Source organism: Thunnus maccoyii, chromosome 5 (assembly GCF_910596095.1).
Source record: "Thunnus maccoyii chromosome 5, fThuMac1.1, whole genome shotgun sequence".
In the NCBI taxonomy this organism is placed as follows: domain Eukaryota; kingdom Metazoa; phylum Chordata; class Actinopteri; order Scombriformes; family Scombridae; genus Thunnus; species Thunnus maccoyii.
This window is the reverse complement of record NC_056537.1, coordinates 29,617,700-29,850,912: the sequence shown is the minus strand read 5'-3', so window position 1 is coordinate 29,850,912 and position 233,213 is coordinate 29,617,700. Positions and strand designations below refer to the sequence as shown.

Genomic DNA, 233,213 nt, shown 5'->3' with positions numbered 1-233,213 from the left:
TTTCCTAGTTGGAAAAAACAGAATCACGAGTTGTGACTTATAAACAAAAGCAGCATTAACTGAAGAAGAAATGGATAGTTAGTATGAGCAGTAGACCTTTTTCATGGCAGGCATTTTGGCGTCATTGCAGAAACAAAACAGGTGTAACTTATAACATTAATGAGGATTTACCAGCTTCAGGGCTGTGATATTGTGTATTCTGGCTCACTAGCATGCCTACTGGGGCACTTAAATGGAACAGAGCATTTGTTAATTTTATTAACTGCACCGGTGCTTTTCATTCTATGACAAGTCAAACTGTCCTCTGAACTGTAATAAAGGCCTGTAGCCATCACAGCTAAACAGATAAAGTGTGTTAAGCTTGAAAAGATGACAATTTATCTGTAACTTGTTAAAACACAATAATGAGAGTTGTGGTCCAACCAAGTCTGAAACCCAAGATGCTACTGTGCACATTTTTTGTGCACTTAATAATCTAAGGGCAAAAGTTCAAACACACAACTGCCTTGTACCCTTGCTGTAGCAACTCATGGCCTCAAAATCTAACAATTCCTTCACCTTCGGTTGGGTTGACAGTTGGATACAAAGCCATGTTTGTCTCTTTTGTGCTGTGTTTTGCTGATAAATGTACACTGATCCATCATGATAAGCCTTCTGATCTCTGATAGGACTCAGCTTGAGAAATAAACCAGCAGCACCGACAAGTACAGCCACAACAAGTTTAGGTCAATCTCCTGCTCCTCTTTCCCTGCTCTGTTGTTCTGCCTTTTCTTATTTCTTTCTCAGGAACACATAAACACAGATGCACACCAAGGGAAAGACAATCACACACCCTTCCACTCTCCATATTAACATGGCTGCTTATCCCAGAGGAGCACTCAGGCATCTGACCAGTCAACCAATCTCGTCTTAAGATTGATGGCCCCCACGGCCGATGGAACACATTCCTGCTCTACGAACAACAAATTATCTTCAAATGAAAAGTCGACTACCTTACACCCACTGCTTTCTCTAGAAACACAGAGATCCCAGTGACCCGAGAAATATTTTGTTTTTCCATACGCAGTGGACTGATGTTAAGGTGGAGCTTCTTTAAATTAAGGACTACATCAATGTCACTAAAATTCTGTTTTTTTTCCTTTCACTTTTTAAATCCCCAGACACAGAGTGAAACAAAGATTTTTTTAAACATAGCCTGGTTCTAAAACTCCTTTAAGTTTCACAAACTCTCACATGCAAGCAGGTGCTTCACTCTCCTTTTGAAACATTGTGCTGTACATCTTTTAATGATGTTCTGCAAACTTATTTTAATATTGTTAATCGTGCACTCTTCAGATCCAATGTTAGAACATGCATTAAATAATTATACAATGAATTTAGGCCCCTGTTTACAATATTTATGCATGTGAAGCGCTTTTTTGTTTCAGCAGGTCGTGTCTGGATCAGTTGGAGTCCAGATGGTTCCTCCCTGCTCCCCTACAGACAAGCTCTGTGTGGGTGTGTGTGTGTCCTCCTGCCTGAGCTATTTACTGATATGAAGGAGGAAGGATGAATTCTTCAACTTACTAATGATATGGCAACAAAGAAATCATTTTTCTATAGTTTTTTTGACCAAACTGCCTTGAAAAAAGGGACATTGATGCCAATACCCAGATTTTTTTAAAGTAACCGAAAGAGACAAAAAGAGAGAGTATGAGGAATACATAACAGTTCCTCTTGATCCAATTATTTGTTCTACAGTCCCCAGTTGCCCTGTGCTAATGCTGTTGTCTCAGCCGCATTGCACAGCAGACCTTGAGCTTACCAATGGAGAAATGGAGAGAAACTGCAAGACATCTCTCAAAGACACACTGTTCTACAAACCCCCTTTGTTCTGTTTTAACACATGCATTTGGATATCTGAAGATAAAGCAACATAAGAATACGGCAGATTACAACACTAAAGAGAGCGCACCAGACGGGAAAAGGCTCAACTTGTTTTATGTTGTAATTCTCTGTGGAAAGTGAGGAAAATTCTACAAACTGTCCAAAAGGTAGTGTCAAGAGGGAGGTAGGATTATGAAGAAAGATGAGCTACCGGTATTACAAAACTGAATCAGCAACAATTTTTAAGAGGCGGTTGGACACTTTGCATATTAAAGTTGGCTCAAAGTATGCACATTTCCGCTGAAACACTCCCTGCAGTAGGTTCGATGACTCACAGATATGAGGTAGTGAGGATGAGGAGAGGTTACGCGCTGGTCACACACAGAAAACAGGTTAACATGACAGGTGCATCACGGTCATTTCAAAAAAATGTGCAGAAAACTGGAATGTGAAGAAGAATGAAAAGCAGACATATTGAGTCAAAATCCAAAATTGGACAGAAGTTTTTTTAAGCTTTGAGATGTTTTTTTTCATAAACACTGATAATTAATAGTTGAGAGTGAACAGAACAGGGCTGCCATGACCTTCAACCTCGAAATAATGTGTCTTTTGGTCAATGTTGATCTCAAATTTACAATCCACTGAGTATAGAGACACTCTCTGCAAACACAGGTGGTGAACTGAACTGACCTGGAGTCTGCTGGACTCTCTGTCCCTCTGAATGTGTCCAGTGTTTATTCAAACACTGGACACATTGCAAATAATATCAAAGGAAGCACTTAGGGCTTGGTCTTAGTCAGAGGATACGGGATTACATCCAAAAGAGATTGAGAGTGGTACTGCCAGCTGCAGTCTCAGTTAATAATACACACCTCAAATTCACTATAGATACACTCAAACAAGCACCAACACAAATATACAATAGATTAACGATTATGGTTGAAGTAAATCTCATCTGTTAGAATTAAGAGCAGTGAGATGGAAGATTTGTTGCAATAATACATATGTACTCACTATTAATATACATCACTAATCATGTTATATAAAGTATACACACAAATGTATACAGAATATACATATATATACACATATATATGTATATGCTATATACATTTGTGTGTATACTTTATATAACATGACATATATATGATATATATAGGAGCAGGGCAGAGAACAGGGATCTGTTGGAATGCTACTATACAAGTATCCCCAATGAGAGGGGCTACATGCAGAGGTTGTAAGATATATGGATGCTTCGAAACCCAACATCTAAGCTGACAAAGAAACAACTTCTAGCTTAGTGTTCCGTCATCCGCAAACGCTAACTGCTATCACAACTAGAGATTGATGAGGTACAACGAACATGCTACGGGCAAGGGGGAGCCAGGACGACAGGTCAGAGGGGTGATATCATCATCCCCCCCACCACTCCGATATTGGGTACCAAGCCCCAACAAGCCCTTATCACCTTAACACAAGGGCAACTGAGGCTGGACACCCGATACCCCCGTAGCCGATTACCAAGGCTAAGTGACAAAGTACCCTCTGAAAGTCTGCTAGCTACGTACAGCACTACGTACTGTCCTACTGGCTACCCGCTTGTAGAGACCACAGCAGACCACAGCAATCTCCCAGAACAAGATCCAGTAACCATTACAATGGCAGACATCCAAGAACGAGTGTCAGGTGTGAAGAGCTGGACAGCACCGGGCCCGGACATGATCCACTGGCTAAGGAAACTGACTGCACTCCATTAACGCCTGGCAACACAAATGAACCAGCTGCTGATGGATGGGACGCACCCAGAGTGGTGGAAAACAACTCTAGGGGCCAACTCAAAAAAGCCAATTGCACAAGTTACCATCAAGTGCGGCATATACCAAAGTGATGCACTATCGCCGCTGCTGTTCTGCATAGGCCTGAACCCCCTCAGCCAGATCATCTCAAAGAGTGGCTATGGGTACCGGCTCCGAAGCGGAACAACCATCAGTCACCTCCTCTACATGGATGACATCAAGCTGATGACATCAAGCTGTATGCCAGGAATGAGCGAGACATCAACTCACCAATCCACCTCACCAGGATCTACAGCAACGACATCGGAATGTCATTCGGACTAGATAAATGTGGTCGTATGGTATCGAAGAGTGGGAAGATGATCAGAACCGAGGGGGTTGAACAACCAGAAGGCAGCATTGCGGCTGTTCAGGACAGCTACAAATACCTTGGGATCCCGCAGGCAAACGGGAACCTTGAGGGGGCCACAAGGAAGTCAGCCACAGCCAAATACCTACACAGAGTAAGGCAGGTCCTGAAAAGTACGCCCTGCCAGTCATCAGCTGGCCAAAGGAGGAGATAGAGGCCACTGATATCAAGGCAAGAAAGCTCCTCACAATGCATGGAGGGTTTCACCCCAAGTCCAGCACCCTAAGACTGCACACTAAGTGGAACGAGGGAGGCCGAGGACTGGTGAGCATCAGAGCCACTGTCCAGGACAAAACAACCAACATCCACGAATACATCAGGAAGATGGCCCCCAAAGATGAACTGCTAAGTGAATACCTCAGGCAACAGAAACCCGATGATGCAGAGGAGGAGGAGGAATCATCATGGAGGGACAAGCCCCTACACAGCATGTACCACCGATAGATAGAAGAAGTGGCTGATATCGAGAAATCCTGCCAGTGGCTGGAGAAGGCTGGACTGAGGGACAACACTGAAGGACAGCACAGAAGCACTGATCATGGCAGCACAAGAACAGGCACTCAGTACAAGATCAATAGAGGCGGGGATCCACCATACCAGACAGGACCCCAGGTGCAGGCTGTGCAAAGATGCTCCTGAGACAGTTCAGCACATAATAGCAGGGTGTAAGAACACCATCAAGAAGAAGGAACACAAGAAGATCGAAAAATACCGAGGGCTGAAAGAGGAACTAGAAAAGATGTGGGAAGTAAAGGCAACAGTGGTGCCAGTGGTAATTGGAGCACTGGCGGCTGTGATCCACAAACTGGGAGAGTGGCTCCAGCAGATTCCAGGTACAACATCTGAGGTCTCTGTCCAGTAGAGCACAGTCCTAGGAACAGCTAAGATACTGTGCAGAACCCTCAAACTACACCAAATTTGTTTAGCCTGTCTTAACATAAAGACTGGTAGCAGAGGGAAACACCTAGCCTGGCTCTGTCCAAAGTTAATAAATAAGTGTTGTTGCTGTTCTTTTGTAAAGAAGTAATTCCAGCGTGTAAATTCAACTAAAACCCCAAATTGTCATTCTCATATTTCAGCTGTTTCTCTCTGTTTCCAGTCTTTATGCAAAGCTAAGCTAACCACGTTTTAGGCAGCATTTATCGAAATTTTGGGTCACTTCACGAGAGGGTAGCATCACGAGATAAAAACACAACAACAACTTGTTGTTTTGGCTAACATGCTAGCAAACAGATGCTTACTTGCACATCCAGCAGAAGCTTCTTTTACTTCTGTTTTGCTGACTTTGTCAGTCTGCTGTTTGCTGCTGGGCAAGTAGTGTACAGTGGGCTTTTAGAGCTTTTTTGCTGATAACAGCTGTCTGCTGTGTCTGTAATCAGGGCTGATGAGAGTGGTGAGAGTGAACCAAACTAGTACTTTTGTGGGTTGTAAATACAAAACAATGAGCTGAAAGATGCTAAAACACATCATAGAGTTTAGGGAAACTGCAGAGTTGGGTTCATCACTACAAGAGACTCCTTTCACATTACACATCATCAATACACACATGATAATATAAATCTCCCGATTGGTGCAGAATGGTATCAATCTTCTCATCTTACTCCCAGAAAGAAATGCAAATAAGAATATTTCACAAAATGTTGAACTTTTCCAGTTCCAATATAATTTGTAAATATTTTCTCATATTCTTATGAAAATGATCTTTGACAATGTAGTGGAATAATGAATATCCTCCCACAAAAGACAACAATAACTAATAAGAAAAGTCCTGTATTTGTGTGGAAGTGTTGATTTCCAACCTTCCATCCTTTACAGATGTTTTATCGAGGCAGATGTGTGAGAGAAGACAGAGAGATACAGAAGAGGGGGAAGAAATATACAGCAACAGTCAAACACACACACACACGCACAGATGTTGGCTTGCTATCAGGTTTAGCAGGCTGTGTGAAGTAAGTTATGTTCTGGCCGTTGCAGACAATACTTCAAAGATACTATCTCTGTCTCTGAACGGACGGCTGAAGGAAGAGCTTCCAAATTAGTAAGTATATATATTTTCAGAGTTGAATACTGGAGCAACAAATCACAGCTTTGTCCTTAATATCCAGCCAAATCCAGCCGACGCAATCTGAAGCTGTAGACGTGAGTTAATATACATCTGAAAATAGATCCAAGCATTTGACTCACTTGAGATGCCTTTGATTTAACTCGCCAGACAGCTGAAATTGTCTGATACTAAAACAGCCTGAAAAGAACTAGTGATACATTGGTCTCTTGTAAAATATTTTTTTAACTATGGCCTCATGTTGGTCATCACCATATCATCCATAAATTAAGACAAGAATATGTATGTAATTTACCTCAGAGGAGTACAATGTATACTATGAATCTACATGCACTTTCTTTTTCTTAAACTGTGGGCAAACACGTCCTCATATAAAAGTAGAAGTTGAGGCTTTTTGCTCAGGTCGGGTTCACAGGAAGTACCAATATTGGGATGGAAAAAATGACAAAACGGACTTCTTCTAAACACACAAAACCAGAATTGACTCTTCTTGTCTGATAAGGACAGTCCACTGGTAAAACAAAGGCTATAAATAGGATAAATAAACACACTGAGATCAACCACTCTCTGCCTTCAGCTAACACTTGACCCTTCCTCTATTTTTTAGGTTTCTTCAGGTGGTAGAACAAGCACTGATAATATATTTATCCACTTTAAAGCACAATAGCAATGCAAAAAAATAAAAAATAACAAAAAACTCCCAGGCTCTTGTAAGCATGGAGGATCAGAAGCACTAAAGATAAAAGACTTGAGACTAGAGTGAAATGCAACAAAGTGTGAATAGTGATAGCAACCCAGTCAAGGCCATAGCAGGATCTGATGGCTGGGTGGTGATGGAGGGAGCTGCTGAGGCTGTTTTGATGTTTTGCTACAGGCTACGAAGCTACGTCTAACCTCAGATTCACACAGAGATGTACAAAACAATGTATACCTCCTGCAAACATACACAGAAATATGCACACTCATAAACAGTATAAATCATAATAGTAATATTAATAAAGGCATTTTAAATATTGAGCAAAACACACTTTGAAAAGCCTCCTCGCATCAGCCCTCAGTGGTCTAACTTGACTCTCTTGGCTCCAGTGATCTAACATTGCCCTCCATCTTCATCTTGTCCTTGTCACCTGCTCATAATGAGCCAGAGTCAGTCAGCCAACCAGCGCAATAAAGTAGCTAACAGGGAGTCAGAGCGGGGCAGATGACCCTGCTGGCAGGGAAACTTTTGGCAAGAAAACTAAGAGGAACACTGAAACAGATATCAGACAGCGGAAGGGCTGCATATGTGTGTGTTGGGTTCACCGGCTGGTCAACTGAAAGTGTTTCACAAAAAGGCAAAAAAAGCAACATTCTTGGCTTGTCCTCACATAAAAAGGGGTTACACTAAGAGAAAAGGTTTCATCCCATAAACCAATGGTTTTGAAACTTCTTCCTTTCCTTGGCTTCACATTGTTTTCCTAGCTAAATTTATGCAGTTTCAGTTATTAATCCAAACAAATTCAATGTTTTAAGCCTCTTAACTATTATCCTATGGTGTTGCTCATGTTATGCATACTGCTGTGATCACCTCAAGCAGCTTTATTTCAAGTCACAGCCACAGTCAAATTTTTAAAGGACAGGTTCACAATTTTTCAAGTTTGTCTAAAAACAAGTCAGGTACCCAAAACAAACACTGAACACCAAAATTCAGTCCTTCTTTGGTACAAAAATGTATTTAAAAGTTTATCTGAAGCTAATATGAACCCTCAACCATCTAAATTAGTCAAATCTAGTAGATACCTTCAACGTTACAGTCTTTTCAGTGCCAAAGTCTCTCTTTTTGTTACTATACTTCCACCGCAGCTCAACAGGGAAACATTGTCCAAGGAAACACAAAGAGGGAATTTGATGTTAAAAAGACTAAATATGGCAGATATCCACTTGATATGACTAACTCAAACTGCTGAAGCCTCAACTTTTAAATGCATTTTTGCACAAAATGACTGTATAGACATACTGTGGATTTTGGACATTAGCACCACTGTGCTTAAATGCTGCCAAACAGAGCTGCTAGCATGTTATGTTTACTTAAAGAAGGTGCAAGTTAAGAATCTGAGCAGCAAGTATATAAAAAGTGGTATTTTATTTATTGCCTGTATACTACATCATTCTTTTATTTTAGGTAGATGTGTAAAATAAGTTGTAATGAACTGGATTTGACACCAGTTGTGCCCTGGCAGACAAACACTTCCCTGCACTTAGACCATCCATCATCCATCCATGATAGCTTTGCCATCATCAGCTCTGTGTGTGAGACTCTCTACAGTACAGTATGTGTGTGTGGACTCTTTTCATTTAATGTGTCTTGTGGTCACTGGATAGAAGCATGTGTGTACCTGTGTTTTTGTTGTAGTATGTGTGTGTTGGGGAGCTGGGGGTGAGGACGTAGCCCAGTCAGGCGGCCTCCCGCTGAAGAGTGACCGCTCAGCGCTGCTCACCATGATGAAGTACCAGACACATTCCAGCACTTTAATAACAAATGGGCTGACAGGGAATGATGATGGTGGGGTATGGGTTCAGTCATCAAGGGTAATAATAGATTATTCTGATGTTGGGGTTTGGTGCTACATAGCTGAAAGTATCTCATGCTGTGATATAGTTTTTATGATGGGACGTTTGAATACATTTTACTTGAAAAGATTAAGAACATTCAGCTAGCTCAGCAGAGTCACTGTGGAAATAGTTCCTGATAGAAAAATAAAATAAAAAAAAATAAAGAGCCTATGCATCCCAGTATGAGATTGTTCTTCTTTCTTGCAGTTTTCTTAACATCTCTATCTTCTATCTGTTTTCTTTCCATCAGAACTCCCTTGCAAATCTCAACCCTCTATTTCTAGTTCCGCATGTTGCTCTTGGAGGACAGCCCGACTTCACTTCCGACATGAAGAACCACACGAAAAAACAAACACTGTTCGTCTTTATCAGAGACAGAGAAATATAGAGATGACCACAGTGGCAGTGGCCAGTGGTGGGGCAGGAGCTCCGCTGATCTGAATCCGATGACCTATGACCTCATTTTTCCCACCATCTGACAGGTCATTAAGGGCTGGACTGAACGCCATCAATCAGCAACTAACAGATTACTATCGACTCACGTTATTACCTCCCTCTGAATAGTTATTTGAAAGCAAAAACACTTTATCCATCATTTTATCAATTAGTTATCAAAAGACTATTTTGAGAAAAAAAACAGCAATCATACGGCTTTATCTCCCCCTTTGCAAAAAGTTTCTTATAGAGAATTTTATTTATTTGTATATTACCCTTTTATTAAATAAAGAGCTAAAGTTAAATTAATGACTGTTATCAATCAGATAATATAGCTAAAAGAGTTATTTTTAACAACATGTTTACCAGTTATGGAAAACCATTAAGAGAGGAAAAAACATGAGAACAAATAACAGGCAGGCACTACAGGAAGTGAGTAAATCAAAGCACTGACCTCTGTGTATCTGTAAATCAAGGGCTTCTAAAATTACTGGTCAACAGATAGTGAATGTTGAGCCTCAAAATAGAAAAATTAACCTTTGCTTTAAAACACTAAAACACAACCTATGGAGAAATTTATGAGTTGTGTAACTTAACTTTCCACAACAAAAACAGTGCTTGGCACACAAAGACTATGCAGCTACAGTTAGACTGCATCTACAAATTGGTTTCCCACACTGGATTATGTCTGCAGCTACATACTCAACTGTCGGCTGAAGGAGGCATTGTTCATTTAAATACAGCAGAGCACTGATAAGTGAGACCAACTGTGATAATTTGTTGGCATTGAGGACCAATAGTATCATGGTGATCTAACCAGTCTGTGGAGCTTAGTGTAGGTGAGCATCATTCAGCCCAACTAATGTCACAGCTCCCATTTGCTTAACATGCAGTGTTGTGGTGGGTAATATGCAACCATAACAACCCACAGTATGTGGGAAAACCATTTAAAACTGATGAAATAATGAAAAATGGCTTTTGTACCTTTAGTAATTCTCCTCATCATAATTTTTAGCAAACAATAAATGAACAACACTAACACTGTGTCTACACACAGTAAGCAAAGCAAAGCAAAGCAGCAGCAGATGTTTCAGTTCTTGTGTCTACACAGGATGTGTTGAAGCACAACATGAGTGCAGGTCACCTACATTTTAGCAGTGCTCATAGTCCCAAAACAATCACTGTAGTTACATGTGTAAAAGGGAAGAAAATAGATTTGAAACATACAAATATGCCTCACATACATTTACTCACATATAGTGCAAACAGAACGCGAGCAGTAACATGGCAATGTGTAGACAGCTGTATGGACTGAAATAGAAGAGTATCTGTTCCATCAGACACAGATGAGACAGAGACAGTGAGACAGACTGAAAAATGTGGCTGAAACACTTTATATCTACCATGCTGTAAGAGTCTACATCCATACCAGCTGCTCTGTGAGGCTGTACTGACTGTAGGCACTGGTATTTTGAGTTAAATGCTAATGTCAGAATGCAAATGTGCAAACAGTGACAATGCTAAGATGTTGACCTTTAGCAGGTAATGTTTACCATATTTGGTATCATAGTTTAAAGTTAGCTAGCTAGCATAGCTAAAAATATCAGCCTCATGGTGACGCTAGAAGAGAAGTCAGGGGTTCCTCTTGGAACCATGAATTGCTTATCAAACTTTGATGGCAATCCATTTAGTATTAGATAGATAGATATTTCAGTCTGGACCAAAGTGGTAGACTGACTGACCAACACTGTCATCCCTTGAGCCATTCCACTAGTGTGGCTAAAAATGATGAAACATTTGGCTCAGAAGCTACAAATGACATAATGTGACAACGCTGATAATTTTGCTTTTATTAAATACAATAAAATATAAAATATTAAAAACAGTAATCAATTCTGTTAGTCATCACATTTGATGAAGAGTGTATAATGACTTGAAGTACAAAGTGTAGAACTTGGACTTTCCTCGAGACTTGATGGTCTTGATGACTTGGGACTTAAAGATCTTAATTGCAAAGCAATGACTTTGCCCCACGTCTGGGATGTACAACTACTGTGATCGCATGTTGTTGACTGGATCATGTTCATTTTTAAGAATATGGTGAAACTCTGCTTGACGTGTTTTGGTCAAAGACATAATTGGAATACATCTTCTCTACTTTTTTAATTATCACTTTGGATCCCACTTAGTACCACTAGCTAAACATTTATATAGTCTCTGTACACTGTAATGCTGATGAGAGTAAGTAAGCAACATGAGACCTCGTTAGTTTCACTGCCCTCAGACCTGCTTGGAACAACAACTCAAAGCACATCACAATCACAGCACTAGTACTTACTTAGTATTAGACTGTTATGTACACAGAGGAAATTTAAACATAGTCTCATATGGCCCACTTCCCTGTCAATTTAATATTTATATCTTTGACCTTGGTCAAACTGAATTTGTGGCAAGAGAGGACAAAAAAATACTACCCTCTTGTGAGATCATAAAATGTCCATTCTGGTTCACATTGCTTTGTCTTTTTATTCACTATTTATCTCATGGGTCTTGACCCTCCAACATACCAGTGGGTCATCCAGACGTGTCCCCTAGTTGGGAAGGCCTTTTCTGGGTAGAGGGCAGTGGGTCTCTCTGGGCAGACCAGCCCACGGAAAACCACAGAGGCCATGGGCCGTAGAGAGCAGGAAAATGACACTGGCTCTACTAATGGAATCATAATAGAGAAAGAGATTTATCTGTGTCGTTACTGCTTCACTATCAAAACAAACAGAACAGACATGTATGTGAATGGTTAATGGGCCGGTCAGTGGAATTACTAGTCCATTTTTAATCTTGATCCCCATCACTTTCTGCCCTCCTGTCTGCTTTTCTCCATTTGCTTGTCACACAGAAAAAAATCCAAGCAAACAAAAATGCATCACTACAAGACACGTGAGAAAGTTCGCTCCACTCAGTGGTCAGATGTGTCTGGTGTGGGAGCAAGACCATAAACAAAGGAAGAAGGTCTCGAAGAAGGTCCTCTGGCCAAATATAGCTTTCTTTGTTTCACTATTCCAGGTTGCACCTCAATTCACTCTTTGGCTAGTTGTTAGCAACTGTTCAATTTGCTCATCACAGCACACCTGGCTACAGGAGCTGTTTAGCTCAAACTCACAGAGGACGCCTGAGAGTTTGGTCGGATCAAGTTCAGATCATGTTGCCACCACAAACAAACCACTCCAGAGTTTGTTTGTTTTCATCCGCACCCGAGTACGATTGCTGTGTTCAGACCTGCCCAAATGAATCACACCAAGGGGGAAAACGAACCAGAGTCCAATTCAACCAGACTAAAAAGCACAGGTCTGAAAACGCCCTTAGTCTTGTTATCTCATGCGCAGCCACATCACAGATTGGACCACACTGAGGTAAAACAGTCTTGAAACTTTTAACCACAGTGGGCAGTCAGACACTGCCTTAGCCTGGTGTTAAGTTACAGTTTACCTCCTGCGCAGGACTTCAGAGATGTTAGTCAGTTCACCTTTTGCCTTCACATTCTCCTCTTAATGCTTTAAAGTTATTAATGGGTCTGTTTCACTGCGCTTTTATAATACTGCTATGCTTACTTCACAGTGATAAAAATTCATACACATTTTTCAAAGTCAGGACTGTACACAAATCACACATCACACTACACCCTCGGTTTATTGTTTCAGCCTCACCGGTCCCATCTATTTGAAACAAAATCTAAGAAAACAAGGTCAAACATAGCAGCTGTTATCTACAGTATGAGTTCAAGCTATGGTTCAGCGTCAAAACAAAAAGAACACAAACGTGTTGTTATGGACTGAAAGGCCTCCACTCTCTGACATTTCGAAGCCAGTAACTAAATACATTTGTAGCATAATGGAGTTTGGCAGGTCGTTTTGGGCCTGTGATTTAGAGGGCAGTACACATGTGAGACACAGAGAGAGAAACGCTTCTAATCTCATGTGAGGCTTCTTACTGTTCGAACATTTAAAAAGTAACATTACAAATGCAAAACTAGCATGTGAAGACATGAGAAAAGAAAGGAAAGCACAGAAAGGGACAGAGAGACAGCTAGAGAGAGAAAGAGACAAAGATCATGGTCATGACAGGTTTATAGGATCCCCTGGAGCGAAAAAGAGTTCTCCATCATACCGACCGCGAGCAACCCACTGAGGGAGGGACTCACAGATGGACACCTCCTGTAGTCTACATGTGTGCATTTGTGCATATGTGTCTGTGTCTGTGTGACCCAGACCTGAGTTTTAGTCCCCTACTCCATCAATAACAAAATGGCTTCATCTACTGGAGCGGAGTGCATGTGCAGAGACAACCACACACACATGTTCTAACACACACACACACATTCCTGTAGATATATAGGCATCAGTGACAGTGTTGGTCTGTGGGAGGACCATGTACCCATAAGAAGTTAAAGCCTTCCCAGGAAATCAGAAACGTATGTCTGCCGCCACGGTGGTCTACTGTGGAGGATAATTCAAGTCACAACCACAGTCCACACAGTATCACAGAGCCGACCAGATCCTCTATCTCACTTCATCCTATCTTTTTTCTTCTTTTTGGCTCGTCCTATTTGTTCTCTCTGTCTGTGTCTCTGACACATTTTAAGCATGTGCAAAGATTTTTAATAGCCTCTGAGATACTCACATTAGGTCATAGGGCCCTCTTAGGTAAGATCATGTCTTGGACCAGCCTTGCAAAGAAGACTACGTCTTGTTTACTCAGTTTCACAACAGGATTTTAATCTCAAAAACATCCACTGACAACTGACCTAACTAGCTTGAGGCCAAACCAATCAACAAACTATGGGGAGTAGTTTAGATAACATGCTTCACTGCCTCTTGAAACTCCATTATTAAGCTTAGTTAGATAGTGTAGAATATGTTTGACAACAGTTGTTTTTCCAGTTTGAAAATTAAAAGCTAAAACCAAGGATAGATGACAAAGTAGGCATTGTACCAATCAGGCGTGTAGGAAACATATATGTAATTGGAACAATCTTTGAGATAATGTTAAGATAATGGTAGCCACCATCTTAAGCCAGGGTTTGTTGTTAATCTCTGTGTACTCTGCATGGTAAGGATAAACATGTTGGAAATTATTTAGCATCAGTCTTTCACTTCTTCTACCTTCAGCCATCATGAAAACCTCTGGATGCATCTGTACAGTTGGTACATTGGATGTTTTGGGCAAATAGATACAAACTGCACAAATGGTCCCAATGATCAAATTTATACAAATAACGCAAGCTGAAAATGTTCTTTGCTTTTTATCTGAACACATCTTGATTTTAAGAGATTTCTAACAGATTGACATCTAAACTTTGACCATGTGAGCCACAGTAACAGTTCTAGTGCGTAAGTCATGCTTAAAGAACTCACTTTCAACAGTGGACAGCACATCAGGCTATGTAGGGTATTGTCATGCTTCATACTGACTTTCCAAAACGATTTTTGCATTTGTGCTGTTGAAACCCTAGCTCCACACAATGGCCTGTTTGCACACACATTGATGTATGAAGTATGAAGCTATTGGAGTATTAGTATTTTGTCTATTCACCTTTATTTATTGACTTATAATCTAATTTAGTTGGATTTCTTTTAAATTGGATGACCATGAACTGTCTTTGAATGTGCATCTAAATGATTTAAAAACTCCATATACATACTTTTTTTTGTTCCTAACATAACATAACATAGTGACTAACAGTTCAATTTTCAATTTATTGAAGTTGTCAATTTTTAAAGCATGAAATTGCTATTATATTTCTAATGTTGTGAAAGGAACAGATGTTTGGAACATCTGTCCAGTCCAACAGTCTGTCATACATTTGCTGACACATGGGATTAAACAATACTGAAAACTTGAGATGTTGGAAGATCAGGGGTTGGAAGTACAGACTGCAATGAACTGCAATGTTTACTCTGATTATTAATCTACATCAACACATTTTCCCCTAGTTGTTACCATAGTTACAACCAGGGGAAAATGGCAACCAGGAAGCATGCAAATTGACACAGTCACTCTAACTCACATTATCCATTTGCTGCAACCCCTATTTTTATAGTTGACAACTGACTTGCTTGTTTATGATATTTACATTAATGTCTAACGTGGAAATGATTTTATTTATGGTAAAATACCACAGAGTAGGGATATAAAGGAATCCCCAGACTCTACTTTAAGAACCACTGGCCTGTATATCTCCCATCTTTGTCTCCTTCTGTTGCTGTATTTATCTTTGTGTCTCCCTCCATATCTCTTCTTACCACAATGTTCTCTTTCTCTTGCACTGTATCTCTGATATCTCAATACCAAGATGTGTGCATCAGGAAGATGATTCATAATTTGTAGTCTGATAACTGCTTTAAAAGGGAGAGTTGGCTGTAGCATAAGGCCTGGGCTTATTTAAGAGCCTATAAATGATGCAGAGGGCGACCTTTCAACTCTGCTGACCTTTGACAGCAGGGCGACGTTTCAGAGATTATCTTCTCTGCTCTGCTCTCTCCACAAGGATGAAAGACGAGAGGAGTGTGTGCATGCATGTGAGTGTAGGTGTGTGTTGAACACAAGTGATTCACAGCTGAGGACACACTCTCAGAGAGACTAGGAGTGCAGTCAGTCATGCTAAGCCCTGCTAAGGAAAGGTGAAGCCTGTTATTTATCAGCGTCGTGAGGGTTCACCGCAGTAAAAATGTGCAGAGATAGAAACCACAGAAGACAAACAGCACAACTATATTTCAAACCTGAGAATAAGGATTGCTATGTGGAGAAAATAATAAAACACTGAGAGGTTTTAGTTTAGATGTGTTCTTTTCTTTTAATTCTACTGATGTGTTCAACTGTTAAAGGGGTAGTTAACTGATTTACTGTGTGCATAAAGTCACACATATCCTAAAGCTAAGAGGAGATTTTCACAGATTTGGTTTGGGAGGAATGGATTTAGACAAGTAATCCATGTAGCTTTGATTCAGCTTAGTGAAATGATGAGAAGGAAAAGCCAAGGATATTTCCATAGGACGATACAATTGTTATTTTATAGTTTTCACATGGGTACAGTGATTTCCAACGAGGGGTAGTTGTATCAAAGGGGGTCCTTCCCTTCCATAGGGGGTATGTGGAAAGACTGTAGATCAACTCATTTGATAAAATTGAAATTACCATTTGATTTTTAAAAATTTAACACACTGTGTGAGCTGTAACACCTGAAAATTACATGTTGCAAATGTTGTGAAAACAGCAAGTAATCTATAAGTCTATACGGTTAGCTAAAAATTGAATAATTAGATGAAATACATAGCTCAAAGTAATGAATAAATAGTTCATATAAGAAGTTAAAAGTGATGAATAAACAGTTGAATGAGTTAGCTAAAACTAATGGATAAATGGTTGAAATGAATAGCTAAGAATAGAGTGGTCATTACTGAAATGCAAACTTGACCAAACCGACCAAAATCTTGACAATTCAATTGCATAAAGAAGTAATTTTAACAATATCCGCTTATTTTTTGGGGGGAACATTTTTGCCTTTGTTAGACAGTTGAGAGCGAAGAGGCAGACAGTAAACAAGGGAATAGAAACGGAGGGAAGCGAACCAGGGATGTTGCAGTTTTGTGGCATGCGCTGTAACCATTCAGCTACCAGGTTATTCCTCAATATCAATTTCTATATAATTAATAGTATAAAATAATATCCAGTTCAAAATTAATTCAAATGAACACATTTGGAACATGACGGTGTTGATGAAGGGGTACTTGAGTTCATCTGACATAACTGTGGGGGTACATCAGGGAAAAAGGCTGTTTTATACCAATTACTTCTAATCACAGATAACCATTTGGAAACAATGCTGCTCTGTTTAAAAATGTTCCATCTACTTTTTCTACTATTCCTAGCAGCCACCCCAAACTTTTTTAAATGACACACCCCCCTAAATAGCGATTTTGTTTTTTCAGTGCACTGTACAGTCTGATTATATTTCTTCTAGCTGGCTCATGTTTGGTTATCTCAGATTGGGCTCTGTTTACAGTGACAGATCTTTAGATCACTTGCTCTGGCTGTCACTATTTCTAATTACTGTGCATCTGAAAAAAATCCTGGAAAGCGTGTTTCGTTCAATAATATTATGATTAATATGGTAATTTTTATATTTATTACATTTTTATATATTAAAACATAATTTTAGAGGTAGGTAATCTAACTATCACCCCAGTTTTATGGGGTGAAACATTAAAAAATCACATTTATTATTCACCCACTTCAGTAATAAGTCTGCACATAAACTACATTATCAACACTAATGTAATGTAGACTTGAACTTCAATATCATGGATTATACAACTCATGCAACTTTCAAGAGTCTTGATATTGATTTTCATGCTGTACAGAAATGAATGAAAACCAATGGCTGCTACATCAAACAAATCTAAAACAGTTTGGAATGTATTTCAAAATAGTCAGCAAAAATGTTAAGTATACATCATTTGTATTTAAGAGTTAAAACTTGCAAACACAGTGGTATGGTCCTTTAAGACTAGAACCCAAAGTGAAAACGGGAGGGAGATAATGCTAATTCTCTTGATCAAAAAAGGAATAAATTAACCCTTAAATTTCAACAAATAATGTCACATGGATCTATAATAGAAGAGTTGCCATATACAGAAAAATACAAAAAAAGAGGTTCTATATAGTACAAGGCCAGTCAGCAGGAGCACAATCCTCTCTCTCTTATAATCTGCTCATTTAAGTATTTTTACAGGGCCAAAGGAGCAGCTGCACTTCTTCACTTTAAGACTGCAGAGTACACTCAGAGTGCCAGGATTGCACTCAGCCTCCGTCTCAGCAGACATCTACTGCACCGTTTAATACGACTTCCCGGCCAGATTTACTGTGATGGCTTTTGAAGCAAAGAGGTATAATATGACAAAACATGGCCCCATAACCCCAGGATACTCAACAATGTTTAGTGGTGAGACCCATTTAGCTGGAGGATTGGCAAATATATTGCTTTCCTCCCTTCTCATGTACAGAAGTTCAATAAAATGGGCCAGTAAATCAGGGTTGAATTCAAACTTGTGACTGCTCTTTCACTGTATAGGCCTCTGTATTTGAGCTGGGGGAAACGGTTAAAATGTGTGTATGTGTGTGTGTGTGTGTTTGTGTACAAGTACTGTTCATTACTTCACTGTACTGTGACTCGATAGCTAGCAAGTGAGTCTGGCCCTCTGGCCCTGCTGAGACTTGATCTAAATATACATATACATACATACTGTATCACTGGGCTAATACACATACTAGCTACATAGTAGACCTATCTTCTTTTTCCCATGTTGCCCACCTCTGAGGGGGTATTTTAACATCAAATAAGCCCACTACACACACACACACACATACACACACGATACAGCATGTACTGGGGGACACATTGATGGAATGTGAATGTCAGCGGTCTCTTTATTTACTCTCCATATAAAACACTGAGCAGTAATTAACAGCAGGTATCCTCCCCAGCCAGAGGGTAATTGAGTGTTTCAAAGCGCCAACACTTCATAACCCAGGCTGTGTGTGTGTGTATGTGTGTGTGTGTGTGTGAGAGAGAGTGTAAGTGAGAAAGGAAGAGACAGAAACTGTATGAGAGAGAAACTGAACGTGTATGTGTTTGCATGCGCCAGTGTATTAAAATTAACTCCTTTATATTCCACACCTCCCCCACCTCTCCTCCCCTCCCCTCCCTACCGCCCAAAAAAGGATAAGGGTCAGCAGAGGTGGGCACAGCCACTCAAACGCTCCAGATTTCTTTATGAGCGCATTAACATTCAGGCGCATTCATTATCAGTAAGTGTAGTAAGATGGACCAAGCGGAGACCTTGTGCCACCATCAAATGTGTGGTATTAATTTTAGTACGTGAGCAGAATGGTTGTGAAGGATTGAGGGGGGAGAGGTCTCTTTTCTTTATCAAGTCAACAGGGGCAGCTTTGGATCTTTACTAGATACACTTTGCAGCCAGTGACAGAAACTTCACCAAACATGTACCTGTCCTGCATTGGGATTTTAAAAAAATGACATCATAAAATCCCATAAATGTTCAAAAACAGGAGCCAGGGAGACCCTCCAACAAGTTGCCAGCTCTAAACTTTCTATTCATTTTGTGCCATAATTGTCAGCAAAACAATTTACAACCATCGTAGCTGATTGGTGAACCTTGGCACAAAAAGGATAGTCACTGAATAAGTGAAGTAGCTAGGGATGTACGTAGCTAAAGTAGAAAATAGCTAATAATAAGCCTTTGTGCTGCTGCTATGAAACAGGGTTCAAATTAAACACATTGGCACTCTGCTGCATCCCATGCTGTAAACCAAAGGTTGCAACACTGCTCACTGTGTCATTGCACCCAATCATATTTCACTAAAGTTAAAGTGGCTCCAAACTTTGATTCCTAGCAATTTTAGGCACCAATTAAGGGACTGTAAACTGTTTTTGCACAGACTTTGCTCACGTAAATTACATGTTGATAGGTCTGTGAAATTATTAAATATAAATGGTCAGAGTGACTAATATATGGAATAAATCCATACAGCTATCAAAGTTAGCTGTTAAACTAGCTTGCTGACCTAGTAAAATGATGAAAATCATGAGTGATGTGATGTCATGTGAATGACTGAAAAAAATATTGTTTTTATATACATTATACATTTTTCATACATATTATTCCTAAATTTCCCTGTTTTGGATGGCTGGTTTTTGTCTCCACCCATTAAGATTTTGATAAGACATTTGATTGACCTTTGAATTGATCAGTTTGCAGGATAACGTCTCACCAGGAATGGAGAGAACTGGAGACACCCTAAATTTACAGTCTCTCTACTTATTCATTCAAGCTGCTACATTGTCCTGTAAACTGATCCAAGAGGAACCAAGATACTATAATTTTTCCCTCTACTGAAGCTCAGCTGAAGAGAAATGTTTACTTAACCAAAACTCTATCATTTCATGTTCTTCCAGCCCACCTCCAAAAGCTTTATCAGGTCATTGCTTCAGACATATCCTACAGTACATATGTAGAATGAGAGCAGTCAAACTAATTAGAGGCCAAGTATCTGTGGTCAGCTGCTTCATGCTCACATGGGGCCATATGTTCATCCTCAAAGGGAACATAAAGTTAACGAGAGGCTCGTTAGAATGTGTTAATTGGCCTGTTTTCCCCACTAATTGATTTTTGTTAATTAGTGTTAGGGGGTTTGCGCTAATTGTTATCTCTTAATTTATGTTAATAGGTGTTAACAGATTCTAACCAGTTGTGTCCCAAGTTGTAATTGGTCCAACAACAACAGCAGAAGCAGTAGAAACAAAATGTGACGATCAAAGGTGCCTCCACTGTTAGAGCCCCTCTGAGACATGCAACCCTGATTGGCCATGAAGTTAATTAATGTTAATTAGCTGTTAACAGTTACAGGCCTTTTTAACCGACAAAAGACCCTGGCCTTTGCTGTTTATTGATTTGGCCGTTCCCTGTGAAATTAATGACAAATACGTGATTCCAGTGAACCTCATGTGAACAAATAATGTTGTTTCATTAAATTTGTACTTGAGTATAAAGGCCAGCCAGCTGTTTCTTGGGTTTGCTTTGCCAAGTTATGTTGCTCTGGTCAGTGAGACAGGAGGAAGCGATCCTTGTTGATCTAAATGTACTCCTTAGGGAGGGGCATATAAAGGTTAGAAACACAGACCTCAATTCAGATAAAGCAGTAGTGTATAACTTCTTTATATTATTTGGAGCATTGTAAACCAACAACTAATGTGACTGATCATCGCAAAAACTAACAAATGACATATAAAGCCAATGCAAGCTGACATTTTTATTTTTATAGATGTATTTTCTAAATTTCAATACCACTTTAAACACATACAACTGTATGTTGAAATAAAATCTTTCAAATAAAATTGCATAAATAAATTCACATCCAGTGGAATAATCCCCTCTGCCTGTCTTATCTATAAATACACAATCACTATGATACACAACAGGAAAAAACAAATGAACCCAACAGTCTTGAATTCAAATAAAATGTAGAAATGTTTGTGTAACAGTAATATGAACAGGCTAAAAACTAGATACCTGCATAAACTTTTACAGCTTAGGCTCTAATTTTGCAAATAAAACATATTGAAATGTAATCATACAGGAATCGAGTTGAAAGGAATCAGTAATTCATCTTTATAGTTAAAGTGATACCATTTCACAACATTTAAACCTGCACAAACAGTAGTTACCAAATATGTGCTACAGTAAACATACACTTTTGTCATGTAACTATAGATACAGTAGCATCCCTCTTTAGAGCAGCATGTTTTGGTCGTTTAGTTGTCTGTGCGTCGTCTTTTGGGCAAGCGGAGCCTCTCTGTGTTGAGGAACTGTTCGATTTTGGATATCTGGGCTCTGAATGATGACTGTTGCTCTTCCCTCTCCTGGGAGCAGGAGAGTTCCCAGTCAGACTCTGACTTAGGACCTGCAGTTGGTGTAGTTCTACTACACCTGGTGTGAGGAGAAATGAAAATTAGATCATCTTAGTGAGCAATTACAGAATTATTTTCCCAATAATAGGGTCTCACTGTTCTGATTAGTGGCCAGTTGTGACAGACAATGTAAATGATGTCTGGTCAAACCACAGCTTTTACACCAAAATTATAGTACTGCAAATTTTACTTTAGTGTGTAATGTAATCACTAGGATGAATAAAATAAGGACTTATTACTTAGTTGATCAAGAACATTTTCATTCACCTAGCTAGATACTGTAGCTATAACATCGTTTCAAGTAATTATGGACTGCAGCTTTAAGAAAAACTTCCCCTGGAAATAAATACAACAATAATCAAGTCTTCTCTGTGCTAGTCAGATTTCTACAAGAGTTTGGATGACCACCAATCACACATTATCCCAGGCTTGTTGGACTTGGATTATGCATTATCACTGTTAACCCTAACACTAACCCTGTTTACTGCATCTGTGTGCAGCAGAGCTGATATGTAGCTCCAGACCTTTCTCCAGCGCTGGCACAGTGCTAAAATGAAGTGTGGAGATATGTCTGGCTATGCGAGACTACTCCAGACCTAATCTGGGATCTTTTGATGGTCATAAAAAAGTCCATGATAATGATATAATTTCCGTTTCGTAGTTATCTGTTCCTTTAGGGTAGAACAATTATTCTGGTTCATAGGAAGGGGGGCCCCTTTCCATACACATATGAATGGACTTACCCTGAAGTGGTCTGCCATGACTGTCTACTGACTGCACTGGCAGAGGTGGACGCTGGAAAAGAAGTGATGGACAGAGAAACTCTGCTCTCCTACATGAAAATGACACCAAACAGTAGGACTCACATATAATGTCAAACAGTAGCATTTGTCTCATATTTAGCCTGTACAGAAAACAATTTCATTCTTTCTCAAGACTCAGTTACCCCTAAGGAAACCAAAAATTTCTGGTAAAAGGAACATTAACCGATAAACAAAGGCAGGGCAGACAATAACCAGTGGCAATTGATATGTAACAGTATCCAGCCCAGAGAAAGTAGCCAGACCCAAACTGAACTCTGTGTGACGTTCCCAGTGTTCAGAGTCCGCAGAAAATGAAGGCTTTGGCCCTTGCTGCAATTTGTTAAACTATCGGACCAGTTTTTTTTCTCATACTTGAGGCATGTTGTACTCTATCTCCCTCAATTGCCAGCACCTGGATCTTATAAAACAGAGTGACAGTTTGCGGTGATGGTGACAAAAGAGAGAATGAGAGCGTGTGAGAGTGAAAAAGTGCAACAGAGAATGAAAAAGAGAAAAGTAGCAAGAGGACGGAGAAAGTGAGTGAGTGAGAGATGGATGATGAAGTGAGAGAGAAAGACAGAGAGAGAGAGAAAGAGAGAGAGAGAGAGAGAGAGAGAGAAAGAGAGTGAGGAGATGGATAAAGACTGAGTGAGTGAGAGAGGAGAGGTGCCCAAGCATCATTAGCTAGATTTTCTTTCACAGGTCATTTATTCCCTGTCTGTCTGGCTGTCTATGGGACGTCTATGAGTTCAACATACATCAGCTACGTCCTTTCACTCAACACCTGGCTTAATATTTTGTCAAAGTTTTATACCTCTGAAATGTTTCTCAGATATTCTGTACATTCTGTTTAATGTGTTGGCCTGGGCTAATATGTGCTTGCTCTCACACTCTGAGCTTTTTGGACCACAAAAATGTTGAAAAAGCATTATAACGTCTAGTTCTTATGAGGACATGTCAGCTTGATATAAAAAACGTATTCGTTAAGCTATAGCACAAATTTCCCCTGGGGTCCACTCAGACACATTTTGTAAAATGATGAAGCTCTGAATCTGTGGAACAGAAAACCGATTCATTCAATGGAGAAAATATTTTATAAGGGTCATTCTAACGTCCTCTGAGGTGGCTCGTGTGTTTCTCCGTGAACATCACACTGTGGCGATTTCCTGCTGTTCAGCATTAAGTCGTTATGCAGAACAATGTTGTGGCTTTACTGTGATGAAATGTAGTTGGACATGAGCTTCAGCAGTTAAAATTAAATTTTCAACATAGTTGTAAGTTGAGATCATGCAGAGTGGAATCATCAATACATTATTTGAGAGATATGGACATGTTAATCTTGCCTGCTGTTTCGCCTCTGTTATCTGTCTCGTTGGGATCTGTTTTAAAATTGCCTCTGTTCCAAAGAGAGTTTGATATTGTATAGTCTGTGGTGCCTGATATTATTTTTGAGTATCAACTGCAGGTAAACCACATGAGGCCTTGTCTGTAAATGTTCGAGCTGTCCCGAGAGCAGCTTCTGTAACTGACCATGTCTGCTGATGTTGTCTCTCTGCAGGTCTCTCCGACAGCTTTCCACTCTCCCTGCTGGTGTCTCCTCGAGGAAGCTGCGGTCCCAGAGACACTGGAGGCATTCAACAGATCCGACGCCCTGGTAATCACCAAGGGGACTGAGAGGAATGAGGTGAGATGGCAAGAACAGCAAGAAGGTTAGAATGAATGATTATTAGTGATGAGATTCAGTATGAAATACAGATGTACACAGAGGTCACTGTGTGAGAGGTTCTCAGAGGAGCAACAGAGCAGTACTACTGTGTTCCACTATGGTAAAATGTTTCTTGAGCTGAATGGATTATTTAAACACAACCATCACCTTTTTTTTGCTTGCTTTTGAGGAACATGGGTATCGTGCTGGGAGGATGTCCGAGGAATCCACCACTTGTACATTGCTCAGACATATGGGGTCCCTGAAAAGGCACCAATGTTTTAATGAGACCAAAATAACTCTAAACAACTAGAACAACTACAAAAATACTGACCATGTAGCCAAACATAAGTGTTTTGTGTTCATATAATACATTCTCGAGCCTCCACTAATTAAACTAACAAAATAGCAGCAATACTTTTAAGATTTTTATAACCTGAATTTGTTTTTTGTGGACTTGGCCAATATTTCTATCAGTAATAATCGTATTTATTTATTAGGTCCAGTGGGACAACCAACATTAGCAATTTGACAATCAGTTTTACTGCTCTGTTAAAACTGTGTGCGTACACAAACACAACAATACGTTTAGCAGGTCAAATTAGAACCAGGAAGAAGCTCCACTAAATCTCAGTGGGTCTTTACAACTGTCAGTTTCGGTAAAAACATTAAGTTAACTTTCATTTTCCCTTTAAACAGGTGATTATCATTAGGGTATTATTATTTCATTTGACTAATTAGCATGTTAGCATGTCAGATTTAGAGGCACTGGTTACTTTGGACAAAGCCAGGCTTCCAGTCTTAAAGGTACAATGTGTAAGATTTGGCCAGAATTCTAGTTTAAAACATTCAAAAATTAACTAAAATTATCAACAGAATGTAAAGAACAATAACAGTTTTGACGTTACATCAAAAGACGTTACATTATGTATTGTGTTGCAGAGACATCTACCAAAGTTAGCATGCTAGCCAGCTAGCCCTGGCCATGTCCGGCCCATGCTGTCTCATAATACCACTTTGTACCTCAACGGTGATAGTGAGTCACTGTAGCATCCAGTCTGCCTTCAGTCCAACATGAGAGGAAGAAGTAGTACTGCCCAGAGCAACCGGCAGCAATGGCATAGCCAGGATTAAAGGTGCTGTAAATTTCACTGTAGGACTATTAATATGTCACTTTATTAAGTTTCAATATTTTTTCAGGCGAGAAAGTAACCATTTAAATTCCCCATATGTGGTCAGTTCATCCAATTGACGCCTATTTGGAAAGTTGCACCAATCTTGTAGCAGCAGCCGGCTGCTGCTGCAGCCGCTGGCTGATGAGACATCAGCTGGCCAACTCAGCTGCAATAAATAGGGTCTCTACTGGATTACTGTTTTGTAAAATGGCAGCAATTAATGGAAAAAAATGATGCTGTGTGTCAGAAAAACTGCTGTTTTTTACCATTAGTGAGTTCTGTGACATTTTATGATTGACACCTACCCTAGAGGCATGTCTGTAACTATTGAGTTGTTAGAGTTATGTTGTAACTTATCTCCGTGGTGCAACAACTTTCTGATTCCTTAAGCTCTTTTGTAATTTACCACTGGCTCTAATGTCTCCGTAGCATTTTGATATCTTGATGCTGCTGCACAGATTCACTGTAAACAGTAAGCTTTACGCTATGTTCAGTGAGTGATAATGGTGGTGGGGTGATGCACTTGGGGGGAAGGTTGAGGGGGGTATGCTGCCCCCTACTTGTTTGGATCAGGTGGACAATTCTTACACATTGCACCTTTAATGCTGAAGCTATTCCTTTAAAACCTGCAATGCAGTTAGTGAGTGAAATGTTTTCATAACCAATATGACTGATGGCTAAAATTGAAAAAAAAAAAGTTTTCAAGGTTCTCTTAATGACCACTAAATGGTAATGCTTTTTTGTTGTAGTACCTGGGCAAACTGATGCAGGACGGAGACAGACGTAGTTGTGGATCCCTCTGTTTTTCTCTGAGCACCGCCCCAGTCAAATGATGACCTGTAAGTCTTATTGAAAGGCAGAGGTGACTCATTGGTATCATCAAGCAGCATGTCTTTTACAACAGGCTGGTCATGGTGTTTTGAACAGTCAGTCCCTGGTGATGCATCATTGTTGTAATTTTGATGGACAAACAGCTTCAAATCAGCTTCACTTTCCGTGGTCTGTAAATCTTCTACATCTTGTTTGTCATTTTTAAAGTGCTCCTGACAAGTTTCCACTTGAGATTTAGGGTCTATATTGTCAGAGGCATCCTTCAAATTAAATTTTTCCACTGTTTCCTTGGCAGTCTCACACGCACTGTTCACATTTGTCTGACCATCAGTAACCAGAGACTTGAGCTGCCCATTCTCCTGTTCTGAAATTTCCTGACTTTGGGGTAATGCTTGTGGTTTAATCATTGTACTCACTAATACACCTTCTTCGCTTACTTTGGTATCACGCATTTCATCTGTGTGATTTATAATACTGGCAATGTCAGGAGGATTACTAGTTTCTGTCTGTGTTTGAGTTGTCTGTAAATCTTGGATGTTGACAATACCACCTGACTGTGCAGAAATCGTCTGTGAGCTACGTTCAGAAAGTTCAGCTGGGAAATCGGATTTGTCAGATAGCCTCTCTTCTATGTTTTTCTCAAAAACTTGCTGAATTGCACTTGGTAAATGACAAAGTGACTCAGCATCTTGACACAGGTGTTGCACCGCTTGAACAAGGGGATTAGACCCATGACTGACACTTAGACTCTCATCAGAACTGAAGGTACATGGCAGCTGTCCTCCTCTTCCCATGCCACCTCCTTTGTTAACATGGCTAGAGTCAGCATCTGTCTTAATGACCTGAGAGAGACTTTGTGAGGAGTCTGAAGGCTCACAGGCAGTCAGTGGTGTCTCAGTGCTGTCCATGAAGTCAATGACCCGCGGTATGTTGCTCTTCTCTTCATATTTGTTGTTTTTATCACTAGTTGTCTGGGCCTGTATCTCTGGTTCTGGTGTTTCTGTCTTTCCTCTTTCCGCTCCCTCTGCTCTATCTTTTATTTCTGTTTTAGGCTTTCTGGCGTCCCCTCCCCTGCACTCTTGTCTGTCCACTCTATCTGTTGTTTGGGTCATGAGCGTTCCTCTCTTTTCTCCAGCATGTCCCCCCTCCTTCACATCTTCTCCTTGGACGTCTTCTCTATTCCACTTATTTCTGTCCTCTTCTTCTCTGTTGTCGTCCTTCCCGTCCTGCTCTGTCTCACTTGTTCCTCTATTTACCTCTTCGCTGTTTTCTTTGGTCGGTACAGATCCATCGATAGACGTGTGGTCAGGGCTTGATGCTGTTATTGTGCTACTCACACAGCTACTTTTGCTAATCAGCAGACTATCATCAGACACAGAGGAAGTAGTACACATCACATCTGAAACCATATCAGAATCTCTTTCACTTGTGTTAGAGTTGTTCATGTACTTGTTCAATATGTTGGTGTCACTGCTCGTTTTTCCAGAAAGACTATTGAGGCTGCAAACGTTGTTGGTGTCAAGTGGGAAGGTAAATAGGTTTGAAATGTTTGGGGGCTCTTCATATTGAGATTGCAGATGATGGGTTGAGGCTTCTTGTCCTGAAAGAGAACACAACATACAAGGTTTTCAACAGCTGGCTAAATTATACATAAAAATGGCATAGCTTTATAGAAAAATAATGCAAAATTGATACTGTACTGTTATCTGTCACTCCATTGCTTATACTGTATGTTGTGGGTAAAATGTATGTTTAAATTCTCAGAATAGTAAAAGAAATAAAATCTGTTTCAGTCTTTAATTTTATATCTAGCTGGCTTACCTCCCATTGCTCCAGTGGCAACTAGCTTAGTCACAGCGCTCGTGTCCTCCAGACAGTCTGAGTTTTTGTGCTGAGAAGAAGCCAAGTGTTGCAGACTGCCAAAGCTAGTTAGCTCAGAGCTGGAGTTGGGTTCATTAAGAGGTCTCGCTCCTCTGGTTCCCTCCAATAAAGTGGGGAAGAGCTCAGTAGAAACGCTGAGGCTCTGACTGCAGTCTCTCCTCTGTGTAGAGAAAAACAAACAGCCACATGCTTAGGATGAACCAATGCTTCTTGTTCATCTGACGACACCACCAGCAGCTGAACGTATAACAGCACTGTGCTGAGCTAGTTGTAGGAAGTGAGGGAAGTTTTATCTGCGACTGCATCTTTTTACTCTGTTGCCAAAGTTTATATTTTGTTTGAGAGTGTTTCTGTTATTAACCACACATTCACCACACATGATGGGTATGTGACACCAACTTGTGGCTACTCTTATCATTGAACTTTCTACAGTTCATTTTGGATTCCTTAGTGCTTTCTGACTGCTTTTTCTAATATTCTGCCCAAAGTTGCCACATTAGAAAAATGCCCTCAAACTAGTCTTCAAACTCAACTTTTTTTTGTAATATTTATTGTTTGATTACCAATAACATATCACCCTTATTGTTAAAATGTGAGTGTTTTAACACCAACTCACGCTTAGTGTTTCACTTCTGGATATGTAAGATTATTGAGCAGATGCAGGTGTTTCTCATATGCCTGATGAGGCCTCCTACAGCTGCTTAGGACTTGGTACACATTTACATTAATCTTCCAATTTAAAAACATCAAGGTTCAGGTGGTGACAATATGAGGCACACCTTCAAGTGCCAGTTACAATATAATGTATCTGAAGTAGCTTCATCTCTGTATGTGGTAACATCACTAACTCCTGTGTGTGTTTTGATACACATATACGTGCCACTATATACGCGTTTGTGTCTGTACCTCCAATTCATGTAGGTGCTGAGCTTGTGCTTTGGCCTGTGCGGACAGTTCAGTGTGTTTCTGATGAAGCTCGTCGTACGCCTCTTTCACTGCTTGATGGTCTTGCTGCTCACTCTTGATGCGATCCAGAAACATTGTCTTCTGTTTAACACACACGAACACACACAAAAATGAAAGACATGATTACGCTTTCAGGTGTCTTGGTATGACAAACAACATTTGATGACGAATATTTTTCCTTTTTCCATTACATGTTATATAAAAATGTCACTGTCACACTGCCTTTTCTCACACTTCAGCTTTTCTTCTACCTCTTTGTCCCAGACGGTCTTGGAAGCAGTGTAGCTCTCCATCAGTTGGGCCACCTTGTCTTCCATTGCCTTGCTTTTCTCTCGCATCACCTCATGTTCCTGCTTAAGGGCCTGCAGTAAAATTAATCACCCATAGAATTTTTAATGCAATACTAAATTTTTATGTGTTTATTTAACGTGAACAGAAGGTCTTAAACAGGGCAGTGAGAGAGAGAGGACTTCTTGCTAATACAAATCAGTTGGCTTGTGTCATTTTAATAATGATTTTAATACATTAATGAATAGGTGAATTAAAAATAAGAAGGGGGCACAGAGAAAAGAAAAGAGAACAATAAACTCTAAAGCCATAAATGCAGGATAAACACACTAACTATTATTCAGTTGCGGAGTAGACTATATTCACTAATGTAAATGTAAATGTTGTGATATACAACACCACATTCATCATATTTATGGACAGAAACGATGGTCGTCATTTATTTCTGTCCTTCTATAAATTCAGTCCATAATCATTTCAATAGACCCTGGAAAATTCCTGATCTGTGTGGAACCAATAGGTGGTGCAGGGTTTTACTGGAAGATATACAGCACATTCTCTGTCACTCAAATCCATGTTGACATACAGCACATTTGCACAGTAATCAGTTTAGAGCACAAGAATTATAGGAGAAAGTTATGAGCATCCATGAAAGTAAAAAGAAAAAGAGAAATCAAGAACAACAACAAAAATGTCACCACTCACAGTAGTTTTCCAAGAAGCTGTTCTAGTTTCTTATTCAGCACAAAATACAGCTCAGTAAAGCACATCTCACTGACTAGCGAGAGGGAAAAAGCCTATATACCTGCCAGCTGACTTCTCCTGGTGTTCTTCTCGGTTGATGATTCTCCCATTTTCCCCCCATCTTATTTAAAAAATATTTATTTCCCCTTAAATCATGATCTCATAAGCCTAAAATCATCATAGTTGCAGTTTCTATCTGGATGATTAGACAGTGTCGTTCTGCGTTACCTGCGTCGACTGTCTGCAATAACAGACTAAGTAATGTGGAAAACACTCAAGGAACAACATTATGTGTCTAAATTCCAGATGACCTGGAGGGACGAATTTTATTTTTCTAAGTAATGCTAAAGAAGTAGTTTTTCTGTTAAATGAGATATTACTGTAATTCTGGGTCGCTATATGGTTTTTCAAGATAATTTTCTAATTTCTAATTTTCTGTGTCCACTTGTGAGCCAAAAAGCTTTACTTTCATATCAAATTCAGCTTTACTTTTAGACAAATTATGACTGTGAGAGTAAATAATGGTTTTAAAGTCCATGACATTTCATGACTCAATGACTTGATAAGATTTCTTTCTTTGAGCTACAAATTCTTTTATTTTCCTGGATTATCCTTTGCTCCTCAGCTTCATTTCAACTCAATTAAATTAGAGCTTCTAAAACAGTTGGGCTTGCTGTGGAAAAGCTGAAATCTACCATCTAATGCGATAAACATGGAATTCAAGTTGCACTGAACATTCAGCCGTTATTTTCCCTACCAACTATGAATCTGAAAAGGAATAAACTTCCTAGCTTTACTTGTCTCCACTCAAAATCCTATGTTAATTCTGTATTTTATGACCAGCAGGAACCCAGCAAATACAGCACAGGTGATACATCTGGTTGAGTCTTTTAGTCTTGCTGTGTTTACCACCGGCCCCTCTCACAAACTAGGCCATACACTCGATCTAGTCTTATCATTTGGTTTTTCGATCTGCAATGTGGATATAATTGATGATCATAGTGCTGTCATATTTGATGCATGTCTGCCTTTCTCTTCTACTAAATCTCATCTTCCTGTACGTTGCTCTGGCTACGTTAACTCTTCGACTGCCTATAAGTTTTCTGAGGCTCTCATAGCTGCTCCCAATACCTGCACTATCACCATCTCAGCACTGAGGAACTCACTTCCTTATTTAATACCACCTGCTCTTCTATTCTGAATACTGTTGCTCCCCTTAAATTGAAACAGCCTAAGTTTAAAGGTCTGCCTTGGCTTAATGACACCACCAGAGCTCTGAAGAGGGAGTGCAGAATATCTGAACCAAAGTGGAAGAATGGTAAACTTCAAACTTCCTTTGAAATTTTGAGAAATAATCTTCACAAATATCAAGAAGCAGTTACTCTTATGACCTAATTTCCAACAACTCTAATAATCCCAAGGTCTTATTCTGCACCATAAATTCAGTCATCTGCCCTGCCTCCAGTATCAGCTTAGATGTGTTCCTTGCAAAGTGCGAAATTTTTTAAAATTTTTCATTAGCAAAGTTGAGGGCAGGTACAGTCAGTCCTGGTTGTTGCACAATCTAAACTTAAGCTCAGGGGTGACCGTGCCTTTGCTTTTGCAGCCCCTAGACTGTAGAACAGTATTCCCCTCCCTATTAGATCTGCCCCCTCCTCTTTTAAGTCCAGGCTCAAAACTTATTTTTATTCACTAGTGTTTGAATCCTTCTGATGTGGCTGATTTTTGGCTTGTGCCTTTGCTCATGTGTTGTCTATTTGTGCCTAAAAGCTGTGTGCCTTGTTGTTTATGTCAGTATTTCTTGTACGTGTGATTTTAGCTACCTGCTCTGGTCTGTACAGCACTTTGGTCAATGTGGTTTGTTTTTCAAATGTGCTTTATAAATAAATTTGACTTGACTTGAAGGACAAGAGGAACTCTTCCAGAAACAGTATCAGTGTCACTTCATCAGTGAATACAATACATGATATGACGTGCAGTCAGAACAGCTGACTCATAAGGCAGGAAAGATTTCTAAATGGGATCATTATAAGCATGGGGAAGAGTAAGTCTGTGGTGTTGCATGAACAGCAGTACTTGTTGTCTTCATTTACAGTTCTGTCATGTCCATGAAGCAGCACAGAATGACAGACTCTGACCTGATACTGCTCCTCTTGTGTCTGAAGCTCCAGCTCTATTCTGCTTACAGTGTGTGTCTGGTTCAACAACAGCTGCTGGGTATGCTCCAGAGTCTTCATCACCTCCTATACAAACACGCACACATACATACTTAAAATAAAGGTACAGTATGTTGAATGAAGCATTACAGTTACTGTATACAACAGGGCAGGCTTAGCTTTAGCTTATTTACTCATCAAAAAAAGTGAAATATCATGAAATGCATTCCAGTGAAAAGTCAGACACAAACAACCATACTAATAAAATATCACTGGAGGAAAAGCATCGAGGATAAGCTTGAGATCCCATAAGGTTTTATTTATTTTATAGTTTCTCACCTGTTTCTCTGCTCGCACAGCTACAGTCTCATCCCTGAGCTTCTTGTTCATTTCAGTTTCCTAAACATGAGTCAAGGAACGTCTCACATCCCGGTTAAGACGTTTCTCACAAGCTGTGTGACATACATGTGTATGTGCTGATCTCTACTTACCTTCCAAATCAGTAAGTTGAACTGTAGTCTTAAATATAAACGATCCACTAATAAAGCTTTCCAGTTAATTATTGTTTTAATTTGATAGTCATGTTGATGTGAAAGAGATAAGTATCAACTATGACGAAAAATGTGTTAGTAATCTACCGTGTTCAGCTTCTGGTGCAGCTGCTGTACATGCTGCTCTCTGCCTGAAGGACTCTGGGTCTTATCATGTCGTACTGATAACATCTTGGTCTTGATCAGCTTGTTACTGACCTCCTCCAACTCCTGAGAAAACACCACACGTTCAAACATTTCAAACTTACAAAACGATCCAAGTTGATTCCTTTCAAATCACTCAAGTTGACTACTTTAGTTTAAACACTATTTCTTGGAGCAAACTTGGATTTGTATTCGCTGGATAACAAATTGACGGCACTTTTCCACATACCTTCTTTAATGACACGATGGTTGCTTCCTGTTTTTCATTTGCAGAAGTCAGTTTGTTATTGATTCTCATGGCCTCATCAACTGTAAGAATTACACACGGTAGGAGATAATAGTCATCACATATAATACTATTTCATAACTAATTAGTTCAAATATTATCATTAGTGAGAGACATCCATGAGGGCAGACAAGAATGGACCCTGTATGACTCACAAACTCAAAATAAGCATCAGAAACTTTCAATATTCAAACTATTGACTTTTACATGAGACACTGTAGTTTTATATTCTCATTCTGGCTGTTCTGTGTTTCTTACAGTGAATTGTGAAACAATTTCCAGACAGGCCACAAAACATTTAGCATTTTAAATTAGCTACAGCCCTGGCGGCATGAGACAAATGTATGATTGCATCATCCCTTTGCATAAATAGAGATACTGTGGTTTTAGAAATGTGAGATACATGTTTTTAAAAATGGCCGGTGTAGTTGTGACAACGATACATGCTCAAATTTGAAATTGCAATAGCTACCTGATAATGTAAAGCCCTCTGCTGTTAATTCACTCATTTCATATCCTCATTTTTCTGATTACAAAGGCAAACTACTGCATTTACAACAATAATACAACATTGTATAAAGTAAGGCATATATTGGTATGAGCTCCAGAGAAACTGTTATCTACTGTCAACATTCATAACCAAATACACTATGTAAACGTACTCTACTAATTCTGTCTCCCCATTTATGTAGACTGTTATCATCCACTCAGAGGACATCCAGGGCCCAGAAGTAAACATCAGAACTTAATAGGTCATCTCGGAGCACACAGCTCCTCTATTGTCAGCTGATAACAAGGACGGGAAGCTATAATGGATATCTAGTCAACAGAAGTGGATGGCTGAAGAGTAGCAAAATGTCCGATTTACCGACAGGATGCATATTCTCTTATCAACAACATGGATCCATGAGTCAGCCCGGTGTCTGGCGTCAACAGGACAGGCTGCTGGTGTCAGTGTTATGGGAATGTTTTCTTGGCTCACATAAAGCCTCCTGGTAGCAACTGAGCATTATTTAACACCTGACCTGGGAGATCACTTCATAGCCATAAAGTCTACTCTTTATCATAATTTCCTAGAGGAGTATTTAAAGTAACATGACAGTGACCTCTGTTTATTACCCAGATCTTGACCCCAAAATAATATCTTTGGGATGAAGTGAAAGAGGATTTTTGCAGGAATTAATGTGCTGCTGAAAATTTTGGAGGAGTTGAATTATCCTATTGTATCAAGTCAGACTCAGTATGGACTAACATCCCTGTGAATTGTTTCCAGCACCTTGTTACGCTCATTCCCTAAATAATTCAGGCTGCTCTGGGGGCAAAACAGGGCCCCTTCTGTAAGATCTAATAACATGAACACTGAGAACATTTTAGGTATACTAAAAGGTTAACATTCAGCAGCACATATTGATGCACTGTATGTATCCTGATGTGGGTGGAATGTTGTTAGTGCAGTTGTGTCTGACTTTATGGAAACTTTATTTTTTTAGTGTAGTAAAATCAGCAAACCTCCAGCCATCAACACAGGGAAGACATCGATATGCATTTCTTCCATTCATCCATCAATTACCATTCTGCTCTAATTTCTCGTGGGCCTGCTTGACCGTGGCACACTGCCTGGACAGAGCACTGAAACGTTTCTCCACCTCCCCCAGCTGGTTCAGATGGCTGTCCTTTGACCGACTCTGCAGGGCTAGTTTCTGTCCCTATAGTTAAAACAGACAAAGAAATGAGCGCCCTCTACAGAGAGAAAAAAACAAGAGAAAAAGTTGCCACAGTATTGGACATGGTTTGACTCTCAGATCTGTCCAAGTACAGTGCAAAAACACTACATTACCCAACACTTACTTAACTCCAAATATGTTGCAAGAATGAATCACTGAATTAATACATAGATGAATGAGGATGAACTTTGAAAAATGTTTCAACTGTAAAATATGTTTCTTTTCCTTTAAGCAATAGTTTAATTTAATAATAATTTCGGTGAATTTGTTTTGAGAACATCTTTGAGAAGATCGACACCTCTCTACCACTCTCTTATCTGTCTGTTAAATAGGAAGCTGCAGCCAGCAGCTGATTAGCTTAGCTTAACATAAAGACTGGAAGCAGGGCTTTTTACAGAGGATTATGCGCGGGACTATTCCTTGGCTGTGAGCAGTGACTTCCTTGAGTCTTGTCATCACTTTGGTTGTGGGTTTTGCAACTGTCGGACAGAGCCAGGCTAGCTGTCACCCCCTACTTCCAGTCTTTAAGCTAAGTTAGGCTAACCAGCTGCTGGCTGTAGCTCCTTATTCAGCTCACAAGAGTGGCAACGATCTTTTCATCTAACTCTCACTAAGAGACTAAACAAGCCTATTTCCCAAGATGTAACTTTTCCTTTAAGGGGAAGAAGTTCATCTTTTGCCAAGTTTAGGGGCAGACACAAAACAAGAGGAGGTAAAATGCAGAGGCACGTCTTGTCAGACTTCGAACACTACAGTGGAAACAGCTGTCAGGTGATTGAGAGGATCATGGTTTAACACAGCCAGAGTCTGTCTCTTTCAGTGGGATGAGGGAATCGACTCACTGTATGCCTCAGAGCACTTTATCGCTCTTCAAACTGCCATTACAGTTTGATTGTCTGTATCAAGCTGAGCAAATTCTTTTCTTCTCTCTCTTTACTCGCTCCCTTCATTCTCATTCTCACTCCCTCCTCCCTGTCTCCAATACACCAGCGCTCTTCAACTCCCTTGCTGTGCCACTGTTATGTGAAGAGGGTTAAACCGAGCGAGGCCCAGTTATAAAATATTTTAATAGAGATATTTTCTCTGCTGTGCTGGCAGTTCAAAGTGTCACACACTCCCTATCCGTTACTCCTGATGAGCTCTTCCGTCCAAAGCCATCCCTCCTTAGCACCATTCCCTCGTCCTCCTCTTTTAATTTTTCTCACTCCCACCCATTCTCTGTCAACAATTTGTACAAGTGGAAAATCCTTTCTTACCAGCTCGCTTGATTTCTTCTCCAAGTTGTACTTCAGCAACTGTAAAACAGCAGTAAAAGAAATTCAACAAGATGAAGAGTTTCTATCCTGATGAGCAGAGCATTATGGGTTACTGTATATGAATTTGAAAGATATTCCACTCTTCTTCTCAGGATCCAAAAATGAAAATAATGAAATGTTACAATCAGGATTTTCTGTACATTAACCCATGACACTACATCTATGTATACATTAAACCAAGATGCTAAATCAAGCTTGAGGTGAGACTGATTTATCATCTGCTGTTTCATGTAAACACACACAAAACAACCTCTGATCTCTTGATACAACAGACATTTTTGCACATCGTGCAAAATAGCAGAAATATTCAAACTTTCTTTTGGAGCCCTATGATTATATTTTGTCTCTGTTAGTTGTCAAGTGTGCACTGACACTTTGTTTTCAGATTTTTGAGAACATTTACTACACAACCAGGACTTCATTAACCAATACCAGTGAGGTTTTCATTCTAGGGATCCAAACCACCAGATAACCTTTAAGGGGTTGCAAATTGATTTATGTTAATTTTTCAAAGGAAATACTTTATCTACTCTCCAGATGATTAATCAAATGAAACAACACAAACAAGTGAAATACTCTTGTGCAACCAGTGACATGGACAATGTGTCATGTAGGAAGGGTCCAACATTAGCTATTTAGGTTAAGAAGCACTGATCTGTACCTGTACGACTACTTATTTGAGACCTGGAGCCAATTGCAGGATTTTCATAATTTTACCAGGTAATGCAACAGTATCAAAACAAACCTAATGTTCCCAAAAATATCATAATGACCTTCCAAAAATACATTCTAAATTAATAATAAAATAAAAAGTTAATGGTCTTTTTCATTAATGAAGTTGGGAGCAGTCATACACTGTCTATTGTTTGTTTAAATCCAGAAATGTAAAAATACTGAGCCATATTGCTATGGATATTCATCAGCCCAGTAATTTATTGGGATTAAAATAACGATAAAGTACTAAAATGGAGGAATTGAACCATACTGTTCCAATTGAGCACATAATTGTAATTTAGCAGATCGTCAAGGTACATGGCAATTAAATCACTTCAATCCCAACTGCCACTGATGTGAAAATGTGTTAAATTAAAAGAATCCACTGGACCGTGTCACAAGAATGAACACACCCGGGCCTCACGATAGCCAAACACTGCAGTCAGTGTCTCCCAGATAGAATATCAAAAACAGTCTCTATTGTCTCTGTAGCACGGCTGGGCTGTTAAAGTGCAGTGGACTGTGGGGACGGCTATATATCACCTCTGTGGTGTCAAGCCTGAAGACGAACACTCTAGGAGCCAAACTGGGTCAGGCCTGTGCACTAACACTTTATGCCCTTGACTCTGGTCAGCATGGGAATCATTATTTACTTCTCTTTTATAACAGCTTCAGTTCAATGATAAAAATCTGTTTTTTCTCTGATTCGAAAGAAAGAATGAGAAAAAGAAAGTTAGAAAGGTGACGAGATGAATGGAAGCGCTGGTGCGTGAGTGAGATAGAAAGACCGAGAGAAGAGCCTGTGAGTGTTGTACGGCTCAGTACCTGCAACAACTTCAGCTCCTCTTTCAAGTTGTTAATCTCCTTGTCTTTTAACTCAGCGCTGATCTGGTATTTTCCCTGAAATGTTATATTATTATTGTGAGTGTCAAAAAAGTAATAAATACTAAAACACAATACAAAAGAATCCACTCCTCGGCCAAGATTGTGCAACTGAGAGGAGTGAATTTACTACTCCACTAAAAACATTAATTGAAAGAAATGCTCTGAGAATCATGGTGACACTTTTGGATATAAGCCCTTCATACCTTCTCCTCCTCAATCTTTCTGATTTTGGCCTGTAACTTAAGAAAGGAAAAGAAAAGATGTTTATGTGCATTGTTAAAAGTCTTAATTTAGATGTGCAACCCTAACAAAAGTACCTGCTTCTTAACGTTGGTGAGTGACTCTGTGTGCTGGTTTGTCACGGTTTCAATTTGATGTTGGAGGGATTCCTGTCATCCAGGAAAAAGCAAAATTGATCAAAACAACGTAATAAAATTTTTTATTCATCATTCATTTCATTCATTTTTTACAGAAAGTTGATGTAGAGCCAGCGAGGCCCAGCTGTACCTTCTCCCACTCCAGTTCCTGCTTCTCCAACAACAGTTTACTGATCTGATCCTCAAAGCGTGTCTCTGCATCCTGAACCATGGAAAGACATAATTTACATAAACCTGATACTCCACAAACCTGGCCAAGACCAATCACATAAAGACAAATTCACAATCAGTCATACAGACAACCTGACGACACCTGCTAAATGAAATAAGACAATAAATTCAAATGGGATGATGGCTGGTACGGCGTGATCCTAGCGAGAAAATTCACTATCTCTTCCATTCTGTGGGAAAAAAAACTCTCTGGAGTTGAGCAAAGTGCAGTAAGTTTCCCTGGTTCATTCCTCTGTATGTTTTGTAGAAGCACCTGGAGAAAGACGAACATTACAAGGGAGGTGATATTTGTGGAAAGCCATCCCTATCCTCCCTCTTACCCCGGAGAAGGCAGGTAAAAGTCAATTGCTCTCTATATCCACGGGACTTTTTTATGTGCATGTGGGAGCTGGTTAACTCAGTGAGTTTATTTTATAAGTTCCTATTAAACTACGCTACCAGCGTGGCACTGCAAAGAAGGAGGGCACAGGAGATAAAGCTGTTATTTTCCCACTGAGGAATAATTACTGTGTGTGTGTGTGTGTGTGTGTGTGTGTGTGTGTTAAAAAAGACACTAAAAAGCTTTATTAATCCTGGTAATCCATGTAAATCAAAGTAGGCAACAGCAGATGAACTGAACAGCGATAACATCTTTTAATTTATATTTTGCTAAACAATATCTGATAATATATGATTTCTGGTATGTAGGTATATACAGGGATTCACGACTCATATATTTGTCATGGCTTTTCATCTCTTTACTGTTTTATCGTGGTTCTGAATGGATGCCTTTTACTAGGCATTAAAAAAGAAAAAAAAATAAGTTTCTGGGCGTGAAGATGTGAAGGTTTATTTGATAGTGTAGTTAGAAGAAGTTAGATATAGTTTATCCAAAAGTTTTCTATTATGCATGCGTCACTGTGATTCGTCACAACATGTCTTTGTTTATATTTGACCTGGAATAATTAGTCTTTATTTGAATATTGCAAAGATGCTTCCCAGCTCACACTGACTTTCATATGCATTTCACCTTCCCGTCTGTCTGTACACATAGAGCTTTCTCATTAAGGGTTAAATCTACAAGTATATCACATTCTCACCAACTAAACCAGCGGGTTGTATTGTATTAAAAAAAACAAAACAAACCCATTGGAATTTGACCTGCTCAGGAATGTCCGGCACCATCATGACATCCTCTTCTTCTTAACCTCTCCACCCTGCGAACCACACAACTACAAAGTGCTACTCTGATAGCAGCAGCGCCTGAGGAGGATCAGACTGATATACCATCTAATGTTTGCGTCCCAGTTAACATGACTATAACAATAAAAGACGAAATTGCAACAAACGACCGACATCCCATTTTTGCTCCTCTAACCTTTAAGCACACTCAGGATGTGTTGTCAGGTTGAAAGTACTTGCTGGAGGGTAGAAACAGTTTTTTTTTGTTGTTGTTGCCTTTTTACAAACAAATGTACTTCCTACTTAATGGTCAAGGGCCAAATGGCTTGTTTGACCTCCATCTTGACATAATGTGCATCAAACCCGGACAAAAGGCAGGTAGCGTTCTCTAAGAACATTATAATACCAACTCTTCTCCACTTTTCTACAAAATTACACTCCCCTTTAGCCAAAAGAAAGCCATTAGTGTCTCAGTTCCACTAAATAAATACTGATAAGATGCAGAGGAACGTTTGAGAGGAATGACTGCAATGTCCATTATTTATTTTATTGTATTCATGTTTTAAAATATTTTATTCCCTATTATCAATTTTATTATTTATTGTCTTGTATCTATTTCAGCTAGTTTTTAATTATGTTATTTGTTGTATTTTTTACAATTTTCATAATTTTTATTTTTGTGTGCATTAGTCTCTATTATATATTTATATATTTGCTTTAGATGGTGACATTAAAAGAACATGCATAAAAAGCCAGGCACCTGCTGGTTATCACTTTACATACAAACATCAGAAACTTTGACTTCTGTGCAGTCAGTAAAGTGATGCTCTTATTTCACAAGTTGGAATTTAAACTAAAAGCATCTTTTTCAATAAGGCGTCAACATAAAAAGTATAAAAACTTTCAAACTGCTACTATACCCTTCGAATGTGCAGCTCCTCTACAGCCTCGAGTAGATGGGTTTTAAATTCCAGCAACTGTAGTAAGATGGTGCCTCCGCTTTCTGTTTGACTGGGAGCACTGGACAGAGACAGCTCCTGCTGGGTCTCTGGTCCACCTGCCTGCAAAAACATAATCAAAATTTTAATTTAGCTAAGAAGACAGACTCCCTAAATGCATCAGAATTAAATCAGTTTGACACTTTTCAGATGTTCAAAAGACAAAGTGCAGACTGTAGGACAAAGACAGTACATGTTCAGTGTCATTTCCTCCTGAATACAATAAGGAAAAAATTAATAAGCTAACTCTAGTAAATATCTAGTCAGTAAATAAACAACTGATTCATCAGTTTGTCAATATAAATTCTGCATAGGTCCTACCCCAGCCTTTTTTTTTTTTAAATATCAGGAAACATGCAGAACTTTTATTTCTGGGACCAAAAATGAGAAAAGTACAATAATTTGAAATTGTTCATATGATTATATAAATAGGTATATAAAAACAGAAGCCGATGAATGTTGTATGCCTTGTCTTGTACTGTCAGAAGTCATAACTTACGATGGTCTGGGTGTTGAGATTCCCAGAGTCCGCCCTGAGATCCATCGAGTTGTTTCAGGGTCGGCCAAGGTCCCGCTGAGCCTCTTCTCCCTGTTAATCAAGAAAAAAATCATTTTGTTGAAAAAGGTTAATAGAATAGGCAGTTTAATAAGCAGTAACACTCAGCTTTTCCACTTACAGTATAATTACTTCCTCATCTGCAATTTTTACTGCTAAATGATTTTATTAGAAATAACAGGCTCACACATTAAAGCCTCGTAATGTTTCTCAATCACTACAATCTCACGTAATGGCTCTGAAATGACCATTAGGATTTTTTTCTTTCTTTGTTTTACACCATTGCACTGAGAAGATAACACCTTGACAAGCCATCTAGGTTAAAATGAACCAGCCCATTGACACAAATAGGGGTCAGAGCAATAACACTGAATGGACAAATTGCACTGTCAATGCTTTTTAAATTATCTAAGTTATTTAATTTGACCTGTGGATAATCCCCTGGAACTGTCTCTGTCCCCTCAATATAACCAAGAAACTGACTGACACACACACAAACACACACACACACACACTGCAAAATATGACTATTTAAGTGGGAGGTCTCCACTAGCCACTGATCTCTTAATAGAACAGACCTTTTTTCTCCCATTTAACCTACGCTGGTATCAATCATGTTGGAGAATTAAATGATCCCTGCTAGAATTGGCTACTATCATAAAATGACACCGTGACCCCAGGCTGAGGAGGGAGGGGATGTGCAAAACGTGGGTTAGTGTTTCAAAGTGATGGTGTACGTGTGTCTTGTGTGCACAGTGTCTTTGTGTATGTGCGAGTGTGACTGAGGGAGTAAACCACAATGTCTTTATTCGCATCTCCTGTGATTCAGTTGAGCAGGTATTAACCACCATATCTAAGCCATGAAAAGACAAATTAAAAGAACTGCCATCCATTAAATGGGCACATTTCATATCAAGCAACATGATGTCTGGATTACCTTTGGGTGAGTTATGTCAGTGACTGTTCTGTAATGCACCAAGGAGAGAAAGTTAAACCACAGCCTTGAGATTGTTACGCATGTAATCACAGTGCAGCCATCAGCAATGCAATCAATATCTTGACATAAGATTAGATATCATCTTAGATTTTGGATATATTGTGATATGGCATTAATATTGTCTTTTCCTGGTTTTAAAGGCTGCATTACAGTAAAGTGATGTAATTTTCTGAACTTACCAGACTGTTGTAGCTGTTCTATTATTTTTATATACCCACTCAGTCATTATATTCACATTACTGATGATTATTTATCAAAAACCTCATTGCGTAAATACTTTTCAAAAGCAGAAATAGTCATTCCTACAATATTGTCGCAATATTGGTATCAAGGTATTTGGTCAAAAATATTGTGATATCTGATGTCACTGTATTTGGTTAACGTGTAGAGAAGAGCAGACAAAATAGCAAGCTCTTTCTAAATGTTAGCTATATCCTCCTCTTACCGGGTACTAAGTTTAGAAAAAAATGTGAAAACATAATTTATGTAACAGACAAGTTATCTAGAAAATTAGCTATAGTCTTTTAGCATTATTTGAGTTATTCCTGGTATATTGTAATTCATATATATACACTTTCAACTCATTCATCAGGTCAAGAGTCTCCTCAGTTTCCAAGTTAAAATTTAAAACTTAAAACTTATTTTGTCTGGCATTCAAATATTTTTGAAGTTGACTTAGTGCTAATTAGTCTGCTAACTAGTTTAACAGTTTTAACTAATGAATTAAGTCAGAATTCATACATTTTCAAGCAACATAAGCTTTTTGTTTGGTAAACATTTTGACATTAGCCAAAACTTTAACGTTAGCTCAACCAAAGCTAACATGTTTGCTAGCACGAGCCTTTAATTAGCTAACAGAACCTTAAACCCCAAACTAATGCATTTATCCATAAATTTAAAACGTAGCTGTTTAAAAATATGTTAACGTCAACAGGAATTACAATGTTTTTGTTTTAAATGATTTAGCGTGGTAAAAACGTTGTTTTCTTTTCATACAAAACCTTTAAACATCGATCCCAGCAGCGCCCTGCAGGTGCCTCCGGATATTTTTGTCCCAGGATGGTGAAGTTATGACCCACCTAATCTGCCTCTGACTGGTTTACCCTGATATTCTTACCGTAATCCTAATTTCTCATGCCGAAACCTAACCAACCCAACCATATAACCTAAATGCTTCAATTCAACTCTTCCAATGTGTCTCTAACAAGGTAAAACTATATAAATGAACTGATTTAAATTATACAAAAATGCAATTTTCATGAAGACAATGCTCTTGGCATTTTTGGTATCCATGTTTTTCTCCTTTCTCTTATTTTGCAGTTCCAGCAGAGGTTGCAGGTAGGGGTCTCTTAGCATGCACAGGCCTTAAGTCTACTTGTGCATGAATATATCACAAATAATTAATGGTACCAACCAAAATGCAAGGGGCATACAACCCAAGTAGAGAGATAAATACATTTTCAATATATTAGAAGTTTAAAAATCACAGTCATATTATGTTCTCTGTGCCTTTTTGTAAACCATGTATGAGCAGATAAAAGGGTTTAAATGAGCCATATCATATTCACTTTTCATACATGTGGAAACACAGAGTACCCATACACTCTAATAAAGTGACTGGATGTGTGCTCCCTGCAGCCTAGAGGACATGCAGGTCAAAATGTATGTTTAACACACACACACACACACACACACACACACACACACACACACACACACACACACACACACACACTCACTCTCTCACACACAATATCTATATATCACTTTTACCATCATTTACATGCATCTGCATCCCCTCCATTACATTGGTAAAGTTGATATTTCCCTGGGTACATGAAGGCAGCATCGGCTACTAATCAGCACTGCAACATTAAATATTCTTAATATATTTTAGCATGTAGGTCAGACAACATAGTACCGCATAATTTTAACAGTATAAACAAGAAAGACAGACAGCAAGATTAAACTCAGTTCTGCGTCACAGAGGTGGGTGGGCTCAGTGTGGCTAAGCGATTGCTGCCATCTAGCGGTTATATTTGGAAACTACATAAACCAGATGCTCCTGTGCGTGGACCTAGGTTAATTGCTTTCTCCTGTTTGTCTTCCCACCTATTACCAACCAAAGCAGTGTTTCCTCAACTGTTTTATCAGTTGGGAAACATGGCTTCAATTAAGGAAAGAGCAGCGGCGTTGAACCTCGCAGAGAAACTGTGTGTGCGTCCTCAAGGTAATTTAATTAACACGCGTTTCAACGAGGTGTTGCGATTCCTGTAGCTCACGGAGGCCTGTTCATGTAGTTATTCTTTCATATTTTCTTGCCTTTCCTCTTTTTCCATCCCCTGTCTTTCCTCAGATCAGTAGCCTAACTCAGCCCTGCAAAGATCATTTGTAAAATATGAAGAGAGTGACTTAGTTTATTTTCCTTGGATCATGTTTCTCTTTGCCTGTCTCTCAGCTCACGGTGTGGCCAGCAAACCAGTCCAGTCTTCCTCCTTGTGGAGTAGCCTCATCTCCCACCTCAGGTCCACCGTGACAGTGAAGCGTAGACGAGTCCACCTGAAGTCCCACAGTGACTGTTTCCTGGGCTCAGAGGCTGTGGATGTGGTAGCAGAACACATAAATCATGTGAAAGGCTTTGAGGGTGCGTGAACTGGGCATTGTGTGTTATTTTCTCAAATTTTACTTCAAATAATTGGATGAACCTCTTCATTATCCTGTTTTTATTTATGAGCCAAAAGACATTCAACAATTAGTCATTTCCACTTTGTTTTATTTCAATTAAAGTTGCTACCGTATCACGGGACAAAGTGGTGTTGGTGTGCCAGGCTCTGCTTGACTGCAATGTCTTTGAGGCAGTGGGAACCAAAGTGTTTGGCAGAGACAAGAAGCAGGATTTGTTTCAGGACAGCAAAAGTGCTCTTTATAGGTTAGACACACACAAATCTGATTACGCCCTCTTCAGTGAGATATTCTTTCATTATGTCACAGTCAAAATATTTTCCTAGCTGTCATCCATGCTGGCTGAAAATATGTGAACAATGTAGCCTTTTATCTGCCTTTTAAAATGTCACACAGGTTTGTAAATGTGCATACTCCTTCAGTTGATGAGCTGGAGAGAGGTATGCTTGTGAACGGGATCCAAAAACTCTTCTGCAGTGCTCCTTCAGACAGGTATGAAGTCTACATTATGTTAAGTTTAACTTCTGTTAGATCTGAGCATTCATATCATACACTGAGGTACTGGTTTATTAGCTACACAATCTAATGCAGCCTCAAAAATGACCAAAGAGTGGAATCAACACCTTGTTCAACCAGTGTCAACAAAACCTGAATGTTTTAAACTTCACAAAGACAGGACTTATTGATGGGACTACTCTATGTAATTGCATGGATTGTCCATGTATACCTAATAAGGTTTATACTGCCAACTGTGTATATCTGTTTTCATGAACTGTCAACTGTCCTGGTTTTTCCCCCAGTGAGCGAAAATGTCAGTGAAGTGACATTCTGTGAACATTTTAGACAATTGTTTACTCTATGTGAAAATTATATGTACATGTTTTAAAGAGAAAGCTTTGTTGGGGTTATGCATTATCCAACTTTCTGCACATTCTGGTGTATCTTAATTCTGACATTTAACTATTAATCACAGTGTTCAGAACCAGAGCCCTCAAAATGCTTTCTGACATCCCTCAAGCTGTCTGTGTTTTGCTTTTCAGGCAGGAAGAGCAGACAGTTCCCACCGGGTCACATGTTCCAATGTCTACCCCTGTCAAATTCACTCAGACGTGCATAAAAGCCAACCAAGTGGACACTCCTGTCAGTGCCAGCCTGTCACTGGAGCCCATGGTGGACAGTCTGAGTCTGAGTCCTAGCAGAGCACAGACAGACTCTGTTTTACCACAATCATGTAAGTCATGTTTCACCCTGTTGTGCTGCCTCTCTTACATTGAGGGCCATGTTTAGGTTTCAAGTGGAATTCAGTCATATTTCTTTTAATAGAAGATGCATAAATGAATTCATTTTTCTCCTCATTTTGTTAAACATTTACTCAGGGTCACATGGGTTGGAATTTCCAGCATACATTGGATAGGGAAGGAAACACTGAGCAGGTCGCCTGTACATTAGAATAATGAATTTCTAAACACTTTCAAAATGTTTGTTTTTTTCAACCACCAGGACTGAATTTTTGTTGTCACTGAATTTTAAGAAGCAGATCTGAGTTTTACAAAGTACATAATATGATTTATCCACATATTTATTTATGAATTCACTGAGCCCCATTGATTGGACGTCATATTAATGCCTATAAAGGGTTTTTGACAGCAGATCAATTCATATCAGCAAAATACTGACCACATCACATTGACCAGTTATTATGACATTATTCCTTTCCTCAGCGAAAGTCTTGCTGACAATGATTGAAAAAGACCTGAAGGTCAAGTGTTGTACACTTTAAAAATCAAAGACTAAAAAGGTGAAAAAGTGAGGAGAGTATACAACAGAACAATATGATATAATTAAAAAAAACAAAAAAAAAACATACTCTGCTCCAATCCCCAGTGGTAGATGAGGTGTGGCAGGAGCAGACTCTGCTGAGGCTGTTAAACCTGGTGGAGCTTCCCCTGCTGGAAGGGGTGCTTCAGTGCATCCAAACCCCACCCTCTTCCCCTCCATCACACCTGCTGGCTCACAGTAACCCAGACCTGATCTATAGCAGCAACCACCTGGACAGACAGATCCTCAAGGCCTTCAGGGACTCTCAGTACGTTTGGCTCACTCAGTTCTTTTAAATTCATCTTACTAATTGAACTGCTTCCACATGTAGTTGCTATGAATGCAGATTTCATTTCAGTGTCTCTGCAATAAAGTTAATCTTATTAAAATAAATATACTTATTTTATCCTGCAGGGAGGATGAGTGGCTCTGTGCAGCTCTGGACTGTCTGGACTTCCTCCCTGACCAGCCGGTGGTGGAGCTGAGCAGAGAGCTGCCTCACTGTTTCCCTCGAGATCAGGAGAGCTGTGAGCAAGTGCCAGCTGACAGCAGCAGCACCCAAGATGGAGGCAAGAGCTTGAATGAGTATCAGTGGGCGATCAGTCCTTTTTTTGAGCTTTTGCTATGATTTGATACAGTGTGGTAGTCTTTTGTTCATTCACTGTCAGGGGTTGGTTTTTTCACTTGAGGGTTTGTGTTGATGCACGCAGCTGTGCTGTGTTTATGATATTGGCATCAACTAACATGTGCCGTATTAATTTTCATCTCTGGCTCCAGGTAATAATTGTGATGAGGAGTGTAAGCTGCTGTTGTATGGGACACTGGTCAAACACTACAGCCACACAGACAGACCTCCACTGCTGCCCCAGCACATGACTGACATCTACACAGCCATCACTGACCTGCTGGGTAAGAACTGGGACTGTGGCTCACAAGAAAAGCTGTGTCACTTGTTTAGATTCCCATTGTCCAAGTATGAGTGAACCAGGGGTTGGAAACAAGCTTGTTTCTCTATCAAAGTACCCATATGCCAACTTAACTTAACCTCAGTATCAGTGCAACATCCTTCCTTCTGCTTACTCTTATTTCCATCTCTTTCCCAGTGAATGCAAAGTTGGACACGGCTCTTGAAGCTCTGCAGCTGTGTCTGAAGCTGCTGTCATCCAGCTGCAGAGAGGAGCTGCGCAGGCTGCTTTCATTCATGGCTCTGGCAGCTGACCCACAAGGGATAAAACTGGACAAGGAGGTGAAAAATAGTTACTAAATCTTATGTTGAATGATGCATTTTTAAAATGTCCAAGGAAAGAATCTCTAAACCTAGAAATCATCATTGTGATATACAGCCTGTCCCTCTGTCTTCAGGTGGAGAGGTGAGAGGCAGGTAAAAAAGTGAGCTTGTTTCAACAACTGTACCATATTTGACATTAAAGATATGCTGTTGAACCTGCAGATGGAGAACAGATTGGCAGTGAAGTGCTCTTTCTCCAGGGCAGTCCTCCACTGCAAAGCTCTCTCAAAGGAGAAAGAGGACCTGATGGTGGTCTTCATGCTCAGCAACATAAAGGAAATCTTTAAGGTAATGAAATGTTTTCAGAATATATTGTAACGCTGCTCTCTTTGGATCTTTACCTTGACTTAAGCCATGGGTTGCTTGGTGTTTCGTATTTCCATGTCCTTAGGACACTCACACCTTAGGAGACTCACAAGAGAAATGTTGGTTGAAATAGTCAAAATTGAAGCAACCCATAATGCAACTCAATAGCATTTTTTCAGTAGTCCCTCCCTGCATGATTAACGCCCACATTTTTCAAACTATACACCCCCAGTTTGCAAGGTGTCTTTCTGTTATAAATTTGAAGCCCCAGAGCCCAAGTCATGATAACTCTGATGACATCACTATGACATCACCAGGGTTATTTTCTCAGACTTGACAAAGCACTTCCTGAGCCACAAAAGACATTATTCAACTGTATTTACAGGCTGAATAGCATTCCCCAGTACTAGTAAACTGACCTTTATGTATAAAATTCACATGTATTTGCTCTAATTAAATTTAGGCAATTAAATCAAAATCTACCATCTTGCACAAAGTGGAAACCAGAGTCTGGCCCAATAATATTTCATAAAAAGTCAACAAAGCATTTGTGTTGTTCAATGGTGCTGTAACTCCTTGTTACATAAATAAATTGCTTAAATTGAATTGCAAAATGTAGTTTAGGAAATGCTGTAACAGACATTTGTGCAAGGGCTTCTGTGAAAAGGAGAAATGGGAGCGCCTACTGAATGAACAGGCAATTTCCAACTGTGTAACTTCACACTTCACTTCATCGACAAATCATTTTCTGTCATTAAATGATTTGCCGACCAAGACTTTCTTTTCTTTTTGCTCCAGATACCAGGGGCTCTGCACAAAGGAGTGAGTGACAAGCTGGCCGGCTTGGTACAGGGGAAGCAGCCCGATGTGACTGGTAAATGCCTGTTTACGGGTGGTAGCCCAACACAAAGCCGTTAAATACTAGCACATTACGAGAATAGATTGGGACATGGTAGAAATCCTACCATCTCAGCGGGGTGTAGCTGTTGCTGTGCAGCTGCAGGTTTCGATCCAGGGTAGATGTGTCATGCATAAATAATACTTGTTCTCACCATCATGACATCTTTTTTTTTCTTGAGATAAACTCAAAATTACACGTCTGTGCATGAGGTTTTGGATCCACTAAACTGTCAGGGATTTCACAGGTCATTGTGGCCTTATGTGCCTTAATTACATTTAGGAATGTTTATTATTCAGCTTCTTGATGATATCTGATAACCTATAATTTCCATGGTATTTCAGCTGATAATGGTTCTGCTATTTTTCATTTCAATGCAGTACCACCACGTGTCTGGTTACAGATGTCTAAAAAAAAAAACCCACTGCTTCATTTGTGTCTGTCATGATTTATTACTTAACACGTCACTGTTTCCAGATATCTTGAATCACTGAAGAAAAGAAGACGATTTCAACATGCAATATTTTTCTTGGCGTTGAATCTTTGTGGATGAATATTGTTCATATTTTTGATGCAGGAGATGGTTCCTTAAAAGCTTCTCCTGTAAGATGCAGACTGTCTCTGTTGCCTGAATTGAAAAGTTACTATCAAGCATATTAACATAATGCATTGAAAATATATTTGTCATATTTTGAACAGACTAGATTATGTCAAAGTATTTTATACTTTTCATATAATGGGCAATTTTTTAACATGGACCCCAATCTGTTGACACATTTTTATGTGAATATTGCCAATGACGGCTAACTGTAATAAAAGTACCCAATTTCAAAATGCACTGTTACTCATTTAGAATACAGCTAAAATGAGCATTACTTCCTTATCTCATATCCTGGTTTTAAAAGCTCCTGCTCTTAAAGCCACCCCATGTCACCACTGCTGAATAACAGCCTCTGTGGCCAAAAGGGACAAAATTAGGACATAAAGGTTAACAGTAAAATATGGTCTAACACTAACACAGGTTGAAAAGAGACAAAGTGAGTGAATTTACTCAGCAATGTTAGTGACACAGCAATCTATGGAAAGTTTGTTAACATTAACCATACTAAGATTCTGCTCATACCAGACAAAGTGAGAGTGTGTTGTATTTAATTTAGAAAATGTGTATTTTATTGCTCATGAATTACTCTTAACAAATATTTTTATACTATCAAGGATCAAATTATGTGTAATATGAAAAGGGTTTTGTGTAATGAGAAACCCACAGAGAGCTAACACTTGACTCTGCAGTCCCCCTCAGCTCTATGGAGCGTTTTAGCATCTTTCAGCTCATTGCTTTGTTTTTAAAGCTCATAACTTTAGTGTTTTGGTTCACTGTCATTGCTCTCATCAACCTCAAATAAGCTCTGATAAACCTACTGCACACTGCCCGCCCAACACCAAACTGGAGACAGAAAAGGTTAACAACTAGCTGCTTCACAGAGTGGAGTATTTAGTTACTTAAGAGCCAGATTTTTCTTTGTGGAGTTGGAGACCAAAACGGAGCTATGAGGAAAGTGCATATTTGATTTACATTCACCAAAAATACGACTCCAAAGTAATATGTTGCTGCGTGTCTCTGGTGTGTTCCATTCAACCCAAGTGGCCAAAAAATAAAAATATCCACTCATGTAGCTTTAAAGTCCCAGATGTTACTTGGCACTGTTAATGGGAAGTTGATGAATATGGCATCTAAACATTTAACTGTCAACTCTGTGTTTCCTACACTTTAACATGGTGTGTCTCTCTTCTCTTCTGTTCTTCAGGCTCTGCGTTCTGTCAGCAGGTCCCCAGCAGGACTTGCACTGACTCTACAAAGACGACCACCAACCAGGAACTGTGGACTCTGCTGAACAGCATCCACCTGGACACCAAGATCTCAACCAAGGAGAGAAAGCGCCTGCTCAGACAGTTTTACCAAGCCCACCCACAGATATTTAACCATTACTTTGGTGAATCTGCTGTTAGTGTGCTGTAAATGTGTGAGGCAATGTCCCATGCTGTGTTCTGTAGCCACATACAGTTTAAACAGTAGCAAGAGAAGAGTGTGGTTTTTTGTTGTTGTTGTTGTTGTTGTTTTTTCTTCTTTTTTGCAAATAGCTACAGATGGACTTGACTGACCATTGGATATATTGAGGAAAATAAGTTTCATCTTGCAAGATATGTTGTAAAATTTTTCTCCTTTCTGAATCATCCTAGAAATACTGATGACTTCATAAATGTGCAAGTTGTGAGTGAAATATTGCAAATAAATAAATAAATATCTTATTTGATTTTAAACCCTGCCCTCTTTCCTAATCTCAACAACATTTAATTTGGCAACTTGTAAAACCTATAAATTCACATGAAAACAATGCAAAATGATTTGCATAATAACATTTATTCTGATATTTTCAACTGTGTCTAGATGTGTCTTGCCAAATAAAGTCCAATTTGAAGGCTGTGAAAATTGAATGTGTTTAATTCAAAATATAGAAAAGTCTGCAGCTTTTGTCCAAAGGAATGCAAGGAAAAAAATGTAGAGCATGAAGTTGAGTAATTGTTGACAAACATGTAATGCTCTTAAAGTGCCACTATGTGGTCGGTTGATGTAGTTCTTGTTGCCTGAGTAGTGAGAGGGAATGATCTAATGATCCAATAAGAATGGCTGCTGTATATGTTGTATTCTAGATACTATTAATACAATAATACAACACTGATGCGTACCATTGCACACATATATTTTTTATAAGTATTTTTATTTATCGTGTTCCTTACTTATTATTCCTATTTCTGTTCCCTTACAAATCTCTGCTGCTGTGAGACTGCAGTTTCCCCACAGCAATAAGTAAATAGCTATCTATCTATGTAGGTAGGTAGCTAGCTAGCTATCTTAGTGCAAAGGAATAAGAAGAGAAGTCTACTAATGTAGAAACTCCTTAAAAATGAGTAACATTTTAAAGTCCTTAAAAATGTTAAAGGCAGTGGTTCTCCAAATGCCGTCTGGGGACCCCCAGGGGCCCTTGAGGAGGCTCCAGCAAAAAGGGTTAGGTTCAGGAGAATAATTTATTTTCACTATAATAACACAGTGACAGAATGTGTGACTATTTTGGTCATGGGTTTCATACACCTTCTGTAATAAAACGTCTAAAGGCAAAAATCTTAATTGTGTCAGTTTAGGGGTCTTTAACGTGAAAAAGTTCGAAAACTACTGTTTAAAGGAGTTTAAAATGTTACCCAAGATGCTCGCGTGCCCGCCATGAACATCCGTGGTGCGCGCGGAGGGGGCTCGAACAAGACGTCATGTTAGCCCCACCCAAAACAGGAAGTGTCGCTTGGTTAGCGGCAAACCATCAGGGGAGGGCTACGACGTAAATAAACTCGACTTCTCTAGGACGAAACAACGCCTTTCTTGTGTTGAAGACGGTTTCTGGCTGTGGTGAACTTGTGAATAAATCTGTGACCGGGCTTATGCCGCTATGGGTGTGTTATGAAGGAGTAGCTGTGTCATTAGGCTTTGCTTGTTGACAGAGTCGTGTTCACGCCGACTACAGCTAACGGTACATAAGTTGAGCTCCACAGCTCACTAACTCATCTTATTCCTCTGGGCTGCCGACTACAAGGTTAGTAACGCAGATAAAGATAAAATAAACATGTAAAGCTGTGAAGACAGCCACAATGCCAAGAGGCTTTGTTCTGTTTACCTCTGTCTTAGCATCACACAGTGGCACAGTGACTCCTCTCCCCCTCCTCTCCTCCTGTAGGTGATGTCATCATCTCTAGATAACAATAACAAACCTACATTTGTCCTAACTGTCTGTACTGTAATATGTAACCACATCACATTACAAAAACCTTTTCATCACTGCTTGTCACTGCTAAAAAAAAGTCAATGACAATACTGCTTCATGTCAAATATGTTATGTCACATATGTGCTGCAATCATCAGGCATTCAGCAGCACTGCACAGCATTTTGCAGATTGCAGTTTAATTCCGTCATCTGATATTCTGCAGACCTTAGCATGCCAAAGGAGGCAGACCACCTTGAGAGAGGAGGAGACAAGGAGGCGAAGGAGGAGAGGGCGCAGGATGCTTCGGAGGAGACGGTGAGGAAGAGGGTCCGGGCAAATACTCCGAGCCCGCACAGAGGGATCACTCCACAAGGTGAGGAATAAGCCGATATCAGAGGGGAACTCCACCCACAGAGCAACAGCCCTGATGAAGTACAGTGGCCATGTAAGCCTGCCTCAGTTTAATTTGAGTAAGGGAAGAAACACTTCAAGAGGAAGGCCACTCTCACACACTCTCCAACCATTTACCATTCACACATCCAGACAGTTGAGTCTCCAATTAGCCTAACCTGCATATCTTAACAGGTGAGAATAAGATTTACTGATTCTTGTTAAATTTTGAATGTGATCCCTAGCCTTTCTTTCCTTTGATGAACTCTGTTTTTGGACACATTTATACCTCAGAGGGGATGCGCTGGGTGTGTGCTATGAGATAAGCAGAGAGGAGCTTTTACATGTGCGAGAGTAATCAAAAAGATTTTGTTGTTGATCATGTGACCAGTATCCATGGACTAACACAACAGAACTTCTGTTACACAGCTACAGTCCAGGATGTCCAAGCTGCTGCTGCGTGTGTCTATACTTGGACTACAACTCAAGATCATTTTTTGTTATTGATTAATCTGACAGTTATTCCCACGATTCATCGATTAATCATTTGGGCAATAAAACATCAGAAAACGGTGAAAAACACAACATCCTGGAGTCCAAGGTGATGTCCTCACATGTTTTATTTTGTCCAACCAACAGTCCAAAACCCCAAAATGTTAAATTTACAGTAATTTAAGACCAAGAAAAGGAACAAATTCTCATCTTTGAGGGCCTTGAACAAGCTAATGTTTGGTAAAATGCTTAACAATTATTCAATCATCAAAATAGTTGCCAACTAATTATCCTATTAATCGACAACTCGTTGCAGCTCTAATCCATACTGAATTTTTGGTCTGGAAGCATAGTGTGAGGTTGTCAAGCCTTACCCTAGCTCCAGTTTGACTTGAGTCATCCTTAGATTAATAAAAGAAAAAAGTTGTGCATTTAAATGGGAACACAAACAACCTTCCCTTTGAACAGAGGGGAAGAAACACGCCAGCCTCACAAGCTCATTCCTTCAGGGGTTGGCAAATAAACTCTCCTTGTCTGCACTGCTTGCCTGTTTTTAACTCTTCAACAACTCCACTCCTTTAAAATAGAATGTTGCCGATTTAGCATTGCACTCCTATAACGTTGTCGGAGTCATTATGGACAGCTTTTTTTTTATCCTAATCAATGTAGCAGAACCAGAGATATCATCTTTTTTTATATACAATGCAACTTGACCACAGTTAGGTCTGAGATTTGGGTGTGTTATGCTCTAATGTAGCCGCGAGCAGAGATGAGGAGCGGCCTACAGAGGTCTGGTAACCTCATTTCTTTCTAACTCCCAAGATGTTTTTTTATTTTGATTTGTAGTCTTCAGCCCCAACCAATGCTGACTCAAGTGACATCACACGAGGTAATCTATCAAGTTTCACACAGCTCCCTCTAGACTCACAATAGACTTTGTAGATTTTTTTCACATATCCAGCAGCACTCCTCAAGACCTGCAAACAGACACTGAGACTCAGTGGAGTTCCCTTTTAATTCTCATCTCTGATGTCACTTCAGCATACCTATACTGGATTTTTGATATCAATACAATCCTGATAATGATAATTTTGGAGTTTAAATGATAAATCAACCAATAGTATTTTTTTTTAACAATCTGTTTTTGTGATTAAGACACATACTAAGCGGGATATTTTACAGTGTAAAAATCAACTTGTTCTCTATTGGATAAACTATGTAATGCTGACACTGCTTCTAAATTATCTCAAACCTAGTGTGGCACTTCTTTATTGCAATTGTTTGTTACTTATCAACCAACATATACTGTACATGGATACCAATATACTGTATCTGCAGTAAGCATATGTTGGCCTATATATTTTTCCTGGCCGATTCATTGATCTTGGTCTATTTGAAAGCATAGTTTCAAGCAGGGGGTTTATTAGTGGTGGCTTGCTTCTTATACTGAGACACACCACATTTAATGGACTTGATGGATGCTCGTTGTATAACATGTTTGGCACAGACAGCACACAGCGCAGCCCCTCTGAAAAATAAAGTCCTGTCCATGAGGTCTTGAATGTTCAGACATTAACCTTGCCTTAGTTAGGTCCATGGTTCAACACTAGTGTTGCTGACCCTCAAAACATGAGAATATCAATATACAAAACTGTCTTCCAAAGCTGGAAACCAGACAAATAAAACACTTTGGACACTTATTTTTATTAGAAAGGGTTAGCACAGTCAGCTCTGATTTAGATTATGCTTCCTTATCTGATTGTTCCCACTATGAATTTTATCATACTTTCCACATTTTTCATTTACATAGCTTTATGCTTGACAGATGATGATATTGCAAGTGTGAGTTGGAATGTGTGACTTTTTCTTCATGCTCATAGTTATAAATTGGATTAACCTAGAGCACAAGAATAAAGACAATAGATACTTAGGTTTCAGACTAAACAGAGAGCTACGCTTACAGCAGGATGAGTTGAGGGGATAACACATCTTGTAGTTGGTGTGTGCCTGCTGTCAATACAGTCCCATTTGAACTAAAAGATAAAACACAGTGTTTGCAGATTAGTTCAAATCGGAGAAAATTGGAGAGAAATACACTGATGTGTAATTTTGCAGGAATGAAACTTTTTATAATGATGGATTTTTCCTCCCTCATAGCCAGCCCTCCCAGGTTTGTGTCTGTGGAGGAGCTGATGGCGACGGCTAAAGGAGTCACCAACATGACTCTGGCCCACGAAATAGTGGTCAACCAGGCTTTTCAAGTCAAACCTGCAGAGCTTCCTGAAGGAAGGTGAGTTTCTGATTGGATACTGTCATTTTCCTTTGAGTACTGGTCTTCTTTCTTGCTGTAGAAGTAACCATCCCTCCTGTGCTCCTGTACAGTTTGGAGCGCAGAGTGAAGGAGATTATGCACAGAGCATTCTGGGATTGTTTGGAAGCTCAGTTGAAGGAGGACCCGCCGTCGTATGACCATGCCATTAAGCTGCTGGCTGAGATCAAAGAGGTGAGGCAGAGTGAGAGTTTATTCAGGAAATAGACTGGTCACAATAACTGCAGCACTCTGCACATGTGTGCCCTAAATTTAGCTGCCACCTTCTCTCCTAAAATATGATCCTGGAGTTGTTCGTATTTTGAGAAGGTCACAGGCACAGGGCTTCATCCTATTGTATGTGGACATGCAATGCAATATCCATCCCTCCCTTGTTCATCCCTCTCTACATTCTCAGTCATTATGTCTTTCCTTTCCTGCCTTCATCATCATCTGCCCATCCAGACACTGCTGTCTTTCTTGCTGCCGGGCCATGGACGTCTGCGGTCCCATATTGAGGAGGTTCTGGACCTGCCTCTAATCCATCAGCAGGCTGAGAATGGAGCACTTGACATTGGTCGATTGTCCCAGTTCATTGTTGGGATGATGGGCTCACTGTGCGCCCCCTGCAGGGACCAGGACATCAATAAGCTGAAGGAGATTGCCGATATTGTGCCTTTGCTCAAGTAGGCCAATAAACTATTATTAGCACAGCATGTTCCAGGCTTCTGTTTATTTTTAGATTGTGTAATTTCATTTAAATCTATTACTCTGTAAATGTCAGCTTGTTCTGGATGTTACCTCAGAGAATGATAAGAGATGAGCTAGCAAAACCTTAATAAGTGAATAATAAGTTCAATTTTAACTCTGTTAGATTTGTAATTTCATGCGTCTTCAGTACATTTTGGGAGGGTGCAATTTCATGACACATGATTCTCTGTTTCTGTATCTGTCTTCCTCTGTCATCTCCCCTCTAAGGGCCATATTCTCCACATTGGACCTGATGAAGATGGACATGGCTAACTTTGCAGTTAGCAGCATCAGGCCTCATCTGATGCAGCAGTCAGCTGAGTATGAAAGGAACAAGTTCCAGGAGTTTCTGGAAAAACAACCCAGTAAGGAGACTTTTCCTCATCATAGTACTGAGCATTATATAAGTGGCAGAGCGAAAGCAAAGCAAGAATACTCTTAATAGCTAATTCTTTTGGGTTTTTCATCATCATCTCATCAACCCTGTTTCCAGTTGCAGCAGGCAGCTGTTTTCAGTGACAAAACTCTGACTGTACAATACCTACGGGCACCAATTAAGAGACTTGATGTAACCATAACAACTTAATAAAGTGACAATATGTCAATATTCTGTTTTCAGTCATGCTGCCCGCAAGTGGCCAAAAAAGAAATGCAATTTTAATCAAGCAGAATATATTTTAGTGTTTATATGTTTTACATCCATAAAACTCAGTTGATGTTACATTTCTGATAATCCTTTCTTCCTTAGATGCCTTAGACTACACTGAGAAGTGGCTTGAGGACACAGTTAGATGCCTGAGAGAGGCTGGGACGGATGGTTCTAGTGCTGCCTCATCTCACCCTCCTTCACTCCTCCCCCTTAATGTTCATAATCATGCCTATCTGCGCCTGCTGAGGTGGGACCACGCCTCGGACCCCTTCCCAGAGGTAAACACTCTCAGTCCTGAAGCCTGTCATTGTGTCTCCCTATCATTTATTCAGGTTTTTTCTCCCGCTCGTCATTTCTACATCTCATGCTGCGTCTCAGTCTTCCACCAACTTTATTTCTGCCCTCCTCTCTCTAGACAGTGATGATGGATCAGGTTCGGTTCCAGGAGATGCAGCAGGAGGCTGAGCAGTTAGTGTTGCTCTCCTCTGTGCTCCTCATCGTCTACACTACCACAGGAGAGGCCATCTCAGGCCTGCCGGGGCTGATGGAGACCCTTAAAAACACTGTCAACATCATGCTTGCAGACATGCACACACCGTGAGTACAATTGCTTCAACTGCAAACAGTCAAACAATAGTCACACATATGTTACAAGCTATACTGGACAGCTGACTATTTATTCACCTCCATGCATACAAGCTGTAAGGGTGGAGTGGAGAGGACATGGATGTAGTGTCCCAAATGCGATTGAGCCAGATATTAAAGCCCCCCTTTAGACATGTTTTAAGAAATATAAAAAATACTCTGCTTTGAATAATTTGTGTCCAATATGGTTATATCCAATCAATTACTTCATTAAAATCCTTAAAATGATATCTACTCCTTAGACTCAGATTTAAGGTGAGCACAGAGAAACTTTCCACTTTCAGCAGATGAATGTGAAAACAGCCTCCTAGTGTCAAATTTAGCACATACATCATTCTGCAGTCAAGCTCATCCAACTGAAGGAACAAGAAGAAAAACACATTCTTGAAAGTTACAGTTTTCCAGGAACAGTGTTCATTTCACTGGGTTTTAAACCTTTGACTAGCATGGTTCTAAATGAGCTCACTTGGGATTAGAGTTACAGGGTGACCACAAATTGTGCACGTGGCATGTCCTGGTGGGCCGTAAGAAACATATGCTCTTACTGTGATATGCCGGCTTTGAATTTGGTCAAAGACCTTTGTCACGTGTCCGATGGTCCATGTTTGCATTCCTGAGTAGTTACAAGTAAGAAGTCATTTTAAAGCTGCAATAATCAACATTTGTATATAAACAAAGGATCACAAGAATGTGGTAACTCATGGTGATGACCTCACAGAAAATTATTACCCAACTCTGCAGTTCCCCTCAGCTTCAAAGGGCTTTTTAGTGTCTTTCAGCTCATTGTTTTGGTTTTTTTTTTTGGCCTGCAAACTCCACTTTCATCAACCTCAATTCCAACCACAGTAGGAAGTTGTTTACAGTGAAAAATGATAAACCCACTGTACACTACCTGCCCAGCACCAAACAGCAGACAGACAAAGTAAGAGACTAGCTGGTGATCATAGTGGAGCATTTAGCATCTAAAGAGACACATATTTTCCTCAGGAGTTGATAGAGACCAAAACAGAGCTAAAAGGAGAATGAATATTGAACTGTAACAACTTTATAAGGTGATAATATGTCATATGTACCAATTTAAAGGGGTACTCTGACAAATAAGTGTTGCACTTCCTTAAAGTTGGGGAAGTTGTTGCCCCCTTAATTCTAGCACCAATTTTAGAAGTCATAACCATTTTGTGTTGCCAAACTGTCCTTAAGTAATTTCTTATTGCTTGCCTCAAGGTCTTTTAGTGCACAGGATGCCTTAGCAACCATTGGGGAGAAACTGTGTGTTGAGCTGAGTCAGTGTCTAAGCCAGCATGGCTACTCTCCATTCTCTGCTGACCGAAAGAGCACGCTGAAGGGGCAAATCTTAGCCACCATCCAGCCAGACAACACAGTCCGCAAGCTGATGGGTAAGAAGTGACACATATGATGACTTTCTTCTAATAGGTTGTGTTTGACTTTGTAGATTATGTAGACATTTATTTGGCAATGACACATAACTTCTCTCCTCTCCTCTCAGACTCTCGGGTTCAGACCTACCTCCTGGCTTCCCTGGAGTCCAGTAAACATAAGACCCCTCCTCCTCTCCCAGGAGGTCTGGCTCCAGTCAGCAGGGAGCTGAAAGAGCTTGCTGTTCGCTTCAGCCGCCTCGTCAATTTCAACAAGCTGGTCTTCTCCCCGTTCTACCAAAAGGTTCTCCAGACAATCCTGACACCAGAGGAGTGTTCCAGCACAGAGACGTAAACACTACACAGTAGAGTAGGCGGGATGTGGAGAGTGGTCTGTAGTTTTGCAATTTCCCCTCATGACTAACGGTTAAGTTCTAGAGAAAGGAGTTGAGGAAGCTGATCTGTATTCAGTGGGTAAAGCCAGCCTCCCGGAGTGTGCACCTCGAACAAACATAATCAAAAAACACTGGCTTCCACCTCAGTTGCATTAATTCACAGTGTTGCTTATGTGATAAAATCTCAGGCCTCATAATTGTGACCTTACAATGGCCATATTCTCTTCTGTTCAGTATTACTAGCAGGGTTGAGTATCATTTGAAATAGTTTGATAGCCAAACCAATACAATAAATGTGTTTTAGTACCAGAACTAGAACAATGATTACAGTTACCATACAGTCACTGAATATAAACACATTTCTATCTACAAAACCTACAAAAGAGCAGTAGCGAAGTGCAGTACAGAATCTAATTAGAGATGGAGTCAACAAGTTGAAAGATCATGGCCTGTATTTATTAAGGAAATAGGAAATCAGTCCTTACTGGGACTCTGATTCTCAGAGTGATGCATATTTGATCCTGCTTAGCCTTAAGTAAGTAAGCCTAGGAGTAATTTCATCAATTGTTAATCTGTGTCATAAACTGTTATCAGGAGATGGCCGTCAGACATGCGGGCACATTTTGTGAGAGATGTGTTATTAAAAGACACTGTTTTGATAAAAACTGAATAATCTTTGTGATTAGCCTTGTGTTGGATGCAAATCAAAACACGTGCTGCTTTTGATGTGGCTCATACATATGAGAGGCCACAATATGTTCATATTGTTATGAGACATAACATTTTCCCTAATTTACAAGTTAGTTGGAGTTGAAATTGAAATTAGACATTGACATTTGACATTTTTGCCGTGTTTGTAACCTTGCACATTATTAAATCACAACAAGGTACTAGGCTTGTAAAATTATCTATGGATTTGGTTGTCATGGTTTATTTCATGCAGCTGGGGCAAATTGCCCTCTATTTTAAATTGTATATATACATTTAAGTCATGGCTCGCCAATTATTACTGACAGCCCAATGCAAATGGTGTAAGTGTTGTAAACCTCTCCCTTTGCCATGTTGTGAAAACCTTGGTTTCTGCACGGATGTGTTCTCCTTTGCATCACCCACAAGGCACAAATATATGAAAGTTTTGTCAAAATTGTATCCTATAAGCTCATTGTCATCAAGCATCCCCAATTCATCTCTCCTCCCACAGTAAGTGCGTGCATGTCTCTGCCTGACCTGCATCTCCTGTCAGCTCCTAACAGGTTAGGACACCTTTGGAGCTCTCTGAAATATTCCTTATTTTCTACTTTAAGAAAGTTGAAAAAAACAAAAAACAAGACTAAATAGGCATTCCTCATCAAATATTTGGTCCAGATTGATTTCCTGCTGTGAGATGCTTAATAAATAAGGACCATGACCAAGTACTCAGTAACAGCTTTCAGTATATGACAGTTTTCAAACTCAGTGGTACTGACGGTTCAGTTGATACTAAACGGTTAGGCAGCTGTACAGCACACACAAGTAAAAGAACATGTAAAAGACAGATGACTGCATGCTGTTTTTTACACTGAAATAGTTGGGAAATACAGTGGATACAGAATCTTAACACCTTTTTACTGAACTTTCTTATTAATACCCTTCAAATGAAATTAGTCTTATCAGTTTTGTTTGGCTAGAGCAGTGGTTCCCAACCAAGGAGTCAGGGGTCACTAAAGGAATCACTTCAACACTGACTGAAAAAAACAAAAAAAAACACATTTTTTCTGACTTATCTCAAATGCTTGTTTTTTTTCCTGTGTGATACTAGATAATTCAGTCCTCTCAAAACATAAGATTAGATAAATTAAGATTTGATACATTCTTACTGTTAAGGAGGAATAAAATAACCGCATGGAATGTCCGTCTCTGGCTAATGCAGCGACTTTAATACATGACAAATCAATGTATTTCATTACACTGATGCAGAAATCATTGCCATAATATAGTCCAGCTCACTGAATTGCAACAAAGCCCACAATGACTCAACATACCCAGAGAAAAACTGCATGGCAAAATCTCAACCGCTTATAAAACAAAAATATGAGACTAACCATTTCATTTTTTTTTTTTAACTCAGGCCATTTCACAGCAGAAAAAAGGTGCGTAGACGTGTAATATCCATTGTATCTGCACAAAAGAAGGTTCTTATCAGATACTGTTCAGTATGAGACTAGATTAGACGAACATGATCAGAATACATTCATGCTGTACTGAAGGGAAACCAGACTGGTGTTGTGGACCAACTTGAATGAACTGTTGCTTTTAATTGTTACTTGCTTATTAAATTAAGTTAACTTATTTATATAACATTTATGATGGTTTATAATATGTTTTAGAATGTTTACTGTTGACAAGCACCTTGCCTTGCTGTTGAGTCTGATGTTTCTCATACATATTTTACACTCTACAGCCTGTTAGATTCAACTTACCACAGAGTAATTAGAGTGGTTGTAATGTTTCTTCACTCCTCCAGGCATCATATGTTCCACAAATTAAGGACACATGTTCGTTGACTAATCACATCAATTACACTGTTATTTGTCTTTGAATGTTCATCCAACATGTCAATAAAGCATTGTTTGTCCCGCACAGCAGAGTCACTTCTGTCATCATTCCACAAGTGTATTTTCTTTTTGTTGGTGCACAGCACAAAATAGCATTTCGCAGACTACATCATCGTTGTAGGTTTATAAGGTGACAGCCACGTTATTCAGTAATCATTTAATGGTTACTAACCACCAGAAGTTGCACTCATGCTAAAACAACACATAAGAGTACCCATCAATATCATTTTCACCAAGGTGATTTATATGCAATACATATATGAGAAGGTAGGTGGAGCTAGAACTCATTAACAATCTGACATTAAGTGGGAGTTTTATTAATGTAATTGAAACAGAATATACAGGCAGTGCATGGCAGCCTGTAACATTAGTGAGTGTTTCCACTCTCTCCAATAGCACATTTTCAAATGAGTTATTTAGCCGTTTTTGTTGTTTTTTTGGCAACAGCATAGCGTTTAGATGATGTAAGGCTCATGGATCACTCTAATGTGTGTTGGGGGATTTTTGGTTGGTTTTTTTTTTTGGCCTGTTTGTGTACGCATGTATTTGAACATATCTGCAAAAAGAACCATATAACAGCAAGAGCAAAAACATGATTAGAAATGTAAATGTGTTAGAGTTTGCTGCCTCCTGAGCGTTAGAATTGTATTTTCAAGGAGGTTTGCTTTTACTGTTAACGTGTAGTCTTGAACAACAATTAAGTTTGTTTGAGTCTAAGATGTCCAGAAGCTAATTAAATGTTAAGCTAATATTGTATAATATTGTTAGGGTGATTTCTCTGTGAGCTTAGTGACCAGCTGGCTCCTCCTTTGGTTTGGGTCACTTGTTTTAAAGGGACTGTGGAATTTTAATGATCTTTTTTGAATCCCAGTTAAAAGGTGAAATTGGCCCAGTTCAACTCCAGATTCATTGTTGTGTGTGGGTGTGTGTCCTACTCTGAACAATGCCCTTGTAAATTTATGTGTGCAAATATTCAATGGGATGTCCCCATTTGTTGAATTCTTGTTTAGGGATGGGGCCTTGTGCTTTACTAGCATATAATCAAGTAATACAGTTCCATTATGGACTGCAGGATTGTGAGCCACATTAGAATAGGAAATTAACATAATTGATTATTGGTGAAATGCATTTGAGTCATCATTACTGTTTAAGAGCAGTTGGTGGTCACAATACTCAGCAACTCCAGTTCTGATGCCAGAAGCTTTGTCATAGCAATGGCAAGACTATTCTTACCTAACATGCATGACCTTCTGGATTTGTAGATTTTTTCATAGAATAAGAAGGCTGTCTATCCCCTACTTTCTCTCTTTTAAATAATTTCAGTAAATAATAACTAAAAGGAACTAAAAAATAGTTTTTAAAAAAGCTATCTCCATTTTAAATTTGCTTCATTTGCATGACCATAATTAAACAATATGCAAACATGTTTTACAAGGTCTACAATGTAAGTATAATAATTCAGAATGTAAGAAAAATATAATATAATTAATAATATAATATAATTGTTTGCACAGCACAGCACCACACTATATATGCTTACATAAATTCATACTGCATAGGATAATATCATGAAAAAAACCAAACTGTTGCAAACAATTTAAAAAATAATGAAAGACTATATATTTAATCATGGCCGGATTAACCTGTTTTAGGGCCCTCAGTCAAAATTTTGCTGTTGGGCTTTTGGTACTGTAGGGACCCCTGGGGTCTGGAAACCCTGAGCAGTTGCCTACTCTGGTTGATAATCAAGCCTTGTATATGATAAGATAAAACATAGTTTAACAATTGTAAAAGAGAGGATTATAGAAGAAACAAGATTAAATAAACATCAGCAAGATGCTCAAAGCATCACAATGTGCCTGCTGCATGCTCACAATGACAATGCTAGCATGTCAATGTTTAGGTTACCATTTTAGTTTAGCGTATTAGTATGCTAGCATTTGATAATTAGCACTAAATACAAAGAACAACTGAGGTTGATGGGAATGTCATTAGTTTTGCGGGTCTTTGGTCATAAACCAAAGTATTGGGGGAGCTGAAATTTTGACCCGATGATGGCGCTAGATGAAAGATCAGGAGACCAAATTTTTTATAATATAATATAATATAATATAATATAATATAATATAATATAATATAATATAATTTATAATTCATGGATGTTTGCATAAAATATCTGCATGGCAGGAACCAAAAAATGTCAGCCTCATGGTGGCGCTAGAGGAAAAGTCAGAGGATCACCAAAGTCATTAAGATTCACAACATCACCACATCAAGATTGATATATATTATCTATATATATATACAGTATATCCTATGTGTGTGTGTGTGTGTGTGTGTGTGTGTGTGTGTGTGTGTGTGTGTGTGTGTGTGTGTGCTGATAAAGGGTTTATGTTTAGGGAAGGATGAAGGGGTACAGTAGCCATACTGAAATGAATCCCCATTTAACAGTAATGTTATGGATTGTATGTAGGAACAGAGTAATTCACTCAGTAACCATCTCCTCACATTTCAGAAAATCACATCACACTATGTGTGTGTGTGTGTGTGTGTGTGTGTGTGTGTGTGTGTGTGTGTGCTTGTGTCTAGGTCATTCACTGTCCCACAGGTTGTGGCATGTTGACACATGTTGGGCAGCAACATGTGCCCTGTGTCCTTCTCCTGGAAGTACAATATTTTTAATGTTGAGAGGTCATTAAGCTCTTTAAAATCTGAAATTACAGAGTTGAACTTGTTAAAGTAAATGTTCCCTATTTCATTGAATGTTTTACATTGTAGCCCCCCCCCCCCCCTTCCTCTCTCTCCCCTCCCTCTTTCTCTCTCTCTCCTCCCTCCCTCTCTCTCCTCCTCCCTCCCTCCGTCGCTCTCTCTCTCTCTCTCACTCTCTCTCCCTCTCTCTCTCCCCTCCCCAACATTCCACACATGCGGAGAAGCAACAAGCTACCGAACCAGCAGCAACAGCTAGCAGCCAGCAGCTATCTCTGTCGGGGAGGAGACGTATTAACATGCAAAAGTTTAGAAACACGGATTCCTCGTCCTGAGTAGACACAAGAGCAACGTTTGGTGACACCTGAGGCGGCTATCGAAAACATGGGACATAGCTGGCTTCCGTAATAGCTAGTTATTTGCGTTATTTTGAGCTTCAAATGTGCGAAAAGTCGCTCGGTCTCTCCTCGTCGTTGGAACAAGATGGCAGCAGCATCGTTGCAGGATTTGACTGTGGTGCGGGTCCTCGTTGCTAACCTGTTCCTTGACGCTCTGGGTGATACAATTTACTGGTCTTACTGAAGGTTGGTCGGCTTATCTGTCAAAACTGGCTGTCAAACACGTTTACTGCTTTTAGCTTGTGTTAGTCATTTAAGTATTGTAAGATAGGAAGGACTTCGCTCATAGCTGGCTTGTTTGCTAACTGTAAAGCTAGCCAACTTCAGTTTGTTCCCTTTGGCACACAAGCGCTAGCTGTGAAGGCTAGTTAGTTAACCTAGTGCTAACGACAAATTGTAATTATTTAAGAATATAACAAGAACATGCACTTGTGTGTGTTTTTATTATGAAGAACTTTAGCTATGTGTTTTCCCAAGACGATAACGTTACACTGAGAAGATGTACACAACCATTATTTAGCTGCCTGTCACTTACAATATAAGTTTCAACAGGTGTCTAGGCTGTTGTTGCCCTTCCCCCAAACACACACGCACACACACACAAACACTCGCAGACACACACACACACACACACACGAACCCATACACGACCCCTCCCCTCCCATATGTTAACTGTCACCTAGATTGATCAGTAACAAATTGCGTGTACAGCTGGCATTCTTTCACAACGGTGAAACTCACCACAAACACACATACACACACATACACACACACACACACACACACACATAGATACATGCATACAACTCGGTGTCATGGCTCTCCATTTCAGGCTTGGATCTTGTCACCCTGTGAGATATCAGGCTACCTAGTTTGGCAGTCAGGGGATAGCGCAGGAGGTATCACAGCTGTGTCTGTGCAAGTGTCCGTCAAAGATCTGATGGGTATGGCACCTTGGCAAGCTCACACAGGGTGAATTATTTGCACCATATCAGCCATATGGTGGTGGCCTTTGCTTTATTGCCAGTAATTTCTGTCAGTTGCGTCATCAAGTTATTAACATTTACCAGACCTGCAGTTGTGGGTTGTAAATGTAGTTGAAGCAGTCCACAATAAATAGTTTTTGACAATTCAAACATGTTATATTTGCAATGGCAGAATATTGTTAGTTCTCTAGAAAGCTTTGTTGGTTTAAAGAAAAATTTTAATTACAACCTCCAGTTTGCTGTCTGGAAGTTGTGACAAGCAGAGTACATATGTTTGTTCACTAGTTTGTAGTAGTCGGCTCACTTTTACATTTTAGTAATATTGTTCTAAGTAGAGTGGAATCCATAAGTTTTTCCCAGCCAGATTTTTCCTAGTTGAAAGGAAAGTTTGGTCAGAACAGAGGTTGTTAATCTTTATCAGCAGTGTATCTGATAAAACTCACCAGCCCTACTACTAGTCATGAGAAGCAAAATGTGTTGTATTGTCATCTTGATGGTGAGGCACACCCCTCTGCCTGTCTGAGCCTGTGTGTTAGTAGTCTGAAAGGCCACTGGCTCCCTGCAGGCCTTTCTGGTCGAACTAAACTAAGACAACCAGCTTTGTGTTGTGTGATGTCGCTTTAAAACTGGAATCACCTAAGTCTGAGTGTAAACCCAGGAGCAATCTATGTCTTTAGAAGCGGTGTGGCTTGACAGGCTTGGCACCTGCCTGTTTTCTGCCTGTTATCATGGTGTCATGACTTGTTACAATGGGAGGAATGTTTGACACCCTATCTATGATTTACTTAGGTTCTCAAGTACAGGTCTGAGTTTTGTTGTCACTACAATTCAGCTTTTTTCCCCTTCTTTTGTCTCTCCAACACTTAGAGAAGGTGTGACACTAGTTGTGCCTCACCAATGACTAAAGACTTGATGATTTTGTCCATAGAAGGAGTTCATAGAAGAAAATGACTATTCTATGCTCACAGCGCAGGCCACCTAATTATTTACATACTGTGTGCGTGTTGTTTGTTTGGAGTGTAAATACAGATGTCAGTCAGATATGGGTCACTTTTGAAAGTAGACATAAGCCAGTGGTCTAGAGTAGGCTATAAAATTCAGAACCAGTCATCAAGATTTGCAGTATAAACAAGAAACTTCTTTCTTTAGGCTGGATGTAGATTTAATGACAGCTCTTTTGGTCTTCTAGATGTCACAAAATTTGGAGGTAGAGTCAAATGAAACATGTCTGATTGTATCTGTATAAAATGTCAGTGCTTCATATCAGTTGCTCTGAAGAATTACACAGGCTATGAACGGCAAACAGCAGCCACAACAGCTGTCAGTGTGCTCCTTTGGATTTTCTGCAGCATTTGATAACTGTTGATTTTAATACAGATCAAAATTGGTGGTGTTCATCACATTATGTAACAATAACTGTACTAATATTGTATATATGGTTAGTGGAATAATATTTCAGTGGCGTCCCAGACCCAAAAGTTTATCAATGAATGGGATCAGTAAGCAGTCATTTCATCATTCCAGTCAGCAATATAGGTCTATCTGTAAAATGTCACTTAGATACAGAACACTCATCATGCTTCATGGTGTACAATTTCCCCTGGGGTACTGCTTGGTTTGCAACCCTTCTTTCCGTGAAACTACAGAGTAGCATGCAGGGACAGGCCAGCATCGCAACAGGCTTCCCCCATCTCCTGTTACAGTGGGCTAGTTCCCCTTTCCAGTAAGGGTGACATGATGGCTTAGATGTGTTTTCGCTTTGGCAGCTTTTATGACTGCTTTATTTAGACCACAATCTTGTTTCATGAGATGGTGATGGCGATGGTGCTGTTTTGGTTTTGACCAGTTCACTTCTCTGTGGACAGAATTTTGCTCAATGGAATTTTTGTGTAGTGAAATAGTGCATTGTCTATTCATTAATTCTTCTAAGTTGTCGTAGGTATCCTTTAATAAATGCTACATGTGGCTTGTGTTTTCTTTCTCTCCTCTTTTTAGGTATGGCCTCACAAGTCTTGGTCTACCCATCACACCTGCACTCAGCTCAAACAAGTGCCTTAGGAACCAGCAGCAGTGGTACCAGCAGACACACAGGCAAAGCCCACCACAGTAATAACACCAGCAGAGCCTTTCAGCACCGACCGCCACCCAAGACGTATGTGATCGGAGTCAACTACGGTATTGCCTACCCCAACAACGTTATCCCATCGTCAGCCGGTGCTGATTCAGGAAGACTGCAAAGGGGAGTACAGCTTGAAGAAAGGGAGGAGTGGGCATTGCAGACAGCAGGATTACAGAGTGAGGAGAGCTGGGAGAGACTAGGAGAAGGTCCAACTGGGATCCAGGACCAGGAGTCTCTTTGCCAGAGTAGAGGCCCACAGGAAGTGAGGCTTCGTAGGGACAGTGGTGGAACTCCATCAGGTGGAGGAGGAGGTGGCTTGGACTGTGGGCTCCTGAGGAGGACCTGTATCAGAGCAGAGGAGGAAGAGGGCAGAAACCGAAGAATACAGACGAGAGGGGGATACATTAACCTTCTAGACACAGGTGCCACCCAGATATGTGAAAAGAAGACAGGTGAAGGTGGAGAACAACCACGGGAGAACAACTGCGTTAGAACCATGCAGATAGTGGAGGAGGTATCTGCTCTACCTTCACTTCCTCCCCCTGTGGCCATGTTGCAAACCAGCACCGGGAACAATACAGACACTGTTAGAGTAGGGGGCGGAGGAACACTGCCTGCTCAACACAACAGGGTTGAGCCGGTGACCGGCAATGGAATTGGGGTGGATGGGACCAAAATCAGGCCTAACGGCAGTACAGAGGCAGCGGCAGGAGCTACAGTAACCAGAACTGGATCTGGAGATGGTGACTATCAGTTAGTTCAGCACGAGGTTCTGTGCTCCATGAAGAACAGCTACGAGGTTTTGGAGTTCCTGGGTCGTGGCACCTTTGGTCAGGTGGTGAAGTGCTGGAAGAGGGGGACGAATGAAGTAGTGGCTGTCAAAATACTGAAAAACCACCCATCCTATGCACGCCAGGGACAGATTGAGGTGAGGATTTGTGTGTTTTTGTTGTGTGAATAGAGCAAGTGTATTATTCTCAGTGTTTTTGTTGAAATTGTAAATTAATTGAAAAACCTGCTTAAATGGTTCCCTGTTGCTTGTGACTGGCATATTTTTGAAGTATTTTACCAGCACATGACAACAGAAACAGTGCTTCTATTTAATTACAAGAGATACAGTGTTTCATCTTCCTAGATGCTAAAAATCAATATTAGCTATTTTCAGCTAGTTTTTTTTACACTTGATGAACTGAACTTAACCTGTTATTTCAATGTTTTGTTCTTAACTCCCAGGTGGAGATCCTGGCACGGTTGAGCAATGAGAATGCAGATGAGCACAATGTGGTGCGTGCTCTGGAGTGCTTTCAGCACCGCAGCCACACATGCCTGGTGTTTGAGATGCTGGAGCAAAACCTCTATGACTTCCTTAAACAGAACAAGTTCAGCCCACTGCCGCTTAAAATCATTAGGCCTATTCTGCTGCAGGTAAAGTGACCTCTGTTGCAAACAAACACGGTTATAGCTCACAAAACAAATTCATGTATTTGGCTTAGAGACCCAGAAAGAATCAACAACGTTTTATATATTGAGCATTTTCGACAGCCTGTAATTTAAGATAAAAGTTGGTGAACATGGGTTCTTGTATGGGGCTCAGAATTTTTTAACATAATGCTTTGTTTATGCCTGGCACGCCTAAAGCCAACATTGAGCTGAGAATCACGGAGTGCCACGCTGACGTTTATGTTGTGTTTTGTTTATGTTCAACTTTGAAGGTGGCAACAGCCTTAAAGAAGCTGAAGTCTCTTGGTTTGATTCATGCTGACCTGAAGCCCGAGAACATCATGCTGGTGGACCCCTCCAGGCAGCCCTACAGAGTCAAAGTCATTGACTTTGGCTCAGCCAGCCATGTCTCCAAGGCTGTCTGCTCCACTTACCTGCAGTCCAGATACTACAGGTGAGGAGATTCACATCCAGTCAAATCACTGGATAATCTATAATAACATCTTAATCAAGATCAAAAATGAATAAAACCGATGTTGCTTTGGAATATTTTTTACCCCCTTATATTGAAAGCACTGCAGTGGTTGAAGCTTTAGATGACTGACAGCTGCGTAAGAATGGCCATTTTGGAATACATTGGCATTTTTTACAGCTCAGACATTAAGGCCAGATGATGATTTGGCATTGCATTGACAGTTTGTAGTTGATTTGGTCCCTCCTTCAGCCATTTTGGGTAAGCAATAAGTTACATTATGCCATGTCATGGTCAAGAGGTGAAAGTGAAATATATTGCAATTTTAATACTAGTCAAGTTTGTCATGAGAGAAACCAGAACAAGATGAAAGAAAAAATAAGTCCCACATCTCAAAGAAACTCAGCCAGTTTCAAATGGTACAAAATGTTCAGAAAGCGTACAGTATTTATAGGAAGATCAGATATGTCGTGACATGTCATATGTCATCATGAAACGCCACCACACAGTGAGTTAACTTTGTCCCATGGGTAATGCTTGTTTATGTGTGTGTCCCTGTGTTTCCCACAGGTCTTAACACAGACTTGCTTCAGCTTCATGTGTTTATGCCTGCTCTGTTCTTATGTAATATGAAGTGCCTTGAATTAACCTGCACACTCTCACTGGGAACTCCATGGCTTGCACAGCCACTCTCCTTTGCCTGCCGTCTGTCTCTTTGCCTTGCTCCCTCACACTTTCCTGCACGTATGCATTTTTGGATGTATGCCTGAATGAATGTGTCTGATCTGTGTTCAGCACGTCACGCCCTAAACTCTGCTGCTCTTGCATAACATGCAGAGGAACTAAGATGTTTGTATGAGGAACAGCGTCATGAATATTTGGCATGTCTCTAAGGTTAGGGTAAGAGTGAGAATGTGCTTATGAAACGCAGCCAGGATTGTGGACTTAGATTCAAGACACATCGTTGTGCAAAAGAACATAATTAAGTAATTAAGCTGTAAGCTTAAAAGCTCACATTATGCCATAGATACATTAAACTACTGTATTTACAAAAAACAAAGCAAAAAAACCTCCAACTAATTGTACAAAGTAGAACATCTGTTTAACATCAGAACCTATTCTCTCATTTAATGTTTTTTGTGAATTGTTGATGACTCATTGTGGACTTATCGTATGAAAGTGAGTGGTCGATGACACATTTAATGACGTCCGATCTTGTAAGAGGTGCTACTTCAAAGTTTGTTCCAGAAGTTCTCTTACCACAGGACAGGCTAGCATTTTCATTCACCTACTTTTTACTAGCAAGTTCCAGCAAGTAAGTCGGGTAAACTATTGCAAACTCTTCAAACATTATGCAATCCAAATACTGTTGAGATACTGGGTTTGTCTGCAGCTAATGCACTGCACACACCCACTTCCACTAATCCACTCTGTGCAGTCCTGCTTTTATTGCCTGGAAGGAATACCACACTTTCTCAGTTAGGTCAACTTCTGCTAGTCGTGTATAAATTGGAACACAAAAGTGTATGGACTTTCTGTTCTGAAACTCTTGTAGACCAAAATGTAAAATGGAGAGCCTCTGAGTGCCTAAATACCAGCTGTGCAACTTCTCTATTTTAGCAAAAGCAAGCCACTTCAAGGCGCCCCTCTCTTGAGAGACGAGGGGGAGAGAGGAGCTATAGTTGTTATGTAACATAAAGGCTTTGCTCTGCAGTTGACCTGGTTAAGTGTGTATGAGTGTGTGTTCATGTGTGCTTGTGTGTGTTTTGTCTTTGAGCAGCTTCGGTAACACTGATATCATAGTTGAGTTAAAAAGGGCTGGCACTGAATTTTAGGGAGGTCACTCAGGACACAGAGGGCCAGGGAAGAATGTGGTATGTGAAAACCCGCATTTAGATCCAGGAAAAAACATTCAGACATTCCTGTGTGTGTCTGGGTGTGCTTATATGTGTGCCCCTGTCCATGCAACAGCTGCCAAGGTTGGATATTTCATGTAGGTTACACAATGTACCCTAATAAGCCTCACAACATCTCAATTCAGATGTGATAAAGGGCTTCTCTGAGGAGAGAAAATTGGCGTGTCGAGGTTAGTAACTTCACCTGCTTGAGCCACAAAGCTGTACTGCCCTCAAATCTTGTAACATCTGGCCATGTTTTTGCTGTGGCCACCACCGTTGTGCAACAATTTTTTTTCTCATTCGTTTTTGTTTTGCTCTTGTTTTGCACTTTTTGCCTTTTGACAAATAATGGAAGGGCATTGGGTTAAAAAAAAAGTTATTCAAAGATTACAGACACAGTAACATTCTGGTTTATAATGGTACACCAACACTTCCATTCCTCTGTGTTTTCTCTTTATCTGCCTCCCATCCCACCTCCCTTCCACTGCGTGTTTGTGTGTGTGGGAGTTGGTTTAGCCATGACGACAGCTGGTAATGCATACGCATTTTAAGTTTACTTTGTACAATGTGTGTTGGTAGGTCTATATGTTAACTTGGATAGGTACATTTCTTTGTACACAGAGAAATGTCACTGCACTTTTTCTTTTGTTTGCACTGTACTGTTTTTCTGTATAATCTACATAATTATGCAATGTGAGTCTCAGAGAAGTGTGTATGTCATTTTGTTTGTGCATCAGGTTATCAGGAGAGTGGTTTGCAGGACACAGTGTCTCCTCATCTCCTGTACTCATATTGCATAATGGCTGTACTGTATTGTTACCATAGTGAAGCTGGTAAAAAAGGCCTCACCACAGTGGGTAGGAGGAGGTTTTTTATGGCTCTGGGGTTTTCCCTGGATTTTCCAGAACCATAGGTAGTGGCATTGCCAGAAATGTGGTTTTGGTGCAAAGGATCAGTTTTCAAAATATAAAAAAAAAAATCTAAGTTGTTAATGTTTTCCTGTGCTAGTAAAGATTTGGTTACATTAATATTGTTTGTAAATGTAATAGTAAACATGCCCATATTTTAAATTACGATCAGATGAGAAACACAAAAAAATACTCATTGCCCAACAATCAACAGATTGAGCCTTTGACTCTTAGCATACAACAAACATAAACGGGACATGTGTCATGAATATTATAATGATTAGTATGAATGCTAATTAGGGGTGCGCATATGTCCCACTCAAACAATTCAATGCAAATCTCAATTGAACTCTTTACCATAGTTTTTGTGTCAGTATTGTTCACTTAAACCTGGAGTTTTCAACACAAAATAGGCTCATTTCCTTGTGAATAAAACAACTTATGGTTTCACTCACTACCTTGATTTCCTCAGGTTGACTGCCCCAGCTCGTATATAATTGTGCTCTAATACTCCTGTAGCATGCCTTTTCATGTATGAGGAGCTTGGTTTGTGTTGCCACTGGTATATTTTACAGGATCTGTGCTTTGTTTTATACAGCGCAGTTATTTTGTTGAGATTTCAGGCTATGTCACACACTGAAAATATACTTAAATGTTTTCAGAAGCCGTATAAAGTTTTGAGTTCACACAGAATTTGCTTTGGATCTGTGGTTGGTTCAAATTGGCTTTTTTAAATCTAGTGTTTTGTTTTATATTCTCGTAAATTTTTTCCTTGTATAAATTCTTCTGAAAACAAAGATGCATTCAGCAGTATTTCAAATGAAACAGTTTTTTTCATCAGTTTTGTTTCATCGCCTAAGTCAATTTTACATTGGTCCTGTTAGACCAAAGGAAGGCAAACAAATTGTAGATAGGTTTTGTTCACCTACAGCCATACAGGTGCTACCTTTTGGCTGAGATTTTGCTTAGTCACTTTGATAGTTTATTGTGCTTAATTTGAAAATACTGTGAGGTGGTAATATGAACTTGGCTGATTTTAGAAGCGTAACACTTGTTGATAGAAGGCTCTGGCAGAAGCTATTCAATGCTTGTCATGCTCTAATGTGTTGTTGCCATGGTAGCATGACACAGCAGGGCCTGGTGAGGTGACTGTTCTGTCCTGCGGGGGCTGGTGACGTAAAACTACCTCCCACAATGAAAATGGATCACTGGGCTATGTGAATAATTCAGCTAAACAGATCAGGTGGAAGGAAATGCAGCTATCATCTTAGCATGCTCTCATATTTAGGCAGTTTATGTTGGGCTTCCTATATCTAGGTGTGATTTCTTTGTTGCAGGGGTCTTACCCTGACATCTACTCATATTGCTACAGCGCATGTTGTACACATTTGTCAAAGTATTTGATGTAGATATTCAGATGTTTGTCTTTGCCAAGTTCTGTTTGGAAGGAACAGGAAAGTTGAATCCTTAATAGGCCCTGACAAGTAGCCTTGGGCCTTCCCTCTGAAAAGCATCCGTATGTTGAGCTGAGTTTTGCTGACTGGCTCACACTGTCAGTTTCACTCCACCGTTTCACCAAACAATGCTAGAAGAAGAGGGATTTTGATGCAACTGGGGACTTCTTTTTGGTTTGCCCTTAAATTTTGGAAGGATGTATAACAGTAGAAAAGACAAGTAGCAGTGTTTGCAGATTTATGTTGTCTGTCTCTAGTTTGTTCTGATGGTCAGCTTGACTGGGGAATCCATACCTGCTGCTAGAAAGTATATATAGCACATGGTGAATAATACATTATCACACACAGCAAGCAGTGTTTGTGTAAACATGTCGCTAGATTCCCTGTTCTTGACCTGCATGCTCTTTTTTAATCTACTGAATTAATTAGCCTACTGTGTGTGTTTTTTGTCTCTGCTTAGCTCTAGTGTTTTCTTCTATTTCTGAAATACCACTGCCTTTCCTGCTTCCTGTGTGTGCACACATTTATTTAAGTAATAAATGTAGTGTTGATGCAGTCTCCAGGAAGATAGTTGCAACCAGTGGTATCTAAATAAACTGATGAACTGATGTTGCTCAGAGACACAGTTTAATGTTTGTTAATTAAACTTAACCCAGTGTCATAGTTTTTGTTAGTCAATTTTTTGATTTATTTGTTGCCACCTTCCCTCAGTGGCTCCTGCCATGTGTCCAAGTCCTCCACCCATTTTTCCTGGATCACAGCTGCTTTTTGCATGGAAGTATTATACTGGCCGATAGTTCTGCTAAATGTTTTCTTTTCCGTAAAATCAGAAATCTGTTTATTAGACCTAAAGAGCACCCCTATGAATGGAGACTTTGTGTTGGCGTCTTTTACCAAGAAAGGATTACCATTAACTCTCCCATTTTTATGCAAGCATTTTGAAAATGTAACAGAAAGTAATGATATACCACTTTTATTTGCTTTTCTAGCGGCGTCTTTTGGAGGATCTTTGCTTTCTGTCTGTGAAAGCAAAGATCCTGCTTTCTTACAGTTTGCAGTACAGTTTCGCTTTTCTGCTTGCTCTCGCTTCTGCTTGCATTTTTCTGCTGATATTCTTGTTTTTCTTCTGAATGAAACTACAAGAAGCGGCCTCTAGATATATATAAATCACTGGGACTGTAATTTTTTGTAGATATAGTAGGCTATTTCCATATTTCAACATTTTTATGACCTCGACAGTACTACATGAGCGTGGCCTACCAACAGTACTGGAAACGTGGTACTTAGCTAAAGCTAATTAGCAGCAAGATGCCCCCCTTCTCTGCAGATGACTTCCATAAACTTCTACAGAAGATTGTAGCACTGGAAACAAAAATTCACTGGTTAGAAGTGAATGTGGAAGAGAATGGACTGTATGAGAACAACACCACATGGACTCAAAACAATGGACAAGATCACACTAACACACAGCTAATTAGCACCAACAAGACTACTAAGAAACCGGAGGGCTTCATAATGGGTAATAAATCTACAAGCGGTAGTCTTCCCTGGAACTTTCTTGGTGCAAAGCCTAAGAATAAATCATTTCCTGGGAAAATGGGACGTTGAGTAACTGGCAGAGCCCAGTACCCTGAGATTTGTGATGGGACTGGTTGGCCTGCATTATCATCCGGGCAGAGCGCGTCTTCAAGCCCTATACTCGGTAGGACACAGCTGTGGACAGCTGCAAAAGGGAGAATTAGAAACAAACCTCTCCAACAACCGAGTGTGCTAGTGGAAAACAGATTTGCTTCACTGTTGCAGGACCCTGGATCTCCGTCTGATCTGGATAACCTCATCTTCACACAGCAGGGTAGCGACTGAGAGTAAATCTTAAAGTAAAAGGTTACAGGGAAAGCTAACAACTGGGCCTCAAACTCTGATTGTGGGTGACTGTGCTGTAAAAGATGTAAAAAGCATATGCAGTGAAAACACCCAAAATACTCTGTTCCCAAGGATAGGGTCTCTGACATTACAAAGAATTCTGCATATCGTGGCTGCACATCCAATTGTGAAAACCATCATAGTGCACATAGAGATCAATGATATTGTGAAACAACAGTCTTAAGTATTGAAACAAGACTTTATTGATCTGTTAAACACAGTCAGCTCTGAGGTGTTTGCTGAGGTTTGGCCCTCTACCACCAGTCAGAAGAGGAGTTGAGAGATTAAGCAGACTGTTGGCACTGGACACATGACTCTCAATTGCACCATCCATTCAGTGCATTTTATTGACAATTTCAACTTTTTCTGGGACCGTAGACATCTTTTTAAGGCAGATGGATTTTGCCTTAACAAGTCAGGAGTAAAATTGTTCACCTCTAATTTTACTTCCTACGTCACCCATCTGTTTCCTCTGCCAAGGTCAAGAGATGAGGAATCAAAACAGGAGGAAGACATAACACAGCATGGTAGAAACCTTGAAGGAGAGCCACCTCAGTCCCTGCCTGAAGAGAGCTTTAAACATGAGTTATCAGAGCAAAGAGGAGTCTCCACTCCCCCTCACCAACCACCACCTGAATCAGCCCCCCCCCCCCCCCCCCCCCCCCCCCGAACCTCAACCAGGTCACCCTCCTCTCCAATCACCCCCCCTTCTTTCCCCTCCTCTTGGGAGTTCACTGAGCAGATGAAAGAGTCGGTCACTGCTGGGACCAAACTTACCCCTCGTCCTGCTCCCATTTTCTTTCCCCTAAACCCCCTTGGCGTCTACCTCCACCAGACACAATCATCATCACAGCTACACAGTCCAACCCACCCCACCCCCTTCATGATGAAATCAGAATCGCACTCTGTCTGAGTCTCTGCCTGATAATAGTGTAGCACGTCCAGCTGTCTCTGTACAAAATATAGCAAGCTCTAACTGATATCTGCTGGGTCCAGGCTGCAAAGCTGATGGCACTCATGACTCTTTCTGGGACATGCCAGGGCCCAGTGTGCTGGTAGCTTCCTCAATTCCTGTCTTGATAGGTAATAGAAAGAGAATGGTGAATCTGTTAAGAAACAGGAAACATTCAACTGGTTCTGCAATTTATCAAATTTAGCATCCATTCCTTGCTTGTTACAAAAATTTGGGCAGATAATGCTTTTAACACACTAAAGTAGCGTTATTGACATCAGGTTTTTGGCAGGAAAATTATTTAATTTTTAATTAATTTATTGTCAAGCACAAACTGAAACTTGGTTAGACCAAGATAACAGTACAGCTGTTCTTATCGAGTCAACCCCTCCCAACTACAGTTCGATGAGTGAAGCCAGAGTGCAAAAGAAAGGAGGTGGAGTTGCCATTTTGTTTCATGATTCTCTCCAATGCAAGCAGATATCTTATGGAAATTTTGCTTCCTTTGAATATGTGGGCCTTTAGTTGAATTCCTCTTCTCGAGCTATGTTCCTAAATATCTGCAGGCCACCTAAATACCGTGCAACCTTTTTTGATGACTTTGCTGAATTGCTGTCTATAATCAGTATTGATTTTGACTGTGTAGTTATTGTTGGTGATTTTAACATCCATGTTGACAACTCCCAGGACAGAGGGACTAAAGAATTGTGTTGTGTTCGTGATAACTATGGACTGACTCGGCATGTGAAGGAGCCCACACACAACAGGGGGCACACTCTGGACTTGATCATCTCCAAGGGTCTGAACATTGCTAAAGCTGTGGTGACTGATGCTCTGCTCTCTCTGATCATTCCTGTTTTCTTTGAGAATGCAATCTATGTACATACAAATGTTCAAACAGAGGTAATCACAAAATGGTTTTTCACTGAAAACACCACACTAAGGTGAAGGTTGTCTCTGGTAAGAAAAGATCTCCATGGAGAAATGCCACGAATAGAATAGAATAGAAAAAAGAGTGTCAAAAAGCTGAACGCAGGTGGTGAAAAACAAACCAGGTTTATTATGACATCTATAAAGAGAGACTTGGCATTTATAATTTGGAACTGAGAAATGCAAGGTGGTCCTTCTTCTCTGACATTATCGCTAAAAACAATAATAATGCACGTGTCTTGTTTGCTACTGTCGACAGGCTAACACACTCTCTTGGGTCAGTAGCCTCTGAACTTCTATCCACCAGGGCCTGCAATGGATTTGCCTCCTCCTTCTTCACTGACAAAACTCAGAAAAGTAGACCATGATCTTCTGCAGCAGCAGAGTCACAGCACAGAGTAGTGGGGTGTGACATCTGTCCTCCCTACTTCTCTCTGCTGTAAACACACGTAGCTGTTAGCGAGCAGCTTCTCTCATGTCTCCTCAGGTCAAGGTACTTGTTTCCAACAGAAACAAGCAAGACATGGGAACTTGGCTTTGGTCTTGACAAGTTGTAGCATTTATTCACTGACAAATAGCCTAAACTGTACACACACTGCAGTGTTCACAGCTATACTACTAACTTCATACCCTCTGCTCCAGGTGCTTCAGCCTCACGGTCACACTCTCTCTCTCTCTCAACTGCACACTTGCTATGTATTGAGCTGTTCCTTAAAGGAGCTGCGCCACAGTTTAGAAAACATCTTAAAATACTTTTTTTTTTTTTTAAATTCCCTGATGCTTAGGCCCGGTGGGCCACTGGGCTTGCAATACACTGGCGGAAACCCTGATTCAATTAGTATGAGACAATTTTATCCAATCAACCATAAAAACCTGGAGTACATTATGCATCTGAAATCCTCCTCCTGTTACCTTGATATTCTGCCAACAAGCTTTTTCAAAAATGTTTCTAATTGCTCAGATCTTCTACAAATTGGCAACATGTTTCTTCTCTCAGGTTTCTTCCTGCAGGCCCTGAAAACTGCTGTCATCAAGCTGCTCTTAAAAAAGAACAATTTAGATACCTAACTAATGAACAATTATAAGCCCATATCAAACCTCCCGTTTTTATGTAAAATCATTGAAAAAGCTGTTTTTTCAACAAACTTGGCACCAAATAACTGTTTTGATGTCTTCCAGTCAGGATTTCAACCAAGCCACAGCACTGTTCTCGTTAAGGTCTTCAGTGACATCCACTTAAACACAGAGAGTGGTAGAATTTCAGTGTTAGTATTACTGGATCACAGTGCTGTATTCAACACAGTCGACAATATATTACTAGACCGACTGGAAAACTGGGTGGGACTTTCTGGCACAGTACTAAATTGGTTTGAATCCTACTTAAAGGACAGGGACTACTTTGTAAGTTGATAACACATCTGAGCAGACAAAAATCACATGCGGAGTTCCCCAAGGCTCCATAATGGGGCCAATTCTGTTCAACATCTACATGGTTCCACAGACTTAGATTATGGAAAACAACAAAATATGTTACCATAATTTTGCAGACGACACACAGAGTTACATAACTATATCACCAGCAGACTATGGTCCAATACAAGCTTTGAATAAGTGCATTGAACAAATCAGTGATTGGATTTGTCAGAATTTTCTTCAATTAAACAAAGATAAAACTGAAGTTGTTTTTGGAGCCAAGGAAGAACGATTAAAAGTCAGCACTCGGCTTCAATCGGCCAGAAATCTTGGTGTAGTCATGGACTCAGACCTGAATTTCAACATCCCCATTAAAACAATTACAAAGTCAGCCTACTGTCATCTCAAGAATATATCAAGAATTAAAGGATTGATGTCACAGCGGAATTTGGAAAAAACTTGTCCATATATTTATCTTCAGTAGACTCCACTACTGTAATGGTGTCTTTACAGGTCTCTCTAGAAAATCGATTAGACAGCTGCAGCTGATTCAGAGCACTGCTGCTCGAGTCCTCACTAAGACCAAAAAAAGTGGATCATATCACTTTGTGGTCTTTACACTGGCTTCCTGTCTGTCACAGAATTGATTTCAAAATACTACTGTTGGTTTATAAAGAACTGAATGGTTTAGGGCCAAAATACATTTCTGATCTGCTGCTACGTTATGAACCATCCAGACCTCTCAGGTCATCTGGGACAGGTCTGCTTTCTGTCTCCAGAGTCAAAACAAACATGGAGAAGCAGCATTCAGTTTTTATGCTCCACGTATCTGAACAACAACCCAGAAAACTGCGGGTCTCCTGCAACTCTGTCTCTTTTAAATCAAGATTGAAGACTTTTCTGTTTGCAGCTGCCTTTTATTAAATCAAATAATTATTCATTTCTAACACTGCACTGTAACTAACTAACAGACTGTTCTTGTATTTTATCTGTCTTATCCACTTTGAGCTTGTTTTTATTTTCTATTCTCTTAGCTCTTTAATGACTGTTTTTAACTGTATTTAAATGTACTTTTATAGTGTTTTTCTTTTTCTTGATGCTTTTAATGTTTTATGTAAAGCACCTTGAATTGCGTTGAAATGTGCTATATAAATAAACTGCCTTGCCTTGCCTTGGCTTGCCTTGCGCATATATGCTCTCATGTAATGTGATCAGCTGTTCCACACATTAAGTCTTAGTAATGCAGTGGGATGTGTTTGCCATTTGATCATCATGGATCAGTTTTGTCTGCAGGTGTTAAAGCACAGGGTTCACATGTCCTTTTCGCCTTCCCATCAAATCATGTTTAACATCACTCAGATTAACAAACACACTCAGATACAGTACATGCCTGAAGTCTAAGTATGTATTCGTAGTTACTGTATTTCTGTTCTCTCTGTACAGCAGCAGTGTGTTGTCATACACTCTGCAGTGTTTGCACTTGTCCCAACTGCTGCTCTCTAGTGTGACTAGTTAGTTCTGGAACCTGGTCTGGCTGCCAAACACCTGTGGGTGTGTGCGGGTGTGTTATACGTGTGTTATGTGATGAGCTGTTACGGCTCTGGAAAGCTGGGGCCATTGCTTTTATGACTCTGGCAGTATAGCTGGGAACAACAACACACACACTCCTCTTTAGGTTTATTTTTGTGTGTTCACTTTAATCCCTATTCTTCCGACTCACTGTGTGTGTGCATGTTTGTTTACTTTTGCCATAGGCCTGTAATGGTAAGCAATACCCTGAGCCTGTGTTTGTGCAGTCTGTGAGAATATCTGCTCATCACCTCCAGTTAACACTCATCTCTTAGAGAAACAGACCAATGTTGACATCAGTATGAAGCCAAAACACTTACTAATTACTATCAAAGATGATGTCTAAAACTCTCTACACTTTTTAGCAGCAAAACGTTATATTTTAGTTTTAGGTTTTGGTAATCTTGAGCAATAGCCTAACTTAGGGTCAAGGTTAGTCTGTAGTCTTTTCCTGTGAGTTAAGCAGAGCTAAAAGCTGTGTAACAAAAACACAATGAAGTCCGTGTAGTTTTCCCTAATTTTGTAACGATAACTTATTGTGTATTCAGTCAGTAGAGCATGGCCATGTGAGTTGAAAGTGTGGATTCTCTTCAGATGTTGAGTGGACATTGTTACAACTAGAAGTTTTAGGAGATGTAATTACCCATGAGGAAATGCTGTGTTGGTCATGTGGGCACACTTAAACATCAGTCATATGATACAGAACAAAGCAAAGCTAAAATGTAAATACTGATATAGCGGCCTCTTTGGGAGCCATCATTGCAGGGTGGTGTGTGGTGGCATAGAGAGGCGGTGTGACTGCTCCCAGGTCAGGCACGTTTCGACCGTCGGAGCAGAGTGAATATGAACGTACATTACGAATTGCAGTTTGTCAGAATAAATGCTTTGTGTCCAAACAGTTACTGTGTTGTCTGACAGCTTTATTTTTATGAAAATCCTCCTCTGTTAATTACATCACTTAAGAATAAGTTAAAACTAGGAAAACCACAATCAACGTCGTAGTCCTTGCTCTTGCAGGATTGCTCTGTGATCTTGAACTATAAATGTTTGTGGCAGTCTCCCCCAAGGCTCTTTTTGGTATTGCATAACTCTACTTCTTCCTCTTGAAGGAGCAATAGGAAATGGCAAAGTGTAATTTCCTCCTTCAGGCTAAGGAGGGCTGAAAGTATGGGCTGTGCTGTGAAAGTGATGGGTGTAACATCTGCAGTTGTCTGTATACACGCAGACGTACATGCATGCACATTGACACACGCATGCTCACAGTTATACACACACATAATGATGAGCGATCGCCCCATTTATCACCCTGTAGAAGTGTTACATTATGGTCTTGCGTCCGGTTGTTGCTTGGCAACAGTCATTTCCCCCTGTGGTCGTCACGGCAGTGGTTGCTATTTGCAGCACTGTTGCTCAGCTGCTGTGTCCAGGCCTAATAGCCCATTGTTTTCATACAGCGGGCTCACACTACTGCTGCAAGATTACTAGTCCCTTTGAATTGCGTAAGTGACAAAGTCCATTCACTGGAAGAGATTTAGTTCTTTGTTGCATTAACACTGTATGCACGTCATATGGGTGTAATGTTCAGTTTAAGGTCTCTGAATAACCTGTTGTTGATGAGAATGTAATTTCTTGTGTAGTGACTCACAAAACAGCCCTGCAATAAGTTCTTACCATATTCAGTTTTTGTTGAGACTGTGTGAGAAAGATGTTGACTTATCTCCATGGTCATTTTAGAGGCTGTGGTTTATGGTGGTGTTGTATTGCATTATACTTAAAATGATGGTCAACACGATTTTATGAGATTGCATACATACACATTTGACAACATTGACACAGGTAGTACTGGTAAAATGATTTGTTGTTAGGTCAAGGGGATTTAAAGGTAGAGGCAGTGATTCTGGAGAAAGATTGTTTAATACACTTTTTGTTAAATTCAACGAAAATCTCCTCACAGTCTGCTAGCTGTCTGTTCTGTGTGTGTGCGCTGAAAAAAAAAAATCTGGTGTTCATACACGGCCCTGGCTCTGTAAACGGGAAACCAACAAAGTGGCTCGGATGGAGCCACGCGACACTATTCCAGCCAATCAGCAGGGGGCATTCGTGTTCATACACAGGAAGTCATCAGAGCAGCTGTCTGTGTGAGGACATGACAGTCTTCTATCGCCAGTACCCGTTGAATGGTGGGGAGGGCTGGCGAACTGGAGAGAGAGAGAGGCTGTGGCCAATTCACATGGAAAGTGTTTTGTCACAGAACAGATACGCTTCCATTTTATTAAATGTATCAATCCACACTGAATCCCACACAGTCTCACGGAGCCCCCCTGTGTTTTTTTCACGCTCTGTTTATGTCGAATTTAGTGAAGTGTAATCTGAGCAGGCAGCTGTTTAAATCACACAAATATCCTGCTTTATATGTGTTTTTAAACTTATCAACCTTATCAATGAATGAATAAATGCAAATACTGTTGATTTCTTCCCGTGGAGCCAACATGCAAACTTCTGAAGGTGCATGAAGGGAGGGGTGTATCTTTGTTTAGGTATTTGGGTACCACTAAGCCTTATGGCTATGCCAGCTGCTAACAGGTAACATGCCGTCGGTTGCCAACTACAAGAAAGGATGCATGTCTTACCTGAACTCCAGTGAGCTCCACTCACTTTTTGCTGTTGCTCCACCCATCTCCCTGCAGTGTCTTGTGCACTGGCAGTGAGGTTAGTGCCAGCCCACTCTGGTCCTTTCCTTGGCATTGGTTTCAGTTTCAGTTCAGTTAGGTCAATGGATAGACCCAGACAGAAACTAAACCAAAAGACTTCACAGGGATGAGAGTTATCATTCATTGTCCATCATGGTCTCAACTATGCCACTCTCCCTTGTCCATATATCTACTCTGTCTCTTATTCTTGTACTTTGTCTCTGGCATCTGCCTCCTCACAGACTCATGTTAGATAAGACCTGGTCTCTTGAAATTTGGCAACCAATCAAAATGAAATAAGACAATGATCTGTGACCATGACAACTGAAAATGTGACTAAATACTTCTTGTAGGTGACACAGTTTAAGAAGTCTAAAAATAAAGAAGATCCTGAAAAATGTTCCTCTAATTGTTTGTATTGTGAATTATGCTTTTGATGGCCAACATTAATTAGCTAGCATGTCATTCAACGACATTATGTTTTTTCATCACGTACCACCCTGAAATGCCTTGCTGTTGGATCAACACTTGACAGTGATGAATTCAACGCAGCACTTTTGAAATAGCTTTTGTCATTGCTGACATGATGGGGTTTTGATAAAGACAACAGAAGTTGTGCAAGGAGGCTAGCTCCCTTCAATTCTCTATGCAGGAAGCACTATGTGGAGTAGTAGTAGTACTTATTTTAAACCCAGACTCACTCCTAATATTGATTTTATATGGTGCACAGGGTTTCCACTACCCTCTAAACTATCTCACCATTTGGTTCACCAGACACATTTTCTGTTTATCCTTTTTTTTTTTCATCCACCAAAAGCTGCAGAGATCCTAGCTCTGTGAATCATTTTATCCAAACACATGCTATCCTCCTGGGCTGTAACTGTGTGATTATACATTGTGACCAACTCCCAGATGTAACCTTTTCTGCCTCTCTTTTTCTCTCTGTAGGGCTCCAGAGATTATTTTGGGCCTGCCATTTTGTGAGGCCATAGACATGTGGTCATTGGGCTGTGTGATAGCTGAGCTCTTCTTGGGCTGGCCCCTCTACCCCGGAGCGCTGGAGTACGACCAGGTAACATTCCTCACACACACGCACACACTCCAAGGGAGGGAAGGAGAGACCCTAAAGATATATCCCTCTCCCCTGGCGAGGGAGTAAAGAGGACAAAATAAACAGAGAAATTACATTTTTCACAGATTAAAAGATACATATTAAATGCTTATAATTCTTAGGTCTCTGCTTTCCCAGTAGATGGAACCCAACAGTACATTCATTATATAGTTAAACCTTTATTTGTTGTTGCTCCCTGATCTCTCTCTTGCTGTATGACTGAAGTCCAACAAATCCAGCTTGAAATCCACCTAGTACTAATCTGGGCTGAGTGAATCAGGAAATTGTTCTTGGCAATGTGTGATTATCTTCCCACAGCGTTCCGCGGTCTAAACTACACAACTGGGACTCTAAACGCAGTCCCCTGGTGAGGGAGAGGGAGCATGGGAAAAGGTCCACACCACATTCACAGACCAGTACAGGATTACTCTGTGTTGAACTATAGGCAACTCTGTGAAGATCAGAATCAAGTCTCATCATGTGTTCAGTATATGAATTTGGTAATTTGGTAAAAGAGAAACTTGGACAGCCGGGTATTGTCTTGTCTTGGAATTTATTATACTAGAAAGTGATATTTGACCTTTTATGGACATCTGCAAAGTTCTCTAAAGCTCTAACTTATTTGGCTTTCTTCGCCAAACCAAATGTTTGAAATTGGCTGTACTTCCATTGCACGAACAGTCTTTAAAGAATTGGTGGCTTGTTTGATGAGACCCTGTTAAATGCACATGCATGTGTCCATTTTCAGAGAGGTTTTTTGGTGCGGTGTCACTTGTGCCTCCAGCAGCAGCTAGCAGATTGAACAGTCATCAGTCAGAGATGTTGGCTGATAGCGCTTTGCTGAGCAGTGACAGCTCTGCTGTACCACTGGGCCATGCCAGGACACACACTCGCACACACTCCCGCGTGCACATTGAGCCCCCAAAAGCATGCTGTGCTATGCCAAGGCTCACTGCAGTTCCACTCTACACAGCAAAATGTATTTATAAACATAAGCCTGATGGTAGACATGTGTGCGTGCGCGCGCACACACACACACACACACACACTGTGGTGAGCGTTCAGTGCACCATCAGCAGGTTCTCAGTCCAGTGCCCTCTGGCCAGTCAGTGTGTTTGTTCTGGGCCGTAGACACGTGCATGTGCGCAAATGCACACACACACACGCTGTAAAACGTATCACTGTAGGATTTCCATTGGTCATGGAATTTCTGGAATATCATGGTATTTTTAAAGGGTAATCAAGACAGGGCAGGCCAGAGAGTTTGATGGATTCTTGGGAAAATTCAGCTCATATCTGGAAAATTTACAGATGGTTCACTTCACAGGGGTATACCAGAATCTGTTTTATAACTTGCAAATCAAACAGTACTGGAAACCACACCTGTAAGGACTTTAAATCTTCCTTGAACAGAAAAACAAAAGAAACAGATGAACAAATCAGTGGAAATATATTATAATATATCATAGAAAGGTCATGTAGTTTTACATGATATTCATGTTTGGAATTCCCAGTTAACACATGACTTTGCATGATTCAGTAGTGTCATTTTTATTTCTCAAACAGAACAAACTCTTGTGCAATAGATTTGACTGTTTGTTTCAAGTAAGATAGTTTAGAATTTTGAGTGTGATGCAATAGATAGATGTGATGTTATGCTTATGGTTTGACATTATATAACATTATGGATTTATAGATCAAAACATTGTGGAGAGACAGAGACCTGCTGTCTTTCTCTCAGTAATCTTTATTTCTTTCAATACTGCTCAAAATATCCAAACCTGTGCCTTTTGAGAGCTCTATGTGATCACTTCCCCACGAGTCATAACTTGCATTACTGCATTTTCAGAGGAGGGTTTTCACTAGTTTGAAGCAGGCTCAGATCATAAGATTTTCATCAGGAACAGCAACATTTTAATCTATCACTTAAAGTTCAAATAAGGAAATTAAAGACATGAGGCTTTGAGCATACTTCTGTAGGTGAAGTAGATTTGCTGTGGCTCAGTAAGGACTACATTTTTTTTGTGTGTGTGAAGGTTTTTTTTAGCAGATTTAAAAGCATGGTACAGACAATACAGATACCAACTGCAAATAGGAAGTCTGAGGTTTTCAGATATGTTAAACTGTTTCAACCCACAAGCAAACCACCCTCCCACATGTCCTAGGAGGGTACAAAATACATTTCCTGAGTGACAGATTAGGGAGGAATAAGAAGGGGGGCGGAGTAAAGACAGGTATTGATCAGATTAAGTGTCCACTGCAATTAGAGAGTTACTATGGGAGAGAAAGGGGTCACAGGTTCTGTGGAATCTTTTCACAGATCCTCTGACTGTGTGCTTGATTTTTCTTGGTTGAGAAAAGACATGCAATCTTTTAAGCAAGAAGTTGTGCCAGGGGGGTTAGGACTCTTCCAGTGTAGCAACATATGACATTTGGCTATGAGGGTAGAGAATGCAACAAGGTTAGCTTGGTATTTGGTAAATCTGCCTTCAACAGGAGTAACACCAAAGATAAGGACTACAATTTTAAATGTAATGTGTATTTTAATACCTCTTTTTTTTATTAAACAGTCTTTACAACAGTTAATGAAACTGTCAAATTAGAGCTCTGATGTGTCAAATATCAGTAACCTCTGTCAAATGTCAATAACCTCTGACTCCTCTATCTGTGTGTATGTGTGGCTTGTTTGTTGCATCCGTTTTGGCCACGTGAAGTGCTCTAACTATGTCAGTTTGGCAGAGCAGTGAAGGTTGAAGTGCAGGGACCCAACATGCCGTATTAGATAACTTGTAACTTATAGACCAGCTGTTGGACAAAATCCAAGTTAGAGAGTATAACATAAGTTTACATGTTGAATGTGTCTTATGTCCTCTTTAAAAAGGTTAAACCACTGGTTTAAATGAGAGTCAGTCCATTTGATTCTTCACAAAAAGACATGTATTTTCTTCTGACAGTTTTAGATATTTAATTTGGTAATAATTTGCTGAATTATTTGGCATTGATTTGAATACACTGAATATGTGTGGTTGGGCAGCTTTAAGAGCTACTCACTGAAGGAATATCCTCACTCTTGTTTTTAGTTTTTTTGGTGTAAAAGAAGTTTGGTGGCTTTTAAGCCTTTAAGGTGTGAACAGGCCAACTAGCTGCAAACTGTCTGCTAACAACAACTGAAGCTGGATCATATTGATCCTTTGATCAGCCTTAAAAAAAAATCACATCTGAGCAACAGCAAAAGATTCTCCTAAATTCACCTCAACACTAATAAGCTGCCGACATAAATTACAAAATTATGTATGGTTAGAGTGAACTAAAAGATATACTTTCACGCATTGGCTGAAATGAATTTAATTACATTCAAGCTGATTATCTTATTTCAGCTAAGAGGCTGTGATGAAAACCATTGTCTCCTCTCTCTCCACCTCTTTATCCTTCTTCTGTCAATCCTCTTCTCCCACATTTTCCCATGTCTTCTTTCCCCTTGTCCAACAACACTTAAATTCCTTCCTCTTCCTTCCCTCTCTCCCTTTCTCTGCCTCTTCCTCTCCGTTTCCTGTCTCTCTGGGCTCAGATCCGGTACATCTCTCAGACTCAAGGCCTGCCTAGCGAGCAGCTGCTCAACAAGGGGACCAAGACCTCGCGTTTCTTCTCCAAAGAGTCTGACTCTCCCTATGCCTCCTGGAGACTAAAAGTACCTGCACGCAAATCAGATAAACATACACGCACGCATCATGCATCTCATACACTAAAGTACACATCCTCCTGTCAACAGTCACTGATATCTGTGTTGGTAGGGGCATAGACATCTACTGTTTGCACTGGGAAGGTGAGAACTTAAGAAAAGCAAGACGTTTTCATTGGAAATTCTAGCGCAAGTCCTTTCAAACAGGAAAAAAACTATGAAGTGGTAGTGCATTCCCAATAGGAAACAGCTGCCTAAGCTTCTCAAAACAGGACAAAGCCAGCACACCCTGAGGAAAGCTCACGGAAATGTGAAACTGTGTTTAGACTACCTGCTGAGCTGACTCTGAATACATTTTAAATGAATGTGAGCCTAATATTTATCTCTACATGTACTTCCCAGTAAAAACACAACCACCTAACACTTTGAACACACAGATTTCCATGGAAACACACATACTCTACTCCAAGTACCTGTGTATATTTGATCTAATGCTTTGACCTTTTATTCCTCATCATTGAAACACGACTCACTATTAGCTTTCAACACACAGAGACGCGAATACGTGTTTATACAGAAATCTTTATATACACTTCATACATACCATAGATTCTATGGCTTATGTTTTTGTTTCTCCTCCAGACGACAGAAGAGCATGAGAAAGAGACGGGACTCAAATCCAAAGAAGCCAGAAAGTATATCTTCAGCTGTCTGCATGACATAGCACATGTGAGTCCAACCAGAATGCAGTTCACGTCTACAGATATACTTTGTGAATTCAAAAATCCACCAGTTGCCCTCTGTGGCTCTCATATGCAGTGTTTTCTCTCTTTCTGCTTCACTGCGTCCTTTTCAGGTGAACTTGGTGCTGAGTCCTGATAACAGTGACATGCAAGCAGAGAAAGCAGACAGGAGGGAGTTTGTGTCTCTGCTGAAGAGCATGCTGCTGATTGATGCAGAGGACAGGACTGTTCCTGACAGCGTCCTCAATCACCCCTTCCTCACTATGACTCATCTGCTGGACTACCCACACAGTAACCAGTAAGGCTGGGACAACTGACATGAAATGTGGTAGCTTGCACGATGGTGTTTTGTTTTGTTTTTCTAGCTTTGTGCAAAGGGATGGCATAATTACATTCTTGTCTGCAATATTGTTGACCGCAGCATGAAATTTAATCATAAAGAATCTCTTCCTCACCCAACTACATCTCCTCTGATCTCTTCTAGTGTGCAGTCATCTTTCCGTATCATGGACATGTGTCACAGTCGGCCCACTAATGCAGTTTTTGACGCTCTGAACCAGAACACCATTCATTTCTCTAGACCTCCTGTAGCCCCCACTGTCTCCTCTGGCCTTCCTCTGGGCTACAGCAACATACCAGTCCACACTCAGGTGAGTGTGAGTGTGAGTGTGTGTGTGTGTTTGTATGAGTGTGTGTGTGCTTTCAACTAGTAATGTTTTCTATTGTATGAGATCTGGGAAAGTATCACTTCAAAACATCAGTAATCATTTATATCAGTGAGACAAACTTACTAGCAATGCTGTTACACCCAAAAATTAGGTCTCATTCATTCCACATGGAATTTCACTTAACTTATTTCGCACTTAGCCTCTCTGTGACTTCCCATTTATTTCAGGATAGATACATAACTGAATGCCTATGAATATGACTCTTTGGTTATGTAATGTTTCTTAGCAATGTTTCTGTACTGTTGACCTCATGTTGCCCTCTTCAGGAGAGAAGGTGCCATAACACTTCACCTCAGAATATTATTCTTGGTGTCTGTCTCAGTCACACGTGGCGCTGTCAGTCACTGTAATCCAGCTAATCTTCCTCCTGTATCTGTATTTTTTTTGTATCTCTCCTTTGTCATTCGCTTCATTTCCCCTTAATCCCATCACTCTTCTGTCCACATTTTCCCATTCTCATCTCTTCTCTTTTCTTTTTTCTTTTCATTCTTCATTCTGCTGTCTTCTCTTCCACCACCCCCTTATACCCTTTTTCTGATGTAGGCTATTACCCAGTCGGCTCCATCAGTGTTGCATCCTGGGATAGCTATAACAACTGGGAATGGTCAGTTTGGGTGCAGCGACTCGTTCCCACCTGCTCTTCTTCTTTGTCCTCCCACCATGCAGGGTATGTTGACAGCATACTGCTTACAATGATTTAACCACACTTTTTTTTAATAAAGGTGCACGTAATTTTATTACACAGATTTCATATTTTAAAATGTTTTACAGTATAATCAGAATGATTTGGAAAACATTACTCAGTCTGTTCTAATTTAAAGCAGTTAACTGTAAATGAGTGGTGCCATAGCTTCACCAAGACACTGTTACATTTATTGATGTTTTGTTTTATGCATTTTTTTCAAGGTAATCTTAATCAACCAGCAGGGTATTCTGTTCCTATGGTAACTCAGGCCCCTCCCATACAACCCCTACCAGTGAGGCCGGGTGTAATAGCACAGGTAAAACACAGATCCTGTTAGCATGCAAGTACTAACAGTTGAACTATGTAGAAATGTTTTAAGATGCAGTGACAGAGACAGTGAAAGTAACATTTGGAACAACAGAGACTTAGTTGTATAGGCGGATCTGCCCCTGCAGTCACACAGCTGATTTGTCTTTTAGCAAGATTCTGAATTCCTAACTTGTCACTCACTTGTGAACTCAACAGCAGACCTAGTTCTGAGGGAGTTCAAAGAGATTGTATGTATGGGGATCAATAGATCACGCTTTGTACAGTCATGAATTTTCCAGGCCTGGAAAAGATTTAGAAAAACATGAAATCACAAAGTTTTGGAAAAGCCATGGGAAATACTTTCATAAATATTTTAACAAGGTGAATAACAAATTTAAACATGACCTGTATATTTCAGATGCCATATCACAAACAGAAGCACAGACAGCAGTAATACTTTTCTTTCTAGTAATCTTTCAGTTCTTCCCTGATAGCCAGCTAGCAGTATTTTTTTAACAAAGACAATTTTTCCAGTGATTTTTAAAATTTATTTGTAATATGCAAGCTATAATCAAGCCTATATTATCATGACATTAATAAAAATATTTTTCTAATATCACGATATGGCACATGTATGCAAGTTCATGTGAAATAACCAATTGATTTTAAATGAAGTGAACTGTGTTTCACTGTTGAGTGTTACATCAGACCAAGCTGATGAATAAACACTGTAAAACAAAACATTGAGAATTCTGTAGTATGTTAGTTTTTATTGTTAATTTGGGCAGCAGAAGCTTATAAAATGACAACATGATATGATCATATCATTACAATATGCTTCCACTGATAAAAGATGTTAATTATCACTCAGTTCTAATGTTGTAGAAAATGATTGATGTTAGTTTACTATACAAACCTTTCATGTGTACACAGAAATTACAGAATGTTCAGTCATGAAAACTGGTTTAAAGTTATGGAAAAGTCATGGAAATCCATAGTGTATGAACCCTTATTGATGATGGCATAACATCCCTGATTTTCCTTCACTGTCCGCACAGCAGGCCTGGTCTAGCCGGGGTCAGCAGCTCCTTGTCCCTGCAGCTTGGCAGCAGATGACTCCAGTAGGTCCCCCTCCCTCTCACCCACCTCCACCACCCCCGTCCTCCCTAACCAACGATAGCACGGCTGGACCGCAGAGGATCGGTGACTGGGGGTGAGTCACCCAAATTTGAAGTCTGGGAAATTCCCGGTTCCGAGACTTCCTCTAAGTCAAAGATTTTTCGTGCATTCAGTGTGTATACGTGCACTTAAGTAACAGCTACTGTTGGCTTTCTGTTGCAACATGTTTTCTGAAATGTAACCAAAAAAAAACAAGAGTTAACAGAATTAGACTCCTGCTGGAGAAACCCATTTTCCGTCTATGCATATGCTCAACCAGGTTTCTAAAAGGGTTTTTCATTTACAAATGTAGATGACAAAGACTCAGCATGGGAAGCAATACATCACACATAAAGTGATGGTTGTGTTAGGAATTGTTATGAATTTGTTTGTTTTCATTACAGTAGTCATCTGTTCCTATCATATTTTTTTTTAACCAAAGTCAGTGTCCAAAATTAACTTTTCAGCTTAGCAGCCAAGGTGGCTGGTAGATGAAAGATTTTCTGGCCAGACTGATTTTTTTACCAGCCAAAATAATAAATTGCCTTTTACTATCGCAATTTGCTATTATCACTATTTATCATGTCATCTTGATCTCATATACATTTGTCAATCAATATTATAGTAGTGTGCAAACATGCACTTCAACACGTTAATGTGCTGAAGTTGTAATTAAAAGCCATCACATTAATGTAAAGACCACAGCAGCACAATCAATCGGAAAATCCATTGGCATTGTTTCAGTGATGATTTAATTAAGAACTACTTTACATCTCAATTGAATTCCAGATTTAATAGAAGGATCATGATTAGAAAATTACTTTAGATTATGTACTACTTGTACATTCTGTGTGTGGCGACAAGTAACGCTTTATTGAGCTGCCAGAACGGGGTTCGGCGGGGCGCTCAGGATAACAACAACATTCAAGTAACATAGTTAACAAGCTAAGTTAATCCTCCAAGCTAATGCGTGCTAACTACGCTAACGACAAATCAGAAATGAAACAAAAGCCAGAGACTACATCGTATGAAGTTGCTGTGAGTTGTAAATTCCCCACCTCTAAGCAGAAGGTAGAAGATAATGTTATCTCAAGACAAGCCCGGGCAGCTCTCCTGCTCCCGCCACCGTCTCAGACTCACCCTAGTCGATGGCTGTCTCCTCGGCCTGCTGCTGGGTGTGCAGCACTATCTTCTTCTCTTTTTTCCATTTTATGGCGGGTGGCAACCAGCATTAAGGTACATCACCGCCATCTACTATGCTGGAATGTGAAACAGAGTTATCTACCCCCACAAACAAACACAGTGAACCAGCAGCTTTCTCCAGCGCGTGTCGGAAATTTATTTTTTCCACTGGCCAGATTGATGTCCATAATTTACTCGCCTAAGACTAAATTTACCTGCATTTGGTGAATGGTGAGCTGCATGATGTTTCTCTTGCACCCCCTTTTTACTTTTATCTTTTTATATCTTTCACAGGAAAGTGCGTCCCCACAGCAGCCACTACAGTTCAATGATGCAGCAGCCTCTCCTGACCAATCAGATGCCAGCCCTCTCTGCCCATCAGCCAATCAACATTGGCATAGCTCATGTTGTGTGGCCCCAGCCAGCCACCAAAAGGAACAGACACAGTCACAACAGGTGAGCTTCTGAATTGTAATCAATCCTTTGAAAGTAGAAGCTCTCTGCCTTTTCATTTGTATCTAACACATCAACTGTTCTTTATAAAAAGGAACCTATCCCACCCGAGCAACATCCACATATCACAGTGTCGGACCCCCAAGATGGTCGATGTCGTTGGTCAGGCAGTGGCAGGAAGGGAGCAGCCTCAGAGGGAGGTGCCTGTGGTGGAAACCAGGCAACAGGAAGTTCAAAACACAGATGAGGAGGAAGATGATGCAGAGGAAGAAGTCAGCTGCTTCAAAGAGGTTGTGCCAAATGGTATCAGACAGCTGGAGCGTTCCAGTCAACTACAGCGAGACGTGGCGGTTCTAATGGGTGACACACCAAGCCCTGCGCCCAGTGTGATCAGCATCCGCAGTGAACTGACAGACGGAGAAGATGAAGGGGAGGATGAAGATCCTCAGAGGTGCCGTCTGAGCGAGTGAGTAACATCAAAGACAATTTAAAGGGGATGATCCTAATCAACCGTAGCCCAGAGAAGGGCATCTTGTGTGTCCTTCACCTGGCCTACCACAGAATGTTTTAATATGAGATTAAGATTGGATTTGAAGAAAATTTTACCTGTATTTTTCTGTTTGTAGGTGTAAAGAAGAGTGTGTGTGTGAGGCGTGCAGAAACACCAGTGTGACCATGGAGAGAGTGTGCTCCCTCAGCAGCCCCGACAGCAGCCTCAGCACCAGTTCCTTTGCCTCCAACTCGCTTCAGTCCAGCCCCTCTGTCTCACCTTGCAAGAGACCCAACAGGTAGCTGTTTGTGGATGTTTGTCTTAATGTCCAAATAACTAATTTTCCATGAAAGAGAGATTAAATATAAACACACTCATAAGTTTTGATAGTTCAGCCAGGTTCATGTGTTATTTCTCCTCTGTACCCAGCATGTCAGAGGACGACGGCCACGAGAGTGGCTGTGACACAGTGGAAGGCTCCCCCACGTCCGACACATCAACTTCCCCGCGTGGCAACAGTCCTTACCGTTACCTTGATAATAGTAACCACAACAACCGCCCACCCTTGGCTGCCATGGTAGCACCACTGCCTTCCCCTGCAGTGCAGGGCAGGAGTCCCCGTGGTGTCAGGACAATGGTGGTTCCACCAATGAGAGTGCAGAACAACAACACTCAAGGGACAGAGGAGCGTTTCCAGAGAACAGGTCAGTGGTGGTGTTTACTTTTCAAACAGGAAACAAATATTTCTCTTTGTGCATGAGTTTACTGTATGACTTCCTCTGATTATACATAGGATGGATTTCATAGATAAGCTCTTGTTTTTGTTGTGTAGCATACTAACATCTGAAAAAGAGATGGTATATCTGTTTTGGGATTTTTTTTCTTTCTTTTTTTTTCAATTTTATCATTACAAGCTAAAGGAGTTTGGTGCTTTCATGAAAATATTGTATTAACACGCAGAAAAGTGTTTTGCTATAAATGTGCCCTCTTGCCACCTGTCTTGTGGTCTGTCACCTTTGCTTTGGCGGTGTCTGCTTTGCAGGTCATATGGAAGCAGTAGGGGCTTACCGCCCCCTAGTGGGTCATAGAGGCTTTAACAGGTGATCAAGAGACACCAGCAGAGAACTGGCCACACTGTAGTCTAATACCCAGAGATGCATCCTAACTTTCATCGCTTTCCCTCCATCAGAGTAACACTTTTCTTAAAGGAAATTTTCCAGAGAATCAAGAGAAAATTCTCAAGACAAATACAGAGAGGGTGTGTTTTTCCCTCATATTACACATAAATAGTTGGGTTATAAGCAGTGTTTTTTTTTGTATATGTACATATGTCTACATGTAATGTAAGCTTTACTGAATCAGATTTCTAAAGGCACAGCAATTTAATTATTTTGAATGCGGTGCAGAACAAGTAAAATGATGGAAACTTTCCTCGTCTGAGCATTCACTATTGTTGATAGTAAAATCATTCAGTGTATTTCCTGTTCCCTTAAGTTACTGTTAACTTTAACTGGAGTACAGTTAATGTAGTCCCAAGTGGAGGGAAAGGTGGATGCATTTCATTTGGTATTGAATCAGAGCCTATGTTTTCTCTGCTGGTTCTTGCCATGGAGCAAAAGTTGCCCAAAGGCACTGGTGTGTGATCAGTTTCACCTTTCAGTTCTCCCCGTGTTAGTTTTATTAATAGGGGAGTCAATTTAAAACTGACACAAATCAGAGTCCAAGGATCAACTTTGCTCCTCTGGTGCCTTTTCTGAGTGCCAACAATCTATGTGCCTTTCTCTTTCACCAACTTGATGGATTTTATTGTCTATTTGTATGGTGCTGTGTTTTATGGGAAGATTCTCAACCTGTTTAAATGTGAAGGACACGTTTGATGATTCTTTAATGACAGCAGAAGTTACAGTTACACCATGACCATAAAATGCTAAATTGTCAAATTCCTCTACACCACTAATTCAGACATTTCATCTGAAGCAGGTCATTCTCTTTTGTTCACTGGGATCACAGTCCTGCTGTAAAATGACACTTTGTCCACACTGACTGTAATCAAAAGGAGTGGCATGATTCTGCAGCATCGAGTAGTGCCTTTCTTTGGCCAACATCTACAGCAGTCATTTCACTATATCTGTTAAGTGTAGGTTAGGTTAAACATTGCCACACCAGAACACGTCCAACACCACCATAGTTGAATTAGCTGTTAGCTTTTTTAATATTATTAAAGTAAAGGAGACTTTCTTTCAGTCTTCAGTAAAACTTCAGTGTTGTTAACTCAATGTCCTCTGCTATTAAGACTGAGCTTTTCCATTCATCTTTTGACTTTAATTAAAAAAGAAGTTGGCTGTTTTTATTTGGCTGGCTTAGTACAGTATGCTATACGCATTGCATCTCATTAAGGTGTTAGCTTGATATACTTTCAGATGGTATCTCATCAGGTTTCCTGCTTTTGCTTTGAGTGCAAATTTGGTTTGTGTAAATCTTTCTACACTGCATCGCACAGCTCTCTTAGAAATGTTAAATCTAGCTGCTGTTTTGTAGTTACAGCTACATTGATTGTTTTTACATCAGCACTCAGGAGAACAATTTGGCATCCCTGCTAAATTCTGCTATTCATTTTTTTCAATATCATATTGGCATTTTCTAAACATTTGAAAATAAGTTTTTGGCAGTGTTCCTAGGTTTTGGGGCCTAACATGGACCAGTCTCATCATACTGTTTGATGTTAGTTAGCCTGTCTGGTCAGCCTTTCACTGCCAGGTAAAGCAACACAGCACATGTATGAGGATTGTGTGCTTGTCATATTAATAGCTCATCCTAAAGGTCACCACAGCCCCCAAATATTCAGCTCTGCAGTGTTTGGCACTGTGAAGTGCTACACAGTATGGCACATTGACCTTATGATTAGATCTACACCATCAGTGGCTTGGGGGCATCTTGATCAGTTAATTTAATGTGTGCAACCTTCAATTTACTCTACAGTGTGATCAGATTAGCTCAGTAGACAGTGATGATCAGCTGTCAAGTCCTTGGAGGTAACATTTTCAGATGAAATACCTGCATTTAAGGTCTAAAGAGGAACATATGCTCCATATTAAAAGAACATCGGAATCTATTCCCTCTCTGGTATGCATGCTTGTTTGTTGTTTGAAGTTTTGGTAGTTGTTGCTCTATTTCACTGTCTTTAGCTTTTCAGGTCATGCGGACTAACCTGCCATCTTTTTTTTGCAATATATATGTATGTCCTTGTTTGACTCCCTTCTCTCTTCTCTTTGTCCCAGTCTCAGAGTCCTGGTCCCGGTCCAAAGGCCGCTGCAGCCTGGTAGGACAACAAAGCACTCCCTCTTCCGTCCCCCTCCTCCCATCCGCCCCCCTCCTGTCCCGGCAACAAAAATTGACGGGGCAGCAGCAGCACCCTCTGGGTTTTGGACAGGTCAGTCTAGTTCCTTTCCTTTCTCTTAAAATATTTGAGGCAGGATGCAGATAAAGAAAAGGAGCAGAACTCTTCAAAATCTGTTGGAGAATATTAATGAGATGACTCATGCTTTGCAGCAGAGCTTGAGGGCATGTTGTGTCCAAAGTTGTATGACAGGCAAATGAAATTGGTCTCTGGAATTATTCAGCAGAAATACCAAAAAATTTTCCTTTTGAAATACTGGAGATTAAAAATAACGGGGGCTGAGTTGTGTAGTGGTATAATTTTAATGAGCTTACACAACAGTTTGCAAAAACAGGTGTGGGTAGCAAGAAAAGGTAATTTGTGCAAAGAACCTTTATAAAAAGTTTAAACCCAAGGAGTACATGGTGGGAAACAGACAGATGTGAAAATCACAAAGGTACTCGGACACTTTGTTCCTAAGACAGCTGCATAATACAAACAAACCAAATTTTAGTAAAATTGACCCAGTTGAGGAATATAACCCATCTGGTACAATAAATGGTATTCTGGTCTCCTTTCAGTCCCTGAAGCAAGGGCTTGATAAAAACATCAAGCAATGACTTCAGAGAAATATTTCAATATTTTGGGAAATGGCCTGTACGCTAAATATGAAGCTAGAGCTAGTAGCTGGTTAGCTTACCTTAGCATAAACATGCAAAACGGGGAAACTGCTAGCCTGACTCTGTCCAAAGGTAACAACATCCATAACATGTTAATTAGTGAGATTTAGAGGTGCTGGTAGGTGGATTTCAATAACTTTGGACAGAGCCAGGCTAGCTGTTTCCTCCTGTTTCCAGTCTCAATGCTAAGCTAAGCTAACTAGCTGCTGGCTCCAGCTCCATGCTGAACAGACATGTGGCTGGAATCAATCTCTCATTGGGCTTGGGTGATATCTTTTTTTTCATACCTTCCTGACATTTCACAGGGGTATATGTATTTGTAAAAAAAAAAAAAAAAAAAAGTAAAAGCTGAGCTGCTGGTGATGGAAGTCATTGTAGCATGTATGACATTAGTAGTGGTGATGTGCGGGTCAGGGTTTTTTAATACCTGCACCCACCGGACCTGTTATGGGAGCCAATCCACACTGCCCGCGTCAGTCAACCACCCAAACCCAACCCAACCCACAAACCGCCAACTGCGCAGAAAATATGTTATGATTATGAGTGCTTAGGTGGAAGTACAAGGCAAAAATTCAGAGATGAAACAGTTAACACTGTCTCTTACTGTTCATCCAGTACAGTAGCAGAGAAACAGCTGAATAACTAAATTTAAAATAAACTTACTGAAGACCAGCAGATGAAAATCTAGAAAAGAGTTTCATTCACCACAAACATAACAAGACACGAATATCTCATATTTTGGCTAAAGTTCTCAGCAAAGTTATAAACTTTGAATCGCTTCCTCTGCAGTCTTCACTTCCTGCGGAGTCGACGAGCAGAAATACAGACAACGCCACTCTGCCATTGCAATCCACATTATAGTTAGAGGGAGGATTACACGCTGTTTTCAAGTTCACCTGGTAAACTCCAGGTGTACTTCAGGTTTACTCAGAGTCTGTATTTTTGATGGTATTGAAAATCATACCTTCCGTATTTCTAAATACTCTGGTGTACTGTAATACTGTGATACCACCCAAGCCTACTTCTCATCTAACTCTTGGGAACAAAGCGAATCAGCATATTTCCCAAAATATCAGATTATTTCTTGAACAGTCTGGGTAGAATTTGGGTGTTTAACAGATTGTCACTGTGTTTGTTTATTCTCTCTCTGATGCAGCCGTACGGTTCCAACCACAGCAACAAAGAGTGGAACGGCAACTATGGTCCTCTGCGGCCGCACGCCTACATCCCCCCAACTGTCCACACCCACACCTTCACGCACCTGCCACACAGCAGCCCCACGCACACTTCGGCCGCCCCGCACACACACACCCAGGGCCTGCCCACACACACCCTGCTGTCCTACCCTCCCAGCGGCCCCCTCACCGCCGCCCACCACCCCCATCCCATCCTGCCCTCTCGCCCTCCTCCTCCCCCTCTCCTCCAGCACAGCTACAGTCTCTCCCACCCCCAAGGGGGCGCTATAGTTCACCAGGTGACCCTGGGCATCAGCACCCACCCCCACCACCCTGGACACCCCGCTCCCCACCCACACAGGCTCCTTCCCTCCCCGACCATCCACCCCCATCACCAACCCGGTTACGCCCACCACCCCCACCAATTCAAACCTCCCTTCCCCCCTCCGCCACCCCCTCCTCACCCCTACATGGCCTCACCAGCCGCCTACACAGGCTTCCCTCTGAGCCCCACCAAGCTCAGCCACCACCCCCAGTTCTCTTATATCTGAGGAGCAGGACGGGGCCGCAGCAGTACCTTCTTGTGAGGAAGGGCGACAGGAAATGGACTGGGGCTGCGACCTGGGCCTGTAGAGCTAGCAGCAGAGCACAAAACGGACACTTGTGATGATGAATATGAAGAAGAGGAAAATATGGTTAACAAGAGGAAGATGAATAACGATGTATGATAGGGGATTGAGGAAGAAACCCAAAAGTAATGATGCTGAAGATGATGTTTTATGGTGTTACGAGGCCTCTGTAATGTGGAGGTGCAAAAGTCAATGATGGTGTTTGATTGTCAGAGCAACTTGTGTTCTGAAAGACTTCCTGCAAAATCATGTCAACCAGCGGAAGAAATAACGATCGATTACTGCAGAGCTTTATAAGAGAGCATCACAAGAGTGAATGAATTCACAAATGATGATGATAAGGAAATTTAAATTAAGAATGTGTCCTTTGCACATTACCTCCTGTCATTTGTTGTTTGAGTAGTGTTCAGAGAATATGATCTAATTAGTGGCTGGAAATCATTCGTTGTTGTTTGCTGTCAGGCCGACCCTTTATCTTTGTTGCCTTGTAGCATGTGCTAGCCGCTCAGATCTGTTTTTTAAGCCATCCCAGTCTGTATTAACCAGGATTGAACGCTCCTGTCTTTGTTTCAGGCAGACTTTGCTGCTGCCATCTCCTAGTGCCTTAAAACCAGAGTTTATGACGTTACTTCAGGAGCTTATAGATTGTAAATTTAAATGGGCTTGCAGCACTTAACCTTTAGACTCTGAATACGATGGGCTTATTGGATGAATATGAGGATTCTGCTTGTGGTTATGTTTAAATATTGGCAAATGTTCAAACTTCAGTTTGCTTTCTAACTCAGAGTATGGATTTACTTTAGCTAGAGGCTGCACATTTAGGGCTTTGACTGAATGAGCTTTTTATGTACATAAAGAGTGATTTGATATTTTGATAATCGATTTCTATTCACTATAGTACTTAATTCATAACAGTATTGTCACTGTTTACTGTAACTGCAATACAATCTAGATAGCCTCTGGGTTGCTGTGTTTTTATTTTATTTTTTGCATTTAGGCTAGACCTGCATTAATGCATTTAATGTTTTAGATTTTGGGAGTGGCATAGACTAAAAAAAGAGATAAAATTTGTTTTATGTTTTACTTTTAAATGCTTCTCAGTGTTTGAAATAACCTATCAACTTACAGTATCATTGCTGGGCTATTGAGTGTTAGAGGTGTTATCGGTAATTGTTTCAAATATTCGTGTGAGACGAACCTTTTGTCCATGTATTGAAGCCTTTTGTCAGTTTTGATACATTCCTTCAGGGTGGATGAATAGCCTTGATATTTGCTTTTTTTTTTTTTTTTTGGTTTTGTGTTTTTGATTTCCAGTGTGTAGTAGAGCTGCGTCTTTACCTGTCGTCATATCAGCTGGTATTTTAATCCAATCAGCACCAAAGACTGTTCATTAATCATTTCTGAAGCATGGTCGATACTATTTCTCCCTTCACCTCCAGCATACTGTTGCAGTTATCAACATTGGAATATATTGAGAGATCTCTATTTTAAAAAATGAGGTTGAGGTTTTATTTTTCTGAGCTATGTTTGGCAAATTGTATTTGGAATGTATAGATAATAAGCTGCTATGTACTGATTATCTGCCACTTCGTAGCTGTGAATTTAGAGGATTAATCTCATTCTAGCCTGCATTCTCTCTTTTGTATTGTAGTTCAGACAACTAGATACAATAGGAGTGGATTTTATTTTGATCATAGAGTATATTGAATGCTATTCCTATATGCTTGTGCCTCTGTATATTGGCTTTGTTGTTTTGAAGTGATTGTAAACTGCTGTAATGGAAGTTATGAGTTTTCTCTTTCTTTTTTTATTCTGTTGCTTTTTGGTGTGTGTGTGTGTGTGTGTGTGTGTTTTTTTTTGTGTGTGTGTGAGCATTTAGCATCAGTATTTCATCTTGAAACGTAGGCTGGGTTCACTCTTGGATTCTGTAACTGGTGTGTCGTTGATGTATTATTGTTTTTCTTCTGATGAAATTGCTTTTTTTTTCCCGTTTGTTGGACTGTATTTGCAACTCTTGTACTGTACAACTAGTGCCTTTCTTCAAACAAGTGGCTGCATCGCATTGATATCAAAGCAGTCGGAAATGTGTAGACTAGTTCCTTCTAAGGGGATCAGCTCCTACTTTCACATCACGAAACCCCAAAGTTATTTGTTTGTTAGACTGAGATGAGGTCTGAAAAACAATCTCTTTTTTTACAGTCCTAAGAAAGTACAAGTCAGGGAATGTTTTATTGCGCTCACCAAGAACACCGTGCAGTACTCAAAAAACATAGGGCCTGAATATACACAAATGCAAAGCTTTATTCTCACACCGTGAATGTATTTGTGGAACCCGAGACATCTGTTTTTGGTTTGCAGATGACTTATTTGTTGCATTTCTGATGGATACACAGAGTTGTCTCTCATTTTGTGATCGGGATGTTGATAGTTCTTGTATGCAGCTATTACCATAGGTAGATATCATCATGTGTTTCAGTCAGGGGTTCTTTCAAAAGGCTTTATCCATCAATCATACTAAAAGTTTAGGTCCAAAGTTGCCCAATCCTCACCTACTTATTGTATTACATTGTAATGGTTTTGCTATGTTGCTCAAGTATTGGGTGTATTTTGTGTACTCGTCTATTATGCTACTGTGTTGACGATCCTTAAACAAATGAGAGGACGCACTGTTCAGCGTGGAGTGCAGCCTAGATATCTAACTGATTGAAGAGGTGTGTTGCCGCACAGTAATCTGTACTTCACTTCATGGAAGGTGTTCTCTTCATTTTAACCCTGTGGTGTGCAGCTGCTCTCATTGATTCCCCCCCATATGTTTCTATTGTTTCCATCAGCTCAGCACCTGCGATGAGATGAACACATGTACCACCTCAGTGATGTCCCACGCCATAATCCCCCACCACTTTGGGTTGATTGCTTAGGATAGATAATCCTGCCCCACTGCAGCCTAACGCTGACAGTTGCATCATCAAAGTCACCAGAGGGTCAAACAGTCCCAGATCCAAAGCTCAACAAGCACACGGAGCCCAGCAGCCTCAAGTAACAAAGCAGAGTGGCTGCTAAACACATAATTCCAAAAACATGAGGGGGAACTTAAGCTTTCTGTCCCTCCTATTAATCTTTTTTTGGGGGATATGGCAATAAACGAGAATTGCATCCAATTTATTTTCATCAGTGTTTCAGAGGTTGTAGTCAGCAATGTTTTGGTCCCTGCTGGCCTGCTTTTACTGGACCCCCACATGTCAAAACTACCAACTCAAACATTGGTCTGACACATCTCATTTGGGTACTGGGCTGAAAAAAAAATTGTAATTGCGCAATTTAAATCCTAAGACACGTTTTAGGTAGATTTTGTACCACAGCTATCTAATTATTGGGTTGACATTTATTGTATTTAGACACAAATATGTAGACACGATTGCTAAATTGAAACTGTTACTGTTCTAAATATGTGTAGATTTGTGTGGCTTTATGATTTTATGTTTTTGATTTTTTTTTTTCTTAAATGCTACACTAGTTTGACATGTAGCAACTGCACTGTGCAATATACAACAATATGAGGACTGGGAAAATGATTATCGTTTGGATGTAATAATGTGTGTCTTACCAGTTTGCGGTCGTTTTCTTTTCCCCCCTCTAGTTCTCAGTGAGTTTCAATGTGACCAAGCCTTATGTACTTTGTCACAAAAAGCGGGTTCCTTCTTGGTGACTCTTATTGGTGAGTGTCAAATTATGAATTGATGGTGTACTATGTCAAGATTCACTTTGAATTAAAAAAGATCTTTTTGCTTCACTCAGTGTTTGTTTTCTTTGTTGAAAGACAATTCATGTACAAGTGTTACTATTTGATTTACTTGTATTTATTGCCACATCGAAGCAATGAACAAAGTCTTAACAGACGACTGTGTTGGTTTTATGTTGATGTCAATAATTTGATAGTGATTATATTGAAACATTTATAATAGCCCTTTGCCTGAAAGAGACTTCCAGATTCAGCCATTTAGCATGTGGCTACAGTAAAGGTTATGTTACTGCCTATAGGCACATCTATTTAACTGACAGTAGCTGCAGTTAAAAAATGTCAGTAGGTTAATGAAAGAGCACTTTGATTTTGGTGTACCACTTAATAATAAGTAACTAGAACATTGACAATAATCAATGTTTCTGGGTGGCACAATGAAGAATGTAAGCATTTCTAATTGTTGGCACACTTAAAGGGATCCTTCATTAACTTACTGACAGTATTAAATAGACCCTTTTCACAGCAACGCATTTTGACTTGTCAAAGCAGGAAAAGTGCAGGTGTAATGAATAACAGTGTTGATGGCAGTTCCAGCGCTCTGCTGTTGTGTGTGCTCACTCTGACGTGGCTTACTGGGACAGTTAATGGACGGCTCCATCATTATTTACACCTGTGCTTTTCCTGCTTTGACAACTCTGCAGAGAAAATGGTAAATCAGCTGCTGTTGTGTTTAATCTGCTAATGTCAGTGTGTTAAATAGGTCAGAGAAGTTACCTTTACACAACCTTGTGGTTACCAATAGATGACGTATCCACAACGTTAGCTTAACTTCTTTAACCAAAGTAAGTGTCCTTGAAGTGCTGACGCAACAGGTACTTTGTCGGTAGCTAGTCATGAAGTAGTGATGTAATTAGGTTAACGTAGTAGTGTCATGTCTTTGAGTGTGGGCACAAATAAGTGATAATTCTGTATGTGGAAAATATATAATAGTTGTGTCAACATAGAAACAATTAGTGGGAAGGAGCTCCCATTCAAAATAACCTTGGTACAAATTCTCAAGTCGCTATGAGAAGTGCAATGAAAAAGAGTGCTAGACAGAAGCTTTTTTATTTATTTTTTTGTTTTTAATTCTTAAAGTAAGAAACGTCAGGAAGTAGACATCTGCATAAGAAATACCTTAAACAACAAGAAAGTAGTGCAACAATCAACAAAGTGCTAAAGTTTAAATAAATCCAGGTGCCATCCTCATCATTTCATTAGTTCCACCTGTGTTTTTTTCTGTTATGATGGGTCAGCATGTTTACTATGAAAAAGTTATGAAAAAGATTAATTTGTGAATGAATTCATTGATGAATGAATTTTGTGAAAGAAACCAAAGTGTTTTGATGCTAGTACGGCTATCAAGATTCAGGGTTTTTTTTTAAGACAGCAAAACAAAATGTAAAGTAGCCTACACTGGGACATTTTTCCTGACTTACCAACAGGTGCATGTTAGAAAAAGTTTGGGAACCACTGAGCTAATTTAAAGTCCTCCTCCACTGAAAATATGTTTTTCTTCACGTTCCTACAGTTGGATGATTGAGCTTCACTGTGCAGAATGATGTAAGTGCAGTTTCACACCAGAGGGCTGTTTTACATTCATCTGTTGAAGGGGGAAAGTCTCTTTATACTTCCCTTTAATCTGAGTATAAGGCATCACAGGTTGGAAGCCAATCCTACTCTAGTATGCAATTTATACAAGTGATGTGGAAACATAAAGCCTCTAGTGCACATACTCTGAGAATGGACTTTTCAGTGAAATGGGGGACATTTTGTGTCCAACAGTTAAACTTCTGAAATGAAAAATATTTGCACATTCACTGATTATGGATTTCTCAATGAGAGAAGTGGAGTAATTGTAATTTTAATAAGTCTTAATGAGGTAATTGACGGCTGTTATTCTGAATGTAATGACATGTTGAGAACTCATCCTATGTCTTACTGAGAGGTTCAGAGGTCCTGTTGTTCCAACAGTTTTTACTTAATGACTGTCATGATTGAGTGTTAACATAAAGGTGTTTTTAATTAAAAATGTCTGCTTCTGGCAAACATTTGCTGAACATGATTAACATTTTTATAATTTGAAATCAGGCAAACAAAACCATTCAGATAAATTCTCATAAGCCTCCCTTTGTGCAAGTTTAGGCTAATGTAGTTTGATGAATTAACACAATGTTTGCAATTTCAGGGTCCTAGAGGACGTTCCAGCAGCAAAATAATGATTTCAACATGACTTCTGTTACAGTAAATCAGGCACAATGGGAACAAATCTAACGATGTGTGTATGTCCCCTGTGTGGCCAGTCATCCTTCTTACCGACTGTGACTGTGAACAGGCAGTGTGACTCTGCCCTCAGCTCCCACCAGGGGCCGCCAGGGGCCCGCCTGCTCCTCACAGCAGAGCCCCGCTGGCGTCACTGCCTGCTTTGATTTTTGGTCCTCTAATGATGCAGCGAGCTTCACCTACGCTCCATTAAAGAGGAAAGAAAGACACAAGTGAGTTGTCTCGTCTCACATCTTCGTCTTCAGAGATGGAGTAATTAAGCGGACCGTTATGACCCGTCTGTTTCTGTCATTTTAACCATAATCACAGCACACACTCAGACTGTTCCCAGAAACTGTGTCAAGCCAGACACAGTTAGACACAACAAGACCGGACGTTAGATAACTTACACATGAGAAACAAAAGAAAATTTACAGCTTTTACAGAACAAAACAACAAGAGAGAAGAAACTGTGTGTGAGCTCCTTGGTGTTGGTTAGAGGTCAGGCAGCAAAAGGTGCCACTGAAATGACTGTATGTATTTATGTTACAGACATTTTTTGAGTTCAGGCTGGTGTTTGTGCAAGTTTGACTTCAGGATACAACATAGTCTACAAAAACTATAAAAAAATAACATGTAGCAAATACACCTTTAGACAGTTGTTAGCCCTTGTTTAATACAAACTCATATCTTTTGTGGTGACAGCATCATTTAGGTAAGCTGATGGGTAGCTTTTTGTTTAGCGTCTAATGTGCCAACTACATTATGAGAGGCACAGTAGCCTATTCTGTGTTTTCATTGGAGCCCACATATAAACATTTAAGCAGGACACTGAGCCTTTAACAACAAATTAACCACCCTCTAGGTGGCTTCAGTCCTTAATAATTTAACTACATGAGCTCCTTTAGACCTTATGAGATCATGCATGTGTGGATGTGTTTGAATGTATTACAAACAGATATATCCTGAGGAGCCATTTATGTATAATAGGCTAAATTTTGAGGTGCTTCATAACATTTGACTGCTCTTATGTGCTGCAAGAAAACGGTAGGTTGTGCATCTTTAACTTCTAAAGTGTCTTTTTTCAAAAAAAAAAAAAAAAAAAAAAAGTGGTCCGGACTCCCCAGAGGGACTGCAAGAAATAACTGAGGAGGAGTCACAACTCAGAAATATTAAACTTGTGATGAGGAGTCACACGCACGCTATTTAGTTCAACCACGCCGTACACTAAATGCACTTCCGAACTACTTTTATTTTGAGGGCGGAATCATCTGTTTTTCCGGCGTTGCAGCCGCGCAATAACGCATCTGCCAGCAGAGATGGAGCGCCTGGTGGTCGCAGTACGCACATCTTGACACACACAGCGCGCGTACACACTGACACAGTGAGACAGGTAAAGGAAAAATAAAACATTGGTGTGTTTTGTCTCCGTCGACCTTCACAGCAACCTCGCAGGCTCATGGAGAGCGGAGCCCTGCTTGTCCGCACCGGGGGCAGGTTGATCGGATGCCTTTCACCACACCAGCGCCGTTAGATGTTTTCCATTCAGGATTAATTGGTTGACCAATGGCTCCCAAACATGCGCTCCTATCCAGCAGCGGCAGCGGCCCCGGGGTCGGAGGGGTAAATAATAAAGAAGACCCCCGCTCTCTATGTCCGACGGCATGGATCCTGGATGCCGGGATGGTGGCCGTCTGCTCGCCGAGGAACGGGAAGAGGACGCGGGCGCTGGATGGGATGCTGGCCCGGTGGTTTGTGACCATCGGCACCGTGCTGATGCTGATGATGCAGTGCTCCTTGGCCGCTGACGGTAAGACAGTGATGCTTGCTGTGTTATTATCCAACCTGTAAGAGTGTTCCTGATGGGTTATAACCATATAGCCTAAATAGACCCTAAACAGCATATGACCTGAGCCTGAGCTGCTCTGAATGTTGAAACTCCCTTTTCCGTTCAAGCTTGATTGCTTTATTCTGTCATTAATGTTTTTCTTTATTAGCTTAATTAGAGAGAGGTTATTGTGTGGAAGAGTTTCTCAGACTCTGTTAGATGTCAGTGATAACCTGTAAAAACAACCGCTGTGTTGTATAAGCCATGGCAGTCATTTTGATGCGTCTGGAGCTGTTTTGGTGATCTCTGAGGGCTTTGGTGACTCTCTCGTAGCCTACATATTTTCATATTTCTAACTCATTCTTCTAACTATATTTAAAATGACGTTCCTTTTGTATTTAAGCCATCGGTGTGGTCGCACACAAGCTCTGACCGATGTCACGTCCCCAAACAGGCATCCGGAGCGCACCGTGGACCGCAGCGCTGCGCCGCGCAGCCACAACACTCACCGCGGCAGTCTCTCTCTCTCTCTCTCTCTCTCTCTCCCCCCTCTGTTTCTTTGCATTAAGCGCGAAACTTTTTATTCATTCATGGAGCATTGAGCCCCGAGGTCGTCAACCTCCAACACATCCATAGGGGACGTTTCATAGCCGGCACAGATAAATAATTGATGATCTCCGTGTCCTCACAGCCATCCGAGGAAAACACAAAAATAGCAGCAGAGACACGTTCACATAATTCCATCATATACTCCTTTATCTACAGCTCTGTAAGAAGACCAGGCATGTATATATGATATACATTATAATATTAATATTATAATGATAACAAAAGCAGTTTAACCTTAAGGTCAGTTTTAACGTGGTTTATTTGGTTATAATTTCGCTTGGTTTTACGCATTTAACCTCCCAGGAAAGATTAATAATTAATTAATAATAACAACAGCTATTTATTGCGTCTTAAACATGAACCTCAGCCAACCTCTAGTTGTCGCTGTTTGTCATTTGCAAGCCATTTTGAGTTTGGAGGACGCCCGGCTGGCACTTAGTTAAATTTGCGTTGATTATTTCTCTGCGTAGATTACAGGTTCTTGACAATAAATGAATATCGACGCAGTCAGTATACAAAGAAATGTCATAAGTACCCACACAAAGTGATCAAACTGACTTTGCATTCAGCACACATTCACAAAATGAAGATGCAGCACAAATGCGTCCAAGGATCCAATTGTTAAGGTTCACAGAAGCAACCAGCTATTAAAGGATCAATTAACCCAAATCACATAAAACATATAGTCATACAGATAGTTCAGGGTTTAGTTTTATTTGCAGAGGTTTGGAGATATTGGCTACTCAGACTTGTGACACCAACTCACGACGTATGTGAATGGAATCTCATTGTCGGCGCCCACAGTCCTGAAGATGACATTTGAAAAACTTAAATGTCAAATGTCCTGTCTCCTTTCAGAAATAATGACTCCGTTTTACTCAGGATAATCTGCTGTGGACAGTTCTAAGAATGAGATGTGGCATTTCTGAAGTTTGTCAAATATTTATTCACATTTTCTCCATTAAAATCATCCGATAAAACTACAAAGAATAGAGCAAGTCTCAAGTATTCATTAGCTGTCCCGATACAAATAATGCATGAATACAAGAGATAAGTCTCTACCCAAACCAAAGACAAAAAAAGAAACAAATATAAGAAGCGCTACCTTAAATACACCTCAGTTTCTTTTCATGTACCATAGGATACACTGATTACATCATATGTTGTGAGTATGTCATGTTTGCTAAGTGATGCTTACTTTATGTGAATCTAGTAATCCAGGTTCCTGCATTGTTTGGTGGCACGTGGCTCTCAGAGCTCCATAAAATTGTTCTTCTTGCTATTAAGTCATTAATCTATTAATTTGGAGAAACTTTGACGACCTCAGGAGTTTTTTCTTCCTCTATCCATTGAAATCAAACGTGTATTATTTGTGTAAGAATGCCTTCTTATCTCTACAAATATGATTTGGGGCCAGACAACAATGTATCCTGCCTAAACACACCATGTACAAACACTCAGGACTCCCATATCTCTTTATAAAATAACAAGCCTTCAATGCCAGCCTTCTAAGTTTCCTAAAATGTAGTAATTAGAGGACAAAACCAGAGCAAATGGCCTCTTTCAGTTTTACACTTACATCACAGGTCTTACTGGCTGCTCTGCTGACTTACTTCTGGTTTAATGTGATAATTATTTAAGCGGTTGACTTGCGAGTGACAGTCAGGATGTCAGAAGAAGACTGTCACTCAGTACCACTTTAGCAACCTCTTATTAACTTTCAGATTCGGAAGTAATGTAATACTGGCTCGTCGTGCTAACACGCATTGCCACTCCTCCGGGTGTCATTTGAGGTTAATAAAGGAAGACTCCGCCCTGTTATAAGCCCAAATTTATTAAATGCATCACTCCTAGTTTAGCGTAGATTTGAGAATGACAGCAAGAATGTAGAATATGGAGAAGATTGCCAAAATATTTGGAAAAAGGCAGTTTATCTGCCCAGCCTCCTGAGTTAAATCTTAGCAAATCGCCCACTCACTCTCAACATATCCTCTTTTATATCATGCTGCTGTGCCACTTAAGAGCGAGCGTTTCCATAGCATGGCTTGGGGAGGTTTGACGTTCTCTCTCTTACCTGGTTACTCAAACACTCAGCTGTTCCAGGTCTTTTTAGAGAGAAAAAATCCCACAGTGTTTTTGTTCTCTCCATCTCCATTTATAACAAAAAAAGATGTTTTGTAGGCTGATGTGATGCCTTGATGGTGTGTGTGTGTTTGTGTATGTGTGAGTATTTGTGTCTGCAGGCATATACAGTACGTGTGTGTGTGTGTGTAGGTGTTTTCTTTAATAGGTCTACAGAGATCTTCATCCTCAGTCAATAGCTGAGATCTATTGGTCTGTGTTACCATGGGAACGGATGTGCAGCTAGTACTTTTCTCACTGTGTGTCTGTGTTTGTCAGTCAGGGATTGAAATAACATCTGAGTAAGTGCCAGGTTAGAGTCTTGTTGCCTAATAATCAGCGTCAGATGACACACCAGTGGAGATGAAACGCTCTCTCTAAAGCACTGGGAGATCTGTTGGGTTTGAAGTGAACTCAAACCTTCTGCTTCCAACATCCGGTTTTCTGGTCATCTCTGAGTCACTCGCTACATACAGCAGTTGTTTTGATACAATTACACATCATTTGTATATGTGACCTTTTCTTTTTTTTTTTTTTACCTCATTCTTTAATAGACATATTTTACAAACAGTTCAAGGTAAGCTGGCAGCATGACAGCATTTCTTCCCGTTATTTAGATGAAGTGGTACTGTCCAGAGGGATCTGGGGAACAAAGGAAGATTTAGAGATTGGGCTGCAGCCAGTGACTAATTTTTTTAGAATTAACATGAGCAAGTGGCAAGATGATAGACTGTCTTAGGGGAATAACAATATCTCATAGCCTTTCTCTTGATATCTTAGTAGTCTAATTGTTTAGTTGCTAAGAGACCACAGATCACATACATATAATGACATACATGAAACAATCACTGTAATATTGGCGACTATATATATATTACATCTGATTACATCTGAGGGCTCATCTGAAATTTTTTGATACTATTGCCAATACGATACCTGAGTTTTGGTACTGATTCCAAAGCAACACTTTTTTTTAAATGTTGAGTAATATTCAAATTTTAATTTAACAAAGAAGCCAAACTTCTCAATTGTCAAATGTGTCTAAACACACAGAGTCAGCCCCAGTCTAAAATTGGCTAAAATTATGATTGAAGTCAGGAATTATCTGATCTACAAACAACTAAACATGATATTAAATATAAATGAAAAAAATGTGAATTCATTTATCAATTTGGAGACTTGTCGCTGGATTTAGCATGTCATTAAGGGACTTCTTCAGATGGCTTTTCACAAAAGACATCTAGCAACCAATCTAGCTACTTTTTCCCATCATGGGCACCAATGTTAAATTGTCAGTTCACAAAAAGTTCAATAAAAACACATTTTCTCATGTACCTCTGGTGGTATTTAGTGATGCAGATAGTGCAAACTTGTTAGCTTAGCTTGTTTACTAATGGGACAGTAACTTCAGTTTGGTCCAAAGACGTATTTGTACCATCAACTCCAGTCTCATAACTCTTTGCAAACCACTGCTCTTTTATGGAACAGTTTTTACTGTTAGAGGAGGTTAAATAAAAGTGAATGGTCTAACACAGCTAATAAGCTACGATAGCTTCCTCCATTTTGGATTCTGCAGCTCTTCATCAGCTCAAAGGTCAGCACTGTCAAGATGGCTTACTATTGGTTAATGGCGTGAATTTGTGGGTCAAAGCTCACCAAAGTTGAAGTTGACTCAAAAAATCCATATAATCCATATCAACATTTTAAACTCAGGTGAGATCTCTCAAGTGGCAGAACAAAAGGAGGAACAGACTCTACTCGCTTCCTTTACTGAGGGTGATGACGGCCAGAACCAAAAGTCCACAGAATTCACATATTAGACGAGCACTCACAATTTTTTTTCCTAGCATTTCACTTTTTATTAAATGAGTGGCAACAGTCGACTTTACACGTGGACGTTTGAGTCTCTGCCTTCCTCAGCGTGTGTGTGGGAGGTGTGTCGCTGCTCTGTTTTAGTGTTTAAAAAAAGTAACACTGATTGCTGTGATGCAGGTGCTGTAATTAAAGGTTAACGTTTTCAAGGTCATAAATGATGCACTAATTGATGATTTTCATTAAATCTAGAGGGATGCTGCATCCTCATAGTGACTGTGTATGAGACAACGTGTTTCCTTATTTTCTTGGTCTTAAACGAAGGAATCAGACAAACCCTCTGGAGTCTAATAGCCTGGGTGGGACTGTGAGGAATTGAATAGCTGGCCACAGAGTCATTGATAAATCCTTTGCTGTTCATCATTTATCTGTTGTCATCAATTAAAGTGATCGATTGTGCTGATTAGGTACAGTACAGCCTGGCTCCTCTCTGTCTCTTGTGGTTTCTGAGAGCGGAAGAGTTGGCTGAGGATCAGAGGGTCTGCGCTCACACAATCTGATTAAAAGTTTAGTGTCTGTAACTGGGAAAAGTTTCTTGTGATGCATCTATCCAGAAGAGAAGCAATGTTACAATGAACATTGTTACAAAGAACAGAAATGTTATAAGCATGAGAGCAGGTATTCAGTCAGATTCAGATGCTTATTGAGGTTGATTTTGAATGTGATACAAAACTTAAAGAAAAGACTGGTATTGAGATGGTGTTTCATGCATGCTGCTACTCTAGCAACATACAAGCACACACATATCTTGTATCAGTGAGCTTGATGAGATCAGGATGTATAGCTGTCAAACTGTTAAAGCTGATCAGGAAACAAAACTGTGTAACAACCAACATAACATACCTAATTTGGGGTTGCAATGAATTTTCAAAAGGATAAAATCTATGCATGTTCATCTTTGCAGAGCTTTATTAAATGTGAAAGGAGAATGACTTACCTGCATACGTCAATTTTAGCAAATTTTTCTCATAATCGTGGTTTTGTGGTGCACTTAGGCACCGAGCTCGTATTTAATGCATGGGGACTGTCAGATGCGATAACTCTGAAAACTTTGATGATGGTTGACAGATGAGAACACTTGCTGTGCTACAACCTCCTTTATTTGATGTCAACTACTTGGTTTCATAAGGATTCTCACTCACACATGATCACTCAGTTCATTGGTTTAGAAACTCTGACAAATTGAATGAATGGCAGCACACGCTCTGCTGTGTCCTCTTCAGCACTGAAGTAAATAACATTTACAAGATCCAATCCAAAAGGTTCCCGAAGCCGCAGTTCACTTCTGCTCAATTTATTTTGTGTCACAGCACGTCTCAGAAGATGTATTAAGAAGGCTTTGCCACCAAACTTTGGCAAATGAAGCACAGTGCTGCGGCAAGTTTGGTAAAGGCTCAGTGATGTTTTTCAGCCCATGATGGTGGCAACAGTTATGAGACGTACAATAATATGCTATGAGATGCCAAGTTGCTGTGAGGCAAACACAAAAATCAGGACCCCTTACCCAAGAAAACAAAACAGAAAATTTGAAGAGTGACATCTAGAATGTGGTGCTTTTCTTTAGTTCAACCACTATTTTACTCGTTGTAGTAGCCTAAAGGATAGGTTCAAGTCTTTAAACAATACTCACATCATTTTGGTTGCTATAATAATTTCTCCTCTCCATCATCATGATGATCTGTCTGGTCAATATGAAACTACTACAGTTTGCTTAGTTTATAAAGACTGGAGGCAGAGGGAAAGAGTACATGGTCCAGTACATAACTCCCTGTACAACCACAACTTTCGTTGTTTACACTTCAGTTTTTGTACAGTATAGTACAGCTATAGCCATTAGATGATTGCCTTAGCTTAGCATAAGAACTTGAAACAGGGGCAAACAGCTAGCCTTTAGTTTCTTTTGTACGGATTAAACAAATTAGATGTAACGCGGTATCAACAGCAAGAAAGTGAATAAGCATATCACCCAAAATGTCAAACTGTTCCTTTACCACAAGCATTAAGTCATAATCCCAAATGATCTACAGTTTGATTGATAAAATTCATGAATTTATTATTACATTGATCAAAATAAATAAATAAGGCTGAAAGATTAATACTTTTTTCATACTAAAATGTTCATAAACACCATATACATTCGACATGTCAATCATATGGCCTTATCATCACTTTTTAAAGTTTAATCTTTGCTATCATAGCATGTATCATTGGTTTAATGGTCAACAATATTCTGTGAGTCATCTGTGGCTCTTGTTAGGCTGTGTGAACTGATTTAGAACAGTTTTGATTACAGCTATATTGGTAGTGTATCTATGCAGTATATGACTTTGATAGACACCTGAGACCAATCAGAAGAGAGCATTGTCGCTGACCTTGTAAAAAATCCATAGAGATCCATCATCTATGGTCATTCCATGGAACTCCCCTTAGTTGTAACCACTTGTCTTACTGAGATGCTGAACCATGAACATGGACTATCAACACTATTTCCTGAAAAGTTGCATGTTGTATCTTTAATTCATGCCAGCTGCTCATGCTCAGACCTCAGCTGTCCCTCTTTGCACACTGTATCACACTGTAGCTATGCTCCCCTTTTTTCCTTTGTCTGAAGAGCTGAGGTGATCAGAGGTGTGCAGTACATCTAAGAGGATTCTGGCTGGAATCAGTACAAGATCCTGTATGTGGTCCCAGAGGAGGGAGGGGGGCCCGAGCACTGCATCATCCCCGCACATGTTCCCAGCATTAAAGCAGCAGAGGCTCGTTTTGCATCTCTCTGCTTGGCTGCACTCCGCTCTGTACTTCTCTGTGCTGCTCTGATTATGCACTGCTGGGGCTCTTCACACCAACAAGGGAAAAAAGAGAAATCGGATGGAAGTTTGGATTATATGCGCGATACAAATTCAAACCAGAACCATGAGACTATTCAGACCATGGAGACTTAATTAAATACTGCCCACCAATAACAGTATAATGTGCTGCAAGAAAGAGAGGTGCCATTTTTTTGCCAAACAGCTCCATTTTCTCATAGCGTTGTCAGTCTTCTTTGCAATATTTGTCGTTTATGATACATTTGTACCTCAGAGACTCTTCTTCACTGCAGGTAGACTGTGTAATGATGCCTGCTGTCATGCTAAACGCCTCTTCTGGCAGCACTGTCATTCCTCTCTCTGTTGCCAGGCAGAAACACGGAGAGGCAGCTTTATTAAGTCTTACGAGGAAGCACTAATGAACCGATATGATTGACACAACTGTGTTTGAGTTACGGTTCTCTCTCTTAAGCCACAACGTGATTGTGAGTGAGCTTCACCGAGCTAAACGTCTCTGACAGAAAGTGTTTATCTGAGCCAGGGTACACCTCAGCCTTTTACCCTCTATCATACATAATAGCAGGAAGACACACACACACACACATTCAACGCAACCCTCAACATAACAGACAGCTCCTTTCTGCTGCACTCCGAGTTAATAATCTATTTCTGGAATATGTGTGTACGTGTGTGTGTGTAAGTTTGAGTGGGGAAGATTGAGAGAGACTCAAAGACAGAGATGGAATGAGAGAGAGAGAGAGAGAGAGAGAGGTTTTCATATGCAGATCATAAATATTTCTCCAGCTTGTACATTAAATACATTATGCATGGCAGGGCCCTGCTACAAATCATATGAGTAGGCAGAAGCTCTTTTGGATAAATTGATTTTATAATCCCAATTAGCCACACTTTGTTTTTTTTTTTTTACTAATCTGTGGGGGCTGTGTGTGAGAAGTTGTGTGTTTCATCATCGGTGTGTTTGAGAAACGGTTAATTATTTTCCGCCAGTCTCACGTGAGAAGCGCTTTGATGTACAAAGCATCTTTACATGAGAACACTTCTCATGTTCAAAGCTCATTCGTGTGTGCACTCGGTACACAATATGGAGTCTGCTCAGTGTCATGCAATGCGGGATGTGAAGTGTGTACGTCTTAATGTGTCTGTAGGGATCTGCAGGAGTGTGTGGGTGTTTAGCTCGTTGCGGTAAACCTGAGACATCTGTGTGTGCACACAGAATACATATCACGCTCCCCTCCAGATGTAATGTAATATAGAAAAGGTGCCGCGTTTTAATTACCATGTGTACTGACCAATGAATCTCTGCATTGCGTGTAATAAGGGAAACTATGGAAACTTAAAGGGTCAATTCATGCAGATCACATACACGGAAACTATATTTTCTCACTGAGCCCTAGTGATATCTGGCCCTGCATGTAATTTTGGGTTTATTTGCAGAGGTTTTATTTGATCTTTTCCAATTGTGTGTCTGCTAAAAATGAATTTACACAGAGGAAGAAAAAAAGGTGTAGCTACACCTCAAAATGACAGTGTTTTACTTCACAAATGATTTGTGTTGTCAGGACTTTGTCTGGATTATTGATACAGGAGTGTTTTAAGCCATCAGCTAAACAGAAGATGATCTGCAGTCAGATTTCAGGGACTAAATTAAAGAGTGAATTATAGACTTTTTAAACCCCGGTGGAACATTTGATCCTTCAGTTAATCTAAAAACTTGAAAATGAACAGATTTGGAAATACATCGCTCTTACACAAAGACAATTTTTCATCCAATTGTTTATTGTCTTCTCATGTATTTATTTTAGATACATTTCCTCTTAAACCGGACCACCAGGTGCATTCAGTAGCTGTGCTGGAGCTGCATATCACATGATGTAATGGAATCGCAGGGCTGCCAGCTCTCACGCATCGACCATGAGACTCATGCAATCAACACTTTTCACATGCAGTGAAAAATAAATTCATAACTGCTAATGTTGCGGTGCGAAAAGAAGACACCGACAGCGTCTCTCCTCTTGCGCCGTGTGCCGTGCACACGCGGGCAGGAGTGAGAGTAAGTTACTTTGGTAACAGGGACACTCTGTGTCTCTGTTGATCTGAAACTTTCACACGATACTGTTCTTAATGCATTCTTGGTTTTCACAGCACCCTCAGTCTAACTAATATAATGCAGTTGGCTGTTTCTTGACTTAATCCAAAAGGTTAGGTGGTGTAGAAATGCACAAAATTTGTTTTGAATCACAATATTTTTTCTGGGGGAGGACCATTTAGCTAATGGAAATTTCAATTCCATTTAGCAGCTTCAGTTTCAGGGTTCTTCTGTGCTGATCACACTGTCATGACTTACTGGGATGCTTGAATGGAACAGAGCCATCGTTAAGGTTATTAACACCAGTGCTTTTCCTACTGTGGCAAGTTAAAGTGTCTGCTGTGAGAAAAGGCCTATTAGTACACAAAGTGAGGTCACCTCTTGAGCAGAGGTCTAATCATCCAATAACTCAAAACACCTGTGTGTGTGTGTGTGTGTGTGTGTGTGTGCAGGGTCTTTATGACAGTCAGATGGGGTTTTAAATGTGGAAGAAGTAGGAGAATTTTATGAATCCACAAAAAGGAGAATTTTTGATCCTTCAGTTAATCTGAAAACTTAAAAATCACCAAATTTGAAAATAGTTTTTAAAGGACAATACATTTCCATCACCATTGATTCATTTTATATACATGTCCTCTAAACTTTGTTGTTTGTTCATAGCTCTGACTACTATACATGCCTCACCCCCGTACAGAGATGAATTGCTCATGTTTGTCCTGACATGTATTGATTACTATTATTATTATTTGTCCAAAGTCATTGCATGAACTAATGTCATCTCTGAATTAAACCATTGACTAGTATCTTTTCATGAGTTTAGAAAATGTTGACATGCTGCCAATGCAAATGTTAACAAAAGATCCTTGAACATATACTGTTATGAACAGAGTGTGCAGTCACTATACACAAACATTTGTTCTTTATCTTTTCATTCCTGCTTGTAAGATTCACTCTGTTTGCAGCACCTTGAAAACACCAAGAAATATAATAGATGGAAGGAACAATTGAGAACATTTAGGTGATGATCCAAATGTGAAGTGTCAGTCATTATGTTATAGCTGAAATGAAACTAACGGAAATTTGTTGCCTGATCCTATTAGCGACTTTTCAAGGTCAGGAAATCAATTTTATGACTGCAAGCTGATAGAATTGTTCAGCGTTGGCAGAGGTTTGTGCTTTTAGGAGTTCTGCCTAGTTGCATGATTGAATTGACAAAAAAAAAAAAAAGGTTTTGGTGTGACCCCATCATAAAATGATCTCATAAGGTGGTGAACCCCTGTACAGGCAACAAATAATAATCTCCCCCCTGATGGAGAGCACATACTGTCCCTGGTAATGACAACTGCAGAGATGAAGTGTCAACCCTGAAATTGGAAATTTCCCTCCGGAGGGATGTCGGAGGGGACGTGCAGGGCCCAAACGACAGCAGGTGTCACACCAGTAACACGGTTTCATTTGATTTTTGATTTCTGATTGGTTAAATATGAAGTGAAGAGGCAGGAAATATCAAATGTGGAGAAGACTGACAGTGTGGGGGAAAAAACAGAAAAAGGGAGTGACAGAAGCTGATTTCCTGACTCAACTAAGCTTTTGCAGAAAATATAACAGAAGTGTGACACTCACTCAACTACAGCAACGTCATCATCGTCACCATTATTAGCACTATTGTCATCATCAACGCTGTAATTGCTGTATTCATTCAAAGACATGAAAACCAAATATTTCAGTCATATACAGTAGGTAGAAGGTGAAGAAAGGCTCAATCCTTCTTCTCCATTCCTGGATTTTACTATTCATGCAATTTGGCCTTAATTGAAGCTTATCACCTGCAGGAGTGGACTTTATTATAAGGCAAGGTAGGCAACTGCCTGGGGCCCCCAACTAAAAGGGGCCCTAAACAGCTATGGATTTATTATAATGGTTAAATATGAAACATATAACATGGTGTGACTATTCTAAGTCATTAAACCTGAAATAACGAAGAAAAGGGCACCAAAACCCTTAAAAATATTCATGTTAATATACGATGCCCCCACGCTCTACAGATTAATGGACTATTCCTTCACTGCAGCATGCCTCTCTATAGGGATGAAGAAACTCCTCCAGGTAACGTGCAATCCAACACAAAGTCAAACAGTGAAACAGAGTTGTCACAGAAAGCGTTTCAAAAGAAAAAAGAGGAAAAGTAAAGCAATTATTGTAAAAACTGTTACTCCTCCTGAAACAACTAGCAGGACCACAGTTACTATTCCTGTTGCATCGACTCACTTGTAAGATGATGGGAGCCCCCCAATTAAACACTTTAATTTATGTAGCTACTGCAGGGTAGTTTAATCTATAATGATGCATAATATTTTATCACTTCAACGCACTATATATAATTTCAGCCGCTAGGGGTCTCTCAATCAAAACAATAACAAAAGACGGAGTGTGATGACGGTGTGAAGTAGCAAGGGATCATGGGAGTTGTTGTCTTCGTTGTTAAATAACCAGCTTCACCGGGATAGGATTACTTCAGTGTTAATCATTCGGGATGTTTTTGCCGGAGCCGAATTACCTGCAGAGGTCTCCTTCTCTCTAGAAGAAACGGACCCGGAGATTACAGGTAAAAACACTGAATAAGGCTGTTTCACCTAAAAAATCAGTGTTTCTCCGACGATGTACGGCGACCACCGGACGTCCGGTACATGCTGTTAGCCGAGCTGCTGCTAACACTTGTTCAGTTTATTTCTCTTATAACTTTAGATCCAGACGTTCGGCCGGTTTCTCCCGGGGGCCGAATTATCCGCAGAGGTCTCCTCCTCTCCAAAAACAAACGTACACGCAGATTAAAATCGTTGAAAATACAAATTAAAGCTGTTGCACATATTTCTCCAACGATGTTTGGTGACAACCGGACTTCCTGGAGGTGCTGTTAGCCGAGCTGCTGCTAACGTTAGCCTAGTTTATTTATCTGATAACTTAAGATCCAGACGTCCAATGACTAAAATCCTTCTTCCGGCTAAAAGATATAGTTAAAAGCGACCTAAATTTATCATGAAAATGTGGCTTAAAACTGAATAAAGTCCATTTCTGTGGAACAACCACAACGCCTCTGTATTATCTTGAATGTGTGTAAGTTACTCTTTGGTAGACGCCATTGTAGCGGACAAACACAGCGCCGCCGTATGCATCTTGTGTGTGTTTACTCTTTGGTAGAGGAGGTATGACGCCATTGACATGCGACCAAATGAAACGGTCCGTTACTTTGATTAAATTACAGATTTCTCTGGGTTTGAAAATTGTTGGAACATTTGGGATAATGTAAGTACACAACTCAACAAAATATATAACATAGGTCTAGTTGTTTTAGACATTTTAATGTGGAATAATTACATATTATACCTTTTCAGATATTTTGTATCAAAATTACTTATCTTTAAATGTAGGGAGTACCAATATAAAGAAGCATAAGGAATATAATATTCAAGTAGCCTCAAGTATAAGTAGCCTACCTCAGGTGAGTAAATGACTGCAGTTATGGAAACCATCAACCTCCTTAATGCCATATGGTGAAAAGTAACCAAGTGCATTTACTCTAGTATTATTCTTACAGTTCTGAGGTACATGTACTTTACTTTAATATTTCCATGTTATGCAACTGTATACTTCTGCTCCACTTCTACTGGGATGATTCAGTTCCTTCTGTTTCAGGGGGAAACACTGTACTTGTCATTCTACTACATTTATCTGACTGCTTGTTACTGGTTACTTTACAGATTAAGATTTTACACACAAAATATACAATCAACAGAGAAAATATGATGACTTATGACTGATTAAACTAGCCAGCAGTATATAAAGCAGCTAAAATGAGCTCCGACATGACCAGACGTTAAGTAAATATAAGTACATTGTACTAATAATACTTCTGCACTTTACCTAAGTACATTTTTGAATGCAGGACTTTTACTTTTAACAAAGTATTGTTAGTGTGGTATTAATAGTTTAAAGATTTAAGTACTTTGTCTACGACCGCCAATACAGACATTCTTAATTAGAGAAAGGTTGAAAATAAAGCGCGAAGGGGACCCATGACTGAGTTTGCCAAGGGCCCCCAAATCACTAAATCCAACCCTGATTGCCTGTAACAACAGAGTTTTCTCTGAAAGTGATTTTTTGTCATACTCGTGCCTTTCAGCCTCAGGACCTGTAAATGAGAAGATTTAGATTTAGATTTTTTTTTTACTGTCACTGAAATGAAATAAAAATGAGGAGGACTGCTTTTGTCTGAAACCCTTGCTGTTCTTGTAAGGCTTTTATATAGTCAGACCGATGCTGGAGTGCGCCTTCAAAAGCCTCTGTGTTTTTGTTGCAGAGACTCACTCCGCCATGCTGTCTTCGACGTGTGTTTGTATCTTTCATTCGAGCCTAATCTCAAGTTGTTCCACTATTCAATTGAAAATCAGCTGCTTAGAAAATCTTCCAGGACACAGAGGATGCAACCCAACGTGTGTTGACTGCGAGAAAAGTCAATTTGTTCAGATGAAACTTGTCCTGTGGAGGCTTTTTGCTAGATGTTGATGAGTTACTCGTACCCACAGGAGGTTGTTTCAGCCTCCAAACAGGCCAACAGACAGGCGGCAGGGATTTATTTCTACTGTAGCATCTGAAAAAGGAAGAGAGGGGAGAGGGAAAGAAAGCTGGAGACAGAATGAAAATTTAATCAGCCCTTGCTTCTTAAGGGCTGACTTGGAGAGAGAAGGATTTATAGCTGCTTGGCCTCCTCTCCTTCAACTCGCCATGTATCACTGCAGTTGCTCACCTGCCTCCTTCACTCCATCATTCACTCACTGCTCTGTGTGTGTGTGTGTGTGTGTGTGCCTGTCTGTCATAGTGTCTTTCCACTAGTGTGTTTGATATGTAATGTTGACTTCACAGTTGTATGTGTAACAACCACATTTTTCCCTGTTTAAGCGTGCCAGTCAGTCCTGTAGTTACTGTGATTGTTGACTAACTCACAGCGGATACGCGGTGGAATAGAATGACAACTCAGAGGTTAATTCTATTTAATACAACCTGGCTTTTAGTTTTGTATATTTGACCATCACTGGTGAGTAGAATGTTATCACTACTGATGACCAAAACTACAAAAATAAGACCCAAGTTGTAATAAAACAGTCTTAAACCAATAGTGCAAAAATGTATTTCACAAGTTTATCTGAAGCTAGTCTTTGTGTTTTCCTGGACAGTGTTTCACTGTTGAGCTGCAGTGGACGGATAGTAACAAAAAAAGGGAAATTTGTGCTGTGACTCTTGAAGATATCTACTTGATTTGACTCATTCAGACAGCTGAAGCCTCATATTAGCTTCACATAAACATTTGAGTATTTTTTTTTCACAGAATGTGGATTTTATTCCCCATCACTTATATTGAAAGACCATTAGCAATCATCAGAACCATCTTTATTGGCCGAGTATGTTTACACATACAAGGAATTTGATTCGGTTTAGTGGCTCTTAATGTATTGATAACAACACAACAATCTTCATAAATACACACAAGGAATGAACATGTACAACTGTAAACAGAATAAAAATAGTGCAAAGAAGTGACGAGAGCAAGAATTGCTGAGATAAATATTAAATGGTAAAAAAATATGATGTTACTTTATATACATATAGTAGGTGGTTATGTACAGTATATGCTGCCTGTTCAGATATACAGTAAAGGAATCTTTTACTAGCCAGTATGAACAGGAGGAATTATTACAGCAAGATACTTGTTTTAATGGTCATATGGGAACCTGACTGTTGTTTTAAGACAGACTTGAATAAATGTGAACCTGTCCTTTAATCTCCAAAGGGGAAACTAGTTCACTCTTGCACAGACAAACAACAAAGATACAGACATCAAACCGGTCACAGCAGACAACATATGAAAGATATTCTTCCACAACAGTGGCAACATTAACACACACACTAACATGTTCCAATGACATTGGTGTTACTCAGGAGTGGGCCTAGACACTGAATAAAAAACACTAAAATGTTAATACAATTAATTATTTGGTATAAAAAAGACAACTGTAATGCACCTAAAAATGAAAGCAATAAAACAGGTGATATATATGAATGATGAACATGCTTCATGTTCAAATAAAAAAAGTTGAGGCTCATAAAACTCATCTGAATGTGATGATATAACAGCTGCAGAATGGTGGTATTAGCCTGAAATTAACTTGCTATTTCCACCAGATAAGCTGATGTTTAATGCAGTATTTCTCTTCTGTTGCATGGTGATCTTTGAAATATTCTCTTTGCTCATGTTTGATGGGAATATGAAGATTCCTATAAACAGCTTATCCTGAGTTTGACCTCAGCCAGGATTTTGGTTATTATCCTGCACACTCAGTGTATGTAAATAGCAGCTAAATCTAAGTGCCTTCAAAACCGGGGTAATTCAGGCCGCAAAATGTTTGGACTGCAGATGAATAATTACATCGTGTTTAAATGACAGCCGAATCATTTAAAAAAAAAACAAAAAAAAACGTAATACATTCCTCTACATGCATTTTAAGCCACTTCATTCGTGGTTAAAATCAAAGTCCTGCAATCAGTGACAATTAAGTGAATCAGTTTCCACGTGGTAGCTTATTTTCCTCCTTGTTGTGTAAACGGAACAATTGCTTTCAATGAGGAAGCTAATTATTCCCCTCGGGTAAATCAAAGTCAACCGGCATGGTCCTGACCTCCCTGCACACTCTGATGTCTATTTAGCAGCCCTGACAAAAAAAAAAAAAAAAAAATCTACATAAAATATTCATAACTGTGCATAATCAGACATGCTGTTCAAGACCTAGTAAAGGTGTTAGCAAGCTGTAAGCTGCCCGTGCACTCAACAACAACCCAGATTAGATTCTGTGTTTGTGAGAGGGACATGTGAAAAACACCAGTGCACCCGTCGGTTCAGATGGCTGTATGAAATTCACTGTGAAGATCAGAGGTAGTTTGCTGCAGCGGCATTATGAGGCGAGGGCCTGACTTAAAGCACCGAGAGCCTTAAGATGAAAGGTGAAAACAGCGGAGCGCGGTGTCTCTGGTTTGTAGTTTTTATACTTAAGGATTGAAGTAAAGTGCTGTCGCTGAGCTCTGTGGTGAAATCGCTTTTTTTTTTTCTTTTTTTTTTTCCAGAGACTTTAGAAGCCTGTGATGTCTTCTTAACTGGCACAAACTGTCGGTGAAGATGTTGAACTCCGCTAAGTGTGTGTATGTGCGTGATTTTATGGTTGGCTTGGTTACATAACGGCTAGAGACTAATTAGTGTAGACTTTATTCTCTTTACAGTAGTTTTAAAAACTGCAGAGATTTTATTTTCATCAACATCGCCGCGTCCTCATCGTCTCATCATCACCGGTCGGAGGCAGTGGCTGATAAAAGTCAGGTTGAGGATAATGAGGATGATGCTTAATCACATTAATACCTGTGATTTCTACTGTCAGTAATGTAATGGCAGCTTCTTATAAAACACACACACACACACACACACACAGGGTAGCGTGCCACCACAGGGGACGCGGTAAGGGCAAACACACATCAAGCGCTCAGGGCCAATCACATTCACTCAGCTCACTCATTGGTTTGTGCCGAGTCACATGGTGCATCCTGCAGCAGTTTTGGCATGTGGTTTACTGGAAAATCAATACAGCTTCACACACAGGCACACTTACTGTGTATAGACTCACACACACAAGGTTTAAAAATCATCAAGGGCCGTAACAATTCACTATGATTTTGCTTTCACATAACTGTGTGTGTTGGTGTGTGTGTGTGTGTGTCTGAGTGAGCAAGTGACCGTCTGAGTGTGTATGAGTGTGCACTTGTGTGACGACACGAGTGTGCGATGTGTTCTGTTTTGAGGGCGTACTTGAGTTAATAGTTATTCATAAGAGAATTAGTGCTTTGAACTTCCTTTCCTGTGTGTGTGTGTGTGTGCGTGTGTGTGTGTGTGCGTGCGTGCGTGTGTGTTTGTTATGACGAGTTTGTCTGTCAAACTACAAAGACGCCCGTCCTCCTTTTCTGACATTCCTCAGAGGAAATGGTTGCCTTCAATAATTTGACAGTTTTCATGTTTTTAGAAAAGCAGCAGTTTCCAGCTGACAAACACATGACATATCTGTGTGATGACACAACCTGATGTGACTGGATTTTAAACTGAAACATGCAGTACATGCTTTATGTATTAAACTTTTGTGGCTCACATGCTCAGTATGAAATTAATAACATCGCTGAGATTGCCAATATTGTTACTTAAAATTCCCTGTCATTGATTATTGAGCTGGTAGAATTTAAATATTGGTATCCTCTTTAATATACTTATGAATACTACATTATGTAACATTTATATTTCAGTTTCTGGCTGTATTCTTTTTATTATATTTATTGCTCATTAGATACTGATTCAGTTCTCTTGAGGTGGAAAGTAACTAAACAGTAATATAAGCCATGTACTGAAGTACATTTTATTCTACAGCATGACGCCTACTTGTAGATTAAACTACACAACCATGTATAGTTAACATTTGCTCCGTCTCCACCAGCTACAACATTAAAATGGTGCTCACACAGTCATGCATCAGTTATATTCATCCAATAATATGACACTATAAAAGGGGTTATTGTGCTGCAGAGTGAGAACTTCTACATTTGGTAGTTAAAGCTGCACTACTCAATATTTTTTATTAACTAATTTGAAAGGGTTTTCTCGCACTGCCAGACTCACAGAGAATTATCACCTAACAGTACAGTTCCTCTCAGCGCTATCAAGTGTTTTGGCATCTTTAAGCTCATTGTTTTTGTTTTATGGCCTGTAACTTTACTGTTTTTTTTTTTGTTTTTTTTTGTCTCACTGGCAGAGGCGACAAGCTGCTGTTGTTAAAAGGCTTTGATAAAACCACTGTACACCACCTCCCCAGCACCAAACAGCAGAAAAACAAAGTTAACAACTAGCTGGTGAACACAGTGGAACATTTAGCAACGAGCAAGAGCAAAATATTTCCCTCAGGTGTCTGTAGAGAACTAAAAGGAATGAATGAATGTTGGTCTTAAATTTGTCAGGTGCCCAGAAACACAACTCCAAATGAATGCTTGCATTGCTCTGTGTCTGCTGGATGTATAAATAGGCAACAGTTTCCTAACACACACAACCTCAGAAGGTGATAATATGATACTGTTGTGTTTACAGCTTGTTGCGCTGCCCCCATGTGGCCAAAAAATAATGTAAGAATATAATCAATAATGCAAGTCTAACTACATTTTGCTGTTAATATTAGTCTGTACTAATTGAACATAAGTAAAAGTAAGTTCTCTCAATAACAGATGAACAGTGTCATCTGTTGACCTTTAAAATTCAGTGATTGTCTATTTACGCTACAGCTTTGCAAACACTTTCATAAAAATCTATGCATTTTCAATACATATCAAAATTGAGTGTCTGTTTGAAATCACCTTCATGTCAAGCAATAATCTATTTTACAGGCAAAACTATTTATGTAGCCCCAAGTCTCTGTTTGTATTTATTAGACAACATGAAAACAGCTTCCATTGGTGAGGTGAAACTGAGGTTCTCAAACTACTTTATTACTATGTGGCTTTGATATTGTTGTCCAGATACAATAAAAATGGATTGAATTTCCCCCCAGTGACAGATCTCTGTTCCAAAGACAGATACTACTTAATCTAACATCTGACCGTGGCTCTACATCATACCTTTACCAGAGTCCAAAATTGAAATCTAAAAATACAACAAACTGCAATGTGTGCTGTTAGATGGGTGCAGAGTACCACTAAAAGCCACTAAGAGGTATTTTGGGGTGTCCAATGACCCATGCGGGGTATTGGGAATCATCACTGTTTTCCTGGACTCTGTAACTTAAAACCGCCTGTTGCAGTTTGGAGATGTGCTGTTTGTGAATCAAGAATTTGACTTGAGAGCCTCCTTTGCAAACAGAATTGTTGGGTTCAAAGCTATGATCATTAACGTCGCACAATATTCACTTTGAGTGGAGTAACCTTGACAAACTTGAATACTCAGAAACGCTGTTGAGTGATCAGTTAGCAGCTTCCAATATATTCACGTCTTCCAACATAGCTGGTCTATGACGCTTTTTCCACATTTAAATAATAAGGAAATTACAATATACAGCCTTGATGTTTTTCTTAAAAACTGTATTTGCTTACTTCCTACAAGATATGAACAATTTATACCAAAGGGGGTATTGAAGGAGTCCAGTTTTCTCTGGATAGAGCACCTCTTCCTGCTGCTCAGGAGACAGATTGGACTTGTCACTTTGTGTGGGTGGAGAAGATTTCCCACCAGTGACCAAACCCAGCACCAGACTTTAATCTGGGCAAACAGGACAACACTGTGGGCTGTTAAATAAACAGGAATCATTCCCAACTTGGAAAATCTTTTCAGTGATAGCTTGTTAAACCTGCATTAACTGATGTTTTGGCCATATGGGGGCAGTGGCAACAAGCTGTAAACACAACACTGAGCTATAATCACCTTATAAATTTGATAAGCCGAATTTATTAACAAAAAAAGTGGCTTATTTACATGTCCAGCACACACGGAGCAACAACCTGGTGAATGTAATCTTATATTCACCTCCAATAGTCTACCAGCTCCTGAAGAAAATATGTGGATTCTCAGCTGCTGATTGTTCACCAGCTAGTCGGTAACCTTGTCCATCTGTTGTTTTGTGCTTAGCAGGTAGAGTACAGTGAGTTTTTAGAGCTTTTTCACTGAAAACAGTTGCTAATTGCATCCGCAAATGACGCTAATGAGAGCTGTGAGACTCAACCAAAATGTTAAAGATGCTGAAAGATGCTCTGTGGCGGGGAACCGCAGAGTTGAGCGGTAATGCTCTGTATGTTTGTCACTACAGTTGACCCCTTTCACATACACAGTCATTTGATCCATTATTAATATACAAATATAGATTATAGCAGCTTTAATGCCTTCAAACTTCCTGTAGAAGTGATACAACCCCTCAGAACTTCTGTTCAAATAGAAGACACTACAAAAATAAACTTAACATCAACAACTTTGATCCACATCCCTCAAAACTTCTTCTTTTCCTCAGGGAAGAAAAAAGTATGACAAATCTACAAAATCTTCTCCCCCCCTGAGATAACACTACATCAGCACCACATGCAAATGTGGAGCAGCAAACAATACTCAAAAATAAAGCCTGGATATATTCATAGCTTCACTCTCAGCTGGTTCCAGTTTTTGATTTATGTGATCTACCAACTGACCAGAAGAGCAGAAAGGTCTTAGAAAAGTCACCGCTGTAACTTTCAGCATTCTGTCGTATTGTTTAAATTGAACTTTTTGTTTTTTTTTGTGCATTTTTATGTTGTTGAAACATGAGTTATGAATCCCCCAAGGTTTACACAAACTTTGAGATACATCTCGCTTTTCCTCTGCTCCTCTCCCTCTTTTAAACCACGCACTTGTTCAGCTGGAACAGACCTACAGTCACACAGTAGGGCCTCAGGGATTGGGCCTGGTGCTGGAAAATACGGCTTTGGAATGATGCACAGAAGTGAGCAGCACTGACCCATGATGCACTGGGCTCCTGTTTCCTCCACAGTTAGTAGTACCAGCTTCTCTATTCTGCTTCAAAAGCTGCTCCATTTTCTCCACTCTCTCCTCTTTTATGTCAAAACTGCTTTGCTGTTCTCATAGCCAGTTCATTAAGAATTTTCCCTCTGCTCTACAAGTGAAATTTATCAGCCTTTTTCACACAGCTCCTGCCTTGTGCTTTAAATATGCCCTCCTAACACTTTGGTTGTTCAGTTACATTTGCTTAAATTTATTTTTTATCAAGATCTTTTCCTGCTGGGGTTGTGATAAATCTTTGTCAGCGATGCCAGATTGCCTGACAGATTTATTGGTACACAGCACCAACGTGGCTCCACATAGTCCACAATTCTACCGCGGGATCGTTGGCTCGTTGTCTCATATCTTTCCTGGTATTTTTGTGGGCTTCCTGTTTGTTTTAAAATAGATTCATAAGTCATGTACAGGCTGTAGGTTCATCAACACTCTAACACACGTCCCTCCTCTCTCTCACATCTATTCTGTCTTGATCTATTCTGCGCTCTATCATGTTGACTTGTGACGGTTGAGTCTCTTTGAAAACCTGAGAAACCTTCAGTGTTGTAGTGTTGTGATGGTGCTGAGACAAGGTTACGGATGGAAAGGACAAACTCTTTAAAGGCTTCAGTGAAAAAAACAAAGAAAGGAGCATCCAGCCGTCCTCCCTATACCTGTCTCTCATGTACATACACACACACATTTACAAACATACATTCATATGAACACTTCCACAGCAATCAGTCATCATCTTTCATCATAGGGTTGCTGTCAAGCAAGCGAAGCCTCGGCAGCGGCAGGTTGGCTGTGGGAAATGAAGCGAGAGATGAGATCTGAGCTGGCATACAGTGTGTGTGTTTTTCTTAAATTTGGGTGTGTTTCATGTGTGACTTTTCTGCTGTAAGTCCGTCTGTGCTCCTGTTGGGACTGAGTGGTATTTTCCGTGTTTGTCCTCGACTGTGTGTGTCATTTTGTCTGTTGTCTGCTTGTTTGTGTGCATGCATGTCTGGGTTTCTCTGTGTGTGTGTGTGTGTGTGTTGTTGTCCTTGTCAGTGTATGTGTAGCTTTGTGTGTGTGTGTGTGTGTGTCTTTGTGTGTTTGTCCCAGAGTAAATGGATTTAGGCAGATGATGTAATAGTGTTCGTCCCCCTGTGTGTCGCTCTACATGAGCTAAAGGCTCCGGAGTTCAGTGTGTGACACACACACCAATGTACAGTGTGTGTGTGTGTGTGTGTGAGTGTGTGCACATACATTCACGTGTGTGTGTGGCAGGCAATTTCACTAAATGCATCTTGTTAAAAAAAGACTGGAAGGTACTCTCAGCTTAGCAGAACTATAATCCTTAATTGTTTAAAGTGCAGTATTAAAATGCAGACTTCCATTGTCGATGTGGAATGACGCTGCAGAGATTTGATTTGGTTTATTCTTAGAGAGAGTCTATGTGAACTCAGAGGGAAAGCTGAGTCTGGTTTTGAAGATGGATTGTATTGTGTTTAACATTTTTTCCAAGGCATTAACAGCCATTACAGCCAGTAAATAAAAGTTAATTTAGCATAATTGGGGCTGACATCATTAATTTCTTCGGAGAAAATAGGTGAAATTCAACCTGAACCCTCATCAGACTTCTTAGTCACTTAGGCTTAGTCACTGAACTGCAGGACTAACAAAAAAAAAAGAAAAAATGTTGCTTTGTAGAAAAATAAGGTCAGATAAATTCTTATACCCTTTTAGCTTTCTGCTTCCCACATCAAACATATGACCCACAGTGCAGCGTTTCACAATGTTGTGCAGAGAGACGAGTTTAGGCAGCGGATTAGAACACATTAGATAAAAGAGAGAATCAATTGACCTTTGCCACTCCCATTTCCTACAGCAACATGAGTAACATTTTCATGACGAAGAAAGGACGATGCCACTGTACGGTAACGAGAATGACGAGGGCTTTTCAGCAGTGGTTTGAGAAAATGAAATTCAAAATGGATGTGCCTCGCATAATAAAATATAATGGAATAATAAAAGTGAAAGCTGTGACGGAGCAGAGCCAACCTCCTGCTCTTTATGGCTCTGTGAGTTTGTGCTGTTGTGGGTGAGGCAGCTGTGCCAGAACAGATGTGTCAGTAACTTGACACAAGCATGAGTTCATCTGCATGGAAAACAAGCAAAAGTGTTTCTCACCATTGGCAGATGACACATTTTTAAATCTAGTGGTTATATTTGAAATATTATGAACATGCAGTAAGTACAGCGGGCTTAATGCAACAATCAGATTATCTAAGTGTCACATACAAATGATTTTAAACTTTCACCAATTTTCTCGTTCTCAGAATTTTCTCTGAGGTACAAACAGAATCCACGAGTCATGATGTACGCTTTTCTCTTCAAGGGGAAAACCACTTGTTTGAATTAACAATTATGATAATTTGAATGAATTTGGATTAAATGTAATACCTCAAATGAAAATAAATTACTAAAATAAACTTCATGCAAAATTAATATTTTGTTCACTATATTGCCCTAATCATGGTTTCCCAGTTAACCGGGGTTCATCAATGTTTTTTGGTTTTTTTTTTTTAGATTTTATCCAGATATTTTGGCATGTTCACTTAGTAGTTATTTGGAAAATTCTCCCACTCCAACAGCTGCCTCAGGGTCTTTATGCATATCCTTTCATATCACCAGCCTTGATCATCTCTCATCTTAGTCATGGACTTTTGCAAGATGCATCCAAATCCATGTCAAACCTATTCTTTCTGTTACAGTATGGCTTTGCTCTGATGACACTACATTGTCAGTGTATCTATATTTTTAAACTTTTTTGAGTTCCCTAATATGCATGACATTGCTACATTTTTTATGCTCTTGTATGACATTTATGTGAATGAAACCTTATATGGCAATTTGCTACCGTCATTTCAAGAACATGCACCTTTTCATGAACTGGTGGTATTCATCAAGTTGAACTAAATGATTTACCTCGTGGAAAAAGTAAGAGAGATTTACAATAAAGGTTCTTGAATGGAATGGAAAAACACAGACACAGTGCTTAGTCACCACGGACTGATGGTGGTAACATCACAAGCCACTAAGACTTTTGAAAAACTTGTCTTGGATGAATTTATACCTCTTATAAAAGACTCCTCGGACCTCCTGCAGTTTGCCTGCAGGCTCGAGTCCGAGATGACTCTGCTATAATCTCCCTGCTCCATGGGCCATACCACCATTTGAATAAGATGTGAGAATTGTTTTTGCTTCCACCAAATGCTTTCAACACCATCCAGCCTCTCCTGCTGGGGGAGTATGCTCAAGGCAGCGACTGGAAAGGCCCCCACGGTGTCCAGGATTACAGAGGAGCACACTGGTAGGCAGCGATTTGTCAGCCTCCACAGCTATGTGGTTGTGGCTGTGCGGATCTGCACGTCTCTAAAAACCAATGAATAAGAAAGAGGGAGGATGCTTGGATTATGGTTGTTTCTAGCTGTGTCGGTTGATATTTTGGTTTGTGGACCTTTTTCAAGTCTTAGGAGATATGAGGATGGAAAAATAATGAATATCAAAATATTAAACTAACAAAAACACTATTGCAAGTTCTATAAGAATTTGCTCAAATAAATCCAGAATTCCCTCAACCTTTTTATCTGAGTAGTCTCTCAGGATGGAGGCAGCTTTATGTTCCACGCCTGGGATAACACATTGATCTGCAGTATTTCAAAGGTTGAATTCTAGTAGTATATTTGATAGTGGAACTTGACTTGGCACTAATCTTACCTGTGCTTTAACCGTAGTTGCGCCCATCACAATCACGGAATAGTAACTTTAACACTGAATAGTGTGTTTCTGGTGATCATCAGATGATGCCTCCTACCACAGCAGCTACAACACTGGCCAGATGGGAGGTTGTTGAACACGGCAACAGCATTAGCTTCAGCCAGCTGGGAGGGTGTTGAGAACTGTTTAGGAATGTATGCAGAATCTGTCGCCTCTCTGCTTCACAGCCGCGGCAAAGTCTGAGTCTGTACACAGCTACAACAAATCTCCAACCCTGCTGGAGACTGAAGATGTTGCTATCAAATATCTTCTTCCTGACTTTTGTGTTTTTTAAAAGCATCTATCTAGTGATCTTGCCTTGCCCTCTATACATTTCATCTCTCCAGTCTCCTGAAGAGTATTAACATTATCAAAACAGTTTTATGGGAAGTATTTCAGACATATTGGAACAAACTTTAAGCTTAAAGTCAGTGTTTGTTTTTTGTCTTTATGTCTGGCTCAGATACCAGGTGGTTAGCATTGTGGTGCTGCTGTGGCTGTGATGTCACTGTGGTGTATGTACAGTGCGTGTGTGACAGATGGAGAGACAGAGGAATACGTGTTTTTTGTGACTGTTTATACGCACTTTATGTATAAAGACAGAAAGCAGAGATAGAGAGAGTGTGTGTGTGTGTGTGTGTGTCAGTGTACGTCTTTTTGCCACTGAAAATGTGAGTGCGTCTCTTCTTCTGCCTCAGAATAAATGTCTGCTGGCTTGTGTGTGTGTGTGTGTGTTGTGAGTGCACGTGTCAATTAAGGTTTGTGTGTGTGCACGTCACAGCAGCTCAGGATGTCTCCCCAGTTCTGTTTATGCTGCTAGACTGGCTGACCTACCGAGTGCCCCACAGCTAGTCACATGACTGTGTTAACCAGCCACACGGGACCCTGCGATAGAGCAGCACAGATGAGGCGCCATGCTGCCTTCGCCTGCCTGCCTGTGTGTGTGTGTGTGTGTGTGTGTTTGTCTTAATTATTGCATGACTGCATACTTATTGCCTTACTGATGCTTTTACCTTTTTGTGTGTGTCTTTGTTTTAATATGCCTTTTCCTGTTCCTGAACCTCTGTCAGACTCCCAAAGGTACACTGCTAGAAGACATTCAGGTTGTTCACTACCACTAATTTCATTTCTGTGTACTGGTGTGCATCGTTTCTCATTATCCAATGGTGTGTAAGCACAAGAAGTTTGATTAAAACTGCAAAAATTGAAGGGTACAACATATTGTCTCTTGACACTCACTCAGCTTTCTTGCACACTGATGCAATTATTATTATATATATATATATATATTTTGTCATTGCAAAACACATAATGTGTCACTAGAAATAATGAATACATGGGTGCCTGCAGGTACATTTAGTGAAATATAAAATTCCAAAGCTAGCTAAAACATATGCTAACATTCTCACTGTGCCACCAAAGTAAGGAGGTGAAAGTGATGCCTAAAAGAACAGAGAAATAAAAAAATGAATATAAAATGAAAATGACAAGATACAGCAAGAGTAATAAATTATAAACCCTCCTGCATTTTTCCTCTTGTATATAAACACATGAACATGTATTTTGATGAGAATGTCTTAATCTCTATTTTTTCCCCCACTGTGATCACAATTTGTACTGAGCAGGACATTTTACAGTTGAAAAATAAATGCTAGCACTCTGTGGTGGACAAACTATGCAATGGCGACACAGTTTGAACGTATCTTTGGCCTTACCGTACTGCAATTGTGTTTACTTAGTGGCAGACTGATACACCAACATCATTAATACAGTATCTGCAATAAGCTGATGTCAGCCAATATATCAACCCAAATGATTAACAGGTGTAGCTCTGCTGAGTGCATATACTGGCACACTATGTGCTGTATCTGGGTTACATAGTATTTGCACATGTAAAAATAATATCCCTGTTTCAGAAATGAATATACTATAGCATTTAAACACTTTCTTATTCAGATCACTGTGTACCATGTGTGCTGGTACATCTTGAACTCAAGTTACTCAAGTTAGTACTTAGTCAGTAAAACAAAAATATGATGATGAATGATGGAAAGATGAACTACATAGTGAAAGGGAAATGAAAGTCTGATGGAGTATGCAGGGGATAAATTTTACTGCCATCTTTCATTACTAGTGATCAAATCAAACACAGAACGAAACTCTAAACTGGAAAATGTGTCTGCATATAAATGTAGTCATTCTGTAGGGTGAACCACAGAATTAGATGTGACATCAGCTGTCTGAAATTTATTAACTTATCTATGACTTCTGTCAGTCTTTAGTGTTAGCAGAAATAGTAACAAGTGATGGGCTGCTGTTCCCTCTATGTTACCTGTCAGACTGCAGTCTCCTACACCATAGCTGATCACTGCCACGTCTCTCTCTGCAGTGAAACAACCACACGACGGTGTGCTCTTCATCACATGTTGGTCCCTTTAGGTGGCTAACTAACTAACTGAGTAACTACAGGGGGGTTTTCCATCAAGGCGGATAAGGGAAAAGCCTGGCTTATTGTGATAAGTCTTGCTATTTTAAGTGAGAGTTCCGTTCCTTACACACACCTTAATTTAGCTTCAGTTTAAGCTAGCTAACAGCTTCATGTTGGCATCAAGCTAGCTATGAAGCAAGAACAAAACCGTCAATTAGATTTTGTATTCAAAATAAACACAGTAATATATAAACAAAATACATATTCAAAACACAATTTAATGTCTATATATTGTTTTTTTTACTTGATTATATGGTATGTTTCTCTTATGTAACGTAATAAGTATGTATTTTTGCTTTGATACATACATGGTATTAATAAAAGTATCTAGAATGACTTTGATTAACGTTTTAGTGTTCAGAACAGAGCGTTATCTCACCTTGTTATATTTTATTTACAATTTGTCAAATGATATCAATCAGGTTTTGTAGTTTATGCACACACAAACGTGCACCCATGGCAGCCCTGAAACCACAGAGCCCCCCCACATACCAAATCCCAATTTAACCCCTGCTAATAAGCAATAGAAAGACACATCCCTCGAAGCCAAGCAAGGGTAGCTAGCAGACAGACTGCCAAAATATTGCCAGCCAATGCCAGATGTCTGATAAGAAGCAAAGCAGTACAGGGGCAGTCTGCCAGGCAGATGGAAACCAACTAAGCAATAAGAGATATCCCAACAGACTGCCCTGTATTATTTTGCTTCCTGTAAGGCACCTGGCAGTCTCAAGCAGCCTTCAAAGTGATATTATTATTACTTTGCTGCCAACTTTCCAACATTTCTAGAATACAGTGTAATAATAATCTACCATTAGCTATTTGACACCTATGTTTATGTTGACCATCAATAGTTCTGCTCTGCCTTGAATAGACCAAAATCACTGGAACTGCAGTTTGTATTTCGTCAAGTGTCTCTTGAGGTGCATTTTTGTGTTAATAACACATTTCCCCTTTCTTTCTGTTATCATAATATATCATCTTACTATCCTGATACTTACAGGTGTCTTTCTGCAGTTTAACACCCACAGCCTTGTTATACTTGCTCATCTGTTAGGATAGATTAACAAATAATTGAAATCTAACAGTAGTTAAATTTGAATATATTTTGGATAGTTTCTTGATATGTTGGAGCAGCAGTACATTGTGCCGTATGAGAGAAGATAAGGCCATGCAACAAAGAACCTGAGCTTATGCATATATCACTTCGCACTTCGGTATGCACCAGAAACTTTAGACAATTCAAAAGGTTTTCCTTTTTTTTGCTGTGTAACTTCTGGTTCGGTCAAGATAAATCAAGCGTCCTTGAGTAATTGTTTTAATAGTTTGCCAAATTCATTGTGTGACCCTGCAGTCTAGATCCAGGTAGTTACCACTGCAGTGTACACTTTAGATGTTTGTCAAGAGACTTTATAGAACCAAACAAACACATTCACTGCCATTAGATGCTTTGCAGTTTTTTGTTGTGTATGATGTGTTCATGTTAAGCCCTTTTTGACCTTTGGGGTTTGTCACAGCATGCACAGGGTCAAATGGATTTTCCAGAGTCAGGACTACATCAAAACATGTGCTAACACGTGATGTTATAAACATAGTCGATATATGGCATATTTTTGACGTAGTGAATTTAAATTTGAATCTCTATAGTAGTTTGATCTTTGAGCCCACATATCCACTAGGTCTTGAATTGAAGTGATTTAGTGCATTGTGATATGTTTTATTACATTGTTAATCTCCCTCTCTGCAGCAGTGCAACTCATCCAATCAAGGATCTGCGTTAAGTCAACATCTCAGGGCAGAAAAATTGTGAAATCTTACTATTAAAGCTAATGCATTTTAATACATACATTTTCAATCAGTATGCTGGATCTCAGGGGCAATAAAAAAAATTCATGCAGGGAAAAGTGTAATTTCATACAGTATGCATTGTGTGATGATGGCTTGCTGTACTGTACAACTCATGGAGGGTTGAGTATTTTGATGTAGGTTGCTCAGTAGGTGGGCAAACCTACTGAGCCAACTGGCCTCTCACATCAGACAGAAGGCCATACTGGCTGAGGTCTAAATAGGATCTACAGCTGACAATAACTCTTATTAGTTTTATTTTCAAATCCCCACTCAGTCATCTGCTGACCCTTGCTGATAAAATCTGTCCTCCATAGCTCCAGTGTAGCATTTACAACTGTATTCTTGACAGACTGGAGAAATAATTTTAAATGAAAGCAGACATTTCTGTTTTTTTGTGTGTTTGCTCCATCTCTGTTGTGTGCCTTGTTCATAGAGTCGACTAATCTTCATAATTCCCCACTGATCATAATTGTATTATCATAGATTAATAAACAATTTATGGGTCCATTTATCATTTATCTTTGAACTGCTGCCACAGTGTGTTAAGCCCTTATATGCGTTTTCATCCTGCCATTAAAAACACTGTGTAATGCTGCTTCTTATCATAAGCTGTGTAAATGCAGGGCACTGATGTGACTATAGGTTGGACTTTATCAGATTTCTGTGGAGCGGTTGCTGTGGAGACCCAGCAGCAGAAGCAGCCCTGTTGTCAAGCTGAATGGGGCTGTTGGATTTACTGTTACCTCAAATAGATTCAGTCTGCTTCTCTGCATTGTTTCCTTTATTCTACTGATTGGCCTGGAATTTGGATGTCATAGTTTGTTGCTCTATGTTTTGAAGTATTAGGTTGATGTCTTGACAGTATAAGCCGAGATCTCTGAGGATTAGCATAATACAACTCTTCTCTTCTCTTCTCTTCTCTTCTCTTCTCTTCTCTTCTCTTCTCTTCTCTTCTCTTCTCTTCCCTTTCTTCTCCATCTCTTTGATTTGAAGGATATCAAGCTATCAAAGTCCCGTTACAATGAGTGTGAAAAAGACACTAAAGACAGATGGTTCAAAAAGCTCTCAGGTTCTTAAATTGTTACAATTACTGAAACTACAGAGGCAAACAAATGGGGCAATTCTGCCTTACTTTTTCTGTCATTCTAACAATTTTCAGGATGGTACAGTCTGCATAGAGAAAAACCTCGGCTTGACACAGCAATCCATCCATGTTTAGGTCTGAATTGATCCAAAACACCCAGAATAAAAAACTTAAACAGCTGTGAAAAATGGCATTTCAGCATTGACATTTTATTACTTTGTGCTGCCCCACTCCCACACACACACATACACAAAGCAGAGAACCAAAAATATAATAAATCTCAGATACGGTATGCTGATGGCCTGCTAAGAGGGGTGAAATATTCATTATGGCTGCAGAACTGCTGGATTAAATGACTCTGTAACTTTTAAACTGGATCCTTTTTAAAAACACCATTTTCTCCTTTACAGTATTAAGTAGAAAAATGTATGCACATGAACTAATACTTGAATAGGATATTTCAACGATCATTCCTGGCGGTCTTGCATTTTTCATATTTCAAGTCAAATCCCAAGTTCCTTTGCAACACCAGATTACCTCCATGTCAGGTTCATAGCAGCTCCTGTGTGCCATCATATGAGAAATCTTGTCAAGTCACAAGTAGAAGATGATGAGTGATGAGTTGAAGTCGGATACTAAGTAGTGTCTTCAGTTAAGGTCATGAACAAGAAGAATGTGAGTGTTTCATCACCTGTGGCTCTTCAACTCCTTGTAACATTTTAATGTAGGAATATTAATGTTCTGCACTATATTATGTATTAAACCCAAATTGATTCCCAGAATGAGTGATGCAGCACCCCGGGGTGCCTTAAGGAAGGGCAAAAGGCGAGATGTTAATTTCCATCTTTTACTGTAATGTCAATTTTTAATGTTTCACCACCTAAAAAACAAAGCTCATTTACATGAACTACATTTTTTATATTATGTTTTCAAACATATCAAAACAGATGAAATTAGCAAATTTCTGTATAAAAGTAAAAACCCTTTGTTGTATATAAGGCAATGTCGCAACTAAGATTAGCACACTTACTTTTTGTTCATTGTTAATACTAATTCATATTACTAATTACTAACTAACTAATACTGATGTTAGTTCATATATGTCTCATATTTTACATCAGTATTACTTGTTTTGTTAGCTTGTTAATTTTTTTCCATTTAGCTGAAAAGCTTGTGCAGGTGGGCAATCACTATGAGGGGGTGTCATGGTTACAGAAATGTTTGGGAACCATTTTAAAAGACTGCACAAAGAACTTTCTCCCATGAAATATGATACTACAGAAAATCCCTTTTTAAAATTCTAAATCACAAAAAAATTTCCAACACTTTTATTTGGATGGACCTGATTCACCCGTTCAATACCAGCTGAAAGACAAAGTGGTTGTTTCTGCTTGAACATGTCTGTTGTCAGTATATCTACTGTGTGTGTGTGTGTGTGTGTGTGTGTGTGTGTGTGTGTGTGTCTTTCAGATGAGTTGATGATGCAACGTTTGAAAACCAAGGTGCTTCACCATTAGTTATTAGCCATCCATCCACTATGTGTGTAAATTGAGTCAATTGGCTGTGATGAGGAATGGTAGTTCCCACGCTTTGGCTTATTGGCTTTGAAGACTAATAAGTGAGAAAAAAAGTTCTGGAAAAAAAAGTCTCATCTTGAAAAAATATATTTTACAAATTAAACGTGAAAAATGCACTTCTTCTTTACATTCACAGTTCATTTGATATGATAATTGGTTACAATCAGTTGTGCCGTTTTTCTCGCACTTTGGCAGCTCTTCTGAGTATGACTGAGAAAAAAATGGCACACTTTCCCAAACTCTACTCAATATTAGCGTTCCCAGAGAATAACAAACATTTCTGGATTTCTGCTACACTACCTAGTTTTGGTTTCTGACTGATATTTTTTGATCCTGTCAAAGCAACAGCCCTGGTTATACTAATCTGTTGGCAAACATGTCAACTCACAGGTGTCTGAATAAAGACTGAATCATAGACGATTAAGATAAAAAATTTCACTATGTATTTTTGTTGTCAGTGTAGACATGACGTTGGTTTGTGTCCTTCCATTATCATCCATCTATATTTCTACCTGACCATCCATCCATTGGACAATCCATCCAAATAGTCTCCTGTTTTCGCCTCCACACAGACAGATGGGTGCCCTGAATAGTTCCAGGAAATGGTAACATGTCCATCCTGTTGGACGGCCTCAGTCTGTTGGATAAAATCTACTGGCTTGAGACCATCCTTACTCCCACTGAGTCTCATGCCACATCGAGTATATCAATGCTTTGACTTGCTACCAGCACTCCCACTCTAACCACAAAGGCTTCATTTAAAGAAAATCTCTCATTTAAACAATAAGAATTGTATTTCCTCATCCTCAAACGACTCACTCTCCTCCTCACTGAACGTGAACACATGGTTTGATTGTATGGCATTTACTTTCTGCTCAAAATATAGAACTTGACTCAGTATAAATAACCTCTCAGGAATTACCTTACCTCTAAGCTTGCGCCAACAAAAGAACTTGAATACATGAAATTTATATAAAAATATACCTGTTTATCAGCTTATAATACCTGTTTTTTAAAATAATTTATATTGCCAATAAGTCAAAGTTTAAAGGTTTCTTGTGGTGGTGGCCTAACTCAACAATAACACACAACTATGCAGTTCTATTCAGCTTTTAGTCCCCTTTTTACTCTTTTAGCAGATTTTGGGTATTACATATTTACTGTATTGTTCAGTCTGGGTCACTCTCATAAGCCTTCTACATTAAACCATATAGGCAGCAGTGTCAAGCAAACAAGCTAAGACAAGTGTATCCTGAGTGCCCAGTTTAAAATGTAAATGTAAACGTGTCTGATGAAGAATGTCAGTAACTAAACGCCCATATATTTTTCTGAGGAGCCGGTGCACCAAACCAGAGCTAGAAAAAAAAGAGTGAATATCAGACTCAAACCATGACATGTGGTTGTGCAACAATAGCAACTCAATAAGCTGATGGTATGTCAAATGAAATGTCAAGAGACCTCCAACATCATTAGGATTCATCCTCTGGGGACTTTGAATACATGTACACATGTACATGTTTTATGGCAATCCATCCAATATTTATCAAAATATTTTAGTCTGGACCAACTAACCAACACTGCCATTCCTAGATCCTAGATTAATTCTAAAATCACTTGCAAATTAAATTTTGGCGGTACCAAAGTCAACTGTGAGAGAGAAATGTGAAACTGTAATCTACAAAGCAGCATTCACTATTGTACAGATTAGTAAACAGGAGTGTGCTGTGTGCACATAACTGCTGTTACTCACATTAAAATTTGATACTGAAGTTGTAATTTCATATCAATCAGTTTCTCCCTGCTGCCATTTGCAGCTGCCAGTGTACAAAGGTGTGTAGCTCTCGTGATGAGAGCTAACTGAATTTAAGAAACTTTGATGCATTCATTACTGCTGAATCTGGTCATATGATGCCACCATCCTGTACATAGCCTACATTTGGTGAAAAAATGTTTTGCAGAAGGTTCAGTTATTGTTAGCGAGTCCAGCTTTCAGTGCATTGTGCTAATTTGTTTAATCGCTTTCTGTACTTTGTGTGAGAATTTCTGCCAGTGACAACAACTAACACCACTGTTTTGCTCAGACTAATGAGGTAAAGCTACAATGTCTTCATTACTGTGGATCATGTGGCAGCCTGTACTGCAGCCCAATTCTGTAAATTAGCCCAGTGAGTCTGGTGTGGTCTTATAGAAAAATCTTGCCAAGTGCAACTCTTAGATGGAGATTAAGACATGTATTATTTTTTATCTGGCTTTAATCATTACATTAATTAAAACCTGCCACCAGTTGGCTAGTTGTCATATTCAGCTAACTAGACTCCCCCTCCTCACTTTTCTCTCTGAGCTTCACTGAGCTTAGGACCAGTTGGCTGAGTACCACTCTCACACTTCCTAACCACCTGTCCTGCTCACAGTCAGGGGGGCAGAATGGATCATCTCTGCTTGGCCCAAAGCCCCAAGTACACAACTCAGCACTAAGGAGGGCAAAGCCATGGCCATAGACCATAGACATTTACCATTATACTATCACACGCACCTGGGAACAGCTAATCTGAATGGTCAGAAAGCTTGTAGTGACCTGGCAAAGCTTTACAGGGTTGTGTTGGCATCTACAGAGATTCAGCAGGGCATCAGTGGACACGGTGCCAGCTGGCAAGGCTCTATGGTCAATACATAACATGACACTAGTCTAAAGCCTTCTAAATGGCCAGTAGCGCTTTGTGCACCATTTCCATGTGATGATTCTCATAATCTGCCATAAGCTGAATGTTCTCACATGGAAATAGGCAAAAAATGTCCTGTGTGTTTTGTCCAAATAGATAAAGCAGGTCAGGTCTGCTCTGATCCACATTTATCCATCTTTAATCCACACTTTCTGTTCTACCATCCATCCATCCATCCATCCATCCATCTATCCATCCATCCATCCATCCTGTCCATATTTGTTCTCAGTGGAGGTTCTTCACTCCAAGTGTTTTGTCAGAGGTCTGATGGTAGAGTCACATATGTTCTCAGTCAGAGCAGGTGGCTAACTGTTGGAAGAGAAAACACTCAAAACACCACTAACAGTCATGCATATGGTACTGTCCTGTCATCCATCCCACCATCCATTGATCCCTTCATTCATCCCTCCACCCATCCATTCATCCATCCATTTGTTCATTCAAACAAACACATTTCTGGTAGCCATCCACAGACGTGCTGCTTTAAAAAAAACAAAAAACAAATTCCCATGATGAAGCCAGATATATTTTTCCTACTAGCATATATTGATTGTTATTAGGGTATGGGTTAGAAAAGTAATGGAGGCAGATAAGAAAAGGATGGTCAAAATCTCAAACATTATATGCATGCAAATGATTTAGCGATCTGTCAATCAAATGCATTATAAAGCACAGCACAATATTTTAGGCTCTCAACATGATACCATTTTCCTTCCAAGTGAATGGCAATAAGGAGCAGGTACCACACACAAACACTCTAATAACACATGTTTAGGACAAGCAACTGTTACTAAGTTTCTGTTGCTGACACATAACAGTCACTAAGTAATCAATTGAAAGAAATGTGTTCTTTGATGTGTGTCTGTTTTGTGATTAACTGAAAATTGGTCTGTCACAGTCTCAATGTCCAGTCCTTCAGTTCTGTCACTGTTCATTGTAATAGAACAGCAAACTCATTCATTTGGCCATACCTCTGATTGAGAGCTAAAGTGTGTTTCTTACAAATCTAACCTAACCTAACCTAGTGCTAGATTCTAGCACTTTGAAACCACTTTTAGAGTGACTATAGCAGCTCAACTTAAAACTTTGTTGACATATGTTTGCTTCAATTTGCAAGCTCTGCTGCACATTAGTCTTTTTTGATACCACCACTCGCCCAGTTGTGGTGTCAATTGGAAATACTCAAACTCTACACATAGTAACCATACTAATGTGAAACCAAATAGCAGTGTTGAGTGTTGGTAGGTGATTGCTTTGCAACAGTTCTTTCATTGAAGGGCTTTTGAAGTTGGTATATGCTGTTGGCTGTGTAAGCAGGTGTCTTTTTCTGTGGGTGAGACGTCCACAGTGTCTACAGTTTTAGGAAGTACTTCAGCATTCTACTGTAGCACACCAAACAGTCCTTTAAAAATACTGTATATATTTTTCGAAAATTATTTCAATTCACGTCAACAGGAATCTTTGCCTTCAGGCGGAGCTTGCTATCAGCATTTATCCCCTTTCACATCACATCAAAGCAAAGAGACTACATGCTGAAGAACTGTAGTGCTTCAGTTGGGATATGAACTGCAGCAAAAAGAAAGATGAATTCTCAGTTAAGCTTAACGAGCATGTTACTCTCCTTGTGGTGCCCAAGTTAATCACCCCTGCCATTTCTAGCTTTGTGGTTTTCTGCTCTCTCAAAATGACTAATGAAGCTCTTGAGGCAGGCACTAACACGCAACACAGACTGTGAAAAGGCTGAAATGTAAATTGTCAATGGATTAATTTCCTCTTTTAATGACATTTATGATATGACATCCTATAATAAGGAACAGATTGCTCAGTGGTGGTAGTTAATAGTGGGGTGGTTGAAATGCTTTATAGCAGGTGTCCGGAGGATATACAGCAGCTAAGCCCAGAGCTGGTTCTGTAAAGCCTCTCTTGCTCGGAATCACTGTCTTTTAATTAACCAACCCTCCTCAGAGACATGGGGAGCGTGGGAAGTGTGCGACACACATGCACACTCAATGCATTTGCAGGCTGAAATGAGTGCTTCAGTGTGTGTGCTTAAATAACAACAAGCCACTCTGTCCAACATTTGCTTCCCTCTTACATGGAGAACAGAAGAACTTCAACATCCGCCTGCTGGAGTGATGCCAAAACCAAACCTTTCTACTTTACTGTCACCCAGCAAGGCGGCCAGTGAGCCAGTCGGCCCTGTTTTTTTCCTCATCTTACAAATTCCACTACGGCAAGGTGCCTTTGAGACTGAATGTATTAGGCAGGATAATCGCCTCAGTCTGCCAAACCTTCAGGCTTTGTTGAGGCTACGGAGGAGATGAAGACAGTTCACAGAATGGAGATAAACGCTGATGCTAAATGCTTTGACTGGACGCTTTCTTTGCTCTTCCATTTCCATGTATCTGAATCATTTAGTGTCAAATTTTGAAAAATGACAAATGACTCTACAAAACAGTCATTACTTACAAATACTGTAACTCACACTAAACTTTGCTCGGGAAATATATTTCAGTCTCATTAGTGCTGGTCTAAGCCATGAGCCGTATTTGATGCATTTCCACAGCCTGAGTGGTTGTGTATGTTCTAGGAATAATAAATCCATGGGCTAGCATGGCTAACCTAACAGATCAGATTAGTATCTGTGAAATCACAGCTGATTAGGGTGTGTGTGTATGTGTGTGTGTCCTAATTTATGCACTCTGGAACATCTAAATTAATTCCCTATGCTTTATCCTCTAAAAACATAAGTGACCTACTTTAGACATTATTACTATTTTTCCACAGTCGCAGTTTTAGAGGGTTTTTTTCTATTTTAATCCCTTTGGATAAATGTGTGTGAGACAGAGGAGAGAAAGAGAAAGAATATGCATGTGTGTATTTGCCAGAGAGCAATAGAGAAGTGTGTATCCTCTCATGATGAGTGTGTGTGTGTTTGCGTGTGTGTGTGTGTGAGTGTGAGCAGAGCAGTTTTAAATCTCCTGGGAGTTGGACAGTTGCAGTGGCATTATGAGGACTAATGATTTGAGGACTCCAGCTGTGTGTGTGTGTGTTTGAGGGTATGGAAGGGCAGATGATATACGAGTTACTAAAGAACTGAAACAGAAGTCATTGTCAGGCCAGTGGGAGTCAGACAGCTCACCATCCTGCTGCTACCCAGACCTCCTAATTAAACACTATTTATGCTTTTTCTCCATCTCCCTCTCCCTCATGCCTCCTTTGTCCTTCTGTCTCTCTGTTTCCTACAGCTGAGGGAGGTCATCATGAGTCACTCAGGCAGGCTGTCTTGCCTCTGGACCCCACAGTGCCCTCCAACCTTTCAGCCACCCCAGGGACTGGAGACAGAACTGGGGCTAAAGACAAAGATGCGATGGATGGGACTGACGCCAGTCCTGGAGCTGGACCCCGAGCTTGGCCTGAGGGCAAAGTGTTTGCTGAGGCCAGAACAGCAGTTTGGACTGAAACAGAAGCAGGAGTGCGTGCCGGAGCAGGTGGCAAAGTCTTTGCCGAGACAGGGATTATGACTGGAACCGGCGCCTGGGCTGGAGTCGGGGCTGAATGGAGGCCGGTGGACGCAGAAGGAGAAGACCAGCCAAGCATGCCCAGGGACTCAGCTGCCTGGCTGGGGCGGCAGAGGCTGCAGACGCGTGGAGAGGGCCAGAGAGAGCAGGCAGCCTTCTCATCAGTCCTCACCATGCTGGCAGAGACCACTGAACTGCAGGCACCAGCAGTGGGAAAACCTTTAGGACTGCTGTCTAAAGCTGCTTGGACCAAAATCTCCTCATCGTCATCCAAGGCCTCCTCCTCTTCGTCCTCTTCCTCTACGATAAAAGCATCCTCTTTGCCCTCCTCCTCCTCTTCCTCCTCTTCCCCCTCTTCCCCAGCAACTAACAGAGACAGTAAGGCAGCAAGTTCAGACACCATCTCTATGGTTGATGGTAGCAGCAACTCGTCCAACAGCAGCAGCAACTCCAGTTTGGGTACGGTACAGGGTTGTAAGAGTTCTATCATGTAAATATATTCCAACTTTTTACAGTGGAATTGGCTTGTTTTGTTTTTATTTTATTTGGAATTTTTGTTTATGTGGTCAAAGTTTCAATTTCTTTTACACAGCTTTGTCAATTATAGATTCTAAAATGAGAACATGGACAACTAGAACCTCCTGTGCACCTACACTCAGTGGGATCTGATATCATATTTTTTTTCCGTCACCATTATTAACCATTGTTGTTACTGTGTAATTTTCAGCATTGATATCATCATGGCCAGCTATTTAGCCATCATCTTCGTCATCCCCATCACCATTATCATCATTTTGCAATCACCTTTAACATATTGCCATCCTCATCATCATCGTCATCTTTCCCTCCCTCATCATCTTCACCATCATGTCGTGTCTCCTCCTACTGCCTAGAAGACTCTCAAGGGACTGCTCTGACCTGCAAGGCAAAGGTCACGTGACAGAGACTGTCTGAGCAGTAGCCTCACTTGCTTGTTAACTTATCTTGTAAGAAATTAGTGCAGAAGCACATAACACAACTGTTGTCTTTTATGGAAAAATGCAGTTAATCAACAATCATTTTCTTTTACTGCTTATCCTCTAGAGGGTCGTGGGGGAGCTGGAGCCAATCTCAGCTGACATTGGGCAAGAAGCAGGGTAGTCACACAGGGCAAACATATAGTATAGAGACAGACAAGCATTCACACCCACAGGCAGTGTAGAGTCACCAATTAACATAAACTGCATGTTTTTGGTCTGTGGGAGGAACTGGATTACCTGGAGAACCCACGCAGGCACAGAGAGAACATGCAAACCGGCCGGTGGGTTTGAACTCAGAACCCTCTTGCTGTGACGTGACAGTGCTAATCACTGCACCACTGTGCCGCCTATTAAACAAAAGTAAATAGTTAATCAACATGCTGCGTCACTTTATTCTTTCACCTCTGTTTAGTTTTAACAAAGCAGAACCTTCACTGTGATTCCAATGTAATTACTGCAAAAAAAAAGTAAAAATATTGATTATGAGAGAAAAAAACGTAGTATTTATTACTTAATAGTTATTAACATAACTTTAATAAGGATCCCTTCAATAGAAAGTGTTTTTGATATCTGCATTACGGTTCTGTTAGCATGATTTTCTTAAATGTGCGGGTCAGTTACTTAGTGAGACTTCCATCAGCTCTGCAGAATATCTGAGAGATCACAATGACGTTCACTGCTATTGTAGTAACAAGACAACAAACACCACTTTCAATAATCATTTCCTACTAAAGTTAGAATAAAAGTGTAGTATAAGATAACGTTGTATTAGCTGGTAGTAAACAAGCTAGCAAAGTAGCTAGCTAGCAATAGTGCTAGCTCTGCTAACCCTCACCTTGCGGATCTAACTGGTCTCACAAGAGTCTCCCTCTACCGCCTCCTTGCCTTCCCACTTTTTGTTACATCATCACCATCATCATGATAACAATGACATCAATAACAAGGTATTTCCTCCACGTTCTTGTTGCTTCCTACACAAGAATGAACAAAAGCTAATATCCATTGCACAATATCCTCTATCACACTGAATCACAGTCACAATAGAACATGTCCTTATTGGCTGATGTGAAGAACAGACAAAAAAAAGAATCTGGATCCTTCTCAGTCTGAAAGGATTGATTGCATCCCTCTTATTCATTCCAGCCTCCTCTACACCTCTCATCGTCAGCATTTTGTCTAGAGATAATGTAGATGGATTAAATGTACCTCTGACATTAAAATCCCTCCCTGGTGTACACAGTGAAATTGGATTTGAATTTCCTATGCAAAATTGAAACCGCTGCACACTTCATCCCTTTCAGTAACCTCCTCATCTTTTTTGTTCCTCAACCGTGAGAAACCAGACAATTCAGTCTTGACAAGTTTGTTATTATCCTGCTTCCTTGTCTGCCAAATGCGTCATTTATATGTTTGTCTTCATGCTCTGATCCCTTTGAGTTGTTGCTGTAAGTGGGTTTAAGATGCACTGCTTCACACGTTTTTGTTAAGTGTCCAAATGCATCGATGTCCAGGTGGAGATTAAATGGGTGAATGGATTTTCAAGGCATTTTGGGTGTATTGCAATTGAATTTCTTAGATCCACATCAAAGCCAGTAGTAGATGGTAACAGGGTGAAGAGGTTCATTGGTTTCAGGAAATGCAACTTATTGCCATTTTACAATCCTCATTGTTGGATCCCTCTCTGAGCATACGACCCTATCATATAATCTCATGTTATATACTGTATGTTAACGGATGCTGGCTATATTTTTCCCAACAAATCACATAAAAACAACAAAACCAACAATGTATGAAACCGTCTTTTAAAACATTTCTGACTTCCCCAGCCTGACTGTGACTCTAAACCCCAAGCCCATTCTTTCCTTCTGAATACCTTAGTCTTGAAAACAGGTTGCAAGTATGTAATTTCATTTTATAAAAGCGGTAAATAATTTCCTAAAACAACTGGGCACTGTAGTTTTATGCATTCATTACTCAAACAGGAGTAGTGCATTTGTGGGGACTATTTTCCGGAACATATCAATACAGTTTGGTGCTCTAGTAAGTATTTATGGCAGCAGAATGCTGTATGTGTGATTGACTCAAAATAAACTACAGTGCCTGTGTTCATTGTAATGAAGAAACATGCCACCCAGTGCAACAGTGTGGCTTTTTGATGTATTTTTAGTAGTTTTTGGACAACAGTGGAGCTCTATGGCACAGAGGAATAGGATATCAGTCTTTGGAGTATCATCAGATTGTTGGTTTTAGTCTTTTTATGAGATTTGTTGACTATAAGATATAAAATATGAAATATAACTAGACTTATTCTTCAATATTTTTGATTTCCAAATGTTTTCTTATCTACAGAGGACTCTGTGAGCAGCCTGCCAGCCTGGGATCTTCCTACTGTCCCTGAGTCACTCCTATCCACAGTGGGCGACCACGACGTCACACTTCCTGCCAACGTCACCAGCCCTTTCTCCACCCACCAATGGAACACCACTGTGCCCGTGCGCACCAGAAACATCTCACGGCACACGACCACTTCAGCAACCACCATAAACACATCTCTGTCACCCACCACCACCTCAATGCACACTTTGCCGTTATCCACCACGGTAAGTTCACCTACACCACTGGGATCCACCATGGCTTCACGAACCACAAGCCAGGACACTGTGACCAACAACAGCCTTCAGCTGACGACAGTAACAACGACGAAGCCCTCAACGACCAATCTTACTGTGACCACCTCTGAGATGACGACGCAGGTGATGACCTCTGGGAGTTCTGTGACAGTTCCACCAAATACCACCACTTCTACAACCCCGCAGCAAATGACAAGCCTTGGACTGACCACAGCAGCTACAACTCAGCCTACAACCACCACTACTACAACACCTACCACGACCACCACTACCACTACCACTGTCCCATCAACTACAACTACTACTACTCCTCCAACCACTACTATCACTACTACACCTGCAACTACTACTACTACCACTACTACCACAACAACAACAACCAAGGTACCTGCCACTACTCTGTTTGTTCTGGTCCAAACCACGCCTCCTCCTACTACTACAACCACAGAACCTCCAACCAGCACCAGCACAGAGGAGGGTCCTCTACCATGCAATGTCACCAAGAAGTACTGGGTCAGAACAGGTAAAAAGCCCATCTTTTGGATTAATTTTAGTAAGAAAAGTCCAGGAAATTACTTGTGTGAAGTTAAACATATTCACAGTCACGCTAATGATAATGCATTGCTCACAATTATTCACATTGGAATCATTGTAGATATGAATTGCACATAAACTATCAAAGTGGGAAAAACAGAGTGATGAATAGTTAAATCATTAGGGAATTCTCCAAAAAGACACTTTACTGTTACTTCAGTCCCTTATCAAATTACCCAAAACATACTCGACATTATGTACAGCCTGGTTTTAGCCATTCTCCTGGAAAAATGATATTATTATATCATAATGAATACATGCTCAGTGCCATTTCAGAAGTTTGGACACAATGTACCTATTATGCTACAAGATGTAATTACATGCACACAAATTAATTAAAACAGCTTTTCCTGGAGCATAAGCATTTAGATTAATAAGAAACTGGAGACCGTAGCCCTTCATTCCATCTTTCCTGGGGTTGGCAGCAGGTTTTCATGCTAGCCAAGACATTAAACAGAGGCCAAGTTTTTGTGACCACATGTGCACCCTGTTGAAGTAAATGTCCGTGAGCAAGATGTTAAATCCTTTCCAGCTCCATGGTGCTCGAGGGGATCTATAAAGTGTGGTATTATTTTTTATTTATTTAGGCTAAAGGTGTGGTTAAATTGAGTTTAAATCCATGGTACAAGCAAGGATACAGAGTCTTGTTGCAGATTGCATGAACACACACTTGTGCACAGTTACTGAGCTCTGATTTTTAACATTTCTTTCTTCTTAGTTTTGTCCATTGAGCTGCGCAGGAACCGTTTGGACTTAATCCTGAAACAGAATCTCTCCAAAGGACTGAGCCACGCTCTGCAGAGAGCCCTGAATGACTCCACTGCCTATGCACAGGTCAGTCTGTCTCACAGGTTCAGTTACAAGTCAGCACCCAGTATACACACCTCCATGATCAGTAAATGCAGATCAGTGGCTACTAAACATGAATCAGTGGCAAGTAAACACAGATCAGTGGCTTGTAGTCCCAGGTCAGGAGCTAGTAAACAAAGGCTAGTAAAATAGGTCAGTGGCTAATAAGCATTGGTCAAAGGCTAGTACACATAAGCTAGTGGCTAGTAAACACAGGTAAGTGGCTGCTAAATTTATATGAGCAGCTAGTTAGCACAAGCCAGTTAGTGAACACAGTTAGCTAATAAACACAGCTCAGTGGCCAATAAATGCAAGTCAGTGGCTGGTAAACACATATCAGTGGCTAGTAAACACAGGTCACTGGCTAGTAAATAAAGGACATAGGTCAGTAAACACAGCAAGTAAACGCAGCTCAGTAGGTAGTAAATGCAGGTCATTGGCGAATGAATGTGAACACAGGTCAGGGGCTCATAAAAAGTTAATTGAATTTTGTATGTAAGTACAAAGTTGTCTCATTATAAATAAAACAGTGTATCACAGAATATTTACAGTGTTAAATGGTTTTCAGAGCATTCGTTTGCTTTGCTCATGATATACCCATTTCACATTTGCATTCAGTATACTCAGCACCAACTCCAACAGGTCTATTATGCTCTTGATGTAAATTAGATGACCACAAGTGTGCACCTGCTTCATTACACCGGGTAAAAGTTATTTTCTTTCCAATGCTAATGTGATAAAAATCTAATCTTTACATTGCAATTTTGCCACAGTGCCGGCTCTTTGCGTCTGCTGAGATATCCTATTTTTTTTGAGTGTGTCATCATTTTACAATAATCTACAGTATTCATCATCTTCTCCTCCTGCTCATTCACCTCACAAGGACTCATCTGAATGGTGCTAGAGACAGAGAGGTGACTAATGCAGAACAGCGTTAGAGTCTGAATAGAAATGACCTGTTGAATAGTTAGTGTTTGCTTGGAGAGGTTATTACACACACACACATACTCTCTCTCTCTCTCTCTCTCTCTCTGACAAACACACACACACACACTCACTCAAGGTAATGGCAAATAAATTCAGAATAAATTATTTCTATTTCTATTATTTTTTCCACCATCATAGCAGTGCAGTCAGGTGATCTTTCTATTCTGCTGCTCTTTGTGTGTTGCCTTTGTTTTGATTTGTCCAACCTCTTACAGTATGTTCCTTTCCAACCGCTGTGTCTATTTCTATTTCCTCTTCATCTTCTCTGTCTGTCCTCTCTATCTCGAATGATCTCTCTCTCCCTCTTCCTCTGTGTTTATCAATATTTACTTTTTTAGTATTGCCCCCTCTCTCCATCTCCCCTATCTGATCGCCGCCTCGTTTTAAGTCGATTGATTTTCTGCCAACCTGTCTGTTGGTCTGCCTGTCGTGCCTGCCTGCCTGCCTGTCTGTCTGTCTGTCCACCTGCCTCTCTTCATCTCGCTGTCTGTCTGTCTTCAGTCTTCATCTGCCTGCTTTTTCTATTTTTATCCAGTTGTTTGTGAGCCTGCACTGGGAGTGACTCAGTGTCTCTAAGCTCCAGTCCACTTTCATCTACCCCTGCCACACACACACACACACACACACACACACAAACACACACACACACAAGCACACACACTGCTCAGTTCCCTCTCCATCAGATAACGTGGACTATTATTTGGCAATGTGGATCAGTCTGTTGAGAGACAGCAGTGGCAAAAACAAGGTATAAAATTGGGCAGAGCTTAAAAGCTATGATATGTCGACAGTGTTTTGAGGGATTGTTGATAGACAAATATTGGCTGCAGCAGGACAGGGTTTGTCAAACAGCATGAAATTAGCATGCATCAGCATTTAATGTGTTGCATCATTGAACAAAACATTTAACCATAATTGCTTGCAAAATTGGCCATTTTTGCTGCTATAAAATGTTGCCAAGGAGAAAGAATTGACAGCAGAGGGGAATGTAAGGTCTGGTTGGCCTTATTAGACACAATGTTTTTCAAGTAAGCAGACAAAAGTGGAATAAGTCAACCTTGCAGCTTCTCCAGAGTGTATGAGGAATTCAAAATGGGTTAATGCTTTATTGTAAGCATTTATAGGCAGTATATAAACAATAAATACTTTATTTATAACTCATTATAATGTAGCTGTTATCAGATGAAAACACATTTTAAATGTTTATTAATTTATTTCTCAACAATTTCCACTCCTCCTGTGAAGAATTCATGACTGGTAAAATTTGTTTGAAAGTTTAAGAACACAAAAGAGTTGTAATCATACACACGGGTGACAAATTAAAGGAAAAACTGGTACAGGTCTGAATGCTTGGCCCCTACAGAGAGGGGATCTGGTGGCTCTGTTATGCTGTGGGAACACCATTGAAGAATGTGTTCCTCAGCCTTGGCATTGATTCTACAGTCTCTGAACTCTTCTGAAGGGATGATTCTTCAAAAAGATATTCCCTCATTTGGTGTTTTGATGATGGTGGTGGAGAGTCTGTCTAACACGTCGGTCCAAAATCTGCCATAGGTGTTCAGCTGGTTTGAGATCTAGTGACGGTGAAGGCCATAGCATATGATTCACATCATTTTCATACTCATCAAACCATTCAGTGACCCCTCGTGCCCTGTGAATTGGGGCATTATCATCCTGGAAGAGACCACTCCCATCAGGATAGAAATGTTTCATCATAGGATAAAGGTGATCACTCCGAACAACTTTGTATTGATTTGCAGTGACTCTTCCCTCTAAGGGGACAAGTGGACCCAAACTATGCCAGCAAAATGCCCCCCAAAGCATAACAGAGCCACCAGATCCCCTTACTGTGGGGGCCAAGCATTCAGACCTGTGCCGGTTTTTCTTATAATTTGTCACCCGTCTGTATATATAATCATCTATCTCCATACTGTATATCCTCATACATCATATATAATCTTCTTAATAGTTGTTTTAAATGCATTTGGAGTTGAAGTTGCTTACAAAGACATCAATAAGCACTTGAAAAGGTTCCCTATATCTGCTTACAGCTACATTACATTGTGTTGTAAACCATTTATTCGTTGTCTCACTATGGAAAACACCACATTTTTGATGGTTGGAGGATTGCATCATAGGACTGAGCTCATTTTCAGTGATATATGAAATGAAGTACTTCAGTTTCTAAAGGGCCACCCTATGAGCTATTGGTGTAGGAGGACATGAGGACATGAAATCCTTTGCAGTCAGGAATATGGCAGCAGCATATAAAAACTAAAGGAAAGAGCTCGAATTTAATTCCATGCTCATTCCATTTGAGTAAAAACATAAAATGAAAGATTTCCTAATGAAATGCAAAACCCAAAGGTGGGCTGTTGGAATAAAAGAATGTGTCCCTGAATGTAATTAAAACCAAAGGGCTGCTTGAGAAACTGGGGCTAAAGCTTTGGCAAGTGCTGGCAATGGGAAGTGGCTCGAATAAAGGTGGCAGCTATGTGTAATTTTAAAATCAGGGCGAGTGTTGTTTGATTTTTTTTTTTGCAGAGGAGAGGAGAAGAGAGGATGAGGAGAGAGGAAACAGCCACAGCTGCTCAGTGTGGTTAAAGGTAGAGGGTAGAGGAAGGTGGGCGGAGTATAGTTCCAGAAATATAAGCTTTGACTCACCACCAATTGTTGTCTGTATGTGTTTTTCCAGGACACAGTTAGTCAGATTTATGACTGTTGAAGGCTAAAGCTAAAATATGCCCTCGAGGCAGATTTGGCTTAAAAAAAAAAAAAAAAAAAAAAAAGAAGCAAGGATTATAAATATTCACAGTCTGATGCATTTGTATTCTAAACCCATAGCTCACTGCCTGAGTCCAGACCTTTGAATCCTCCTACTCCACCGAGTTGACTGATTCAGGAAATGTAATGAGTGTTACCTTTCTGTTATGAGCGTAACGAGTTGACATTTTCTGTCTGATATCAGGCAACATAGCTCAAGTACAACATGCTGTAGAAAAGGATGCTGTGCACCTCATATCCAGTAGAATGAATCAGTAGCACTGATTTCTTCTCATATATTCTTTGTCTGGTTCTTTGCAGCGTATGTGCTTTGAAATAAGAACACAAATCCTCTAGATATACAAACATCACCATGTTTTTAGGATATATGTGCACAGCTTTTGTTGAAATAAATGTAGTGAAAAAAGCTCACATCTTGAATTCTTCCCCTCTCTGTGTCTCTCTCCGTCACAGGTGGAGCGTGATGACTGCGGCCCCAACAACGTGACGCTGGGTTACTACGTGGCCAGCAGTAAAACTGTCTACATCTCCTCCTTGGTGGTTGAGGCGCTGAATGTTTACGGTTTTGACAAGCTGTTGTCGGACATCAGGCAGCACACCCCATTGGTTAAGGCAGTTCTGGTTCCCGTGGCAACCTGGGTGCCCTCTCCAAGTATTCACCTGCAGCTGAAAACAGGTGATGAAACCTGATGGAAAATAAGATAAATCAACCTTAACATAAAAGAATATAACAACAACAACAAACAGAATCATTATTACAGTCAGATGATGTTAATACTAGAGGTGAAATGTAAGAGGATAAAGAATAGCAGAGGTAAGAGATATGCAGAGAGGAGGAGGAAGAGAATATGAGCAGAGGGAGAGCAAAGAGATAGAAAATGCAATGAGAGAACAGGGAATGGGACACAGGGGAAGAGTAGAGCAGAGACAAAATTAGAAAATTCTGATTACATGTCTGCTCTCCTTTACTCTTCTCTGATACCCTAAATCCCATACAAACTCCCATGATTGCAGAGTAAAGGCAAATTGGTCCATTCATTTAGTCAGCCTCTTAAGCCTCTTAAAAAACACATTTCTGCATGCACACAGACACACAGACACACACACACACACACACACACACATATCTACATCAAGTCTTCTGGGAACAACGGGAGGAAAACTGTTGCAATTAACACATTGTTATTTAAAAGATAAATATGCAGATTGCATTTTTTAACTAAGAATTTTTAGTTTGTAAAATCATGTTGCTCAGATTCGATTCAGTTCACTAAACAGAATTTATGTGGGATTTATGTAGCTTAGAATGTAGATATTTTACATACTATAATTTCTTAAAGCTGCACTAATCAATATTTTTATATTGACAATGGGTTTAATGCCTACGTGTTATATGAAAGAGGTTGTTGGTAGAGAGTTATCCCTCAGCTCTACAGATTGTTTTTTGTGTCTTCATTGTTTTGGTTTAACAGCCTGCAACTTCACTGTTTTGTCTCAGTCTCACTACTGCAGCAGGAAGCTGTTTTCAGCACAAAAAACTCACTGTTCACCACCTGCCCACCACCAAACAGCAGACATATGCTGGGGAAGATAGTGGAGCATTTAGCAGCTAGAGACCCAGATTATTTTCTCAGGAGGAGGTAGAGAACAACACAGAACTTAAAGCAGAGTGATTATTGGACGTGTCTATTGTTTTTCCAACGTAGTTTAGATGAAACCTAGCCCACTTCCGTATGATGAAAGCCTAGACGGAATGACGGCTGCGTTCCCATGGAAACCACGCTCATGCACAAATGCATAGTATTACAGTCATGTTTCTTACAGGGAACAATATACAAAAACAAACTCATAAGTTATTGCCGTCACATCGGGATACACAGCAGATGTGGTAGAGATTGTCATCTATTCCTATAAAAGGTACAAGATGGGTGCATAGTTCATGTGAATAGTTTAAACCCATCCAGCTGGTCTCTATCAAAAACAATGACTTTGACAGCATTGGAAAACCTGTAATTCATGAGTGTTAGGATCGACACATACGTCCCTTCAGTTGCTGTCAGGCCAATAAATTAACATTATTAAAGGTCTTTGAACTGACTGCATTCCACAGTTAGGAAATAGCACACTATTTAGCTAATTCTTGTCTCATTTGTGGTGACAATATGCCCCCAATGTTGTAGTATCAGCTTGTTCTGATGCCCAATTAATTATGTTTAAATCATTCTGATGACGTTTTAGTTTATAGAAAAATGTCAGTTATTGTAAGATCTTTTTTTTCAAACCTTAAAAAAAGCACTTATTACCACTGAGTGATAGAGAAATTGGAAATGTTAAAATCCTACACATAGTAGTAGGGAAACAGTAAAGTTCTGAGCTGTGTCCATAATACATTGAACTATGATACATGGCCAGATGACATATTTCATTGTTTTTAGTGTAATGTATACTGTAGTAAAGACTCTTTCCATGTTGGGGTGAACTGTATGTGAAGTGAACACTTGAGGCAGGAAAAAAAAATCCATTTCTATCTTGTTTAGCCCATAAACCATTAATTCAGTGTATACCAATTTACCAGCCACAGCATAATTTGCATAAGATTACCAACTGGGTCAACACTGTTTGTGCCTGCAATGTGTTGCAGACTATGAGACCAGTGAGGGATATAGAGTCTTAATGCCTGTTTTTGGGAGATGGAGCCTGCACTCATAAGCACCACAGCGTTTGAATTTAGGTCAGAATATTGTTCCACCTCTCCTATCCCTGTCCATTTAAAGGTTTTAAAAAGAATGGAGAAAGGGAAGACAAGAGTGCATCGAGAGAATGGAGGGTAACTGTCTGCGGCAAAAGGACTGCGACAACATTAATAACATCTTCCATAATCTGCTGATGGACTCAATATTGTTTACCCTGTTCCTCCCCAGTGCAGAGCTGAATGACGCTGACAGACAACAACTCTTTTTAGTTGTTCTCATTCTAGATAGCGGCGATAATCCTCTTTATCTCTCTCTCTCCGCTTAGGACAACATCTATCTAGAGCGCTACTTTCATTAATACCATAACCACAGTCCCAGATGCAGATTCCATATTCAGCTTGATTAAATAGATTATCTCTAAATAATTTCCCTCTTTTGCTTCAGTTTGTATTTCTGCAGCAGATAGCTTGTACATGCATTTCCATTAAACTTTTTCTAAATCTAATTTCCTGTCTGCCCCTCTCCCCCCCCTCTCCCAGTGTTGAGGTTTGTTGGCCCGACAGACAACATCTACTCATGCAGTTTTGTCCAGATGTTGGAGCAGAGGCTGGAGAACGCCTTTGACGAGGCTCAGGACAAAGTGCTGGAAACCTACAACAGGCTCACCGTGGAGGTAATGCATGACTTCATGGAGGCTATTTTAAGAGCGAAATCCAGACAACCAATTATGTCATATTTTCATGTAGTAAGCTAATCAGGCTAACGTGAACACTCAAGCTCTAGTTGAAATTCTGGACACTTAGAACAGCACAAGTTTTTACATGATGGCTACATTACGGCCACATTGTTGTTTTACTGCAAATTAACACATAAAACACAGAAAATTGCTCCGTAATTTTTCAATAAAAGGTCATAAAGTCAAGACAGTTTTGGTAGCAATTTACACTTACAGGAGGGAGTGACTACAGAGGCACATAATGGTTTATTTCTGGAGACACAATCAAAGCTCGTTCCTCTACGGTGCTGTTTTATGCTTAAACAGTTTCAGTTCTCTTTGCTCCTCTTGTTCTCCGCTTCTTCCTCTCTTTCTCATTTTCTATCACTTTCTCTCTGGCTGTCAAGGTACTCTCATGACTGCAGGATATACATGCACATGCCATCATAATCATAAAGTAGGTCTCAGCAAGCAGAGGCAGATATAGGGTCGATTCATAATTTATGCTCTGAAATATTTATATTCATGGAGGAATGTGATGGGAATTCCTCGTATCTTGTATCGTCATCCACTTTACTACGGTGACTCAGTCACATTATTTTCAGAGCACCACACAGGTCCTATTATATTTGGAAAAAAACATTGTTCATTCAAAGTGTCATACTGTGTCTGGGGCTCTGTTATGCATTCTTCATGGGCATCTTAGACATTTGGTATAATACCAATAGATATTTCTGTATGAATGCCTGAATTATACATGTGCCCACTGCTGCCTGTTTTTGTGTGTGCTATGAGTAAAGAATTTTAAAATAATTCTTGTATTGCCCCTGTGGGGCACATAGTAACCTAGTAAATGGTTTATTCAAATAAAATATTGAATTGATGTGTTTGTGTGTTTATTGTCAGATCCAGAGTGTGTCCCAGGAGCCGGGCTCTCCGTCAGTCTCTCTGGTGTATGTGGTGAAGAACCAGGACGCAGTTCTTAATGGGACGATCTCCAGCGGCCTCCTCAACCAGCTGACTGCTGAGCTGGTGGGCTACTTCCTGTTCTACCCGCCCCTGGTCATCGCTGAGCGTACGTAACCCCACGATGAACCCTAGATGCTGAGTTTCAAGTCAGACATGTGCACATGTGCCACATAGATCTAATTCATGATCAGTTTATTTGACTGTGACCTCAGCTCAATGGTTGGTCATCATTTCTTCATCTCTTCAGGAGAGTGCACTCATGTTTAGCTGGTGTAGCTAATTAATGATTTCTGATTAAACAGCATGCTGCACAAATAGAAGCTTACACTACAAACTGAGTTGATTAAAAGATAAAAGACTATACAACTATATAAACATTAATATATAAATATATAAACATCACTTTATCAAAGGTATCCATATAAACAGAAACATGAGAATTACTTCACCCAACATGTCAAATACATCAGAGTAATGTTTACTTTGTTTTAGATGCTGCTACATAAAGAACCCCACCTCCACCCCAGCATCCAGGTGCTCAGTACATGTATAAAAGCTAATTGTTATGGTGGATACCAGTGTTCTACTTTATTCTATGTTGAATCCAAACAGATCTGATGATCACAGAGTTTTTCATATTAAAAACGGTATATTCATATGCAAATCAGCAAGTGAGGTCATCAGGCAACTTGTCCGGATATTTGGAGCAGCCAGCAGCCACATGAGTTGGCACCACAGCCTGTGGACATTTCATTCCTCACTCATGGCTCACTTCTGTGCAAGCACAGAAACAAAGAGTTGCTTTGCTCCTTTGGCAACACATAAAGACGTGGCTAGCATTGTCTAAGCCACAATTAATGGTTTCTAGCCAACAAATTAGAATTCAGTGAGGGTGCTCAGTACTCTTTCACTTGATGTACCTCCAGGTCATCTTCTCAGAGGCACAGCAAGACAGTTATGATAAATTTCTAATCATTCACAGAGGGCTGTAAGTGAAAATAAATTCAGCAATTATCTGTGAATGGAGCACATGGTTCTGACAGTTGAACATTTAATGCAATTATGTAATTTGTTTAGCTAAATAAACAGCCTAACACATCAACTTTTAAGTGCCAGAGCTCATTTCCATAACACTGTCAAATCCAACATTATTTATGGCTGTCATTTTAAGTTTCATACAAACTGACATTTCACAGCACTGAAGCACATCGCAGATCCGGATCTGTCGACATTCTACTGACTTGACATCATGTTGTCCTAATGGGTGTTACTTAAAACTCACTCTGACAAACCAGAAAGATGCTCTCTCTATTAAAGTCGTGTTCATTTATAGTTAAAAAGTTGACTTTTTAGACATCGAAATCCTTGTTAGAATTTTCATCATCTATTTAACTTCAAAGTATTAGCTTCCTTTCTTACTTTCTTCCTCCTTTTTGTTGCACCTTTCGCATGATTTTTTTCTGAGGTAAAGACAGCACTAATAATCGACTTAGACGTGCTGATGTACGTCTCGCATTAAAATATCATTACAGCAAAAAACCCTGAATCCACTAAGTTTGCCAGGAAAGTCTGAGGGAGCCATATTTTTATAACTAGCTTGAGTGTTACCCTGAGGCTGTGAAGGTTGACTTGAAAATACAAAATCAGGGATAGAGACTGTGCCCACATCCCATCTCCATGTGTTTTTATGAGCAGTAAAAGGAGAGGAATACGTGTTCAGAGCTGTGCTTGAATCCTAAAAAAAGATTTTTGCACTCAAGGCTTTATTTCAGTCTTGAAAGGCTCACCAGACAAGGGTTGGAGGTAGGAAAGAAGGTGGCCAGCAGTGAAGGATTTAAATATTGACATGGGGGGAACAAAGATATTTTGAGTTGAAAGGGGGGGGGGGGGTAGAACATGACCTCGTCCAACCTAGTGAGTCTTGGTTTGAGTTTTCACAGTGATGAGGCAACTGCTGCTGTTTGTTTTCTTCACTGCACAGAACTGGACATTAAGAAGAGTCCAGTCTCTTCATGCTAATTTTATAGTCATTACATAACAGTTGTTGTCCTGCTCGTTCTCTTTAACAGTGTGCTTCTGGGCTGAGACAGACTTACATAGCATATGTAGGGTGCCTTCTTCAACACTGACTGCTGAGAACCATTGAGTCCACTGCAGGGCAATGCATGATTCATGACTTAGCGTATGTTTGACCTGCTTCTCGAAGGGGGTATTCAGAATTACTCTATATTGTGCAAGCAAAGACGACTGTCAGATTATACATTATACTATGATCTCAAGAAATGTCTGGTTTCAACCCTGTCTCCTACAAAATACGTATATCCAACTCATTTGTTTTCCAAATGTGTTTTGGAGTTGCCTGGATTAACACCACTGGCTATACATTTATTTCAGTACAGGGTGTGTGGCATCCTATTACTGCATACTTATATGGAAGAGGTCAAGATGGATAGTTGGGCAAATAAAGAATGCCATCATCCAGAGGGTTGTTAGGTTTAGGGTGGTAAAAAACCTGAAAAAGTGTGACCCATCTTGTGCTTCAAGACAGCATTGACTTTCTTATGAGGGGAGGACTCTGTAGGAAAACACATCTAATACATTGACAGTAAAGGTTTTGCAGAGACGGTTAAAGGATAACAGTTTGACATTTTACAAAATACACTTCTTTACTTTCTTTCCAAGAGTTACATCTCACGTCTCAGACATAGTGAAATTGCAGTTAGAGTGTCTTTAGCTTCTGCTACATGACATGGAACATATGGACAGGGCATAGTTAAGAGAGGGATTTAAATCAAATCCTTCATATATCACTGGATCACTCAAAAGTGAACATGGCTTGGCAATACAAAGTTACAAAGCTATACAGAGCTGTAGCGTACCTCCACCTCCCTCACTTACACTGTCAGATCAGAAGACAGAGGAGGAGAGGACAGACACCACCTAATACATCACTCCGCTAGCTACTACAACCGACAGTCTTGTGCAGTTTTATATGATATGCAGGGTTAGCTAGTCACCATTTGATTGGATACATTTATGAATATGCACCTGAGTTCAAGATGATTTATATTTTTCCTTTTTTACAGAAAGAGAAAAAAAGATACAAAATACTCAAAAGTGTTTTTTAACATATATTTTGCATTTAACAAGAGATAACTAAACAATTAACAATGGAACACAGGATTTGTTGTATAATGTATTCTGAATTACGCTGTGTCTTTAAGTATGGAGCAAGAGCTAGGAGGCTAAAAGAGACAAAAAGACTGCAAGCATGGAGAAACAGCTAGCATGGTTGTTTCCGAATTTGAAAACAATCCTCCTATTAACACCGCTAAAGCTCACTGCACAATGTTCATTTAATCCATACACAAATAGTAATATAAAAGTAATTTGTGATTTAGGGGGAGTTACATTCTGTAACCATTTCTCAGCTGGGTGCAGTGAATTCCTGAAGTGTTGTCGTCATAGTGAGGTCACATGGCAACCACTGGAGACACTGCATTGAAGTGCTGGCGAACAGATAAACCGTTGCCCATGAAGAAACAGTGACAACACCTAACTCCTTCTAATTTTTGAAGTTTGGACAGGGCCAGACTAGCTGTTCCCCCATACTTTTAGTCTTAACACTAAGCCAAGCCAAGCCGATAGCCTCCCATTTTTAGCTCTACACTTAACACTCAGACATGACAGTGGTATTGATCTTCTCATCTAACTCTCAGAGAGAAATACATTGAGATTCCCAAAATGTCGACCTATTCCTTTAATATACATACAATTATATAACATTTTCTTATGTTGATAAAAACTGTAACCCTGACAGCATTACAAAACATATAGGCTAATGCAAATTAAATGTTACAAGTTCAACAAAACAAAAGAGGTATGACATTGTATTAAATGCATACTTTTCATAATGCAAAATTTGGAATGTTTACAGGACTAAACTAACGTGGTGTTCAGTTACCTACAGTAGGTGTAGGCCAAATTAGATCCGTTCAGAGCAATCTTGTTATCTTTATTGTTTTCACTATCTGCCCCATGAGCAATAATTCTGTGATATGACATCTAATTTTGGCCAATTCACACCCCTACACCAGCAAACAGTGATTGATGCAGCAGTACACTTGGACACTGTGTTTGTTTTGACTCCAATTATTAAAAGACATTGCAGACATAAATGAAAGACCATAGTCCTCATAGATGAACCACAAGAGCTCTGTTTGTATTGCACTCCAGTCTCTAATGCCATCTGTGAGATTTTAAAAGGGCAAACAGCTGTACAACTCCTATCATCTGAATCATGCCATAGGCAGTCTGTTGTCCATGCCCCTTGAATGAGCTAATTTTAGCCTGGTGAGATTAGATTAGTATCTATTTGTGTGTGCTCTCAACACCCAAAGGGCTGAAACATCACACTTCACATAGTCACATCTAAACCCACTCGGCATCACCACGGAAACCCTGTCTGTTCCCTTAAAAACAACTTTTTTTACTTATCACAGAAGGATGAGGGGATGTTTATGGAATCATATAAAATGATAAAATGAATTAATGTCCTGTCAGTGATCGGGGTTAATTGCCCCGACATGTACTTGTACAGACACACTGACTGTGGTTATACTGAGAGCACAGATGGATGATCAATTCTCATGTGATCAAAGCAGTCTGAATATTGACCTTCAGTGGTTGTTTACATGTAGATGGGTCAATGTGGGCAGCTGCATGCATGTCTACAACATGTAAACATTTAACTGGAGAGTACACTGTGCCATGCAATGAGCAGGAGATTCATTCATGATCTGTACTTTGGAGGATAAACAGTATGTCCCCAATCAGCTATACAGCAGATTCAAATGTATACACTGCTAAGAAGGCAATACATAATGTTTTATTTCAGGATGGTGCATTTTTTGTTTGCTACTTGCAAATTTCTGTGGCTTAGACAATATTTGTCTGGCTTTAAAAAATCATAACTCAAGGCTCACACACTAGCTTTCTCTGGAAAAAAGCCACAGTGAACCTTCATTTAAGTTCATTTTTGGTTGGATATATTTATTGGTTTTCATATTTTTCCACAATAAATAAGGACATAAAAAGTGAAACAAAACAGAAAACATTAAGAGAGAAATTGTGTATAGTTAATTAGTTCATCATAGTGGCATACATAAACTAAATTTATTTCACTTCACCAGAAAGTACGGGGTTGGAAGGATGTCTTGGTTTCCAGTTAGTGTATAAAAAATCTTCATATTTTTAGGAATGTCTATAAGTGGCCTTTTGCAGCATACAACAGCTTGTCCATGGTCTGGCAACTTGAGAGGCTCTTCAGCCATTGACTAGCAGTTGGTGCTTTCAGCTTTCACTGATCTTTCACACTCAATATTTTTCTTAATTTTAGAGGGTCATTTTTTTGCACTGTTCATATGATCATTTTTTATTTATATTTGTTTTATGGCAAGATTATTTGGAGTTAAGTGGCTATTGCTGTGATATTTTGAAACTGTCCATGGTATCAGTTGTCAATCAAGAATCTGATGTCTTTCTTTGCTGATGATATTTGAGTCTTATTGCCTGTTGAGCCAAACTCTGGAAGCTTTCAGTGGCCTTGCCAAAGAAATAGGTCTTATTCTTTTTATTCCAAACAATCTGCTGCTGAGAATACAAAAGACATCACTTCAGACATCACTTACTTTTAATGGACAAGACCAAGACTGGTGGTTAAGGAAAGAAAATATCACAAGCTGGATGCAGTTCAGATCAATCATGGAGAGAATAAAAAGTCATTTTATTATTAGAATGGGGCAGGAGCCTATTCTTTGTCTTTTCTTTTTTTGAGGGGAATTATGCAACTTCATTTTCCAGCTGGTGTGTGGATGAAAATCATATTTGTTTCCCCTGAGCTGCTCCTCTTGAAACAGATTCTGTAAAGGGCACTGAATGAGTCTGAACCCTAACACTTCAGTGCAGTTCATCTTAAATGCTAAATGTGAACTTGTTTAAATTGGAGAAACACTAAGTGAATGTAAATGTGCTCGTGTACAAACACTTGAGGGAGGCAGCAGCAGACAGGCAGACAGTCAGAGAGCTGAGTAGAAACACTGCAGCGCCATTGACTTGAGTTAAACACAACTCTCGGCAGACAGCCAACTCGGAGGAGTTAGGTGGAGACAGATGGTGAAACAGGCAGATGGGAAATAAGGAGAGATAGGTTGACGGATGAATAGGACACAGAAAGAGGCTGATGGACTGAAGGAGTGATGATGAGTAGATAGAGACAGAAGGAGACAGTCAGTTGGACGGAAAGGAGCAGGCGTTTTAGGAGAAGAATAGGCTGACAGGTAAACAGGTAGGGAATGAGGCAGGCACAGAGGCACGCAGGCAGAAAGAAAGGGTGAGAGGTGGTGTAGATGGATAGAGGAAGTAGACAGTGAGAGGTAGGAAGGTAAAGGGTGATAATGAAACCTGACAAGGAGTGTTTAATCGGATTTTATCATCCGTGCCGGGGGCCAGAGCTAAAATTCTCCTCCTCTGCAGATCTGTCACTGTGCCACACAAACATACTGCTGTCACATTCATAGTGCTCTAATGGATCCCTAAAAAGCTTTAAATCGTATTGATCAAATGTAAACTTGTCTCAAAGAGAACATTTTTTTAGAACATTATTAAAGTTCTCCTCCACTCAAAAATGTGTTTTTCTTCTTGTTCCCTCAGTTGGATGTTCAACCTTTACTGTGTAGAATGATGTATGTGCAGAGTTTGACACTTGAAGGCTGTTTTCACATTTATCTGCCGAAGGAGGAAAGTCTGTCTGTGCTCACCTTGAAGATGTGATCCTACAGTATGAGCATGATTTGTGACATCACAACTAGTTTAGAGCCAATCATGGTCCAGTGTGTAATATAACCAAGTGTGATGTGGAAACTTGAAGCCTCCAGTGGACAAGCACTGAGAATGGACTTTCAGTGAAGCAGGAGTCATCCTGCATCCAACAATTAAACTTTTGAAATAAAAAATGTTTGCATATTCACAGATTCTGGATTTTTCAATGAGGAGAAGGAGGGTATGCCATTTTAAGGATTATAATGAGATAATTCAACTTATTTGTGGAGACACAAATTATTATTCAAAGCAGAGCATTTTTATAAATCTTAAAACATATCTGGAGGGGATCTTTAAGGGTTTTTCCAATTAGGTTTCATGCTGATGCTATCAAATAAGTATGGGTAATGGTAGTGACAGATTTTTAATGTTTCTCAATGTCTTTGCACATCCTTAAACATGTAATGTCCTTTTGCAGTTTATTTAGTAATAATTGTTTCAGAACCTCTAGATATGTTCAGGTGGAAATAAGTACTGCTAACTGGTTGTAAGGGGTAATGTTTAATGTTAGCAATAGACAGCTACATACTTAACACTATTATCATATTGTCACAGGCTTGAAACTCAGTGTATAAAAAATGTTGTGTTACTTTAGAGTTACTTTATCATTGAGTGGTAGTTCAGTTAAATACAAACATATATTTATAAAGCCTGCAGGTTTTCTTGTGCTTTCACCTGTTGGTGGAAGGCTTCCATTTCTTTAAGTTACTAATTGGATGCCAAACAGTGTTGCATTGCATTGTTATTTTTTTGGAAATTTAAACCCTGAAGACAAAAAAACTATCACGGTAGGCAGGTGCCATGTTTACCATATTTAACATATATCTCACAGCTGAATAAAAATACAAATACAGATTAAAAGAAAATGTGTGTCAAACTATAGTCAAGCTGCCTTTCTAATTTCCGTTAGATCATTTCAAGGAGAGCTAGCATTAACCAGTGGATGCTGCTGTTCAATTGTAAACTTTCAACTAATATTATTCAGACTAGTCCTGTTAGGAAAGTTTTTTCAGTTCAAGTACAAGGCAGTCAGAATAAAATTCCATATTTTGCAGCATGTCAAAGCATGTTTCAAGTTCAAGTTTGAGGAGCTTTTTGAGCTGCCATTCTGTGACCCTCCTTTACGGTCCTCAATCTGGTTCTGTAGTAGAGACATCAGGAGACACGTTCGACTCGTTTTCACTCAAACAGGAATTAATTTCCTCTGTGACAGCAAAACATGTTATGCAAGCTGCCAGAATCTCCTCTAAGTTACTGGACTTCCCAAACACCCATAGAGCTGATTAACTCTAAAAGACACACTAGAACCAGCCATGCTAGCCTACCAACATCAAGGCTACAAACAACTCATAATGCTCACTTTGTAGGAACAGTAGAGGCCAGTACTCTCTCCATTTACAGAAAACATCTTCTGTTGTGAACATAAAAATGCATAGACCTTAAATATAACACAATGCCTTTTTTAATGTATTTCCAAAAAAATAATTGGGCCAATACAAGATTTTAGCAAAGGAGCACTGGTTGTTTTTTGGGTTTCTGAGTGTTTAATACTGCCGTTTGTAGTCTGCAGCATGCACTGGATTTGAACTTGGAGGCAACAGGGTACATACACAATACACAGATAGCTGGAGGTGGGGGTTCAGTAGGGGCCTAGCAGCACATTTCTGCCCTGTGGCACCCTAACAGGAGCCATGATGTTACCAAGATCAATGTAAGGTTTCAAGATGTGCCCTCAAACTTTTTATATAGAGATTAGAAAAAGGGTTATGGGGTAAATATTTTTAGAAAACTGGGTAAAAATGTGCAAAAAGGTGAGTAATACATAGCAAGTATCATTAATAGCTGGTCTGGTTTTACAAATCCAATTTCAGGTGTGGTTTTAAAAGTCTTACTGTAAATTAGGCTTTCTAAAAACTGTAGATATTCAGCTTTAACTTTCTGTCTCTCCCTCTCTCTCCAGCCCTTGAATACCATAATCTCAACACGTCGATGGCAACCAAGAACTATTGGGTGATAACAGGTAAATTGCTCTTCACACTCTCTCTCACACACACACAGACACACACAGGCAAAAGTGCTACTGGGTGATCAGCGGTAATCAAGAGCCGCATCGATCGGACAAAACAGCAGTTAGTTAAATGCCCTGGCACTCGCTGTTGCACAATTCAGCAGAATCGTATTTGCTCTCTACATTTTCCTTTCCTCCTTTGCTCCCTCCCTCCCTGTCTTAACACCCCCTCCCCCACTCGCTCGCTCCCTCCCTCCCTCGCCTGCTCACTTGCGCTCTCTGTGCTCAGAGTGTCTTTAGCTGCTCTGTTCCTGGGAAAACCTATTGATGTATAATTCAGAGCTTCCTGACTGGGGCAGAGGGGGAGATCACTTCACATCACATCACGGCCGGGTGTGAATGATGCTGAAGTGTGTGTGTGTGTGTGTGTGTGCAGTCTGTCCACTGCTCTATCTCATTTATTGCCTCTAGTAAGAGACACACTCAGGAGCAAGATTGATGCAAGCAAACACCTCTCTGTGTGTGTGTGTGTGTGTGTGTGTGTGTGGTGTGCAGACCGATACATGGTTGTATTTGTTTCTGTGTGTGTGAAATAGAGACAGACAGTGTTTGATCTGTGTGAACCTTCAGCTGTAATATTAGTTTCTGGATGAGCAGCTTTTAAATGGAAGAGACGATTATCCAGTCCTATCTAATGTCCCACTCATCCTCTGTCTCTTGTTTCTCTTTCCCTTTCTCCTCCCTTGTTCTTCTCAACATTAATACTGTCCTTTTCTCCCCTGCTCCTTCTTGACACTCTCCTACCTTTCATTCATCCCATCCTCTCACCCATTTTCTTTTTCTCCTCTTTCTCCCCTTTTTGCCTGCCTGAACACCTCTTTATCCCCTTAATAATTCCTCTGTCCTCTCGTGTCTCTCCACACAGTGATCCAGGATGTGGAAAGCTCTTCCCTGGAGGCCAACTATCAGAGCTTTGCCAGCCTGATGGAGCAGCGGCTGGCTGAGCTATTCCTGGTGGCCGGCAGGCAGGGCTCTCGGACTGCACGTTCCCGGCGGGCCACCACTGTGGGTGGCTACACTGTACAGGTAGGTGGAGACAGATTTTTTTGTGTCACTGTGAGTATTCCTGATGATAGTAGTGGTCTTGTACGATGGTGTTTATTCTGTGTTTATTTAGTACTTACAGTTTTTAAAGAAACAGTTTCCATTTTTTTGAGTGAGGACATATTTGCAAACTGAATCATTTTAGATAGTTTTCAGTTCTTATATGAGTTAGTTTAAGATGTATATTAAGATGTGCTCTTTAAGATTCTACAGCTTTGCTGTGAGGCTATACTTGAGATAAATGCCCACATCAGCATCCTAACATGTTCACAATGATAATGCTAGCATGTTGATGCTCATCAGGTATAATGTTTAGCATGTTCATTGATTTGAGCATTGATTTGCTAATTAACGCTAAACACAAAGTACAACTGAGGTTGATGGGAATGTCATGAGTTAGGTGATGTTAGAAGTCAGGCAATCAAAGTTATTACAATTAATCCTCTGGGTCCATGAAGATGTGTACCAAATTCCACAGCAATCCATCCAATAGCTGTTGAGATATTTCAACAAAGAACTAAAAAGCTCATGGTGGCTCTAGAGGAAATATCAGGGGTTCACCAAAGTCAATAGGACTCATCGTGTATGGACACTGAATGTCTGTGTAAAATTTCATGGCAACCCATTTAAAAGTTGTCAAGTGGTGGACCTACTGACTGACACAATAATATTGCCATCCCTAGAGCCATTAAAGTCATTAGACTTTAAGTTTACAATTAAGATAAGGTTTCACTTAGAGCAGCTTGGTTACTATTCGTTTCAGTACAGAAAATCAACTTACTTGAGACTTGAAAACATACTTCAGGTAGTCCATCACAGTGAACAATTAATGAACTGCATGTTTTTAATTTCCCTTTTCAAAATGTTACTCAACTTGAACAGTAAAGTTTTCTTGACTTAGCAGAGGTAAAGGCACTAAAAGAAAGAAAACCTGCCTCCAGAAAGTGCAGAAATAAGTAACTCACCCTGTCCAAGACATTAGTTAACTATACCAATAGTTTTAAGCATGGAAGTATGGAGGGACAGGATTGACTAGAGAGGTGGTTGATTGGCATTTCCCAGAACAAGGAACTGGAACAACAGAATACAGTAATAATAATAAATAATAATAATACATTTAATTTGTGCCACACTTTTCATTCATAGTGAAACTCAAAGTGCTACAGTATTAATAACATAGAACACACAATATAAAGAAAATACTAATAAGAGTTAAGATGAAAAATCCTTCCTGAATAGAAAAGTTTTTATGCCTTTTTTAAAAGAGACTAGTATACAGTATGAAGTAAGGGTTTCAGTCATAATAAGACGGATCAGTCAAGGGAATCTATTGAACTTCAGTCTCTGCCAGTGGGATTTCAGCCTGCTGGTGTGAATATCAGCATCACCAGGGACAGCTACAGAATCAGCACCCTGGACAGCGCCAGTGACAGTTATGAACAGGGATTCTCCTTGCTGATGCCTTCAAGAACCCTCCGACATCTAAAGAGACTGCAGAGGAGTAGTACATTCATGAATTATGTTTGATTAATTCACACGACCGCTAAGTTCAAAGTGTCAGATGTTGCATTGTCTTTGAATGCACCAACAAGGACAGTTCTCAAAACAGTCCTTTCTTTGCCACACAACAATAACAATCCTTTCAACGTAACCAGTAATCAAATACATTGATAATGATTGTAGGGAATTCAACTAGATGTGATGAATTAACTTGAAGAAACAAATCTTGGGAAATGTGGCTTTCTTTCTGAAAATGAGATGAGGACATTGATACCTCATGTCTGTGTGTTAAGTGTGGAGCTGCTCACTCTAAGTAAATAGGCAAATTTCCCAAAATGTTCTTGAATTGAAGGTTGTTATAAGTATATTGTTTTGTACATGTCACTTCCCCGCCCAGTGTTCCATATTGTGCCAATTAAGACAACGATTGACTCCTCCTGGACTTTATGCCTCACGCACCCTCAAGGTTTTATGGGAAGCCACAGATGACCAGTTTTATGGCTGGAAAGATGGAGGAGGGAGAGGCTCAGAGAGAGAAGACAGAGAGAGGGGGTGTAGTCAGGGGAGAAATCATCCAGCCATTTAATAACACACATCCCTTCTTTTTATGACAAAATCAAATTACCAGATTTGATTAAACCGTGTGATGTGTTCGTCAAATTAGAAAAAAAGGTGTTTGATGTATGATGAAAGGAAACTGAGATTTGAAGTGACTCACTTATCCTCGAGTGTCTTCCCAAAGTGTAGTTATCTTGCAGCAAATGGCTCAGTGCGATCAAAGTAACAGAGCCGATTCTGCATTTTGATTGGGCCACTGTAGATACAGCAGGGATTTCGAAACTGTCATTGAGGGGAGAAAAAGGACTTTGCATTAAATCTGGCCATAGATGATATGTATCTTAAAAATAAACCATCCTTAAAACATTATTTAGACGGAATGACTCCAGAATGGAAATGTATTTGTATGTATTCCAATCAAAAGTCATATAAACACTTTTTTTTACAAAATGTAAACATACTGGACACTATATATCTCTTCTCCCAGATGGTGAGCATACGTCGACTGCCTGGTCCCAAGAAACCAGCAGAGATGACTTACTACGCCCAGCTGAACGGAGCACCTATCACTGGAACCACCGCTGCCAAGACCCTCAGCAGTCTGGACTCCCAGACCATGGCTCTGACCCTGGGCTACTTCGTACAAGTGCAGGCTGAGCGTAAGCTGGTTATCTTACTGTACCATTGTCATAGTTAACATGATTACACATTATTCATGTGAGGGACCAAGCAAGTCAGGCACAAGAGACAATGCAAATTAAGGTTTTATTTACTCGAATATCCATGTCCAGGAGAAACAAACCACTTGAATGTGAACACATTCAACAGGACAAAGTAATGCAGTTCTTCCTGTATACCTCCTATATACTGATATTTTATTCAGAAACTGAGCTACCAATGAGCAAACTGAGCACACTCATGACTGACAAAGAAACAAAAGGAAGCGTTTTTCCTATCTGGCCAGACAATGAACACACAAGAGGGAGACAGTGGCAGATTCAGTTTAGTATACTAAAACAAAAGGATTAACATTAGTTGTAGTCAGTCTCTCATTTTAATCCAAAATATTACGAATAATATTACATCATATTGCATAACACACATTACGTACTGATGAGGTGAACAACTAGAGCACCTATAGCATATAGGTAAGTCAATGCCTGGGCTCACACTTGATGGAATGCTGTAAATGGTATATATGACAGCATATTATTCTAGTGTGTTGTCAAAGAAAATACACTTGTCTCTTTTGTTTACACTGGAAATTCGTAGTTGAAGGTGCTACATGAAGCACTGATAAACATCAGAATATTATCGTCAGTGTAACCAATTTAACCCCAATCACAAGAAAGCTTAAATCTTATTTATTTATATTTATTATTCTAATGTTTCTGAATGACAGCATAATTTCTTGATGTTAAATTGTAAAGTCTAATGACTACAGAGATAATTAGCATAAAAATAAGAGCAGTGCAGTATGTGGACTTTTTTCTGTTTTGCATATTTGCACAGATGATCTTTTCATATACTATATATGTTTGGTATTTAGATGATACATAGATATTATAGATTCACAGTCAACTCACAGACCTCAGTTCTCATTCAACAGCCGTTTTAGAGATGCCACACAGCTTAAAACATTGGCATTTTAACTGCTCCTCAGAGTTTATCTGCTGAACTCAAGCGTAACAGTTCTGGCTCACTGTGACATTCTGTAGCATTTGGGTTTTCCATAAATTTACATAATGCACTATGTATGCAATAAAGCTTTAGAATCTCAAGGCAAATTCTAAGTAATAAACTTATAATCAAAGATTGCAACAGATTTTTGTTTCATTACTGATATCTGATGTTAAGTTCAGAAGATTGTAGCTAGAAAATATTTCTGTTAAATGGCATTCAGAGAACGTTTGCAGCAGGATGTTCACACTGTAGCTGCTGGAGAGGACAAAGTGTTCCCTCTTACTTATTTTCTCCCTCACATTTCCTCAGAATCTATAATTAACAAACTGGAGAGATACCAACAACCATCAGTGCCCCTTCACAGCTCCTCCTAACAGTGCCCAGGTTGGGAACTGAACACAGTGGTCTTATAAAATTCATTGTATTTACCTTAACAGGCTCAGTACAAACAAAATGCATTAGTCCTTAAAATGAAAACACATTCCTCAGGCACACTGGTCTGTGACAGAGCAGCTAAAAAAGAAAAAGTTATTGGGAAAATATTCAAAACTTAAGATTTTAAAAAGTTTTTCATGTTGTACACTAAAGCATAGTTCTGGATCTTGATGTCAGGTCTATAAAGTTATTTTCTTTTATTATGTTTTCTTCTGTTTTGCAATATTTCACAATTTTTGTAATGAGGCTAGAGGTGCTAATAGGCAGAGCCAGACTAGCTGTATCCCTGTTTTCAGTCTTTATGTTAAGCTAGGATTTCCACCTGCTGGCTCAAGCTCAATACTCAGAACAAGACATAAGAGAACAGACATGAGAGTGGTGTCGACCATCTCATCTAAATCTCAGTGAGAATGCATATTCCCCAAAATAACAAACTACTCTTTGAGGTGTGTTCAAGAGGTGAAAAGTGTAATCGTGTGTTTTTTCTGCTTATCTTATGTGTGCTGTCTGATCAATGAGGGGTCGCTCAGTGGCTAAACTGCTCAGGAATGATTGAATGCAACATCAGATGCTAACAAATTATCCTTGCATGTGTGTGTAGCTGTGGTAAAGACGCCGCCCAGCAACCTGTGGATCATGGCTGTTCTGACGCCTCTCTTCTTGCTGCTGGTGGTGATCGTCATGGTGGCCTTCATCCTGTGTAAGAGGAACAGGGTCATCTTCAAAACCGGTGCCTTCCGGACCTTCAAAACACGCTCCAAGGTAAGACTGTCACACTTGGTCAGTCAGTCAGCTTTGTCTCTAACCTGCCTTTTCCAAACATCTACCCTTTTTCTTTCTTCTTCTTCTTTCTTCTTCTTCTATTAAAACCTAAAACCTCACTCTGGGGGTCTTAAGTCTCACCCCATCGTCGTAGCATGTCCCAGAAACTTATTCTACTGTGAAAATGTTGATCTAAGATCACATGAGCTGAATCTAATCTGAATATGTGACACATCACACAGCAAACTGATTGTGTTAAGTTGTTCCTTCAGGTCAGAAAAATTGAAGCCCATCTGTGCGGGCCTCACTCATCTGTTTTCTCGCTGCCCAATAGCCCGTGGTCATTGCTAATCATGCATGCAGCAAAGACTAATCGGCCGAGAGGAAATGAGCAGGGCTCAGTGTACTGGAAGTGAACCTTAGGGTAATGTTGGCCCTTTCACATAACAGCGTTCACTCCAACTCATTTGAGGTTAAATAAAAATCGATTATTTCAAACGAGCATGTGTGTAGTAGATTCCTACCAGCTGGTTTGAACAGGTCAGTTTGTTCTCCTGGACACAGGACAGTACATGACGCCCGAACAACAGCTGCTTGTGTCACTGTTTTCAGTGAAGTGGTAAACAAGCTATAAGCTGGCCACGCTCATGTTTTCTGAAGAGGCTCTTAAAGAAGCTCAGCTTTGTTCACAACACCATAATCTTGAAGTGTTTTTCACATTTGATATCATGATTAGATTCCCACTCTAGTGAGATTTCCTGTCACTGGCTGCACACGCATTGATAACCCGGCTATTGGCCACACTCTGGTTAAGGTCAAGCTTTTCACACAAACTTTTAATGAACTTCCAGAGGAATCTCCCTAATGCTATGAATAAATCAATATACAGAATATTTCTATCCGCAGATCAAAGAGGATTTACAGCTTTGACCATCAGTAAAAGATTCCTTCTTCAACAGAGCAGTAGTAAAAAACATATCTGCAATGTTTCTGGTGCCCCTGACAAAATGTCCTGACTAAATGAGTCGTTAAACTTACCAGGCTGACATCAAAATGTATTGAAAATGCTGTGCAGTTCTTTATAAGAAAACCAAAAGTGAAGCAGTAAGATAGTAATAACTGGTTTTATAGTCCTGGTTTTAAACCGGCTTTTAAAATTTGATAAAACCCAACTATGTTTCCCTGTGTCAACCCAAAATAACTGACTGGGAAAACAATTATCAATACAAAATATAGTCTTGTCCTTTAAAAGCTGTCTGATTGTATGACTGCTTGTGTTTCCTGCACAGTCTAATGTGTTTTTAGGGATGTTGCTACAATCCCTGATAGAATTTGGCGAGAACAATGTTATTAATTTGGATGGGAATGATTGCCAACACTACACAAAATAGACCCAAGTCGTTCCTTTATTCCTCTAATCTAGTCTTTTTAATTAAATGCCTTATTTCTTTTCTATTCTATTCTATTCTATTCTATTCTATTCTATTCTATTCTATTCTGTTCTATTCTATATTAACCCCTCCCTGACCTTGTCCCTCTGACTCTCTCTCTGTTTAGACCTCATATCGAAGGGAGGGCAGTTACCACCACCAGGTATTCACTAAGAAACAGGTGTGGTGGAAGACTGACTGAGTGACTGAGTGAATGTATTTATGAATGAATGAGTTACTGGTTTGTTTGCTGATTTTGACTGACAGAGCCGATCAGCTCGTTTACAACTGCCTTGTTGGCTGCTTATTGCTGTATGTGCTGCCTGTCGTTGTTGCTGGGTAAATTCTTGCATGTGGCTACTGTGCTGTGGACATGACTTATTCCACCATCCTCATTGGCATTGGGAGATCAATAGGAGGTGGGAGAGAGGGGGGGAGGGGAGGGGGGGGCAGTGAGGAAAAGTGAAAAAAACTATAATAGGGGTGTAAAATTCACAACCACGTTCCTTAAGATTTAAATTGTTTAGGTTTGAGTTCGAGCGGCTAGATTAACAAGGAGGCGCTGGCTTGTAAAAGCAGGCAAATGAGCTCAATTTTGTCGGCAAGAAGAAGCTCATAAACATGAAAAGCGGAAAGGAAGCTTAACACCTGCGAACCAAACCAATCTATTTAGATTTTTTAGCATCCATAAAAAGTGACTCAAGCTTGTGTCATCAGCCAAGACTGCCTCACTGCCAGTTCCTTTCCCTTTCGAGCCAGTCGTTTTATCCTCCTCATCTCAGATGAAGCAACTCTCTCTCATCCCACAGTGGCTCAGCAGGAGCCCCTCACAGACCCCTAACCCAATTCTTTTTTTTTTTTTTTTTTCAAATATGAGGTTCCACAGGATTATGCCAGCTAGATTATCACGGCTAGACCTCGAGCAGAACAGCAGTGGCCACAGACGACAGACAGAAAATGCAAAAAACGTTCAAATTCCGGATGCAGCCTGAGAACCATGCAGAAGCTGCCCCTGTGGTTGCTGTTGCTGTGGTGGAGCATGTCAGCTGATTTGCGGGTTATTTTAGTCCAGCCTTTCCCATCCTCATCCCTTAAGAGGCAAAGTGAGCGGCAGGGAAGGATGGAGGGATGGATGGGTGAACCGGGCATTTTCTGTGAATGTAACACGACAGCCCAGCAGGGTGTAAACACCCCAACGTTTGTGTGTGAAAATACATGTACGTGATGTTTGTGTTGCCTGTGCTTTGCTGCATCTCCTTTTTGTATTACATTAACATTTCAGTTTCGGAGCTACAAGGTTTTGTTTGCTTTCACAATCATTTGTAAACATTTAATGTTACTTCTGTTGTGTTTTACGAGAGAGTGCATCAAATATTAAAGAGTCCCGAAATACAATATGAAATCTCACAAGTGGTGCCGTGAGGCTGCAATTGCTGCTCTTATCCACAGTGGTATTTACCCTCTCGCAATCCCGAGCAGTGGCATGCATGAGCAAATGAGATAAACATTTCACACAGGGATTGGGTTTGGGAAGAGCTTGTGGCAATGTGGCAAACTGGAGTTAAATACAAACAGTTGATTAAAAATCTTTCTTGAAATTCTGAAAGAGCTCCTACTGTCCATTCTGACTGCAAAGTGATTTGTGTTTTTTGTTTATTAGCAATTAGAGAGAGATCCTGGCTGTATCCCGACACGAGAATGGTACAGTTCCAGCTTCTTAGACCCCAAAGCCACCAGGATGTGCTAAATGGGGTCATTTAGCACATCCTGGTGGCTTTTTAAGTGATTCAAGTGAAGTGATTCCAATGTAAGACATGAGGGACAAAATCCACAGTCCCCATTCTGTGAACACATGTATTTTAAAGCAAGTTTGACATTTCGGGAAATACACTTATCATCTTTCCTGCTGAGAGTCAGATGAGAAGATTGATACCACTCTCTCATCTGTACGGTAAATAATGTGACTGGAGTCATCAGACAATTTAGGTTAGTGTAAAAAACTGGAAACTGGGTTAAACAGATAGCTTGGCTCAGTCAAAGAGTGAAAAAAATCTGCCTAGCAACATGTTTAAAGCTCACTAATTAACACAATGTGTCTATTACTGGGAGCAGTTGCCAATTACTGGTCATGGTCAAGAAATAGCATATTGTTTTTACACTCCAGTTTTTGTGTTGATTAGTGAGCTTTTTGTTGTCACTGAACTGTGCCAGGCTGCCCCACCCTCCGTTTCAAAGTCTTTATGCTAAGCTAACAAAACTGCCTGCTGGCTCCAGCTAGATCAGATAAGCAGATCTCCCAAAATGTTGAACTATTCTGTTAAAGTTCAGCTGAAGCTGATATGAACCTTCAGCAGTTGATGTTAGCAAAATTGAGTGTGTATCTTCCAAAGTTAAAGTCTTTGTAGTGCAAAAATCCTCTCTTTGTCTTCTCCCCAGACAGTGTTTCCTTGCTGAGCGGCAGTTGAGGGACCGTAACACAAAAGGGAATTTCACACTGAAAAGATTGTATTGTTGGAAGATACCCACTTGATTTAACCAACTCTTTTGGCTTTAGAACTTTTTTTGGCTTTCAGAAAGCATTTTTCAGCCAATATGAAGAGGGAAAGAATTACAGCAACCAATAGCTCTTACAATGTACTGTACATGTGGGCCTTTATACTATATTCTCTCACTTACACTTATAAATACTCTCTTTTAAGCTGTAGTCCACCTCAGTGGTGTTTGTGTGTGTGTGTGTGTGTGTGTGTGTGTGTGTGTTTGTGTGTGTGGCCTGTCACATGAATACTAACCAGACCTAAGTAGAATAATAGACTCAATCAAGTTGATCAACTGTGTGTATTTGTGTGTGCATGCATGTGTGTGTGATCTGCTGCCAGCCCACTCAGCTATCAGTCACCATGCAGGACAAGCTAAAGCTGCAGATCAATACTGTGGTTTCTATGAGGTCTGCATGTGTGTTGAAGCATTAAACAGTGATTTCTGCAGAGTCCAGCTGACTTCATCACTCTGCACGTCTACTGTGCAGCCGGAACATTCTTCAAAATGGTTTTTACTCCCTCTGTGCCTTCATGTATAGGCGTGAAAGCCTCAGATAGCCGGCTTCCATGTGGAGTACAATAGAGGTGGAATCAGCAAAAGTAGAAGCAATCCATTTTTCATTTGTTAGCTGTTCAATGAAAGTACAATGCAGTGTCTGCTATTTAAAGGACTCAAGGTATTTTGCAGCATTGTGCATCAACCTGCTCCAGGAGGAGTTTATCTAACCAGTGCATATTATTATTAAAAGAAGACAATATGTTAGTTTCTCTGATCTCTTCTCTGGCTGGTCAATCCACAACTGAGGGGCCCAAACAGAAAAGGAACAGTCACCTTTAATTTTAAGGTTTGACAAAGGAATGGAAAGAAATGACCTACCAGAGGATCTCAGGTTGCATTCAGGCTCGTAGGAGGTCTGAAGGTCAGCTATATATTTAGGGGCTAACCCTCTATGAGACTTAAAGGGGCCATATTATACCCCTTTTCCACAAGTTAACACAGTTCCCTGGGGTCTTAATAAAATGTATCTGACATGCTTTGGTCAAAATACCACAAGAATCAAGTGCCACAGCAGCCTTCTCATCCTGTTTGCTGTAATTTAATTGCAATAAATGGATCAAAAGGATGCCGAAATAACTGCATCATGATGTTGAGAGGCGTGAATTTATCCTTTGTCAGGTCTGTCTGCATGACAACAAGGAAACAACTTTTAAAATGCTTGTTTTTTGAATGGAGTTCAGATTGATCAGAGCTATACTAACATTATAGCTGCTCCATCCACACTCAAAATAATGTAATCTAAAGGCATAAATATGGCAGCTACGTTATTCTTTATACACATAGATATCTACATACTGTGTAACATTAAAATCATATTAAGTCACCAGAATTTAAGATGTTTATTAATGATGACAGCAGCTGAACTGGTGTGTGACTCCAGTGTTAGCTCCGGCTAGGTTGGGAAGCGAATTTGAAGACAAATCCACGTCTCTCTATCTCAAAACTTTACAAAACAAACTCCTCCCGCCGGTAAGCTGCTCAGGATAAGAGCAGAATTGGGAAAAGGAGCAGCTGCAGCAGCAGTGATGCAGGACTCTTCGGCTCTGCTCCACAGCTGGCTCTCTCCTGCAGAGCTCACCAGGGCTCAGCAGCTGTCTGTTGTCAAGCAGCGGCTCTGTCCTCTGGTCCAGCCCCGCCATATATGTGAATTTATTGCCCTTAGCCTAGCCTTAGCCTAGCTTCAACCCATGTGAAGTAAGAAGGGGCATCAAATCTGAACGGCTTGTTAAATCACATGAGTACAGAGCAAGCCTGCCCACACCAAACTGACTGGGGGGTCTTATTTCAGTTTGTGTTAGTAGGCACATCAGAGACCCAAATACGTATGCACAAGCACTGTTACTTATATCTGCAATGCATGTGTGGAGGTTGTTTAATTGATTGGTGTCATTAGTGTCAAAAAAGAGATATAATTGTGTATCATCAGTATAGAAATGGTAACGGATATTGTGTTTTTTAATAATATGACTAAGTGGTAGCATGTAAATGGAAAATAGTAAGGGCTCAAGAATGGATCCCTGTGGAACTCCATATTTTGGCGGCACTGAAGCTGATTGATAATTTCCAATTTCCACACAGAATGATCTTCCTGAAAGATGAGAACAGAACCGATCTAAAACCAAACCTGAAATGCCTACCCAATTTTTACAACGTTTAATTAAAATACAATGATCAACAGTGTCAAAAGCTGCAGACAGATCCAACAGGAGTAATACAGTGTGTTGACCACAGTTAGCTGCTAAGAGAAGATGATTTAAAAACCTAAGGAGTGCAGTTCGTGTGCTGTAACCTGCCTGAAAACCTGATTAAGATTTCTCAGAAACCATTACCGTTCATGAAAGAAATTATCTACTCTGCTACGATTTTTTTCTAAGACCTTTGCAAGGAACGGCAGTTTTGAGACTGGTCGCAAATGATTAAGAGTCATGTCTATGTGCGCCCCGGTCTACCCTGCTGTGTACCTTATTTTACTTGTTAAATGCAGCGACTCTTTGGGACATTTTTTGCATGCAGCTCTGTGATGTGTTTCCGCCATCCGCCCTGCTAGAGCTGAATTTAAATCAATATAGCCGCAGGGGGAATAGAGCATCTCATCCATCTGCTGTACCTCATCAAGCTGCTGTTGGCTGTTGCTCTGAGTTAAAATTAGACAAGAGGAGAAGCTTCTGTTTGATAGTGTAAGCAAGGAAAATAAGTATGGATAATTTGGTGGAGCAGTGGGGTCACACTCGCAGTCACTTCGCATGACATCTTTAAGAAATGGTCAGACCCCGTGTCTTCCTCCCTCTTCTCTCCCGCTCTTTTCCTCCGTCACATTTGTAAATGGATGTGGAGTTATACCGCCATCCATCTCTGACAGACTGATCGGAGTCTTGTGCCGTACCACAATCCCTGTCTGCAGCCAAAGTCTTCATTAAACTGAGCTGCTCGTACAAGATGAAAGATGGCCATTTGTTAAGTCAACACACTGTCAGGAGACATAGGGAGAGAGAGAGAGAGGGAGAGAGAGAGAAAGAGAGAGCGAGAGAGAGAGAGAGAGAGAGAGAGAGAGAGAGAGAGAGAGAGAGAGAGATGGTGGTGGAGATGGGGAAAAGAGAGGGAGGATTAGAAAGAAAGAAAGGCAAAGAGAATTACAAAAGAAGGAATGTGAAAAGAAGAAGAAGAGGCAGAGAAAGAGAAAGACCTTGAGCCAGTGCTGTAAAATAGTTGTGAAATGTCAGGCGCACTTTTCAAGGTTATACCCCTCGGCCCTGTCATTTCTGAGAATCCATACTGTCTCCATGCATGACAGCCATTACCCATCAGCCACCGAATGACACATCTTTAACTGTCAGTGCTCAGCGTGTGTCAGGTTGCTGCCGTCAGTTCAGCACCCCTGACACCACGTCCAGTGTTTGCTTCTCAATAATCCATACTCATAATGCATATTGGTGCCGGGATATATTTGGAACGGCACATTTAATTCACTACTTCCCTCCTCCCTCGCCCCCCTTTCTTTGCTCGTCATACACGCACACGCACACACACCCACAGCTCAACTCCCCCTCAACTTGTGAACAGCATGAGGCCATAGGCAAATAAATGTTTGCACTCTCCATACATCTTTCACACGAAAGAGTCACAACTGTCATCATACATCACTTAGACTGGTAGAGGATGCATGCAGACACACACAAACAGTTCATATATTTATGCCATGGTGAGAGGGTCTATCCCTCCTCTGTGTCTCTCTTTAATGTGAGTGTGTGTGTTGTCTATATGGGCATGTATCAATTTCCCCGACACTTAGCCACGGCTGCAGCCACGTGTGTTGGAGCAAGCTGAGGGCACAGCGGTGTGTATGACTGATGAATTATTAACAACGTCATCAGCCGGATGCCCATGCTGCCTAACCTCACATGCACTCAGAATTTAGCATACATCATCAAATGCATTAGGCGTCCTATTTTAGAGCCGCTCAAAATAGAAAAGGGGAGGCAAAAATCAGGGTTTCGTCTGCTTTGTTGTGTAACCTAAAAAGGGGGTCTTTCTCTTCTTTTTCTCTCCCGTTCCCTATTCTGTAAATCGAAAGGCATTTAGCAATACAAAGAACGTGTCCAGGCCTTAGAGGCTTTAGCAAAACACGCCTTCCGCTGTTCTGTCTCTTTATGCCCAAACCCCTGACTTCAAAGGTGCTGTTAAGCTTTACTTATTTATTTTTCAACTTTTTCATTATGCCAGCCACAGTGTTTGGAGACTGATAAAAACTGGTTTGGGGAGGTCCATCCAATTACCTTTATCTGTAATTGAAGTAAGACTTATCTGGAGGTTTTTCTTTAATATTCAGGGGACCATGTCATGTTGGCTGTAAGCAACTCTTTATTCAGCCATGTCAGTCGGTCCAGTGCTTTAACTGAGATGAAAATCTTGAAGCCACACTGTGAAAGAATTTGCTGTCGATCAAACGAGTGTCACTAGAGACTTAATCCATATATTGCTTTTTATACTGTATTGAAAGAGATTGAGAGTGGTTTATTATTTATGAGTCATTTTAAATGACCACAGTTCCATCCCAACTTAAATTCACCAGTATGTCAAATTTATGACAGGTAGTATACAATTCATGGCTTTGCCATTTTGTATTTATTCACATCTGGAAGATCACATCGAAACAGAATTTACATTAAAATATTTATCAGGCTAGCTTACCACACTGACAGTTCCAAATCCCAACTAGAGGCAACTTCAACAAACGAAAAACTGATGGCGTGACGTAAAATAACTGCACAGAACAGGTTCAGTTTTACCTGCTCAACCGGCTGGTGATGCTTTTAACCAAAAATGACTAAATAGTTATAGTTACAGTAATAGAGTGGAAAACAATCTCACGATGGTGACCTACCAACACCTCTAAAGCTCACTAATTAACATGTTTTATCTCATTTGTTTAATCCGTACAAAACTGTAACTCTAATTGCACCACTACCTTGTGATTTAGTCTTATTAGACAGGATTGTTTACATATAAAGTTATAGAATTCCCACAGACTTGAGGATTTTTTTGATATCCTGGGAAATAACATCCACAGTATGTCAGTCTGACTGTGGTTTGCTTTGCTGTTGTGTGCTTTCATTGTTTAATTAGTCTTTTGACTCCATACCATTTTACACTCACTTACCAACATTCGCTGCAGTTAGTGCTACACTTGGCTATGCTCCTTTGCACCATGCATCATGGTGTAAGTGCTGTATTTCTGTGGCTGTTTTATTGTCTTTGCTCATTATTAGAGGTGATAAATTACATATACTTAAAATATGTCCCTTTCTCATCAGTCTGTGTTATGTAATAAAGATGGAAAACTATACCATTGTATTGCCTTTTTGCTGTCTTTGCATGTGCTTTACATCCTGGAAACTGCTGTTTTTTTATGTGTCAAGTTGCTTTTGGTCTGTCCATCCAACATGTAAATTAAAAATTAAGCCCATTCTCTAAAAACAAAAACCACAGACCATTTCTCAGTTATTCTGCAATGGATTAAGAATACAAATACTGAAGTACATCTTAGCCATTATTTTGCAAATTTGAGCTGAAGAATTCAGTTCCTGAATGGATTGATCAGAAAGCTGCAAGAGCTTTGACACTGTAAAAATCAAAAGTGTTTCTGACCGTCGGTGTGTGGTTTTATTTTCCCTTCCAGCCTGTCCAGGGCTTTGACTATGCCAAGAAGCACATGGGTCGAACTGATGAGGCCACCTCTGTTACCAAGGAGACGCTGGTGTTGGGGTTGCCTGTGCGAGATGCTCCACTGTCAATGTCATTGGATAAGAAGGTCCACCAGGATGGGACCGCCAGCAAGAGGCCACCGTCTGCTGACATACATAAAGGAGGGTAAGATAGATACTGACCCATTTCTATTCTTGTTTATTTGTTTGGTAAAATACCAGTAAACCATTGACCTTATATCAAAATTGGATGTCAGCAAGTCGGTGTGATTCACCTTAAATATGTTCGATATGAATTTGTTTGTTTTTTTGTAGATCATTACATCAAGAAACCTTTAACCTTAATTCACTCATGTGTGTGGCAATTTGGTGAGATATCACAGAGATAGCAGATAATAATAGTAGTAACAGTAGTATTAGTAGTAGGGGCGGAGGTGGAGGTTATGGAAAATAGTGAATGCCTTACTTTTCGGGGAAAGTTTAAAGTGGTATTTATCTTTTTTTCCCCACTTGGGGCAGAATTTGACAACAAGCTGAACATGACACACGTGTGACACATGATGGCATTATAAAGTTGTTTTGGATATTCACTCAAGTTGCCTATTTAGACATCCATCAGAGACAGAGCAACATCAGCATTCATTTGTAGATTGGAGTTTGCCTGGCCACCTACCTACAAATATTCCAGTATTCACTCTTCTTTTAGCTCTGTTTTGATCTCAATTGACTCCTGATAAAAATATCTGGCTCTTTAGCTGCTAAATGCGCCGCTATGTTCACCAGATAGTTGCTAACTTTGTGAGTCTGTTGTTTGATGCTGGGCAGGTAGTGTATATTTATTGTATCAGAGCTTTTTGTTTAAAACCTTCCTGCTGCAGCTGGGAACAGGCTTAATGAGAGAGAACCAAAACATTAAAGTTGTGGTCAGAAAACCAAACTATGAGCTGAAAGATGCTCAAACACTCTGTAGAGATGAGGGAAACTGAGGAGGTAGGTGATCATTTTCTGTGGGTTACATTACACTTTTATGTTTGATTGTTAATAATAGAATAGATATATTGATCAATGCAACTTCAAAAATATTAAATACATTACATTAATACAATCCAAAACATTATTATAGGTATCAGCTTTTAAAACCTCTTTTGTAAGTGATTTTATATCAGACCTATTAATTATGTTTTAACCAGCAAATGAAGAACAAATGCTTTTTGTGCCCTAATTTGGTTTGGAAACATTACAAACTGTACTTAACTGTGGTAAGTGCCAGACCGAGGTGAATAGAGGAGATCTCTTCTGTCACACCTCTGATATCATGATGATTCATGTTGGATGTTTTGGCAAAGACTTCTTAGTCCTATCTTGAATATAGCCTGTGGTTGCGAACAGGTACAGGGTTGAAATAATGAGCTGATCAGACATACTGTACTGTTCCCAGCTGGGCGTCTTGTGAAAGGGAGCCACAAAGTTCTCAAGCAGCTGTTTCAGTCAGTGAACAAGCCAGCAACAAAACCCAGAGCTTTTCAGGAGGACCAGACATCAGTGTTTATTTGTGAATCGCAGTGTTAAGCCAGAGAGAAGCCAACAGTAAGCAGTATAGAGTCTGACAGATTGACATGATCTGAAGATAAGTCCAGTGTTAACGAGGGGGCTCTTTGGAGACAGTAAGACGGGGAATACATGTATTTACAGCAGAGACACTGGATGATGCAGATCACTAGCTTTTCAGAAGTGCTTATTATAACAGAGTGGTGCTGTGTGTTGTTGTGACAGTAAATAAGACTATGGGAAAGTAAATGTGCTACATAGACCATTTTAGCATGAATACATAATTGCTACAGTAATGTTGAGATGTTAACACCTTTTCTCAGCCATGGTTTGACACATACATCTAAGTGGGCTGGAAAGGTTTCCTCTGAGCAAAAAGAGACTGTGTATTATAGCAGGATGTACATGTAAATGACTCTGTCTCCTGTTTGCTGATGAACGGGATCTAATCAACGTTTGGAACGAGGTTTGGATTTCACTGCAGGTTTGAGATTCTATATAAAAATAGACAGAGATTATCAACAAATGTTAGTGAGGTACTGCTGTGAGTCAGAGGGTTTTTACTTTAGATGATGCACATTAGCAGTTTAAATGATTCAGTCCTCCTCAAACATCTGCTGGATCTGATGGAGTTAGCTGTTTAATCTTGAACAAATGTGAAGGACAGCAGAGTGTCTCACACTCTCCTCTGTTCATAAATACTGCACTGTCTGGCAACTGTTGGCGTCCATTTAAACCAGCCTCAGACACTATAGCTGCTTATAAAAGCAACTTGAACATGCCTCAAGAAAATGAATGATCAGTTTCAGGGAGATGTTTGGAGAGATGTAAACATCTGTCTCGGGAGGGGTGGAGGATGGATTATTTGTTTGTATTATTTTGTATATTTTTTTTAAACTTATATATATATATATATGCATATATGTAGGAGTATAACTGGCAGTAGAAAACAATCAAACACAGAAATCAAGGCAGTCTAGATGATTTCCTTCATCTTCCGGTGTAGGCCTCGTCCACTTTGGGAGTGAATAGCTATTTTTGTGAAACAGCTACAGATTGTATCTTTGCCCTCCACCTCCATTACATACAGTGGATGTGTCAAGCCTGTTAAGCAGCTGGTTTGCTCAGGTGATTCTGTGGTTATATAACATTCTTTGGATGAGTGACTTTCTTGTCTTTTTCAGTAAGGAAATGATATTAACTCTGTCCTCTAATTACCAGCGCTGGATTTTATGCACCCTTCACACTAATGAATGTCAAGCCTGTGCTATAGCCCACACATTTATAAATATGCAGATGACATGGAATTAGTTAGTTTCTTACAGCCAAATTCTGGACCCCTGATTGATTTTCAAAAATAAGGAAAAAGACAAAGACAAAAGAAATCTGATGTCAATCTGACCCAGAACAATAATGAGCCAGTTGAAAAGCAAACATCGTTTAAGTGATGGTGCATCATTTTTACTGATACCGTCAGAACCTGACAGCAGAGAGTCTTGTCCTTTTTCATAGTCAGTGTTTTTGGAAACGAGATGATGAAATTCCAGCACACCCATCAGTTATTAGCTACACAAAAAAAAAGGCACAGGGACATTTGTCCTCACAGGCACTGGGAAACTATACTGGATTTGACAGGTTTACTTGCTGGGTTATGCTGTATTTACTGTATGTCTGGCACAATGTCCATTAAGATTACACAGCTGGAGAAAGAGTACTGGCAAATTTAAAGGTGTAAAATATAACCCATTTGATGGCTGCTAATCTTCATGTTTTATGTCATTTGACTTAGCATTTAATTAAATGTTTTTCCATGCATTTTATTTTGTCTGTACTGTTGGATGTTGTCTGCTGTAATCTCCTTTTTGGCTCCTCTTTTTTTATGCATGAGTAAAGAATATGACATGTAAACATCTGTTGGAATCACACAGTTTTAAATGTATTTACCAAAATGTGCAAAAAGTCTTATTTCTAGTAGAATTCAGGAAGATTATGAGTTATTATCTGGTATACTGTATGCATGAACATAGAAAAAAATTTAGAACATAACAATGAAAACAAATTTTTAAAACTTTTCCATCCCCAGACATTTTCCTACTAGAAACTACACCTACACACCCTCCCACGTTCAGTAGTGACATCTTTCCTTAAGGAAGTTTGGAGTCATAAATGAGATGCATCATGCCTCCTCTCACAGAAATGCAAATTCAGAAACACGCACACAAGACACAGCCTCATATTTACACACCGCTAAACGAAAATGAATGGAGGTGGGATTAGTTGTGCTTTGCTTCTCGAGGGTGATAAACACATGTATATTTATAACCCTGGCTAAAGCCATGCCAGAGGGAGCCATTCAGTGTAACAATGATGACAGTGTAAAATGCTGGAAGAGCTGGCGTAGTGTGATAATCAGCTTTACTAACCTGTATATATGCATACGTATATCTTATAGGGGAATTTTACAAAGATGGAACTGTAGGTTATTCTACCACCTGGGTGTACACTAATTAGAAAATGAGGCAGTTTCTCATCCTCTAACCAGCTGCAGTATTGCGTGCAATGGGATCAGAGGGGAAATTTCACACCAAAACAACTACAAAGGTGGAGGAGTGGGGGGGTGGGGGGGGGGGTTATTCTCGGACTTTATACCTGAACCGAAAACAAAGCTTTTGAAGTGTGTTTTCTCCCTTAAAATGCACAGGCACAAACACGCTTGGTGTGCTAAATTACAAGGCAAAAGGTAGATAGAAAAAGTGTTCATGACAGTAAAAGATTTTTGCACAGAGAGAAGATTGTAAATTTTGTCCCTCATGTTTTACATTGCAGCTATGATGGGATCTCATCACAGCCAGTATTAATAATAGTGTCCATTTAATGATTTTGATTTAATTTTCCCTTTCAATTTCACTGTAACTCCCTCCATATATTTTGTGACTTGGTCATCCTTTTTCAGTTGCCAAAAATCATAAATTTGGCTCTGCTCAAATTGAATGATAATCAATAATTGATGATAATTTAGTGTAATATATTTTTGAAACAAGCATGTCTCCCAAAATGGTGAGAAATATGGTAATCAACGTGTTATGAAGATTGCGCTATTGTCTCGACACAAAAAGAGTGATGTGATCATTTTCTGCCTCGTCTCAAGATGCTCGTTTCAAAAAAAAAAAAAAAACGAGAGATGAACATTCATTTCATTTCGGCTGCAGATTGCTCACTTGTCTGGGGAAAGAAAAAGGTGTGGACTCCATGCTAACCACGGGGCAAAGTGGAGGGACGGTTTCATAGGGAGAGCATTTATTCTGCTCACTGCACCCTCCAGAGAGCTACAGCGTGTGAGGCACAAAGAGAGGAGGGAGATGAACATCACTTTCCAGCAGTGTGATTACTGATTCTGCTGTTCCTGTCTCTGGCCTTTCCCAAACAGATTTACATGGAATACACAGTGTATTTCTCCCTCCATCCCTCTGGCTCTTTGCTTAACACCACATGACTTTTACTGTGACTTGGCCAGCCATTGACCGCTGCTCAGGCTGCACTCTGTTTGTGTGTTTATGTGTTCACACAGACAGCGAGTTAGCCTTGCCTGGGGCTCTGTAATGTCCGGTCTCGCTGATCTGTGCATCTCACACCACCTGTAGACGGGCCTGTCACGTTGTGTAGCTGCTGTGGCTTACATGCCTCGAGGCTGTGAACGTGTTTGTGTGTGTGTGTGTGTGTGTGTGTGTGTGTGTGTGTGTGTGTGTGTCCTGTATGTGGTTTATGTGCCTGGTGTGTACGAGGCAAGAACAAAGAGAACAAGCTCTGTATACATAGGTTTCTGTATGAGTTTAGTGATGGTTGGCTGGGTGTGTTTGTGTGCAGTTGTGCGCCTGTACTGTGTCATACATGTATTCACCGTAAACTGAAGCTTTCTCCTTTAAAAGGCCTTCAGCTGTGGAACAACCTGCCCATGAAAATCAAGATTGTTGTTGCTACTTGTCCTTTACATTTGTATTTATCCTCTATCTGTGATTTATTTGTATTTGTATGTGTGAGATCACTCTTTTTAAATTAAATTTTTATCTATGACACGTATGAACACACTTAAAGTTATTGTAACCTGTTTAGTGTGCTTCCAGTATTAAGTGAGAGATGATGCGCTGTTTGTGTACATGCTGAGACTCACAAGCCCTCCCCTCTCTCCCTCACCTCTCTCTGTTGCCATGGCTACTACAGGCGGTTGCCAAGCGAGGAGGACAGCTCAGTGTCGAGTAGCAGCTCTGGGAAGCTGAACACCAGCAAGAGCTCCTCGGCCCGAAGGACAGCGACCGGCAGCAGCAGCAAGAACGGCAAAGAGGATCTGCATAAGAGGAGCACCAACGGTGAGGAGGAGGTGGAGGAGGAGGGTTAGGGAAGGAAAGAGGGAGGGATAAAGAGAGTGAAAAAGAAGATTAACAAAGAGAGAGGTTTAAGAATATTATGCTGAGGAGTAAGTGAGGGAAATAAGATTGAAGAGATCGAGCAGAGAACGGATAGATGGATAGAAAAAGAGAAAATCTGTCTCTCCTTATGTTCGTGCCCACCACAGTCTGTCATTGCTAATAAAAAAGTGATCACTAAAAAAACACACACACACACACATGCAGCAACCTAACTCATGCACACACATTTGTTATACTTGTGTTGCCCACACACAGATCCTGATACTACGATATTTTGCCCGAAGCATAATTAACATGAACTAATGAAGTGCACATCAACTAAAAGAGTGAACACACTCATGCATGCAGTGACTCAGCCCGCTGCTGTATCATGTAACTGTCAGTGACGACACATATAGTCATATCACATGCTCTCACGTGTCGTTTTACTCCTCTCACACACACACACTCATACGTACACACACACACAGTGGATCCTGCTGTTCGCTGAATCAAAAGAAACATTTCAGGTGTTTGCGTTTCACTTTCTCTTACAGTATTTCAGGTGCTTTGAGTTGACTTACCTCATTCCAGGATACAAAGCTGAAATTGCTGCATGGAGATAAAAGCCAGGCGCTTGGCAGCGTGTGTTCCCTTAGCATTGCATCAAGTTACTTTTGAGTAGAATCACAGAGGAAAAAGACAGGAAAGTGGGTGGAAGGAGCTTTGACAGCACAATGATACATTAGGTGTTATTCAAATCCATACAACCCACAGCATATGGTTTGTGCATTACAAAAATGAGTCATTGTTAAATCTGTGAGCAACAATGTCAATGTGCAGCTGTTTGGGCGACTCTGGACGTCAGTATTGCCAAATTAGCACCGTTTAATGGGATCTTAACAAATAGCTTTATAAGTTGTAACTAATGGCTTTATTAATGGGTAGTGAGTTATTTACTGATGCTTTATAGATCAGTAATAATCCATTGAGAACATCTTTTTCATTGCCAAGTTGTGTAAAATCTCTGGCTGGCATCTTTTAGTTTGTACTTAAATTCATTTGAAAGACAGAATGTTAATAAGTAATTAATAATAGATCTTGAGAGAGCAGTAGTAAATGATTTATTAACCATTAATAAAGCCAGAGTGTAAATCTTCTAAACCCTTTATATAAGCAGCCTGATAAGAAAGTGGTACCGGGTCTTGTTCCCAGGACATATTGAGTTTAGTTTTGGATCTATGTGTTAAAAGGGAAAGAATACATTTTAACTGATATCCATTTATTTCATATAAAGTTGAACAAAATGTGAAACTAGGCACTTCCTGTGAGTTCAATGAAATTCTTAACAGGGAAATGTTGGCACAGCCGAACATCCAATCAGATGTCTTTTTATAGTTTGATGTGCTTCTACTCTTGTGGATGATGACGGAAGGATTTAAGGGATTTCTGCTCGATCATTTTTTTTGTTCCAGTTCATCACTAAAGGTACTTGACACATACAGTATATTCAAAAACAAGATGCCATTTATCTTGGCTGCACCATCACAGCAAAAAAATACAGATGTTACTTGCATCTTTGGCTTTTTTGTGACATTCAGCCAGACATACTGTACTTGATTTTTGGAACTACTACTTTGGAATATACTTTATAATCCTATTAATACTTTGATACAGATTATTATACTCTTAGATGAAAGCTACACATGCTTTCATCTGTAGTACCTGCTGTGAGTGGTGGCAGTAAATGTGCTGCATCATCGATATGACTCGTTCAACAGATTACCAGGCAGATCTTCTTCCAGCTCTTCAGACTCAGAATCGGTTGCATAAACATTGCTCTGATCACTAATAATGCTGCAGCGTTGCCTCTGTTCACTGACATTCTAGGACGCTGTGATTTTCAATCTCTTTTGCATCAGCAAGCCAATGTTCACAGTAATTTGTGTGATTTATAGTGTTTATGCAAGGGAATGAATGAATACCCGGAGGAGAGGAGGAGAGAAGAGGATGAGTAATTATTTCATTTTCTCACTACTTTTCACGGAGAGACAAGATGGACAAAGTACTGTATTCTGAAAAAAAAAAAAAAAAAAAACGAGAGTAGGAAGGAAAACAGACTTCACACTGGAGCGCTGATAAAGATAATGAAAGATTAATAAAACTGTAAATCCGGTAAACAAGAAGAATAGATATACAATTCAAAGAGAAAGAAAGATTGCACACAGCATCCATGTAAACACAAAAAAATACAAATAGAGAAGATGGAAAAAAAGAACAGAAATAATCACAAGAATAACAATGCAGACAAGTGGCGTGAAGAAAAAGGGTTTTTCTGTTAGTACATTTAAATACTTTACATTTACAACAGCTCAGTCACAGGAGAATATTAAAAGTGTTACCTGCAGATGCAAAAGTGCTGCTTTTCACCTGGCTGTGTCAAGTGCTCCGTTTGCTCTTTTGCTTTAAACCTAATGGCATATCGAAGTCTCCTCTGACATTTTGTTGTGTAATTTGAAGGTTAGGCTGGAGTGTCACAGTGATTTTGTGTTGCCTGAGTAACTCTCTAACTCGGCTCATATGGATATAACAAGGTAGGGCATAGTTCAAGTTGACAAGAAGCAAATGTACCAAAATTTACTTCACTCAAGGAACAGACAAAACCATAAAGCCGTGTGCACCCTCCACACCAAACAGCAGACAATATGTAGCACTGAGTATTATATTTATATCAGATATATATCATAGATATTATATTGGGATTTTAATTTACAGCAAAAATTCACAAATGTCACCAGTCAGTGTAACAGACTTTCCATCACACTTCCCATGTTCCTCCTATGTATAACATCAATGGGGGAACAGGTCCAAACTGAATCAGTAGGTGTGTGCGGTTGTACAGCAGTGTTGTGTGTATGTGTGTGTGTGTGTGTGTGTGTGTGTGTGTGGATGGGTGTCTGGGGGCAGTAAAGGATATTCTCTATTTCTTTGTTACACTGAGAATCTCTTTAATCATAACTGTGGCTCCAGTGCTATCAGATTGACTTAATGATGTTTCAGCTTCATCATTTAAAAGATGATTCATGATCAATATAGTTTGCATAATGATAACAGCAGATGATGATGATAGAAAACAGACTCATCTAGTGTGAGCAGATAATAAAGTCTGGTCACTGTTGGGTTGCTCTGACGGTGTGCTTATGAACATCTACACTGCTGAGTCTCATTGGACAGATAAGTGGGAAAAGTGAAAGGAGAGGAGGATAACATGCAACAGTGATCCTGGTATAGATCAAATTGACTATCAAATCAATAATCATCCATATCAATCCTTGGCCCTTTTATGTGCAGTAAAAGACACTGGTCTGTCTGTGATCTGCAAGATGGAAATACAAAATATTTTTTATGTCACCTTTACATAATTTTTTGACAAAGCAGATTTTTAAAAATCCTTTTTTCACTTCTCACCATTCACTTGCTAAACTGAACACTACCAGAATAATGAGCAATGAATGTATGAATAAATGACCAGAGAGACTATCACAACTGTAGAGCTTTGAACTGAATTCCAACATCAGCATGTTCATGTAGCTCACAGTAACAATAATAACATGCTGATAATTAGAAAGTAATGTGAACAATGTTAACCAAATCAATTCAGCATGTTAATGTGCTAACATTTGCTAGTTACCACAAAGCAACAAATGCAGCAGGTACAGTATTTGGTCACAAGCCAAAGTATTAGACAGAGTGAAACACTGACCTGACAATGGTGCTAGAGGGGAAAAAATCATCCTTATGGGAACATGAATGTCTGTGCCAAAATTTGTGAAAATCCATCCAGTAGTTGTTGAGGCATTTCCCCGGATAAGCAAAAACCCTGAGCTGCTGGTAGCACTGAATGAAATTTCAGAGGATCACCAAAGTCAATAGCATTAATCCTCTGGAGACCATGAATGTCTGTACAAACTTTCATGGCAATTCATCCTATAGTTCTTTAAATATTTCAGTCTGGACCAAGGTGGTGGACTAAGTGGACAACATTGTCATCCTTACAGCCATGCTGTTAGTGTGACTAAAAAACTCATCTCTGTACTTGTAAGCAATGAGTAGATCATTGCAGACATAAAACAGTAAACAGCTGACGCAAAGTCAACAAGCAGATTGTAATTGAGTCACGGTGTTTATTTCCCCGTGTACAGAAAATGCTAATAAAAAATGCCCTCAGTAACAGTTGCTGCAAAAACTTTTTTATTCCAGTAATGTAAATACGTGTTTTGTAGCAACGAAATGAAGCCACGTAATCAGATGCTAAAACAGAAACAAGGAGCAGCGTGTTCTATTCTAACATCACTCAGTTGTCTCAGGAAAATCCTTGACCTGATGTTTGATTATACAACAGGCCAATGTTGGCATCTGTTGTGATCATAGTAGAAAATGTGACAAACCTTTCACAACAGCAGCCCGTGTTCAGAGTGCACATTATCTACATGTTGTGTCATGGTCTCCAATGTAGTTCGCAGCCTCTGCTGCTCGTGACGCCACTTGTCCTGACCTTAACTGTCACACTCTGATAGGCGGCGCAGGAAGAGCAACAAATAAAGCAGGCTGAGCTGCAGCTAGGATGAATGGTGACAGTGTGGGTTTGGAGCTGAGTTGATGGCAGACTGTTGTAGCCCTACAATGAAGCAGACTGCCATATGATGTCAGTCAGGCAGTGAGTCACAGTGGACTCAGTACAACACAACACTGTCCATCTGCTGCTCCCTGCAATAACATACACATAAATACAGAGATATACTGCAAGGAGCAAATGACACATCAAATACAGATAATGTTTTCTCATCTCTCAGGACAAACAACATTAAACTGCACAGAGTTGGGTTTTTTGAAATCCTTAGGCTCTAAACACACCGAAACACAGTTTCTAGTTTATGTTTGCTCTAATCTAAATTTGTAAAGTTGCCATGACAACCACTAAATCTTACAGTGGAGACAAAATGAGACAAATGTCATCATTTTTGCATGCATACAGTGCAGTCAGGCCAAGGTTAACATAGAAAAAACAACATGGCCAAAAAGCTGACTTTAATTATTGAGTATGAAGACGCTGTTGTAGATTCCCATGGTAATGATGGAAAAATGTTTCTCTTAGATACACACTGTTAATAATGTACCTAAAAAAAACAACATTTTGACATGTCACAGTTGGAAAAGCTGAATTCCAATTAACTGCTTCAGTTTCAAGGTCCTGGTATTGTACATGCTGGCTCACTGTCACACTGTCATGACGTTCTGGGGCACTTGAATGGAGCGGAGACATCATTAATGATATTAATTATTATTATATTATTATTTTTTGAAACTAGTGGCTATGCAATACTAATATTCCATGCCAGCTTTCAGTACTTCACAGTTTTTGATACGCTGTGCTAACTATACATTTCAGTTTGCACCAAAAAAGTACTCATGGTTAATATCTCTACCACCTGTAGAGCTGGATCATCATCAGAGGAGAAAATGTGTTTGTTTCCTGAGGGGCTCAGTATATTGTCCTTGTAATGAGTTGTCCTTGTCAAGGTTAGACAGCTAATCGTGTGAGGTACTCTAGAAAACATGTACTTTTTCTTGTATGTTTAATGAAGCTTCAAAACTAAAACTGTAATAAAACCACAAATTGCAAAGCAGAAGTCAAACTAATACACATTGCACTGACACCATATAGTATAAGGCTCTAACTTTGTCAAATAAAATGATGAGTCACATTGGATGTATATTCTGTGTACAACTTACATCTAAAATTTGTAAAACAAAACACTCATGCACAAATAGCATCCAAGGCAACAATGTAGGGAGATAAACTGTAGTAGCAGTCAGAACTCTGCTCTTTACCATACCTCATTAATACATTAAGTATGAGAATACTGATACCATCATGTTTGTCCATTCAATACAAAGCTACAGCATAAAGATTAGCAACAGGGTAAACAGCTAGCCTTGCTCTCCACATAACTCACTGTAAAACCACAACTTCTCATTCTTACACTTGAGGCTATACTACACTTTAGAGGTGCTGTTAGGTAGTTGTTTTAACCTTTGGACAGATCCAGCCTGGCTGTTTCCCTGTTTCCAGGCTTTAAGCCAAAGTAAGCTAACCAACTGCTGGCTGTAGTCTTTTGTGCGACTGACAGATATAAAAGTGGTATTAATCTTCTCATCTGACTCTTAGGGGAAAAAAGTGAATAAGTGTATTTCCAAAAATGTCAAACTATTTCCTGAACACTGAGGGAAATTCCTTGCACTAATACTGCTGCAGAATTTCCAATTTGAGAATTTTACCCAGAGGATTGCTCTGTGAATAATGTGGGAATTGGCAGAATTTGTGATGATTCCTATGATAGCAACATCACAGAGACGGTCTGATTCTTACTAACCTGTTTGTCTTCTTCTTCTTCCCAGACCCGTATGAAGACCATACAGGCTCTCTGCGTCTCATCACCATTAAACCCATGACAGCCCAGCCAACCTACTCCTATCCATCATCCTCCTCCCACAGCCAAGACTCTGTGGTCGTCAATGGGGAGGTGTGTCTGCACACACACACATATGTATACATATATACTGTATAATGTACACACACACACCTCCAAGGCTTCATTGCTCTTAACTGTGAGGTGAGTCTGCAGTCTTGACAGTGTAGGGCAGTGCAAAAACTAGAACAATGTCATCATGAGTCACAAACACACATACAGTACAACCACATTTGGTAGTCATGTAGTGTGACAGATATTTTTCAGTCATAGTTTGTGTTTATGTTTGGAGTTCTGTTGTTGCTTCATGTTACATTCTGCAGTTTCAGGCGTCTGTCATCTTGCCCTTTCTGTGCTGTAGCATTAACCTAACATCTCCTTTGGGACACATTGCACTGATACTGCATTTAGCTGTTATTGCTACAAACACTGTGCCTCCTTTCTAATCTCTCACCCCTCCTGACACTCTCCTCCCACCCAGCCTGTCACCTCTCACTCTTTATCCTCCCTTTTCCATCCCAACCTCTCTGCACTTCCCTGCAGCTGAGACAGCCATACACAGGCTGATGATAAATTATTCCTCCGTCTATTAACATAGGATCAGAAAATCACCCTAGGGGGATCTCCGGTTTTCCTCTTCATCTGCAATTGATTGGTGAACATTAGCAAAAAAATATCATGTTTAGGGCGTGACACATTCTCTGATTATTGGGCTGGAGGGAATGTTTGTTAAAACACATTGATTTGTCTAGGAAGACAGGACAAAAATGTCGGCTCAGTCATAAAAAATTAACACAGCACCCAATTGGTGGCCTCTTTAGGTCTAAGTTTATGGAATGTGAATACTTGAATTCAATACTTTATGTATAATCTGCAGGCAAACCATGGAGGGCTGAAGCAGAAGTCAGACATTGAGCACTACAGGAACAAACTGCGCCAGAAGGCCCGAAGGAAGGGCTATGGAGAGTTCTCACTGTCCGAGACAGGCAGCCATGGTTATAGTCATCGTGATACCCGGCACAGTCGGCACGACAATGGGGTCAAGGAGCCAATGACCGCAGAAGAGAAGAGGGCCTCCTTCGCAGGGTGTCATAAGAGGTATGGAATAGGCATTGTGCAGGATGCTAGAAAAATTAGTAGTTTCATTTTAGTACAAGTTAAGGCATGTCATCATCCAAAATATAAAAATTCTCCTTTTAATCATTTGCCTTACACTGCAGATGGTTAAACAAGTTACAAGAATCAACCACAAAAAATATTTTCAGATGTTGGATGGTATGGGATAAAATCTCAATAAATATGTGCTGACAGTGTAAAATGGTTTGAGATTCACAGAAATAGAGGAGTAGATTTAACTATAAAAGCTGAGTCCTATTTAATTATTGAGGTATGAAATTATTCTCTTTCATCATATATTTTAAGCAGTGAACTATTAAAGTGCTTTTCAATTGACTGGCATTCTTAGGCAGAGCCAAACATCTTATGATGCATATTTTGAATTTATGTTTTTTTCTTGTTTAATCAATAATAATTAAAGTCAAATAAATTGTATTTGTCCATCAAGAATTATGGATCTATTGTAGATTTGTAGTTGAGGAGCATAGTTGCTAAGCAACGCATAAGGAGTGAGTGAGAGGTGAGTAGTGATTTTTGGTCAGCGCATTAATATTTTACAATTCATAAAGAGAAGTGTGTGTCTTGCTGATTTAACATATTCATCCTGTACACTGTTTATGATGCTGCTCAGACAAAGAGGAGAGAGCTGCTGCACCTTCTGAAAACAGATAATCAATGGATGCCACCATACTGCAGTAGTTTGATTAAAAAGTCATCTGTGAGATGCAAAGTGCAGAAACACCACAGCATTAAGTCATCTAAAGCACAAAGTTGTTTTTCATCACATTTCTAGGTATACAAAATGCATACAGACATGCCAGGTGGGCAGGATGAGCAAAGAAAGGGCATAAAAGAATTGTTGGATAATTTTGATTTATGAGCATAAAGTTTGGTTAAAATAACAATAAGGATAATCAGATAACCAGGTACAACTGAGAGCAGGAGTTCCTCTCACATTCAGTGAATCCAAACAAAACATGTTTCCAAATGAAAACAAAATTGAAAGATGTGATCAGCAATACTCCATTTTTTTATGAATATGAGCAAGACCAAAAAAAAAATGCACCGGTGTTTCTCTGAGTTTAAGTTATAACTTTCCAAAAAATTGAAATAGTGACATCATTTTTGAGTCTTCAGCCCTTAAATTCACTATGTGTGTCTTTAATGGTTAAATGACGATGAAATCATGACATAAAACACTATCATCAAATCCATGTAGTTCACACTCTAATTGTAAAATCTATGACATTAACATTAAGTCAACATTTTTACCAGACATAAAATATAGGTATATATATTTTAGATTTTTCAAATACTATTTATTGAGTTAACTCAGTCCCACTATGTGTAACTCTGTTGTTACATATAAACTCTCCTTGTTCTCTAAAACCCCAAAATTCACAAACCCCAGGATATGACCTCACTCAGTGTCATCAGTTGCTGTAGTTACAGTGTTTTCCTCCTACATCTGTCCATCAGGTACTCACACCCAAGGGAGCCCACCTATTGGAGCAGGCAGTCTCTGAGCAGCCCCAGCCCAGTGGAGACAGAGATGGACCTGCTGGTGCTCAGGGAGAGATCCAGGAGGGGCATCCGCAATAACGGCTATGATGTGAGTTACTGGAGAAGTCATGAAGCATTTGAAGAACGCCGACATTTTTGTATAGTATTTTAAAACACTGAACCAGGAATAAGAGAATTGCTGGTGAACAATATCTAGTTTTAAGATGAGATTTAAAAATGTCAGTGATATGAAGTAAAGACCCTTATAACCCTTAAGCTTTAACCAGTGCTGTGGACTAACCAAAGGTCTCTGAGTAGAGGATGTGGAGGATTTACAGTGGCAGAAATTCAGAAAAATACCTAGCAACAAAACCATGTAAAGCTGTGAAATATTCTGAAGTATTCTGAAGGATTCTGTAACAAACTGTAATACAGCTCAGGTCCGACCTCTCCCCAGGTGAGTCATACAGAGCGATGATGAAACCCTCTTTCTTCCAAATAGGTCACATGATGGTTGTAGCTAAGTAAAGCTCTGTCATCTTGTCAAAATAATAAAATAATCTTCTGAGAGCATTTATAACTTAAATCCTTACTTTCCCTCCTTTACTCTCATGCTCACTCCTTCCGATTCTCTGAGTTCACACCTAGAGGATTAACAAATTACCTTTGGATGAACTTTATAAACCTGCACCAAACAGAGAGATAATGAAAGAGGTGGAAAAAGGAGGGAAACGACAAAAAGATTAAAAGGAAGCAAAAGATGGAGAAAGGAAGAAAGAGATAAAAATGGGGACGATTGAGTGAATGTGAGTGAAATCTCTTCATGCTGCTTCTCTGCTGCGCCGCAGTAACAGCAGCGACCGTGCTACCTAGCTGAATGTCAATGACTCTGAATATGATTATAGCCTATTCATGGATTCAGATGGGTGGCTCGATAGCGGTTAATAGCCTTGGATGCGCCAAACTGTTTGAAGCAGCACAAGAGAACACTGAGTGTGTGTGTGTGTGTACAGTAGGTATACTGCATATCTTATCAGGCTGCTGTTCATGCATTACAATTCTTGCCATAAGCAACCTACAGCAGTATCCCAAGTCGTTGTGTTGGTTTGCCTGTTTCATGTTTGCGTGTGTGCTGTTTTGGATTGTGGGTATGCAATGTATTATGGCTGGGTAAACATTTAATATGATCCTATCATTATTTTAAGATAATATTTTATCTTATTACAAGGTTCAGTTGGCCAAAGTAATGAATACAAGCTAATTTGTCAGAGATCCAAGATTTTTTTTGTCAGATGTAAGTCAATGAAATAAATATGAATTGTGTTGAACAATTATTTAATCATGTATATGTTTTTCATATCATGTTATATCTCTCAATATTGGAACTTATTTTCATTAACATTGTAACATAATTTCAGCCATATTACCCAGGCCACAATGTACTGTATATGTGCATTACATCTTACATGGAAAGATTGTGGAGTAGCTAATGTGAAAAAATGGAAATCACAATTTGGTATGAAAAAATATCTATCTGCATATTTGTGTTGAAGAGGAAAGTAAAAAAAAACATGTAGTACTTGTTGTCACTGACTGCAAAAGACATACCCCCCACCAAGCTGAGTCAGTTGTAACACATCAACACCACATGTTGAGAATTGTGTGAAAACTGGTTAACAAGAGAGCAGAGATGTGGAAATAGATATCTACAATATCAACAGTATTTTGTACAGCATTTTGAATGAATGAATGAATGAATGAATGAATGAATGAAAGCTTTATTGCCCCTAGGGGAATCAAAAAAACATCAACAACCATACATGACAGCACATAATATAACATAAAACATAAGCATCATAAAAACATAATAAAAAGCATAATTTGGTGAAATCAGTAAAATACATCAAGTGCAAGATCATGAAAGCTGAATGAATGGGTTAAAATATCCAGCTTTTGCTGCTCCAAGTGGTAGAATGAATACAAACATGACAAAACCTACAAGGAAGTTCAAATGATGCAGAGAAGAATCAAGCCTTAACATCAATCAGTATGTCTTGTGTGAAAGAAAAAAAATAATGCAGTTAAATAAAATCCTGTTTAAGCATTTGGAGAATCCAGAAATATATGAAAGTAGTTATATGTGCAGAGGAATCCTTCCATCGTCACACCACTTATCTTGTCTCTGCAGGGCAGATGTGGGACTGATTAGTTGGATGGGACACTGGTGGAATAATTCATCAGAATCTTGAAAGTTTGGGCTGTTTTTAAACTTCTCCATTAACTGATAGGAAATATATCGCTGATCTGGGATGGTGACAGGAAAACATGTTACTTCTCTATCCTCATTGCTTAATGAGTGGGTTGTTGAAAGCAACCATCTCCTGCTGACTGACTGAGTATGTGTGTGTGTTTGTACTTTGCAGGGTGAACCAGAACCGTTTGAGGAGACCAATGTGGACCGTCTGATGAGTTCTCTGGGTTATGGAGGTGGATCTACTGGCACTGGGAACGGCAGCTTGGGGGTGAAGGCTCACCGCGGCTCTGACTCCTCCACACTAAGCTCTCAGCCATCCATTGACGAGGTCCGCACTCAGATGCATATGTTGCTAGGCAACGCCTTCAGCCTGGCACCCCCGGACCATGACCCACCCTCCCCTCCTACCAAGTAAATTTATATTTTTCACAGATTATTTAATTTTTAAGCAGGTCTGCATGATTTAGTGTATTGTGTAGGAAAGAAAAGAAAGAGGAGCTCTGATAGTCGGTTTGAACTCCCAGTGTTCAAGCGTACATCCCACTCCCAGCTGTTTTTCAGAAAGTGAAATATCTGAACATATCTGCTTGATTATGTACGGCACTCTGCAGAAAGACTGAAAAGACTGAACTGAAGAGAGAAGGAACTGAACATTTTTTAGCTTTTAATGTTGCCTTTAACCTTCCTCCTTCACCTGCAGCCACCACCATCACCACCACCATGCCCACAGCGCCTACAACCCGTCCCACACCAGCCACTACAGTGACGGGGTGACCAGCGCCCCGGGGACCATGAACCATCCCTGTGGAGGCAGGCAGAGGAACGCAGGCTACGAGGACATGCATCAGTGTAGCCTTCCCAAACCGGTAAGCACTTGGAGGAGGTTTAAGGGTGGCTACATCCAAAGCACAAAAATAAAAACATACAGTGTCTAGATCAATGTGAATTATTTTTCAACGTTTTGAAATATGGGTCTCAGAGATTTCTTCCTTCATCCTAATATAATGGAGGTGAACGCAGTTTCATGTGTGGTATTCACAGAAGTGAAACATGTCATTAAAATAACACAAATGTCTTCCCAATATATGACAGACTTCACTGTCAATTAGCTGTTTTCAGTAGGGACTATTTCTTCAGCAGAAAGTAGTTCCAATAAAAAACCACTCACAGAGAAGTCTATGGAGAAAACAGAGTGTGATAGATCTGCATGTGATATGATAGGATGGATCATAAAGAAATATTAAAAGCAGAAAAAGGCAGGTGACAAGTACGCATTTTATATAATAGTCTTTTTTGGGCCAAGTGTGAAAACTCCTCCTTAAATCAAATCAGTTGGGTCTCTCCTTCATGACAGCAGCAGATTTAAGGGATAAGGCAGCTGCTTTTTGTTTAGTTCTCTCATTGTCAACAATTCCCGTGAAAAGACCAAAACAAGATGATGATAGTCTGTCCCTGAATTCTTTATGACTTCTCTGTCCTGTGGCACTCAGTCCCAAGCCCATTGATAACTTCTAAAGACGTAAATCTTTAAAAACCAGATCATAAATATATAATTTCATATTTAAAAAAGGCTCAGTAATTTCCTAAAACAGCTGGGCACTGTAGTTCTGTGGCAAACATTACTCAAACAGGAAGAAATAGTGCATTTGTTGGGGACTATTTTCAGCAAAGGATTAATACACATTTGGTGCTGTAGTGAGTATTTCCAAGAACAGGACGATGTATTCAGGATCGAATTAAAATAAACTACAGTGTGTGTGTTCATGGTAATGAAGGAACATGTCACCAAGTGCAATAGCGTGGCTCACTGATGTGTTTTAATAGTTTCTGAACAATGGAGCTTTATGACACAGAGGAATAAGACATACTGTATCAGGCTTTGGCTATACAGATAATTGTTAGTCAGATCAAATCGCAGTTGGTTTTGGTCTTTTTTTGGGGGATTTGAAAAATATAGATTGATATTGTCAGTGTTATGCTTTAATATGTCTAATCAGCATTCACCTCATGTGCCAGAACTGTTCAGTAACCAAATCACAATGCCATGCTGTCATAGCCATGCAGAGCCAGTTGAAAATTGCTCTGTAGTGCTGATCAAAAGCTAAAGCTTGAGCCTGTGATAAACATTCATAATTTGCATAATTAAATAGTTATCTGTAGATACAGTCATGCAAGCTGAATATTTTCTCCAAATTCACACCTTTTTCTGTAACAACGACTTCCCTAAACTGTGAATGCACTCAAAAGATGATTTCAAATGTATGCACACAAAGACTTGCACAAAGAGTGTGGACATTGAGAGAAGCTGCCGTTACTGCTGTCAGAGCGTGCATTGCCAACAGCGGATCAGCAAGGGAGAAGCTTTACAGAGATTAAAGGGACTGAGGCTTGAACACCCACCAACAAATAAAGTTGCCTTGTGCAGCTTGAATTTTGTTTGTGTTGTGCTCTGATCAGACATCTGATTTTCTATCCCTCTTTATTTGTCAGGATCTTTTTATTGTTACTTCAAGGTTGCATTGAACATTCTGAAATCATGCTGTCCAGATGCTGGTCAAATAGATGTCTAAATCATATTTGTGTCTTGTGCAGGGTTTCCGGTTCACCCAGCTTCCTGATATGGGAATCGGTTCTCCTCCGCCACTGATCCCCTCAAGACCAGGACCACCACCTGGGACCTCGCTACGACGGTACCACACATCAATGAGAGGAAAAAAAACATTATAAAAGAGAAAAATTCAAATGAAGAAAACTCATAAAAAACAAGGAACACTGTGTACCCTCTGTAAATGACTGATCTAAAAATGCTCTGCTTTATGAGGAATTATCGTTCACTCAGGTAGCAACACATTCACTGTGTTGAACATGTGGTTCGTAATTTTATACTTTTTTACAAACTTGAAGGAAATGTCCACATATGGCATTTAAAAGCATTCCTGTGATTCCACAGCCAATCAAAACGCAGCACTGGGGCTGTATAAAATAAATAAATAAATAAATGTGGAGCGCATAGGAGAATACAGAGCGGAAAAAAAAGATACAGAATATTATTCAGCATCATTTGAACTGATTGTCCTCCTCATCCGCCCTCTATCTCTGCCTCTCACTTCTCTCTCTTAGGCCCATATGTTAGTCTGCATCATTTGAACTGAGCAGCTTCTTCATTTAAATGCTGTTGCTGTGTGCACCGTGTTGCTGGGCACTTTAGCACTGCAGAGAGTGATCGACTGTTCAGCTGTTTTGGGTTGCATAAAGGGGCATGTACGCCATCTAGTGGACAAAGTGAGAAGATAACTACTGCAAGTAAACATGTTCAGCCACGATGTGCTGCAGACTGACAGGGACGAACTGGCCTATCTGCAGGAAAATGCAGGAACAGCAGTTGACCATTCATCTAATACATTATAATTTAGTTATTTGGGATTTGATTTATATATAATTTAGTGGTTGACAGAGACAGCTATGTTTCTTTTGTAATGCTCTAATTGCTGCTAATTTAATTTAGAATCAGAGCCATAGGTGTGTGACCATTGTTCTTGCTTTAAAAGTAGAAACAGAAAGGTTTTAGTAATAATCAGTCAGCTCGTCATACACCAACTCCTTTGTGCCCTCAGGGAGGAAGGAGTGCAGCATTTTAATTCCTCTTTAGTATGCACTGTGAGACATTAGTGTGCACAGTGCATTATGGTTCTGGGCTCTGGCAATGACATCATCTGTCCTCCGGTCTCTTACTGTAGTGTAACATGTAAAACAGCCTGTGCTTATACAGTGGAGAGGAGGAGGAGGCACTGTAGAAGAGCGGATAAAATTCGGATGGGGGAGAAATGCTTAATTCATTTTTGTTGGCCTGAAACTGAAATGTAAATATACTGACTGTAAATATACTGGAATATACAAGCCATGAGTTTTAAAAAATTGAAAAGAATTGTAGAATATAAACGTAGGATGCTAAAACTCCAAACATCACATTTTAGTTACAGTTATTATGGCTCTGCGCAGAAAATATGTTATTGTTATACTATAGCCCAACAATCTAATTTATATGTGTGTACCCCCTCTCCCTTTCAGCAGGAAAACACACCCTGTAATATTCTAATATTGTATTCCCCTTATAGGCATTAGTATGCTGCGCATACCAGATCTTGGCTTAAATATAATTAGTTCATAATTTTTGTGTCTACATTTCAAAAAAGCCAAACATGAATTAACTGGTTTGTTAAGCGGATGCTGATGAAAACCAGATCTGGTCAGTGTATGCTGGTCATTAGTTCAACTATGTTGCTTGTTTTGAATGTAAACACATCAACTGACACTTCAACTACTTTTACAACTCACATTTCAGCTGCCATCACTGCTTACAGACAAACTAACACTTTAATTATTTACAGTTTACATTATATCTGGTACTTCAACTTCATCTGAAATTTCAGTGTCTTTAATCATTTACAACTTAACTGGCAGTTCAACTGCTTTCATCTCTTATTCTTTAAATGACACTTCAGCTGCTTTCAGTGCTTACATCTAAACTGACGACTCGACTACCTACAGAGCTTAAACTTAAACAGAATTTACACATCAACTGATTTCAACTGCTTTTGGCTCTTACACTTTGCATGCACACACCCCTTTCAGTGCTTCAACTTTAACTAACACTTCAACTGCTTTAAGTGATTCAACTTAATCATTTTAATGTTTGTTAACACCTTTAACTTTTTTTTCGACATTTTGCCCTGTTTATGGTGTTTGCACCTGTAATTTTCAAAGTGAGCACACCATTTTTTTTTCAGAAAATTGAACAATTTCTAGTTTTTCTCTTCTTGATTCATCCACCTGACTGCAGCAGATAATTAGGAATAAACAAATTTGTCTCACCCAGTTATAATTTGAAAAATCCCTCTTTTGAGTGTAACAGATTTATACGTTTCCCATCCCAACTGATCTCCTCTGCTCTACATGAAGATCAGTTTTGTGCTGCTGTTTTCAACAAAAATGTCAACTGCTGACCAAAACAATGCTGTCTGTTCAGAGTATAACGTGTGTCCCTCCTCTCCACCAACAGTTCCACCCCTGATGTTAGTCTGAAGCCTCGTGTGTCAGAGGCCTCAGACCTGCAGGCTCAGCAGCACAATGGCGCCCCCTACCTGCCACTGTCCAGGACCCCCTTCCCTGCTGTCACTGTCGACCAGTCCATTGCCACCTACTCAGGTGAGATGTGTAGAGTGGTAGGGTGTTGATTTGCAGACAGCAGTTATAATAGGAGTGAAATGTGGGCTGAATAGTTTAATAAATATGTCTTCACATTTCACAGGAAATCCAATAACAGCAGTGTACGCTATATCAGCCAACCGCCCGGGGTACTCAGACTACTTTGTCATGTCACCGCCATCTTCGTACCGTAGTCCGTCCTGGATGTCCTACCCACCTGAACCAGAAGACCTGCCGCGGCAGTGGAACGACACACCGGTGAGACACATGCATACTGTACACAGCTCTTGTATCATATAGTGTACAACATGATGAGCTGTCTCTGTGAGATTATTTACTCAGTGTGTGAAGTTGTTTTCTTCACTCGTCCCTGCAGAACTCACGTCACCTTGAAACCATCTGCTGAAGTCGTCTGCCTGTGACACTGAGTGGAAACAGCCGACAGCTCGGTGGGTCAGCTCATCTCAGCGCTGCATGTCTTAGTTGTCATGTTTGTTAAGTGAGCAATAAATTCTGAAGCTTTTCATCTAATTTATATTTATGCCTGAAGACAGTAGATGCTTGGTACTTTTGGTGAAAACATATGATAACTTTAGACTATTTGATCAAGAATAAAAAGTCCTATATATAAATACAAGTCATTATCAATCAAAAGCATTGAGTCTTTAAACATAGTACTTTAAATCACCTTGAAAAAATACTTACTAACAATAATAAGTAAAATTGTTTTTTGTTTGTTTTGGTGATTTCTATCTTCTTAGTCTTGCCTGGGGTGAGTTATTCCATCCAGACAGCAGAAACATTATCGGATTTGGAGTTTAGATCACAGAGAAGCCTGCAGGGGAAAGTGTGACAGGATCAAATGTCTGCAGTGGTTCTCAGAGGAAAGCAAAGCTTTACCTGGACTGAGACTGAAATCCATTTAAAAAGCATTTTGAATCCTGCACAGGGAAGAAAATTAAAACCTGATGTGGTGATAAATGCACTGACCTGTATATGCATACTGTAGCAGCCTTTAATTGAAATGTCAAATGAAAGACTAACAAAGTAAATACGAAGATGATTAAAGGATTAAAGAAATAAACAGATGAAAGGATGATAAATTATCATACAAAAGCAAGTCCTGAAAATGTTTTTTTTCTTCAGGGGGGGATTCCAATGCCTAATAATGAGATCTGAAACTTAATTTGTAGCCTCTGTCATATGTGGTCACTGTGTTCTCCTGCAGGTGTCTCTTTGGATGGGCAGAGGGCCTCCCACTGAAAACTCTCCGGAGCTTTATCGCCCCACTTTCACTTCAACCTGGCCTTCCTCCTGTTTGATTCATTCATCACCAGTGGACCCCCTCTGCCCCCACTTTATTCCCAGCTCCCCCTTTCCCCTTCAACATTCCTCTCTCAGCCCGCTTCCTCCGCAGCTCTAAGTCTTTCTCATCCTGCAGCCTTGGCCAGAGCACCTCTGCCCCATAAGCCCCTTTACCTGGTCAAAGCTCTGCTTCAATCTCCTTAGCAATGCAAATGCTCAGCCATAATTCTCCCTCTTTCTGTATTCTCTCTGCTCCCTGAGCCCCCGGCCTCTCCAGGCCCTTACTGGCCCCTCTGGGCCACTAGTCACCATCTCTATGTAGACTGCCTCCTCTGTACAGCAAGAGGCCCCTCACACTGCTGAACTGAGCTGAGCTGAGCTGAGGTGAGGTGAGGTGAGCTACGTGAAGCTGTACTGTTCTTCCCTGCGTGGATGAACAGGGTTAGTACAGTACAGGCACATGCAGTGTGACAGGGGCGACCTTTCAACCAGTTCTCTGCCCCAGCAAACATCGTACAGTAACTGCCACCTGCCCAGCACACGATGGCACACAGCGCTACATAATCAGTACAGTAGTGCCCCAGCCATGGCCAGTAGTCTATCCCTCCTTTGAACTGGACTGGACTGGACTGGACCATCCTGGACTTGCCCCTAAAGTCCACCATAAAGCCAGGAAAGCTGGACTGACTTAAAACTGTGCTTTTTTTGATGAATCCAAATTCCTATGTAAACCTTCTACAGCTGGTTACTATGTGTATTTTAAACTTAAGTGAGAAAAAAAAAATCCAAGGAAAAAGGAAAAAAAAAATTTAAATCTCTTGTCTTGAGCTGTCTCAATTTCAGTTTTTGGATATTTGTGTGCTTTGTCTTTTACTTTTGTGCATTGATTATTATCAATGGATTACTGTACAAAAAAGATGTAGTGAGTGTTTCTCTATCACTCACCTTTATTTCAAGGCAAAAAAATATAGTACATTCTTCAAAGCAGAGAAATCGGCAGCTTAGTTGTCTGTGGTTATGATGGCATTTCTGTACTTTTAAAGAAGAATTACTTCGTTTACCTTTTTCCTTCATCAGATTCAGCAATGAAAACAAGAATTAGTCACTATGTTCTGTCAATCATTCAATTATGAAGTTTTTGTCTGCTAACCATTAGGCAGACCTGGGTCAAATGTACACACTGAAATCATATGCAGTCTTGTAGCTTTGCAGCCAGTTTACCTGCTGTAGGGGCTGTTTGACACATCACGAAAAGCAAGAGATAAAAACATTTGCCATATGATGAGAAGATTTCAATTCTGGTTTGACTCAGGTCTGATACAATTATGTGAACACAACAGTATTCTTAGAAAAACAGTTCTTTTACTTGAAAGGTGTCTACTGTACTCTACTGTATAAGGAATTTTGACTTTTGGTTATTTTGGTCTTGATGAAGAGATCAGTTGGATGAATATGTGGTCACTGGACTATGGTGTAGTACTGTTCAAGAGACTCACAGAGCTCGGATGAGCCGTATATGTAACGATTAAATGTATTTCTGTATATAGCAGATGATTTAATGAAGAGATTTATGCAAGTACTGTGGGAGGGATACTTTGCTCGACATTGTTCTGATGCCATTTTTCTTCCTTTTAGTTTCACTGCATTTATGATGAAGGACGGTCAGTCTGTTTTTGTAACTCCTTGACTTTCTGAAGGATGCCACATTTCAGTATCATCTGGATCATCTTGTTCCATAGTATTACCTACACAGCATAGTAAATATTACAAATAATATATTACAAAAGAGACAGAGGGTGAGTTTAGAGGGACATGCAGAAGGAAGGCACTTGAGCAGATCTTACCCTGCATTTACAGTATTCTTCATGTTTGAACAAAGCTAATATAGCCATATTAGTGGAAATAATGCAATTTTTTTCGTACAAAGAATGTCACAGTCTAAATTATATTTACCCTCATTTCTGTTGAGGAGAACTGAAAATCTGTTAGCACATTGTGTGCAAGGCTCCTCATCATTTAGGTGGTACTAAAGGAGATTATAGCCATATATTAACTTCACCAAGTGGACATAAAACAGATAAGATATACAATGTTATGTCAAAAGTGGTAAATGATACCAAATGAGAGTATATTAGATAATAAATGATGAGGCAGGAAGTGAGAAAGCCTTCTGTAGAGAGATAGTATAGTAATGTAAAAGTAGGACAGTAGTAGTTTTACATGAAATGAGCGCTTTTATAAAAGAAGCCCAAATCTTGGCAGAAAAGAGCAGAATAAATGCAAAAATGCTGCCAAATAGCATGATATATTCAGATTCTATAAACCTACAGAACATTTTAGAAATCCTTTCTAAGTCCAAAACTGTAAATGCATAATCAGAGTATTTAAAAATCATTTTTCAGCTAAACTATGATTCATCTTTTGGGACGCCCAGACAGGGCCGTAGCTATCATTGAGAGGACTTGTCCTCAGTGTTGTTTCAGGAAATTTTAGGGTTTTAACAACCTGGGAAGGAAGAGTTTATATTCTACAATTACACACAAATTACACATGGTGAATTTTTAAAACCTGGTTCTAATATTTTTTAGGGCCAGTTTGACACTTTTATGCCAAAAACATAAATATGTCTGTATTTCTTTACCAGAATTTTAAGCCTGGCTTTAAAATAGTACTTATGGAGATAGAATTTACAGAAAATATATTTAAACAGTTAAATTAATGTAGAGATTGTGGGAATAGAAAAAAATTAATTACATTTTTTCAAGGTTTGGGGAAGGTTGCTTTGGGGGACTTTTGACCTCAGTATTTCTAAAATCCTGACTATGGCCCTGCCTTTTAGATTTATGAAAATACACCTACATATATTTAAAATACAAGTAATACATTTAATATTCAGAATCTGTCAAATGAAGACTATACGTGTAAAGCAGCACAAATAGTCTTCTTCCTCCCCTTTCTGAAACTAGGCCTGCACATGATAAAGATTAGATGTGGGTATTTAGGGAAAAGAGAGCAAAGGTATAGATGACAGTACTGGAGCATTATGAGTGCACAAGGTGCTATTGATGTTTTGAATCATCATTATCATTACTGGAAATCTGCAGCAAAGATTAGATTTTAAATCATATTCACTGTATAAACAAGGTTGAGGTGAGACCACTTCCACTAATGTTGATTTTATTTGACTTCATGGTCCATAGAGGGGTGGGTGGGTTTGGTTTTGAAGAAAGAGACTTGATGCTATGCTATTATAAGTTGATGTGCAATGTTTGTGCTTTACACGGGTAGCGGCGAGATGCTTTTATTGAAGATGGACTCTGGGGTGGACTGACTGTCAGTAGTTTTTTTCTGCCGTTTGAGCCATGTCATGATGCTGTGATGTCATGGCAGTGCTGATGATGTCACATTATCGTCACTCGGGTGTTGATGAGGTTACAGTGACGACAACAATGAATGCTGTTGGATGTAGTTATGCAGAAAACTTTTTGGTGAATTTAAACAATAAAGACAAATTACAATTCTTGGCTCTTGTGCTTTTTTGGTTTATTTGTCTTTTTACTTTATATTTGTGCTACAACAGATATATACATGTTCAGATTATGAATTTATAAGCTGCTGTGCTGAATTTTATCAGTGTTCTGTAAGTCTTTGTCTATACACCACTAGAGGGAGGCAGACACACAGTACAGGCCTTATCCTCAGCCGTCCTTCAGACTCCACAGTGGCATATTTGGTCTTCTTCACTTTCTGAAGACCTTACAGCGAGTGATCAAAAGAGCTTGTGCCTCCATTTTTGTGTTGTTTCTGTCAGTGGCCACATGCAAAAGTAAAATAAAAACATTCTGTTTTAAGGTGAATCAGTTACATAATGAATAAAACATATTTGGAGAATCATTTCTGTCCCTGAGATGAAAGTCGAGCTGCTGTAACAGCCTCCTGTCAGTGACCTTGACTCTTCAAACACAAGCAAACTTGAGCTAGTGAGGACCGCTTTGTGTAAATTGCAGCAGACACAGCCATGAATCACTGTACAGTGATCCCCGCTTGTTGTGCCTCTGGTTCTAGCCTGCAGCAATGTGCTGCGTTGGAGAATTACATTTTTTTCTTAGAAAATTTATAATAAAATCAAAGGAATACCTCAGCAGAAGACAAAGGCTGGTTGTCACAGATTTGTGCCTTCCTACTGTACTTAAGATCAGGAAAAGGACAAGTTTCCAGGGCTGATATTTGTGAATCCATTACCCAAGTTTGTGTGAAGTCCATTTAAAGTTCTTACAGACTGGTTTCAAACTTTAAAACTTAAGGAACGTCTTAACTGGTAGAAGCTTTGGAAGCACCTGTAATGTCGTCCACTCAAAAAAAAAAAAAAATCAACAATTTAAACAGGAGAAGAGTAGGTATTTAAGAGCAAGTAGTATTCATGCACTTCAACGTAAGAAGCAGTTACCCAATTGCTGATTGGGTCACTTAGTCTAATGGAATTATTGGTGAAACATTTTGCAATATGAGATATATTGTTTTATTTTGTGCGGTTTTATTTAATGTTACTTAACATTACAGGCATATTTACTTTTAAAAATGTGATCAAATATGATGATGTTGGTAAAATAAAGCTGCATTCATTGATTTTATTGGTCACTTAGTGGGAGTGGAACAAGCTGAAAACCACACTGACATATTATTATCTTATAAAATTGCTTGTCAACAAACAGTTGCCTTTTTACACATCCAGAGCAACATTAGCAATTATTTGGAGTTATCACTCCGCCTTTAGCACTGTTTTTGGACTGCACCAGTTACTGAGAAAAATATCAGGCTCTTTAACTGTTAAATGCTCCACTATGTTCACCGGCTGTCTAGCATCTGGTGCTGGACATGTAGTGTACAGTGTGTCTTAGAGTTTTTTCACTGAGCTCTGACAGCTGCTTCTGGAAATGAGGGAATTGTGAGCGGAACTTGCAATCTGAAAAACCAAAACAATTATCTAATAGAGGCTCAGGTGCTCTATAGAGCTGAGAGAAACTGCAGAGTCGGCTTTGTCATTATAAGCTACTCCTATAATCATTTGATCCACTGTTTATACAAAGATAATAAGTACTGCAGCTTCAAATTACAGACATGTAAGAGTTCTGTTCTCTTCTATTCTCAGGGGGTCGAGGGGCTCATTTGGACAGCGTGAAATGAAGCTCAACATGATGTAAAGGGCTTTGGAAAGCTTTGATGGGCTCTGTGCAAACACTGTACAGCCTGCCTTTGTGCTTGCTCAGGTGCCTTGTGTTTGTGATATTCTTCATCCTGTCTTGGCTTCGGTCAGCTTGTCTCTCTGGTGCTAATCCCCTGCGCTCTCATGCAGGAGGTTGATGTTATACTCAGCTAAAACCTGCCAGAATTCGCCCAGAGCAGCATCTTTTGGCCAATAGTTCCCCCAGCAGCTGTCTGTGTGTGTGCCTGTTTGCACATGTGTGTGTCCTGTTATATGATGCTGTCTCAGCTCTATGTGTCTTTGGCCTGTGCGGTATAGGACCGTTGTAATGAGCACTATTTAACGGCTCTACACCGCACTATCTGTGTGCGGTTGAGAGTGTGTGTATGTGTGTGTGTGTGTGCGCGCTTAATTTCTCTAGCCAGTAATTAATGGCTAATCTCTTTGAGTCAAACAAATGGGAATTAAAGAGCGGGCTACTCAGCCGAAGATCAGAGCATGATTTCAGGGCTTACACTGCTCAGAGGAATTAGATCCTCACACACATACACACACTATTCAATTCGATGAGTAAATTAGCACACACAACAGCAACAGCAATAACCCCCTGATGGTTGCTCCGTGTTGTCTGAGTCAAGCCTGTGTCAAGTCCGGCTTTCATTTTCCTGCACAGGGCTTCCTAGTAGTTATCACTGACGGCCTGACTCTTTCTCCCTGCGGCTGCCATTGTTTAATAAGAGGTAAAGAGACAAATAGAGAGAGAAGGAGGGGTGAGGAGGGGAGAGAGAGAGAGAGAGAGCAAGAGAGACAGAGTGGGAAGAGAAGGAGACGAAGACAGAAGGAGAGAGAGGACTGTTTAGCCAGCATTAATTAAGTTTGGACAGGCTCTCCAGGGAACCATTATGAAAGTCTTATCTGCTAATAAGAAAAAGAAGACACTGTAATTACAGTTCTATATACAGGAGAGGAGAGGAAGAGGAGAGGAGAGGAAAAATTAGTGCAGACAGGAGTGAAATATTACTCATTTACGCTATCTGCTTTTGTTTCCTGTTGTTGAGCAGTCCATCTTTAGCAATGGATTGGGAACCGAAATAGACTGTGGTTCTGAGGCAATAAATAATGCTCATAGGAGATGTCTTAGTGAGTCATTTCAACACCAAAATCATCAGTTTGTCCCCAGCAGATCATGTAATTTGGTACTTCAAGTGGCTTCAACCACATTGCAAAAAGACATAATTTCTCACTTATCTGGAATAGAATATAGCCATGCAAATCATTTTGTTTTTATATGCTCAGGTTTTGAGATGTAGGCCATGTCTGTGAGATTTCTGCCTCCACCGTAATACAATGTGGGTGAATGGAATTAAGGGACAGGATCACAATTTTTCAAGTCTGTCTTAAAATAATAGTCAGGTGCCCATATGAAGACTGAAATAGGTTTATCTTGCTGTAATCATCCCTTCTGTTCATACTGACTATCAGAAGATCCCCTCCAAATGTGTTTACAATGTAAGTGATGGGGGCCAAAATCCACAGTCCTGGAGTCTGTCCATCTTTTGCGTGGATTACATTGATAAATTACTCTTCTTGGCTTTTTACTCACAAAGCTTTTATTGCACTCACAGTAACATAACGAGTTTAGTTGTTGTCAACTCTCCACTACTGTCTGTCTCCTCTGCTGCGCTGCACACACGCGGAGGACTCAGCCCTGCCGGCGTTGAGAAAGAGCAGAGAAGCAATGAGATGGCGACCATAAATGACAGCAAAATGCAGTAGAGACCGTCTTTATTTATGTCATTTACCAAATGTATGTGCACTCGTTTAATTTCAGCTCAGCGTGAAAGGCTTAAGTGTTAAGTAAGTAAGTATCACTATCTAATGAAGACAAAATATCAAAGATGAACACACACTGTAGTTGCTCAATAGAAATAGTTTCAGAAATAAAATCCAACACGCCACCTCGGATTCCTATGAACTTAATTATCCTCCATGTCTGCCCACTCACCTTACTCTGAGCATCTGTAGGCTGTTCTGGAAACAGTCTGTTGGTCAGAGAGTCTGGCTGCAGCCCTGAGGGACACACACACACACACACACACACACACACACACACACACACACACACACACACACACACACACACACACACACGGGATAAACACTCCACTGCTGGTTTGTTCAGCATGAGGTTTAAGATTGTGTGTGCTCCAATGACCAAACCACAAAGGATTCTGTTCTTCCCACCGGCAACTCTGTCAGCCCCTGCAACCAGCCTGCTCCCCATGTCTCACCAATTCACCTGATATAGTAACAAAGAGTAGATACTTACAGGCTTCCTTGGGGGCAGGTTTCATTCTGCAAGCCCAGGATGTGTGTGACATCCTGCGGTGGCTGCACAGTGGCTGCTCTGCTTCTTGTTTCCCCTCTGGTCAATCGCAGATCTAGCAGTAGCGCAGACACAGTGGTGAGGTCTGTCTCTGTCTGTCTGCCTTAATAAGACTTAGGCAGCTTACAACAATTCCCATTCACATCTTCCACCATTATATTAATTTGGTGGGTGTACAGTTGCAGTGTGTCAGGCTTCCTGGGCACCTCACACTTCCTCATCTTCTACAATTTATGCTCTATGAACACCGCTAACAAAGTAGCTTTGCTCCCTCCACTGGTCCATCAGCCAACTCACACACCTTTTAATCCACTGATAAATCAACATAAATTGGCAGGAAAGTGTGCACAAGATTGTGCATAATACTTCAAATCAATATAAAAACGCAATTCACAAAAGAAAATATACAATATTTTAACATGCAAGCTATCAGCCAATTAAAGTGAAAATTCACTGCCGTGAATATGATGATTTCTTCAAACTAGGTCACCTATGTGATAGAAGTATGCAATCATAATTATTTTAAACTTATTGAGTGCTGCAAGGTGCTACTGTATGCAGCCACAAGTTACAGGTAACATAGTCACTGTTATCCTGTATTCAGAGTTCGCAAAGTCTGATATACAGACGTAGCCGAAATTATTGGTACCCTTGTATTTTATTAAAATAATGCACCATTCACCCTGAACAGTGTTGAAATTAAAAAAAAAATTATTGTCAATGCATGTCTATGTTTGGTTTGCAGTGGAACGAAACAAAAAAGTTGTGAAAATAACTGAATTCACGCTTATTCTACAAAGACTATTCTAAAATAGCCTGGACAAAATTATCGGTACCCTTTAGAAGTTGTAAGAAATAATTGATTTGTAGTGATACTTTAAGCAGACTATTGTGTTTTAATTAGTATCACAGGTGTTTTCAATCTTATAGTCACTCATGCAGCCAGTTTAAAAGGAGAAAATTACTCACTCTGCTGTTTTGTGCCACCGTGTGCATCACATTGAACATGGAAAACAGAGTTCTTTGGTAAATCACACCGACCCCATGCTTACAGAGGAAAAAATGAAGCCTTCAAAGAGAAGAACACCATTTTCAGTGATGTTTTGGGGTTGCTTTGCTGCCTCAGGCACTTGGTGCCTTGAATCTGTGCAGGGCACAATGAAATCAGAAGACTATCAAGGCATTTTGGAGCGAAACATACAGCCCGGTGTCAGAAAGCTGTGTCTTAGTCACAGGTCATGGGTCCTCCAGCAGGATAATGACCCCAAACATACATCAAAAAGCACCCAAGAGTGGATGAGAAGAAAATATTGGACTGTTCTGAAGTGGCCTGCTATGAGTCCTGATCTGAATCCCATGAAAATCTGTGGGAAGAGCTGAAACTTGCAGTTGGGTGGACGGTACTCATCAAACCTGAGAGAACGTGAACATTTTACTCAAGAAGAGTGGGCTGAACTAAGAATGGAGAAGTGTAGAAACCTTATTCAGACTTACAGAAAATGCTTGACTGCAGTTATTGCCTCAAAAGGCTGTACTACAAAATATTAAGTTAAGGGTACCAATATTTTTGGCCATGCAATTTCCATTTCTTTTATTGTATTGAATAATATGTTAAGTTGTAAATAGAAAGCAAAGTTCCAGTTATATTCAATGTGACATAAAGAACGATGCTTCTGTCAGTTTCAACTTAATACAGAGAAAATTTAGTTGTTTTTTTTTAAAAAAAAAGGTGGCAGGGTACCAATATTTTCAGCCACATCTGTAATATTTTGTCAGAAAACAAAGTCACGTTTACCAAAGCAACACAAAGTTTGTTGCAGTGTGGAGTTTTCTGTTCTGTCTTCATTCTCCTTGATGATCCTCACTTGTCGATGCTGCAGCTGCCTGTCCAGCTGCAGGTGACTCTCTCTTGGCTGCTGCTGTTACAGCTCCAATGGTCGCTTCCTCCTCCATACTCTGTTGTGTCTAATTCCACAGCACGATATTCGGCCTCACATGGTGTAACAGCAGCACTACTTCTCAGCTCTGATATTATATTGTAAAGGTAGTTGTTTGTTTGTGTTAGTGTTTGTTAGGAATCACAGAGAACTCAGCAGCTGACGTCAGGCTGCGGCGGTAACGTAGCTCCGGTGGTCACTTCCTCCTCCACATTCTTTTGTGTCTGATTCAACAGCTTGATATTCGGCCTTGTATCATTAAAGTAGTTTTCTTCCAAATACACTGGTATTTTAAAGTATTTAGTAGTATATTTTAAGGTCTGCTTTTCCCTATTGCTAGTGCAACATGGTAGATGGAGTGTTTTGGGAGACCCACATTTTACTGTCCTTGAATGCACCACTACAGTGGAATGCAGAAACGTAGTTTGTAGTCTAAGGCAAATCTCCAAAGTCTACCAGGTGACACAAAATGCGTCAAAATGCTTTTGCCAGTAAATAAGCGGGGAGCTCTGGGTGCAACACGAAGGGAGGTTAAACATTGTTAATTTGCATATACTGCCCACATTGTAATGATACAATGCTGGTTGAAAATCAGCAAAGTTTCCCTTTAAGTCAGATTCATTCTTAAATTGTGGGAATATAATTGCCTTGTTATTTAAAAATGCTAACACATTTTTACTATGAAAAATTAAGTAATCTAATAATATTAGTTGCCTGCTATCACAATGCATCATCTATCATAAAGCATCTGAGAGATTGATGGAGTGTATGTACGGAGAGGATTATGGTATCCAGGATTCAGGATATAGCTTTTGAATTTGCATTCTGGGCAATGAAACATTAGAAAGTCAGAGCTTAAAACCGTATTCAGACTCTGTTCTAGTATGCAGTGTATTCACACTGAGAGAAAAACAGTGAAGTAAATAACACATTTTTATTTATAATATATTTGCAATATTGTTCCACATTGCAACATGTGGCTGAAATGGAGGGGTTAGTCACAGCTGAAAAATACATGAAAAAGTTGAAGGCAGTGCTCCTCTGAGACCACTGAAAGCCAGTATAATACCTGCCAAACAAGAGCTCTGTCAACACTATTTAGTGTAGTCTGTGTTTCACTCTATTAGTACATAGAGCATACCCACAGTTAAGTGGACACACCAAACAATAACATTGAACATATCATTCCAAAACTATGAGCATTAATCTGCTGCTATAAAAGTCTCCACTCTTCTGGTCTCATGCTTTCCACAACATTTTGAATCTGACTGCAGGGATTTGCTCCCATTCAGCCACAAGAGCATGATTAAGGTCAGACACTGATGATGGGTGATAAGGCACTCCAGTTCATCCCAAATGTATTGGATCTGTTTGAGGACAAGATATCATCAATATCTGCTGTATCATTTAAGGGCCACTCCACCAATTTTTAAACATGAAATACATTTTAGTCATCATATTGGGTACTATTCATCCTGTAAAAACAGTTTAACCCAGACAGTGGAGGTCTAACGAAAAGATGCTCAGCAAGTTGCATTATGGGAAGTGCAGGAAGAGTTTTCACAGCTTGACCCATAGTAGGAACTAAAAGTCAAGATATTTTGTCCTCTGCTGCTTCAATTCTGAAAATTGTCTTGTAAGTCCCTCAACTTTAGAGATGTGCAACACTAAATCACTGCAGTATTCATTTAAGATCCAATTTAATTGAAAGCAAGAGGCTAACGGCTAACCATGAAAATAAGCCACATAGCATAGTATTGCATTATGACATACAGTACAGAAGTGTGTAATTAAAATAATACCCACCAAAAAGGTACAACAAGCACTTACTGACCCCCTCTCTAGTGTTCATAATTAAACATGCTGCATTAATACAACAACGACCATGTTACTGGAACTGGTCCCCTGTCTGATTCTGGCCCTGAAGTAATTTTTTATTTGGATTGCTCATTTTTAATCATAATTACACCTGCACAGAAGCTGTGGCTGAGGCTCCTCAGGCTTCTTGCTTCATTTACTCTGTGAGCACTTTGTGCATGAACCTTCTAACCAGTGTTTAAAAGGCTGAGCAGATACAGGAGATCACCAGTAGATGGCACTGTGTGATACACTTGGAGAAACAACAGACCACCCCCACAGCAACTGGGAAAAGTCCTCCAAAATCCCAAACTCTTGTTTCTACAGCCATACAATACATGCAGTGGTTTACAGTAGATTTGATTATGCCAGATGCCTTCATTACCCGTTCTCACTTCTGTTGAAATCCGTATTTTTCTGTCGAAAAAGGAGAAACGTGGACCACATATTGCACAACCCCAGAGATATGTGGCTCCAAAAGGTCTATTTCTCAGGGAAGCGAAGGAGAAACCGTGTCATCATGTGTCATTATCCAATGATTCTTAGTGGGTGTAAAATTCCCCGGAGTCAGATAAGTGACTCCAGACACTGACAGGCATCACGTACATCAAACTCCAAAACAGCTCAATGGGGACAGGAAGAGCTTTTGATAACACATACATCTTTCCATGAGCATGATAAGACATATGGGGGCAATTTTAAAGAAGTCCAATGGCACTTTTGAGCTGGAATTACAAACTCTACTCCCTTTAGAGCTCTGGTTTGTGTGTAAATTGTGGAGGAAAGCCATCATTTATTTCCCCACCAACCCCTGACTGACAACATGTTACAGTCAATCCATCCATTCCTGTGACAGCACCATGTAAACCAGCCCTATTTTCCCATGATCTCCCCAAGGGCCTCCCTCCACCTCTCTCCTCTAACCACACACACACACACACACACACACAATCTTTTTATTTGTCACTCCTCCATTCCTTCACCTTCCTCCATCCATCAATCCATCCATCAGTGTAACACTTAATTTTCTCCTCCACTATTTTTATATCTGTGTCCTCAGCTGTAGGCAGACTGGTGTTCTGACAACAAGGTGGGGTGTGATGATGTTAATTGGTGTCAGACCTTCACTCACACACACACTCACACAAGAATATGTCGCTGTGGTCCAAGGACTGCATTTACTGTTGTGGTGGCAACCTTGTATGATATTTGGTGTATGGTCAATTAAAAGAAAAAACAGCCTGATTAGTAAAACCATTTAATACCATTTGAAAGAAAACATTCATTTTCATTACACACCTCATCATTTTCAGGGTCATGGAGTCTATTCCACTGGAAGGCATTGTGTGGACAGCAGCAGGTGAGGTTGCAGAGCAAACACAGTAGACAGACATTCGCTCACACTTACTCACTCTTCCTGACCTGCATGTGTTTGAACTGTGGGAAAGAAAAGATAGACTCAGGTCTGTCTTATCAGGAGGAAACACTGGAGCAACCCAAAGAATTTAGGAACTCTTTCAACCAAACTTGAACATTTTGTTATTGCAGCTTTAAGTTACAATCCAAAATTTCCATCATAAAACATTCAACAAATGAGGTTCAACAAACTTACAGCTGATGGAAGAGGTGCCTGGAGTCAGCTGGAATGAAGAATAACAGGTGATTTGTATGAGCAGTAGATAAATAATAGGGCTGTATCGGTAATAGGGCTGATGCTAAAAAATAAAATGAGAAAAAAACCTACTCTGTTAAACTGACTTGTGATCTCACATGAAGAAAAAAGGACGGTAACTGAAAAAGACTACTGTTTTATCCTCAAACCCAAAGCTACTCTTATTATAGGTGCATAAAATATTTCAATAAATCTAATGCACATTAACATAAGCTGGATAGGAGTTATGCATGTTATCAATAATTGGCAATAACATTTGAGATGAGAGAAAAACATACAAACATACAAAATAACGGATGTAAATCAGGTTATTACATACAGAAGACAACTGAATTTATACTGAAAATAATGGCAGCCATCCATATTTTATCCCTGATTGAATACATAAACATGAACCAAATTGTGCCACAATCATCAAAACATAAAGTCAGAAGGAAAGCTGATGTTAATCTATGTATAATACTGTCAGACAAGAAATCTGTATGCTCAAATATCACTCCAGTCATGCTGATAATTCTCATAAAGTTCATACAAAGTTAAAGCTTACACAGTCTCATGTTTACTGTCAATGTAGCAGCTGCAGATAAGACTTTGAAAGAGAAATAGAATGGTCAATGTGTGATTGGGTGTTATTTCCCCTGTTGGATTTATTCCATAGTGATTTTTTTTCATTTAAAAAGAAGCTTTTTTCACTTTTATGGAGACATGTGGTGTCAAAACATCAGTCTATTAAAGACTGCAAATCAATCAGTCTGTTCCAGTCTTTTCTCCCTTCTGATGTTTGCTGTCCTTGATCTGAGAAGAAGCAGCAAAGTGCTGGGAAGCTCTCAGAGAACCCTTTTTCACCTGATGTATATCCATTAAGACTGTCAATCGATTAAAATATTTAATTGTGATTAATCACATGACTGTCCATAGTTAGTTGCAAATTAATCACACATTTTTTTATATGTTCAAAATTTACCATAAAGGGACATTTCCATCCATACATACATTTTCTTTGCTGCTTATCCTCTGGAGGGTCGCGGGAGAGCTAGTCAATCATGGGTAACATTTAGTATAGAGACAGGCAACCACTCACACTCATATTCACACCTACGGGCAATTTAAAGTCACCAAGTAACCTAACCTGCATGTTTTTGGTCTGTGGGAGGAAGCCACAGTACCCAGAGAGAACCCACATAGGCATGGAGAGAACATGCAAACTCCACACAGAAGGGCCATGTTTCAAGTGTTTACCAACATTGGAGTGGACAAGATATGCTTGCTTTATGCAAATGTATGCATTTATTGTTGGAAATCAATTAACACAAAACAATGACAAAGATCATCAGAAACCCTCACAGGTATTGCATTTGGCTTTTTATAAATATGCTCAAATCATAACTTATGGCAAACTCAAGCTCAACAAGCAACAGATGGGCACATTGGCCAGCTAAATTTTCCATTAGGCCTACTTCAGTACTGATTAAAGATCACTCCCTGGATCCCTCACTTCAAAAGCAAATCACACACCGTAATAATGTTCAACCTCACATGGGAAAAATAAAGTCTTACAAAAACATCCCCTTGTGCTATGGGATAAAAACAGGATAATACAAAATAAACCAAACAATAAATAAAGTGAGCAGGAAACAGTTGAAAGGGAGTATAAGAAAGAAAATTACTTTCGCTCTTTGGTCATCATACAGGTTGTGTATGTTCAATACAGTGGAGGCTCTCAGTTCAAGGGCAGTCGTTGGATGCAATCTGAATTATTTCAGGCAGACCCTCATCCTCCACAATGTTCACTGGCCTGCAAGCTGCAGCTACACATTTAGCTGCTGCTGTTGAAAGCTTGATGCTTGAAGGTTTGTCTGTGGGTTTCCCTCACACACTATCAAGCGTGGTTTGCTGCAAGCAGGATGGTTTGGGGCTAACGAGGCTGCCTGCATTAGCATTAGCTATTTAAGACTAGATGTACTCTGGTGGTAACTCATTTCACATCAACAGTAATGACAAATTACTTTGCTCTTGTTGACAGACCTGTCTGACAGGGCTTTGAAGCTGAACTTGCCATTCAAAATACCCTTTTCTTTATCCATTGTTCTGTGCTAGTTGCCATCTGACCTTATGCTAGAGGGCTAAAATTCAGGTGAGGCAAGGGATCATCATAACAGAACCTGTGTTAAAGTAGTGCCGTTAAAATGAATTTGCGTTAATGTGTTATTATCACGTTAACAACAGCCCTAATTTCCATTTGTGTGCCCTCAAAGTAGTGGCAGTAGTGGAATCTAAAACAAATCTATGACATCTGTCATTCTGGATGTAGTTAAAATGGAAAAAAACAAACAAAAAAAACATCTGCACAGCATATCCGCTTTGTGTTCCTTTCGCTCCAAAGGGAAGTAGAGCACCAGTCCTATGACCCAATATAAAGAGGAATGATACCTGAAGATTACCTATCTTATCACTGTAATGTTATTGACCACACTGAATGTTGTTCTATGACGTGGTATTTTATTTATGGCTGAGGACTGGCTGCTCTGACCTCAACCTTGACATTTAACAGATCCCACAGGAGGAAAAGAAAGGCCTTGTGGTTGAAAAGACCCTCATGTTGTATGTATTCACTGTGAACTTAATGACCACAGCGTTCAACACAGGTTAAACCTGTGAAAAACTACTGAGTCACTATCATTACCTTTGTGACCTTGATCAAATATTTTTTTTCCTCCATACGCCCCTACATTGTTTTGCTATAATCTTCGAAGAAGACAAAAAAAATATTTTGTCAATATGCTGTGGTGGTGTGAGTGACCCTTTAATGGATAATGTGCCATCTGGTGCTCTAAGACTCCTGAAACTCCCATAATTCCCACCAGGATCTTGCTTTGTAAAATAAAAGCACCCATGACAGTATGACAGAAAGAAATCAACTAAATAACAGTTATGATTATTGTATTAGAAATATTATTAGTAGCATTGTATTCCTAATTAGAGTGTGTATTCCCTTCTGTCAGCTGTGTCCCAGTGTTGTGGGGTGAAGGAGGCTCCATGTTGTGTTGCCACAGCACAAAGCTAATAATGCAGAGCGAGGGAAAACAGCTCCAACTGCCAAAACACAGCAGAGAGGAAAAAGAAAAACAACCACTGCCAGTAATGAGGGATTTATTACAGAGGAGAGTGGCTTTGTGGTGCGTGTGTGTACATCTATATGTGTGTGCGCGCTAATCGTCACCAGAAACAAACACAAACAAACACTGGATGGATTAAGAGAGGAAACAAGGCCCCATAATTGCAGGAAGGGGTAAATGGATTCCCCTTGAGAGAATAAAGTGAATTACATCCAAGTGCCACAGCTCCCCTCTAAACCACATGAACTCTGCGTCTGTGCTTCCCTTTCCTTCTGTCCCCTCCGCTGCTTCTCTCTTCTCTTCCTCTCTGGTTCTCAGTCTGGGTGGCTGCTGGTAATTCACTTTATAGTTCCAGCTGCACCTCTTTCTCTGTCTTTCACCCCCTTCTTCTCTGTCTATCTAATCTCCACAGCTTTCCTGATGAGAGCCCATCAATATCAGTGACATTATTACATTGGCTGTTTCAGAAACCAGAACAAAATGTGGGACAGCAGCAGACAGTGAGGGGGAGACAGAGAATGAGAGATGTCATATCAATAGTCATTAGATCTGGTAATACAGTAAATAAAGAAAAAAACTTTAAGTGCTGCATCAGAGGAGGACTTTAATTATACTAAAGTGAAACAGTTTTATGATATACAGTAGCATTATGAATGCAAAACAGAGCACCCGTAGCTGTCCATCAAAAGTTTTTAGTGAAGCATTCTCATGCAGAATAGATGCAAGTCCTCTAAACTTAGTGACAGAATATGTCTCTTGAAATTTCCTTCCAAAGCACATATGACTGTTTTCTCATCTGCCACCTACTGTAGGTTTGGGCACAAAGACTATATGGTTTTGGAAACCTTGTGGTCCTAGTTAAAAAGAGAACCAATTGGTTAAAGTTTGGGGTAGATCAATTGTACAACATTTAGTATTAGTAGAAAACATGATGTCACACCTTTGGTTGACTCAACCCTCCCCCCCAAACCTTGCTAATGTGCATTCAGATTGAATGTGAAGCAAATTTTCATCTTGTGTGCCAACTGTACAGACATGTCGCTAGATGATTCTGTAAAACCCTGAATTACCTTGAATTCCAACATTTTTCACTTCCACTGTCAATGTTTTAAGCTTGCTTTTTACAATATCTGTGCAGTGCAGGTAAGGCATAGTTGAAGTTAGGGAGAGAACATGATAATAAGCTATGGTTAAAGTTAGGCAACTAAAACACACTAGGGAAAGATAGTGGTTACAGTTGATATAAAGATGAACTTTGATTGAAGGTCTGAGGTGAGACATGAACTCTTGTTTCATGGGTGAAAGTGTTACATCTTCTACACACTCATCCCCCAAATTCCACACCACTTTTAAAAAGTATTAAAAGTAATACTACCTACATCGGCACTGGATGTAAATCATGAGGTACAGAATTGTCCAATATAGATGTAATTCCTCTGGATGCTGGGCTGGGCTGTCCCCCTGACCTTTCAAAATCCTATTTTAATCCCCCTCACCAAAATACCTCTACTCAATGTCCTCTCATCACAGTTTCCAAAATTCAAAAGGGAGAAGTTCTGAGTTGATCAGAATGTCAATATGTTCAGGAGTCACCCTCTGTTATTACCGTGCACTCACAACAATTAAATTTTAGAGCAGCAGCGAGTGATTTACAGACTCTTTTGACCTTGGTTTCACCTGTCAGACGGCATACACACTGTCCTATCCTCTTGGTGGGAGTTAATGGAGCTGTATGCTGCCTGTGAAAATTACCTGCTCCTACACTGCATTTTTGGGTGAAAAAAAAAAAAAGTTTTTCATCATAAAAGATGCTAGAACTGATCATCAGTCAGATAAATGCAGTTAACTGCAGAGCACTTTGTAGTAAAGATTGAAATAAAATATTTACAGGGTTTAAAGGTTCACTGTTGATATTTGAAAGAGTAGTTTGAATTTCAAGCATTTTTACATAACATTATAACATAATTTATCATAAAGTTCCAGGTCTTTATCAAGGAAATTACAGGTGATTTTAGGGTTAATGTATTATAAGGAAGCAATTTATGTGCCAATTTTTCTGCGCTAGAATAAATTTATTAGTTGATTTAATGAACCTAAGAGGCCTTATTTGCATATTTGTTCACTTATTTACAACTGTACTCATGAAATAACCACTACCACTTACATTTGTGCTTTTTCACTGCCTCTCTAATGCAGCTTCTTAACATCTTATTTCACTAATATCCTTATTTATACATTCATTTCCACAGTCAGTTTCTCACTTATTTCTATATTCTATATTCTTAGCTGCATGAATACTTAGACATACTCACTCACTTATTGATTTTCACACCTTCTTTCAAAATTACTTCACAGTTCACTTTCTCCCACATGAAGCTTTCTTTACTTTCTCACCTACTTTTTACTTACTTTCTTTTTTGCTTTTCTACTGACTCACTGCCTCACACACCCACTCTCTTCTGTGCCTACCTAGAAAATTAACCTTCTAAACATTTGGTTTATTTGCTCACTAAATTTAATGAAATGGTTGATTGACATGATTTGTAAAAAAAAAAAAAAAAAAAAAGGGAACAGCATACAGAAATGCCTGAGCATTGTTCAGTTTTCTTTGTGAAACATTTCCCTGTGAAACAGTCTAATTTCTCTGTGACCAATACTCACTGACATACACTAAAGCAGGTTTATATTAGTTGTGGATAGCATCAGTGATCTTTCTTCAGGTTTGCACCAGAGGAGGCTCATCCATAAAGACAGAAGAGGTTGCTCCTCCTCTATTTTTGAGAGGCAAGGGGGAGATAAAAATACAAAAAAGGACTGTTAAGCTAACGGTGAGAATGGATTTGGACCGGGGGGTGCGGCAGTGGCAGGACACTTCTGCAGAGCGTATGGAGAGCTTCGCTCTGCTTGCGCAACCTTGGGCCTCGCTGCCTCAGCTGTCTGGGCTGGAGCCATGGCAGGACTACAGTGGTGTGCAGCTGCCCAATGTGCTGCTGCTTGGAAGTGAACTCTTCTCAACAATTGTAGAAAGTTAACAACATAATTTAAAAGAAGCAACAGGGAGAGTTAGCTTGTTTGTCATTGTTGCTAATGATATGAGACTGGTTATCCAGCAGCGAAAAAGTTCGGTTAACAAACAAACAAGATGACCAATAGCCACAAATACAGTGGGATGTTGTGACATGAATACTTGATAAGAGATTCACTAACAAAGACCACACCATTTGAACAGTATAAAAAGTAGTTTTATTTGGATTATCGAGAGAGTTCAGGATTGGATAAGGATAGTGTATGGTGGGCTGGATGGGGGTCGAGGAGAGGGATGAAGTGGATCAATGGCATGAGGATGACGGAGACCAAATGGAATGACAAAGAGGCTGGAGCGTCTAGGAAACCGGGGGGTCAAGACTCTGGCTGGGGGGCATGTCTCGATGAGCTATCTGCTTCGTCATCCCCCAAAGTTAACTTCATTGGACTAAGTGAGAACGGGCTCTTTGAATGTCACTGAGGTAGGTATGGAATCTTGGGTAGACTAGTGGTCAAGAATTTATTTATTTAATTTTAACAGGTGGTCTGGGATTTCTTATTTGGAAGCGGCTGAAGCGGCTCCAGTGCGGGAGAATTGGCCAGAGTACGGTTAGGAATGTGGACTGACTTTGTTGATGTGGGGAGACAGGTTGCCTGTGCGTAGAGTTTGGTAGTGGGCCAGGAAATCTGGCATAAGATGTGGTTCAGACTTACAGATAACATGCCAAAGTGTGCGTGAAACAAGGCTAGGTATGGTGCCCCTGAGGACAGTTTTATGGAGACGTTAGTTGGCGTTGACGTTAGTTTAGACGTGTATGGTAGAAGATTTAATCTTGAGAATGGAATGGGCGAAGGTGGTGAAGCAGGAGAGGATCAGGACGTTGAGTGAAGGGAACGAAAGACCGTGGGAGGCATGGAAGCTGAAAATGGAGGGACCGGCTTTCAGGTGGGAATCTGAGTCTGGTGCCAAGGATTTAAATTTCTAGTTTATTATGGTCGATGACAATGTAGTAGGTTGTATAAACAAGGATGACTGGAAGACCGCTTATGCCCCCAAAGAAGGGCTGCAAAGATGACTTGGAACGGTTCATAAAGAGTGGGGGGGTTGGAAACCGCAGATGGACCAAGAATAAGAAAACGGGCAAAGAGGTGATTGGGATGGTCAGTTGGAGTATAGTTTTGGGCATGTGATGTTTATGGGTGTATGAGAAATCAGCGTGATTGCAAAACGTACGTGGTGGTGGGATAAAGGAGGGTCGAGAGGTGGAATGAAGGAGGTTCAAGGACTGGGTGGAAAACGTGATTGAACCAAGGGCAGGAAAGTGGATGGCACGGTGGTCGGGATGGTCCACCGGCGCATTGTGTAGGGCATTTAACGTCTATGGGTGTTAGAGATGATGGCATGATTGTAGACAGTGTTCAGTGGCGGGATGAAGGAGGGTCAGCGGAGGCCGGCGTGAAAGTGCCGGTGGGCATGGTGTCGAAGACGGGCGGAGCAAGGGGACTGGCGACAGGGGTTGCTGAAAACACAGCAGGGGGGACAGGGATAGAACAGGAGAAAATGGAGTGGGTCCAGTAGAGGGAGCACCGTGGCTCGGTGCGACTGTGGCTGAGGTAACAGCAGGACCAGTGGTGGCTATGGGAGGAAAGAGAAGAAAAGAGCTGCGGGGGCGGGTGGAGCCGAAAGTGCTGAGGTAGCTGCAGCTGAAGGAACGGAAGAGGAAAGGATGCCGGGATGAGGGGATGTATGTGCAGGGGTTGATTGTGCAGCCTGTGGACACAGGGATGAGACAAACAAATACACAATGGAGGGGGTTAGAAATGAGGGAGCTCTTACATATCAATTAATGAGGAAATCCAGGCTCCCTGAAGCAATGAATCGATATGAAGCGATTGCAATGAAAATCATTCACTGTGGCAAAGCAGTTGATGCAGTCAGTCAATGTCACTGAAAAAGAGGGCATGCCCTCAATGTTACCTCGAGATGTAAATAAAGGATGAATGAATGAAAAGAAGCAGGTTGCAGGAGAAAGTGAAAAGGGGTGCTGTAAACAAATAATATCGATGGAGGAGAGCCAGGATGTTTCAGAAAGGACGGATCGAGAGAGGGATGAAGGGATGAGGGTTGAGGATTGAGGGATGAAGGGATGACCTGCGAGAGGGCTGAAGCAGTTGGCTGCGTCGTGACGTCATCGATGTACAGCGTACAGGTGGCGCTGGGCGGGGAACCTGGAAGTGAGCGTCCGGAGCGGTGGTGGAGGTGGAGGCAGAGAGGAGCAGAAAGAACCTGGCTTTGTTGTCGGTTTGGTGAAATAGGAGTTGTATCTGGAGTTCAGCCTGGCCTTCAGCCGGGGCTGAAGAAGTCTGGGCTCTGTTGTAGTAGGCGGCGTTGTGACGTCATCGGTGTGCGGCCCGGCAGCGGACAATGAACCCGGAAGAGCGGGAGGATTTGAGCTGCCAGCGAGAGAGTTGATGGAAGTAGAGTCTGCATAGAGTTGGAAAGTTTGCCTTTATCATCGTTTCGTAGGAGTGGGATGACCGTCTCCTTGAGAGCTCGCCGGAGGTGAGCAAACATCCGGTTAAAGATGTTAATCGCTTGGAAAAGAGCCGCGTCCGAGTGGGCCATTGCGTGGATGTGTGTGGAGCGTCTGGATCCCAGCTGATCAGAAGCGCGGCGTCTGGAGGAGAAGGGTTCCATGTGGGTGTGGTGGTGAAGGAGATATCTCGTTGGTACCGCTGGATCTAGTCGTGGGCGGTATGTTGCCGAGGAACGTGGATCACGGAGCACGGAGCCAAACATGTTGTAGGTTGCGTGAGAACTGAGACGAACGGGAGAGAAAGGGGTTAGACATGCTTACATAGGTATGCATGGATGATTGAATTAGTGAGGCGCAGGTGATTGAATTTAGTGAGAGAGAGGGGCGTGGTCTTGTTCCTGAACCTTTGTTATGATAATAACTCCATAAGAAGACATCAGATGACATGAGTCAGTTACAGCTTCTCTCTCTGTCTCTTTGGTCACTAATTTCTTCTCTGATGGTTAAATGTCTCTCTGTGGCTGCTGCGTGAATTTATCTGCTTAACAAGAATGCAGCAGAGATCATATAATGTGCTGTAGGTAGTTTGCCTTGACACTGAAACACTGAGGAGTTACAGTGAGCTGTCTGGACTCACATGGGAAGAGCCTAATTTATTTGGAATTGATCCAGTTTTTAATTGAGTGGTTGTTCAGTCACCTGTTGATGTTGTTCGATAAGTGAATGAGTGTGCAGGAGGTCTGGCTGCTGGCTTGTGAGGATTTCTTCATTGTTTGTTTTTAAGCTGAATCGTATATGAGTAATAAGCTTAAAGGAACTAGAATTAAGACTTTCTAAAGTAACTAGAATAACATCAGTGTTAACATGTCAGCTTTGTAGGCTATTTTTTGTATGTTGTGCATATGAATAAGAGTGTGTAAGTCATGTATTTGATACATGCATTAATACTTTTTGATGTGGACCTTCACTTTTAAATCTGTGAATGTTTTTATTGTTCAATCTTTCTAGTATTCAGCACTGATCTGTACCTGTATCAGATTATAAGCTCTGTGGTACTTTATATATTTCTGTATACTAAGAAAATACATAAGAAATGTGTAAATCATGTGATATTTGTCTGTTTTTGATGAGAACATAAATCTATTATCACAATTGAACACTACTATAAATTTGTTGGTAAAATGACACATTCTGAACCACTCCAGGGCTAAAATTAGCGTTTCTTTGTTTAGAAACAATATGTATATGCTAAATGTCTTTAAAGAAGCAGACTTTCTTGAGCAGGTTAATATGTAGACGCGTCTCCTGCAAGTTCCTACAAGGTCAACTTTACAACTTAATATAAATCTATCAAAACAGCAGCGAGGGAAGATATCTGAAGATATCAAGTCTCGTAAACATCAAATAGCAAGTTGGAACCACTTCAGGACTGTAATGGCGGCTTCAAGTACTAGAAACCAATCAACAAAACAACGTGCTGCTGCCTCGTGCATGGCATTAGAAGCTGTGACCAAGAGCCCAGACGGGCCCGAGGCCTCAGCTAGTGACAAAATGCTAACTCAGAAGATGCTTTACCAGGCACTCGACTCACTCCGGGACAATATTTGTACAAAAATTGGGGTGGCTATTCGGGACCTACGGGCTGATATTAAACTGGATATTGACTCTGTGAGAAGTGAGTTAACAACATTGGTCACGAGCCTGCAAGCCTTGCATGATATCTGACTGAGGGAGCTAGAGAAAGCTGCTTATTTCACTGGCGACTGTGTCACCCAGCTCCACACCACCATAGGCCAACTTCAAGGTGAGGGACCTGCGGGCCAAATGTGAGGACCTTGACGGTCGCTTCAGGCGGAATAATTTGCGTTTGACTGGGGTTGAGGAAGGGGCAGAGAGCAGACAGCACACACAGTTTGTCTCTCAACTTCTGAAAGAGGTCCTAAACCTAAACGAAGCCCCCATCCTGGACAGAGCGCATAGATCTCTACAAGTGAAACCAAAACCTTTTCTTTTCCTCTCTTTTTAATATATCTTTATTTACCTTTTTTTCTCTCTTGATGTTCCACTATAGACTCTAATGCTATTATTTCAGTGCTATTGATCATGCTGAAATGGTTGTCAGTATAGTGAAACTGGGTATGTAAACTTGTATTTGAGTTTGCTGCATTTAGACCTTCCTTGCTGTATTTTTATGGTATTTTATGTGTCTATTTTACTTCTCTATTTATTTGTTTTGAGGGGGTGTATGTGTTTTATATGTGTTTTCATCTGTTCACTTAAAAAAGCGACCAAAAAAAAAAAAAAAAGCAGCAGCCTTTTCACCACTCAAGGGTTTTTTGTTTTTGACAGAAAACAGTTTTATATGCCATTCAGTGAATGGCGTCTTGGATTCATTTCTCTCATTGTTTTTCGAAAATCTAATTAGTACTGCCATTTTTGCAGCTGTTGACAATGACAGAAAAGAGAGATGCTCTGCTGGGGCCATGAATGTTTGATACTCTGAGTTTTAATGTCACTGTTGTTATGAATTAATTGGTTAACATAATATTTGCATCCACTGAAAGAGCCTTCTCCCTCCCTCGCAACTGAGCACTTGCTTTCTCCTAATATAGATGATCCCAACAGTGATATAACTGTTATTCACCACCATATTTTCAGCTGACATCAAAATGTGTGCTGTGTGCCTTTTTTGGCTCAGAACAAAAGTAGGGAAAGAAAGTATAAATGCTACATTTAACTTTTTCATCCTCTGATGGTCTCCTAAAGAAATCCCAAGGTGTTGTTCAGCAGCTCTTGCAATTTCATTC

At 40.0% G+C, this 233,213-nt stretch overlaps 5 protein-coding genes and 2 long non-coding RNA genes across 12 annotated transcripts; 5 read left to right on the top strand and 2 right to left on the bottom strand.

The window, feature by feature from the left end:
* Positions 1-21,028: 21,028 nt before the first annotated feature.
* LOC121896904 lies at positions 21,029-44,124 on the bottom strand. Of its 3 annotated transcripts, XM_042410976.1 has the most exons (22): positions 43,192-43,280; positions 42,131-42,158; positions 41,137-41,226; positions 40,560-40,700; positions 38,378-38,449; positions 38,188-38,259; positions 38,074-38,109; positions 37,811-37,885; positions 36,212-36,250; positions 34,802-34,937; positions 33,175-33,254; positions 32,889-33,011; positions 32,590-32,649; positions 32,233-32,337; positions 29,314-29,424; positions 29,003-29,143; positions 28,037-28,256; positions 26,137-27,815; positions 24,378-24,471; positions 24,035-24,174; positions 22,445-22,533; positions 21,029-21,720 (listed from the first exon to the last, which is right to left on the bottom strand). In XM_042410976.1, the coding sequence occupies exons 3-22, from the start codon at positions 41,179-41,181 to the stop codon at positions 21,546-21,548; spliced, it is 3,633 nt and encodes a 1,210-aa protein (XP_042266910.1). In that variant the 5' UTR covers positions 41,182-41,226; positions 42,131-42,158; positions 43,192-43,280; the 3' UTR covers positions 21,029-21,545. The 3 variants fall into 3 exon arrangements, with proteins under 3 accessions (XP_042266910.1, XP_042266911.1, XP_042266909.1); XM_042410977.1 differs by lacking the exons at positions 42,131-42,158; positions 43,192-43,280 and adding an exon at positions 43,964-44,124; XM_042410975.1 differs by lacking the exon at positions 42,131-42,158 and having other exon boundaries at positions 43,192-43,388.
* LOC121896907 lies at positions 43,307-43,923 on the top strand. The gene is made up of 3 exons (XR_006096137.1): positions 43,307-43,398; positions 43,511-43,528; positions 43,782-43,923. It is a non-coding gene; the product is annotated as an uncharacterized LOC121896907 (long non-coding RNA).
* A 126-nt stretch (positions 44,125-44,250) lies between the features above and the next one.
* Positions 44,251-51,501, top strand: LOC121896906 (DEP domain-containing protein 7-like). The gene is made up of 12 exons (XM_042410978.1): positions 44,251-44,420; positions 44,649-44,834; positions 44,978-45,119; positions 45,269-45,364; positions 45,913-46,103; positions 46,757-46,958; positions 47,105-47,259; positions 47,468-47,599; positions 47,794-47,936; positions 48,141-48,266; positions 49,083-49,158; positions 50,988-51,501. The coding sequence occupies exons 1-12, from the start codon at positions 44,354-44,356 to the stop codon at positions 51,197-51,199; spliced, it is 1,728 nt and encodes a 575-aa protein (XP_042266912.1). The 5' UTR covers positions 44,251-44,353; the 3' UTR covers positions 51,200-51,501.
* A 994-nt stretch (positions 51,502-52,495) lies between these two features.
* tcp11l1 (t-complex 11, testis-specific-like 1) lies at positions 52,496-62,616 on the top strand. Of its 2 annotated transcripts, none has more exons than XM_042412725.1 (11): positions 52,496-52,647; positions 52,732-52,823; positions 53,216-53,365; positions 56,032-56,164; positions 56,257-56,377; positions 56,648-56,868; positions 57,161-57,297; positions 57,681-57,859; positions 57,997-58,178; positions 59,451-59,623; positions 59,734-62,616. In XM_042412725.1, the coding sequence occupies exons 3-11, from the start codon at positions 53,224-53,226 to the stop codon at positions 59,955-59,957; spliced, it is 1,512 nt and encodes a 503-aa protein (XP_042268659.1). In that variant the 5' UTR covers positions 52,496-52,647; positions 52,732-52,823; positions 53,216-53,223; the 3' UTR covers positions 59,958-62,616. The 2 variants fall into 2 exon arrangements, with proteins under 2 accessions (XP_042268659.1, XP_042268660.1); XM_042412726.1 differs by having other exon boundaries at positions 52,553-52,571.
* A 2,866-nt stretch (positions 62,617-65,482) lies between these two features.
* On the top strand, positions 65,483-104,637 carry LOC121896978 (homeodomain-interacting protein kinase 3-like). 2 transcript variants are annotated; one of them, XM_042411146.1, is made up of 18 exons: positions 65,483-65,881; positions 68,677-69,728; positions 70,034-70,225; positions 70,513-70,694; positions 85,398-85,521; positions 89,129-89,248; positions 89,882-89,968; positions 90,096-90,280; positions 90,467-90,632; positions 91,254-91,377; positions 91,617-91,711; positions 92,766-92,917; positions 94,339-94,500; positions 94,592-94,963; positions 95,124-95,285; positions 95,417-95,691; positions 98,266-98,417; positions 100,200-104,637. In XM_042411146.1, exons 2-18 carry the CDS (start codon positions 68,679-68,681, stop codon positions 100,767-100,769), a joined length of 4,170 nt encoding a protein of 1,389 aa, XP_042267080.1. In that variant the 5' UTR covers positions 65,483-65,881; positions 68,677-68,678; the 3' UTR covers positions 100,770-104,637. The 2 variants fall into 2 exon arrangements, with proteins under 2 accessions (XP_042267080.1, XP_042267079.1); XM_042411145.1 differs by having other exon boundaries at positions 92,763-92,917.
* A 704-nt stretch (positions 104,638-105,341) lies between these two features.
* Positions 105,342-212,175, top strand: kiaa1549la (KIAA1549-like a). 2 transcript variants are annotated; one of them, XM_042412236.1, is made up of 27 exons: positions 105,342-105,428; positions 106,157-106,188; positions 106,814-107,120; positions 108,332-108,697; positions 146,642-147,373; positions 150,283-151,086; positions 151,876-151,991; positions 156,231-156,453; positions 159,010-159,143; positions 160,092-160,260; positions 168,994-169,053; positions 169,967-170,127; positions 172,691-172,862; positions 174,923-175,083; positions 176,641-176,676; positions 184,786-184,976; positions 190,577-190,722; positions 197,221-197,345; positions 198,169-198,389; positions 199,887-200,019; positions 202,334-202,575; positions 202,865-203,030; positions 204,757-204,854; positions 207,224-207,369; positions 207,473-207,627; positions 207,746-207,818; positions 208,598-212,175. In XM_042412236.1, the coding sequence occupies exons 4-26, from the start codon at positions 108,454-108,456 to the stop codon at positions 207,773-207,775; spliced, it is 4,665 nt and encodes a 1,554-aa protein (XP_042268170.1). In that variant the 5' UTR covers positions 105,342-105,428; positions 106,157-106,188; positions 106,814-107,120; positions 108,332-108,453; the 3' UTR covers positions 207,776-207,818; positions 208,598-212,175. The 2 variants fall into 2 exon arrangements, with proteins under 2 accessions (XP_042268170.1, XP_042268171.1); XM_042412237.1 differs by lacking the exons at positions 105,342-105,428; positions 106,157-106,188; positions 106,814-107,120; positions 108,332-108,697 and adding an exon at positions 129,787-129,869.
* A 3,358-nt stretch (positions 212,176-215,533) lies between these two features.
* Positions 215,534-216,435, bottom strand: LOC121896722. The gene is made up of 3 exons (XR_006096093.1): positions 216,207-216,435; positions 215,883-215,947; positions 215,534-215,585 (listed from the first exon to the last, which is right to left on the bottom strand). It is a non-coding gene; the product is annotated as an uncharacterized LOC121896722 (long non-coding RNA).
* Positions 216,436-233,213: the final 16,778 nt, after the last annotated feature.

Excerpts from the sequence above, each read along its gene's own strand:
- LOC121896904 (XM_042410977.1), bottom strand. The coding sequence starts at position 41,181 with ATGGATCTCAGGGCGGACTCTGGGAATCTCAACACCCAGACCATC. Across the intron at positions 34,938-36,211 it reads AGAAGAAATCAAGCGAGCTG|GGACAGAAACTAGCCCTGCA; the intron begins GTAAGAAAGGAT and ends TTTTAACTATAG. Across the intron at positions 22,534-24,034 it reads AGACAACATCAGCAGACATG|GAGAGCAGAGTTTCTCTGTC; the intron begins GTCAGTTACAGA and ends ATTTTCATGTAG.
- LOC121896906 (XM_042410978.1), top strand. The coding sequence starts at position 44,354 with ATGGCTTCAATTAAGGAAAGAGCAGCGGCGTTGAACCTCGCAGAGAAA. Across the intron at positions 46,959-47,104 it reads AAGGCCTTCAGGGACTCTCA|GGAGGATGAGTGGCTCTGTG; the intron begins GTACGTTTGGCT and ends TTTATCCTGCAG. Across the intron at positions 48,267-49,082 it reads ACATAAAGGAAATCTTTAAG|ATACCAGGGGCTCTGCACAA; the intron begins GTAATGAAATGT and ends TTTTTGCTCCAG.
- tcp11l1 (XM_042412725.1), top strand. The coding sequence starts at position 53,224 with ATGCCAAAGGAGGCAGACCACCTTGAGAGAGGAGGAGACAAGGAGGCG. Across the intron at positions 53,366-56,031 it reads CAGAGGGATCACTCCACAAG|CCAGCCCTCCCAGGTTTGTG; the intron begins GTGAGGAATAAG and ends CCTCCCTCATAG. Across the intron at positions 56,378-56,647 it reads TGCTGGCTGAGATCAAAGAG|ACACTGCTGTCTTTCTTGCT; the intron begins GTGAGGCAGAGT and ends CTGCCCATCCAG.
- LOC121896978 (XM_042411145.1), top strand. The coding sequence starts at position 68,679 with ATGGCCTCACAAGTCTTGGTCTACCCATCACACCTGCACTCAGCTCAA. Across the intron at positions 70,695-85,397 it reads CTGCAGTCCAGATACTACAG|GGCTCCAGAGATTATTTTGG; the intron begins GTGAGGAGATTC and ends TTCTCTCTGTAG. Across the intron at positions 90,281-90,466 it reads GACTACCCACACAGTAACCA|TGTGCAGTCATCTTTCCGTA; the intron begins GTAAGGCTGGGA and ends GATCTCTTCTAG.
- kiaa1549la (XM_042412236.1), top strand. The coding sequence starts at position 108,454 with ATGGCTCCCAAACATGCGCTCCTATCCAGCAGCGGCAGCGGCCCCGGG. Across the intron at positions 160,261-168,993 it reads GCCCCTGGTCATCGCTGAGC|CCCTTGAATACCATAATCTC; the intron begins GTACGTAACCCC and ends CTCTCTCTCCAG. Across the intron at positions 170,128-172,690 it reads TGGGTGGCTACACTGTACAG|ATGGTGAGCATACGTCGACT; the intron begins GTAGGTGGAGAC and ends CTCTTCTCCCAG.